The sequence below is a fragment of the Haliotis rufescens genome, unplaced genomic scaffold (genome assembly GCF_023055435.1).
Source record: "Haliotis rufescens isolate VD_foot unplaced genomic scaffold, xgHalRufe1.0.p SCAF_7, whole genome shotgun sequence".
Lineage (NCBI taxonomy): Eukaryota > Metazoa > Mollusca > Gastropoda > Lepetellida > Haliotidae > Haliotis > Haliotis rufescens.
The window spans coordinates 28,200,519-28,441,221 of NW_025964361.1; the positions used below are offsets into that span (position 1 = coordinate 28,200,519).

Below are 240,703 nucleotides of genomic sequence, written 5' to 3' on the forward strand. Positions count from 1 at the left end.
GTAACGTTCACGAATACACTCTTTTGTCATCACAATGATGTGAGTACTCAAACAGATTCAGTGGTATTCACATACTACGGGACATTAGTTAGTAGCGATCCGTTGTTAACATATTTTAGAAGCAATGTAGCGTTCGTTTTTGATGTTTTTCACACACATTATTTCAAATAAGTACACAAATGTCCTTCATTTTCAGGCGAATGGGTTTTTGTTCGATCACTGCAAATAGGACTAAAAAAGCAGATGCTATTACGTCGCTTGTCCTATTTTATGTATTGTAGTGAGTTGTTTGCATTGACTGTTGAGCTTCACCGACTGAGACGGTTTTTATTTTATTATTTCATACATAATGCTTAAAGTAAATATACATGTTTCAGGTTCAGACCTAAAAGCTAAATGCTTAGGAAAGGGTAAAAGGGCCCTACACGCACACACCTACCAGACAATGAAAGGCCAAATGAACCAGTAATAGCAGACAATAGTCTGTTTCACCGGAAAAGACACATTCGAATAGGTTCCACCTCATCCAACAAGCTTTTAGACTAAAAAATACTTTTCGGATAATGTAGGTCAGTTAGTTAATAACGGCAAAAACTTTATACTCTGTTGATGTTGTCCAATGCACATTACCCTATACAGTTAATATTTAAATGTTTTCAATAATATTCACGTACATGCATGTCGCTATAAAAGTGCAATAATCTTGGACGCGACGTTAAACCCCATTTCACCTCACCTTTCAATAATATTCATCCATAGACACCGAATAAATATTAACTGTAGGACATGTTTGCCAAAGAGTCCGATTCAACATAGTTCGTTGTTGTGCTTTAGCAAATTCAAATACTTCATTAATTAAGACGTGTTCATAAAACGGTATACGTACATTTAAACAGAGCCAAGAGACACCCCTGATATTGACAGCCATAAATTGTGTCTACTTTAACTAACAGGCAGTTTTGAAGTCTTGTTGTAGAATGAAAGTGGGACAATTTGATGATTAGCGTTCTATTGACTTGGTATTCAAATGCCAATTCATTTCGCGATTTAGAGTACACAGGCAGCGAGAAAAAGTTAGAACTAACTGTAATTTCGAATATAATCTGTCAGCCAAGTCATTTATATTCTTTAAATGGTTTTGCCTCTTGGTTGTTTAACGCCACATTCAGCAATAGTCAAACTATTTGAAGACGGTCTGGAAAAAAGTCGAATCAGGACTAGACGTTCCAGTGATTGACGTCATAAGCATCGATCAACACAAATGGGATACGTGCAAACAACTATTGAGGCTGACAACCCGATCCATTTAAACTCCTCTTACGACAAGCATATGTTGCTGCGGACCTATGTTCTCAACCAGAATACCCATGATTTTCTTTTCTATTCAAATTTAAGATACGATACTTCCTTCAGTGAGTGAGTGAGTGAGTGTGATTTTCGCATCACAGGACACGAGAAATGGTCTTCACAAAATGTGATGTGGGAAATCGAATCTAGGCTTTGGGCTTTAGAACGAACGCTGTAACCGCTAGGCTACCCCACCGCTCCTGGTACCTTCAAATAATGATGTTTCATCCTTCAAATGGCTATTGGGTTGTTATTGAACGATATCATATCATCGATAGACTCGATGCTTAAGTTAATCTTCTTAGCCAAATGACCTTACTTTGATCTGCCAAGCAGGGCAGACATTTTCATTCATAAGCATGAAGAAAGTCGGGGAGCGCAAGAGCTGCCCACAGGGCTGCCTACATCTTGCCTAAATAGCTTAGCTCAAAATTTTACATAAATGTTATCAATGAGGAAGTATAGCTTTTCACATATATTCTTTCCTCATGATCAATGAACTTCAGATGACATTTGCGTTCAGTTTTGACAAATTGACATGAACCTCTGAAGATAGATATGTAACTGCATCTGTGGTCACCACGTTTTGTAACAAATGCCCCATGGATCAAGGAATGCAATTTTTCTGTCATGTGGTATAGTGGTTACAAAGTAGAATGTTTGAACCTAGTTCTTTTGACAGATTGTAAAATATCAAGCAAAGTTTTTTGTTTTTTGAGAAACCACATGGTATTTCTCTCGTTGTACTGATTTTATGGAGCTTTGGAATCCAGTACAAAAGCGGAATTGACATGTCTTCAGATCAGGTTTGAGAGTCAAGTCAAAACTTCGTAACTAGTACTGATGCTAGGTTTGGGCAGATTTCTTCCTTAGTTATCATATTGGCCTTATATGTGGTATCATTTGATAGATCTTTGATCAAACAATTAATGTAGTGACGCCTGCATATAATGGTTATGTGAAGCCTTGTCAGTGGGAACAACTGCAAACTTTTCATGTAGGGCAGACAGGCTTTGGATGAGAGCTGGCTGGGACAGAATGGGTTTGTCGCAAAAAACAGGTTTTCTTCTTTCTTAAGCCCATTTAGTGGAATATGCTTCGACAGCATCTATAATGATTTTAAGGAAAATGACATTTTTGGCGGTCCCTGTAATTTGAAAAATCGTGACACATTTTGGGAACCTTATTTTTGTCTGAGAATGTTACTTAAATTTAAGGCGTTGATTCCCTTGTTTACTAATTTCAATATCAAGAACATGCTGTCTTTGTGTGATTTAGTGGAGTCTACGTGTCAAAACAATATCAAGAACTATACTCTCTAGTCAATATTGTGGGCTCTTACTGATTGTAGACCAATCCACCGATAAAGTTGCTGGAGTCGTTTAATGAAAATCTGTTTGAGAAAACAGGGATTTCCACAATGTATTCAGTGCTTTCGAAATGAAGTTTGATTGGCTTGAACTATATACAAATTTGCTCTCATTCATATTGTTTCCAAAAGGAGAATAGGTCAACGATCATTTTACTTGTTTCTAGGCATTATTCGAAGATATGCAGCAACAATATGTAAACTTCACTTTTGAAAGAACGTATGGTGGTTCCCCCCTAATACCTAAGAGACAGATCTTAATAGGGGCAGATATTAACTCGGCTCAGAGGTGATAAGGTGAGGTGAAATTGGGTTTAACCCTCTCGTTCAAGATTATTGCATTTATCGAACCAATGATCTTCCTCTCGCAGGGCAGACGTTCTGTCCACGAGACCACCGAGGCGGTCAACCTAGCTTAGAAGTGTGATACAATGTACAACGATAAATAAAATTGGTCTCTTTGCATTTCATGAACAGATGCGACGTCTTGGTTTTACTCCATAGAATATATCCCTCTATAAAATGTGACAACATATTATCAGTATAATGTTCAGGGGAAACCATATATTCAGGATTGTGTACAAGCGAGTCAACAAAATTCAATGAAAATGAGAGGGTCACTAGTAAGTTACCAATGTGTATGACAGTGCCATTAGAAGACAATGGATTTAGTTTTGGCAAATGATTTGGTGTAATATGCATATAGTCTATGAGCCAGAGCTGACATGAAATGGCTGGCAAATCCGACTTCCAGACTAACTCGGTAATATGCAATCTGTGTACAAAGCATATCCTCGTTGCATTCCCTGCAGTACCCATCACTACCACACTTGTGTACAATGGTGTAGGCGTCACATAATAGACGAGATCCGTCTAGACATGACATAGAACATGCTTGGAATGGGCTTAGACATGGGTTACAGGGCAAATACAGTTTCTCGTACATGTAACCTCAATTAACTGCTAAAAGCGCTGACCAGAGAGTGGTTATTGAAACCACAAGCTGTTTATGATCTGGAGTCTGTATTATTAACACTGTAGTGGATACACGCTATAGTAACATATATCCTTTGCAACTAGTGTTCCAATGGAAGGCTCTGTAAAGCCAAGGTGGAGCAGGACGAATGACGATTACCACTCTACGTGCATGGGCATGGAGCTGACAGGCAAAGAATCATTATCTGGTATTCGAATCAACGTGCTATCAGATCCTGCCACGAATAAAGGACACACTTCTCGTCACCGAAAATGTTCAGTCGTTACCAAGTTTAATGGACATTTGAGGATCACTACATTGATAAATACAATACAAGTGGCAGCTGCAGTTAACATCCATCATGCAATAATACGAATAAGCTTCCTGTCATAATCAAATTGGGCAGTGGGATAGTGGTTAAAGCGTTTGCTGGTCGATTCCCCAACATGGGTACAATATATGAGGCATATTTATTGTGTCCCCCGCCGTAACTATATATGATGAAATCCACATTCGTCTAACATGTTTTCAACTTTTGATGAATTTATTTTCCACTGGCTGTCGTAGAGAAGCATTGTATTATAATATTTTCTATGGTATTTTGTTGGGGGATCATCCAATAGCTTGACTCAGTATTTAATATCCCCTCAATAACAATGGATATACATGGCAAACCGTCAACATTCACCATACAACTTTGCGTTTTGTGTATTATATTTTCACCCAAGAACATCCAAATGTTATAGGCCCCAAATGTATGACCCAAACAGTAGAACTGGGTTTATTTTTGTATCAAATATTTTTCTAAAGTAAAAAACAAATGTATCATTGTCCAAACCTCTAAGATTTTTTCATATTGCTTGCAATGAAATGTTAAATGCATTCTTTGACCAAGTCCATCTACCATTATGTAAATCATGGTATCATAACTTGTTCATAGTGATTCATAAACACATGCTCCTTGTTATAAAGTCGGAATCGTACAATGGAATTTGCTTTTAACTAATATGTCTTTTGATTATGGAAAGGGGTTTCGATTACGGATAGGATAACAAAGTCCCCCACGCACAAAAAAACAGATAATCATATGTTAAATGATTCAGAAAGAGTAGACAATGGTCTAAATCACCGGAAAATGAAAAAAAAAAAAGGCTCGATCTAATCGCACAGTCAATAAACTAGAATGTTATGTTGTTAACTCGATTGAACTACGGTACCAAGTTAGTCAATATCGTTTTACTCTGTTCAGTTTCTGTGACAGATATCCTCATGTAACATACATCGACCCAGGACTGTTGAGTGCTCCTAAACTTCCATTTCCATTTAACATTTTCAATTGCATTCAGACATACAAGACGAATAAATATTAACTGTTGGAAATGTTTGCCAACGAACCCGATTTAACTTCGTTCAAAGTTAAGCTTCGGTAAATCCAAACACTTCATTAATTGGGATGTGTTCAGAGAACAGTACATTTAAACAGCGCCAAGAGTAACCCGCGAAACTAATGGGCAATACATGAAGTCTTGCTGTAAGAGGAAACAGGTACACATGATGAATAGAACGTACATGACATGTCCCCTCACATAGGATGATCAGTTCACTTAACACAGAGACAAAATTGGACCTGTTTCCAAGTGTATATATACTCTAATAGCCAACTCAAGATATGACACGCTACTGTCAATCCTTGTGTTGTTATGATCACTTGCATTTGTTTTTTTGGTTTTTGTTCGGAATTTAAATATTTTATTGTACATAATCATATACCACATACATACAGTCCAACATCAGTCATGCATTCACAATTACGTTTGTTGTTTAACGCCTCTCTCGGCAATATTCCATCTATATGACGGTGGTCTGTAAATAATCGAGTCTGGACCAGACAATCCAGAGATTGATATCATGAGCATCGATCTAGACAATTTGGATACAATGACATTCATCAACTAAGTCAGCGTCCCAGACCACTCGATACCGTTAGTCACCTCTTACGACAAGCATTTGAAGACAACTAATGATTCTAACCCGGATCTTCCCGAGTATTACAGTTGCAAGGGTACGTAATGCATTGTGAAAAGCAGTATCCTTGATGGAATAAAAGTTCCCGAAAGGTAGGGCCATTCTATTTTTTATGTGAAGGGTGACAGTGAATTCCATACCTCACAATACGTGGATTGCTTAGAATTACACTGGATGGCATGAAACTGACGATTCAGTTGGACTGTCGTGGGTAGTTTAGTCAGGTACATGTATTGTCGCTCTCTGTGTATTATTTTATAACAAATATTTGGTTAGATGGTCAATTTATTCCCGTTTTGGGTTGAAATTTTGTCCAGCGCTACTAAAACTGACCAAGGATAGCCTGCCTAACAACAAATCATTCCCATGGTAACAGAAATATACATTACAAAAACTGATTGTAGAAAGAGAAATGTCTAAATCCGGAGAAATATTCGAAATGGAGCTTGATTGACAATATAAATGTTACTTTTCATTCGGTTAATTATCCTCAATGATTTCGATATGATCGTATGTCCATGGACTTGATTCTGTAGTCTTGTAGTTTGTTAACGTCATGCAGTTTGGCCTGCAAACCATAGTGTCAAAGTAATCGCTATCAGCATCTTTGCTGGAGATTCTGCTGCCATTATGGCCTAGTTTTGTATTCTGTGTCATTGAAGTACGTATATGTATGTCGGGCGGATCTCCATTTGAGTTAATCTCAATTGACTAACTTCATATACGTTGTGCAATGACGGGCGCAAGGTCAACATTTGACTTGATTTTATGTTTTGCAGACAATTAGCTGTGAATAATCAGAGGTGAGGTAAAATGGTGTTTAACGCGTCCAAGATTACTGCACTTATATCGTGACGTACATGCACATGTATGTGTGTGTTAGTATGTGTTAGTGAGTTAGTGTTAGTGTGTGTGTTAGTGTTAGTGTGTTAGTGTGTGTGCGTGTGTGTGTGTTAGTGTTAGTGTGTGTTAGTGTTAGTGTGTGTGTTAGTGTTAGTGTGTGTGTGTGTGTGTGTGTGTGTGTGTGTGTGTGTGTGTGTGTGTGTGTGTGTGTGTGTGTGTGTGTGTGTGTGTGTGTGTGTGTGTGTGTGTGTGTGTGTGTGTGTGTGCCGGGTTTATAGTGCCAGTCCACTGAGATACAATGCAGCAGTTTTAACATAAATACCCCCTCAGACACAGTACACTGACTCCGAGCCGACCAGTCTTTGTTTAAGCCCCTTTAGCCAGGCAGGGGTGAATAATCAGAACTATAACTTCAGCCTATTTGCAGAATCTTATATATTTGCTAATGCTGCCTGGTGTCATTCCTGTCATTTCATTGACAGGTCCTGAGTTTTGGGTTTTTTCTGGATTATCAATTTATCCAATTAAATACACAGAGATACAATCCAATACAATGTAACGTTGTTCAACGTGTGAGGTATTACGCTGCAAGTAGTATTAATACAGCATCACCGTGGCAACATGAACATGTAACTTATCAATATTTGATCAGACAAACATGTGATTATTAACATGGGCTACAAGAAGCAACATACAATATCACCGAGATCACAACAGTTTGGCATATACCCCAACTTTCACGTCAAGATTAATTCTCATCTGTCGTCTAGCATGGACCACTGGGTACCGATTCTAAACTAGAATTGCCACGGAGGTTATATCTTACACCAGCAGAATGAGGCATATTATTTTACCCTATACGACTTGTTGATAGTGGGGTGTGGGGTGGTAAGAGTTTATGTATGTGGATGTTAATGTGAGTGTGGGTGTGGATGTGGGTAGGTGTTTGTGTGAGTGTTATGATAGGATGCAATCGAGCTCTTGTTGTATTGTGTGGTATGAGAGTTTCTTCCCTGTTTTTCTCCAATTTTATTTTTTTCATTATACAAATTCATCATTTCATACTATTTGCTGTGTATAGTTGACCCTATTGCCACCAGTGTTACTGTACTATTCGTTAAATTATGTAGTGAATAGATACATGATCTGACAAGGGACCGTGCTACCACCGGAGCCTGCTGTCAACGTTTCCAATGAATATTAAAGTCGTTTTCCAATCTTCATGTCTGTGTAAATATCAATTTGATACTTTATATGCAACATTACGCATCGTCATATTTGAAATCACGTGAATGAAATGGCAACAATAACGATTATGTCTTAACATTTACGTGTGTCTGCCTAGCTTATATCAATATTTGGTAACATGGGACTAAGCACAAAAAATGTATGTTTTCACCACTACAGTACTTACTAAAAACTACCGAACCTTACGTGTGTTCATGTTGGTATCTCTGTCACAGGAACAGAGAGAGAGCACAGATTAGACCAGCTTATGATACAAGGGAACATCACAAAGATTCAAAATGTCAAACATCGGTGACACGCGAACGGGAGGTCGAGGGTAACGGAGGAGGCCAGTCGGGCAAATATATAACGTCAACGCCAGAGAATGACCAATTTCAATTATCCAACAAAACATTCAATTGCGCGTAAAAGGCAACATATCTGTGAAAATTCAATGAATGGATTACCGGAAATCAGTGATAAAGGGATCAGAGGGGTTAGGGAAAAGTGTAATGCCCTGCTATACCGGTAGCACACGCTACTCGTGCCTCATTTTGCTGTCCAGGGGTGCATCCCAGAAACCTATGATCGTCGATTCGCATCCTGGTTAACCTTATTCATGTGTCTGTAGGCTTATCAGCATCACACCCTTGCTTGTGCTAAACGTCCTGCTTTCCTCCAACATAGAACTGACACGCAATGGTTTAACCAAAATACTGCCTTGAACCAAACCACTCATTCACTATCTGCACATGCATGTATCATTGAAAGCCGAACAAAAGTCACACACATGAACAAATGAACAGGTAGGTAGGTAGGTAGGTAGGTAGGCAGGCAGGCAGGCAGGCAGGCAGGCAGACAGGCAGACAGGCGGGCGGGCGGGCGGGTGGGTAGGTAGGTAGGTAGGTAGGTAGGTAGGGAGGGAGGGTGGGAGGGAGGGAGGGCATACGCATCACTAAATTGTTCCTGCTATTGTATGTGCAAAGATGGCAAATGGTAATTCAACTACATAGTTGTTAGTTACCTCGCAGAGCAACTGCAAGAACACTTAAAATGTCTCGGACCTACAGTCGGTCACTAACACCACCGGTATCCCAGCTGTGCAATCAACATGGTTCGGTTTCCTTGATCCATCAGCTGAAATTACATCCTGTCCGTACCATTTTAGAAAGAGAAATCAGGAAATCAGTGTGCTCGCCAAAGACGTTCGTGTTAACAGTTAAAGTAAAATCAACAAAATTGAGTCTGCGGGGATATCGTGTCTGTTACAGCTTCAAATGAAGGACAAGGTCACCATCAGAATGAGAAAAGACAACCGCGATCTACACACAGCGATTTATGCGAAAGATCAATACGTATTGTGTTTTTTTCACATCTCGGGTACTTTGGGTCACAAAATCAGACACACTTCAACGTAGTTTTCGTATGATGTGTATCGAGGCAGTTCAGTGTGAGTGATGGGATCGTGAAATTGTGTACGTTCACTCATAAACAAACACGTTCGGAAACAGTGTCACAAAATATGCTCCGAAGGTGACATTGATGGAAGCCTAAATATCTGTCCAAATAGTTTCAACTCACTTTATTTAACAACGCTGAACATAATACATTATTTTTTTTTTAAGTCGAAAGAAGGCATTGACCAAGTTTAATGAACCCAATAATGTTGCCACCCAATTCCACTGCAGTATTCATAGTTGCGTCACTCAGGTGTACCCAGACTCCTGTGTCAGGGGTTCGAGTCCCAGATTATGATTCTCGGTTTGTTCCAGGCCTGTGCTCTCGAGGTTTAAACTCACCATACAGTTTCAAAGTTGAAACAATTGTGAAAACTTTATATGGCTGTAAATAGACTGTTCACCCTATTGTTTGAAATTACACAGTTGTAACATGTAATACAGTAAGCATAAAAAACTTCTAAGCACTAAAGCATTAAAATGTTCTCATTTTAACATGTGGAACAAAAAAAACATACTGCTATCCTAATTGAATATAAATATTGCATACTGCCCTCTTGCTTAAATATATGTATTGCATAGCTATTCAACTTAAAAAGAGAGTATTATATAATAGGCAAGAAAGTACAATCATGTGTACATCCTTCTGTGTACAATACAAGGGAATGAAATGGCATATGTACTTAGGAAATGGTTAGTTATTCTGCTTAAATGACACACTACCATTGTTACACACTTTGTGAGTTATACATCTCTGCATCGTCATGTACACAGTGCCCTTTGAACATAACTTTGTTTCCTCGTTTGTTTCCTTGTTTCCTTTGTTTGTCACTCATCAATGCAGAAATATTTAATAACCTCACAAATGTGTTCACTCATAGATACGAACTACATTATTCTATTATTATACACCAACTAGAGAAATAAATTAAAAGGATATAATGAATCACTCACAAGAACCCGTACATTGTATGATGAACATTGTGATCTCGTATTAAGCATGACAGCTTCCTCAGCTATTTTAATTCATGTTTCAAGTATTGACATTTGATAGAACTTGAACTCTCCGATCTCATATATTTGGATGAGTGTGAACACCAGAACACAAGCTTAATGTCAGCTGTGTAGTGTATTGTTCACTCAATATACCCAATGTAAATGAAGTCAGTGTGCCTGCCACGGATTCCAGTCGACTATTGCAGCAAAGAAATGTTAGCAACGGTTAAGTGTCTGAAAAACAGAAGAAAGTCACATCCGCAAATAAATTCATCAAACCAGTTATGGATACAATAATCGTCGTTATGATATCATTTTTTCTGTTGCTATGTTCTTCTCTACGGAAATACATTCTCATGCTTCCCTATAACGACATGTACCTTATCTTATCACGTGGCTATATATTCATTACTACGATGACTGTACACATTGCACTTGTACATTCAGAATTATTCTTACATTTATAGAACATGTAATGCAGGACGCTACATGCATGTTAACTTCGCAAAATCGTGACTGAGTGGGCATGCTTGTGTTATTTTAGTTCACTTTTGTCATTATTTCATGCCACTGAGGTTGACACCAAGAAAAGGTTTCACACACTGTACCCATGTGGTAATTGAACACATCCACGTTTGCATGCTTTTACATGACCCACAAGGTTACCACACAGCCCCTCAAAGGAGTAGTTATTACATATATGATATTTTATTAATTCATACATGTAGGCGCCAAGGTACCACAGTTAGTCCAGATTAGCGACCGTGCAGTGAGGTGAAATGGGGTTTAACGTCCCGTCCAAGATTATTGCACGTTATAGCGACGTGCATGTACGTGTATGTGTGTGTGGCTGCCTGTACTAGTCCGGACTGATGCCGATTTATAATGCTAGCACACTGAGATACCATGTCGCAGTTTAACATGAAGACCCCACTCAGACACAGGATATTGACTCCGAACCGACCAGTCCTTGTTTTAGCCCTTAATGTCAAGCGCCAGACAGGGTAACAACAAGTACCATATTTTAACGTCTTTTGGTATGACGCGGCCAGGGATCGAACGCCGGACCTTCCGCTCTCCGGGCGGACGCTCTACCAATTGACCACGGAGGCGGTCGCGACCGTGCAGTGAATGCGTGGATGAAATTTTAATGCGATTGAAAACCTTCTGCCAAACACGATTCTCTCGGAAAGAAAAAGAAGCATACACAAACTATTTTAGTATATCGAGTTTGTTTTCAGTTGAGTTATCTCATAAACATATTCCTAATCGCACACAAATCACATATCAATTAATTACACAAATGCATCAGGATCATCAAGCAACACATATGAACATCCAGTCATCTAACTTTTAGCGACAAAACACTTTCCTTAATCTTAAAAAAAATCATTGTAAGATTCCTAAGCTTTACTGAGGCCTGAATATTGTAACCCTGATCAAACAACTTCTGAGGAAGAGTCGTATTTAAGAGTCTTTAAAATCTTCGACGAAAAAGCATTGAAGCTCGACAGTTGTGAAATGCAGACACCAAAGGCTGGAGCTGCTGGGAATATTGCTCAACATTAAGGTAAAGTTCACTGCAAGAATATCTTGTAGTTTGTTCTGTTTGCACTAAATGTTGGTAATGCTTCCCACATTGATGTCTTATGTGAAAAACCAATGTGAAAAACAACGTATCCGGCCCAGAGATAAAAGCCCTGTTTTTGTGAAACGATAACAAAGACGCACACACACAGACCACTAGACAATGATACGTTAATGAACTTGAAAGAGTAGACAATGGTCGAAGACGCCGGAATAAATACAAAACGGCTTTATATAATCTCATAAGCAAATACACTGGAATGTTTTTGTTAACTTTACTGAATGATGCTACTCGTTTGTATAAAAGTTTATATTCCATCGAGCCAGCTCCTTCACAGCCCTTTAACATTTTCAAATTATATTCATACAGGCAGAGCGAATAAATATTAACTGTGGGACGTGTTTCCAAACGAACACGATTTTACTTTGTCCAATGTTAAGCTTCGGTAATTCCAAACGCTGAATTCAAACAGCGTTAGGGAGAAAGCCGCGAAAGCTAATGGGGCAAACATGAACTGAAAGAGGGACACATTGATAATTTGAGTGTAAATGAGACGTCCCCGTCAATATGGTGATTAGAGCACAAGGTCAAAGAAACAATCAGACCTGTTTCAAAGGTATATCAGTATATAAGCCACAAGGCTAAGTTCAGTATAGATACATGTATTATATACAAAGTGGTGGTACAATAACAGGAGGTAAAAAGTGCATTTTAAGTACATTTAGAATTATAGTAACGAAGAACGTTAAGATAGGGCATCTTTAATGTATTTAGCACATATGACAAAATTTCAATGTTAGAGGTTTGTAGTAAAGTTAAGAGAGAATATTGTGAAATATCTTCTTTAATCTCTTTGGTGTACATGGAGTAAATATTGTTCAATTGCGAACGTTGACTTTGAACATAAGTACAATGCATGAAAATCTAAATTCAAATACTCATTCAACTTTGAAAAAAGTTATTGAATACGACAGTCTTCAACACGTTGCTGAAATTCTAAAAGAAATAAATCAATATTTCCAACATTTTTATTTTTCCACACAATATTAAAACCATAAATATAGTAATTTCTGGGTATCTGGTATCCGGCATACATGCAAGTTTACTTCAATATTCAATGCATCCGGTAAATGAGTCACAATATATATTACACCGACCACACTCACTTAAAGCAGCTACAGTAGTGGCAGATTTGCCAACACCTAGAACATAAACTGAAGTACTATAGAAACTTTACCAAATGAAAATATAAATTTCAGACAAAATAAAAAAATGTTTTCGATGAAGTCTATCTAAAACACATAACCTAAATACAACAATAGTGTATGCAGAAAATGTTAATCGTCTGTTACATGTTTGCGAGATAACACGCGAAAAAGTGAAAAACACGTGCACCACGAAAAACTGCAAATGCACGTACGGGTAAGGGTATAAAACGATTGCAACGGCAAGTCAGACATCCACAGTGATAAAAAAAAATATTTAAAAAATGCCACAACGTGAACGAGCCTTGGGTATGGTACAGATGGGAGCCACCCACGACCATCTTGCACGTTTGCTCCCGTGTTGCCGTTACCAACTTGATGCAACGCTACAGACAGACAGGGCGATCCGCTTACAGGCCAAGAACAGGCAGACCAAGGGTGACCAAGCCCAATGATGACCGGTACTTGCGTACCTTGCACCTCCGAAATCGCTTCCTGACAGTGACGTCATCGGCGACATATGCCTTAGGTCACAGGGTTAGTCGACAGACAGTGGCCAGGAGACTCAGGGCTCATGGAATTTTAGACCATACAGAGGACTGCTATTGACAGCGCAACATCGTCGTCTGCGATTGAGATGGGCCCGGACTGTACGACGTTGGCAACGACGTGACTGGCAGAGGGTTGTCTTCACTGACGAAAGTCGATTCTGTATGTTTAGGGCTGATGGAAGACAACGTGTTTACCGCCGAAGGGGTGAACGAACGGCGACGTGTTGCGTGCAGGAGATCGTATCATATGGTGGAGGGAGTGTCATGGTGTGGGGAAGGATCTGTGGGCAGGAGAGGACACCGCTGGTCATCATTGACGGAAACTTGACAGCTCAGCGTTACATGGATAACATTCTTCGTCCAGTTGTCCAACCATTTCTCCAACAGCAGCAATGTGGTGTCATTTATCAGCATGACAACGCTAGAGCCCATACAGCCAGAATTGTCACTAACTTCCTCGCAGCCAACAACGTCAACGCCCTGCCGTGGCCTGCACGCTCACCCGACATGTGCCCCATAGAACACCTCTGGGACTTGATGGATCGTCGTGTTCGACAACGACCACACTTTCCAGCCAACCGGCAAAAACTGATCTTGGCCCTCCAAGAAGAATGGCGTCAAATCCCACGAGACCTCATCAGACGACGGACTTTTTCTGTGCGTCGAAGAGTTTTTGCGTGTATTGAGGCATTTGGTAGTCACACACGCTACTAATGACTTGTTATTGAACGTGAGCAATTGTTTATGTACTCTGCCTATTGTCCATGATTCTGAAAGCTCGAGTTTTGTACCACACCCAACTTTGGGGGGGGGGGGCTCTGATGTCATTCTCGGTCGCGGTATGATTGTCATTTTCAGTGTTGATTATGTTCTCAATACACGTTACTTCATGCATGTATGTTTGTTGTTTTTGAGCAAGAGTGATTTCAAACTCTGGTAAAGTTTTTTTGGACGTCAGTTTATTACTATATGTTACATGGGACTGTTCTAATGCTTCCCATTTTTATGCCAACCCCATGTCTTGGATGAACACAAAAGAAAAGGTTTTATTTGACAATCTAGCACTCTAAAGGGAACGGCAAGATTCCTTTATTCCGACCGCAACTGTTTTATAGGCAAAAGTGCTTTACCAGCTTTGTGAATAAATGTTTGCACTGATTTAGACGATGAAAGTCAATTTAAAAATATGATACCAAGATAGCTATCGTAGGTTGAGGTTTTCAGTGCGATATAATTAAACCTTCATTTTTCAGTATAAAGTTTACTACCGTTACGGAGCACCTGGAGTTTTGACAATTCCCACTTTGAACAAAATTTCCATAATATGCGTATTTTCTTTTGCAAACGAATATCGCTATCATAAAACAGACACAAATCACCTACAGATACTATTAAAAGCAAGTCTACCTCTCTCACCATGCTTCTGTAATTAATCTCCAAGTTGGTTTATAAACATACTGAATAGAAGGGGTCTTAGAATACAACCTTGACGAACACGACTTGAACAATCAAAATATTCGTAAATGCTATCATTTGATATTTAAACAGTTGATGCATAGAATAGCTTAGAATAGATATCAAGAATTATATTCAGCATTTTACCTTTAATATCATGTTGAGCTAACTCTTACCATAAAAGATCTCTATTCACAGAAACAAAATCTTTATGACAACCTACGAATAAACAAATAATCTACCCCTGGATTTGGATAAATATTTTTAAATTAGAGATTGTAGTGTAAAAATATTATCAGATGTAGAATAGCCAATACGAAATCCAGCTTGACACTCACGGTTTTGTCAAACAACTCTATGATTTTTTAGTCTTTTATTTAACACGTATGTAAATATTTTACTGCAAATATCCATTTAAGAGATTCTTCTATAGTTATTCACATCATTTGTTTCCGCATTTCAGGAGGTATCCATCAGGTCCAGCGCCTTTACCAAATTTTCAAGCAGACAGAGCTTTAACTATTTCTTTATCTGATATTCCCCTATTTAGAGTATTATTAGTTTCATCATCAATATGAACAAAAACATGTATATCTTGATAAAGATATTATGGAATAAAGGAAACAAAGTCATCATCAAATATAATATCATGAATATTCAAAATATTTTTGAAATAGTAAATCCACTGAGAACACGAAGCTGGGGAATGTGATTTACCTACTAATGATTTCACACAAGACGAAATATGGTTCGAGTTTCTGTCATTTCATGTATCAAGAGCTTTATAGCTAGAGACTTATGGTAATATTCACATTTCTAGTTCGCTCTATTTATTTGCGGGCAAAGCAAAATTGCCTCAAGTAGCTGTTTTCTTCTGTTGTTCTAAACTGGTCTAATAATGTCTATTTATTTCTTTTCAGTGAAATAAATTCTGCATTATACCAAGCCTCAGTCGATTTTTTGCCTCTAGCACAGGCTGTAAATATTGTGATAACATTTTGATAATTCTACAGCAGCCTCTGAAGTGTCATTAATAACTAAGGATATTAACTCATCCTTGGAACAGTTAGCCACACATGTGTATGTCTATTTTGGCGTTCTTTGTTTTCTTAATGTTTATGTAGAGAATACTGACAATTTTAACGTTCACCAATGACTCATCATTAACAATAGTTAAGCGATATTTGGATAGATTGCGCGTTTGGGAGTTTCTTTCATTTCCTGTGCGATGTTGAGAAACGCTATTACATTATTCGACATCACAAACGTGTGAATTTGTAGATTTCCTGATTTTTAAGTGTTACTTTTGTCAATAAGATCAGCAATAACGTAAAAGTCTGGAACAGATGTTGCATACAAAAGCTGAAAATTTAATCAGTACTACAAAACTCTGTTACTCATATATGTACATGTATGGACCAATGTCACTCTTATATTTACAGTTAAAAGTAAACCTAGAAAGAGAAGGATACATACTGCATTCTGAATAGCACCATAAGTATTTGAGGAAAAGGTTAATGTAAAGAACGCCCAAGAACACAGTTAACCATCTTCTTAGCGTATTGGATAACTAGATTAGTACTAGATGTATAGTTGTGATAGATGTAAACTATGTTTGATGGTGCTCTTGTAAAACAGTTTTTACATGTGTCTTTTACTCATGTGTTATGTATGACCATGTACAGTATTTATAGTATGTGGACTGCATTGGATTACATGCAGTTGATATGACGTTGGAATGTTTTGGGTGGTGTTGTGCAGAAGTAGTTTGTATGTCAGTGTTAATAACATTTCGAAAGATGGCCTTTGGATTCTCGCTTTTGCATGAAAGCTGTGTGTCCCACTGTTCACTTGAGATGTATGATTTCACTGTTTATAATCCTTATCACATATCTACAACTAACAGCAGCCCAGCAAAAAAGCTGCAGAAATGTATCATTAAAACTCATTCAGAAAACAGTAATTTCCACAGGGAAATTTATGTCGAAACCAGGCTATATTTTCAATATGGAGTTTGAAAAACATCGTCCATATAAAAGTTAGATTTCATTAATATTTATGCTCAATTATTTCCCACAGGACCAAACGTCAATTATCTTGATTCTGAACTTGCAAGGTCATTTAGTATTGCTTGCAAAGCACCGTCCTTAAATAATCGACATCGTTTGCTTGAAGTCCTTCTGGTGTGAGGCATAGTTTTGTATCCATCGAAGCTAGTATTTTGATGCGTACACCTCTAATGTGTGTCAGGTAGATCTCCATTTTGGTTGTAACCTAATATGATGATACATTGTAGATATTGTTTTATGCATTGAAGATTTGATTTGATATCAGTTTTATTTATAAATTGCGACAAGGTTTTATCTGCGAGGTTTTGCAAATGATCAGATGTCAATAATCAGAGTTATTAATTCAACCTGTTTTCCAGAACATACTGAAGCTTATAATTTGCTAATGCTGCCCGGCATCTCTCCTGTCAGGTTCGTGTCGGGTTTGTTTGCGTTTCTTTGTTTATCCAACTTGTCCGCAAGGTAATACTAGCTAACTGTGCTATGTGCATGTATTGTGCAAATAGCTTTTCCGATAATGCTTAATGCATTTTTTAAGGACACCCCTTCCGATGTAACCTCAGCACTACCCACACCAATGTCATCATTATCCCATGACTCCTCGGGGCTTTACAGTGCACCAGTAGTTCGAACATTTGCGTATTCAACTAACCATTGAAACTGAAGGATTTATGCAACATTCTTCATAATGAAGTTACTTAAATGAAAACTATTTCTTTGACTCGGCAAAAATTAATTTGACTTTGGCGGTTTGTACCGTTAGGTATTCTTTCTACTTTTACTGTGTGATTGTGATACCAATATTAATATTAATGCATATGTTGCCTTGTCATAAATGTGATGAATATATAATATGTTGGACAGGAATGAGATATTTTCTTCATGTAGCATCATAGCAGCATGTAAGGTATCAAAGTCATACGTTGTTGATAGAATGAGCAACATATCACGACATGCAATCATATAAATGAAATAGTTATGTCATGTATCCCAATATCATTCTAACGACAAGCATCAACCACTAGGTACCAGTTCTGCACGAGAAGCGTCACGGCGGTTCCGCGAGTAGCATGTGAGTGTCATTGACACGTCAGGTTACCCGATAATTCCTGTTGATAGTAGGGTGTTCTTTTCAGTTGTTTCGCGCCAAATTCAGCAATATTCCAGCTATAGCTGAATATAATCAAGTCTGTACCAGACAATCAAGTGAATGACACCATGAGCATCGATATACGCAATTGGGGTACGATAACATGCATCTAAAAAGTCAGTGGGTCAGAGTGTTTGTGTTAATTGTGATGAGATGCAGTGTTCTTGATATTTGTTTGTTAGTTTGCTGTGTGAGTACGAGAGATGTTGGTTTCATGTTTTTCGTCAGTTATTTTTTTTTCATTTCATTAAAACCATCATGTAATACTATGTTATGTATATACATAGATGCAGTACACAAACAATTAATACCCTTTGCAATTTGTAGGACATTGACACATTATCTGATTATGAAACTCTACTGGGCATCCAGAGGCCCCCAAACAGTAGAGTGTGCTACCAACCTTTCTAAAGCATAACAATTCGTCCTTTCCCAATGTACATTTCAGTGCCCATAGTAGATTAATAATATTTTCATGTCTATTATTACGCAGTCATATGTGCAATCTGGTGAGTAGAAAGGCATTGTGTGACAGCTTTCATCTGTCAAACAGCAAATATAAGCTCTTCGTAAAATGCGTACCTCGTACAAATTAATAGTTTAGTAGCATGGGAGCTCGGTGGAAAATGTATATTCTCTATCAACATGAAACGAAAGAGAGACCAAAGACAACACTAGCTGCTGATAACAGCAATTGTTATGAACACTGAAATATCATCGTTTTGAATGTCACAAGTTTCAAAGCAGAACTCAGAAACAATCATGAGTCATCAGAAGATGACAAATCCCACGACCCCCACAAATTCGAAAGAACATAATCATCTGGCTTTTACTTTAAGTCAAACTTGATGAGAGAATTTCTATCTAATCTGTCTATCCTTACACAAGAGTAGTTATTGAGCTATCAAAACAATTTGGATTCGGAACTTTACTTTTCTATGTCAGGTACACACCAATATGAACAGAGTCAAAGTCAATCTTGTTGCCATAGAAATGGAAAAAATATAAATTCTTAAAATCTCTAAAAAGTACAAGTTGACAACCTGGTCACACATAAAGTTTCGTGAAAGTATTCCTATTACTTAGAGAGATATGGTCCTGACAAATACACCACTATGAACTGAGTCAAGATCAAACTTGTTGCCATGGTAACAGAAAATTTAAAAAAAACTAAATAGCAATCGACAACAATTGATAACCTGGTCTTTATGTGTACACAGATTCAAGAAGGAGTACCTATTAGTTTTAAAGATATGGTCCGGTAACACCCGACAATGAACGTCAAACTTGGTGCAATTAGACTTAGATCTAGACTACCAGTTTTCATTTTGTGGAAGCCTCTGTGGCCGAGTGGGACAGACCACTGACTTAGTGTGCTGGCGATTGTGTGCTCACTCTTGTAGTGTGGGTTCGAATCCCGGACGGGACTCAACCCATAAAAGTACCAAAATATGTACTTAACGAAGAAAATGTTATCCCAAATATAAAATTTGACCACTTTCTAAATGGCATTGTGTGTTCTGCTCCGGAAACGAAATCCAGCACCCCTTTTGAGACCAAATTGTTTCCATGGAAATCGAGAAACGTAAAAAGGCACCACTTCAGTATCTGTTTGATATATCTGCCAAGTTTTGTTGAAAAATCCGGAAACGAAATCAACTACCTTATGAGACTAAGTACAACATGTTTCCATGGAAATCGAGAAAAAGCATAACTGCTACAAATCCTTGAATAGCAAAAGGCACCACTTCAGGATCTGTTTGACATAGTTGCCAATTTTTTATGAAAAATATTGAACGGTTTTTGAGTTGTGCTCCGGAAACGAAATGTTTACGGACGGACGGACGGACGGACGGACGGGCGGACAGACGAGGCGACGAATGTATCCCCCCGCATTATATGTCGCAGGATAAAATGTTACTTCTTTCTGTCCAATCACATGTTTATAAAGTATTTCAAGTTTTCGTGTTTACTTTTTGTAAGGAGTGCGGCGTTAAACAACAAACAAACAAACAAAACAAATTGTAATCATTTCTGCGGAGGGTAGAACTACACAATGGTAGTTTAGAATGTGGTAACAATCATGTTCTAAGACAATTGTGGTTGTGGAGGGTCGAATAAGGCGCTGCAATTTGCCATGGTACTAGGTTCGAATCCCTCTAGCTTTGTCATCACTATACCCGTGCTAATGGTTATCACCTGCATTGCTTCAGACTTCAAGTTATCACGACAATATATAATAATGTCGGCGATGAACTCACCTCACTCACTCACTCACATATTACACAAAGAATATTATGCCATCAGTTCAACACAACGTTTCGTATATGCATACTCCTTCATCAGGTGAATAAGTAATACGTCGTTCTGTGTAAACCTCAAAGGCAATCCATCATGTATGGCAGGGACGATAGTCAGGTTGAAATGTAATCTAGCACTCTCTGTTCACGTTTATATTCAGTTTGGTTTATTTAAACTTTTATCTGCACATGAAGGGCTATCTAACTGGATCTGCACATAAGGGGCTGTCTTTCTTACTGTTTCTGCACATGAGGCCCGTCTATCTGTATCTGCACATGAGCGGCTGTCTAATTGTATCTGTACATGAGGGGCTGTCTATCTAACTGTATCTGTACATGAGGGGCCGTCTATCTAACTGTATCTGCACATGAGGGGCTGTCTATCTAACTGTATCTGCACATGAGGGGCCGTCTATCTAACTGTATCTGCACATGAGGGGCCGTCTATCTAACTGTATCTGCACATGAGGGGCTATCTATCTAACTGTATCTGCACATGAGGGTCTGTCTATCTAACTGTATCTGCACATGAGGGGCTATCTATCTAACTGTATCTGCACATGAGGGGCTGTCTATCTAACTGTATCTGCACATGTGAGGCTGTCTATCTAACTGTATCTGCACATGAGGGGCTATCTATCTAACTGTATCTGCACATGAGGGGCTGTCTATCTAACTGAACCTGCACATGAGGGGCCGTCTATCTAACTGTATCTGCACATGAGGGGCCGTCTATCTAACTGTATCTGCACATGAGGGGCTGTCTACCTAACTGTATCTGCACATGAGGGGCTGTCTATCTAACTGTATCTGCACATGAGGGGCCGTCTATCTCACTGAACCTGCACATGAGGGGCCGTCTATCTAACTGTATCTGCATATGAGGGGCTGTCTATCTAACTGAACCTGCACATGAGGGGCCGTCTATCTAACTGAACCTGCACATGTAAGGCTGTCTATAGCTATCTAACTGTATCTGCACATGAGGGGCCGTCTATCTAACTGTATCTGCACATAAGGGGCTGTCTATCTAACTGTATCTGCACATGAGGGGCTGTCTATCTAACTGTATCTGCACATGAGGGGCTGTCTATCTAACTGTATCTGCACGTGAATGCCTGTCTATCCAACTGTTTCTGCACACGAGGGGCCTCCTAACTGTATCTGCTCATGAGGGGCCGTCTGTTTCTGCACATGAGGAACCCTCTAACTGTTTCTGCACATGTGAGGCTGTCTGTCTAACTGTGTCTTCACATGAGGGGCTGTCATTCTAACTGTTTCTGCACACGAGGAACCCTCTAACTGTATCTGCTCATGTGAGGCTGTCTATCTAACTGTATCTGCACATGAGGGGCCGTCTATCTAACTGTATATGCACATGTGAGGCTGTCTGTCTAACTTTGTCTGCACATGAGGGGTTGTCTATCTAACTGTATCTGCACATGAGGGGCCGTCTATCTCACTGAACCTGCACATGAGGGGCTGTCTATCTAACTGTATATGCACATGTGAGGCTGACTGTCTAACTGTGTCTGCACATGAGGGGCTGTCTATCTAACTGTTTCTGCACATGAGGGGTCGTTTATCTAACTGAACCTGCACATGAGGGGCTGTCCATCTAATCTTATCAGTACATGAGGGTCTGTCTATCTAACTGTATCTGCTCGTGAGGGGCTGTCTATCTAACTGTATCTGCACACGACGGGTTGTCTATCTAACTGTATCTGCACATGGGAGGCCCTCTAACTGTACCTGCACATTGAAAGGCTGTCTAACTGTAGCTGCACATTGAGAGGTTGTCTGACTGTATCTGCTCATGAAGGGATGTTTATCTGTTTCTGCACATGAGGGGCCCTCTAACTGTATCTGCACATGAAGAGCTGTCTAACTGTTTCTGCACATGCGGGGCACTCTAATTGTATCTGCACATAAAGAGCTGTCTAACTGTTTCTGCACATGAAGGGTCCTGTAACTGTATCTGCACATGAAGAGCTGTCTAACTGTTTCTGCACATGAGGGGCCCTCTAATTATATAACTGTATCTGCACATGAAGAGCTGTCTGTTTCTGCACATGAAGGGCCCTCTAACTGTATCTGCACATGAAGAGCTGTCTAACTGTTTCTGCACATGAAGGGTCCTGTAACTGTATCTGCACGTGAAGAGCTGTCTAACTGCTTCTGCACATGAGGGGCCCTCTAACTGTATCTGCACATAAAGAGCTGTCTAACTGTTTCTGCACATGAGGGGCCCTCTAACTGTATCTGCACATAAAGAGCTGTCTAACTGTTTCTGCACATGCGGGGCCCTCTAATTGTATCTGCACATAAAGAGCTGTCTAACTGTTTCTGCACATGAAGGGTACTGTAACTGTATCTGCACATGAAGAGCTGTCTAACTGCTTCTGCACATGAGGGGCCCTCTAACTGTATCTGCACATGAGGGGCCCTCTAACTGTATCTGCACATGAAGAGCTGTCTAACTGTATCTGCACATGAAGAGCTGTCTGTTTCTGCACACGAAGAGCTTTCTAACTTTCTTTGCACATGAAGGGTCCTCTAACTGTATCTGCACATGAGGAGCCCTCTAACTGTATCTGCACATGAAGAGCTGTCTAACTGTTTCTGCACATGAAGGGTCCTTTAACTGTATCTGCAAATGAAGAGCTGTCTAACTGTTTCTGCACATGAGGGGCCCTCTAACTGTATCTGCACACGAAGAGCTGTCTAACTGTTTCTACATACCTCGTATGAGGGGCTGTCTAACTGTATATGGACATGAAGAGCTGTCTAACTGTTTTTGCACATGAAGGGCCCTCCAACTGTATATGGACATGAGGGACCGTCTGTCCGTATCTGATCATAAGGTTCTGTCTTTCTAACTGTATCTGCACATGAAGAGTCCTCTAACTGTATCTGCCAATGAGGGGCCCTCTAACTGTATCTGCACATGAAGAGCTGTCTAACTGTTTCTACATACCTCGTATGAGGGGCTGTCTAACTGTATATGGACATGAGGGGCTCTCTAACTGTATCTGCACATAAGGAGCTGTCTAACTGTTTCTGCACATGAGGGGCCCTCTAACTGTATCTGCACATGAAGAGCTTTCTAACTGTTTCTACATACCTCATATGAGGGGCTGTCTAACTGTATATGGACATGAGGGGCCCTCTAACTGTATCTGCACATGAAGAGCTGTCTAACTGTTTCTGCACTTGACAGGTCCTCTAACTGTATCTGCACATGAAGAGCTGTCTAACTGTTTTTGCACATGAAGGGCCCTCCGACTGTATATGGACATGAGGGACCGTCTGTCCGTATCTGATCATAAGGTTCTGTCTTTCTAACTGTATCTGCACATGAAGGTCTATCTATCTAACTGTTTCTGCACATGAAGAGTCCTCTAACTGTATCTGCCAATGAGGGGCCCTCTAACTGTATCTGCACATGAAGAGCTGTCTAACTGTTCTACATACCTCGTATGAGGGGCTGTCTAACTGTATATGGACATGAGGGGCTCTCTAACTGTATCTGCACATAAGGAGCTGTCTAATTGTTTCTGCACATGAGGGGCCCTCTAACTGTATCTGCACATGAAGAGCTTTCTAACTGTTTCTACATACCTCATATGAGGGGCTGTCTAACTGTATATGGACATGAGGGGCCCTCTAACTGTATCTGCACATGAAGAGCTGTCTAACTGTTTCTGCACTTGACAGGTCCTCTAACTGTATCTGCACATGAAGAGCTGTCTAACTGTTTCTTCACATGAAGGGTCCTCTAACTGTATCTGCACATGAAGAGCTGTCTAACTGTTTCTTCACATGAAGGGTCCTCTAACTGTATCTGCACATGAAGAGCTGTCTAACTGTATCTGCACATGAGGGGCCCTCTAACTGTATCTGCAAAGGAGGGGCCCTCTAACTGTATCTGCACATGAAGAGCTGTCTAACTGTTTCTGCACATGAAGGGTCCTCTAACTGTATCTGCACATGAGGAGCCCTCTAACTGTTTCTGCACATGAAGGGTCCTCTAACTGTATCTGCAAATGAGGAGCCCTCTAACTGTATCTGCACATGAAGAGCTGTCTAACTGTTTCTGCACATGAAGGGTCCTTTAACTGTATCTGCAAATGAAGAGCTGTCTAACTGTTTCTGCACATGATGGGCCCTCTAACTGTATCTGCACACGAAGAGCTGTCTAACTGTTTCTACATTCCTCGTATGAGGGGCTGTCTAACTGTATATGGACATGAAGAGCTGTCTAACTGTTTTTGCACATGAAGGGCCCTCCAACTGTATATGGACATGAGGGACCGTATCTGATCATAAGGTTCTGTCTTTCTAACTGTATCTGCACATGAAGGTCTATCTATCTAACTGTTTCTGCACATGAAGAGTCCTCTGACTGTATCTGCACATGAAGGGTCCTCTAACTGTATTTGCACATGAAGAGCTGTCTAACTGTTTCTGCACATAAGGGGGCCCTCTAACTGTTTCTGCACATGAAGGGTCCTCTAACTGTATCTGCACATGAAGAGCTGTCTAACTGTTTCTGCACATGAAGGGTCCTCTAACTGTATCTGCACATGAAGAGCTGTCTAACTGTTTCTGCACATAAAGGGTCCTCTAACTGTATCTGCACATGAAGAGCTGTCTAACTGTTTCTGCACATAAAGGGTCCTCTAACTGTATCTGCACATGAAGGGTCCTCTAACTGTTTCTGCACATGAAGAGCTGTCTAACTGTTTCTGCACATGAAGGGTCCTCTAACTGTATCTGCACATGAAGGGTCCTCTAACTGTTTCTGCACATGAAGAGCTGTCTAACTGTTTCTGCACATGAGGGGCCCTCTAACTGTATCTGCACATGAAGAGCTGTCTAACTGTTTCTGCACATAAAGGGTCCTCTAACTGTATCTGCACATGAAGAGCTGTCTAACTGTTTCTGCACATAAAGGGTCCTCTAACTGTATCTGCACATGAAGAGCTGTCTAACTGTTTCTGCACATAAAGGGTCCTCTAACTGTATCTGCACATGAAGGGTCCTCTAACTGTTTCTGCACATGAAGAGCTGTCTAACTGTTTCTGCACATGAAGGGTCCTCTAACTGTATCTGCACATGAAGGGTCCTCTAACTGTTTCTGCACATGAAGAGCTGTCTAACTGTTTCTGCACATGAGGGGCCCTCTAACTGTATCTGCACATGAAGAGCTGTCTAACTGTTTCTGCACATAAAGGGTCCTCTAACTGTATCTGCACATGAAGAGCTGTCTAACTGTTTCTGCACATGAGGGGCCCTCTAACTGTTTCTGCACATGAAGAGCTGTCTAACTGTTTCTGCACATGAAGGGTCCTCTAACTGTATCTGCACATGAAGAGCTGTCTAACTGTTTCTGCACATGAAGGGTCCTCTAACTGTATCTGCACATGAAGAGCTGTCTAACTGTTTCTGCACATAAAGGGTCCTCTAACTGTATCTGCACATGAAGAGCTGTCTAACTGTTTCTGCACATAAAGGGTCCTCTAACTGTATCTGCACATGAAGGGTCCTCTAACTGTTTCTGCACATGAAGAGCTGTCTAACTGTTTCTGCACATGAAGGGTCCTCAAACTGTATCTGCACATGAAGGGTCCTCTAACTGTTTCTGCACATGAAGAGCTGTCTAACTGTTTCTGCACATGAGGGGCCCTCTAACTGTATCTGCACATAAAGAGCTGTCTAACTGTTTCTGCACATGAGGGGTCCTGTAACTGTATCTGCACATGAAGAGCTGTCTAACATTTTTTGCACATGAAGGGCCCTTTAACTGTTTATGGACATAGGGGACCGTCTGTCCGTATCTGATCATGAGGTACTGTCTTTCTAACTGTATCTGCACATGAAGGTATGTCTATCTAACTGTTTCTGCACATGAAGAGTCTTCTAACTGTATCTGCACATGAGGGGCCCTCTTACTGTATCTGCAATTGAGGGGCCCTCTAACTGTATCTGCACATGAAGAGCTGTCTAACTGTTTCTGCACATGAAGGGTTCTCTAACTGTATCTGCACATGAAGAGCTGTCTAACTGTATCTGCACATGAAGGGTCCTCTAACTGTTTCTGCACATGAAGGGTCCTCTAACTGTATCTGCACATGAAGGGCTGTCTATCTAACTGTTTCTGCACATGAGAGGCCCTCTAACTGTATCTGCACATGATGGGCTGTCTATCTAACTGTTTCTGCACATGAGAGGCCCTCTAACTGTATCTGCACATGAGGGGCTGTCTATCTAACTGTTTCTGCACATGAGGGGTCCTCTAACTGTATCTGCACATGAGGGGCTGTCTATCCAACTGTTTCTGCACATGAGAGGCCCTCTTACTGTATCTGCACATGAGGGGCTGTCTATCTAACTGTTTCTGCACATGAGAGGCCCTCTAACTGTATCTGCACATGAGGGGCTGTCTATCTAACTGTTTCTGCACATGAGGGGTCCTCTAACTATCTGCACATGAAGGGCTGTCTAACCGTTTCTGCACATGTGAGGCTGTCTATCGAACTGTATCTGCACACGAAGCGCTGTCTATCTAACTATATGTCCTCATGAGGGGCTCTCTAACTGTATCTGCACATGAAGAGCTGTCTAACTGTATCTGCACATGAGGGGCAGTCTAACTGTATTTGCACATTAGGGCCCTCTAACTGTATCTGTACATGAGGGGCCGGCTAACTGTATCTGTACATGAAGAGCTGTCTAACTGTATCTGCACATGATGGGCAGTCTAACTGTTTCTGCACATGAGGGGCCCTCTAACTGTATTTGCACATGAGGGGCCCTCTAACTGTATCTGCACATGAAGAGCTGTCTAACTGTTTCTGCACATAAGGGGGCCCTCTAACTGTTTCTGCACATGAAGGGTCCTCTAACTGTATCTGCACATGAAGAGCTGTCTAACTGTTTCTGCACATGAAGGGTCCTCTAACTGTATCTGCACATGAAGGGTCCTCTAACTGTTTCTGCACATGAAGAGCTGTCTAACTGTTTCTGCACATGAAGGGTCCTCTAACTGTATCTGCACATGAAGGGTCCTCTAACTGTTTCTGCACATGAAGAGCTGTCTAACTGTTTCTGCACATGAGGGGCCCTCTAACTGTATCTGCACATAAAGAGCTGTCTAACTGTTTCTGCACATGAGGGGTCCTGTAACTGTATCTGCACATGAAGAGCTGTCTAACTTTTTTTGCACATGAAGGGCCCTCTAACTGTTTATGGACATAGGGGACCGTCTGTCCGTATCTGATCATGAGGTACTGTCTTTCTAACTGTATCTGCACATGAAGGTATGTCTATCTAACTGTTTCTGCACATGAAGAGTCTTCTAACTGTATCTGCACATGAGGGGCCCTCTAACTGTATCTGTACATGAGGGGCCGGCTAACTGTATCTGCACATGAAGAGCTGTCTAACTGTATCTGCACATGAAGGGTCCTCTAACTGTTTCTGCACATGAAGGGTCCTCTAACTGTATCTGCACATGAAGGGCTGTCTATCTAACTGTTTCTGCACATGAGAGGCCCTCTAACTGTATCTGCACATGATGGGCTGTCTATCTAACTGTTTCTGCACATGAGAGGCCCTCTAACTGTATCTGCACATGAGGGGCTGTCTATCTAACTGTTTCTGCACATGAGGGGTCCTCTAACTGTATCTGCACATGAGGGGCTGTCTATCCAACTGTTTCTGCACATGAGAGGCCCTCTAATTGTATCTGCACATGAGGGGCTGTCTATCTAACTGTTTCTGCACATGAGAGGCCCTCTAACTGTATCTGCACATGAGGGGCTGTCTATCTAACTGTTTCTGCACATGAGGGGTCCTCTAACTATCGTCACATGAAGGGCTGTCTAACCGTTTCTGCACATGTGAGGCTGTCTATCGAACTGTATCTGCACACGAAGCGCTGTCTATCTAACTATATGTCCTCATGAGGGGCTCTCTAACTGTATCTGCACATGAAGAGCTGTCTAACTGTATCTGCACATGAGGGGCAGTCTAACTGTATTTGCACATTAGGGGCCCTCTAACTGTATCTGTACATGAGGGGCCGGCTAACTGTATCTGTACATGAAGAGCTGTCTAACTGTTTCTGCACATGAGGGGTCCTCTAACTGTATCTGCACATGAGGGGCTGTCTATCCAACTGTTTCTGCACATGAGAGGCCCTCTAACTGTTTCTGCACATGAGAGGCCCTCTTACTGTATCTGCACATGATGGGCTGTCTATCTAACTGTTTCTGCACATGAGAGGCCCTCTAACTGTATCTGCACATGATGGGCTGTCTATCTAACTGTTTCTGCACATGAGGGGTCCTCTAACTATCTGCACATGAAGGGCTGTCTAACCGTTTCTGCACATGTGAGGCTGTCTATCGAACTGTATCTGCACACGAAGCGCTGTCTATCTAACTATATGTCCTCATGAGGGGCTCTCTAACTGTATCTGCACATGAAGAGCTGTCTAACTGTATCTGCACATGAGGGGCAGTCTAACTGTATTTGCACATTAGGGGCCCTCTAACTGTATCTGTACATGAGGGGCCGGCTAACTGTATCTGTACATGAAGAGCTGTCTAACTGTATCTGCACATGATGGGCAGTCTAACTGTTTCTGCACATGAGGGGCCCTCTAACTGTATTTGCACATGAGGGGCCCTCTAACTGTATCTGCACATGAAGAGCTGTCTAACCGTTTCTGCACATGAGGGGTTTTCTTACTGTATCTGTACATGAGGGGCCCTCTTACTGGATCTGCACATGAGAGGCTGTCTAACTGTATCTGCACATGACGGGCTGTCTATCTATATGTATCTGCACATGAAGGGCTCTCTATCTAACTGTATCTGCACATGAAGGGCTGTCTTACTTACTGTTTCTGCACATGAGGGGCCCTCTAACTGTATCTGCACATGAGAGGCCGTCTAACTGTATCTGCACATGACGGGCTGTCTATCTATATGTATCTGCACATGAAGGGCTGTCTATCTAACTGTATCTGCACATGAAGGGCTGTCTATCTAACTGTATCTGCACGTGAGGGGCTGCCTAACTGTATCTGTACATGAGGGAGCCAGTGATCTAAGGCGCCGCACTTCGCAGTGCAGAGTTACCTCCTTCAACCGTGCAAAAAACCTACATGTATGACCATGGATTTATATCCCGTTTCGCCATGATTCTGGTTCTAGTTTTGTCAGGACGATACCCGTGCTTGTTGGTTTCAGTATTGAGGCAAACGTCTAAGACTTGCATCCCTTTGGGCTTTCTCCCAACATGAAGATGACAGGCAAAACATATTTAGGATCATGGTTGAAATTTTAAAATATCTACTATTTCAACTTTGGCCATTTGGATGGTCCCCAACAAACACACACACACTGTTGTTATCTGTCATAAAATAAAAATGTGTTTACTAACTATAAACGAAGGACTGTTACCGAATTAACACAAACGATCAAAAACCCGTTCATCCGTAAATAACTCTTTTGTTAAGGCATCAACAAATAATATTAAATGAAACCTTACAAAGAGTCATCGACAAAAACTATCATGGTATGATATGTCCATATCGATGCCCAAAGGCACTATTTTGATTACTCGCGTGCAAATATGCAGCTTCCTATGATAAATTGTATTCTAAGACACAAAAGTGAACTCTCTGCGCTCATATATTTTGTCGAGGCAACATGGACAAAAACACGGGGTGCGTGTCAGCTGGGAAATATATTGTTCACTCCGGTTACTCAATGTAAATGAACCCAATAAAGCTGCCACCGACTCCACTCGCTGATTGATACAAAGAACAAGCCGTCAACAGTTAAGCGGCTGGAGAACCGACATACTGCCGGAATGCAATTGAGTAGAATGGTTGTATTACCGACGGATTTAAATTACTTCTTTATTTTCTTTAACATATTACAACCTGCTTTTTTTGTAAAATGTCTATAAGAAAATAATTAACTTTATATGTCCTTTAACGCATATATACAATTTACATAAGTGCTTACATAGACTTTAACCATGTACACTCATATACTTATAATACATTGTTTCACTTTATTCAATTGGTAACTGTTACCTTCACATTATAGAGTGAGTGAGTTGGGTTGTACGCCGCTTTTAAAAGTATTCCAGTTATATCGCGGCGTGTCAGCTTAATGTGGGAGGAAAGCCCGAAGTGATGCAGGTCTCAGACGTTTACCACTTCGGTGAAACCCACGAGCACGGGTATGGTTGCTGACAAACCAAGAAACATAATCGGGGCGAACCGGGATTCGAACCCACAATCATAGGTTTCTGGCGTGCCCAAGGGACGCAACTCTGCACAGCGAATCGCGGCGCCTTAGACGACTGGGCCACTCACATCATAGATGGTATGAGTGAGTAATAGGTGTGCGCTTTTATAACTATTCCAGCCTTATGTTCTGATGGCGACACCACGAAATGGCTGTACGCATTCAAACAACGTTGGTAGTTGAACCTGGATCTTCGGCGTTACGAGCGATATCTTCACCACTGGGGTACCACACCATCGCGTAAAGAGGTACATGGAGTGACAGAAGGTCTCAGTAAAATAGATAAGGTTTAACATTTATAAATTCGTGAGGAGACGAATACTAACAGTTAACCAGGAAGGATATACATGTACACTGCATGTCATCAGTAACTTCCCCCAGATTTCCCTTTTAAGACTTTTAACTTAATCTTCAGGTATATCGATGATCTGATATCGTTCGCGAACATCGGGTATCATCACGAGTTAATAGTGATGCATAGATATGTTCATGATAAAGTCGGAATCGTACAGTCGAAACTGCTTTCTGCAGAGATATGTCATGAATATGAAAAGGGTTTTGTCGCTTTTATTTCGCAAATGACGCACAATTCGTGTTTTATTGCGCCATTTTCGAGATAATTTCACAAAGTTACATCTAGCCATCTTTAGAGTATGTGTGCGCTACATTCATCATTTTATCGCGTCCCTTACACAATAAACTCGCGACTGTATCGATAGCCTTTCCCCGCACAGACGAAGGAATTGATGATATGCACATGTAGTGTACTGCAAGACACACAGAGCAAAGTGTTACTTCCTTCGGATCATGGTATACTGCATTGAATCTTGGATTTATAGATGCCCTATAGTACCCACCAGTATACATGATATTGGTTTGTTTAAGACAGGATATATGTAAGGTCACTGCTCAAATGTCACTGTGAAATGAAGAGCTGAACAATTTCCTTTTTACAACACAATTGGTCTTCAAGACATCAAGCATGATCAACGATCAATTTATTGTGGGAAATAAAATCTGTAGAAAAGGTGTTCCACCAACACCGAATGGTCCGTCCAAAAAATTAACAGGAGAAGTCAGACGTTATTGAACCGGTACATTATGATATAATCCCAGTCAACCCATGAGTTTGGATAAGTGGTAAAAACCGAGCATACTTAATGCAAATGCATCTGAAGCACCTTCATTTAAAGATTCCAAAGGCAACACAATGGTCTCGAAGTTTTGATTTTGTTGTTGATGCAAAATAGTGTTTTACGTGATTGTCGGTGTGAAAAGGGAATATAAAACACTTTCTGTCAACGACGTGACATTTATATAATGAAATTAAAGTGTTTTGCCACCATGCGTGTACCAATGAAACACAGACTGAGTCCTCTTGAAATAAGACTAGAAATATATTCGGCTTACTAGAGTTACAATGAACGTGTTAGAAACGTGTAAGGTAATCTGTTTGAGTGGGATTGTCTCTGTCGATGTTCGGCAATCAGGCACAGGCAACCGAGATAGTGACATAAACTAACCAAAGCCAACCTTTCCAAAATAATTGTGTCTGAACCATTTGTATTATCGACATCTGAAACAAATCTCGCTTTAAATCGCATTAAGCTTTCGTTTTGTGGTCTGTTCTTTTTTCGATATTGGCATCATTGTCATATTAACATGGAGAGATATATTCATATATTGTACATTGTGATTTGGTGGTCAAATGGTCTAAGACGTCCTAAATCGATGTACAAAGTAACTCCCCTTTTCCGTACCAAGATCCGCACTTGGATGCATATCTAACATTCACTTTCATTAGAATTTTTGGATTATCAGCATCATAATTGTGCTCGTTGATTTTACAAAATGGTAACTGTGACGACCTGCGCGCGCCGTTTCTGGCATTCCTCATTGTGCTGACACATTTGAGTGAGTGAGTTGGGTTTAACGCAGATTTAAACAGTATTCTAGTTATATCACGGCGTGTCAGCTTAATGTGAGAGGAAAGCCCGATGTTTACCACTTCGGTGAAATCCACGAGCACGGTAGGGTGCTGACAAACCTAGAACCATATAATCGGGGCGAACCGGGATTCGAACCCACAATCAAAGGTTTCTGGAGACGCAACTCTGCACAGCGAATCGCGGCGCCTTGGACGACTGGGCCACCCGTGTCCCCAAAAGGCAAACGTAACTGGGGTCATGTCGTTGTTAGTTGAGTTTGACGCCACTTTGAACTGTTTCTGTATTCCAGTTGTATTCCAGCGTGTCAGATTGATGTGGGAGGAAAAGCCGAAGTAATACAACTCTCAGACGTTTACTACTTTCGTGAAACCCACGATAAACGAGTATGGTGATGACAAACCTAGAAACATAATCAGGGCAAACTGGGGACATAGGTTTCTGGCACAACAAAGGGACTGAACTCTTCACAGCGTTTGAGTCGACTCGGCCGCCCATGCCCTCTATCATACAACTCAACTACCCTCATTTTTTTTAGATTTAATAATATATTATGTAATGTTCACTTCAAATGAGACGGAGATAGACCAGTAAGTTTACATATGATTTGATTGTTAAAATCCAAAAGAACTTGTTCAAATTCTCCCTTGCAATTGTTGTGTTCTTTGAAGGATGATGTTGATATGTCTTGTTGTTTGCATTCCTAACACGAGATGTACACCAGTTAGACAGACACAGAAAACCATATCAAGTGCGCATTAAAACGGCACCAATCTGCATTGGTCTGTCTTGACAACTTGTGTATTGTGTACACACACAAAAGAGTTATGAGTGAGTGAGTGAGTGAGTGAGTGAGTGAGTGAGTGAGTGAGTGAGTGAGTGAGTGAGTGAGTGAGTGAGTGAGTGAGTGAGTGAGTGAGTGAGTGCCGCTTTGAACAGTGGCCCAGTTATATCTCGGCGTGTCAGCTTGATGTGTTAAACAACATGCAAACAAACAAACAAATGTTTATCACCAAAGTTTAGTATTGTTTTGCGTATGCATGTTGACAGAAAGTATATGTTTTCGATCCTCATACAATACAATTAATGTCAACTGATTTGGACGGTTATTTCCGCCATCTTGTAATATGGACATAGCAGAAATCTAACTATATCAACGTCTGCTTTGCTCGTGGTCCCAGTGGATGTTTTTACTCCACATTAATGATGTGTTTATGTAAATGCTTTTTATAGTGTGTTCTTTCCCCCGCATGTACCAATGCTAGCAGTCCCATGGTGGATTTGCAAATGATGTCTACGAAAACGGAATTTTAAATACATTAATTTATTTTCATCATCTTAAAATAAAAACTCGTTCTAAACTGCGTCAAATGAAACAACGATTTCCCCTTTCTTCTCATGTGTGAGCAAATGCAATATTCATACAGGCTGATATTGACGAACTCAGAGGTGTGGTATTGACTGAGCTCACAGGCGTGATATTTGACTGCGTATTATAGCGAAAGGTGAAGTAAACCTCGTGTTGTCTCGCGACATGTTCATAGCTTTCATTTTTCGTTCATCAAATGTGACAACTTTGCAGCGGCAGAACCACGGCTCATAATAGATCTGTTGGGCGTTGGGAGCAGACAGCATGGCTAAAGGAGCTGAATACAAAATACTGACACATTTTGCAAAAGCTCGGCCACATCTCGAAACCCTGGCATTGTATGTTCCCCGTGAATAGTGTGAACAATTATGATAGTTTGTCACGGCCAGCAGATGCTTCCTGGGCACTCAGATATAACATCTTGTGTCAGGAGCATCTGTAATATGTCAGAAACACGTGAATTATTTAAGCGTTTATTGCCTAGTCCTGAACACGTGGCAGCAATGATCGAAATGCACTGAGCCAGTTCCAGAGTGTCAAGGTTCATGTCCATTGGTAATGTAGAAGACAGAAATGTAAAAGATCAGAATCGGTGCCATTAGTCGATCGGTGTTCCTCAAAGCCAAAGGGTCATGGAATGCCCAGTCTTTTAATGCTTCGAAATTCGCTCATGCATCTAAGACACATATGATCGTGGGTCTCATCCCTGTTCGCCCTGATTAGGTTTCTAGGTTTGTCGTACCCGTGCTTCTGGGTTTTATCAAAGGGTTTAAATTTAAGACCTGTATTATATAAGACTTTCCTCCAATACCAGGCTGAGACATAACAAAAAAAAAAAGAAAACAAAGAACAATTTCAATATGAAGATAAATCAGTCCTTGCGTTCAGCAATTCAGATATATTTTAATTGATACGTTCAACGTTCAATGTGTGGAATTTTGCACTATCGTAAATACAGAAATTCCATTCAGCCCTGAAGATGTTTTGTTAGACTCTTTCAAAACATACATGTAGTATTGATGTGTGAAGACGCGAGACTGCTTGGAAGAAGTCGTTGGAAAGTAGTATAATCAGCCATGAGGAAAGAAGGACTATTACTGCTAAACACAACCATCAGCAGAACAAACAAAAACAATATACTGATTATGGGAATATGTTATTGATAAGTGTAGCAGGGCGTGGAGTCATCCCACAGATGACATCCTTACCTTGTCAGCTTGCTGACGGGGTTAACCTCTTTGGTCATGTGGACAAGGCGTCCGACCTCGTATCAGAAGGTCCGTGGTTCGAATCCCATCACGGGACTCAGACATTTTATGGCCGCTACATTGGCGCCCAACGTGGGGATGAGCACGTTCATATTAAATTTGAGCAAAATAAGCCTTAGTACCCTACTATGCGGCCCGGGACGTGCCTTCTGTTGACGGGGGAGTATGTAGCAGGTCCGTGGTTCGAATCCCATCACGGGACTCGGAACTTTTATGGCTGCTACATAAGCGTAGCGCTGTAATGTATGACATATCAATGACCGTGATGCGAAAATCACATGTAGTGCAGGATTGATGCGTTGTGACAGAATCACACGTAGTGCAAGATTCGCGGCTTGTGTGGCATTGACACGTTGTGGGCGGTCTCTAGATCTCCAACTATTTACCCCGAGAAGATATATTGGCTTGAGGGCATTTTGTGAATGAACTAAACGGCAGCATGTATTTTCTTATTACGTGTGGAATAAGTGTTATACTGAAGCAACATAACGCTCAACTTTAAGGTAAATTGCAATAAAAGAGATTCGGTCTCAAACATATAAATTATACATGTGTGACAACATCAAAAGCGTATGTTAGTTCATTGATATTATTTTTAGACAATATATTTAGAAATCAACTTCAATTGGATTTTTTTTTCAAGTTTCTCAGCTTCTGTATCAATTTCAGATACCAAACAGTCAACGAATCTGCCATAAGCATCTTCGCATTATACAACCACATGGACTCCTCAAATGTTTGAAGGTCTGAGAAACACATGTAAATGAGAATCGGCGTCAAGTATTTAAGAATTAGATTTACAGCGCTATTTAATTTAGGCTGTTGGGTATCTTTCCACACATCTTACTGTCGTAAAAATGTTTCAATTATACCTTTTAACTTTCACTGTGACGCACAAAGGTCCAACCACTCAATAACCCCAAAGAGCACCAACAGCTAGCAGTGTCATTAATGCTTTTTTCAAATCAATATTTCAGCAATCCATGTTTAAAATGGTGATAAAATCATCTGAGTTGCAGTACGTTATTGCTATCATGAAATAGTGTTGCCCTTTAGACGAAGAGAGGTGAACACTGTTTTGCATTAATTCCATCCGGTAGCCCAAGTCCAATAAGCATTGAAACGTTGCTGAAATCTGCAGTAAATGTACATCATTTGTATTGACACATGGCAATCAACGACTACCCGAGGAGAGTGTTAATTTCACTGAGCGCGGTCAGTCTATATCACATAACTCCATCAAAGACCCTAGCTGTCTGGCACCTCCACTGAGACCAGATCCCCAACCGGAAACTCACAGACAGATACTCCATTTCCGGGTTGAGTGTCTATTTCCGGAAACTTTCCACCATCCCCACGCACGCTTCTCCCAAATCGGCGACATATACCAGATATCCTGCTATGTTTAGTGAGCTCTGACATTTCTCAATAGCAGAACATTTGTCCTACGGTGACAAGTCAGATAGATACAATGGAAGTACACATCAACAGATAAGCGAAGTCGTTTGTTTGTAAGAGCAGTGTCTGGCCTCATGACGGAACAATAAACGCAATTTAAGGAAAATGTTTGATTGAGGTTGCGATAATAGCATCTATGAAGTTGTATTTCTATGACTTTATGAAACAGAGTTTTGGGTTTGTATTACACTAGATCATGTGAAGAAGATAAAGTGGGTGAATATTACATAACGCTGCATAAGTAATTGCCTACTAGTATTTGCAACTATTATTATTCATATTAATTATGTTAGCACCACATTGTGGGATAATTTCACAAATTCGCTTGTGGGATTATTGTACAACGCTTTTCGAAGGTGTACCAGGATCCTATGATTCTTGGTTCACAAGCACCATGAGATCACGCAAGTGGCAATGGTCAAAGGCCTCCATCACCTGGGACAATCTCCCCACAAGCTCACACATCGTGATATAGCTGATCTCGAATTACTGTTGAACGCGACCTTTAATTCTCTCACCCATTATATCAAACGCAAACAGAATACGCACAGTGGAGTGTGTCTGTGTTGTTTTATTGTATAGAATCTTGCATATGGACAAAACGTCTGCTTCCGTCTCTTTAAATTATGGCGTTTTAGGGATGAAGATGAAGTGGTGTGATGGAGTCTTGTTTCGTTTAACTATTTACGATGAATTGACGGATGTTTGCTTCGAAAGAATGTCATAAATTGACACATGCTCATGGATTTGGTGATAGGAATGTTTTTGAATTTGGTAGTCTTTCAAAAGTTGACACTTAATACATGTACACTGTACCAATAACATGACATTTTTTCTGATTTTATTACGTTGAGCTGACCGGGTGATAGGTGACTGCTGATGTGGATCCGGTGTAAAGAAACTAAATGAACTTGGTCCCTTTGAAGGACCTTTAAATTTACCAATCCCACGCTGTCGTTTACATCAAACAATGAGATCATATGTCCGGTGAGTCATACTACAAACGCAACATACAATGAAATTAAAATTTATACTGAATCACCCAGGTTTTCAGGGAATCAATGAAGCCTCATGTTGTCAGGTCATCTGCAAGAATATCTCGGCCATGTAAATTTCGGGCTTTTAATTACCTCGAGTTCATCAGTTTACTCTGATACCATTTGTGGAAGCACGAGCGACTGCATTGTGTTAATTCTTCCGAATCTGACTTCAATCAAGGGAATTTGTTTTGATAATTGATATTGATTTCTTTGTCATTTGAGAATGGCTGAATTCTGAAAGCATTTTTGCAATTGCTTAATGGAAACAGATTGTACCACTAAAACCATAAAGAGCATGTCCCATATTTTTCATAATTCGCCAAACACTTATGACGTTTGAAAAGGTTTTGGAAAGCTATTGATCTAGTAGTCAAAATATTGTTTATCTGATTACATGTGTAATAAGTGCACAATTGAACAATAAACAATTGGTGCTCTATGTAACATGGCACCATAAAACAAAGATCCCAAAGTCAATACGTGTAGCTTTAATCTTACATAATATGCAAACGGAACAGTATAGATAAATTGAATTCAACCACACATAAATCACTGTCAAGACTCATAGCTCTTGCTGCTAACGAAATGTTTAAAAATAATTGATTCGCCGATGTGATTTACGTGTGTCTGACGTCATTTAATCTTAAATAAAAGACACCTACTTTCAATTTGTGGCAGCTCATTTGGTTTGTGAATTATTAATAAAGCAAAGCGAAAGACCATGCATGTACATGTACGTGCTTCCCAAAGTAAGTACACACGGACAAGTCGCACGATGTGAAACTCAATTCTAATTGTGTTGTGATTTTGTTTACCTAAGTATAATATTTACACTATCCGTGTGAATATATTTAAAGCATTTTTATTTGGACATTTTGACATTTCAAAATGGATATTGTGTGGTTGATTATGGGAATCTATATTATGCACTTCTCTTTCGCAGCTACACAATTCCTTATTTCATGTGATCATGATGCGTTATGGAACTGATGTGTCACCTTCTCTACCCCCTTCCACGACAATAGGTACAAGCTGCAGTAGATCTCAAGTAGTAGTAGTAGTAGTAGTAGTAGTAGAAGTAGAAGTAGTAGTAGTAGTAGTAGTAGTAGTAGTAGTAGTAGTAGGACCGCCTCCGTGGTCTAGTGGTAGAGCGTCCGCCCGGAGAGCGGAAGGTCCGGGGTTCGATGACCGCGTCATACCAAAAGACGTTAAAAGATGGTATTTGTTGTTACCCTGTCTGACGCTCGGCATTAAGGGGCTAAAACAAGGACTGGTCGGTTCGGAGTCAAAACCCGACGTTCGACGTTGAACACCATTTCACCTCACCGTTATTGTTATATTATTTTTGATGTTGTTATTGTCATTATTAAAACCTTGATTCTGATACTTAACCCACGTCAGGTTCTGATGCTTTTTAAAAGGAAACACAACAGTTTACATCATTTGTTCATTAATGTTACATCTTAACATAATACAATGGGTGTGAAAACCTTTTAACGCAGGTTATTTAGGGCGAATAACATATTCGGTACATGACAGGGAAATGGCTTTTTGATGCAATTAGCTTTGGATTTCTTCTCACAGTGCCGTTCCTAATGACGAAAACGACAGTCAAATGTCACCACCCGCGAATACACGTGCTGAAAAATGGCGGACACACTCTGCATCCCTTAGTTTAGCAGCACTGGTTATCTATGCCATGTTATTGGAACATAGTCAGCTTTTCCGTTTACTTCGAAATCTATTACAAATGGTTGTCGTTATTCAACGGCGCTGAAAACATGATAGGTTGTCAATACTAAAAGCAAATTTCTTAAAGGCGTTAAAAGCCAAGCTAAACTAATAGTTTTTTCACACAATGGGCCTAAAATTGGCAATCAGTCATTCAGTTCCACAATACGCTCATATACAAATTCTGCACAATCCACTGTAATGCCATGCGCCTGTTTATACATTGATTCTATAGTTTCCTATTAACATTGCGTGATCGATGTATTTGGTAATGTTAGACTTAAGTGCAGTTTTCATGATGAGCATTAGGTTGGGTAGTTTTTAATTTAAGAGCTTCACAATGCAAGGGGGTGTTTATTAAATATTTACAGAGGAATATTCGTCTTTGTTGACCATAAACCTTTTCATACAACATGTTAAAGTTAATCGGTCATACAAACCAATGACAAAACAACTTCTTATAAACGTACCTTTTAATAAATATTGCAGTTTACTTTGTTCAAAGTAAAGAGTAAAGAAAGGTCTCGAGAATTTTACATTACAATACATGATGATGTTCCTGTGCACAGGAGTAATAAATGAAGGTTACTTGAGTGGTATATCCGAAGTTGACTGCATCAAATCACTGTATGATAACCTAGTGTCATTATGTACCATGGGTCCTTTGAAACACACATGTTCTCAAAGGAATGTACAGACAGACGTAAATATAAAATTTCTCTGCTTTTTGAAAAAATAATCAACAGATCAAAATACACTTCTCTGCTTTTATAAGAATATTACATCTCATAGCTATATGACAGCGGTCTGTAAATAATCGAATCTTGACAAGACAATCCAGTGATTGACATCATTAGCATTATTCTGCGCAACTGGGATACGATGGCATGCATCAGCTAAATCAACGGGTCTGGCCACCCGATTCCGTAAGTCATCTCATACGACCAGCACGGATTGCTGAAGACCAATTCTAACTCGGATCTTCACGGAGGTTGTAAAAATAATCTTTGTCAAACGACCATCTTTCTCAGATGACCCTGGTAAGGCCCATGTCACAGGAAAGCATTTATCAGATCCCAAACCCTCATTTTATAACTGTCTTGATTATCAAAGCCTTGCCCAATTCTCACAGCGCCCAACTCAATGTGCTTTCTCCCCGGTCTGACGGAAACTATGACGTCTTTTAAATGAAATCTGATCAAGCCTTAACTTTTGACAGTAATGCCCTTTCTTATGTGTCAGCAGATTTATTTTGGGAATGTTATGGGACAAATAGAGTTCTGTCTATCCCTGGGAGACAACCAGTAAAATGAGACTGTGATCGATCGGGAAAAGGCGAAACACGGTAGAGAAACTTTTGAAATGACTGTCAAAAAGTCAAAAATTGGAATTTGTTCCCTTGCTAATCCTGCTCCCTGGATAGAGACAGTGACGGATAGCTGCTGGAACCGCAAATAGATTATTAAGAAAGACAATGACAATGTGTTTAATACCTTCATATATTCTGACACGGAAGCCTGTCTAACAAGACGCGCGAGGCTTTGCGGTAGCTAATCATCTGAAACATTGTTGAACCTAATCATCTGAGACAGTGCCATACCTAATCAACCAAGACATGATTGTGAGCACGGTTTCTAGCGACATGTTCTGGCTTCGATGGTCCTTTCGCAGCATAATAAATTACAGTAAAGTACGTTTATAACGAACACGCCTAAAGCCAACTGACGGATATAACGAACTGATTTTTTTGTCCCGACTATTTGCTATAGTTATGCTGTTTTTATGCTTATATCGAACTACGGTTATAACAAACTAAAGTTAGTGGTCCCTTTGAGTTCGTTATAACCGTAGTTTACTAGAAGTTTACTGTAATGGAATTTTACTTGAAAAACTTGGACAAGACTGATATTGCTGAGAGTTGGTTTAAACGACGGCTTTAACTGAAAGCAATATCACGAAGTCGCAAGTTGAATGCGAGAGGATTCGTCGACATGCCGTGGACGTTTACATGGTTCTGACAATCCAAAAATACCCAGGCAGGGTTGATCTGGATTATACCTGATGCATAGCGTCACAGTCCCCTGAGCCGTGATGCCCTTATTCATGTTGTCACAATTCTCTTATCTATGACGTCACAGTACCTGTATCCATGTTGTCACAGTACCCGAATTTATGTAGTCGCAATACTCTTATCTATGACGCCATAGTACCCTGTTGCATGTTGTCACAGTCCCCTAATTTATGTTGTCACAATTCTCTTATCTATAACGTCACAGTACCTGTATTCTTATTGTCACAGTACCCTTATTTATGTTGTCACAATTCTCTTATCTATGACGTCATAGTACCCTATGGCATGTTGTCACAGTCCCCTAATTTATGTTGTCACAATTCTCTTATCTATGACGTCATAGTACCCTATTGCATGTTGTCACAGTCCCCTAATTTATGTTGTCACAATACTCTTATCTGTAACGTCACAGTACCTGTATCCATGTTGTCACAGTCCCCAAATTTATGTTGTCACAATACACCTATCTATGAGGTCACAGTACCCTATTGCATGTTGTCACAATTCTCTTATCTATGAGGTCACAGTACCCTATTGCATGTTGTCACAATTCTCTTATCTATGAGGTCACAGTCCCCAAATTTATGTTGTCACAATTCTCTTATCTATGAGGTCACAGTACCCTATTGCATGTTGTCACAATGCTCTAATCTACGACGTCACAGTACCTGTATCCACGTTGTTACCACACAGTACCCTCACCCAAAACATCCTAATACCTTCAATGAAGAAGTCACATTCCCCTCACCCAATAAGGCATGTTACCCTCACCCAAGATGTCACAATACCCTCACCCAAAAAGTCAGATTTCCCCCACCAGAGAGTTCACAATACCCTCACCCAAGAAGTCACAATACCCTAATACATGTTGTCACAGTTCCTTATTTCATGCCACAGTAAACCTGCAGTCAATGTTTCCTCACCAGAGAGTTCACAGTACCCTCACCCCAGAAGTCACATTACCCTCACCCCAGAGTCACATCACCCTCACCCAAGAAGTCACAGTACCCTCACCAGAGGATTCACATTACCCTCACCCAAGAAGTCACATTACCCTCACCCCAGAAGTCACACTACCCTCACCCCAGAAGTCACATTACCCTCACCCCAGAAGTCACAGTACCCTCACCCAAGAAGTCACATTACCCTCACCCCAGAAGTCACAGTACTCTCACCAGAGAGTTCACATTATCCTCACCCAAGAAGTCACAATACCCTAACCCAAGAAGTCACATTACCCTCACCCCAGAAGTCACATTACCCTCACCCAAGAAGTCACATTATCCTCACCAGAGAATTCACATTAAGCTCACCCAAGAAATCACATTACCCGCACCAGGGAATTCACATTACCCTCATCCAAGAAGCAACAGTACCCAAAACCCGAGAGTTCACAGTATCGTCACAAGGGAGCTCACAATACCCTCACCAGAGGGTTCACAGTACCCTCACCCAAGAAAGCACAGTACCCTCTTCACCTCGAAGTACACGCTAATCTATACAGTGTATTAATCTTCCCAAATAGATGCGTATGTGATACAAATGATGTGTCTGTCGCACAAGACAATATGTCTACTTTGTTTACAAAACTAATATCAACGTTTCCCACTCATCAAGACAAAGGGAAATCTAATCTCCGGATCAAACCCCCGCACGCATGAAATTAATTCCCTGTATTTTACTCACCTCTACAAGATGCGAAACACGGAAAATGCAGAGGTAATATCTCAGATAAGGTCATTAAAATAGCAGGGTTAAAACGTGCATTATAACTCCGAGCAAAACTGACGTCCAATGTGACCATTAATTTCCACTCGAACGGGTACTCCCACGATTGCCTAAGCAACGGAGCGTTCGGTAAATAACTCCATTCGATTAAAGGCATACATCTTCTTCTGCACGGAGATAAATGGAGGAATTATTGTTTAGTTAGGGTTATGATGAAGAGACTTTTTCCTTGTTCTGACAAGTCATCCATCAAGATGTAAACAGGATCATACACACAGATCTCAAGGTCAGGCACCGATATGGGTTTTGGATCTTGTAGAATGCAGAAAAGCGTGTAATTTGGCTACGAGGTGATACACATATTTAGAATACACCTTCAAAAGGTGTCGAAATGTTTGATTTCAGATTATTGATATCAATTATCAGTTTAGTGATTAACTATTAATGTGAGCAAAACCAATTCTAACGAGCAACAAGTGGTACGTTTTTTTATGCCGATTGTGCCGATTTAGCAATATTGTAGTCATATCACGACGGATGACACCAGGCATTGGCTTCGTTGAGTCGAAACCGGGTGGAGTATCGATTGATGTAACTGTTTGTCCATTTTCTTCCTAGTGGCGTGTGTATTTTGGAAGAGGCGAAATGCCGATTGGTATAAAAAACATACATACAACAGTCGCAAAGATGGCTGATGCTTATCATTTGGACGAAGCTCTGAACATGGTTGTGGAAGCGTACTGTCATGGAGAGAAAAGTAAACGCACTTGCATGTGTACAGTGACCACGAACTTGCAGTATTGATACAGAAAATGTATATTTCTTCTCCATGTTAAGATTTTGACGTATTCAATCTACTTCTTGCTGACTTTATCGCTGGGCATTAGTCATTGTACCTGAGCTTTCGGCCAAGGGCATTCAATCAAATATTGATTAGTGGTGCTGGCAGTTAAATAATGCCATGCATTTCTACCACGACGCGGCTTGGTACGGCATGAAATAAGTGACACGTGGAGAGCGACTTGGTCAACGATGCAAGCCTGGAACATATCCTATATCCACCACCTGTTGTCCTCCAGTCATGATTCATGATCCACAGTTCACTTCCCACCCTCCACTCGTCAGTATCTGCTACCCACTACTCACCACCCACTACCAACTATTCACTACCCTCTATCCATAACCCAATACTGTAGTATCCACCATCCACTATCACCTACCCAGTCTAACTATCAACTATCTACCATATACCTTCAGCCATCCAAAACCCATAATCCACCATCTACCATCCACAATCTGCTACACACTATCCACCTTCAACTATCCAGTCAACCATCCTCTCACCACTATCCACCTTCAACTATCCAGTCAACCATCCTCTAACCTCTATCCACCTTCAACTATCCAGTCAACCATCCTCTAACCACTATCAACCTTCAACTATCCAGTCAACCATCCTCTAACCACTATCCACCTTCAACTATCCAGTCAACCATCCTCTAACCACTATCCACCTTCAACTATCCAGTCAACAATTCTCTAACCACTATCCACCTTCAACTATCCAGTCAACCGTTCTCTAACCACTATCCACCTTCAACTATCAAGTCAATCATTCTCTAACCACTATCAACCTTCAACTATCCAGTTAACCATCCTCTAACCACTATCCACCTTCAATTATCCAGTCAATCATCCCCTAATCTCTATCCACCTTCAACTATCCAGTCAACCATCCCCTAACCACTATCTATCATCAACTATCCACCATCCAGAACCAACAATGTAGTATCCACCATCCACTATCACCTACTCAGTCCAACTATCCACCATCTACCTTCCATAATCTGCTGCAAAATATCCACCATCAACTATCCAGTCAACCATTCTCTAACCACTATCCACCATCCACTATCCAGTTCACCATCCACTATCTACCTTCCATTATCTGCTATCCACTACCACACTACCACGATCTACAATCAACGTTCGACAATATTTGGAGAGTTCTTCCACCTAAATTAGCATCTTTCAGAAGAACACGAACGCGGTGGGATCGATTCTCCTCCGGACTCCCTACAGGGAGGATGGTCCAGGGTGTACGTTACATGCATGTTCCACTGCCTGTTGTCTTAAATACACATGGTTATTAAGTAAGTACTACGGAGACCTCAGGAGGTGTTTATAACATTATGATCACAGCAAAACCAGCATATTCAGTAATGGCCGTAACTTGTGTCCGATTAGCAACACCTAATAACAGCTATGGCGCAACGAGTGAATACTGTGATAACAAAATACTGAATTGTAAGTGTCGATATGAGTCCCGGGGTGGTTAAAGCGTTAACACATTACACTGTAGACCATGTTCGATTGCCTGCGCGGGTACATTGTGTTCAAAAGCTGTTCGGGTGTATGGATGAAATATCCATATTCACGTTATGAACCATAATACATAATAGGGATAAGCAGTTATTAGCTCAGGACATATATACTACATACTATATACAGTACTAGAATGAAATATCTACATTATACATCCAGTAGAAGTGTTATCGATGAAAACTAGAGCCATAAGACATATATGCTCAGTGGTGAAATAAACAACGATTTGTAACCTGCGCCGTGATATCTTCGTTCGAAATGGGGTCATTTGCAACCCACATTTAGTGGCTCTAGTAGGCGGCAGCAATAAAGTCCAAAATGTTAATCACAAATCGATTTCCCAACTCATATTACTTTGCAAATGTGGAAACACCTTTGCTCATTTCCATTTCTCTTGTAAGCCTTAACAGAAAGCTGCCTCACATACGAGGTATTTATATCCATACACATGACCGTCATGTAGATTTTGTGAAATATACAATGATGTATTGATTTTTATCCTTGCCCCAAATCAGGACTCGGATTCAACATTACAAGCTGTTTGATTGAAATGGGAGGCCAACACGCGCTGCAAAAAGGACAATTTACACCAGTAAAAGTCATCTGTTTCAATATCCCGATGTGTTGATGGGGCCGCATGGCGTCACTTACACGTGTCACTACTGTAAAGAGTTGCTGTTTGTGCCTTCGTGGTTGGCGATGATCAAAATTTTCATAAATCAAATCTCCTTCGTCGACTCTTCAGCAGTGGAATTAAAAGGCTGCCATTTGTGTGGTGCACAGGACCTGGCATGTCACGAAAGAAAACGGAAGAAATAGAGAGTCATCATTGCAGAAATGTCAACCAATCTTGAAATTCTAAGCCGCCAATTTGTTAACTGTGTCGGTGCAGCTGTCCTTTTTTTCGAAAAAACTAAAACCAACTTTATATGCCACCACTGAATTGATTTTCCATTTTTCACGAAGGAAACACTGAAAATGAAATAGCTGGAATTAGTCCCATTCAAACAGCACCTACGAACAACGTATTGGTATTGACTGGAGCTGATCATCTTCTAAATTCAACGGTTGTGTTCTGAAGGGATCACAGTCGTTTTTAGACCACTACTGGCAGTGATATTTGGATTCCAAAGCCAACGGTGTGAGAGAATCTATTGGTGCACAATCATCAAATAAGAGATAAAGCGAGAAAACGGCTCCAAAAGCATCAACAACTTGGCGTGAAATGGACATGACATAGGATCTCAAATACCTTCATACAATATTTATGTCTAAAAGCAAGGATCCGCCAAGCTGTGAAATTCCCTGGCATTCACACGTTCACTCCTCCCAGCTTGACGCGAAATTATCTTGCATGGAACCAAACATCAGATTAATTGTGTTATTTTCCTCTTAATCGTGCGGGCCGCATAAAAAGAGCATCTGCGAATCGAGATACAATACCAGCGCTTTACATAAGTTGGCTGAGAGTCTTCGACCACTCATCGTGTTCTCGACCGCGTCCTGAGTGACTGAATATCGCTGCTCAAAACCTGCCCAGACTCACTACACCACTCGCCGATCATGACGCTAGAGGATAGAGGATATTACTGGGAGCCCGAGAGGAAACGAGAGCAAACACTGTTATCGTAGACTCTCTTAATTCCATTACTTGCCTCTACCCGTGGATTTCGACCAGGAATCGCATGACATAACAGGCAGGGAACACGCATGCGCGTGGAGGACTTCCAGATTTCACACGAGCACGTTGGTTTGTTTTCTGTGACACGAATTTGACCACTGAATCGCCATTATATCGTCACGATGCCTTGGACGATGGAGCTCTGGAAATTTGGATTTACCTGGTGTGTGATATTTCTTCTTCGAACATGTGCTGCGAGAAACACGGAAATACATATTGGTAAGTACATAACTTTACTTTTTCCGATTTGTTTGAGTTAACCCTTTTTGTCCTAAAAGGAAAGGAATGGTGTATCTGTAGTGTTATATTGTTATGCTGATGTCGAAACATCTTTGTTATTTTGTGTCATTCAATTAGTTGATTAAACTAAGGTATCCCCTTCCAATATGCTATAATATGTCCTGAATGAGAACAGACGTTTCGTATACTGTATTACAGATCAAGAATCCATATCACATCACTACAATAGTACTGTGATACTCAGGTAATGATTACACAAACACATAAAGTGATTATTATTCGACAAATCTGCAATATCATTTACGAATGTGTTCCAATGGGCTTGTTGTGCTCCACAATCAACAATGCTTGATAAATCACTTGTGGAATATTAGAGTATAATCAATACTCATACGCCTACACGTGATACAGCTATAATTATCCATCTGTTTGGTGTATGCCACGGAAGCCTAAGCATGTGGAAAACACAGATTCAGAAAGGGGTGTGAACATCATGTTCGACCATGGGTTGATTCCCTGGCGCTCGCTGTTCCTGCACCACCAGCACTCCCTACAGGAACTGATGACCTTTGACATGGGGCTTCCTGTCCCATCATTTCTAATTAATCATACTGTGTGCACTACCCGTGTTTTCACACTGACGTTCTTTCTTTCCAGGTCTCATGTTTGACGAGAACTCCATCGATTTAGAGACTATAGTTGAGAAAGCAATACAGAGATATAACAATAAAACTGAGTCAATTCTACGACTAGAAAGTCATACCCGGCCAGTGAACGTTAAAGACAGTTTCAACTTTACCAATGCCGGTAAGTGGTTTTGTTCTCTCTTGGGAGACATACATCCCTGACGTTACAACATGACGTCATTAAATCCACAACACTAAAGGTATCTTCTCATATCTACAGATACCACAGAAATCTATTTCGATACAAACGCTTTGTAATTAAGTTACTATCGACAGTGGTTCAGCCTTCACGAATACTGTTTTATCACCGTTGAGATTAATATAAATTTTTGATGATATCGGAACCTCCCTCAGGGCATTAAAGATGTTGGGAAAATGACTAACCTCGGAATTACCGCTGCGGCCCTTATACTGGGAGATCAGAATTTCAATCCCCTTACGCCAATGGCGCTAATGAAAAGCATTAAAATCATCTGGGTTCCACATTTCAGAAGGGACCTAGATCCATTGTCCAGTACTGAGGAGGGCAACTATCATTCCAGGCAAGGCATCACAGAGTTGTTACTCTGATTATAACCATAACAATGCCATGGAATCGCGTTACGTTTATGCCCTCAAATTAAAAGAAGTACCGGTAAGGCGAAACAAAATGTACGTTTCGTCCAAAGCCCATAATTGGACAAAACTCGTATTCAAGCCTTTTGGTCTTTCTAATGGTTTTGGTTTACGCTTCTTTTATGCGTGCATTCGTTCAGTTTCGATTTTCTCAGTAGTCTGACACGGCCTGAAGTGCCTTGTTCACAATTGATCTACTAACAGTTTCGGGTTTTTGTGTTGATGCCAACTGCCTTTTAATTTTACTCGACGTGGGCAACATTGGTTTCCCCACCCTGGTCGTTTAAGTAAGAAGGCACCTGACCCGGCCGTGTTAGAAACAGATCAATTACTATCATTATAACATCCCAGCCACAATCTCTGAAATTAATCATCGGGATGATATACGTCCCTCTTTGACCTGACAAGGTATTTTGATTTCTACTGAACAATATTTCGCGATCGCAATATTTAATGCCATAAGCAGGTTTTCGTTGTTTCTGTGTTAGAATTTAATAAAGTGTGCGTTCTACTGACGTTCATTGCAATGCAGTAGAACAAATCGTATATTATTACTTGACGTTACTAGTTTATTTCATAAAGATTATTCATATTAAAGCATGATTTAATTCTATCTAATCAGAGTTTGCTTCGTTTTCATTCCACAAAGTGATTAAATTCATCGTCTAAATTGTGTCCAATCCGTACATCATCCTTGAACATTTTTTTATAATTATCAAGGCGTTCTTGAATCACATCTTTTTACACAAATTCAACCATAGTACAATCATTTCACGAAAATTAATGGCACTTCAACTCGAATGTAACCCTAATTCATTTGAAATCATCGATTTTATTTAAGTGTTTGATAAACCAAACTGATTCATTCAAAGCTGTTTTGCAATGATCAAGGACTTGGAAACTTTATCGCATTTTTCCATTCACAACGCTTACATTGATTAATCAATTCTACATTCATAAAATACAGCCTTGTTGCCCAAGCCTCAACTAAACACTATTTGAGTCTGACCAATCACTGGATTCCTTTACGTCATTTAACATCGGCAACTCACTTTATATAAATCACATAACAATTATCATACCACGATCAATTAACTGCCAATAGGTAGTCAAGTACGCATTTATCAATTAAGGGCTGAGACTAGAGCTGAAATGCCTCATATTTGGAGAGTTTCTGGTACAGTGATGTCCACATTGCTCTCGTTAAACATTAAATATTGGGAAATATACATCAAACACGAAACCTTCACAGTCAATTTGTCACATATTCTTTGGTCTCTAAAAAAATGGTATTAAAGTCAAAAAAGAATTTCTTGGTTGCTGTTCATTTGGCATTGCCTTTTGCGAATTTCCTTGTGCGTTTCCTTGTCTTCCGTTTCTTTCATGATAACAACTTTCTTTGTCTTGGATTATTATATTTACCGTGGCAACTACTTGTTTGTCTATTTGATAGAAGAGTCTAAATAATGATTAAGATGATTTAGACGACTTGGCAATGAGTGCCCCCCTCAATTAAGATGAAGCAAAGTTCATGCAATTCATATTGTTTATGGATATATGACGTGGACGCAGACGTTTGAGGACAAGAAGAATTCACAAGATTTTGTAACATAAATTTGTATTATATATATGATGCAAAGTATACTGGGCATAGTGAAGATAAATGTCCTTTGGTCTCCATTACCAGATGCATAAAAAACTCAAAAACTTAACCACTAATACCTAAATATTATTATGACAGTTAAGTACAATAATTCTGTTGTGGTTTTCTGTTGAAAATAATGCGTTTAATGCTTCAAATTGACTCTACATTTCAGTCCAAACAGCCATAAGTCACTCCAAAGGTTCAGATAAATATATATATCTGTCTAAGTACACATGAAGAACAGAAAGCGCTAAGCTTATTACAGAAGTTACGATCTCCTTGCTTGTAATAAACTGTGAGAGAAGTCCATATATAACATTGATGTCACAAGTGCATTGCATTGATGTGAACTTTTCTTCTTGTTCTCTCACATGTACATGTAGGATGGTTCTCAAACAAATCAACATCGCTTCTTTTTTATTTGAACTGGCATTATCACGTAACGACTGTTGGCGAAACATTACACCGAAACTGACCCTAATATATCGCATCATAGCATTGGGTCTCGCTTTGAGGTATTGACGTCAGCGCTATTGAACGTTACAACTTAAATGATACCACGTTAATCTGGACGGTGTCAGACTGGATTAGAGAGTTTCTTGATTAATGACCCATTGAGTATCGATGCAAAAGTTTTTTGTTTAAATCGGTAAATCTTTCGAGTGCAAAAGATTCCCTTTTAAAAGCATCAGATAATGTGCGAAGCATCTCTTTTAGTTAAATAATGACACTCTGTAATCTGTCTGTACAGAGCACTTCTTTCAAACTAGTAGACAGTTTATTTTAACCATATGCATCCTTGATTAATGAAGGACAATATTATGTTAATGTTAAAATTATTGTTTCGTGTGTTTTTGATGCATGGTGTGGTATATTTGTGAACAACTCGACAATTCGCTGTGAACAGTTGTGTCCCTGAGGCGTTTCAGGATCCAATGATTGTGGGTGGGAATCTCAGACTGGCCCTGCTTAATTATGAGCGTTGGTTTATTAGTTAACGGTGGTTAACGTACAGGACATAGAAAAGTCACTTACAGTTTCCTCGAAGGTCAAACTGAAACGCTGTGAAGTAACGGAAATCTAGTCCCTCAACGTTAAAAACGGAGTTAAACCCAACTCACTCACCCACTCACTACAACAGCAATGAACCCAGTCCTACCAAACTCACTTAAGATAAGGATACATTTAGATACCGCAAGGCAATTACTGATCTCATTTTGACATCACTATCGTTCGTGGAAATAACCTAAAATGCCAGCGTGTTTATGGGAACCTCGACCAATGTGAAATGGGTCGAATTCAGTGAATAGACATTAGAACTGAAGTCAAGTCGAGTAATAAAAATATAATTACTGTCTTTGGAAAAAAAAAGGTTATGGAAAAAATAACAAGTCACTGTTAACCTAGAATGTAATGAATCTCTGAATGTTCAAAGAGGTGCACAGTTTCTTAGGGTCGTGTATGACTTCTGTGCTTCACTACGTAAAGGAGATATGAAAGGCATAGAGAACGAGATTGCTAAATAAAAACTTAAAAGAGTGCATTTCACCTGTGTATATTTATTTGAAACTGTGTACATGTGAGCTCATTCCATTCTTTTGTCATATAAGGCAAAGAGTATTATTATAATTATCAGCAGGTCAGTAGATGCATTTTGCTCAGCTTTCAGTTGTCGAGGAATGGAATATGTTCTTTGACCAAACACACATCTTCTGACTTAAGACTCAGATATCAATGCTATGTACATTTGTTGTTCCCAGTAGTTCCGAAACTTTAAACCATGATCTGTTTTTCATCTTGGTGTGGATGCGCGTGTACGGGACAGCAAATAACATCTGGGTTTATCCGTTGCAAGATCCCAATGGTTTGGTGTTACTTTGCTTCGATTCCACAAAACGAACTCTCTTCAATAACATTAACGTTGTGGCTAAAAGCGTACATAATGAACTTTGAAGATTTCACAGATGATCGTAAAATGCAGTACGCTTGCTTTGTATCAATACGATTAAATGGTTACATGCATTGTTTGAATGTGTTTGATGTGAAGTTGTAAAAGGATACCTCCATATCTGATTTGGAACTTCTGGATCGAGTTTTATAAACTTTTATGGATTAGACAGATGCCCATATAATCGTTCTGTTTCAATGAGTTATGTCACGTGAGGTCGGGCCTCTCACTGTCAACCAAGCCCTTGCTAGATACACTGCTGTGTTCACATTCACATCTCTAGTGCATGGGTCGGGCCTCTCACAGTCAACCATGCCCCGACTAGATACACTGGTGTGTTTACATCCTGATGCATGTAAGTGGATCAATTCTCCCACTGTCAACCATGCCCCGACTAGATACACTGGTCTGTTTACATCCTGATGCATGTTAGTGGATCAATTCTCCCACTGTCAACCATGCCCCGACTAGATACACTGGTGTGTTTACACCCTGATGCATGTAAGTGGATCAATTCTCTCACTGTCAACCATGCACCGACTAGATACACTGGTGTGTTTACATCCTGATGCATGTAAGTGGATCAATTCTCCCACTGTCAACCATGCCCCGACTAGATACACTGGTCTGTTTACATCCTGATGCATGTTAGTGGATCAATTCTCCCACTGTCAACCATGCCCCGACTAGATACACTGGTGTGTTTACACCCTGATGCATGTAAGTGGATCAATTCTCTCACTGTCAACCATGCCCCGACTAGATACACTGGTGTGTTTACACCCTGATGCATGTAAGTGGATCAATTCTCTCACTGTCAACCATGCACCGACTAGATACACTGGTGTGTTTACATCCTGATGCATGTAAGTGGATCAATTCTCCCACTGTCAACCATGCCCCGACTAGATACACTGGTCTGTTTACATCCTGATGCATGTTAGTGGATCAATTCTCCCACTGTCAACCATGCCCCGACTAGATACACTGGTGTGTTTACACCCTGATGCATGTAAGTGGATCAATTCTCTCACTGTCAACCATGCACCGACTAGATACACTGGTGTGTTTACATCCTGATGCATGTAAGTGGATCAATTCTCTCACTGTCAACCATGCACCGACTAGATACACTGGTGTGTTTACACCCTGATGCATGTAAGTGGATCAATTCTCTCACTGTCAACCATGCACCGACTAGATACACTGGTGTGTTTACATCCTGATGCATGTAAGTGGATCAATTCTCTCACTGTCAACCATGCCCCGACTAGATACACTGGTGTGTTCACATTCCTGATGCATGGGCCGGTCCACTCACTGATACCCATGCCCAAGGTTAGATCTACTTGTGTGCTCCCATTCTTGATTATCACGGTACAACCCATTAAATTAACCCCTGATTATGTTCAGTTCTAGTCATTCTACTTTTATTCATACTACTGAAACCATGTGACACCCCTCTCACTATCTCGACAATTCGGTATCAATCGGGACATTCTGTTCTTTGTTCCGTTTGAGGAGACTCTGGAGTCCCTTTCGAGGACGAGTCTAATCAAGTGTTAAAGATTTGTGTCTAGGCTAGAACGGGAGCGTTCCCGAGGAATTATTAACAGCTATCAGTTACCCCCATCTACTAAGTCTATATATATATACCTAGAGCTGTTTCATAAATTTGTCAAAGACAACCTTAGAAATAATGTCAAATGAACAAAAACAAATGATCATATCAACCACACGTGGATTATAGAAGGACAAGGTGGTCTCAGCTACACATAGCGTGTCTATATGAATAAGCAATAGTGTACATGTGCTTCAGTTAAACGGTAGATAGCCGCTAGTTAAGCACAAAAAAACATGAGTAGAGCGTCTTGCCACAGTGACAGGTTGTCGTCTTTGATCGTGAACGGCTGAGTCGATTTATGTTCTGTTTTGAAGCTTTGGCTTTCCCCGCCCCCGTCCTTGGCGCTGACAAACGTTAGAGTTCAGCAAACTTAAAAAAGACAACGAGCTGACAAAAAGCAGGCAAGGATTGCACAATTGGATTTTGATTGGAAGTATCAATACTTCGTTGAGAGCTCCATCACCATGTTCTTCAGGCTTAGCCTCTGGACTGTACTTTGGCCTTTCTTTATACTGTTTCACTTGCTTTTCTTTCCGAATACTAGTAATTGTTTCCCATTTTTTTATTGGATTTTTGTTTTGTTTTGGCAACATCAATACATCTCTTGTTTTACCTTCGCCTTTAAAATAATAAGAAGGAATCGTTGACACATACGCAGACACAAATTGAATGGCTTTACCTTATATGGTAGCTAACGCACGTCATATAGATTCGCTGCTTTGCGTTGGTTATTGCGTTTCCACAATAATGCGTTACGTGCATGCGCGTAGATCTGTTGCTACATTATCGGGTTGCGTGAATGCGTGTACGTCCGTCTCTACAATATCGAGTTGCGTGCATCCGCGAATGGGTGTATCTACGAACGATGATCAGTGTCATGTTGAAGTAGATCAATGCAGAGCAAATATTGCCAGTGAAAATGTATCTGTGAAATTGAGCACATACATGTGGAACAAATTTTCACTGATTCGAAGAAATCAAGTTGACCAAATGATTACATTTACATATCAGGGTGTGTTATCGTTAATGTTAGAGGCAGACCATCTTCAAGTTCTTGAAAAACATAATTATGTTTCATATTGTTGGAAAATATAGAATTTGTTTTCCACACAAAATACATTGTTGTAATGAGTTGGGTTTTTTCGAAAAACTATTTTGGCTCATAGATTTAATCCAAAAAAAATATCTAGTTGTACAACTGTACACGAAACTCAAAACAAACTCCCAGGTCCCCCAGAATCTCAAATGATTGGGAACATTTTTACCAGGAAATGTATACCGGATCTGAAACACTTAGAGAAATGGGGGGAACAAAGTCCCCGGTCGTGGAACCATCATCTTCGTGAAACGGGTCCATGGTAATAATTTCCCCAGAGAAAATAGTACAAAGGAAAATTTTCACTACAAGAACAGATCCTATATGGCATAGGCGTGTTTCTACAATATCGGGTTGGATGCATACGGAGATACCTGTCTCTACAATATCGGGTTGTATGCATACGTGGGTACCTGTCTCTACAATATCGTTTATGCGTGTACACCTGTCTCTTATAGACTTAATAACTCGACAACAACCGGTATTGATATATACAGTCACATATCGATAAGTAGAAGCCGAAAAACCAGAAACAATAGCGGGAAAGTAGATTCATTTGTTTGTCCCGACTGCATCCTTATTCATTTATTATTATTTGAAGCAGGATAACGAGAATCGTAGTGCACTGCGAAGCAGAACACTTCCTCGATCCAAGGAAATAAAGCCAAAGTTCAACTAACAATGATTTCTTATGCCAAAAACTCCCGTTGTTGATGCTGATGGCCTCAAAATCACGAAACGGTACGTCTACTTCAGTGACCCTGGTATTTGCAGGTCTTACTCGTCATTACTTACAGTAAAACAACGCATTACTAAGAACATATCCGCGTAAATGGTGTTAACCAGAAGTAAGTGATCAAAAAAGTTGGAAACTCCCTTGTCGGATAAGTGACAAACAGGATAAGTGGAGATGTTTGGCTGAGTGCCTTGATTGACCACTAAACTTGTGTCGTGGGATCGGGATCACAGACAAGTAAATGCGAACTGTTGCGAAATAGCAGACTCGACATTAAATAATGTACAGTAATTCAATCCACATCCCTAACACTTGAAGGAAACTGTCAATACTTAGTTACTTAAATATACAACATAATGTTTGCCCGTGATATTGCTGGAATATTGCTAAATTCCGACGTCAAACAATACTTACTCGAAACAATTCACATGTACCTAATGTTACGTAATGATTTGTTGTTTGATCCACATTATGTTTTATAAATACAAATATTATTTTGTTATTAACAAGTAAATATTTCTTTTATCACGCAAAGATAAATGTTTGCACTATGTGAAAGTCAGTCGTACGTTTAACGAATGACTTAAATGCTTCAAGTGACATCAAGATCTTTTACCATGCAATAATTCCGTCTGAGTGGGTAAAATCTCATCCTTCAGTTTCTGATCTTGAATTCAAATCCGTGATTAATCCCGATTATAACCCTTGGTCTATCATGACTATAGACTAACTCGAGAGCTTCATAACTATGAATTAGAACAGGAGACATGTATTGCTTCCAGATGACGTGAAAGCAATTCCAGAACGATATTTCACGCCAGAAATCTATAATCTCCGGTGCGAATCCCGGTTTGCCACGATTACATTTCTAGGTTTGTCAGCACCATACCCGAACTCATGGCTTTCACCAAAGTGGTAACCATATGAGACCTGCATCACTTCGGGCTTTCCCCCCACATTAAGCTGACACGCCGTGACATAACTGGAACACTGCTCCTCAAATCCATGACTAGCCCCGATTATGGTTCTTGGTCTGTCAGGACAAACCACTGCACGAGCATTTCGTACACCTGCAACAGTCTTCACCCTGTATAACTGAACGCTTTCCTTCCACGTTAAACCGACTTGTTAGAACATCACTTAAATACTGACAGTGTTTAAGGAACGTCAATGCCTTAGCCTCCCACTCACGGGTAGAGATACAGACTCAGGGTCAACAACCGTGCGACACACCGCTCACAAGGTCCAAGTTTGAGTCCACCGAGGCAGTGCTGCCGATTAAAATGTTGACATCAGTCAGCACCAATCCACGTCTTGTCGACAACATCGGTCCTTGCATGTATGGCGCCATGTGCTTGAAGTAAAAAGAACGTCGTTGCTTACATAACTCTGTGATTACAGTGTAAATAATTGCCGTTGCTTATATCACTTGATTTTCTGATTTGTTTACAGGCGGCCGTCGCATGGCAAGAAATACTGCGACGCCAGGCAACAAACATTTACTTATAATGCAACTTGTGTGCGTGTTGGATGCTACCGGTATAGCTGGGTTTGCTTTCCCATTTTGCGAACACCTGGTGTCATCACTGATTTTAAGTGATCCATTAATTTCATTTTCACCGCAGTTTTACCTTTTACGCCCTATGGAATCTGTTTCGAAGGAAAGTCGTGTTGGCAGTATAAAATTACTTTACTATAGAGAATAGTCACAAAAACCTCTCGGACACCAATAAATATTCTATCCATCGGTTGCGCAGTCACGGACGAAAATATTTTACTTTCCTGCTTCACGAAATGATCCTAACATGATATTGAGCAAGTATTGATATTCTTGTCATCTATTTCAAACATCCTATTTTATCAGTTGTTGTAGTCTAATGTTTGTATTAACTGTTTTATGCACTGTTTTATCGGATCTATTTATTTTCCATCATGACGACGACATTGTATCCTATTCTGGCGTCAAGGCATCCATAGATTGACTTAATCAGGATAGAAAGAGGCGGACCAGTGTATTAAATTGCCATTCTTCAAACAAAATATCATAATTCTTGTGTTTCCTACAGTACGCACTCTTGGCTATTTATAAGATATAAGATTACTCGAGGCACTTAAGAACAACAGAAATACATTGCAATATTATACTCATCCAAAAATTACAAAACTCAATGCTATGTTCACCAAATGACGATGAAGCCAGTTTGCTAATTATCAGCCTCCATCTGCAGCTGTATCTGAACTATAGTATTAAATGTCACTTCAGTGATTCGTCATCTCCGTGAACGACACCGCAGACTTGCGGACGGTCACACAGTAATTTGAAACCGAAGATTACCGTCGAGCACTCGTCGTTAGCTGGGTATCATGATGGCAGAATACTATTTCTTTTCTTGGCATCAAGTTCCTAATGCTCGGTTTCATATATGGTACTTTAGCGTATTAGTTTTGCCTTAAGACACATGTGAATGTCAAAGTATGCCTGTTTGCTTTCGATCATGTGTTTGTATCGAAAACAAGATTTGCAAATGTGCTTGTTTAAAATACGATGATCTCTGATGATCAGCTGATTTCCTTTCTTCTTCTTCAAGGGCATTACAGTAAACTACGGTTATAACGAACTCAAAGGGACTACTAATTTTAGTTCGTTATAACCGTAGTTCGTTATAAGCATATATACAGCATAACTACAGCAAATAGTCGGGACCAAAACGTAGGTTCGTTATATCAGTCAGTTCGTTTAACCGTAGTCTACTGTACATGTATATGTAGGTGTCATAACAGTTCCTGAGATTACACCTGTTGTGCCGGATCTACCAGTGCAAAGTGATTTCTGCTCAACGGCAATCGCAGGCTTATGACCAAATCAATGGCCAGATGGCATGGATAATCAATCTTTAACTACGCGTGATAACGGGTTTACTATCTTCACCGAAACGTCGCTACACGTTTAAAAAGGTTGATCATCCATACCGTTTGGTCATTAGTCTACGATAGCCAATGAGCAAAGATCATTTTCGCTATTACTATAACCAACTTCTAATTGTCACTCACGGATATTTAGATGATAACCTACAAGCCGTAATGAGTTACAGATTATCTGACTGAAGGTATCATATGCTATATAAGTGTATATTACACTTTCTTTGCCTTTGGCGTATAGATTTTATACCTTGTGAGATACAATTGAGCATGCTCTTTCTACAACGATTTTATAGAACGTCATACGGCTGTTCCGCAGAATATGTTTGATCAAGGTTACAACATTCAAGACCTCACTAAAGCTTTCAAAACGTTTTATTATAGACATATGGAGGACATTTCCAACTCATCAGTGATAAAAATTATGTCTGATGAAGTTCTCTATTTTGACTTGAACCTTATGTTCCCATGTTTTTTCAGGCGAATACTTGACTTGTCTTTGCATGTGTTCGTGACTGGTGGCACCGTTGGTGCAGGATGCGCTCACTGTTTCGGGAACCTCTGGTATCATCATCACTTTATAGTGATCCATAAACACATGTTCCTGATTAAGTCGGAATTGTACAAGCGGTTCTGCTTATAACAGATATTTCTTATGACTATGGAAATTTTAGGGGTTTGTCGCTTTTATTTACTTTCTTGGTGGAGGTACGTGAGGACTGGGGTTTTGTATCGAGTTACATATCTTTACAGCTACATCTACAAAACCAGATATTTTTCTATTTAAAACTATGAGCCTGAATTTTCTTTAAGAAGACACCCTGCAACAATGTAACTTTTTAGGCGAATTTGTTTCCTTTTTCATCGGTCTGAAGCATGATTAATTTTTTCAAGAATATTCCCCCAGAATATGAGTGAGTGACTGAGTTGGGTTTAACGCCGCTTTTAACACTATTCCAGTTATATCACGGCGTGTCAGCTTAATGTGGGAGGAAAGCCCGAAGTGATGCTGGTCTCAGACGTTTACCACTTCGGTAAAACCCACGAGCACGGGTATGGTGCTGACAAACCTAGAAACATAATCGGGGCGAACCGGGATTCGAACCCAGTCATAGGTTTCTGGCGTGCCCACCAGAATATGAAATGGTCATTCCCTTTGTTATAGATCCAACTTCTAAAGGCCACTCAAGCATTTTCAAAGCTAATGCAAAACGTCAACCTCACCTACTATACAGCCTCAAGTGTCTACCGAAACAGTTTCAAGTAGGCATAAAATGACAAGAGTGATGGAATCTTTTTTGAATGGATCAGTAATGACACTAGGTGTAACCTCGCCCTGCTCTACCGTAGCACCCACCACTAATCCAATTTTCATTCAGAAAGCACGAAACTCCACCTAAAGATCATGATTTAGAAGAGAACTGCACACCAGGTTGACAAGCTACGAGTCATATTTGTAACCCCTGGAAGTCTATCACACATTTTCTGGTGTGACTTAACCTGGCTTTAGATGGAGAAACATTTATTGAAAAGCTTGGTTGCAAACATAATGAGTCTTTCGATGACATTTGAATATAATGGTATGCCTAAAAGCAATTGGAAATGTTGACACCATTAGCTGGAGTTGGTGGTATAGTGTTCGACATGAAGGAGAAATTCACGATTGGAAATTTAGATCAAACTGGTCCATCTTGTCGTTACAGAGGCTGCCGTGATTTGAATTTCTATATACAGATCCAGATAAGATACTGACTATAGTCACTAAGACGTATCGGAATGATGGCACTACATTCTCTCCCTTGTTGTTGGTTGTTTCTCGCCCTTGATGCCTGTTGACGCAGTTTAGTGTTCTCCAAATGTCGTGTATCGGTTTGATCTAACGATGTATACAGAGTCATTGTAGGAATAAATGTGCTACGGCCTCGGCCTGTAGACTTAAGATCATATCGCTGAACATAGGGGAAATAAGTTAAATAGATTGCCTTTTTATTACATGTCGAATATCGCCCACGATAAAAGGGCTATATTCCAGGCATTGCTGCACGCAAGTCTGTACTTCTGGCCGTCTCTTTCTCATAGTCGTATTTCTTACATTACATTTGTTATTTTACTTTTCAGGTAATAAGCTTTAAAAAGTTACTTCATGCACATGTTTATGCATCATGTCACACTATATCAATACACAATCCTCCTATGTTTCAAGTTGGAAACGTCTCTGTGGGTTATGACGAAAGCGTCTGTGCACTTCCCAAATATACTCGCGTTTGTTTCGCAGATGTGTTGAAATTGGCGTTCAATATTAGTTCACTCATAAATGGTGTGTGTGTGTAAGCGCGCGCGTGCGTGCGTGCGTGCGTGCGTGCGTGCGTGCGTGTGTGTGTGTGTGTGTGTGTGTGTGTGTGTGTGTGTGTGTGTGTGTGTGTGTGTGTGTGTGTCTGTGTATGTGTGTGTCTGTGTGTGTGTGTGTGTGTGTAAGCTTGAACCCATCCGGACTTATACCAGTTTTATGGTGCCAGCCCACCATGCCAGAGTTTAACATGGATAACCTAAACAGACACATTAGTCTCGGTGCCGACCTGTCCTTGTTTTGTATCCTTAATACCGGGTGTGTCAGGCAGGGTAACACCAAGTACCATCTTTTAACACTTGATATGATGGGACCAGATGATCGAAATAAAAGCTACAAAATACTTCTCAATAATGATAATAAAACAATTCAGACCGTATCATGAACATGTTTTCAGGAATGACTATCATGACTTCATGAATGTTCGCCATTGTTGTATTGCACACATCAGGCGAAGTAAAGCAATGATGATCGCAGAGTGTGGGCGGATAATACTACAATAAGTAGAGACTCCTACCAGATGTCAAACGGTTTTTCAGCAAAATAGAACAAAGGCAATGTGTTTATCCAAGTGCAATTTTTAAGTGATTGATATTTGCGATTCTGACATTGCTGAGTAAAAAGCGCATTTTATTGATGTATCCACACAGCATGATTAAATAGAACATTAACAAGAGTTTATGTGGCTAAAATATATTCTCTTGGTAATATGAAGCTGTCACTGTATCCCCTTTGAAACACATCTTCAATAAGAACGTTTCAATAAATGTCTGTATCGACATACAGCCTCATTTAAAATTAATAAAATTCCAGTGACTTCCTTGCTTCAATGTCCTTTTTCATGTGAGTGAGTGAGTGAGTATGGTTTTACGCCGCTTTTAGCAATATTCCAGCAATATCACGGCGGGGGACACCAGAAATGGACTTCACACATTGTACCCATGTCGGGAATCGAACCCGGGTCTTCGGCGTGACGAGCGAACGCTTTAACCACTAGGCTACCCGACCGCCCCCTTTTTCATGTGAACCGGGGCGTGTGGAGACATACGCACAAATATTTAACATGACGCTATTTACAGCATTAGCCAGACAATGGGTTTGCAAATGGTTCGGCATCGTTTGGCTCGCCCAGTCAGTGTCAGTTTAAGCTGTATGATGTCTATGGCAGTAATCTTTTTTCGGTAACCGTAGTCGTGTAACAGTGAAGGTTTATGATGTACGAGTGATGAGATAAACCTTAACGTGCTAGATGGAAGGTGTTATAATAGAAATATTAACATGTCACAGGGCAGGTGTTATGACACATGGGTGCCATGTGACAAGAGAGGTTATAAGACACACATATATATACCTGTCAGCTGAAATGAGTAGTGGTTAAACATGTGCAATGTTCTTGACATGTAATGAAATTATATAAACATAACACAAAATGGATACGACATATGGTAGATTTCCTGGATGATATCACAATACATGGTATTTCTATCCAATATTCACTTCTGATATTTCGTTTTCGTTTGATACTGTTACTTCTTTCACCAAAATATAAAACGTCAACGCCAGAGAATAACCAGTCTCGATTATCCACCGAAACAGATTCCACTGGTCGCAGAAGGCAAGGTAGCTTTAACAAATGTATGAATGGATATCAATAAAAGGTCATGTATTAAAACTACATGTATTTTTTGCAAGTAAAGGTCGTACAAAAATCATGGTATTTGAAAATAACACATGATAGCATCATAAGACTTATTCATAAACAAGTGCTTATGATACGGCCGGAATCGAAAAATGCACTCTGCCTTTGTCATATACTACAGACAAAATAATATATTATTCAATATGCATGTATTCTATCACTCTTCTTAAGAACGGGTAAACGCGCCAAGTAGATTTTGCGGCGCAAATAGCAATACACACACTGTGGTATCCATGTGGGGTAGCGAACCTTGGTCATCGTTCTGCGTTTTCGACGCATGTACTACAACGCTACGTCACTGTCCTGTTTCCTTGGAACACATTGTGTACATGTGACAACATTTGATGGGTTTTGTCAATGGGAACATGAAAATAACGAAATTTACTCATGCATATATCAATTTAATCGATTACGAACTTATCGTAAACCTATTCAGTGTGGTATTTAAGGATTTGATTGTGTATGTGATATGGGTTTTAAGAATGCTTCGAAGCAAATACCATTATGTTTAACTATACACTGAAACTCAAACTGAAATAATTCCCCCAAAAAAGTCTATGGTATTCCTATACATCTTCTGATGTTAACAATTATCACAATTATAATTATAAGACAATTATAAGTCTTATCTTTCATACAACAATATCAATAATTCCGCATTGATTTCGCCACGGTGTGAAAAACGAACACTTAATACTCAAAATATTTAATGTCTATTAATAGTTATTTAATTTGTCTCGAATTTGATTGATTCCTACAGCTAGCGCCATCACTGATTGGTACTGGTCTCGCACTCTCGTTCCGTGCTTGCGTTTGGACACATCACGTTCAGATGCTATGAGTATACAATGCCTGTTGACTGATCAACGTAAAGTAGAACATGATGCGATATTTCGCACACAGAACAAATGTTGTCTAAATGTATGGTATTTATAACAAAATATATACCCCTTGAAATCAATTAAACAACTATTTTACAATTAACGAGGTTTGTTAATATTATATAGAACTTTCTAAAATCCTCCTCTAATTTGTAACGAAACACATATGTTTTTATTTACGAAGTGCATGTGTCTATAGAAATACAGAAATTGAAATCGATTATATAATGACAAGTATTGTAACTATTCCATGACAACGTAAGAATATAGATCCCCAGCTACCTATGCTTCTTATGAAAGGCGACTAAATGGATCGAGTGTTCAGACATTTAAGATACTTGCTCGCCGGATAAAAGTACGTGTACTTCAAGGCTAAGGTCTTGTTTGTTGGTTGGTTGACACCGCACTCAGCAATACTCCAGCAACATGATCATGACGGTGGCCTGATATCAAGTATGAACCATACAGAAGAACGTACAGTGTTCTTACAACTTTCATCATGTGTCGGCACTATTAGAGACATTTAACAACATAAGGATATTGTCATCCGTAAGAATTATGGAATATATTACATGTGGTGTTGAAGTTTTTTTTAGATGTAAATATACATATATTTACAGACAAGGATGCAGAATAGTTGATACATTGATTTAATTGTTTTAGAATGTAAACATGTCAAAGATGCACGACTAATATTTGACTAAATGTAAATCCGATAAATCATTTAACGGTTTCGTTAAAACATACTAATTACATGTATTAAATCTCTTGTTTTTGTCCGTTTTGTTTAGATGTGACGACACACAGTTCTGTTCAAATCGTCTGTTAGCTTTTTAGTCTCCTTTGATCTCCCTTGACAAATGGCAGATGATAATTTCAACGGATGAGGAATATTGCTCAAAGCTCACCCACCCCCTCACACATTTCCGAAACTTTTGTCAAATACAACAGCTACATCATATCTCCAAAGAAACAAGTAGCCAGCATATCCTGTTCCCGAAAACTTCCAATAAGTTAGATGGCAATTTGATTACGACCTTCGTGTAATCTAACTTATTTATGAATATCCAGCGCAACATTTATCAAATTAAATTTCGGGCTTGAAGCACATCTTAGTCCTCTGAACTTTCCTTGGATCAATTCGGAGTTATTACTCCATCTTGGGTGTGAAGTTTCGCCAATAATTCAACAGGAATATCTGACCCAGAATCCAAACATGTCTCCAACCGCCGGCTTTGACATGTAGCCGTCATAGACAAACTGGCCACTGACTGATTATTCTGAATATGCGAACCTTCATCTTGCTGACCTCATCTTGTCTAAATCACATCCCAGGCTGTTGAGTACACAACGATTTGGTAGTAGGTCATGCTTCGGATCATTATTCTGCTCAAAACACTATTAAAGAAATATCATGGTTAGCATACCAGCGTCAATTACCTTATTTTATGTGATAAGAGCCATCGTCGTGGCGTGTAATAAGGACATAAGTTTCTCTCTTGACGTTTCTATGTGAACTGTGCGGCAAATTGGATTTGCAGTGTTCACTCTGATATTGTTGTTCTACAATTTTTATCTGATATTTGACCTATGGAATTTTGGAACAACCTGTTCTTAATACACGAATAACAATTTAGTTAGTGTTTTTGTCTTTGCATTGTAGAATAAATGATGATATGAACGTGCCCATACAAACAACACTCACTTATTCTCAGCAAAACCGAATTATATTTGATTAATATATATGTGTAACTTATGAGTATATTTGATTTTTGTCAAAGCTGAAACCGTAAATATTCCTTTGCAATTCTAGGTTTTTGCTACATTAAATTCTGCAATTTTGTTATATCTTACAGATTTTTTCATGAAACAAGAGTTGATTTAACAATTTATTTATGTCTATTTCCATGACCTTATATTATTATTATTATTATTATTATTATTATGATTATTATTATTATTATATTATTGCATACAAAGATCAAGTACCATGTCCAAGAATAATATGTTGACGCAGATTTCCTTATATATCCTTTCAAAATTGCTATTCCCCAGATTCTATTCTCACTAACAACACTATTATGACGGTAATACGTAATAGATGTATCGTAATAGATATATCGGGGAATAATTATGTCAAAGATAATACAGTAATATCATGTTCAAGACAGAGCATCCGTGTGGGTTCCGGGAAATGTCGATCACTCACATCCTTCTCAGGCTCATGGTTGGTGGTACGTTGACGCTCATGATGTCAATCACTGTCTGTTACAGTCTGGGTAAGTAACGGACTGCCTGGACAAAGCAGGAATGTGGTGGAGTATAGCGTTAAACAACAAACAAACACAGCCGACTCGATCGTACACCAATAACCCCAGGCAGTGGATATTATCTTACATTCGGCGTTTTATTATTCACTGTACATTTCGTGTATGTCAATATCGACGAATAAGCGAAATCTTTCCACGAGCCTATCCGGCAAAAGTTCAGCACAAACGATACACTGGGGACCAATATTATGTGGGCGGGAATGAGGTTATATTGGCTGGTGGCCATCATGGAAACACCTATGTGATGGCTCTCAAACGAAAGGCTCTGGGCATAGACGTTAATGAATGTTGTACACTTCATTGGTTATTTCAGGTTGTTAAAGTTCATAGTGATTCGTAATGATTCAAATGATTCATATGATTCTAACATCAATGTCCCCCCTCACTTAAGTCAGTTCTTCAGATTTTAAGGTTATTGGTTTTCACCTTCACGGCATGCTTCAAGATTTAAATTAAAACTAAACCCAAAAGGGAGCAAACAATTCAGTTCCAATGTTGTTGTTCAAATGTGAACAGAAATACTGCAATATCACTACAATGACCAACATGTTTTGTCCTTCAGGAATCTTCGACCTTTGGTAAAGGTTACAGATGACAGTAGGCTGGTAATATTAATCATATCTCGGTTGGATTTGTCTTTAAAAAAATATAATAGTTTCACTTTAATGCATTACAGGACATAAGATGCACTTTTAGCACCATCGTATCGAAAAACTATAAATAATTTTCCTCAAGTATGACGTGTATCAATTTTATCTGCTCGGCTATTTTTAACGTGAATTCTACATCCAGATATCATAAAACAGACATATAGTTTCAACAAGCGATTACATGTAACTGTAGGCCGGAATCTACAAAACACTCTTCTGTAATGCAATGCTGGATTTAGAAGTGCACGAATCAAAAACGAGTTTGTACTTAAAATACTACTCTTCATATTGACAATCGAAATAGAACACACGCAGCTAACTCAGTTAGCTGTTATTCCAAGACTCAGCGCTGTCAAACCAGCTCAGCCATGGCAAAGCCAGATCCGAAACCTAAACAGCTAATGATAGAGAGCTCATCCGCCATGGCCAAGTTGACTTTGATCCAGTTTTCATTAAGGTCACCCAATGACGTAGAATATGTCTGTTGGCAAAGAGGTTCTGCATTTGAACAATTTATGGCTATTACCGATTTCGTTTGACAAATTGATTACTTACTGTCTGAATTCAAGACACGTATTTTCAAAACAAGCTTTCAAAGAACCTGGTTGTGTATTTTGCACCAGACGTTTACTTTTGGAAAACGATAATCATTGCAATATCATTTGGCGTTCCATCAGCATAAAGCTTCTTCTGGGTTAACTTCTTGAGCGTTACGCAATACTCGAAGGAAATGGTGAAACAGGGCTGTCGGTTTAAATTAGAGTCGTATAGGGTATGATAAGTCACGATTCTGAGCTGAAAAAGGACAGTCTCAAATTAAAGGCGACAGTCAAACTACATCCGTTCCATAGCCATTCATTGAGACTGAGAAGTTGCAATCTATTCCCACGACACTTAATTAGACTTTTAAATGAGCTTCATTCTAAGGGGTCACCTTTCTTTTCCCAAGTGAAAGGAGGCCATTTTGTGAATATCAGGAGGGATGTATTTCACAGACATACTAAGATACATATAGATTATTGATACATACCGATTTGAAAAAGAAATACTAAATTTGTATGGCGGTTTCTGAAAGATTTCTTGAGAAATGTTTTTCAGCTTCTGAGTGAAAACCAGAATTTGAAATATTCTCAGTTGTTTGTTGTCTTTTACAAAGAGCTGTAGTCCTGCTTTATCACATCAGCCTGTACAAAAACGAATCTAGGCCTGACAATCCAGTGATTGAGATAATTAATTAAATGCAACGATCCAGTCGGGGTACGGTGACACGGAATCAACCAAGGCACCGAGCCTGACCACATGATCTATGTCGTCATTCAAGGTGGTTGATTAGTTTTGATGAATAGCAGATGTTAAAGAGTGAGTGAGTGAGTGAGTTGGGTTAAACGCCCGCTTTTAACACTATTCCAGTTATATCGCGGCGTATCAGCTTAATGTTGGAGGAGGGGCGGTCGGGTAGCCTAGTGGTTTAAGCATTCGCTCGTCACGCCGAAGACCCGGGTTCGATTCCCGACATGGGTACAATGTGTGAAGCCCATTTCTGGTGTCCCCCGCCGTGATATTGCTGGAATATTGCTAAAAGCGGCGTAAAACCATACTCAGTCAGTAATGTTGGAGGAAAGATCGAAGTGATGCAGGCCTCAGACATTTACTACTTCGGTGAAACCCACGAGCACGGGTATGGTGCTGACAAACCTAGAAACATAATCGGGGCGAACCAGGATTCGAACCCACAATCATAGGTTTCTGGCGTGTCCAAAGGACGCAACTCTGCACAGCAAATAGCAGCGCATTAGACGATTGGGCCACCCGTGCCCCCTGATTAGTTTTGAGGAATAGCAGATGTTAAAGAAATATGTACATAGGGACATAGGGACATAATGAGTTAGGTATCCATGTTAAACTAACTGCTGCATGATATCTCAGTGGACTGGCACTATAAAACAGGACTAATACAAGCTGTCACACACACACACACACGCACGCACGCACGCACGCACGCACGCACGCACGCACACACACACACACACACACATTTCCCCATGCCTAGACGTAAGCATAATGTAATGAAAACAACGATTGGTCGTCAGCAACATTTGTGAGATATACATGGTTCATATAATGTCCCATAACAGAATATCGAAGCCTCTAAAGTCAGCAACAAGGCGGTAATCATCATTATTTAACATTCAGAAACTCTGCTTGATTGTCTATTCTATCGTCAGAGCGTACTTAATTAACCAAACCTCGGACAACCAGACACGAAACAGCCACTCCTGTAAACTTCTGATCACACAGGGTTAACGGAAAAAATAAACAGGTTACAAGAAATAAACATTAGCACGCCTTTGTACTACTATACAAGAAATAGTTGATTTTTACATTCTTAATCATAGATGTTACATTAGAACTTGTCAAAATATATCAACATTTTTCCTATAACGACGTTTTTCTAACAAAGCAAGTATTTCTTATATACTATCAATTATCACAGTAGAGACTTGCTCGATTTAGTTTTCAATTTGTGAATCTAGTGAATGAAAATTACGCCGCTTTTAGCAATATTACAGCAATATCATGGCAGGGAGACACCAAAAATGGCCTTCACAAATTGTGCCCATGTGAAAATCGAGCGGGTCGGCGTACGCTCTAACAACGAGGGAACCGAATAGCCCTCGCTATGAATCTAAACCTCGCTGTTGAATATCATACACACATCCTGATCAAAATACATTTACGAAATTGATTTTAAAGTGATTTAACTATATTGACTGATGTTCTGTGTCGAAATACAAAACACTACTCTTACACATGTAGATGTTTGAAAATTTGAACACACTTCACAGGCCAACTGCTATCCATATGTCTGCCAACATATTGCAGAAACATTCATCTTGTAGGGAGATTTGCTGTTATACAGGACGACATTGCATACGTCATGGTAGCACGTTATGTATGCGACTCAATATCTCTCAGACATGGCGGCTAAGCATAACCGACGGTCACTAAGACAGAAAACGTATTTCTGCATTATATAAAAGCCTACTTGTCTAGCTAATCAATTAATAAATCAGTCTGTGTTTTGACACTTGCTTGTCCAGTTGAATCCTAAAAAGACAATCAGAACGATAGAGAGAGGGTGAGTGAGTGACGTTGGTTTCGCCATCAACCTTTATCTGACACGCAGTCATATAAAGTAATTGAACCAACAACAGTTCACTGTTGCAGAGAAGTTGTCAACAAAAATGAAGGCAGATGACAAGACAAAGGCTGTAGATCTGAGGAGTGTGATGAAGCCAATCGGTGCGCGTTGGGTCGTGTCGACCTTTTACGAAGTGTTGCGTGGGTAGCGTCTTGTCTGGACTGCTGGAGTGGTCAATGATGCCTAGTTTGACACGAGTGGGTAGAACTCTTGATAACTTGATAAGGTATCACTGTATTTCATACAGCAAAACATTTCAACATTATTCTGGTATTTCTATCTTTCTTGTTTCAGCGTGCGGTCTACTTAACAGCGGGGCTGTGGCACTGTTGGGAGTTTCCAGTCGAGCAGTTCATCACACAATACAAGATTATACTGCCAATCTCCGCGCACCGTTCATTGTGCTCAATAACCCAGCAGATATCAAATCAAAGTATCACTCCAAATATCAAATATATATACAACCAACTGGCATACGTGCCATGGTCGATGTCATCAAAACCTACAATTGGGAAGAAGTGATCTATATATATGACACAAATGAAGGTAAGAGTGAGCATCTTTTATCTATATAGCGACGAGAAAGTTCTGTATGTTTATTAATAAACCTGTTTGCAAAAGACGGAAAGTGCTTCTAGAAATATCACAGACAATGTTAAGAATATCTGTTCATATCAATTATACCAGTGGCTGTTTAACACACGGGGTATAAGACTATATAAAAGAATATTAACTGTTTCACGTGACATTTTTTTCTCAAAGGTGAGGAGGGTTGGGAAATTTTTTCATTTTTTTATTGAAAATAAAAGTGATGCGAGAGGAACACTTTTTTCACGAAGAATACCAACATACACAACTGGACACACACTGATGAACTCGTATATTTTCAGTTCATGAAAAATAGATTCTGTTTTATTTTACGCGGACAATCTGAAACAATATTGTCTTGTTGGCAATAAAATGACAGGCGCGCAGGATTTAGAGTGACGCGTCGATGCTTGGAAACCTTTGCTTTGCCAACCTCCATCACTAAGTCTAGCATCCAGAGCTACATGTCAACTATATAACCGGGGGCCACGGGGACAGCACCTCTACTTCCTACATGATGCACCAGTAGAGTTTTCGTCATCATTCCCGTTAGTGGTGCTTGTTTACCAATAAGCACGCTAGCCATTCATCAAGAAATCTTTTTCGAGTTAAAATTATGTATGATGAAATACCTTCAGTTAAGTGTGGACAAACATGACAATGACGTTGCGAAATACTCAAATACTGTTTGTACAGAAACGCACTGGATTGACGAATGTTTACAGTATCACCAAACAGAGACGGTCAGTTTGAGATGAGGGTAGGTTTTTTTAATCACGCGATTCATCTCCGTGAGATCTGGTTGTCTTTGAAGAGTGAACCTGCGAGGGCCTCTATGCTCGCTGAGACGATGCTTGGCTAACCTTTTGTGAGTGAAATGGTTCTTCCTACTTCATCAGCTGTGAATCAGATGAAACCTGGACTCATCTGTGAACAGTATACTGTCCCAATCTTGTCTTCTGCGCCTCAGATGCTGTCTACACCAAGCAAGGCGTGTCTGACGGTGACGTTGAAGCAAACTTGGGCGTTTGGATGGGCGTCGGGGCCGGAAATGTTCTACTCAACCGGCTGAGTACGTTTCTGCCACTACTTAGTCCCAGGAATTGTCCGAGATGTTAATGTGGTAGTTGGCATCGATTCACTAGATGCACCAACCGAATATGGTTGACTTGTTGACGTGACGTCACACGAAAACGACCGGGCAGTCATGAGTGTTGCCTGCTCTAGATGACGTCTCAAAAGACGAACGCGCGTTTCGATGAACATTAAAATGTCTGGCAACTTTGTTGTGCACACCATTCCTCTTTGCAGCATACCCACGGCATGTAGACGTTGATTTTCAGTAAGCCTTGACACTGCGTAAGCGTTATTTACGGTTTTAGCGTTTTGTGGGCACCTGATGGCAAAATAATCACTGTGTGCTCTTCACACACGTGTGAGAATCATGCTTCCAACAAGCACGCAAACATCCAATTGTGTGCCGGGTATTCACACGCATGTGCAACTTGTGAATCACGACCTTAAAGTAGAAGAGATGTCTCCATGAGTAAGTGAGTGAGTTGGGTTTAACGCCGCTTTTAACAATATTCCAGTTATATCGCGGCGTGTCAGCTTAATGTGGGAGGAAAGCCCGAAGTGATGCAGGTCTCAGACGTTTACCACTTCGGTGAAACCCACGAGCACGGGTATGGTGCTGACAGACCTAGAAACATAATCGGGGCGAACCGGGATTCGAACCCACAATCATAGGTTTCTGGCGTGCCCAGGGGACGCAACTCTGCACAGCGAATCGCGGCGCCTTAGACGACTGGGCCACCCGTGCCCCCAGATGTCTCCATGAATGTCTTTTGAAACATTCATTATTTCATTTCAGAATACATCTATTTTTATTTAACTTTATATGAAACACAGAATAATCTATACTTTTTTCCACCAGTATGTGATGGCCACGCAAAACTATTTCAGTAAGACACTGAAACTTTGAAATCGGGATTTTAAGATCACTGCATCATTAAGAGAATGAACCTGTCAACGAGAATGTATGACCTTAGATGATGCGGCGTTAAGCAATTTTCATTCACCCACTCGCTCAAGATCTCGATTAGTTTTACAAATAAATTCAGCTGGTAAAACTTCCGTACATTAAACTTGTGTCGTGCTTCGAGCCAAATCTTTTGTCCAGCTGTTGAATAAGGTAGACACAACACAACACCCGACGTCATCGTGATCGGCTAACGCATGCGCAGTGAATACACAATGGGAGAACGCCAGTCTCGACTAGACCACCCACAAGTATTACGCGGCGGCCTAGCAACGTGTCACTCATTCTGCTCAGCTTCACAAAATAGCATTGCATATATCAAATAGCTTCGAAAACAAAGTGCACATATTGTAAACAGTGAGTTAGTGAATATGGTTTTATGCCGCTATTACCAATATTCCAGCAATATCACGGCAGGGGACACCAGAAATAGGCTTCACACATTGTACCCATGTCGGGAATCGAACCCGGGTCTTCGGCGTACATATTGTAAATAAGTATGGTAATACATTGTACATGTTGACAGCAATCCCGTTCATGACGTTTAGTCATTCATATTCAGTACTGAAATATACATATCTTGATGGTTACAGAAGGATACAGAAATACTTCATTCGCTCCCTGTCTCTATGTCATATTTTAGCATGCGTGGGTTTCAATATTTAATCACAAAACAGATTCTGCTAGGCCGGTGATTGCGTGCAAATATTATGTTCTATACCGAATGCCGTCACATTGACTGTGGTACATCTATATGGAATACATGTCATTGATTTATCTCCTAGAGTTTATTCTCTTCATGTTCTCGGGAGTCCTACATAAATAACGCAGATCCCCCATGGGAAACAAGCATCCAGCCCACCACTACATGGCTCAAAGAGTATTTGGCGTGTTAAGTGCAATTTATTTTGTGATAGCGACTTTTCTCAAGTGATTTCCAGTCATTTCCATCGAGATGACGAAATTACGGTCGACTTACCATTGAGCATGAACCGTAATGAATTCTGGTTCGGATATAATCTCTTGGTCCAAAAAGCGTAAGTGGAAATTTGGAATGATAAACCCAAAAATGAATGACGATCGATAGAACATAATAACTCATATTGTCGTATTATGAAAAATGCAGTTATCCTTAATTGGCTAAGCGGGAATCTTTGATTTAAACGGCTAGACAAATAACTGCTTCTTGACAGGGAACGGTGTTTGGTATTTACTTGCCTCATATTCAGGAACGGGAAAATCATTCCTTACTCTTAACAAGGACCTGAACTAAAGGCATATATGTTTGGTCTTAACGGGCCACTCTTCATTCTCGAAGCGTGACATCAGGTTTTGTTACACATTATTTCATTAGATCTGGCGCTACTGGTGATGGTAATATTCTACTTTATCGTGTGTGGGGGGGAAGAGGAGGGGGGTCTTATCGGCGCGAAACGGGACATAAAAGCGTAATAAAATATGGCATGACATCCTAACCACATTTGTTTTGCTGGATGCCTCTCTTGGGGGTTGTGACAAAACTTGAATCTTCTGAAGTTGCTGCTTGAGGAATAAAGTAATGAAAAAAATAAACGCACTAGTCCACTGGGTTTAACTATGAATTAAATATATGTCCCCGTGGATAGACTTTGCATACGAATGAGTAACTCAAAATATAAATTGTATACATGGCGGCCGAGTTTCCGGTTTCCTTTCATCAGAGGAAAAGCTTTATTTTACAGCTGGGTTATTGGTTCTTTTTTTATCAGTTTTCTATCTTGTTTGTTTGTTGTTCAATGCCGCACTCAGGAATATTCCAGCTATATGACGGCGGTCTGTAAATAATCGAGTCTTGACCAGACAATCTAGTGATTGACATCATGAACATCGATCCACACAATTGGGATACGATGACATGCATCATCCAAGTCAGCGAGCCTGACCACCCGATCCCGTTAGTCGCCTCTTACGACAAGCATAGTCGCCATTCACGGCAAGCATGGGTTGCTGAAGACCTATTCTACCCCGGATCTTCACGGATCTTTCGCCCGTGTGTTTTACAACTTGGGTAATGGGTCACCATTGTGTATACACTCTGGTATTTCGTAACTGGGTTAGTTGTTTCCTTTAATTAGACTACAATCTGGTATTTTGTAACTGGGTTAATTGTTGAATTCCATCAAGGTACAGTCGTTTACTGCGTTTTTAATCAGTGTAGCTTGTGCATTGGGATAGGTGCTCCAGCTATTTTATTGTAAACGTTGGGCAACTATGTTTTAGGCTGGGAGAAAAAGCCATGATGATGACCCTAGGTCTGGACACCCCTCAACTTCCATCAATGAAGATTCACAAGGAGATAGAAAAACTTATACTGTCAGATAGACGAATGACAATTGTTGAACTTGAGGAAGACACATGTCTAAGCCATGGATCAATTGAAACTATTATTCATGAACATTTACAGATAAATAAGATATCTGCTCTTTGGGTGCCAAAGTTTTCTTGATTCTGGAGGAAAAAAGAACTGACATTGCCAGTGAAAATTAAGATCTAATTCAGGAGGATATCGTCACATTCAAAAAGAGATTAGTAACGGGTTGTGAACGAGGGTCTACCAATATGATCCCGAGTCAAAACGTCAATCCATGGAATGGCACTATTCCACTTCTCCGGCACCAAAGAAATTAAAGTCTTTGAGATCAGTGAAGGAAGTTATGGCCACTGTATCCTGGGATGCAAAGGGTGTGATCCTTGTTGATTACTTAGAAAGTCAAAAGAGGATTACCGGTGCCTACTATACTGATTTGCTTCATCGCCTAAGAGATTCTTTCAAAGAAAAGCGGCATGGAATGCTGACGCTGGAGTTCTACTCCTTATTGACAATGCCTCTTCTCATTTTTTCCTCTCGACTTGCAAAGGCTGTTGTGCGACAATGTGGGTTTGAAGAGCTTCTTCACCCTCCGTACTCACCAGACCTGGCACCATTTCAATCTGTTTCCTAAACTGAAAGAACACCTTCGTGGAAAGCGCTATGACGATAACGATGACCTCAAAGCTGCCGTGAATTGTTTTTTCAGGGTGGCTTCAGAAAACTTCTTCCTGACAGGAATTGAAAAGCTTCACTATCAATATGAGAAGTGTATTGAAAAGCAGGGAGATTATGTTGAAAAATAAAATTAAAAACACTTTCACAATTGTTCGTTTTGTTTGTTAGGCTCAGAACGTTGTGACCAGCCCTCGTATATCTGTTTCCTGTTGTTTTGCTACAAAAGTCGAAAAACATTGTTACAAAACAACTATTTAAGTAGTACTACTGTTATGAATTTATCTTTTCAGTGTAATCACATAGTAATACATTGAAATTACTTTTGATTCCAGCTTTAGCCCACATAGAGCAAATGCACGAATTTGGGCACATGGCAAAACACGTCATCAATATTGACGTCCGTCATGTGAAAGACGAGGATGACTGCTTTAAACTGCTCGCCGCTATGCACAAAAAAGACATCGGCCGGGCCATCAGAGTTGTCTTGGACCTTTTACCTTTCAAAGCATCTAAAATCATAAATAGGATTGTGAGTGTTTCTTTCAGTTATATCATATTTATATTTGTTCAGTCTTTTGTCTCTTTTTTGAAGCAGGAAGTCGGTACTTTCTAAATGTAACTTGACTGTATACGTCCAGGACAATGTCAGGACCATTCTTTGTGCGACATGTCTTCCCATGAAGGAAGTTCTGGTCAGACAAGATGTCTAGAGCCGACAAAGCGTGGAACTCAATGCAAGGTTCTACGATTAAGTAGCATCATGTACCGATGCCATGGATCCTTCCCCATGCGTATCTAGTAAATCTGGTGCTGACAATATGTTAGTTTGTGATATAGCGAAAATGGTGCTGATTTTGGCTTTCCACAACGTTCTCTCATTCTCTTTTTTTTTTTTTTGCAGATGCGTCAACAGGACATTTTGAAAATGATGTTTCATTTTGTAATTCCTCATTTAGTAAGTATTCATTTATCACAAATAATCCTGCATTATGTTTAAGTCAGTGCAGCATCTAATTCATATGAACTAGTATCACATTCCATTATTTGCGCTCCTGGTCTTGTAATTGCACCTACCTAATTATACATCTCCTTAACAATAACCTATAAACATACTACATGGTCTCTCTTAAATATTTCTACATGTACAATACATCCATTTCCTTTGGCCACAAGGTCTAAGATGCAACCTTTCACCATGCAGACTGGCATATCTAACCCATGCCATGATCCGGTGGTCCTAAGTTCGAATACTCGTCAAAATTGGAAACGCTGCTCAACCCTCCCTCCTAAATATATCGTCATCTAAGCATAAGGCGATACGTTGTGTACGGTTACGTCCCTTAGCCATGTCAGGAAAATATTGTGTTGGTACGAAGCGTCACGATTGTTTTCACTGGTTTGTCATAACCCACGCACAGGTTTCACCTATGTAAGCAGTAACCATCAGCGACCTTTGACGGTTTCGTCTGCGTTCTACTCACTCACTCACTCACTCACTCACTCACTCATACATTGTCCAATATGAATTATACACCTTCTCTAGTTTTCCTAAAATGTCTTACATACGTTATGTTCTCTTCTAAACATGTTCCCTTACAACACTGAATTACATACCAAGCCCCTGCACTGGCATGCATTCTTCAAACTTCTGAATAACGAACTGTATTTAAACATATTTATCTAAAGCCAATACAGAGGGATAAACATTCCCACGCGCACATCTCTGGTACATTATAAATCAAATGCAAAATTCTCATCTCATCTACTTGAGGGACGCTTCTATATTTTCCAATACGCAATTTAACCAAAGAGATTTCTAATCGACAGTAGAGGTATTCATACAAGTGCTACATGAAATGTTTTTTCCTCCACACAACATGGTCTAATGGCGTTCGATAGTTGAAATCCTGCGTTCCCTCTTGCGAGCTTGAAGCAAGTTTCACAGAATAAATGACGCTGAGATGGAGCACTTCCATGTCGTGCATTAATGTTAACAGCTATCACCCTCTCCAAATGATCTTGGTGTCAACCACACATTGATCCTTGCGTACCTCCAACACGTCCTCCACGTCAGCTGCACTCGCAAGGCTTTACTCATCCAGAAGCTTGAAAAGTTAAGGGGACGTGACTTAGTAACCTGAATCAGATCTAAACATTGTAAATGTCAGCTTCAGACGAGCTTGGTGCACTGCAAAATTTGTTGGAAAATTTACGCTCCCTTTCAACAAAATGCTGGTGAGTAGGTGGTATTTCGCTCGTTTGTATGTACCAGAACTAGAATGTACATATTATGTATTCTCACTACATTAAACACGGAACCTATACTTTACAGTCTAAAACACCGCAAATGTTATGTCACTTAGATGTGCCGAATTCAAAATTCGGCATAGTTTTTATGCTTGATCTGCCAATATAATACCCGTGCTCGTGCGTTTCGTAACAGAGATGAATAATTTATCTACAATCTTCCATATGCTTACATATATAGTGTATTAATATTTAAACTGTAGATCTGTTGTTGGACAAGTATTTATTGTGTAATACCTTTAGTTATTAACATTGAATGTGTTTGATGGCATGCCTATTTAGCTTAAATGATAGTCAGTAAGTAGAGACAAGTATAAACGTTTTATGTATTTATTTTAGGAATTAAAGGAATTAAATCTGACCATGTTCAAGATTGGAGGAGTGAACATCACCGGCTTTGAGCTCAACAGGGATATTGTAATAAGACACACACCGGTAGGTACATACAGAGATTTCAAGGATGATTGCTGAGATATTTCTATATCGTTATTTAATTTATATGATAACATGCTTTTCGATAAAGTAATTACTACTTTTAGCTAATAATGAGCAGTTAACTTTTTCGTATACACTAATGACACTGATGGGTGAATGAGTGTGTGAGTATGATTTTCGCCGCTTTTAGCAATATTCCGGGAATATCGCGGCGACACCAGAAATGGGCTTCACACATTGTGCCCATGTTGGGATCGAACCCGGGTCTTCAGCGCCCCTCCAATGACAATGCCCCGTGAGGTATGCTGGTTATCTGGACAGCTTGATATGAGGAGTTACCGCCGGATTGACGGTGTTTCAGTTTATGTATTTTCCAACACACAGGCCCGAGAAGCATATGCTGTAGACGCAGTGACGCTGCTGACGTTGTCGTTGGAAGAACTGCAGCATAAACATGGCAGCATTGCAATAAAGAACAGCTTCGAAAATTTGAATTCAAGAATGGGGAACAACAGGCTCATCGACTGTGTGAAAATACACCCATGGTCGTATGGGGACATGCTCACTCAGCTGCTGTATGAGGTACGTCGCCACGCGAGTAGGTTGAGGTACATGTACATGTATGTGCATGTCAAACACTTTAAAACATCGACCGTATATATTTCAGTAAGTATCGAAAGGTGATAGTAGTTTAATAGATGTGAATATGACGGTAGTTTCAAAAATACACACAATACCTGATAGAGTGATAGTCATATTATTTCTGGCTGCTACTGTATTACTTATAATAATTCTAAGTGTGTGTGACATATGCATATCCTCGTTGCGCATTTTTTCCTGTTTTAATATGGAATTATAGTTGTTTTCGTGATACTTAAACTCAGAAGTATAAGGCTGATACGTGTTCGATTTTTTAAGAATATCCATTCAACAATTTGGCGGTTAATGTACATTAAATTATGTTCTTAACATAAAGGAAACAACGATGAAATGTTTTATACTTTTTAGTTATTATTCTAAATACATGTGTGACGTTTTGTCTGTGGATACTTTACCATTATTGCATCTATGTCAGCCAATAAGTGGAGTCATATAGTATTTATGATGTTGACTTATCAACATGCAAGTGACAAGGAAGAGTTCATTGTAGGATTCCGACTATCAAAAGCATGTGTTTTGGAGACACTATCACACAGTGATGATAGCAGGTGTTTGCCAAACGGTGGCACCTGTCACAAACACATGCAATGGAGAGTCAATTGTTCACCTTAAAAAACACGGGGACATGTAGTATAAGTGAAACACATCTAAATTAAGATAGACAAAGCTTTTCAGCCTCGATCACTCCATTGTCACTCTGCATCAAGACCTTGTAAATACAACCTGTGAGGAATTGACACACTACCATCGGGGTTATCACCAACTGCCAGATCCATATGCATAAAATATGAGTTAGCAGGCAAACAAAGAAGGCTTTGAATTATCTAAATCAAGCTTACCGGGATTGCGATTTGCCGCAGGCCTATAGTAGGTCCAGTTGAGCCCGTTGTCACTTGGGAAATAAAAATTGAACATATTTTCTCAGCATTCGAATCAAAAATGGATTGTCAGGCGAAAATGAAATGGACCAGTCCCCCAATGTTTATCCAAAGATTGCAATACCATTACTTTTGTATTTCAGAAACGCTTTAGTGGCAATAGCGGCTATGTTGCGTTTGGATCGAATGGCCAAAGAAAAGAATATCAGGTCCAGGTCCTAGAGGTGTCCATGTACAGAGGAACAGCTAACGTATGTGGAACGAGACAACACAGGAAGCAGTCCGTGTTTCCTATAGGAATTCGGAAAATAACATAAATATCCGACATATATTTCCACTTCTTGGTGTGTTCCCGAAGCATAACGCCCAGGAAATATTATATAATTTTGGGGGATTGTATTTTTGTTTAATCATAAGGTAATTCAAGACAGTATATACATTTTATTACAATAATAGAGACTGGTCGGGTCCAACCAACTACTGGCTTGCATGGGACGGCTGCTACATGTAGCTTAAATTCAAAATGTAATAATTTATAAACAGTTGTGTTAACACGATGGCTTCAACCCGTCCCTCTGCAGCCAAGATACCTCTGGAAAACAGCTTCTCGCACGCCTTGTACTCTCCCTCGGCGGTGACTTGTAAATGTATAAATGCGAGTTGTGTTCTAGAAGGTCTTTGTGCACGATAAAACCACAGTTGTATTTTTTCTGAACACAATTTAAAATTTTACAAATCCTTTGTTTTTAAAGCAATGCAGAAATAGTAACAACAACAAGTTGGCTTCATAATATTTGTCTGCTTCAGTCAGGAACATGGAACGAGAGTGGGTTCCACGCTCAGACGCCCACGCTTGTGATCGACAAGGCGAACAAGTCGATAGATAATATCACACAAACTGTTGTCACGATCAAAGTAAGTCGCCAAGGGTACTGCTGTGTACCTCTGTTGTAGTTGGTTTGTTGGTTGGTTGGATGGCTGGCTGGCTGGCTGGTTGGTCTGTTGGTTGGTTGCTCAATATTCCCCCTATACAATAATCGAGTCTTGGCCAGACAAACCAGTATTTGATATTTTAAAAGCAACGTTCCACGCCGTTTGGGGTACGATGACACATAAACTCCCATGTCACCGAGCCTGACCACCCGATCCAGTTTGTTGCCTCTTACAAGAAGCATAACGGCCTTTGGTCTTCAAATTAGAGTCTTTCATTTCTTCATAATTAATTCCATTCTCTGATGTGACCAAATATCGGATACACATTATCCCCTGGAAAACAGTCCTGGAATAACGATTCAGTGAAATAATTAAAGTTTCGCTTCGAAAAGAATTGGGCTGCAATTACAGTGCGGAGACAAGTGTTAACGTTACCAGATCGGGTGTTTGTCCATGCTACAAAACATTAGACAAAGGCATATGACAGATCTCTATGACGTGATAACTTGCATTTATAGACGAAGATATACGTTATTCGTAGACAATGAACTATCGATAACCTTTGCCAACCTTTGCCATCGATGATATAGACCTACCCGTACTTCGAAAAAAGAGGACTTGATGGGGATTATACCGAACCAGAAACTGACATCGACTGAATGCATATGAAGTTCGAATTAAGAAGGTTTTACTGTACATGAGCTAGAGATCAATGTGTACATATATCGTACATCATCAACGTTCGAACAGTTACACATAAAACGACAAATATCGGAAAAATAGTAAATCGTGTCCTAATGGTTGTCATGAAAGATGTATTGTTGGCACAAGAATATATACACAGTAAAGACTATCAGATATATGACACGGGGCACATGCGCCCCAGTCGTCTCAGTTCTCTGGGTTCTATGTGTAGAGTTGCGTCCCTTAGACGTACCAGAAACCTATGCTCGTGGGGTCGTTGATTATGTTTCCAGGTTTGGTGTAAACGTCATTAACCATAAACGTCACAGCCAGATTATACACCGCTCGCTTATATTTGATAAAGGACACAACTACGGAAATTACTAAATGAATAAAAATCTCAATTTCCAAAGAAAACTCAATCGGTAGTGCTAAAAACAACCAAGGAAATCGACCAAATTATCAAATGCTTTACGGAATTATCTTGCAGATATAAATGTCGACGTGTATTCCCTTGGTCGAAATTTGAGTCTGGTTATCGAAACAAGACGCTGATTCGAAGATCTTTGAATCGGATATTTTTAGTGCAAGTATTTCTGTTTTAAATCAATACTAAACTCCTTATTTGTTATAAAAATCTGTTTGGCTACTCTCAACTGCAATAAAGTACGGTGAATCTAAAGTATCGAATCCGGCCACGGGCTATTAACGTTTTTGATGGGAAACCATTATCCTGGTTCATCACCTGTTTTTAAAAGTGGAAAATGAAAATTGGAGTTCGTTTTAAAAAAAGCAGTTGCATTTTTATTTAACTCTCTGACACACGATATCTTAGTTTTTCTTTTATATATAAATCGACTTCAAATGAGTCACTGATTACATTCGGATAAAAACACCCTAAGCGGAATTTAATTGGAAATTGATGACAGACTATTATTACAATTTTCTAGTAACGTATTGACCACTTGATGACAGTGATGATCGAACTTCATCACTATACCGAGGAACCATTGGACAGTCACACAAGAAGTACTTGAGAGATCATTTTAATATACTCCTAGAAAATTAATGAGCCCTGTGTCATCTTACACAATCAAATCAACATTCGCAAAGCCATTGCTTCTGAAACGAAAATAGAGCTCTCTCAACGCATTTTCCCACTTGCTGGGGTATGAAGATTATACTAATGTACACTGAATATCGACACGGAATGTATAGCAGTGCATTTGTGCTCGATGAATTAAATAGCCTTTAAGTGAGGTTGCAAATTATGTCGTATGATAAATTTTCATAACTGAATTTCTTATTTAGATGTTTCTGTTCTTTTGGGAGCACATGTGCTTTTCAGAGTTGTGTCCCTAAAATATACCAGAAACATGCTATTGTTGGTTCGAATCCTGGTTCGCCTAGGTTTGCCAGCACTAGACCCGTGCTTCTGGGTTTCAACTTGTGCGGAGACAAGTGTTAACGTTACCAGATCGGGTGTTTGTCCATGCTACAAAACATTAGACAAAGGCATATGACAGATCTCTATGACGTGATAACTTGCATTTATAGACGAAGATATACGTTATTCGTAGACAATGAACTATCGATAACCTTTGCCAACCTTTGCCATCGATGATATAGACCTACCCGTACTTCGAAAAAAGAGGACTTGATGGGGATTATACCGAACCAGAAACTGACATCGACTGAATGCATATGAAGTTCGAATTAAGAAGGTTTTACTGTACATGAGCTAGAGATCAATGTGTACATATATCGTACATCATCAACGTTCGAACAGTTACACATAAAACGACAAATATCGGAAAAATAGTAAATCGTGTCCTAATGGTTGTCATGAAAGATGTATTGTTGGCACAAGAATATATACACAGTAAAGACTATCAGATATATGACACGGGGCACATGCGCCCCAGTCGTCTCAGTTCTCTGGGTTCTATGTGTAGAGTTGCGTCCCTTAGACGTACCAGAAACCTATGCTCGTGGGGTCGTTGATTATGTTTCCAGGTTTGGTGTAAACGTCATTAACCATAAACGTCACAGCCAGATTATACACCGCTCGCTTATATTTGATAAAGGACACAACTACGGAAATTACTAAATGAATAAAAATCTCAATTTCCAAAGAAAACTCAATCGGTAGTGCTAAAAACAACCAAGGAAATCGACCAAATTATCAAATGCTTTACGGAATTATCTTGCAGATATAAATGTCGACGTGTATTCCCTTGGTCGAAATTTGAGTCTGGTTATCGAAACAAGACGCTGATTCGAAGATCTTTGAATCGGATATTTTTAGTGCAAGTATTTCTGTTTTAAATCAATACTAAACTCCTTATTTGTTATAAAAATCTGTTTGGCTACTCTCAACTGCAATAAAGTACGGTGAATCTAAAGTATCGAATCCGGCCACGGGCTATTAACGTTTTTGATGGGAAACCATTATCCTGGTTCATCACCTGTTTTTAAAAGTGGAAAATGAAAATTGGAGTTCGTTTTAAAAAAAGCAGTTGCATTTTTATTTAACTCTCTGACACACGATATCTTAGTTTTTCTTTTATATATAAATCGACTTCAAATGAGTCACTGATTACATTCGGATAAAAACACCCTAAGCGGAATTTAATTGGAAATTGATGACAGACTATTATTACAATTTTCTAGTAACGTATTGACCACTTGATGACAGTGATGATCGAACTTCATCACTATACCGAGGAACCATTGGACAGTCACACAAGAAGTACTTGAGAGATCATTTTAATATACTCCTAGAAAATTAATGAGCCCTGTGTCATCTTACACAATCAAATCAACATTCGCAAAGCCATTGCTTCTGAAACGAAAATAGAGCTCTCTCAACGCATTTTCCCACTTGCTGGGGTATGAAGATTATACTAATGTACACTGAATATCGACACGGAATGTATAGCAGTGCATTTGTGCTCGATGAATTAAATAGCCTTTAAGTGAGGTTGCAAATTATGTCGTATGATAAATTTTCATAACTGAATTTCTTATTTAGATGTTTCTGTTCTTTTGGGAGCACATGTGCTTTTCAGAGTTGTGTCCCTAAAATATACCAGAAACATGCTATTGTTGGTTCGAATCCTGGTTCGCCTAGGTTTGCCAGCACTAGACCCGTGCTTCTGGGTTTCAACAGAGTGGTAAAAGTGGTTTACCTTTTACCCGGTAACATAACGTTAGACAAAGGGCCAGCGTGGAGAATGGCTCATGTCAAAACGTCAGCATCATATCTGTCCTTGTGGGTTTTATTAATTAAAATAAGTTTGATGTTGCTGTCACACCAGTACCGCCTCCGTGGTTTAGCTGGGAGCGTCCGCCCGGAGAGCGTAAGGTCGAGGAATCGATCCCCGGTCGCGTCACACCAAAATACTTTAAAAGATGGTACTTGTTGTTACCCTGCCTGGCGCTCGGTATTAAGGGGATAAACAAGGACTGGTGGTCCCGGAGCCAGTATTCTGTGGGGTATTCGTGTTAATCTGTGGCATGGTATCTGTCACGGAGCTGTGCTCAAGAAACCAAGGCATCATTAAACAAGGATAAAGTAGTAATGAAAACGCTGTAACACGTTCACGGGTTTATCATTATCAGCAATATGTTGGTATAGATAAAAATAAAAAGATTAGAATAACAATTGAAACTGACAACGATTAATTAAACCAGGACAAATAATATACAGTCTGATTAGGTAAGCAACTGTATAACAGTAATACAAAGCTTTAAGAGAATAGCTAAATCAACAATTTGTCAAGAAATTGACATGAAGCCTAGACAGCCAATTAAGTCTGATGCGACCAATTAACACTGGTGAGTTAATGAAAACCTCGGCTAGCTTAAATAGGGAGAAATAAACATAAGTCTCTTGGACAATAATTATAAAATAGACACAAAAAAAGCCTGAATAGCAAACTAGTCTCATAGACTAAAGTCTCAGTCACTGTGACTAGGCAAGGAAATTCTAAACTTCCCAAAACCAAAAGGTACTTGAGCTAAGGAGCACCTAGGCTCCCAATCGTAAATAGGCATTTGACCTAAGCTAGACTATTGCAGGATTACTAGAAAACGGAGTACGAAATACACAAGCCTAGCCAATAAGTTTTAGCTCAATACCACAAAAGAAAGTCAGTACCAGGGAGAAAACAGCCCCATTACCACTTTCGAACGAAGCCTAAGTTTCGACCTGACCAAACCAGTAGCAAGACGACCCGTAAATGGTCCAGCGATACCTGAGGGCGAAGACACATGAGTTTGCCAAGGGTTATATACGTGTGCGCGGACCTCGGAGAGGTCAACCTGAATGCAATAGCCGGGTGAGTTAACCACAACCAAGTGGGAAATGTAAGTACCAAACTAGAGAGCTGAACATAAACCTTTCGACGGTACCACTAATGAATTACAACCAGACCGTGACAAAATCGTGACCGTGTTTTTACGACCCGCTCACAGAATCCCAATAGGCCACGCTAGCACTATAAAATCGACATTAGTCCGGACGATAACAAGCAGCCACACACACATGAACACACGTGCATGCACGTCGCTATATAAGTGCAATAATCTTGAACGCGACGTAAACACCTCACATCACCTGTTAACCATATTCGAATTCCCCCTTTAAAAAACGTTGATTTACGCCACAATCATTACTAGTCCGGCTGTATCAGCGGGCTGTAAGTAGGTGAATCTTGCCCACGCAAAACATAGGTATATATCATGATAAATGGTCCACGCCATTCGGGGAATGATGACATATAATCACCCAGGCCGTGTGTGAAAGCGTGATTAATCATACACGTATTACTATTACAATAGCATCACGTGTGAAGGAGTAAGCCGAGAATGGTTTAGACGATACTACTTTGTGGAAACATACAAGCACGGGTAAGGTGCTGGCAGGATAATACAAATGTGGATGAATCTTGGATTCGAACCCAGAATCATACGATCTATTTGGCTCTTATAAAGGATGCAACTGACCTTAGACGACCTTGCCACCATCGCCATCATATGTATGGGAGAACTATCGTTTGTTTCAGAGTGAGAAGGTTGTTCAATGACAAAGATATGGAGTCATCAATGATGTTTAGTGATCGTATAATTTTGCATTTTTAGCCCAGTGAAATCTGTTTCGTTGGATAACCGAGACTGGTCATTCATACGGCCCGGGTTTGATTCCCCACATGGATACAACGTGTGAAGCATTTCCGGTTCCCCCGCCGTGATATTGCTGGAATATTGCTCATACCATACCCACTCAGTTAGTCTTAATACCATTTCTACATATCAATTATCAAGCCTTCACGTGAAAATATAAATGCTAATTCTTCTTACAGGATCCACCTTATTTGATGTTCAAGAAGAGTCCGGAGCAAGGCATCCCCATGATCACCATTGAAAGGTTTGAAGGCTTCTGTGTGGACCTGGCGGAGATGGTAGCACGTAACCTTGGATACGACTACTTTTTCAGACTTGTTAAAGATGGGAATTACGGCTCCAAGAACGAGTCCGGTATATGGAATGGCATCATCGGAGAGTTGATAAGACACGTATGTAGGACTCACTGGTAGACAGAGATCAGTGCTGCGTTGGTTAGTCGGGCAGTCTCCAATGGTGTTGATGCCATCAGTGGAACATCTGAATTATTCTGTTACTGTTAAAACGGAGCGGTGACTCCGTCTCGGAGTCAAGTCTTACATATTATTGGTATACACGTTTGGAAGATTGCTTGTCTCGTTCTGCTCCCAGTTGGATATTTGAATAGTTGCTCAATGAAGCAAGTTAGGCTTTTCATTGCATCCTCTAGTCCCATCTGTTCTGGAACACTTTGAAACATTACGTTTCTGTTTTATAGTGAGTGAGTGAGTAAGTATGGTTTTACGCCGCTTTTACCAATAAGCAATATCACGGCGGGGGACACAAGAAATGGGCTACACACATTGTACCCATGTCGGTAATCGAACCCGGGTCTGGAAGCGAACGCTTTAACAACTAGGCTACCCGACCGCCCCTTCTGTTTTATATCTACAAGCAGTAGACTTGGAGTAATAATTGCTTCAGATTGATCAAAGGAAAATGTTTTAATGTCGACACACAAACGCAAATAATTGTGAATGAGTGTGTGTGTGCGTGCGTGCGTGCGTGCGTGCGTGCGTGCGTGCGTGCGTGTGTGTGAACATTAAAACATTCTCTTTTGACTAAAATATAAAGTTAATCCTTATTCGCATCCTCTAGTTTTTTTATATATATATTTGTTGTATTTACACTATAGATTTCGTTTGTACATTATCTCTATTGCTCCATATGCTTGTCGTAATCGGTGACTAACAGGATCAGATGGTCAGGCTCGCTGACTTGGTTGATGCATGTCTTCGTATCCCAAATGCGTGGAAGTTCGCGATGTCAGTCACTGGATTGTCTGATCCAGACTCAATAATTCACAGACCGCCGTCATATAGCTGGAATATTGCTGAGTGCGGTGTTAAAAACATACAAATAAACAAATCTATTGCTCCGACACCGACAATGTTATGTGAACAAAACTAGTTGATTTGATTATTGCATAAATTGGTCAAATCATGATAACTGTCGTCCATACAAAAGTAATGTAAGAATAAAAGCATGACTATTACATTAAACACGAATCAGACCATTACCTGCAGTTATCATTTTAATCTGTATCTAGTTTAAGCATAAACGAAAATACGAAATTTGGGAAAAAAGAAAGACATTACTCCAGACCCCTTGCAAACAAATGTATGTTGCGCTCTACGAGCAGTGCGGATCTAATCTTATTTCCCCCATGACAGAACCTTTTTAAAACTGGTTGTAAGAAATATGATGAATTAAGGGCGACGTTGATGTATACAAAATGTCTCTGTTTTTAGGACGCATAAATATTTATATGACGATTTGCAGTATACATGTACGCTATTTTTAACAGCATTTACATGATACAGGCATGTTTTCATGGCGCTAGTCGGTAAATACAATTTATCACCAAGGGAGCGGTTGAATTCATTACGCGGCTGCAACTGTTCAGAATAAATTCTTACGAAATGACCCCATGTCTATAAATAAACAAGTAGCTCTAAACGTACGCACGGGACACAAATGATATAAAATTAAAGTTGTGTTTTACATTTACAAATTGGAGTATAAGCCTTCATTGAACGTCGGAGCTTATACAGATAGGTAGATAGATTTTTACAGATTGGTGGGGTGTACTTTTTAATAAAAGCGTTGGTTCGTCACGCCGAAGGCCCAGGTTCGATTCCATATGTGGGTAAAATGTGTAACGCCCAACTTACTATCATTTGATACTAGCTAGCATTCTCTGCCCAGCGATTACAACATGGCCATCCGTCTCCCCAGTTATCTTCAAGCAATGTATACTTCATGAGGCATCTTATCTCAAATTACTAATCAATTGCAGTTCACAGTCCATAATCAGAAGCTATCTCTGCAATGGCTCCGACTATATTGTAAGCATGACCGGTTGTGTTTATGAATCACTATCAAATAGTGATGAAATCATGTGTTCGTGAATGGGATACCGTATTCTGCTTCACCGGTGGCACCTATCGCAAACACAAACAAAGGAATTTTTTAACCTGAAAGGGAGGAGCGGTGGGTGACGTGTCATCCGTGTGGACCCGGTCTTGATGAAGATCATTATTGGTGTTCCCTGTTTTTTACTAAATTACTAAAGGCGATGTAGACCCTACTCACTCACTCACTCACTTACTCACGACCCGTGAATATTCCGGGGTAGAATAGGTCTTCAGCAACCCATGCTTGTCGTAAAAGGCGACTAACGGGATCGGGTGGACAGGCTCGCTGACTTGGTTGATGCATGTCATCAATCCCAGTTGCGTGGATTGATGCTCATGATATTAATCACTGGATTGTCTGGTCCAGACTCGATTATTTACAGACCGCCGTCATATAGGTGGAATATTGCTGAGTGCGGCGTTAAACAACAAACCAACCAACCACTCACTCACTCTTAATCATGTCGGTGGTAGCAGAATGTGATGTATACATGTACAACGTATGTCATTTATAAATCCTACATAAGGTATAGATATCTGTGGTGCTGACAAACCAATGATCAGCCACGGATACCCCCAACCAGCGGATCACGGCATGACTGAGGGTTGCAACTCTGCAAACGTCTCGCAATACTCCCGGACAACCCATATGACGGTGTATTGACATTGAAATAATAACCGTCTTTCTGAACTGAAGTTAAATATTTTAAATGTGTTTATAATCCACGTGTTGAGTAGTTCATCTCTCAGTGTTTAAAATGCATCCGTTTCAGCTTACTATGAATATCATTGTTCCAGGAAGCGGACATAGCTATAGCGCCGTTAACAATAACGTCAGAGAGGGAGAAGGTATTGGACTTCACCAAGCCGTACATGAGTTTAGGGATCAGCATCATGATCAAGAAACCTGAGAACGAGCCTCCCCATGTCTTCTCCTTCATGGAACCTCTCTCCCAGGAGATCTGGCTGTGCACCGCTTTTGCTTTCATCGGCGTCAGTGTCGTCCTCTTCCTCGTCAGCAGGTTCAGCACCGTTGAGTGGCAAGTCGACGGTGACGAGCAGAAGCTCACGAATGACTTCACCATTGGTAACAGTCTTTGGTTCTCCCTCGGGGCCTTCATGCAACAAGGATGTGACGTGTTGCCCAAGTGAGTATTACTGATGATGTCATTTTCCATTTGGGCGGAGGTTTATTGTGGCTTAGTTCATACGAGTATTGTTTCTGAAATGGAGATAGAAGTGTCATGCGGGCTTTTTAATAGTCTCAAGAGATAATACCCTTTTTTCCGTTTTGAGATGGTATTAAAAACGCCTAAGCTTATATCGCGTGACTATCGGTTGTCTCATGTTTGACCTTCATGGATCAAACTGCGATTGCATTTCAGATTATCGTTTTTGAAAAGGAGACAGCAGTATCACTTCCTCTGCTTGATAGACTGATAGGGTGACAATTTGCCGTCAGTTTTGAGATTATTTTAAAGACGCCTCAGCATATATGTTTGACCGTTGGATGTTTCATGTTTGACCTTCAGTTTATAATCTTCGATTTCATATCAGATTATCGTTTCTGAGATTGAGATAGCAATGCCAATTTGTGTCATTGAAATAATGATGGGGTCGTGAAGTGTCGTGCGGAAACTGTTTGATGAAAATTAATGTAACACGTGTGACGGTATTTCTCATGGGAAATAATCGTAAAACAAAACAAGCACGTACTTGGCATTTTACAACGTTTGGATGATATATGTCAGTTGGTATTGAGAAAGACACGTCATTAACTGATGTCGTGATACGAAGAAGCGCGACATCGTGATTCATATCAAGTGCAGCTTATTTGTCGTTGGTCTCATTTGCAGCTGTAACGGTCCTGAGGACGGGATTTCCGGATTAACGGGTTTCGGACAAACGTGGTTTCACTGTGACTGTAGTTGACAAAAGCAGGGGAATACATACTGCTATGCAAATTTGTCAAACACCGCTCTCTATAGAAAAGTTTATCATAAATTTTCCTAATATTCAAAGAAGTTTCGGACTTCTGTGGTAGAAGTTACCCCCTTATAAGTAGATGTCAAACATCGCTCACTATAGAAAAGCTATTAATAATATTTAATTAATATGCAATGATTTTCCGGATTTTTTGTGGTAAAGATTTCGTATGAGGCACCCCCCACTTGATGCTACCTTACCTGCCGGGAAAAAGAAAGTACACACATGATTACATACGTTATAGAAACGTTACTGGGCAAAAGGTCCCCCAAAACAGTGCAAAACGTTCAGGCCCAAAACAACCCTCATCAAATACATCACCATCGAATAACCATTTGCTGAACGTGTATACCTCTGGGATTTCCTCCTCAAAATCAGTCCAAAACAATTCACATCGAAGTTCTTTGCGCTTGCAGTGAAAAATTGATCACAGTAGCAAGAATTGAATTTTGCTCCCAAATCTAACATCAGAGAAGCATTATACGTTAGACAGAACATTCATTTACCTAATGGTGACCAGTTGATCTAATAAGACTGTGTCGGACTACTTGGGACGAGTCTTCGGTCAATGTACAGCAGAGCTAAAACAGCGGGAGAGTAATTGATTCTAAGCTTGTTGTTCCTGACCACTTGACCCCAGGGCACTCTCATCTCATCAACATGAAACATGGTGTAAAATCTCAAACACACACTTATTGAATAAGCGAATTGTAATCATTCGAAACAACAAATTGATCTGATGTTTTACAATTGTGTTTTGATGGTATATTAATGAAAGTTCTTAAATGTAGAAATACGGATTGCGGACAGTAGATGTAGAAAAAACATTTTGATTGTTTTTGTCACATATAAAATAGTAATATACCTCCTTAAAGATCCCTTCCGCATAAAGGAATGACCAGATAACATACACATGCATTGGAATAATGATAAATGTAAAGTTTTAACCGATTTACGAAAGTGGGGTTTTCTTTTCATTTTCTTTTATTTATCTGTTCTTTGTTCGCATATGTTAAGACACGGAACAGGCGTCCTATGACACGTTCACCATACATTTAGCAGGAGTTCTTAACTAACACAGATCCCACACTTTCCTCACCGCAACTCACGCATGATCATTCATTCTTTTCCCGTTGCATCACGCGAGTACCTCATACGAAATTTTATTAGCGCGCTCAGGTATAATATATTATTGACTTGTTAACGTCGGATCATATTCGTATCTACACATTTTAAATTAAAGAGAATATCAAGGCGCTGTAGTCAAAGATGACCCGTCAAATTATGATATGTAAAACAACCAATAATATTGTGCACGCGTTACGAAAATAATCATCTTATTTTCATAGACCCCTGACTGCTGATAAAGACATTATCGGTCGTAATCGTTATTTCGATCAGTTATTATCAATTGGTGTTTGCAAAAAATAATATGTGAATGGAAAATATTTGAATGTAAACATGACGCACTGAATAGCGTCTGAGAAAATTGTTTATGCTATTTCTTAAAAAAGCTTTATGTATACAGACCCTTGAAATTTGGGTTAGAATAGGTCTTCAGCTGCAACCCATGCTTGTCGCAAGAGTCGAATAACGGCAACGGGTGGTCAGGCTCGCTGACTTTGTTGATGCATGTCATCGTATCCCAATGGCGTAGATCGATGCTCATGATGTCAAAACCGGGATTGTCTAGTTCATACTCGATTATTTAAGACTGCCGTCATATAACTGGAATATTGCTGAGTGCGGCTTTAAACTGCAAACAAACAAACAAACTTGTATGTATGGTATACTACTGGATATACTAAGCCATCATGATCATGTTTTGTTTTAGTAGAAAACTGGGAAAAGGTGTAAATGGTATTTGTATTTAAAATTAGCTTGATGGAATGTTATGATGTGATATTAGTAGCCACAATAGTGTTATAATTTTAGTTATTACTTGCCCGTGAAGAGATCACCCGTTTAATAAACATACAGCTGTATTACACATTGTGTAATACCAAAACGCGTGCTTATGTACTCTCGGAACACGTTTCACAAATTTTGAAAGCTCTCAACATCCCTTGGCTTATTCAACGACATTGCGTGTGGAGATGATAGATCACTGAGAGGAGCTTATGCACACTCGATGACCCCAGCAACCTTGTTGCTAGGTTGGCGTCACATGGCATTGTTTCGCCTAAAGGATCTTGCAACAAAATTCCACAAATTACGTCATCGGGTATTGTGACGTGATTGTAAACTTTGAGGTGCAAGGCCCCGTTCCACAAGGCGATCGTACGGTAGCGCGACGACAGTCGTTGGTCTAAGTTAAAGTATATGAGTTGCGATAACCTTAACGCTACGATAATTTTGTGGAACGGACGCCTGAATTCTAAAGGTGGACTGTTGTCTGGTATTAAATTCATACGTTTCAACTTTTGACGTGTTTGAAGTATTACTGTGTTAAACTCAATTGGATTATGCCGTGGATCGTGTAGGTGTCAGCCTATTCACACTCAACAGTCTAATTCTAAAAACCTTATAAATGGCCAGTAATAAATAAAATACTAAACTCGCTCCCGTGTAAAAACAATTTTATGAAACTCGTTAATAGTTATGGTATCTGACTCGCTTTCGCTCGTCAGATACCACAACTATTCACTCGTTTCATAAAATTGGTATTACACGGGAGCTCGTTTAGTATTCTATATATACAAATCATTATTCTGACGGGTGTTAAGGAACTGTTCATATGAGATATGTATCAAATACCAATATTGATATCCAGATAGCTATGATATTAGATAGCGTTTACATATTAAGATATAAACATATACATGTACGAATACATCTTAATCTAAATCAATATTGATATACCAGAGATAGATCAAATGTTGTGTTCATCTGAATAATGGCGACAAAAGCCATTTATAATCATGGCTAATATCTGCTAAAAGCAGTATGTATTTATGAGTCACTATCAAATAGTGATGACACTAGGTGCTCGCGATAAGGTATGTATCCTGTTCTTCCGATGGCACCAGTTGCACCAAGAGGCAAGTCAAGTGTTCGCGTGAACAAGCAAGGGAACACAGTTATCGCATTGCATCTGACATGTTTGTGTCAATGAAACAATGAAATAGATATCTCACCCGAATACGACACTATGGCGTTCAGATCACCAAGATCAGTTATAGGTCAGGTGAAATTGGGTTTAACGTCGCGTCCAGGATTATTGCACTTAATTGGCGACGTGCATGCACGTGTGTGTGTGTGGCTGCTTGTACTAGTCCGGACTGATGCCGATTTATATAGTGCTTTCCCACTGAGATACCATGCCGATGTTTAACATGAATACCCCACTCAGACACAATATACTGACTCCGAACCGACCAGTTCTTGTTTTAGCCCCTTAATACCGAGCGCCAGACAGGGTAACAACAGGTACCATCTTTTAACGTCTTTTGGTATGACGCGGCCGGGGATCGAACCCCGGAAATTCCGCTCTCCGGGTGGATGCTCTAGCTCTAGACCACGGAGGCGGTAGATCAGTTAGAAAATGCAACACCGCGACTCGTGAAACTATCAACTATGTCAGGTCACTCGATGGAAAACACATGCTGGTCGACAAGAACATAAATTATCCCCTATTATAAGATATAACATTGATTAATTATTCAGATTAAAAAGGAAAAAAATAAACCAGTAGTTTTAAGAAATGAATATGAATACACGTTAATAAGAATATTTATAAATGCAATTTAAACACAAAATGTTTCTTAAATTTTGATATTTCAAAATTATTTCTGCAAAAATGTGAACAGGCACCACCTGAAACTGCTAATTTGTATGTCGAATTCAAGACAACCGCAAATTTAAACAAAAACTAATGCAGTACGTTCACACAAAATCTGTACCGGTCTACGCATCTCTCATCATCAACTGCTTCGTGTAAAACCATCTGCTCGCCTGTCTGTTCAATTCTATAGAACCCAAACATGGAACAACAGATAGTGATAGATCTTGAACCTCATCACTGAAACCCGATCGCGATAGCTTCGTTTCCTCGCCACAGAGTTGACATACAGTCATACTTGTTGTTGGTATTATCCAAGGACATTTCATCAGTACCATGTTTGAAAGGGATGAAGATTGAAAATGTCACTCACTACATTCTGTTTCCTTCAACCACACAGAATGGTGAATTAACAACACAGGAAGCAATGTAATGGGGCATCTTGTTTAAAGGTTACACGTGCAATTTGTTTATTACATACGCACGATTGCGTTTATTCATTTGGAGTGCTTTCGTCAAGGGTAATGAGGTGGTTTGTTATCCGTCCGAAAGCTTTTAGCAGATGCATTATAACAATCGGATACCTGACAAAGGTTAACCTGTACATGATCAGTTTGAAGTTTGAATTTAAATAGATCGATCAATTTTATAGGACAGCAATGCGTCATCGCATTGTTTTCAGTGTCGAAAGAGGCGGTGGTGTCGGCAAAATGTCATCAACGGCCGACGACACCCGATCCCCACTTAAGTGAACTTTTACAAGCATGGGGTATTCTTAACCTTCATGTGTTGAGATCCGGAATCCATACAGGGTTTAATACGCTGGCAAATGAAGATATGACAAATGATGAAGAGACATTAAATAAAAATGACAAAACCCATTCTATAACTGTAAGGAATATTGTACCTCTAAAAATTGTACTGCTGAAAATTGATCGACAACAAGGGATAGTTGACTATTTGAAAATTGAATAAAAGCGATAAAAACAGTTCCATGATGACACGAAATCTGCTAAAGCAGGGTCCATTGTACGATTCTGAATATATCATGGGCATGCGTTTATGAATCACTATCTCATAGTGATTATACCAGGAGTTCGCGAAACGTTGAGCGTAACCTGCGCCATCCGTCGCACCCGTCACAAACACATGCATAGGCAAGTCAAATGTTCACCTACAAACAATATGGAAACATATGGTTTGAGCTGTTGTTATATTGCTCGACACAAATGGAACATTGACCATTGGAAAGTTGAAGTCTTTCCTCCTGTCATACAGTCATGTGGAGAGTTGTTGCGCCGGTCCCTTTATTTCTGGAGCAGGTGGGTAAAGTAGTGGAAGAGAATTGGCGTTTTTGCCATTATTGGTATATATCAGAATATCAATATACCTGAAGTTTATTCTAGTAAGTTAAACCTCTTGGCCAAATTCCCTCCTTTTGATGCTGCTAAACGGAACAGAAATTCCTATTCCAATACATGAAGATATAGATCAGCAAGGGGTTGCCTACGCTGTGTGCTTCTTGCCGAAATGTTTTATCCCTAACATTTTGCTTTCATTCATGACACTTTGTCCCGAGCTTTTGAAGACAGAGATGTAACTGTATATATGGTCACCACGTCTTGGGCGGTCGGGTAGCCTAGTGGTTAAAGCATTCACTCGTCACGCCGAAGACCCGGGTTCGATTCCCAACATTGGTACAATGTGTGTAGCCCATTTCTGGTGTCCCCCGCCGTGATATTGCTGGAATATTGGTAAAAGCGGCGTAAAACCATACTCACTCAACACGTATTGTGACAAATGCCCAATGGTTCAAGGAAAAACGTTTTCCTTGAGTTTTGCGTGTAGTAAGGTGGTGTACAAAGTTGACAAAACAAATGTTTTCATATGACTGAACTTTCTGAGATTGCAAAAGTTCCAGGAAACCCTTTGGTGTTTTTTTAGAATCCACATGTTATAAATTCCACTTGTTCATCATCTGTGAATATAATGAAAATCCTTCCCTGATTCCATTCTGGTTTATGGGTAATCTTTGATGCTGGTATTTGGTGTGCACATTTGCTGGAAACAGTAAAATATGTATCTCGTGGTACGAACTTTTATGGAACTTTGCGATCCACTACAAATGACGAATGTCTTCATGTTTTAGAGCCAAGTCACAAGGTTTCGGCAGAGCTCTTCCTCAGTTAACAAACTGGCTTTATATGTGGCATTACTTGATATGTCACTTTTACCAAGTGCTTTGATCAAGCAATGATTGTAGTGATGCTAACATATAATGACAATGTTATTTGATATCTTGTCTGTGGGAACAACTAAACACTTTTCGTGTAGGGCAGCCGGACTTTTGATGACAGCTGGCTGGGACAGAGTTGGTTTATTTCAACTTTGTTTCCTCTTTTCAATTTGTGCATTCTACCAATTACAACATCACGCACTGACTTAACCAACTCTGAGAAACATTCAACAGGTCCATCTTCTCCATCGGCTATTTGGCATATGTTTCGACAGCATCCATAATGATCTTAGAGTTGTGATCCCAGCTGGAAGCAGGCTGCTCACGATATGTTGGTCCATGTTTGATTAACTGACGACAGTTGTTATCATCAACACAAGAGGATTCACATGTGATTAAATGGCCATTATATGGCATTATGATGAGTCTTGTCAGCCACAAGTAGTTGAATTACATTATGTGTTGCCAAGACCATGTTCTGCAAAACGTTGCTGTAACGGAACAACTTGGATGACATAGTGTTCGAATAGGGATCTGTAACTGAAGGCATTATTCGTAACATTAAGCTTTATGCACATGCACATGTCGATACAAAGGAAGATCAACTTAAGGAAAAGAACGAATTAAGGCATGTGTATTGTTTACCATATATGGCTATGATATTGACATTGTGAAAAACATCGATTCGGCGAGAGGAAAAGCCAGTTGTAACCATTCTGGATTTCATTGACGCACGTACGACTTCTTATTTCAAGGATCCTAGACGTGGGGATGATTAAACCAAGTTCCCAAAATATCGCCATTCCCACGTTCTAATATTGCCGTAGCATTAAATGGGATTAGCGCCACGGTTATACATCACCACAAATGCTAGTAATAATCTTCAGCGTAAACCGCAAGGCGCTGTGTTTGTCAATAAAAAGTTTCACAACATGAACAAAATGTTCGTCTGAACTACTTGGATTAAAGGTGAGGGAGTGAGTGATCCATCGAGAACCTGATGTCTTAAGGCGATATGAACAGAGACACGTGTACTAAAAGCATTATATGTGTTTTCATTTTGATTATTATTTAGGCACAAATGCTTTATGAAGAAGATATATAATCAATATTGGCAAACTGTCTCAGAGTTCAGAGTTGGCAATTCATTAACAAGCATTCAGTTCGATGACAATGGACATAAATTACCTTTCCAGGTAATTGTTAAATGGATGGGATTGACCCGTACAGTTTGTAGAGAAATGGTTTGAAGTTTCACACTGTCTATTTCGTACGCCATTGGCCTGATTTGCATTTATCAATTTTTGCAATTTTTGTTGGTTTGTTATTATTAAATTTTATGTTGCCAATTTAGATGGGTTTTTTGGATCGTGATTTACCTTCAGTTTGGCTTGTTATTTTTCATTTCACCTCCCAAACCATTAGCTGCTATGATGTAACTGAAGTACTGTTCAAAGCGAGTGTCACCCCATCTCCTCTACGTAATGAATCTCTTCTACGTGTGAACTACAAGTTAGATTTACGTGAGTGAGGGATGAGTTTGTGTCACCATTACCACATAGAACCCAAGCAAAAGCTGAGAACCACTCGCTCTTCATTTTCAATGTAACTTTTGGACAATTTACGCATGGCAGATTGATCTCACTTTAACAAGTCCCGTCTAAGGCGCCGCGATTCGCTGTACATAGTTGCGAAAACTGAGATTGTGAGTTCGAATCTAGGTTCGCCTGTGTTTCTACGTTTGAAAGGAACATACCCCTGCTCGTTGGTTTCATCAAAGTTGTCAATTTCTGAGACCCGCTTCACTTCGGGCTTTCATCCAACATTAAATCGACACGCCGTGATATAACTGGCGTTAAACCCAAGTGGGTGACCACTGACTTTAGATGTACACATATACTGGTTAACACCATATGATAGGCAGAGGAAACATCTGACATGTGTACCTATTACCATGGGACACGGGAATATTCACACAGGACACGACCTTCAAACAATTACTTTTTATTATGGAATTAATAGTTTTTCGTAATTTTTTTCTGGTGTTTATTTCGAACACAGTTTGATATTTGCATTTGGAGTTCATGGAATTGGTTAGTATATGCCACCGATTTACACTGATCAAAGTTCACTTATATATTGTTAGTTTCAAACATATGTATAAGGCATTACTGCAGTATCAGCGTTGTGGAGGTGTCGGTTGTCAACATGTAAAGGTACCCTACGTTTTTGTTGCCACTGCGTACGATAATGATCACTGGTTTCTCTGGTCCAGATTCGATTGTTTACAGGAGTATTGCAGTCTGGGGCGTTAGGCAGAAACACGTACATGTTTATGAAAATTGTGGCGTACCGATAGAGGAGGGCATGCATGCGTATCTTTTTTGCGAACACCTGGTGTCATCACTCTTATTCAGTCATCCATTCATATCATTTTCATCACTATTTTGCCTTTTACTCCCTATTAAATCTGTGTCGGCAGATACTCGAGACGTTAGCGTTTTCAAGTTATTTTATTTCTCAAGCTACATTTTATTGCCAGGCAACATGCATTCTTTTTCTGTTCTTCTGCACCATATGTTATGTACTGATATTCCAAAGGGCGTAAAATAGATATTCAAATTGATACCCACGGCATAATAAGCTAATCTATGGTATCGCCAGCCGAGAACACAAATTACATTAATATTGATACTCTCTGCAGATGGAAGCTTTCAAAAGTTTTTGAGCCACCCACAACAGTAATAAAATACAGGGACGAGTTGTGTAAATCCATTTTGTGTTTGTTTGAGAAACATTACCTCGCTATCCTCTTGCATTAACACAGTTGAATGTATGGCTGAGTTGTCTACTTGGGCACTAAGCAACATGCGTGCACACATGCCCAGATAAATATGATGAATAATAGCGACATTGCCAACACAATCTGCTGTGAAGCCAGCCTCGTTCGTATATAGACATTACTTCCTATGGGATCCACAACGTGAACAATACTGACATCCTCTCTGAAAGGATATCCGACAAAGCCGTTGTTCTGTCTCTTTCCCCAGTTGAACGTACTTATCAATGACCTTCTGTGCAGACCATCCCCTATCTCCTTGCCAGACTTCTGAATAACTGACTTCGCGCACACGCAGGCAAAAAATCGAATTGTGTTTGCCCAAGGGTTCTAAATAACCATCTTCTCCACGCAGTTGAGGTTCAGTTGAGAAAGGTAGGGTACTGCTATTTGGCTCTCAGTCTATATTTGAACATACATCATGATCAGCCTCCTTTTGGGCGTTAACTGCTCGGGCGGGTTGAAGTCGAACAGGGGCGGGCCTGACTCATTGGATGAGACTCCCCTGGTGAAAGGGCTGAACAATTTCAAATAATCCTGGGTTGAGGAAATTACTGCGTGTAATCTTCTTAATTACATTTGTATTCATGACTGGTTTCGTTGTCTACAGTTGACGCGAGATCGCCTCCGTTTAGACGAATCAGTCTAGATTGATCAGGACCTTTCATTCTACGTTTCATCAGCTTCATTGAAAGATTAAAAGAGAAACGGTGACAACGTAACCTCAGAGAACATGAGCAATTTGGAATTACGTTGATCTGTATTGAATGAATATTCAGTTGTACAAATATCAAAGTTGAAATAGGAATATAGTAATCCACTAATTGTACGAATTAAGGGATGGTTGTGGTATTTTCCCCTCTTACTTCAACATATATAACAATTACCTTACCGACAACAACGAGATTGTAAGCCCGATGAAGCCGATTAGTGTATCCTTATTACACATCTCGATTATTTTCTCAATTTATTTTAAGTTAACGCAACACTGGTAGAGATAAAGTATGATATATATTTGTTTAGTCACGCTTTTAAACTGAGTAATACTAAAAGTGAAACTCCGTTTTTTGCTATCTCTGATATCTGTTCCATTTGGAAGCCTAGTTTACATTCACTTCTTTGTCCCAGGGTGTATTTTACCCCAGCGGGGTACGACATTTCGAAAAAGGGTATTTAACCCCCTTGCGTCAATATCAAAAACATGTTTATATAATGAAAGTTACCACTAGGGTACGTATTGCCCCCAGGGAGATATGTGTGCCTGTAAGGCGCTGTAATTTGCTCTGCAAGAAACCCATGATCATGGGTTCAAAGCCTGGTTCTCCCCGATAATATTCCTAGGTTTGTCAGCACCATACCCGTGCTCGTGGGATTCACCAAAGTGGTAAACGAGACATGCATCGCTTCGGGCTTTCCTCGCACATTAAGCTGACAGGCTGTGACATAAGTAGACTACTGCGGCGTTAAGCCCAACTCACTGACTCCATTTGGAAGCATGGCGATGGGGAAATCGTTGCCGCATCTTCAGCCCGTCCATTTATACGTATTATACATACAACGTTGCCTATGTGCGTGTGAAAGAAAAGTATTTTTTCTCATTAAGCTTCATGGCCTTTCCTACCTTTAACGCTGTTGTTCTCAAATGTTTGGTTTCATGGAATGGACAACGTCGATTAAAACAGACATCGTCCGGCTCAATCTCAATAACAATGTCGACAAAAAATGGTTTAGATGGTTCCTGATATCGTTCTTATAGACATGTGTACGTTCATGGTGATTCCGTACTTAAGAAATGTTTCAGTTTAAATTATAAATCCGGAAATAACCACAAATACTGATGTAAAGATTTGAAATAGTATACGAGGCTAGAGACTAGAAGTGCATTTTATTGTGAATATAATTGAGTAAACCAATAAACACAATATTATTATTAGTATAATTATTATTATCATTATTATTATTATTATTATTTACAGATTAAAATACAAAATGTAGCAAAGAGGGTTTGGGTGATCCTGGCACAGTCAGACTGGTTAGGCTCATCATCATAGGCCCTTGCCCCCTCTACACGCAGCCCAGACATCGAGTAGGACTTCTCCCAGGAAGCACTGCCTAGTCAAACCCACCAAGAACTTTTCGGAGAATGTGAAGACTCCCCAACACTGCAGCCTTCTGCATTACCCAGATTGTCAGAAGGGCTGTATTCTTGGTAGCAAACTCGGGTACTCTCCCAATGTCAGTCAACACATTGGGAGGTACCAAACCTAAGGCACCGAGGACAATGGGGAGTCAGATAACTTGGTACTTAGGATGCAAGCGTGACATTTCGAAAGCGAGGTCCGCATACTTGCCATGTTTTCCCTCGATCTTATCATTCACATTTGTGTCAAAAAGGACAGAAAATTCAATGATATAAATGATTTCATTGGATTTATCAAAAAGGACAACATCAGGTTTGTTGACCTATATACGTCTGAGGCTGTATACGGGCCTATTCCAAAGGATTTTGTATTTATCATTTTCCATGACGCCCTCCACATATTCTTGGTCGTACCATGGATGGACCTCTGTGACAAAACCACAAGCGTGGCGAAGACGGTAATAAAATGATCGAGCAAACCCATCATGTCGTTTAAGATACTGTGTTTGTGCCAAAGCTGGGCATCCACTGACAATGTGTTGGACTGTCTCATTAAATTCATTACATAATCTACATTTCATATTCACATTTTGATGCAAACTCACACATTGGCGGTTTCGAGTTGGAAGTGACTGGTCCTGAGCAGCAAACAGAAAGCCTTCTGATTCACTTTTCAGGCCAGCCGACCTCATGCAAGCGAAGGACAGATCTCCTCAACATACTGCACATAGACTCGATGCAGTGGTCGTTCAGATAGCCTCTCCTCTCTGGGCCGATTTGATATGCCACTTCGCTTGGTTGACACTCATTTCTGTACCGCCCAGCAGTACAGAACCATCAACAAAATCAACACTGACATTGAGATTATGAACTTTACGGAGAATGTGAAGACTCCCCAACACTGCAGCTTTTTGCATTACCAGATTGTCAGAATGACGATGTTCCTGGAAGCAAGCCTAACTCTCCCAATGTCAGTCAACAGATTAGTAGCACCAAAGCTTAGGCACCGAGAACAGTGGGGAGTCGGATAACTTGGTTCTTTGGATGCAAGCGTGACATTTCGTAAGCTTTATGACGGCGGTCTGTACATGATCGAGAATGGACCAGACACCCAGTGATTGACAATATGAGCATCGATCTACGCAATTAGGATACGATGGCATGCATCAACCAAGTCAGCGAGCCTGACCACCCGATCCCGGTAGTCGCCTCTTACGACAAGCATAGTCGCCTTTTACGGCAGGCATTGGTTGCTGAAGACCTATTCCACCCCGGATCTTAGCGGGTCAATTTCGTAAGCGAAATTTTGTTTGCAATGTTTTTTCTGAATCGTGTCAATCACATTAGTGTCAAAAGGGACAGAGAATTCAATTATATAAATGATTTCATTCGATTTATCAGAACGGACAAGATCGGGTTTGTTGGCCAAGATAGATCTTAGGCTGTATACGGGCCTATACCAAAGAATTTTACATTTATCATTTTCCACGACCCCCTCTACATATTCTGGGTTGTTATTAAAATCACGTTTCTATTCCCAGATATAACATTGTAACTGTTTCTGAAGTTACGTATACCCTATCGACCCTAAATGTATAAGATACAAATACATTTATATTAAAATACAAGTGGCTTCTTTAACATGTAGTTCAGTTCATGTGGTTCTGTTTCGTGGTATTCATCGTGTTACTAAAACGTACTTGACGCAAGGTAGCAACGTGGCATAGTTTTAGTTTAGATTAATGATACATTCAGGACAATACCACATGTCTGGCGTGTCTGCTTTTTGTCAGCCTCGGTGTGCAGGATGACACGTCGTTTTGATCATGACCTAAGATGTGGTTATCTTAATGAATACTTCAATTGTGTGACGTCTTAGAGTCGGGTCATTATCTATGTTTACGGTGATCCATTTGACACTTTCTCGCATATATGTATGGGCTTATTCGAAATTGCGATTTGTCCACATTAATATTATGTCACTCTCATAATGTAGAGAGTTGTTAGTATATGTTTATATTTTACCACCTGTATGTAAATCTTCAGGCGCATGGTGACCCATCCTCTCAATTATATAACACGTTACCCATTTCTACATCACAGTTTCCCAATGCCCTGAACTAAAGTATGCAATAGCTCAATGGTTTTTCTTCAGGTCAGTCTCGGGTCGCATTGTGATTCTCCATCTGAACTAAAGTATGCAATATCTCAGTGGTTTTATATATTTTTCAGGCCAGTCTCTGGACACATGGTGACTTATCTCCATCTGAACTAAAGTATGCAATATATCAATGGTTTTATCTTTTTCTTCAGGTCAGTCTCGGGACGCATTGTGATTCTCAATCTGAACTAAAGTATGCAATATCTCAGTGGTTTTATATATTTTTTCAGGCCAGTCTCTGCAGGATCCATGGTGATACTACAATCTCCATCTGAACTAAAGTATGCAATATATTAATGGTTTCTTTTTTTTCTTCAGGTCAGTCTCGGGATTCATGGTGACTAATATAATCTCCATCTGAAATAAACTATGCAATATCTCCATGGCTTAATCGTTTTATTCAGGTCTGTCCCTCGACCCATGGTGATACTACAATCTCCATCTGAACTAAAGTATGCAATATATTAATGGTTTCATCTTTTTATTTAGGTCTGTCTCGGGACGCATGGTGACCAGTGTGTGGTGGTTCTTTACACTCATCGTCATCTCTTCTTACACTGCCAACCTGGCCGCCTATCTCACAGCAATGAGGATGAGTACGCCCATCTCATCCGCCGAGGACCTCGCTAAACAGACCGAGATCAAATACGGCACGCAAAAATCCGGGAGCACGTGGTCTTTCTTCAATGTAAGCAACATCATCCGGTGCACGTGCTGAAACATACTGAATGACACGCGCATCTTGTAGAAATCGATGATAAACCTTATCTGCACCAATGTTAAGCTTGCATTAACCGAGCTGGTTTTGAGAGGTGACTTAAATTGAGTTTCCAGTTGTGGGATTTAATTGTCAGTTGTGATTCTTCATGTAAATTTAATTTGGCTGCACGTGCGTTGTAACATGTTCTTTGAATACATTAAGACTGACAACAGTGACCTACATGTATCGAGTATCATTCTATCTCTGATGAGAAGCGAGGAATTACATCGAGTGATTTGCGAATTTAGTAAATGTAGTATTTCTTTTAACATGTTCTTGTATCAAATCAATTTTAATGATTCTCATGTTTTCTCGTCTCTGGATTGCCAGAGATAATGACCAATGGACAAAGCTGAAATTAAGGAATGCCCAGTCGTATCCGTCAAAGAAATTAAACATGCCCTGTTGCTTTGTTATTTGTATGAAATGTCCCTTTTGTAGATACATTTCAGTTATAATTATTTATACCAATGGTGCTTTCATATTGCAATTCCGCGTCCACTCTTAATCTGCTATATCTACAAAATGGGATTCAGATGTGAGGTTAGGTTAGGTTAAATGGGGTTTAACGTCGCGTCTATGATTATTGCACTTATATAGCGATGTGAATGCACGTGTGTGTGTGTGTGTAAGTGTGTGTGGTTGTACTAGCCCGGACTGATGCCAAATTATAGTGCTAGCACACTGAGATACCATGCCGCAGTTTAACATGAATACCTCACTCAGACAGAGTATACTGACTCCGAGCCGACCAGTCATTGTTTTAGCCCCTTAATGCTGAGCGCCAGACAGGGTAACAACAAGTACCATCTTTTCACTTCTTTTGTATGACTCGGCCGGGGATCCATGATTATTGCACTTATATAGCGACTGATTCAGATGTGAACTTGTCATCATTATCAGCACAATTGATCTATGCAACAATAAATAAATACTGTTACATGATCATAAAAGAGTCACCCAGACGTTTGGTGCTGTACACTTTGAGAACAATTACCAGATAAATCCAGATAAAAATATATTCACGAGTCACCCCTTTTATTGCTTCTTGGGCATTAATGATCTTTTTTATGTACATAATTCTCTTTCGTAACAGAAATCTTAAAAGAATTTACAACAATTACACTGATTAATTATAATAGATACAAGCGCACGTTAAACAGTGTTTTGTACTTTCTCTTATGTCTTGTGGGATCGAGCTGTCATCTCCGTTGACATTTTTGTAGTAGTGTTTTTCCCGATGAAAGGCTACACCTGCCAATACAGTTCAGAGACTTGCCACACTCGTAAATGTCACATTGTCTAAGTGCTTCAGAGAGCGCTGTTCGTGGACGCGGTCGGTCGCCTAAATGTTTCCTTGGTCATCTCAGTTGTAATATTGACCTTCAAGTACGAGTGCTTCTGGTGAGACTGGACATACTCATTCGTTTTGCGAACACCTTTTTTCGCAATGTCTGCCTTATTTTTGTTTGAATTACTTGTTTCTTTGAGATTCAGCATATATACCTCAAATCCAGTGACGTTTTGTTGTACTGAAGGGAATGTCATTTCTAGCTTGGGGCACGAGTGGTCCAGTCGCGTCAACTGCCGCAATTCGCCGCAAAGTTGCATCTCTTAGCGGGTGCCAGAAACCTATGATCGTGGGTTCGAATTCCGTTTCACCTGATTATGTTTCTAGGTTTGTCAGCACCAAACCCGTGTCCGTAGGTTTCACTAAAAGTGATGAACGTCTGAGATCTGCATCTCTTTCGGCTTTTCTACCACATCAAGCTAATACGCCGCAGCAGAACAGAAATACGGTTAAAACTCATTCACTCATTTCAGGGTTCCACAGTCTCCTTATACCAGCGTATGATGTCCTTCATGACCTCCCAGCCGGATGTGTTTGTTAGTAAGAATAGCGAGGGAATAGCAAAAGTGCGGAAAGAGAACGGCAAATACGCTTTCCTCATTGAATCCACAACTAACGACTACCATAACCAACGGCGACCATGTGACACCATGCAAGTCGGCACCAACCTCGACTCCAAGGGATACGGTATTGCTACACCAATGGGTTCAGATATTAGGTGAGTCAGAGGGTGAGTGGGTTGGATTAACACCCCTTAAAGGTAACCATCGACCGTTCACTCCAAACGCTGCTCAATCCCGAAATTAGGGTTACATTATCTTATTAATTCATAGCGACACTGGTGTTTTCTTCCTTAGGTCCATAGTGTTAACTATAAAGCCAATGTATTGTGCAGAGAGGGGATTCCATGGTGACGTATTTATGTCAAATAATACCTTAGATCTGAGAACTTTTGGAGTTCCCTCAACGCGTTCACGGTTTCCGTATTTTAGTTATATCACGGCATGTCAAATAATACTCGAAGTAGGACCACTTTGATGATCGCGCAGTGCTGACAAAGTAGGGATGATAATCGGGCTAAATCTGGAATGGGAACCCGCGTTCAGCTGATCATGACACGACCAAGGGGCGCAACTCTGTATACCTATTGGCGGCGCCATGGACAAAACGTCCATCCATGTATATTTGAAAAAACAACAGTTGATTGATATGAATGGAAGGAGAAATTCTATACGTCTATATATATTTCGCATATTTATGGAGTATTTGCAGAAGCTCGACTTGTAATGACATACATGTAAAACCAATGAATCGATTCGCAAAAATAGTTTTCTGATTTGGGATAAACCACAAGGGAAAATTGATCTGTTCTTTAAATATATTTAGAATGGTGTGTACCTTTTAAACAATACCAATTACTCACAATCAATGCATGCATATCAAGGATATATAGTTTGTAACAATTACTTATGATAATACATTATGTGTACATGAAGGTCTGTTATATCCTTTGCAAACTACTCCACTGCGATAATTGAAAGATGGCTTGCATGCATTTACAATTAATACATAATTGTTATAGATATTAAAGGTTTATATAATGTCAGCAGGTATGATTAATTTCAACGATCTAACCTTAGAGCGAGTGAATTGGTTAAACGCCGCTTGAACAATATTGCAGTTACATCACGGTGTGTCAGCTTGATATGGGAGGGACGCCCGAAGTGATGCAGATTTTAGTGATTAACTTTACCACTTTGATTAAACCTAGGAGCAGGGTTTGGTGCTGACAAACCTAGAAACATAGTCAGTGCGGATCTTGGATTCGAACACACGATCATAGGTTTCTGGCACGCCTAGGGACGCAAAATTGCACAGCGAATTGCGACACCTGAGACGGCTGGCCACACTTGACCGCCAATAAAAACACCTTGCAGTCATTATCGTCTGGCAATAGTGCAAGTGACGGTATACGATAATAAAAGACGCCATCACGAATGTTCTGATGGCCATCACATTAAATGGGATTAAATGTCACTCAAGGTTAGACTGACCTATGGATGGTTTATCTTACAATAGTGGCTTTGTTGGATGGGATGTTGAATTTGTAAAGGTGAAGTATATGTAGATCGGTATGTACATCACTGGACACCAGTGAGGGAATTTGGTTTAAAAACTCTTTTAACAGTATTCCAGTCATATTGTGGCGTGTCAGCTTAATGTGGGAGGAAAGCCCGAAGTGATGCAGGTCTCAGGCGTTTACCACTTCGGTGAAACCCACGAGCATGGGTATGGTGCTGACAAACCTAGAAACATAATCGGGGCAAACCGGGATTCGAACCCACAATCATAGGTTTCTGGCGCGCCCAAGGGACGCAACTCTGCACAGCGAATCGCGGTGCCTGAGACAACTGGGCCACCAGTTCCCCCTCATTGGACACCAACAATGTCAGGCATCATGGCCTGCTGCATACTGTTCACTTATTGGCGATGTGGTGCTCTGTGCTGACAAAGCACCTGTCTCCAACATTTATGAAATTGTTAAGTGTACTCACTTACTAGGATGAATACGGATCATGCTATTCATGAAGCAAATATATATCATGTCTGTTATCATCCGTTGTTTTCGTGTCACCCTTTTGTCCTGCGTGTACTTCTCATAGACAATATCACCAAAGAACTGTAAAATAGTTTAGATTTGATCCTTAGTTATAAATGTAATATTCTCCGGGAATGTTACTATATGCGCGCTTACATACATTATATAATAATGTTCTGATCTGCAAATATGAGGGGCATATCCCATCCTTTGCCACATGTGTAATATGTGTTTTAATGAGTAACATACTTCATTCACACGTTTATAACGCACCCTATCATCTGGCACATGTAACGCAATCTTGTGTATCTGTCACATATACCACTATCCCCTCTTAACTGTCACGTCACCCTATTTTCAGTCACATGTCACACTATTCTCCTCACTGTCATATTTAACACCACCCTGTCATCTGTCGTATATGACTCAATCCTATTTTCTGTTACATATACACGTATCCTATCATCTCTCACATATAAGTCTATCCTATTTTCTGTCACGTTTAACACTCTCCTATTCGCTGTCACGTATAACACTATCCTATTCTCTGTCACATGTAACACTATCCTGTCATCTGTCACATATAACACTATCCTTTTTTTCTGTTACATATAACGCTATCCTTTTTCTGTTACATAAACCACTGTCCTGTCATCTGTCACATAAAACACTGTCCTATTCTTTGTGACATATAAAACTGTCCTATTCTCTTTTACATATAACACTATTCTAATTGCTGTCATAAACAAATACCACTATCCTATTCACTGTCATACATAACACTTTCCTATCATCAGTCACATATAACACTATCCTATACTCTGTCAAATATAACACCATATTATTATCTGTGAGAAATTAACACTTTACCTTGCGGATGGTCAAGTCAACAAAGGCGCCGGTGTACAGAGTTGCGTCCCTTGGGCATCCAAAAAAGAATGATCGTGGGTTCGAATCCCGGTTCACCACTATTATGTTTCTAGGTTTGTCAGTCGGCACCATACCCGTGCTTTTAGGTTTCATCAATGTTGTAACCGCCTAAGACCTGCATCCCTTCGGGTTTCCTCCCACATTATGTTGGCTTAAATAACGCTATTCTAGTCACTGTCACATGTAACACATAGCCTATTATCTGTCCCAGGGATGTCCTAACACTGGCAATATTGGAACTGCGCGAACAGAGTAAATTGGACGAAATCAAGAAACATTGGTGGTATGCCAGAAGTGAGTGCCCATCCGAGAAGGCGTCGCCTGTGAGTAAGGTGATCATTTTTTCTTGCCTCTCACTGTCTTCATCACCAGTTACAGACTCACCTCTCATACCTCGCAGAATACTGTTCAAAGCGACGTCAATCCCAGCTTACTCACTCACTCAAACCTCGCCGTGTCGCCAAGGACAGTCCAACAGACCCAAGTGACCACAGCAACCTCATATGTCTATAATAGAATGACCATATTCTTTATGACCAAGAATATATCTAGAAGACAAAATGAGTACATCTTCCTTTTAAATTTTAAAGGTCATTTCACTTAGGACCTTGATCAATAAAAAGTATATGTAATTCAGGATTCAACTTCCTTATATGTAATTATGATCATTTATTCAAAGGACACACATTAGGATAATGATTTGAAAACATATCATGCATTTGGATACTAAGCAGATGCTTGTGCGGAAAACGATAGCCTACAGTAGTGGTCCCCTGAGATGGTACAGTCAAATAGATATACGTTGAGAGGTATGTCTGTGATAGATCTGCTTTATAAGTTGTTGGCTGCAATGCATGGAGACTGAAGGGTGTGTCCTTCAATGAACATGGGCTTTCTATAAGGTTTGTACTCTCATATTGGTAAGACTTTATTCCAGTAATTTTATCAGCACATCCTCCTATGTCTACTGTGAACACTAATTATGCTTGCTTTCGCCAACTTGAATCTTTTCTGTATTTAAAAACATTATACGAAAATGCACCGTGCCAGCGGAGCTTTACCTCTATACGTCTCAGTAACCAGCTACATATTGGTAATGTCAGTATGCCTATACGAAAGTATCTTGAAGGTTTGGCTTGCCTCGAACTCTTCCATTTTTTCCATTTTTGCATAAAGAAAGCTTTTTGCAACGAATATCGATATCGTGCACTTTAATATATGTCTCTTCTTCATAAATATTTCTTCTTGTACATTTTACGTGCACTTTGTAACCTTTATATGAAAATGTATTGCATTCACAATACAACAGGAAACGATTCACTGACGTACTCCATCAAAATTAACTGTGATAAAGCTAAACAAAACTGATTTATTCAGCTCAGGTTTAAAGATCAATGCTCCTTCAAACACACAATTTAAATGTATAGGGGAATAATGCTGTTTATTTATTAACGTCTAACGAATGGGTTTCAAATATAATAAAGCAGGTGATAAAATATTTACCTTGGGAGGAATCATGCCACATCAAAGGGAGATAATTCATCAATGGCATCGCCTCTTCAAAGCGCCAATGTCAATTTGATCACAATAGGATGAATGTTACCATCGAAAGAGAGTCCTTCCTTCTGAAGTTACAATCAATCTTTTCACAGCTGAAAGGTATCTTGTTATCTTCGATCGAGCTCCCCAAACATGTACAAAGCGTCTGCCCATGACATAGTTCAGGCAATGTGATATATTTGAAGAAGTGTATTTCACATACCATCTCTCCATGGACATGAACTCAACGAAATAAATGAAATAGTTATTTTGCAAATTCTGAATGACACATCATTTAATGTTATTTTTAAATGATATTCAAGAGAAATTACACACTTTATGTGAACGAAACAAAGATATGATTCAATTTGCTAATGGGACAAGGGATATTTATCATTACTGTATGACGATATAATACCCCGGATCAGCAAGAAAGTTTTAATATTGTTCTCTTTTTCTGTTGTGACAAAAAGGACAGTAAAGACAACGCCTTGACACTGACCAAAGTTGCTGGGATCTTCTACATACTCATTGTCGGCTTGGGTCTGTCTGTACTATCGGCCATATTTGAGTTCTTATACAAGACAAAAGTGGATTCAAAAAAGCAAAACGTAAGTATTTCTCAATTTAGTATTTCAAACATTTGTATTCTCTGTGCCAGGACCAAAGGTCCCCGTCTGATGATCATGGCATCCGTATGATCGTCAGTATCGGTGTCTTTGGCAAGAGAGTTGTGAACATCTTCTTACAAAAACGTGACCGATGAAAATGGAATGCATCCCCCTACCAGCTTAAGTGGTCCCAGTGCTTTAAAATATTTACCTGTTTAACCATTTTGGCATGTAAATTCTTATAAAAATGTTATAATGTTTTTAAATCAGAAAAAAATAATTTTGTTCAATATATTTCGCTCTATACGTTATTGTATCATTCATGAAAAGAAAATAATACCCTTCTCATCCCAAAGGTGTAAAACAATTACAATTGTTGCATAATGCTAAAATCAGTCATCATTTTATATCATATATCATCAATATAAGGATATGTAGAATATATTTGGCGCACTTCAGATGTAGAGTGCACACACCAATGGAGTTAACAGACACATAAATATACATATCGGTTTAAGTTCATGTACTCATTGTTCTTTAAACGAGGTTGAAGATTAAATTCCTTGCTGTTATTATAAGTATAATGAATTAAGGACAATATAAGGAACGGAATTAGTGTTTACATCCCCAAAAAGATAAATTTACTTCATTAATGTCACATACAAGCAACAATATAACTTGTACCCTTTTATTGTTTCATCATGCATGTGTGATTAAGAAAGTCATCAGTGTAAACTCTACACCCGCTTCTGTATTCTCTACAGCAAGTATAGGCCTGTGGCCTGTTCACCTTTTCGCGAACACCTGCTGTAATCACTATGTGATTCATAAACACATACTCAGGATATAGTCGGAATTGTGCAATCGACTCTGCTTTAAGCAGAGATTTCGTATGAATATAGTAAGGGTTTTGTCGCTTTAATTTAAAGTATCACTGAAATTATCTATTTCTATTCACTACTGGACACAATTGACCAGCAGTAGGATAAAGAACTCTGTACATGTTTATAGTGATATGTTCCAGCTGCAGTATACTATTGTCGCCATGCAGCTGCAAATCATAACCAAATAGTAATACATGAAATAATATATACGGGTTCTCATAAAGCTGGATGACCAACTATCAGATCATCAGATCATCAAATATGAAGTACTGACTTTATTTTAGGCAAGGGGTGTAAACCAAGAAATGAAATATTCTCTCTTTATAAACTTTAAATGAACATATAAAGCTTACAGCTTCGCCCCTATACTATCATGATAATCGGAGTGTGAGAATAATATCTGCTAATGACATGGTTACAGTGACAAACCTTTCGTATTCGTTGAATTGGTAAGGATTAATAATAATGATGATCACAAACTACAAATACCAGCATCCATTTAGTATGAAACACTGAACGCTGATTCAAGTTGAAATCATTACTCATTCATTACTGTTTCGAGACTTCATTGTGGATAATATTACCTCCAACGAGGTTTGGAAGGTGGATTTTACACGTGGCTTGTGTGAGCAGGTGGCATTTTGTCTTATAACCTATTCTAAGTTTGAGCAAGCATATCAATAGTTGATCGTCAACGTTGTCGGGGCACATGATACACACACACACAAAGTCACATCTTACAAGCATCCAGTCCCCATTTGAGACATCGCGAAAGACAAGCTTTGTTTGATGTTTAACTCCATACTCAGCAAAATACCAGCTATTTGACCTTTAATCGAATCTGGACCTGATAAACCAGTGATTGATATTATAAGCAACGTCCCTAGACGTTGGGGTACGATCCACAATGGGCAACCCTGACCAGCCGATCCATTCAGTTGCCCTGACGACTGAGAAAGAGTTCTGGGGACCTATAATATTCTAACCCATAATGCCGACGGTCGATCATTAAAAGACTTATACTTATACTAGAAGACTTTCATCATCATAAAACTTTTATCACCATAAGACATATTACCACAAGACCTGTATCACTACAAGACGTAAATCACTACAAGACTTTCATGGTTATAGGATGTATATCACTACAAGACGTATAGCCCTACACTACTTATATCACAAGACTTATGAAACTTACATTTATATACATACATATGATTATTTCATAATGAAAATGCCTATGTTAGTTCTCTGTTGAAGAGCTGTATAATTGAAGTCCAAAATGCGATAGCCTTGACTCTAACATTGTCACAGTTAATTCACAGTCATTACATAGTCTTTCCTTTGTTACCAGGTCTCATTCGGATCGGAGGCTCGTTCCAAGTTTCGGTTGTCAATCAGCGGCCATTCGGATGACGAATCAGTTGGCGTTAGGACCCCGCTGAGATCGACGGGCGGGACGGTGAGTCGCCAACCCAATAGAAGCACACACGTGCAGTCTACAATACTTCCCCTGTATACATTTAACGGCAATACCATAGACAGGCCAACATTCTAATCTATTTCTGGGTTCTCAGTGGGTTCTGCAACGCTTTACTCCCTCATCAAGCTGACACGCCGTGACGTGAATGAAATAATGTTCAAAGCGGCGTAAAACTAACGACCGTCTTAGCATGAAACATTTTGGGTTTTTTGTTGTTTAATGCCGAACTCAGCAATATTCAAGCTGTATGACGGCTGTATGACGTAAATAATTAAGTCTGGACCAGGTAACACAGTGGTCATGAGCACTGATCTACGCAATTGGGATACGATGACATGCATCAACCATGTCTGCGAGCCTGACCACCCGATCCTGTTAGTCGTCTCTCACGACAAACATGGAACTCAAATTCTAACCTGGATTTTCACGGATACCTTATACATTACACGACGATACCATTAGACAGGTTAAACAAATACCCAGCTTTGGAAAGCGTAGTGGTGTTGAGGTAACATCGAGGTTGAAGCGCCTAAAGGTACAACGTGTGAAGATTATTTCCGGGGTCCCGCCGTAATATTGCTAGAATGTTGAAAGCGGCTTAAAATCCCCCTCACTCACTCACTACAAAGTGCGACTATGCAGCCTACTCCGGAGATGCTGAACTCAATCATAATATCGTTGATTGTGATTCCTGCATCAAACAAGATTCGTGATATCCGACTGTTCTTTATCTTCGACTTTGTTTCACCTCGAGTTACACCCGATTAACAGAAATGACTTTGACGAAACCACGTTATCTACCAGTCGGGGTGTGCTGCGCGACAAGTCGACATGAGAGCCGAGTTAAAGAGTGTTCATTTGATCTGTGTCTTTACTCCTTGGGTCCCGTGAAGATCCGAGTCAGAAAAGGTCTTCAACAACCCATGCTTGTCGTAAGAGGCGACTAACGGGATCGGGTGGTCAGGCTCGCTGACTTGGTTTATGCTTGTCATCGTGTCTCAATTGCGTGAATCGAAGCTCATGATGTCAATCACTGGATTGTCTGGTCCAGACTCAATTATTTACAGACCGCCGTCATATATCTGGAATATTGTTGAGTGCAACGTTATACACACAAATAAACATACAAACTTTGCTCCTTGCATGTTATCGTAACGCGATGGCGTTGATTGTAAATAAAAGCGACAAAACCCTTTCCATATTCATAAGAAATATCTGTCAAAAATAGAGCGATTGTACTTCAAAACTGTACGTTTCACATGTTCAGTTAATGTTTATATAGAAAGGATATTTCATTTCTTGGTTTATTTCCCTAACCCACAATCAAGTCTATACTTCATATTTTTTCATCAAGCTTTATGAGAACCCGTAAATTATTTTATGTATTACTATTTGGTTATAATTTGTAGCTGTATGACGACAATAGTATACTGCAGCAGGAACAAGTCACGATAAACATGTACAGAGTATAACTACGTTATCAAGCAAGTGATATACGGAGTATGGTTGACAAGTATACTTGTCAATCACACTCTGTATATCACTTGCTTGATAACGGTGTTAGAACCTACACGGAAACGTCGATCTTAATTGTAATAAAGAAGTTGTTCATCCATAAGTTCTGATCCTTACTTAGTACTCCAACTTCTAAATGCCTATCAAAGAAGTTAGGTACAGAGTCTTTTATCCCACTGTTAGTCATTTGTGTCCAGGAGTGGATAAAGATAGATTGTTTCAGTGACACTGTAAACACAAGCGACAAAACCCTTTCCATATTCATAAGAAATCTCTGCTAGAAGCAAAGTCGATTTACGATTCCGACTATATCCTGATCATGTGTTCACGAATCACCATCACATAGTGATGATATCAGGTGTTCACGGAAAGGTGAGCGTATCCTGCCCCACCGGTGGTACCCCAAACTCATGCTTTAAATCACAAATGTCCCTGGTCAAAACTCGAGTATTCACAGACGGACTTAATAAAGCTTCAGTATTGCATAACATAATAATTGCATAAAACAAATCTCACTCACTTGGCGGAAACGTGATTTAATGCAGATGACACACTCCTAATCTGAGTGAAGGCACTTTGGCAGTTAGTATGACGTAAATGCTAACATGCTCGACATATCGTGATCCTCAAAACTGTTTCGGTTTAAGGCCATAATGGACTGATTCGTTTACCAGCGACAATGGTAACCATGGTTCTTGCACTTTGCGATGCAAATTTGAATTGAAGTAGACATTTTCGATTGAGTATGTAGCAACAATTTGGTAAATGGAACCGAAGAAAATCTGTTCTGTAATTCCACTTTAAACCCAACATTAACTCGACCACAACTCTGTATTTATGCCAAAAATTCCCAATTCAGAGATTTCCTATTATCTATATTTTCTGTATGTCAAGTGGTATTACCCTCGTATTCAATTCCATATGATTCCATTTGTGCTTTGGGATCCGGGCAATAAACATGATTACTTTCGGCGATTTTTGATGAGAATCCCACAAGTAAATTAGCCAACATGAAAGAAACCGCGTGCGATAAGCATCTCAATGCGATTAACGTGCTTTTAACACATTAACCTTACCCAAACGACCAGGTAGTTGAATATCGCTTTCAAAGGTATAAGAACATGTAATTGGTTGAGCTTTTAGAGCGATCATAGAGGACCTACTCTTATCAAGTTGACCATTATGATGGAAAGTGAGAGCATGAACGACAAGGGATAGTTCAGCAAATGACATGTCATCCAGTTTATTGTGGCGGGCAGAAAAGCAAATAATCTCATAAAAAAGGACCATTTCCAGTGATTGCTGCTTTGTAGGTTTGATATTCTTCCTCAAAGCTAAGTTCCTTCAAAGCATGCACAGGTCATACTGGGAAAGTGCCATTTAAAACCAATCATTAACAACGCGACTAAGAATAAATTTATTGAAAGATTAGTATCGATTTCACGGCGCGTGTGCAAGCATTTGGTATTCCCTTGACTCCTGCCGCCTCGATCCCGCCTTTACAATTACTGCTCTGAGCTTGAAAACAGCTCCCAGAGGGCCCACAGAACATGGCTTGGCCCCATAACTCTGGATTTTAATAGAAATTATCCATTATCAAGAAAGATCATGCTGTAACATTCACTCGGCTGGAATATTCTACCAAAAGAGCGCTCTGTCTCTAGGGGTCGTTACAAAATTATGTCCAGACATAAAACGAAACTGGGTTCCTCTTTTTCAAGCAATATAAGTACTGACTACGAATTGCGTATAATATATGCGTTAAAGGTACAAAATGTGTACAGTAGGTCCTGTAATAGTACATATATGTATGCATATACTAGACAAGCAAATGATGTATAACACGAGCAAATGACGTGTGGCCTGTGTTGGCGGTTGTGCACCCATCTTTAATAGCTTGTTCCAATTTCATCTGATTGCAACGCCACGCTGACATCCATTTCGCCACGTTATTACTCATTTCATAGTTGTCTATTTGCAAATTATCTGTGGTAGTGGATCTACGGCCATCATAAAGTATATGAATGGGTGATGAAAGGCTGGTGCTGAATCTATGTATTTCCAAGCTATTGTGTCAACAGCGCCATCTATATTATTTCATGTACGTAGGACCAGAGGATGCTAAGGGTGACAGGAGTTTTCCCCCTTGCTTCTACTGGAATAAATCTGCAATGTTTTCACTTATTTTCATCTTTTGCTTTGTATTTATGAATCATATCGAAGATCTCCGAATCACCTAAAAGTAAATTAACTGATTTTGCTATAATTTAGGGGGAACGTCATGTATATTGCTTAATCTGTTGAATTCTGCTCCTTTGATACTTTTGAGTATTACTGAACGAAGTATTTTAATTAAAAATTTGTAAGACAAATTATGATTTAGAATAATTCCTCGTGTTCAAAAAATGTATAATATATGTTCATAAAGTGTTGGGAAATCGGAGATAAATGTATTGTATGTATATTGTAACGCATACATTATATTGTATATACATGATAAAGAATAGAGCAATTTGGGGCAAAAACGTAGACTATTGCAGCCGAATTCGTTAATTAGGTTTAATTATAAATATTTTTCGTGTTTCAGTTTACATATACAGGACCGGATAACGTTAGAAAGACACAAACTATTGTGTAGGAAAGCTCATTGTGTGGAAAACAAACAGCTGCAGCTGGAACCTTCAAAAATGGATTGTTTGAAATTACCATGACAACGGCCGAATCTCTCACACTGCAACTACTGGGCAGGCGAGCTAATGACCACAGTGCACATTGTGATATCAGTAATTAAATGCTTCATTTTAAAATAGATTTCTTTATTCTATTCAGGAAAGCACGTGAGTAAATGTTTTATTGTTTGAATCTTTGAATTTGATTGTTGTAAAATAATATTTCAATATGTTTAAAAAAAAGTGATAGTATCATTTAGATATATACAAATAACTGTGTCAGTATGCCATGTTTTAAGAACATAATATTATGTGCATTATTAAGGAATATGTTGTCCACTTTAAATCATTTGATGTACACTTGTTGTAGTTTTAATGTTATACATTGTATCCATATGCAAACTCTTGCTCTTATTAGAGACATTCTGGTAGCTATATGTTGACAGCTTCCCCCTCCCTTTGGACATAGTAACACTGTTATTGACATCCTTTTACACTAATTCATTACATACTTTCCAATTTGTTAAGTGCACCCTTATTAGTAGCTCTTGTTGAAATTATATAATTAGACGTTCATCGGTTTGGATATTTTCAACAAACTGTTACAATTTTTTATTTGTCTCAAAAAGCACTTTTGGAAATGTCCTTTTTCTAATTGTTAGAAACTCATGATGTCATAAATAAGCTTTCGTTAAAATTCTTACTGTAGTTGTATGACCATTGTACAATGAAGTGTCTGCAAGCTTATTGACCGATACTTTTGGAGCCTGCAGTTGTATTCCTTTATCAATCCATATACAATACTGTGTTGTTGGCAACTGCGAGTGAAGACTGTCGAATCTCTGAGCCAGAATAACTGACAAGCAATGTTATATACGAGTGTCTTGTTGAATGACAATATATGTACTTTTATGACATGTTAAATGCTCTAGTTTAAGCTTAGTTATGTATATATGTGTATATAGTAAGACTTCTGAATGCACAAGCATGATATTCCTATTTTTATACTTTCTCGTGTAATATTTGAACGCATGACTTCATAATAAGCCTCACGATTCCCGCAAGGGTTCATGTGTACAGTTGTCCCACACCCACATTTTCTAATAAAAACACTCTTTTGTAATATTGTTTTCGTTATTTCTATGACTTTTGACCTCACAGTCCAAGTGTCGTATGCACACAGATGCTATGAAACTACATACAATGAAACCTCGTGACTCCGGACGCCTGGACAATTCGCTCTCTGGAAAAATACAGTAAGAACCGTTTACGTTAATACAAATCATACAACAGCGTCGTAATGATTCGTTAAACCGTATATAAGTTAATGTGTAAGATTTCACTGAGAACGGTGCATGCCGGATAAACGGGGTTTCATGTTTACCCATTTTAAGAATACCCTGTCATCACTGATTTTCAGTGGCCCATTCATATAATTTTCACCACAATATTTCCCTTAACGCCAAGTGGAATCTGTTATGGTTATCCTCTTTCATTGACAATTAATACTTAGTTTCACTAAATGACATCTTCCCGAGGCAAGGGAATTAATCTAATAGATAGCCTGATAATCTTTACTTACGTGCATGCATCACCGACTACGACGCGTGAACATGCAACAATACAATACAGTAAACTATGGTTATAAGGAATTCAAAGGGACCACTAAATTAGTTCGTTATAACCGTAGTTCGTTATAAGCATATCTGCAGCATATGGACAGGACAAAAAAGTTCGTCATATCTGTCTGTTCGTTGTAAGCGTGTTCGTTTTTAAAGTAGTTTACCGTAATTCAGCGTCAATTGGTAAAACGCAATACCAAAGGGATAACCCAGGGTTTGTTTCTGACTTCACCATGACAACATTAACATCATAACACGTTTTCGAAGACGTGGCGCTCCTTATTTAGTGGCGGGCTCGCCCTGACCATGTTTCTGGGTTTGTCAGCCCCATAACAATACCCCAGCTCGTGGGTTTCACAAAGTGGTAAACGTCTGAGACCTGCATCACTACGGGCTTTCCTCCCACACCAAGCTGACACGCCGTGATATAACTGGAACACTGTTCAAAGTGGTGTTAAACCAAGCTAACACACTGGCTCAAATACAGTAAACTACGGTTATAACGAACTCAACGGGACCACTAGTTTAGTTCGCTATAACCGTAGTTCGTTAGAAGGATATATACAGTAAATGGACCGGACCAAAAAAAACAGTTTATTTTATCCGTCAGTTCGTTATAAGCGTGTTCGTCATAAACATAGTTTACAGTATATGACAATATTCTGTGAGACTGTGCTAAAAGAAGAATTTTATTAATATCTATCTTTCGAAATAATGTGCTAGCATTGGCGGCGACAGCGGTTTTTACAAATCTTATCAAACACATTCTACAACTAAAGAATATACATATTTACTTGTGATCAAAAATGTAAAAATACACCTAAACATCGCATGTTAAAATGAAAATATTACTAGCATCTGAAAGTGCACTCGGAAAGTAAATCTCTCTTTACCTTGTTATGAAGCAATATTATTAAAACGTGATTTCATGATATAACACAAATATATATTCATGTCAGTTCTAAACATGTATACTTATAACCAATGCCAAAATATACATTACTCACAATTTACTATTGATCTATATTAATATATTGATCGTTCAACTATAACGAAATTGTCAGGACTCTCTTCCAACTCGCTGTTTACTAATTATATTAGCATAACTATGCACTGTGTCTCAAAGGAATATTTAAGAACGAACCATTTTCAAAACTAATTATCAGTCTTCATCAATATAAGGGCATCAATCAGCTCAGCATCAAGTCTCACACTCACTGCTGGAACACTATTCTCCGTGGGGGGCACTTGTCAATATCTGCCAATCACAAATGTCATCCCAAGCGGTAGCGCGTGGACACACGGGTAGCCTCAAGCGATTCAACAACACAGCCTAAGTGGTAACTAACCAGTGATTGACAGCAAAGATTTTAAATACATTACGCGCGAAGCTTTGTTTCAACAATCTTAAGGGGACAATGTATTTGATGGTACGTATGTCTATAACACTAGTAGTAAAACCTCACACGTTTGCTACCTTTCAGAGTGAACTGCCCGGACTAACAAGAGTCTCGTAGTAATATCCCCCCAAACTGTAAACTCCCGGAAATCGGGGTTTGTGGATTAACGGGACCCAAACTAACTGTTTTTAATGCGCGTTCCTTTCCTGATTCAATTTTGCATGGTTAATTTACAGGTAACCTAGCTCTACATTGCAAACACATGCATCTCCATTATACTCTGACGAAATACAACGTGTTAGCAAATATATTGAGTGAAGCGGCATGGGTTGAGTCCAGTGTTTTTAGTGGGTTGTCAATTTGAATTATGGAATCAACGACAACGGCTTTTAACAAAATATGGCGCTGTTTTCGCGCAAGAAGTTGTTTCACGCCTCACTCGAACAATGACAGACACTGAAAGCATGTAGCACAACAACTCCGTAAGCTGACGTGACGTGCACCGCTAAACAAAACAAAGCAAGCAAGGTTTTGTTCTACACGATTAATATAACGTAAACCATATGACGTCACAGTCGTATATGGGAAATAAACGGCAAATTTGTACACATACTCATTTTTAAATGCCTAACGACAATGACTGAAACAGAAGTACTATTCTATCATATTAGCTTCCGCGGTGATGCAGCCGTCAGATAGGATGTTTCAATTAAAGAGAGTTTATTGTGATTTCATAACCTCTGATTGACCGATCAGAATCAAGTGATTTCGAAATTCATGGTAGAATTGGCGATATAACATGTTTCTGAATGGTATTTAATCAACCGTGTATATTAAAGCTATCTATTTCGTATTAGATTAAAATTGCATTTGGATAATATTTTTCATCACCATTATACTCAATAGATTTGATACATATTTTATGACCTGGATACCATACATATATAAATAAACAACAGCGACAAAACGTCTTCCACAAAACATCTCATTAAAAGATCCATTGTACAATTCCGACTCTATTATTAACGTGCGTTTATGAATTACTTTCAAATAGTGATGATACCAGGTGTTCGCGAAAAGGTGAGCATATCCTGCCCTACCGTTGACACTCGTCACAAACACATGCAAAGGCAAGTCAACTGGTCGCCAGAAAAAACACGGGAACACATGGTACAAGTCAAAATAGGAAATTGCATCGGACGTCATATATTACAAACTTATTCTTTTACTTACAGGGATGTATGACTTCAGAGTTTCAATATTATTTGAAAAGAAATCGCTCATAAAGTCAGAAAAAACAGTACATTTGCTCAATGAGCTGAGGTGAGGTGAGATGAAATGGGTTTTACTGTTGCGATCAAGATTACTCATTCATACAGCGACGTGCATGCGCGTGTCTGCGGCTACTGTTACTAGTCCGGCCTTATGTCGATTTCATGGTGCAAGCCCGCAAAAATTACATGCTGCAGTTTAACATGGATACCCCACTACGACACATTATACTATCGCCGAATCGGCCAGTCCTTGTTTTATCCCCTTAATGCCGAGCGTTGGACATATACTACAAGTACTATTTTTTAACATATGTTGGTATAACGCGACCAGCGAATCGGACTACCTACATTCCGTTTTCTCAAAGACAGGTCGCGAAAACAGATGTCAGAGTGTCAGAGACTGAAGTGGGTTTCACGCCACTGAAACAGTATTTAGTTATATCACGGTGTGCCAGCTCAGCTCTGGAGTACCTACCAACTGGATTCATATCATGGGCGTTAACTACATTGGAAACCTCATCAAGCATAAGCCATGTTCATAAGCCAACGATCATAATCGAGACAATCCGAGATTCAAACCTGTCTCACTTCAACAAAGGGACACCACTCTGTATAGCGAGTTATATCAATGGCGTAGTGCAGACAAACTAAATAAACTGATCGGGTTAGATTTGGTTATAGAACCCACGACCTAGTAGCTAAAGGACATAATTATGTTCAGTTCATTTTTGCGCCAAAGGCCTCTGTGTTTCCATAGAAACATATTATCTCATAAAGCTGTTGATGGCTTCTTTATACGGGTGATTCCAGATAATCTTGTTCCGATAAGGTCCAGCTGATTTGGTTCCTAAAAAGTAAAAGCTAGTTTGTGCATATCTCTATATTGTGGACACTCCAATACCTGTACCGTTGGAACATAAAATCAATTCTGATGTTTGATGCTGCAAAGATGTAAAATAACAGTTGTTTTTTTCTATATAGGTACATAACTATAAGCATATAATCTTACGTACAAAAAAGTGGGAGTGCCACTTGCATTATATTCTAATATTACCCAGTTTATTATAGCTTTGCAAAACAATGTGGTAAACAGCATGTTTGCGATTTATCATAATGATTTCGATTATCCAATGTTTAACACCGTGGTTGTACATCATTAAGATATCCATTACATTAAGGACAGTTTGTTTGGTCCAGATTCGATAATTGAAATGACGCAGTTTTATAGCTGTACTATTTCTTACTGCGGCGTAAAACAACACTGCATGATTGTGAAAAACAACTGACATCAAGGAAAAGTGTGTGTCAGACATTGTATGTAACTGTATCAGACTAGTGTTTGCTGAAGTCTTCAACGATACTTAAATACTTAACATAAAACTTAAATACTTAACTTAATACTTTAATGCTTAACTTAATATTGACATTTTTAAGTTAATACTTATTGCTTAACCTACTACTTTAATACTTAACTTAATACTTTAATGCTTAACTTAATACTGAAATTCTTAAGTTAATACTTAAATGCTCAACTTAATACTGAAATACTTCACTTAATACTTAATGCTTAACCTACTACTTAAATACTTAACTTAATACTGAAATACTTAATTTAATACTTTAATGCTTAACTTAATACTGAAATACTTAATTTAGTACTTAAATGCTTAACTTAATAATGAAATACTTCACTTAATACTTAAATGCTTAACCTACAACTTAAATACTTAACTTAATACTGAAATACCTAACTCAATACTTAAATGCTTAACTTAAAACTGAAATACTTTACTCAATACTTAAGTGCTTAACTTAATACTTAATTATTTCACTTAATACTGAGATACTTAATTTAATAATTAAATGCTTAACTTAATGCTAAAAACCTTAACTTGATACTTAAATACTTAAGTTAATTCTTCAAATGTCCAAACATATTTTCAAACATACGTATCGTTATCTGCAGTCAACTCATTTCTATAACAAACACTGTCGCTTGGAAACAAGACCCGTGTCTGTGACAGAGTAAGACAGTAGTTAAGCATCCGTTTCGCGAACACCTTGTGCAAACACTAACACGTTTACAGGTGTCAGTGTAGTTTTTCCAAATTGTCGCTCCCATTTCTGTATTTTTGCCACTCTCTTTTTGTGACGCAATGACATGGTTTGTGATATTACAGTCACTGTTTTAATCAAGCATACCGTTTTATTGAATTTTATTTATTTATTTTTTCATATTTTATCTATTTCATGCTATATTTCCAAAAAACTACGATGTATATCTGTTTATTAAAATTTTATTATGCATACAATTTTAACAGTTAATGATAACCATTATTAAGCAAAGGCAATGTCTCAGTTTTCCCACAAGGCATTGATTGTAACGGAATTTATAATCTACAAGTATTATTTGTTTCGCGAGTGGTCAGTAAATGATTGACTACATAATTAATTTGAAATTCCAGGAATACTAAAAACTAGGAGTTACCACAGTTCTTATGGTGGGAACAGATTGTTCGAACTGTGGATTATCATTAATAAATTGTTCAAACGATAGACCGCACGAAAGAAATAACTGAATGAAATCGTGCCGCACATATATACAGTTGATAAATAAAATAAACATGTATTAGAAATCCACATAAGCATGCATATGTTTTATTTGATGGGCACGGGTGGCCCAGTCGTCGATATTTGCTATACAGCATGACAGAAACTTGATCGCAGGTTCGAATCCCAGATTCCTCCAGATGATGTTGTTAGGTTTGTTAGCACCATACCTAAGTTCGTTCGTTACACCAAAGAGGTATATGTCCCCTGTCCCCTTCCACCAAGCTGTTATATAACATAAATACTTTTGAAAGCAGCGTTGAACCATACTCACTCTCTCCAGATTTGATGAAGTGTTTAACAGTGGCTGTTTTGTATACATAATAATATTACGATTCTTATTTCTGGTTGCAGTGAGCAACTATGTCAATAAAGATGGTGATAATGACTTTAAAATATTCCATCTTTCAAGAATTTAAATTTATACTTAAATCGTTTAGCAAAGTAATATTGACACCTTTTAGAACAGCAATTTAGTTGTTGAGTTAAGTGATTATTGTATGATGACTCCATGGCGCCTCTCAGCGTGTTGGGTCGCCTTCAGAATGCGTTGCTGCAAATGGCAAAGCAGTCCACGGGTTGTTAGTCTTCATTTTGACGTTTAAGACTGAAATAAACTTTAGAAATGTGCTGCTTACAATCTAATATAGACTAACATTTTATGACCACGCAAGATAAAATTGCTTCGCGGCTGGTTACATTTTCAACAAAACTCTATGAATTTTCTTTACGTATGACCCAGGCTTTAGGAAAACTGTAAACTAATCTTTCAAATTGCTCTAAAACAGGGCACGTTCAATTCACTAATGAATGGATGTCTTTTCTGCATCATAATATTTATGCCGGATGGAATAGGAGTATAAATGTAGATTAACATATGTTTTGCCTTCCCACCCATGCACGTGGATGTTTTCTCTCGGGATGTGGACAATTGTACGTGTTGTCAGTAAACGGTTTACAGCATCCAAGCTCTTGGTAACGCTTTCAAACCGTTTTAGGGTGGACATGTTGAGGACGTTTCCAAACGTGACGCAAACGTGACCAAAATGACTTGTTTTGACATCTACAATATGTTCTCGAATTTGTTCAGATGAATACTTGGCTTGCCTTTGCATGTGTTTGTGACGATGCCTCCGATGGAGCAGGATACGCTAAGCTTTTCGCGAACACCTGGTATTATCATGGTGATTCATAAACACATGTTTGTGATGTAGTCGGAATGGTATAATCAGCTCTGTTTTAGCAGATTTCGTATGATTATGGAAAGGGCTTTATCAACTAATCGATGACAAAATAGAGTTAGGATTATCAACGTTTTGTAACTGAAGCGACATTTCTCCGTAGATGCCAATGCCGTTATCAAGCAATTGATTGCTTGTCTGGTATAGACACCTGATAGTTACGATAGGGTTGGCATCATGGTTCCAGAGCTCGTTTCGTAAACATCCAGATGGGCGACCAGCTTAAATATGGGCTACCCTCTAATAGCTGTTGACACGCCGTGATATAAGGATATACTGTACAAAACGGTAAGAAATCCACCTCCACCAGTCTCTTTATAAGTCAGCATTTATATAACTGTAATTTTCCTGAATTCTCTGAAACAAAACATGAACACACTCACACATAAATTGAAGGTGCACGAATTGAAACAAACAATTGTAGCAGATTCAAACACAGTGAATTCCTGACCGGCATGATAGCCACAGTAAAATGACACTCGTCGATAACAGATGCCATATAACATGTTGTCTGTTCAAGCATAACATGGTGCTGAGCTAATATGCAATATAATCGTGGGAAAGACGATACTTCTAAAAGTCCTGTTATTCACTTAGGTAAATTAAATTTTCCATTTTGGAAATAACATTCCTTCGAGAGAAAAAATGTTCTCAGCGGACATGTTTCAACGTATCGGGCATATTTTATTTATGATATGACGTGCCCTTGAGAAATATCAGTCAATATTGCACATCATGTTTGGATATCAGTGGAATTGAAATGCAACGCTATTCGATTTTGCGGAGGGTGCAATCATCTACTTTAAATGAAAAGAACGCAAAGTGGCGGCCCTTTATTATGCGATGTTGAAATTATCAGTTATTGACTTCCTCCCTGACACATGTTCCCAGTTGTATTATCAATAAGAACACGATTTCACTGAAAACGCCCTGTAATCATCGTAACTTAATAAAGTTTCATCAGTTTCAATGTTTTCAGTATTTATTCATTCTGAGAGGTAATCGATATTTTTCTATGTAGGTTAATATGTCTACATCCAAAGCGTATGTGTAAGTAAGGATATCTGTTTCTTCTGGTCACACAAGTTTTCGTCCGTTGTAATCATTATCTTCCTACCGGAACAAGAAGGTGGAAAAATATACCACATCTTTATCAAATTATATTCTTCTTCTTGAAAACGACAGGGAATGAATTCCACTATCTCTCCATGGGGGCCAGTATTTGAAGGAGGAAGTCGCAAACATTCCTCACCCTACTTTTACACAAATGATTATAATGTGTACCAAAAAATAGTCGGAACGTTGAGGAAGTTCTGAAAAGTGTGCGCTCTGATAATGAATAATATTAAATCCCGCCCAACTCCTTAGTACATGATGTGTTCTACGACCTGCGCCTGCGTCCTACTGTAGACATATGTGAGTGAGTGAGTGAGTTTGGTTTAACGCCGCTTTTAACAGTATTCCAGTTATATCGCGGCGTGTCAGCTTAATGTGGGAGGAAAGCCCGAAGTGATGCAGGTCTCAGACGTTTACCACTTCGGTGAAACCCACGAGCACGGGTATGGTGCTGACAAACCTAGAAACATAATCGGGGCGAACCGGGATTCAAACCCACAATCATAGGTTTCTGGCGTGCCCAAGGGACGCAACTCTGCACAGCGAATCCCGGCGCCTTAGACGACTGGGCCACCCGTGCCCCCGTAGACATATGTTCATGTTGTACATACACATTTCATTTGTGAAAACTCTCTACATACTTATAACACCAATGTACCTCTTTTAACTCTCTTAATGTTCTGTAATGAAGCTCTTTTCTTCTCTGTTCAATTTGCTCTGACGTTAAGGACTCTTGCTTAAAAGAATTTGATCGGTGTTACAACATTCAATAAGTAACGCTTCCCAAACGAAAACTTGTGGAGGACATTTCCAAATTTGACGCGTCAGTGACAACAATGATGTTCGATGCAATTCCCCATCTTGACTTGCACTATTTGTTTCTGGGATTCTTTGGGTGAGGTTAGGTGAAATGGGGTTTAACGTCGCGTCAAAGATTGTTGCACTTATATAGCGACGTGCATGCACGTGTATGTGTGTGTGGGTGCTTGTACTAGTCCGGACTGATGCCGATATATAGTGCTTTCCCACTGAGATACCATGCCGCAGTTTAACATGAATACCCCACTCAGACACAGTATACAGACTCCGAGCCGACCAGTCCTTGTTTTAGCCCCTTAATGCCGAGCGCCAGACAGGGTAACACAAGTACCATCTTTTAACGTCTTTCGCTATGACGCGGCTGGGGATCGAACCACAGACCTTCCGCTCTCCGGCCGGACGCTCTACCATTAGACCACGGAAGCGGTCGGGATTCTTTAGGGGAACACTTACTTGCTTTTGCATGTGTTTGTGACGTGTGCTACCGGTGGGGCAGGATACGCTCACCTTTTCGCGAACACCTGGTATTATCACAAACTGATCGTGATTCATAAACACACGCTCATGATATATTGGGAATTGTACAATGGACTCTGCTTTTAGCAGAGATTTCTTATAAATATGGAAACGGTTTTGTCGCTTTGATGTACAGCACTGTTTGCCGATATCTTTCCTTTGTCGATGGAATGTGGTATACGACCCCGGTTCCGTTATCAAATGATGAACTACAAAATGTACTTTAATGACTCATGAATTCACGTTGCTTTATTTATTGATGGTAATCGGACCAACAGTAACTCAAGCTATCCAGGTTTTAGAGTAAAGGGGATAAAATGCGTTGATAAAAATATTTATAGTTCTAAACTTGTTTGCTTGAATTAGATCCAAAACCATGTTCCCCTAAAGGTTCTTACTTTTTTTCCATAATATTCCCATCTGCGCCTACATTTTCTACGTTTCCCTGATCAAATAATAACAATTACATGAGGTTCCCAGATAAACCAGTATAACCAACGAAACTCATCACCAGGAATGAAGGAATGGTGTGGCATTGTAGGGATTCCGTGTTGGAGTAGGTTCACTGTGTCCCTGCCCTGAAAACAGACATTCGTTGTTTCTTACATGGGATCTACACCGTGGGGGTTGAGATATATAGCCAGTCGGGTCAGGCGTTGTTACTAGTGACGCCATCCTCGCCTCTCGCACAGACCCCGACCATATACTCAGCATGGAATAAAACAACAACCACCAGTCTGTTCTTATCCGCTCTCACAGCATCTACTCGTCCTTTTCCCAGCTCCAGGAAATTTAGTTATTTAATACTCGAGGGCTTCTTTAGATTTCAACGACTAGTCGTTTGTCTATTCTTGGACAAGCATGGGTTATGGCTACCTATTCTAACACTGAACTTACGCTATACTACTTGTAAGGGTTTTGCGCCGCCTTCAGCACTATACAAGCAATTTCCCTGCGGAGCAAGCTGAAATTGGCTTCAGGCAGCTACAGTGTACCCTTGTTGGGAATCGATCCCAGCCTTACAGCGTGACGAGCGAACAGTTCAACTACCCTACCGTTTACAGACTTATATACAGAAGATGCACTGCCCCTTTATTGAAGACACTGGAGGTAAATCCAGATCAAAAGTCAATTCCATTCTTAAGAGGCAAAATCTCTAAACTGTCACGTCATTGAAGAAGACAAATTACCTTACTCTACGTCTAACTATGCACACCTTTACATGAATTTCTGTCTAAAGTTACAAGTAAATAAAAACGAAAAAACCATTTCCGTCATCAAAAGACTATTCTGCTGCAAGTCCATTACATAATTCAGGTTATATCATAAGCATGTGTTTATGGATTACTATCAAATAGTGGTAACACCAAGTGATCGCGAAAGGTGAGCGTGTTTATACCCTGCCCTGTCGGTGGTACCCGTCGCAAACACATGCAGAGGCAAGTCAAGTATTTATCTGAACAAACACGGAAATACACGGTACCAGTCAATACAGAGATTAAATCAGTCACCCTTTTTGTCACTGATGTGTCAAATGTAGCCGTCCTCCACGTGTCTACCACAAGACGTTTTTACTAAGGCCTTAGTCTAAATTCACCAATTTTGTTAAGATCATGTTTTCTTCAATTGGTTATGGCGTGCAGACTTGAATGGTGTGAGATAATTGTTAAATAATCCGCGGTGATATTGCTGTGATATTGCAGTATAAATAAACTTTCAATTACTCACTTCATTTAAAATTTAATGGAATAACATCCGACAGATAAAGTCCAATCGAAATGACATCATTAACTCATGCATGTTCTTATTTTGTTTGCTGTTCATTGCACAAAAACATCAGAAATTAATTGAAACAAGTCATAGGAAAAGCGTATAAAAGAACACTGTGGGTGATTTTTAAAGGATAACATTGCCCAATGGATTTGCAAGTAGCTTATTGTCTTGCATGAATAATAAAGTAATAACGTCAACTTTGGCTTCTTGTGGGACCAAAAAAGATAAATATAGTTACCTTTTTTTAAACCAACATTGATTCATTGATGTTTACCCCATTCATTAGTAAAGCAGTTAGGATAACACACAATTCCCAAGACCAATTAAACGAAAACTTAATTCATGCGCAGAGTGTGAAGTACAAAATGCCCATCGTCCGAGGTGTTTTATGGTCAAATTGTTCGTTTCACATGACATTCATTTTGCTATCACGGCAACAAGATCAAAGCTATCGAAGACAAGTAATAAAGATTAAGATAAAATATTGCCAATGAATACACCTTCTATTAACCGACATTAGAAAATTATACGGCATTTTTTCTCTTATTAACACAAGTGCTGACCAAAGCTGAATGCATAAATGGTGAAACACAAGTGCATATTTGAGCAATTATTCTAAAACACTCTCCCCATATATAATCTAATATTTATTCCTGTCTTTGAGGAAAGGCCACATGTGGTAACAACGGTTTCCTGCCATGACAATTAAAAAGAAAAGGTGGTTAAATAGCGTAGTTATGTGTTAAACACCGACATTTCTACAGAGCAGACCGATGCAGTAATTAAGCCTTTATCTCTTAAAGTATCGTCCCTGCTCGTTCGTGATTCTTCACAAAGCCAAACTGAGCGAACCGTAGCACTCCAACGATAGCCTGCTTCTAATCCCTTGCCGGAGGGGAGCTGGGCACTACCAATCGATAAATGACAAAATCAAGCAAATGGAGAAATTTCCTCGTGTACCGAACATCCACATTCCTCCAATGTCGACTAGCCTCCATTATGACATATCGTCTGCTTGCGTGATTCCCGCGCTTTTATATAAACAACTAACACGAGAGAAAACGGTTATTTCCGAGATTGGAAAGCATCCTCCATTTTTCAACTGAAGCAATTTTGTGACGCCACGCAGCGTGTTTAGAAAGGTGCTTGGCGTCTCCCAAATAACATTAGCCACGGTCCCTAGTTTCCTCATATAATGCAGAAAAGAAATATAGTGACAACTTGTCAAGTTTCCCTTGCGGAAGCTGTGTTTACATTCATTCGTAGGATTTAAAAATGGAGGTTGTATACAACGCGATAATTAAATGGCTGAAACGAACACGAATAGAATGTTAGTGTTTACCATGAAAATTATTCTTTTCCGAAAAGATGTTTAGTTAGAATCCTTATTTCACTAGGAGGCAAAGCTAAAAGTAAGCCTAACGAGTATTTAGAAGAGCCTCTGCGCCTCAACAATAGACCTTTAATGATCTCTCCTTACTAAACATTCAATACTGTTTACCGATCGAACTTCTCAGCTAAACATTGACCGCCATCGCTAGCTAGACTGTTTACCAATGGAATTGCCCAAAACATTAGCAGGAATCACCGCGTAATACACCATCCGACAACTTTCATTTCCACCCGTTGTTTCGGCTGAGCCGGGGGAACGCATGCGACCTCGCTCGGAGTTTAAGAAAATTGGATCTTTATTGCGCATGCGCACTTGTCCTTTTGAATCCTCCTCAAATATTAGTTGTGTGCAATGGCGAACGATGATGATCGAAGCGCTTGAGCTTCGTTATGGCTATAGAGTTTCAGTCTCGCGTTTCTTTATTCACTGGACATGAGAAAGACGCCTATTCTTGCGTTTCTTCTTTGTCACTGGATTTATCTGGGGTCGTTTCAGAGCCCGTTAGATCGAGTGCCAGTTGGTAAGTAATACTTTCCTTCATTGTTATCTATATAGCTCTTCTGCCACCATGTTTTACAGCCATACGCTATAGCTCTAGGCATCACTTAAACCCTGGTAATATCGCGAATTACCCTACAACCACGGAGCCATATATTTTGTATATTACATACATATTACAAGGTTAATGGACAAATAAATACACTTGGATGATTATATTGTCTTTCTATGGGAAAACATAGCTTGTTTACATGCGAGACAAAACGAACAATTTAGTACGTCCTTCTCTGCTTGCAAGTAGTTTTTCGGGGCTATAACGGTGCTTGACACGCGAAGGATTCAAGAAGGCAGTGAAACCCCTGTTAATGCAGAAATCAATAGACCGGGACCCTCAGGGAGGTAGTTCCTGCATGTTCTGAAGCTAGTCGTCAGCAGAGTCATTCTAGAATTCAGTCCCCATTTCCCCCAGCAGTGTGGCCGTGGTACACGGACAGGCGTAGTAGATTTCCGTACTTTGTGCACGTGTTTATTCTCCTGGCACTCAAATCGGATCAGTCGTGATTGTTTACTGTGTTTATTGTGTTGGACATCTTCTTTCCGTCCATTGGTGTTACTAATGGCACAAGTGAGAAACACGTGGTCTAATAACATTAAATAATGTTGGGCATGACACACGCCAATATTCCATAGGGTCTCTTAATTGTTAGGTTTCTGTGGTGACATTTCTCTGGCCATATTGTCCATCGTTATCAGATCCTCCACAGACTCGAGTAATGGGTTCCTGAAATGGTAATGAGCCAGCAAGGTAGTCTCAGTTAATTCATTCCACTTTGGATGTCGTTGGACTCTTGTTATTTTAAATTTGTATTTCTCCAACGATGCATGTAAAACGGCAATACACACTACACCAGTGCCGCTTTTATAACGAACCTCGTTTTACAAAAAGGTAAAGGTCATTTATAAATTACATTTCGAGGCATCGAGTTTACTGTCTCTCACGTGATTTCTGTGTAACAATCCAACGCATTTTTACGTTAACCAACATGTAAGCCATTTCTTATGTCGAAATTTTGAAGTTATTACTTAAAAGATTCAATTTTACAGAAAAAACAGCAATTCAAACGGAGATCCATTTTACAAAAAAAAACACATAGAAAATACAATAGTGGCCAAGTTTCAATAAACGACCCCCCAGAAGAGATGTCTGGAACAATATACGCCTTAGGCATATTAATTAATTACGGACGGCAAAAACTATCATATTCCTGAATAAAACATTAGCGACTGAAACACGGTGTTTTGTCTTCACGTACATTCCTCTGTTGTATCTTCCTTTTACGACATCCGGTGTTAGAGAAAGTACACGATTGGTTTATGTCGATTTGACCCAGACCTTCATGAGGTTAATATGAAGCAAATTACAATTCTACGAAACATATCTCACCTTGGTAGCACACCCTTACCACAAACATAATACAACTCTCATGCAATAGATATTATTAACGTCTACAAGATACAATTCACACACAGACCTGTTACATTTATCTATGAGTAACGGCCTTCACATCCCAATCTTCAAATGCGTACTAAGTGATAAAAGAGAAATATCAATACCATTTCAGTTAATAGGGCCATGGTTGCAAAGAAGCATTTGCGGTTGGATGAGAACAGAAGTCACAGTCTAAATTGTGATTGAAATGACTACCCTGACATCAGTTCCGTAATTAAGCCAGCATTACCATCGTTATGCTTAATGAACATCCGTTTTAACTTCATCTACATTCATGAAACACATACTAGAAACAATTAGACACAAAAGTCTCAGTAAATCGCGTAACGTTAATCATGCGCCTCCTGGCCGGGCACTAATTGCTTCTAGATTCCCTAGCTTGCAAACACCTCAGCAGAGGAAGACTTCGGTGGCTAAGCGTTGCTATGGGTGTTCATCAATTCTTGACGCCTCTTTGGATTATTTCTTACTGTCGCCATTTTGGATTGTCAGTCGGCACCAATGAGTGGAATTACGTAGACACCGATGTGCCAGTGCTCTGACATTAATACCATCTCCTGCTTTATATATCTTTATAAACAGGAACTAGACTCTTGAGATACGATGGTGGATGTTCCTTTTGGAGATCCTTGGGGAATCGTATGTTCTGAGCTATCAATCATAAACCTTCCCTAACCTTTGAAAACTCAGACTTACATGCTATTTGTGTAGCTTCCTAGGGATAAAGAATGCATAGCTTATAATAATATAGACTATTATTTCTAGCGGCAATCTGTTTTGCTGAAAGAGACTAACCATAGATGCATATCCAGGTGTCCATTTTTGGTGTGACTCGAGGCATTAAACTTCGCGATTGCTTGGAAATTTAGACACTGTTGCTAAGTATGTACTTCAATCATTTACTGGTAGATAGAGGTCACCGGTGGTCCAGTCGTATAAGATGCAGCAATTTTATGTGCAGAGTTGCGTCCCTTAGGCGTGCCAGAATCCTATGAATGTGGGTTCCAATTCCGGCTCGCTGATTTATGTTTCTAGATTGTTCACCACTATACACTTCCTTGAGGTGTCACCAAAGTGGATAAGGCAAAGACCTCCATATCTCCGGGCTTTGCTCCCTTGCAGGGAGGGACAACATATGCGGTGCCTTTTAAGGCCTAATGACTTCTAGGGCATTTTCTTACATCGTATAATACGTGAAGAATACTTACTCAGAAACACCATATTATGCTTATCAATACGGGATTTGTCCAATATTGTAAGGTGAGATAATGGGGTTTAACGTCACGTTCAGGATTATTTCACTCATATAGAAATATGCATGTTTATGTGGCTGCTTGTACTAGTCCGGACTTAAGCCGGTTTAATAATGATAAACCACCGAGATCCCATGCCACCGTTTAAAGAAGTTTACTCAACTCAAACACATTGTACTGATTTGAGGTGACTAGTCCTTGTCTTATTCTCTTGGTATTACGTAAACATGGGATCGAACCATCGACCTTCTGCTCCCCAGGCAGACGCTCAATCCACGACACCACTGGAGGCGGTCGTCAATATTGTAATGCACGGTGTGAAGCAATAGTAGTCAGCCATGCTGAAGACATGCCAATCCACAAACTACAATGCATTTTCGTTAGATTCATGTTCAAGAACCCGACCTGTTTTTAATATCAACGCATCCGTTAATATTAACCAAGTAGGCCCAGGACAGCCAAAACATTCAATGCATTAACGTTAGTTAAATAATATTTACGGATTCCAAGGGGCACAATTGTGTTACTTGCTTTCCCCAGACGTGACAGAAGCCTGAGCTTGGGGATTCGAATCCAAGACTATGTGGCCAGGTTTGTCAGACTAATACCCGTGGACAAGGATTTGTCCAAAGTAGTAAAGGTCTCATCATTTTGGATGTTCCTGCTCACATCAAGCTGACACTGCGAAAATACTGAAATAATTTTCAAAGCGGAGTGAAATCAACCTCACTCACTCACGCATTACACTAATACAAAATACTTTGTTCAATTGCCCATGCATACCTAATTGTAATACCAGCCTTATAGTGTCTTATGGTAGCCCAAGCAACACAGTAGTGAATTACAAGCCTTCTTCAATCAGATGTGTAGTTACACATGCAAATACGGTTTGGACACTCCGATGCCATTATTTCCAAGATCGAAAGGTTCATTTATGGATAATCGTATGCAAATTGATATTCAGTAATAATCCAACACTGTGCAGCTTAATGGATATCGGTTTACTTTCAATCGATACATTAAATTCAGGCTTGTGCATGAGTGAGATTAGTCCCTGGTGGACACTTGTTATTCATAGGGTTATATCCTCTGGTTATTGTGTATACATATATACATATATATATTTACATTGATATCAACATTCAGAGCATAGATATACGTACGAGTCAACGTATAGGATTGTGATCAATAAATTGTGGTAAATTGTGTTTCTATATATTCCTGACAGTGTTGACGATAAAATAAGCGCTTTATATATATATATATATATATATATATATATATATATATATATATATACACACACACATCATTTCCACATGCTGGAGAAGTTCTGACACAGCTGAAGTTGTGACTATATAACACACGTTGCATGCACGAATAAGGAATTTATACGGGAAAAGAGAGGGGAATGTCAACTATTGGTAATAGGTATCGATGAACTAATATCCAGTTGTTGGTGTCAGGTCAGTATTTTTCATGAATATATTTAAATACTATACATGTACATGGTATACTATACATATACATGTTATGAAAGTGGATCCAGGAATTTGAAAGTGGATCCGAATTGTACCTTTTCAATGCAGGTTATTTCAGGTAAACATACATTGAAGGGCGTATATAGTGAAACTTCGATATTTGGAGTTATTCCAAATTATATTGAAAAGTTCGAGGCAAGAGGAGTGTCTATGATAGACAAGAGATTTAATGACGAATATGCAGGGACGTAAACGTTGCCATAATCATAAGAAAACTCCACGAAAAGTAGAGCCCATTGTACGATTCCGACTATGTTTTAGCATGTGTTTATGAATCACTATCGAATAGTGATGATGCCAGGTGATCGCGAAAAGGTGAACGTAGCCTGCCCCAACGGTGGCACCCGTCACAAACACATGCAAAGGCAAGTCGATTGTTCCTCTTAAACAAAACTCGTTAACATATGGTACATGTCAAAATAGGGAATAACATCTGACATCATATTTGTCACTGATGCGTCAAAATGCCTTTGAATGGTGTAAACTTGATCAAACAACTTTTGAGCAAGAATCGTTTGATACTCTTTGAAATATTCGTAGAACGAGCATGCTCGACTGTACCTCAAAAGGTGTGAAATGTAGACACCAAAGGCTAGAGCTTCTGACTATTGCTCGACATAAAGGGAAAGTTGAATATTGGAAGAAAATGACAAACATCAGAGACGTTTAGAAAACATGTAGTGTCTTTAGATAATGCCGAATATTAACCACGCTATCTTAACAGTTTAAAAGAAGATGGCCTCTATGAGGTAAGTTTGGAAAGACATAATAGTGTCTTTAGATTAACACCCCTTAACCATTGGTTATGTGTATTTAATCTCGTCCAGTCTGTGGTAATCTATGCCACAAATCAGTCATTTTGTCAGTATCGGTAGCCTTGTGACAATAGCGTTGTTAGAAATGGATTCGTTTCTACAAGGCTACAATTTGTGATGCCAATGAATGTTTCTCATTTTGCGAACACTTGATGTCATCACTAATTCCCAATGATACATTCACATTATTTTCGTCACTATTTTGCCTTTGGAATAGTGACATTTTGAATGTAAATGGTTAATTTGCCATCAAAATATGAAACAATTCTGATTTAACACCTGAAAACCAACGACATGTTAAGACTCATAATTTCACAGTCAGGTGCTAATATTGAAGTTCCAGTTTAACTCCCATGGCCACTTCTCTGACGTTTTTTTTTTGTCCATTTTCTGCATCCAATAGGTGCCGTCTTTGATCGGAACTCAATCCAGGTGGATACAGCCTTCAGTCATGAGGTACAGAAGAAGAATAGTGGGTCCGGGCACCAAAGGTTCGAACTCAAAAACTGGACAATCACACTTGATGTCACCGATAGTTTCGCCGTCAGTAACGCACGTAAGTAGCGCCCGTTGGTCTCCAAGTTAGGACAGAATTGAGCGAATAGCTTCAAATTGCATTAATAACAAGCTGTGTTTTTCAGCAAGAATCCTCCTCTGACACCTGCGCCAAAGCTTGTCAATTTCAGAGTCGTAATTGACAATATGATTAATTTGACAGGAGACGACTGGATTGTATTCCCCCACATCAGTATCCAAGTTCGCAAAATAATTACCTTGTGTCTACTCGCCGTTGACGCTCCTGCCATAACAACTGATTCGAGTTCAGGAGAACACCAATCGCGTGATTAGGGAAGCTCACTGATTTCAGATTAGGTGTTTGTAGCCACGTCTATAACTAAAATCAAATTATCAAAATTGTTTCGATAGTATTTCAAGTACATCTATGGTGTTTTTACCTTTGCAAAATATTTTTGTAGCCGAATACTTTGAGGGACTTTGATGTACGTTGTAGATATTGGCTGTTTCTTTCAATTTATCCGAATATGCATGTAATTAGAGAGTTATATATAGTTGAGGCTTGTTACAAGTTTCAAAATGGAAGTAATGACAATAATTTTTTTCCAGTGATCATGATTTTGACAATTTTCGTTCAATGTTCTATGCGCCACAGTGGTATTTATCCGTAACAGTTCAAAATGTCGACAATATTAACAACATCGGTCGTATTTTTCTTTGGTTTTCCTATGCACCAAATTGTTTGTCACGAGATATTTTCGAATTCGATATATCTGATAATGAAGGAATTAAGCAAAACTGAAATGATTGTGTTCAGGTCAAAAAGGTCTCATAATTCTCCATAATAAACCATCATATAAAAATTATTATGAAAAATGTCAAGTAATGCTATATGAAAGGCAGCCCTATCAATGAAAGTGGCTTTCTGTCACTTGTGTCTGCGGCAATATAAACACACCTAAATGTGTGATATTTCCCATGTACACACCTTTCACACAGATGCACAACATTGTTATCAAAAGCAAATAACATTCTAAAATCGCAGAACATAAAAGTGATAAGATTAATGAGACGAGATTTGACCTTTTCACTTGTTCAATGAAGGAAATTGAAAAACGCATTGAGATCTGTATGGAATGTACACATATCGATCAAAACCACATGTACAGGACACATTAGGACCATTTATCAACAATTACTAAAGAAATGACTTCCGCTCACGTGAGACTGAGTAAACATTTCGTAAACTGAATAAACACTTATTAGAGCGTGTTCCTCTATTTGACACGTTTAAAATTAAACTAACAATCACAGTGCATCAAGAAGTGATGATGTCACATTTTAATGAACACAATTATTATATTTGCAGTAACGCGCATGCACATTGTTTTGGTATTCCAATGTAGAACACATCAACGTTTATTTCGGTGAATCAAGACATTCACCATAACACAAAATCGCTCGGTGTTGATGGCAGCACGCAATTGGCGATTTGCCCGTTCTGTTGATAACATAGGAAAATTGGTGAACATGCCCATTCTTCAGAGAGCAGTTCAAAATGGGCGCTATATTGAGTCGATATATCGGTAGCAACGCAAATTGCGACACACCCGCTCTGTTGATATCCGTTTACGTAGAACCCCGAAATGGATGCGTGTGCCAGATGTATTTGTATAACCGCGAACTTAGTTATCATACCCGCCTTGTCAGTCGTACTGTCAGATGGACTGAATACACGCTTGTAATACTTTTGCCATGGTGGTCAAACATGCCTCATCGTCTGGTAGCACAATGTCATCTTAATGTGTTTCTGCTACTATTTACACATCGATACGTTTTACATAATGTTAAACTATTATTCAGAAGAAGCTGCAAACGACAAAATGTCATTCACACACACGAACTGAAACAATAGATGGTGGTTCGTATACTTTCAACTGAGTCCTGCTAAGTCCTGCTAATATGTTATGCTATAATGTTAACAAATTGTGGTTAGCTTTGAAACAATGGAAATGTTGACATCATTGGTGCTCGCTGCAGTTTATAACATAAATCCTGTAGAAGTCGTGCCTTACCAGTCACCCAGACGGTATGCGTTACATTATTAGTGTCTCTGACCCTGGTCATGAGAGTGATGCTTTCCCTGCTACTAATTCGCTGAACGTAAAAAAACAGCATTAGATCTATTGGGAGGTAGAATAATATTGGCATTTCAATATGTCAAACACAGTCACATGGGAATGTCACATGATTTGTCAATGTCTGGCTTCATCGTTGGCTGAAAGCCGATGTTTGAAACTTTGAGGTTGAATTGGCGAACACGCATGATATGCATATTACAACAGAAAATCAATAATCATCATATTTTTGAAGTGGTCCCCAGACAAATGACATAATGATTATTGATATATCGACACTGTGATGCATTTAGGCTGCGTTAATACATAATTTAAATGCTTGTCGAAGTAATTATGTTGCATAGTCCTTACCACAATAGGTTTTTTTATTCTAGGCATAATTCGAACCTACAGCGGCAAACTTAAAGGAGATTAGTTTTGAACTATCTGTATTTTTAAATTGATATACAGTGAAACCGCGTTGGCCTGGACCCTAATTAAATCAGATAACTTCCTCCCGGGGTATTACTGCTTGGAACCCTAAACTATATATTCAAAGGGACATTTTGCCACACATGGTTCCTTAATCTGGAACTCCATTAATGTACATATTTTTGGCAGCCGCCCGGATTGAAACGTATCATATACATTCATAATAACCTTATAAATAAACTGATTGTGACGGTGACCCAGTTCACTCTTTATATGTTTTGGCTTAGTACCTAAAGCCTTTCTGAGGCATGTGATAATGCATAGAAAATCAAAACCGTCACGCATAGATACGTTTATATGCTAAACCTCAATCGGTGATCTCATGCGAAATAGATTCAAGAAATCATAGAAGCACACAAACACGCTTTGAATTTTGCAAATATTTCTTTCTGTCAATCTGGTAATGAAGCACGTTCATTCATATCCTACAAGCATCTTCTTTGATATGAATTAATTCACTTCATATCAAAGACGACACTGCTAAAACATTTAATCACTTTAATTAAAAATCGAAGCCAACGATAATGCGTTATGCTCGTTGGCTAACCTCATTGAGTGAGTTCCAATGTTCACGATATCCTTTGAATGTGGACTTCTCTGGTCTTGTCATGGTTCGGGTCAGATGGGATAGGACCCCTGTCTTTCGCAATCGATTGGCCAATGTATGATGAATGGCGCATGGCTTTACCCACTGTGGGCTTTTTATTCAAAGAGTCAGAAAATGGAATTAAACGTTGAAACCAAGCCCTGAATTTTCTTGATATCTGATACTTACTGTTGCCGATTTTGCAAACGATTACTGAAGCTGTTTCTTTTAAATACATAACATGTCACGCCTACATCTAAGTCTTCAAACCTCAACAAAAACACTACAATGTATTCCTGATATTACAATCACTACATATGCTCAAAAAAAGGTTTAAACATACATGGAGCGATGAATATGTATTTATACCAGTTGAAGCAAGGACGAATACGGTTGCTAATACTTATTTGTTGCTTATCTGAAGCAGTAACAACGGAGTAACAATTGTTAGCAACCAAAGATGCATTATTTCAAGGACAACTTTTTTCTGCGACATCTAGATCACTTTCCAGATATTAATTTAAAAAAACATTGCATCAAGTCTAGTTGGTGTTGAGTGCAGTTGATGACAGAGACGTGAGAGACTGGAATGTTCTCGTTATTATTCAACTGTAGTCGGGAAACTCATCCATCAATTTAACCAAGTTAATGTAGATCTTATAACTCTTCGTCTTCTACAGATAGCAAGATAAATACTTGATTAATTGATCCTTGTCAGCCTTAAACAAATCGCCCTGTTCATACGTCACTGATTGAAGATTTGGTGGTTTCTTAAGACAGTTTTATTACTGTTTCTACAGACTAGGCAAGATTTAGTTTCATTCTGTCATTAAATAGAGTAAATGACTGTCACATTTCCTGAAATGTTGCCGTGCATATTAGCACGTTCAGATCCATGGAGACAGTAAACTTGTCTCGATTACTCATCCTCACCGTTTTCGTCCTTTGGATGCATTGCAATAAATTTAGAAACATCAAAGTATACATTTAACAACATTATTTTGGTTATTTACACATATCTGTACATATAATATAAATCAAAGATTAAAATGAATTTTATTCCTTTCAAATATTTGTCATTTGCATTATGATACATATCCATCAAATGTCATAGTATGTTTCCACAACCCTAATGGACAGAATTCGAAGTTGACTTCCCATTTGGATAAATGAATATGTAATACTTTTATTTGATACTCATATTTCACACGGTTTGTGAAATCACAAACGAGAAGGCGATACTTTCTCATCAAATGCGTTTAAACCATTCCTGTATGTCAAACATTACCATACATTCTCCTCTTCAATGTGTGTATCAATACGCACACTGTATGGCAAATGACAAAAGGAAGAGCTATGATATGTGCCCTTTTTGGCTCACATGCAACGTAAATAAGTAGAGTTACGGGAAATTTTGAATTATTGGTTTGAAACAGTATCAGATAAGACAACTAGGATTTATGTTTCAAGTGCAAGTTTCAGACTCATGATACTTAATGTCTAAAATTACTAAAATCGGCCGATTTGCCGAAAATCAAGAAAAAATCCAACAAAGAAAAAACATATCACGAATATATTTTATACTGTATGTTTGTTCTGTCTTTATCTACATCTGCTAAAAAAATCAATTTGAGTCAAATTAGACCAACACTTCATGAAAACCTCTTAGTGTCAACCTTTTGACATATTTATAAGCCTAACTTATACATACTTTTGTTAAAAGTCACCCATGTGTTGAAATAACGATTGTCAACCTTTTGACGTATTTAATAACCTCACCTATACATAGTTTTGTTTTAAGTCATCCATGTGTTGAAATAAAGATTTTATGGTAAGCTCATTTTAGCAATTATGCTCTATTCCTTATCATAATAAAAGAGATTATACTTTCGATAAGCTATATATAAGACACAATTCTTTTGAAACATCTGCACAATTATTAATACCATATACAAAATTATAGATTTTTCTCGCGCATGGTGCCTGCTCCTACATGTATCTGTCATACACATTATTGTTATTAAAACTAGCCTGACATGTAGTCGATATGAGCATAACAAAAACAACAATGGCATCGGAATTTGACCCAACTGATCGTCCATACCGAAACTGGGGAAACCCATTCGTCATTAATTTTGACTGACTTTGAATAGGAAAACAGTCTTTATCTTTGTTTATGCTAGCAGTGTAAACACGACTGAATCTTCTCAAAGCAAATACTGATGAATCAATTCTTCGATAGCACTTTTTGCCCAATTTCGTTTGTAGAAGAGATAGCATCCATTTCCTTTAGCTTGCTGATTAGAAGTCTCAATTCACTCAATTCAGAAAAGATGGTAATTTGACGAATAAAATACACATGGTTTCCACCAAGATTTGTGTTTTCTTTCTCGAGATAGGATGTTTCATCGAGCTTTTGGAGCAAACGTTTCAACAAATATTGTATTTCGTTTCAGGCAACTTATTGTTGGTTATGTATGAGAGGCGCTAATATTAACTCCTTGCTTGGTTTGTGATCAGGAAATTTGCCATATTGCTACAGAATTCTTTGTCTGTCTACAAAGATATGAGTTTTTGTTAGAAAGGAGCTTTTAACTGTCTGCAAGGAAATGGCAAATTATTGAAGCAAAGCGTATAATGCTGCACTGCATACCAAGGTTTTATACATGCCACACGCAACGACACCGTTTCTAGGAAACAAAAAAGTCGCTGAGTTATTGAATATTCTGTTTTGTTATTCCAAGCATGGAAGCATATTTCCAAGAACTTGCAATAAATTGTTACCATGTTGTGACAAATAAGGGTATAAAAAGTACTGACTTTCTTTCGTGTAATGTTCAGTCGCTTCACAATGAAAGACAGTAACTCTTCTTGACTCCTGTCACTCCACGCTCTTATACAAGCTGAAGAAACTTTTGTAGCCTGGTAATCACTATACAGAGTTGCGTTCCTGACCTGTTTCAGGATCCGCTTCGAATCCCAAATTAGGATCCTTGTGTGTCAGAGTCTTAACCGTGTTAATGTGTAAACATCTACGACTTAGCTCGTATATCCGCTTCGTATCCCACATTAGGACCCTTGATCTTTCAAAGTCTTTACCGTATTCGTGCGTAAACGTCTTCAACCTGTATCGCACTTGGATCGTATATCACGTTATATAAGCTAGCAGCCGTGAGCACCCCTGAAATACTTTTCAAAACGAATTTAAACTCATTCACTCACTCACCCTACCAAGTCCTCCCTAAAGGAATTAAAATAACGCTCGTGTTTCTAAAACAGTGGATCCTATACCATTGTTTTGGTATTGAACATATTCTCCATTGTAGCATTACTTTGATGTAGCGCCTTTCAGCAATGTGACCTTAAACCCGCAAGCGGATATGCGATGATTGTCTTATAAAACTTCGGATGTTGTATGAATATTGAACAATTTTCAATCACTGTATGATAACATGGCAGCTTTTCCGCTTCCATTATCCTGATCGAATATCCTACAGCAACAAGATCATTTCTCACCTAGTTCCTCGAAGCACCACTTACACAAACGCATCAATTCCATTCATCATATCTGGTATGGCACCACCTCCCGGGAAGTGGCGCTTTTATTTTGTGCACAACAGGATTGGGTTTAACAAAGCAGTATGCTGATAAACGACAACAAAGGATAGTTCAATAGTAACAAATTATCTTCTCCACTGGATGCTAATGACATCTGATTTTTGCGCCACCGCTACAAACATGAACCTGCTGATTTTAATCGAATAGACGCGGTCAACAGAGGGTTGGAAAAGTGGTGTTAAAGAAGAACATTGCTGTGCACAAGGATCCTGTTTGTCATGTAATGTTGGAGGTTATTTAGGGCAAGGTGGCTGGCTCGTGGTTTTCTCTGAATAGTCTCAGTGCATATTTAAACAACATAGCTTTTATAAAGTACACGCAGCCAATAACGACATCACGACGGACATAACTGATATTTGATAATGGAAATGGTGTACTGCCGCCGTTCACCTAAAGTTAAGCACCCTGTACATGTTTTTGCAATTATCTCATAATTGTGTTGGAAATTGTGGGTTTCCTTTGAAGGAACAAAACCGACGAACTCATCTATTGGATAGGTTGAATCAGTGAAGACTTTGATGTGTTAGTGCAAGATCGTTTCATGAAATATTAAGGTCATTAATGACAGTCGGGATTGGTTTGATTACTTTGACTCTTGTTCGATAAGCCAGAAGTAAAACTTTAGACTTTCTCTGTCAAGACGTTTCGACCCTTGCGTAGTTCGTGCTAGTGTATAAGTAAATTTATGTTGAATATACTTGTCTTTATTGGTCATGTTGAACATATATGTGTGACTTCATGGGCCATGTTGAATAAAGGTGTTATATTGGTCATATTGAACATGAATATTAATATTGTCAATATTGTACCACACACATAATACATATTATAGATATAGATGAAGACATAGATACGTCTTGCAACAGCAACATTTTACTCCATCAAGGGAAGTTTTACATGTTCTCAGTGACCTTTTCTGCAGATACTAAACAACTTGATCTGGGGAAGGTATTTTATGCAAGTGGGTAAAATGTTACATTATGTGAAGCCAGTATCATTACTGCATCCTCCACTCACTGAATACAACCGTATTAGGTGAACAATGTATCAGGGAAAACATCTGCAGTTTTAATATATTTAAAAAGGGATTCTTTACGTTTCGAGTACATACATGTCAACATTACGAGTCTTGGTTCAACTAAGTAATCACAGGCATTTTGTCATGTTTGGAGGCGAAACACAGCACCATCCACCATCTAATGAATCAAACAGTGACAACCGTAAACCACGGCCCTTATAATACCCCGCCTACCGTCCTCGAAATCAAATAGGTCAGTTTGCCTTGATAGGTGGTGAGTTATTCAACAAAGTTCTTGGAATTTGCTGTCAACACAATTAGTTGTCCAGCCATTCATAATTTGAAGGACGGAATGAAACATCAACTAAGCGTCACCGGTTATCTCAACGATATACAGAACAGAATCGTGTCCAAAACCTGGTCAGTGTAATGTGAATCACACGCCTCGCTGGTCACAATAATACTCGGTTTTACCCACACTGTTACATCACTCCGAGGCATTACGTAAGCAGCAATCCACAAGTGCCATTCAAGCAACCCTCTGTGGTGTAGCTGGCTCTAATCTAATCGAGTTCTCAGATTTGTCACCTACTTCTACAAACCCCCTGAAGGGATTCCGCGTTAGAATAGTACCTCACGATTGTCGTACAGGCAGCCGTATGATTTGCGTGGATTGATTGATAAGTTCTGAGCCTCGCATAGAAGGAACTGGGTAATAGGGAAATCCTTTGTTGCGGACATCACGAGATGCCTAAGAGGGGTATCGACAAACACTCGAGTCAATTCAGCAAACTTGGCATTTTGAAACGGGCAAACTTGAATAACGTGCAGTGATCAAGTACGTGCCGACTGTTGTTTGGACTCTAGCTGAAAGGGGTGAACTCAGGTTTCACCCTCAGTGACAAATCGTTGCAAGAATCTTTCTGGGTCAGCTTCAAACAGGATAAGCTAGATTATCCCGGGACATGTTGTGCCTGGTACGTTTTTTGATCAGATGCCAGAAACTTTGAAACCCAACGAGCTGATACTTTCTTCACTGCCACAGTTTCTGTGATGATGGAATGTACTCTCTTCTGGGAAATGCCTACTGCACTAGCAATATGACGCTGAGCCCTGCGACTATAGGTAATCACCATATCGTCTACATTGTAACTCAACGGTTACGTCAGTTTCCAATATATAAACCACTTCTATCGCGTAGCTACATGTGTTACATAATGCTTCTGACTCGGGTTATCTCATTAACTTTCACTTCTACCACAGTTACGTGTGGTGATCGAGAGTAACCCTCGCAGTAACGGTAATCGTTAAAGCTAAGGTCATACAGTAAGCCATATTAATCTCCAAAACAGATGTGCTAGTTTACTGTTTCGCTTCATGTTTTGTTTGTATCGAAACCAATTTAATAAATACTTCATGATCTACTGATATAGTTTATTGAGTCAACTTGATTGTGAGAAATATAACCGACCATTATTGAAATTTAACTTATAAAATTTAACTTAACTAATAAAAGCGACAAAATCCTTCTATTATCATACGAAATCAGTGCTGAAAAGCAGAGTCCATTGCACGATTCCGACTTGTCTATCATAAGCATGTGTTTATGAATCAATATTAAACCTGATGATACCAGGTCTTCGCGAAAAGGTGAGCGTATCCTGACCCACAGGTGGCACCCGTCACAAACACATGAACAGGCAAGTCAATTGTTCACTGAAAGTAAAATCAAATATACGATGAAAGACAATTATAGAACATTAACATAAATCTAAATTTTAAATAACATATTGGATTACTGAGTACGATAGGAATTATACATAAATGTAACAGTGAAAATAAAATATTAAATTATAGACGAGAACTGAATACGCTTTGCTGTGGACGTCATCTGTATCTGTACCGCTTTGTTCTAACGATAGTGTGGTCAAATTGTTAACGTGGTTCATCCTGACATTCTCCCACGTGATTGTTACGGGTTACCACCATCTAACACACAACATATGATGCCTAGACATACTCTATTTCTTAACGATACACGTAACGACAGTCATAGCGCTAAGATCCGTTTGTGAAACGAGGCCCATGTGTGGTCACTGACATTAAAGTTTCTATGTGAGTTGAATTTTTTGGGGGGGTAAGATGCAGCAAGAGAACGATTATGTTCTCCTTCTGTCTCAACGTGTATCCATTTCGTGAGCTGCCATCATTAATGTAATAGTACAGCAGTTATTTAAATAGCCATGTGTCTCTTCTGATCCTTAGTTAATACATATTAATGAGGTAATATTCAAAAAACTTCCCCGACTCCTTTCAACTCCCTTGTCAACCAAAGTGCACATTTATAGCCAAACGTTTTTACATTCTTCGACAAAGAAATAAATACGTAAATCAGCTTACGTTATTCGATATTTTAAAGAGGCTCAGTTTTGAACATTTATGTTAATATAATTAATGCTAATGCATACAACAAAACCCTGCCCATGATCATAATCTATGTAATTAATAAAAGTGACAAGTCTTTTCTATCATCATAAGAAATTTGCTGAAAGAAGAGTCCATTGTACGATTCCGAATATATCATGAGCATGTGTTTATGAATCACTGTCAAATAGCGATGATACCGGGTGTTCGCGATGTTCGCGATACTAGGTGATCTGATATTATCCCTTGTAAGATAAAAAACTTCATTTGGTTAATGTTGTATTTTGATGTTTGTTGTTCCATGAAAAGTTCAGGAATTACATCTGTGCTTTGCTGTAGCATTCCGAAGAGTCTTGATTCATTTGACTGCAAGTAGATAATAGATGCCGAAGGAATTGGTAGCACCTTCTATTTCAAACCAGAAGCGCCCCATAGGCAATTAGCACCATGCAACACATTGGGGAGATGTTCGTCTAGTGAAAAACTGGTGGACTTTGTTTCCCAAGTCACCGAGGTAATTACAATGGCCGATTGAGCAGTCTAATGTAGTATTGTCCAGAAACGAAGTGGTCATTTGAATGCTTCATTGCACTCCTCGTTGATCCGGCCGCGGATAATGGCAGCGTAATTATGGAAAATCAGATCATAGTGGCTTCTCTTGGGCTTCTCTTGACCTATCTATCGAGGCAGAATATATTAGTGTTCTGTTTTCTGGATCGACAATAGACTTCATGAATTCAATTACTAATCATTGCAAAGAAATATCATATCAGCTGAATCAGCGAGAGTCGATATTTTTGGCGTGAAGTTATTGTGATTAGACAAAGAGGTGCATGTAGATGTGTGGTTTGCGAATTGTAGAGAATGGGACACGTATTTGGGTGCTACTTTATACACAGTCCCTTTCGTGTGATTGTATATTATCATGGCATCATTCAACTCACATACCTAACTGCATACATGAATAAAAGCGGCAAAAAGCATTTCCATATATATCCATATGAAATTTCCATACGCGTCCCTGTACTGTATATCGTAGGCATGTATTTATGAATCACTACCAGATTGGGATGATACCAGGTGTTCACTTAAAGGACACCCGTCACAAACACATGCAAAGGCAAGTCAAGGGTTCACATGAACCAACACAGGAACGCATGATACAGGTCAAAATAGGGAATTGCGTTGGACATCATGTTGGCCACTGATGCATCAAATCTAGGAGTGTCATCCACAAGTCCACCATAAAACCTTCATACTTACATTAATTATCACAGAGAGAGAATCATGTACAAGGGTGAATGGGTCAGGAAACACCATTCTTACTTGCACTTCCTCTCTGAAGGTAAGATGACGTCTGAAGACCAATCCTGGCACATCTATTTCGGGGGCCCCTGTTTTGACAATTATTCCTGTCTGTTGTAATTCCAAACAACATGATCGTTCACATTGACTGTTGGCTACGAATATAGCATTTCTTCTTGCACTGTGACATTGCCACTTACTCACTATTCCCAACAGGGAATACAAGCAAGACATAAGTACACAGTGCATTTCTTCCAAACTCGCTAGACATGCGGAAACTGCTATTCTGGTAGCTTTACCCGAATGGTATTTTTATGAACGAGATTTAGTGAATGAAAATGTACAGTTCGCTCGCTGAGCCCTGCGGGAGACTTTGTTGCAGTTGTGATGAATATTATGACATTTGTCGATTTAGGTGGAAATACGTCTACTGTTACAAGAATTTACTTTCAGACCAATTTACACTTATGTGAGTTTACTTTTATACGATTTTACATTTACACAAGTTGTTACGTGTCGACTTCCGATTTGAAATAATATGTTAACTCAGAAATCTATACGCAAAAGAGTTCAGTGTGAAACTTACATATAACCAAGAAATTTTATACAATCAAAATTGTATTATAAAATTAACTAGGTTTACAAATCAATACAAAAAATATTACAAGTAATTACAATGGCGTTACACCTTAGAGCGGAGGCACTACAATTACAATAGCAGTGGTAATAGCAATAATGTGATCAAGCTTCCAAAATAGGCCTAGGCTGGATATCCAGGGTGAAAATATGTTCTTCTCACAACGGCTGGTCTTGATGTAATGTGAGACGAAAGAGGCACGCCCTTGCCCACTTGTGTAGTGTAAATACGTTCTAGAATGTAACATGCACAGCTGGGTTGGTCTGTAGCTGTTTAAGTGGATTCCAGATTACACTTGACTCCAAAAGCATCTAAATATAGTAACTTTCACACTACTGCTTACATTAGATAGTAATACTTTCCTGACAACTTATTATTGTTACATAACATACAACGTTATGAACCTCTGTTGAATCTTAACAGAAACAAAGTAAAAGAAATCATTACTTAACAATAAATTACACTGTCAGTATAACAAAGTTTACTGTGGCACAATTTTACTACAACACGAGATTTTACACACGATTTTACTTTTATACGAGTCTACTAAATACAAAGTAACTATTTGTACGACTTTACTTTTATACGGGTTTACTAAATACGAATTTACTATTATACGAAATTACTTTTGTGCGAGTTTACTTCAAATTTATATGAGTCTACTCAAGAACGACTCTGAGATTATAAGTGTTAACTCTTATACGAGTTTACTATCATACGAGTTTACTATTATATAAGTTTATATGAGCTAACTCTTATACGAGTTTACGTGAAATATATATGAGTCTACTATAATTCCAGTCAACTATTATACGAGTTTACTCTTATAATACTAGTTCACTTTTATAAGAGTCTAATATTATACGAGTTTACTCTTATACGCGTTTACTTTCTTTCGAGTTTACTAGTATGCCAGTTTATTTTTATACTTGTTTCATATTATACGAGTTTACTGTTCTACGAGTTGAGTCCTGTACAATTTTACTGTCTGAAATGGGTTGAATATAGCAGAGAAATCTTCCTGCTCCAAAAACATTCAGAAAGCCCAAGATGTAAGCCGAGGCTGTCTGACTGGCCATCCATTATGGCACAGAGTAGCCTTCTTAGGTTGTCTGTCGGCCTTCGTGAATAGTCAGCTCCAAGGCACATGTAGAGGAGAAAACACTTAGGATTTTTTATACAATCTTGGAATAAAAGAATGTTCCTAGGTCGAACAGAAGAATCTTAAGATTGTTTTTTGCCATGACTTCACATAACAGGGCCAGTAGATGTGATTGATGGTGCTTATGGTATACAATGTGGCTTACTGGAATGCACGGGGGAAATGAAAATGAGAAACTGCCAGGCAAAATGAAAGTATACACATTTGATATGAATCAAACAGTGACAAAACGTTGCTAACAAAACGATCGCGGTAACACTGCAAACTTAGGGCCATGAAATATAATCCCATCAACTATTTGTTGTTTGTTTCATTTTTGCCACCATCAAACATGGGTGTATGCTTTCTTTTGCCCAGCAGTGTACATCAGCTACGTCAGTAGGACAGTTGTTATTCATGGTATAAACGCACTCCCCACACGAACGTGTTGCTGTGAACCAGAACTTCAATCACATCACACAGCAATGTTTCATATGTTTGGTATTGAATGTAATAAGTGTAATATGCCTTGTTAAAGGGGGAAATGTCCATTTTCACACACCAATGGGTATTTTGACGTATGTAACATCAGAAGACAACTCCTGTACGCATAATGAGTGAGTGAGTGAATTCGGCTGATGTTGCAATGAAATGTTTGTCAGATAAATGACAGCGTGTCAGTGAAAATCAAATTTATATCATATCATTTTGAATATGTTAGCAAGTAGATCGCGAAAAACAAGAGTCCCACGCCAGCTAGGTATTACACAGAAAAAGTTTAACACCTTCGCGATTTCAAAGCGAGATGGAAAAAAATCTAAGTGGAAGTGGAGACATGAAACAGCAAAAGATATCTAACACATAAAAATCTCTACAGCTGACAATCAAACACGAAACAGAGAATTTGTCATATACTTTGAAAATACAAGTGCATTTGTTTGTCTTCATACTATGGTGTCGATGTAGTAGTTGTAGTAGAAGTAGTAGAGATAGGAGGAATAGTAGTTGTAGAAGGAGGAGTACGGAAGGAGGAAAAGTAGTAATAAAAGTAGTAGTAGAATTAGTGGTAGTAGTAGTAGCACCAGCACCGGTAGTAGCAGTAGTAGTAGTAGCAGCAGCAGTAGTAGTAGTAGTAGTAGTAAGAGGAGGTGTGGTGTAGAAGAGGAAGTGGATGGAGGAGGAAAAGCACAACAAGGAGGAACTGTACCAGTTGTTGTAGTAGTAGTAGCAGCAGCAGCACTAGTAGTAGTAGTAGTAGTAGTAGTAGTAGCAGCAGCAGCAGTAGTAGTAGTAGTAGTAGTAGTAGTAGTAGTAGTAGTAGTAGTAGTAGTAGTAAGAGGAGGTGTTGTGTAGAATAGGTAGTGGAAGGAGGAGGAAAAGTCCAACAAGGAGGAACTGTACCAGTAGTAGTAGTAGTAGTAGTAAGAGAAGGAGTAGTAGGAGGAGAAGGAAGAGGAATAGAAGGCATAGTAGTAGAAGTAGTAGTTGTTGTAGGAGGAGAAGGGGTAAATGATTAGGAGGAGACTTGAAGGAACAGTAGCCGTAGTAGGGAGGGGACCAGTAGGAGGAGGGGGAGGAGGAGACGAAGGCGTAGTAGCGTATACGTTTACGCTTATATAATGAAATGACAATGCACCATTTGCTTTTTGTGATCGCATATTTGAGAATGTTTGATATTTCATTAAGAAACATGATTCTTTTGAGTGATTTCGTGTGTTTGTCGCATTTTCTTTACCAGTAGCCGCATGTTTGACATGCAGCATGGATTGGCTACACCTCACTTCTTTTAGGCCGCAATTTTACAGGGGTGACAAATAAGACGCGCCTTTAGCATGCTACAGGGTGGACTAAGTAGCATGCTATATACAATGTGCAATTGTCCCCACTATCGCCAACAGCATCATCATCATTGAATTTCAACTTAAACATATATATCTGACGAAAGGGAAAAAAAACACTCCCGACTTTCAAACTATATTCTTCTAACACGTCCAGACATCGACCCATCATGTTCGAGTGCAAGACACTGTGATAAAATAAAGGAGGAGTAACTTCTGCTGTTAGGTTCGCAAACAACGTAACCTAACCTCTCCTGGGAAATATGTTGTTAACATTACTACATCTTTTACAGTGTTTTGTGCGCTTTAGATCAAGCAATCCCTGTTTTCACTGACCTTTCGACTCGTGAAGCATCTCTAAGGATCCATCCTAGACATCGTTTCATTCATCGTTAGATCATCTGAATAGTCTGATGGTCCTTAGTGTCTCCGAGGTATTTGATTGCTGCCTGAACGTCCCTGTCTCACAAAACTATCTCAAAAACCTATTTCAAAAGACCTGTTACTCTCTTTGACAAATTGGTTTGAGCGATGTTAACGGTGTTCACACCCAAAGGAGACGACAGACAGTAAATTTAAAATTAACTGTTTTGCGTTTCCTTAAAACCGCAAGTCTATAGCAAATCCAAGCAGATTGATGTTCCGCAATTAATGACATGCATCGAAGAATTAACAAAATGTGAAGAAGTGTAGAAGAAACTATTTTCTTTAAAACTACTAGTTTAAAACAGTCCTTAACCTGTTCTTGAGGGCATCCTTTCATTCAGATGGCATGACTCCTTTATTATAATTTAAACATCTCTTCAGGGCACAGACGGATCCTAAATATATTGATCAATCTAGTGAACTAAATCGTATCCGTAATCCGTATACATTTGTCAATACGGAAAAAAACGTTAAGTAATAACCTCGTAATAAACCAATTCATTTCACACCTTGATGCAGGATAAAACATTTTGTGGTACAAAGAGTTAAATGTAAAGCACCACGTATAAGAAGGAAATATTATTACGTTCTAATTATCCAATATCTCTGATAATCTCTGTCTGACAAGGTAATACTTAGGCCTCTGAAGCAAGTATTTCCCTGTCCCAAGGGCTACATCCCTAAATAAACGGTTGGGCGGATAGACGACCGTCGTTTTTCCGCCTTGACGAGAATTGTCCTTTGATTACAAGGCGCATTGCATTTCTTTCGCCTGATGGGACAGAAGACCCAGAATCTCTCTTACTGCTGCGTTATAATGATACACGATTCACTGGCGGTTAGATCGCTCACGCATTATGAGCTTTTACTGTCAATTCGATCTGTGTCCAAGATTCAATTCATGTGTGATTGTGTATGCTATGACAATCCAGATTAAGCGCCGGTGATGGTTGACTGTGTGCGGGCAACCTACTGCAAAGGGTTAAAACTGATTTTGCGCCAGCATAACACCTTTCTCTTACTTCTAAGAAACCAATTACTGGAGATGTTTGCTGATGGAATTGGATGTTAGATGGCATTGCGTCATTGTCTTGATCATATTTGGTGGTGTTCTTGTGCGTAATGACCTAGGGGTACCTTGTGATTTGCTCAGTGATGCTGCGATTTGTCTATGTCGGTTTTGCCGCATCTCTGTTGAGATTTCCAAGGATTTGAAAACACGTAACTCGGATTAAATTAATTTTTACGAACTCGAGTTTCTATGCCAGCTGCAAAGCCTATTTATCGGCCTCGTCATTGTTTCACATCTTAGAATTTTATTTTGTTCAAAGCAGTCCCTAATTTCATTAGATAAGGTCAATGTTTATGCTGCCGCATTAGTCCAACAGAGACAAAGGTATAGAGGTTTTGTTTTTAAGTTTTTACATTCATAATTGAAATGTCTTGCAAAACATTCTTCGCGAAGTTTCAACAAAACACTATCCGGATATGCAATTTACACAAAAAATATCTTTGATAGGCAGAGGAATTACCAACGGAAGAAATTGACAGGTAATAAAATATGCATGCAATATCTGCCGCCATTGGAAAGCAAATCAAGTTAGTTTTTATATCTAGCACCTGCTTTCCTCGGGAACCTCTATGATGCTGCGAGCCGTAGTGAACTCAAAAATGGTTATTTAGTGGTCAACAGCCAACGATTACAAACTTTACATCTCGAAAACAATGTAGTTATTCTCACATACTCAGATCTTTCTTTACACAGGCACTAATACATGTTTGCCTCATGTATACCGAAATTAGAAGTAATTAGAAGAAAACAGTCAATACTGTTTTCTTGTTTAAAAGTTTTTTTAAATAATCTAGTGTTACTATTTTCTGCAGATATGTTTTACTTCTTATTTTCAAACGATTTTCGGATAGCGTGTGATTGAAGTATATGTTATATTTATGCGTCCAAACTCATTTTCTTTCAATGTTAGGGGCGGTGGGTTTGCATAGTGGTTAATTATAAAGCGTTGGCTTGTCACGCCGAAGACCCGGGCTCGATTCCCCACATGAGTACAATGTGTGAAGCCCATTTCTGTTGTCACATTGCTGGAATATAGCTAGAAGTGGCTTAAAACCATACTCACTGATTCACTACTCCAATGCATACTCCTAATAAGAAATCATAATATCATATAAAATAATTATCATCAAAAACTTAAAACTGTCTCATAAGAAACTTACTCTACCTTTTATATTGAGTAGGTTTACCTTTAGAAGTTTCATTTACAGTGTATGTTTGATAAACTCTCAATGATAAGCTAGTAATACAGCTCTTGTGAAGAGACTCTCGCTGAGCAATTTATATGACATGTCATTCGTCCATCATTAAACAAAGCTAACTGTATCATACTACGAAAAAAACACCATTTGACATAAACCATGCTTGTTCGTAATTGTAAATTACTGGTTTTGTGGACCTTTGATTTTTGTTAAAATGTCAGAGTTGAAAAATACCCAGTTATCATCTGGTTTATGTCAAATTTATCCTTGTCTTAGTCATGCCTGCAGCGGTTGCTCCTTATAGAAAGCTCTGACATTCAACACTTCCAGATGAATATTTGATTCTGACGGCGTCGTACATCTTTGGTATGTTTAATACTGTGCGACATTCACTCAAATTGATAATGCAACTCAGTGTTTTTTTGTTGTTGTTTTTGGGGTTTTTTGGTAAACGCCGCACACAGAAATAGCCCAGCTACATAACGCCTTGGACTCGACTCTATGCAGAGGAAGTTTATGATGACGATGATGATAATACTAATAACGATGATGATGTTTCCATCTGATTCCACACAACGAAGCAAATAGTGCACATTCCTCATATCTCATGTTCAATCTCAATGTTCTCGGGTACAAAACCGGATTATTTAATTCACAATTGTCATTGGTACTGTTGGTGCTGTTATTATGATTTGTAATTACATTTCACAACATGAATAACTTAAGACATACGCACGCCAACAACACGATATCGTTGTTGTTAATGCACTTTGAGGGAAGCAAATATTCTTTTAAATAGAAACATAGCTACTCTTCTCCAAGCTAAAACCATAACATCAATGTGCCATCATGTCGACCAATAGCTTTCAATCGAATTTAACAAATATGAAATTCTCTCAGAGCCAATATGATAATAAAATGATTTGAATATGATTAAAGACGGTTCGATGTGACCTATTGCTTGACTCACTCCCCCATCACTCACTCACGCACGCACGCACACACTAACGCATTCACCCACGCACGCACGCACGCACGCACCCACTCACACTCTGACTCACACGCTAAGGCGCAGTAAAAGTTTTCAGAAGTCTTAAGTTCTGGTAAGGTTGATGTCATTCAAAGTTAAACAGATAACAAAACTGTTTTCTTGACAAGAAAGTAAATCACTCGGGTTAATTCTTTCACGAATGCAAAAAAACATTAAAAGCACCTTGGCGTCTTTCTTATCGGCAAATGAACTCAACGTACTTATCCCGATTCAATTTTAGAAACGGAGTGTCAAACAGACTTAAACCACATGTCAATGATATAAAGTAATATGGCTTTAGCTGTGTAGTACCAGTGGCTTCTGGTTCAAGAATTGTTTAGAAATCAATTACTTTATCTCTGAATCTTTGAGTTCCACCTTTTCTGCTCTACACACACAGTAACCTAACGTGCTGTGTATAGAGGGGTAAAATAAACAAGTTATCTTCATAACGAAGTTATATTATTACCTCGAAAGAAAATTGGAAATATAAATCAGAAAAAATAGATTTCATTTGATTCGCGTTACCGACAATGAGTATGAAATATCACCGCTTTGTTCCAATGCCTAATCTAATACAATTATGCCCCAAATGTGTTTTTACCAAACAAGTATTCGCCCTTGTAATTTAATTCTGTCAAATATTAAGCAAATGGAAATTGATTTATGGTACTTGACGTAACAAAAGGATCGCCTTGCCAGCCAGATGTGTAAAACCCAGATCTATTTGCTGAAACCAAAGAGTCTTCTCCTACTGGTTCCTCGTCAGATTTAAGCCTTTGACATGATGGCAATGAGACACCCTCGAGGCTTAACGAGATTTGTTTTCGTTCTGTTTATGTTCCAGACTCTAATTTAATGTCGTTGCCATGGGAACATGGAATAAAGTTCAAATATGAGATATTTGACTGATCGTATGTCTAACGCTTGTGATGGATTTACAACGTGAGCAGACTAATAAAAGCAGGTTACGGTTCTTATAATGAATCCGATAGTACGACGTAATCGTAGGAGAAGATTTGTCGTTATCATTAAAACGAAGAAATCACTGTCTAGTTGTCAGCTGTACTCGACAGATACAAGACAAGTTACCCGCATCCATTGCTTGGAACTTGATGCATACAGATGTATATATTGCACTTTCTCAGCAATTAGTGTTTTGCAAACATATCTTGTCAGCCGTCCATAAATTGAGTATTGGATTCATTGCCACTGAAATATAAAAAAATGATATTAATTACGCATATTTTTGTCAAATTTAAGAAGTGTAGATATGAATGAGCACATCATACTACGACCCTTCTGCTATGATTGTTCTCAAACTGCTTAAGATTATATATTCTGCTGTAAATTATCTTAAGTGATATTAATATTTTAAGTGATTATTACATACAAGGGGCTGTGGTGTAGTGATTCAAGCGTTCGCTCGTCACGCCGAATGCCCGGGTTCAAATCCCGACATTGGTACACAGTAGGAAGCCCATTTCTGGTATCCCCCGCCGTCTTATTGCTGAGATATTGACGAAAGTGTAACGCTGCACTCAGCAACCCTGTGATTGACTTCATGAGTATAGGGGCGGTCGGGTAGCCTAGTGGTTAAAGCGTTCGCTCGTCACGCCGAAGACCCGACATGGGTACAATGTGTGAAGCCCATTTCTTGTGTCCCCCGCCGTGATATTGCTTGAATATTGCTAAAAGCGGCGTAAAACCATACTCACTCACTCACTCATGAGTATAGATCCTTGCAATACGATGATACGCATCAACGAAGTCACTGACCCTGACCACTCGATCCATTTAATCGCCTCTGACGACAAACACAGGTTGTTTGGACCTCACATCTTACCTGGAACACCAGTGTATAGTTGAAGAGTGAAGGAGTACATGTAGCCACGTTTATGACATTATTGTACACGATGTCATGATGGGAGAACAGTTACGAATAACACACACACACACACACACACACACACACACACACACACACACACACACACACACACACACACACACACACACACACACACAATTGGACATTACTGAACCGAGCGTTTTCGTGTAAATGTGTATTCTTCAATGCTCGGTATATGTGTGCGGATTTATTTTAAACTAGATTCGACCGGGGACCTCCGCTATGATAGGTCAACGCTTTAACCTGGTATTGAGTTTTATTTGACTGAGTGTGAGAGAAGTATGTCTTGCACCTCGTAGCAGTTTACTGGTCACATCACGACCAAAGAACCAGGGATTGGCTTCATCCTCTGTATCAATGTGGGGAATTTAACCCAGAACGTGTCGAACAACCCCTGCAGCTACAAGGCCATATTACCTCACTTAATTTGATACGGGGGATATTGCTTTGGTGAGATAAAACTATATCTAATAGGAGATCGCCATAATGAAATTGCATGACAATTCTTTGCAGATAGGTGTTACATCATCTGTTACCATGACGTCACAATCATATTACATTACCAATCTGTCTGCCACTAAAGCTGGTTAGCTGTACTTTCTTATATACAAACACTGGTTATTACTGTTAACAAACAAAAAAGTTAGAAGAATGATTTTGGATAATATATAGACTCTCACCCGCGTGTCTTTTTACATCAAATATACCAACTCTCGTCAAGGAAAATTAAAACCGTCTCGGTGTCTCAAACTTTTATACACTTGTGTGGCAATATTTGATAGTAAAAGACACTCGGATGAGATTCTTTATGACTGGGAATTTTAACTTCTATCTCCTTTGTTCTTCAGTATGTAAGTGAAAACAAACTCAATCACGGTGTAACTCTTTTTTAAGTCAGACATACACTGTATATAAAAAGTGGGTTACGAGCACGGACTAGGAGTAACATGTTTAGTATTGGGAGACGGCGAGTTAACTATGTTACCAACAGTCGTGGACACTGGCCAGAGGGATGGGCAAGATAATGGACCAACCACTCTCTATTGATTAGCGCCAGTGTATGGCAGGTGTTTCCTTTGAGATCAGACCGAGGGTGTAAGCTTGTTCAAGCACACTATTCACGTCTAGCGCTCTTCAAATCTCTGAGATTATTAACAGTGTTTCTTTGATCGACACTCTCTTATAATTGTCTATGTTCACTGGACAAACTCCTCTGATTGGGAATGTAGGATTGTTGGCTTCGTGATATTTCGTGTGCAATCCACCGCCATGTATGTATGTTCTTTGACAAATGCTTCCATGTAATCGAAGTATGTAACTACTGTCACAAACTATAGTGAAACCTTGTTAACTCGAACATCACTAACTCGATACATCGTTTAAGACAGTGTAAATATTGGTTCCGACTATTAAGACAACTTGTTCAAGCTTGCTAACAGTGACTAATATTTTCCTCAGAAAAAAAAAAACCCAAACTCTTTAGCTCGGGTTAGAAAACATAACAATATGGTCCCGACTAAATCATTATCGGTATGTTTTATATCGACACTCGTCGACCACTACTGAGGTTATGCTGCACACGATGATATATTATTGTGTGCTCGTGGGTTCCAACAAAGTAGTAAACACCTGCATCACTTCGGGCTTTCCTCCCACATTATGCTGACACGCTGTGATGTAACTGGAATAATGTTCAAAGCGGCGTTCAACCAAATTGTTACGAGAGATTTCTTATGATTATATAAAGGATTTTGTCGCTTTGATTTACAAGGTTATTGGAATCAATGGTAGAGGCACGATGTGATAGCCTAGTGGTTCAAGCGTCCGTTCCGATGTCCTGGGTTCAATTTCCCTCATGGGTATATGTATAGATCATTTTTCTGGTATCTGCCACAATGATATTGCTGGAATATTCTAAAAGCGGCGTAAAACAATAAACACTCACTCACTCTAGGCGTTTTGAAGTAAAGGACAATTAGTTTCTCATAATAGCATTTGGCCCGGTGTTTTGGCCCGATAAATCATTAGATTAAATGAAAAATTTGTAATTGACTAATTGCAACTGTCTTTCACCACAACTGTCGTTTGTAGCTAAACATGTATATACTGCTTCTTCTTAATGTCAAATTTAAGTAATTGTACTAAACGCCAGGAGTAGGTTAACAACATGTCCAACAAATGAGAAATTGAGAACAAAAACTAGAAAATATATCACCCAGTATCATTGAATGGCATAACGACGTTAAAGTGTATTACAAACTCACAATAAATGCCAATTTGTAAGAAGAATCTTAATTATGCATCTACATATTGTACTGATATATATACGACCGACAGATCCAAACTTGCTCGGAAACTTTATCAGTTCGTTATGAAAGACATACTAATCTATCCTCAAAAATATATCATAGTTTAAAAATGTTCTTTCAATGTGCTTGTGAAGGAACTCCTAATTTTACATGTAAGTATATGTCGGTAAGCGTCACCACATTTTGAAGTTTTGATCAACATTTCAAAAATGTAATTTCCTAGTGACTCGTGTTTTTCTCTTCCGGAGACAGATAGATAGGATTGTTTTTAGCGTCATGTCATGAATTTATGTGACATTATACGTTCTTATCAATCCAACTGCATGACATTTTGTCTGCATTTGTGCATTCTGAGACAGCGTTTCCATAACAACGTACAAATGAAATGTCAAGTGATATATTGAGAGAATATTCTGGAACAGAGGAAACTTACTCGCGGAAAACGAATTCTTGCCCCTGATTTAGCTCCCTATAGTAGAGTTAGCAAACTGTTACCTAATCAGGTGCAGCATTAATGATGCATGCCAATGTCATATAAGGGCAACTGTAAATCAGAAATGTGATTGAGAACAGCAATTTCCAATATATGAGTCCACGAAACACTGCTGGAACCCTCTACTGACAACTACAAACTGTCTATTATTTTCATCCTTGTCACGCTATAGCACATTTTCTTACACACATGACATAAATTTAAAGGGAAAATAACTTTTTACATATTTTGAGTAATATTCTGTTTCATTGAAATAAAGTTAATTGTTAATTTAAAATTAACCTTCATGTTTATTTGATAAACATTCAAATATTGTCTCTGAAAAACATTCAACGGCATTGTTGTTTTATCAAATATTCCCCAATCTAAAATTGATCCTTATTTGGAGGTCGTGAAAGGTTTTCCTGGGGAGTACTTTGTTCAATACTGGGGTCTGCATTTCATTGGAGTACAAATGACTTTCTGTCGCATGGGAATATTTAGAATGAAAATCGTTAGAGAGCTCTAAGCTAGAGGTGTCTGTTGAGGACATGAATAAGCCCGGGTCTGTATTTAAGTCTCGAGAGCTTATAGAAATCACCACTCTCTTTCTCTAGGCTCACTCATGGTTCAAAGATTACACTCTTTGGGCAAATTTTCCTTCGATTTCGTTCAATAGACCGATAATAACCTGCAAATATTTTGAATGGGCTAAACCTTCTTCCCCTGGGGATGGAACTAAATGGAAAATTAGCGAGATTATTCCAGGGATAAGAATCAAATCGCACGAGGGGTATAGCGGGCACTTGATGGCTTGTTTGACTAGCTAGCAGGAACATTCTCCACAAAAGCTAGCTCCAATTTGTTTGATCAGCGACATCTCTGCAAGTATAGTTGAACACTTCCGCTGCCTAATCCAATTCCTGGACCCTCTTTGTAATTGGCCCTTCTTGAATGGGAAGAGATAGCACTGCCTGTAGGTGCATTGCTGCGAAAATTCAATTTTCTTTTTCTAGACCCTCTATCGATTAGAAAGTGCCACCAATAGTAGCTGTAATGACAGCGGAGATCTCATTAGTTTCAGAAGTCGACTATCCCAACGGTTAAGCCGGACCTTGCTAGATGGACGAGTAGAGTTTGGGATAGAACGAGCGCCCCAAGTTGCTTTACAAGAGTCTTGATACCGATATAAACGGGATAGATTGCTTGGCGCAAGATCAGAAAAGAAATTGCATTTTTATACGAGCCGCTATCAGTCTCTGTACAGCTCATTATCAAGTTACCAAACAGAACCCGTAGCCTCAGTGACGTCATAACTTATAAGGGACTATTTCAAGGATGTTATGGCTGTGTTTGACCGCCCCCCGGATCAATGGAAGTGCTCCCATCTCGTCCAGGTCCATCTTTAATGGCCCGATGAGACTTAGAGAACACGTTGGTATAAAACTGGAGTTTTAGAGGCAACTCCGCCAAGTATATTGCTACCGAAATTGTCATTTTGTTCACGACAATTCCCAACGGTTCCAATAAATACCATTCAGTGTTAGCGTCAACCCGAGACAATATCCTAAAAAATAAACCGAGGCCTGTATAATCTATATCATGCCGCTTCCCATAAGAGACAGCTGCTATGGAAACCAAGCGCCACATGTTGAAAAATAGATTAAATAGCGAAAACAATATTGATAGAAAGCGATACATGTTTGTTCTACAGTGTTTGTATCGTCCATAAATATATATGATTGGATTTAATGGTTTGCGTATACACCCTTGGGGCATACTATACTACAGAGTAAGAATTGAAACCTGGTTTAGATGCCGGTTTAATTAAATATATTCTAGAAAAGTACGGAATATGTCATTCATTCAAACTTATTTCTTTACATAATCCATTTTTCTGAGACATTAATATATTTTTTACTTACGAAAACACACACGCAAACGCACACACGCACGCACACACACAAAGTTATACATAATGCTATTCATGAAACAGGCTTTTGACATGACATGACTTAGAAACTACAATCTACGTTACTAAGAGCGACAAAACCATTACATTTTCCATAATCATAAGAACGGTTAGCCTGACAATGACATGTAGAGACACTCTTCTTCTATGTGTTTCGTCATTTCTTGTTTCTCCATCAAAATAAGCTGGTATCATCTATGCTGTTTAATATAACTTATCACAACAGCTATATGTGTGTAGCCTTAAAAACAACATTTGGCGTAGCCTTGTTAAATTACAGACTGGTGTATTTCCTTTTATCTTGACAAAGCTGTACAAGAACGCCACACCAAGATGTTCCGGCGATAACCCGCACCTGATCTGGAGAGTGACTGTGAAGCAAATATACTTCTCTTATCTCTCAAAAAACATCTGGTACATCCAATCCAATCCAAACGGTCTGGATTAACGTCATATCTTTGTTACGTTTGTTAGAACTATGCTTTTATATCTGAATGAGTCCCTTTTTATGGACAAATTGTCTACCTATATGCTCCATGGCTCGCCGGGAATACCTACACAATTGCTGGTGTGTCCAAAAGCAATAGTTCTCACTCGCTCTTAACTGAGAGTGTTACCTAACTCGGCTATCCTTGATGCATAACCTACAGTCATACCATGGCATGATGAACTCCCGATGCCGATGACACTGAACATAATGTAGGTCCAACCATAAGTCTCTTATTTATTACTGAGAATAGTTACATGTGACTTGTGCCATTATGGAGATAAACAGATTTCAGCAGCCTAATGTGCCTGTGCGCTCCTGGTGAAATCACCTTTAGGAAATCTTCTTAGATGACTCATTGTCTGAACTCAAGGAAATATTTTGATATGACTGGTTTCTCTCTATATATCTGTACAATCATCTCAGAATACGTGTTCAGATCAAACAAAATGTATTCAAATAATTTGCATAATAATTTGTACTTTTCAAACAAAGGCGACAAAACCATTTCCACAATCTTCAGAAATCTCTGCTAAAAGCAAAGCCAACGGTGGCATCCGTTACAAACACAATTAAAGACAAATCAATTCTTCGCCTGAAAAAAACACGTCCAAAACATATGGTACCAGTCAAAATAAGGAATTACATCGGCCATATTTTAGTCTCTGATGCGAAGTTAACCTTTTGTCTATGATGCACAGTCATAATATCAGCACCAGATTCTTCAAATATATGCCAAACACTTTAACCTGCCTGTGCGTTCCTATTAATGCAGAGTGTGTATATGTAACGGTAAAGTCACTTCAGTCTCCACGTACTTGCGACGGCTTGCGTTAAGGAGAGGGTATGGTGATGCAGGTGGTGAGAAACTTCCGAAGTGGCTCAAGAACCTATTAATGAGCGGAAATGTGTCGGCTTCTGTCCTCCCTTACCTCAAGGAAGAACACGCCATGAAACCCCAGATGGTGCACAGCAGTCATGCTGTTCAAAACACATCCACTTTGGAAGGAAGTAACGTGACCGGTTCATACCCATAAGTATGTTTGTAAGGTCGAATACGCTTGACTTTACCAGGGACGTGAAAAGGAAAAGATTGTTTGTGCAACTTGGGAACTCTTTTAGGAACTATTTGTTTCTGAAATTGCTTGTTAGGAAACTGAGATGGTATGAAGGCGATGTTGTTTTCGTGATTCAGGGCATAAATAAAGCGGCAAAACAAGATCCTTAATCACACAGCTCTACTACAAGCCGAGATTATTGTACGATTCCGACTATATCATAAACATGTGTTTATGAATCGCTATCAAATAGTGATGAGACCAGGTGTCCGGGAAAAGGTGGGCGTATCTTGTCCCACCGGTAGCTCCCGTCTCCCGCATTGAAATCAGATCAACCAAGCGCCCTGCCAGTTCTCCTGAGATATATGGTCATGTTATAACGTGTTAAAATATAAATTAGATTATCACAATTTCATTTTGCATTAGATTAGACGAATATGAAGAGAGTACCGAAACGGGTTAGCATGAAATTTCACTACTGACACAATTGCAAGGTCATGGTCTCAATACGGCTTGCAGATACAACGACGGTCTAACAATTACATTTAGAGTGAGTGAGTGAGTTGGGTTTAACGCCGCTTTTAACAGTATTCCAGTTATATCGCGGCGTGTCAGCTTAATGTGGGAGGAAAGCCCGAAGTGATGCAGGTCTCAGACGTTTACCACTTCGGTGAAACCCACGAGCACGGGCATGGTGCTGACAAACCTAGAAACATAATCGGGGCGAACCGGGATTCGAACCCACAATCATAGGTTTCTGGCGTGCCCAAGGGACGCAACTCTGCACAGCGAATCGCGGCGCCTTAGACGACTAGGCCACCCGTGCCCCCTAATTACATTTAGAAGGGTTACACATACGAGAAACAATTTCTGGAAGTAAATATATTTATTTTGAGGAACACAACGTTTCGGAGTATACGCTGACTCCTTCATCCGATAAATGAATGCTACGATGCAGAGAACATATTTAAATTGGTTGGTTGGTTGGTTGGTTGTTTGACGCTGCACTCAGCAATATTCCAGCTATATGAAGGCGGTCTGTAAATAATCGAATCTGGACCAGGCAGTCTAGTGATTGATATCATGAGTAACGATCCACGCAATTGGGATCGATGACATGCATCAAACAAGTCAGCGAGCGTGAGTTGCCTCATACGACAAGCATAGTCGCCTTTTACGGCAAGCATGGGTTGCTGAAGACCTATTCTACCCCGGATCTTCACCGGTCGCATATTTTGTACAACAAAAGTAAAAAGATAACAAAAAGGTGGAACCTTAAGAAGGGTAGCCAACACTTGATTAGCGTTGATTAGTGATTAGCAATGGACAAATAGAAGCAAGGCGTTAGATAAGAAGTGGTTGGTAATAAGCAATGGACAAATGGGAGGCAGGGGGGTAATTAGCACTGATTGGATTATTATCTACACTTTCGTACACGGCACAAAACAACTTTACATAAGACAATGATTTTATAGGGTTTGCGTTTCAATCATTACCTGTAGAAAAATCTAGCTGTGTCATTGATAAGTCGTCGTCTTGTAGGGGCGGTCGGGTAGCCTAGTGGTGAAAGCGTTCGCTCGTCACGCCGAAGACCCGGGTTCGATTCCCGACATGGGAACAATGTGTGAAGCCCATTTCTGGTGTCGGGATATTGCTGGAATATTGCTAAAAGCGGCGTAAAACCCACTCACTCACTCACTCGTCGTCTTGTACGGACCTATACAAACCGACTCACCGGCCAGTACAGATAGCATGACGTCATACCGTGACAGAATTTGTTTTTCAGGTCACATAATTGATCACATCCTCGTTTTGAGTTACCAGGCTGCAAATCCAATGGCGGGCAGAAGATAGATAACACCTAAATATGTCACCGAAAATTTGTTTTTGCAACTTATGGACTCTTTTACATGTGTCCCAAGCGTGGTGTGTGGGTTGTGTCGTTGCGTGTTTCCTTTGACAGATGCCACCGATGGAGCCGATACGTAATAAACAATTTACTGAAGTAAAGTACAAAATTTACCCATATCGTGCCAGAGACCCCTAGTCAGCTCTGTAAGGTGACACTGGTTCGTGCGTGTCTAGACTTCGTCTCATTTACTTGGTAGGACTCACTGTCGTAATGTCACGAGGGTACAATATGACCTCCCGATGTAACCGACGTTTAATCATATAAGACAACAAAAGAGTATTATATTTCATGTATATGAATGGAACATTGCAACTGAAATAAGCCGCAAAGAAACAGAAAATAACCCGTATGGACAAACATGTACCGCTAATCATTTGTAGAATCAAACGCACCTTGATTAATAACGTCATTTACCTTCGCCTTTGCACAAGTTATAACGGTCGTGACATGATAATGAAATTTGTCATATGTTATACAAAAATGTATGTCCATTATTTACTTAATCAACATTTGTACTTCGCATATAATCAGCTGATCATGCCATGCTCGTAGCCTTTGTCAATGTAGTAAATCTGTGGGGATTCCGGTTTAGAATAGGTCCCAAGTGACTAAAATGATGATCTGGTGGTCATTTTCCCCGGATTGCTTAGATCGGTGCTCGTGCGTCCAGCCACTGTTGTGACTGGTCCAGACTCGATTATTTACTGGCGACTGCAAAGCTTGAATGTTTCTTTACTGCGGCGGTGAACAACATTTGCTCATTCACTTAAAGTGGTAACTGTGGCTTGTAACACTTGTAGCTACCCCTAAATTGACAAGCACAGGTATACATAAACTACAGGTACGTGAAGACCCGGGGTAGAATAGGTCTTCAGCAACCCAGGCGATCTGCTTGTCGTAAGAGGCGACAAACGGGATCGGGCGGTCAGGCTCGCTGACTTGGTTGATGCATGTCATCGTTCCCAATTGCGTGGACCGATGCTCATGTTGTGAATCACTGGATTTTTTGGTCCAGACTCGATTATTTACAGACTGCCGTCATATAGCTGGGATATTGCTGAGTGCGGCGTTAAACAACAAACAAACATAAACTACAATTCTAAAGATTGTGAAATCCAACTCATTTGGTATTGTACTAACCACGTTTTCTTTCTTCCAGTATGCTCCCATCTATCGATGGGCGTGTTTGCCATCTTTGGAGTATCGAATGCATCATCTCTGGCCACCATTCAGTCGTACACCAACACCTTCAAGGTCCCCTTTCTCACATTCAGCATGGCTCAAAACACATCATCCAACAATTCCTTCCAGATTTATATGCGACCACTGTTTGTCAATGCCATCATCGATGTTATAGCTCACTATGAATGGAAGAGGATCTACTATATATACGACACTGACGAAGGTAGGGGAAGACATGAATATCCATTTGACAAAATCTCATGTTAAGTCGCATGAGTGAGTGAGTGAGTTTGGTTTAACGCCGCTTTTAACAGTATTCCAGTTATATCACGGCGTGTCAGCTTAATGTGGGAGGAAAGCCCGAAGTGATGCAGGTCTCAGACGTTTACCACTTCGGTGAAACCCACGAGCACGGGTATGGTGCTGACAAACCTAGAAACATAGTCGGGGCGAACCGGGATTCGAACCCACAATCATAGGTTTCTGGCGTGCCCAAGGGACGCAACTCTGCACAGCGAATCGCGGCACCTTAGTCGCATGAACGGAACTAGGATATGGGCTGACCATTTAATTTCTGAATGGGCCTCGGATGTCTATTCAGGGACATGGAACAGATCATGTTTTCAGTCAACCCTTTATGGCGGACCTTTCCTCTCGATGGGCAGAAGCTAAACAAGTGTTTGAACCACAGCACTTTTTTTCTAGAACTTTTAACAAATCCTTTGAACGATTTTCTTTTGTATAAAACTGGAAGACAAATTATTTGTTCAGCATTATTGGAAATTGTTATTGTCTTCAACAAAAACTCCGAGGCAAGCCAGCGTACTTAATGGTCAGCCATTAGGAAAGGCATACTGTAATAAATTATTCCGTGTATGAAGCAGTTGATCAAACCAATAGCATGCTTGTTTGTCTGTATATAGATACAATCGGTATCTTATCTAGATACTGAAATGAAAGTTTCTGTAGATGCAAGAAACTAATGTCCCTTAATGTGTCACCATTGCTATAGGTCATCAATCAAAATGGAAATTATGTTTCGAGAATATGAAGATAAAATTTCGTATTTATCAGAAGGGATTTATCTTATGACACCTGCTTGTCAAAAATCACGTGGCATGTGCCTCACAGTCCGCTTTCAACGAGATTGGAAAGACAGAACAGTGGAGCATGACAGGATTTATTATCTTTCCTGTACGTGTCTCATTTTCTTCAGGCTCATTTAAATCCAGATCCTATGCACCGTGCAAGATTAGTCTTCCATTGCCTTCCTATTGCCTGAACGATTTCTTTTCAAGTAGAGACATATTATGTCTCATAATTCTAAGATGTATGCTGAATTCAACGGTTGCCATCCTCATTCAAAAATACACGCCACTAACCATGATGTCATGTGTGTGCCCATAATTCCCTACAGTCTAAGAAATACATATTTGTGTTTGCTGTCCAACATCTGGTCGACGTGACATGTCACATCTCAGCGAGTCCCCTCACCTCACAGTAATGTGATGTGTAAAAGAAGGTGTGACAAGCTAAGAGCAATAACGTAGACAGGGCTTGTCGCATCTGCACTCTCACATGCTTCGGACCGCCTCCGTGGTCTTGTGGTAGAGCGTCCGCCCGGAGAGCGGAAGGTCCGGGGTTCGATCCCGGGCCGCGTCATACAAAAAGACGTTAAAAGATTGTACTTGTTGTTACCCTGTCTGGCGCTCGGCATTAAGGGGCTAAAACAAGGACTGGTCGGCTCGGAGTCAGTATACTGTGTCTGAGTGGGGTATTCATGTTAAACTGCGGCATGGTATCTCAGTGAGCTAGCACTATAAATCGGCATCAGTCCGGACTAGTACAAGCAGCCACACACACACATACACGTGCATGCACGTCGCTATATAAGTGCAATAATCTTGGACGCGACGTTAAACCCAATTTCACCTCACCTCACATGCTTCGTTGATCATGTGCATTCAGTCTCTTTTACTTCAAATTAAATGTTTGTTGTTTCAGTATGATTATTGCGTTTTCGTTGGTTTGCAGGTTTAATTCGTCTACAACAACTCTTCCAGTCTGTAAATATGCACGAGTATGTGTTAGATATCAATGCAAAGCGAGTTTCGTCAGTAGAAAACTGTTATATGGTTCTCAAGGACCTTCATTTAATGGCGAACGAGCTAAACCAACACCTGGTTCTCGACATGGAAATTGGAAAAACTCAAGATGTTATTTTAAAAGTGGTATGTATACCTTTGCTCTTTTTACATAGTTTGTTTAAATGTCTTTAAGAATTATGAATTATTAGGTAGCCTATTTTCAAGATATAGTAACTATGATTTTGCGCTGTTAGTAGTAATATTCCAGCAATTTCATAACATTGTGCCCATGTGTTTGACGATATGGAGACGCAAGGAGTAATACGCCAGTGCATTAACACGGATCGTATTATTTACAGTTAGGTAGCTAAGTGGGCAAAGCGTTCGCTTGAACGCCGTAGTCCTGGTTTGATTCCCAACAGGTGAATCGTATTATGGGGCTATACCCTTCTCACCTACTGTTATGACCAACTAGCTTGCCACCCGTGTTGATTCCGGGCACCTGCACGGTGACGTGGTTGATAGCGTGCCCTGACGTGGTGGTTCGATGCTCATAATGTCACTCACCGGATTGTCTTATCTAGACTTGATCATGTACATCGTCATGAGGCTGGAATATTGCTGAGTTCGGCGTTAAACAACACACACACACACACACAAACACACAAATTTGACAAATCTAATCTAAGCTACAATATGCGTGTGATAAATGTGATCAAATCATAGCTAAATTGTATATCATCGCGCGTTCCGTCAGTATTATCGCTAATAAGCAGCTGAATTAGTGGTTATCACTGCGTAATACACTACTTGATATTGTATTAGTGCAATGTACTGAATGACATTGAAGCATCACTATTGAATATTGAGTTGAACACAGAGTGTAGACTATGATTACAAATACGATGAAGCACCTGATCAATACCATGCAGCCGTGGATGATGTTGGAGAGAGATGTCACAGGGCTGGTCCTATGGGGACTCCAGAGTAGAGAAGAGAAGACTTGTGTTAGGAGAGGGCAAAGTGGTTGGTCATGGGAGCAACAGTAACAGTGTATAATTTGTTACATGTTACTCATTGCCAATGCTTCACAGAATATGTATGGTGTTAAACTATTGTGGACAAATTGAAATTAACTGAATATGTTCCCAGTTTTCTTATTGTTCTTGTATTTCATTTCAGAAGACGGATCCGGACATCAATAATGTGAAATTCCATTTTTTGATAGCAGAATTGGTAAGTTTAAAGTTGCATGCACAACCTTCTACAACAGATCATCCCGACTCGACGCTTCACGAATTAGTCATGCACTCGTGTTCGTCGTTCAAACACATTCACCTGGAAATTAATTGAGTAAGCAAGCAAGTTGAAGGTGGTTAAATAACTATTGCAATAGAATAGTTGCAAAATATGTCAGTACAAATCATCAACTTCGTGCTCTGTATTTCAACATGAGTATGACGCTTTGTAGACAAAAACAAATTGTTTCGTCAAAAAATATCGACAGGATTCATTGACAGAATGAAATGATGTCATCACCTCATCACCTACTAGTCCCGACACAGCAGCGTACTAACGTATGATGTCATCACCTCATCACCTACTAGTCCCGACACAGCAGCGTACTAACGTATGATGTCATCACCTCATCACCTACTAGTCCCGACACAGAAGCGTACTAACGTATGATGTCATCACCTCATCACCTACTAGTCCCGACACAGCAGCGTACTAACGTATGATGTCATCACCTCATCACCTACCAGTCCCGACACAGCAGCGTACTAACATATGATGTCATCCTGAAGTAACATTGACACTGAACTTGTGACGTGCCTACATGCATACACATGTTCACACAGCTGGGAAAACGGGTCGATATTAAGTGTGAATCCGCTGATCTTGATAAAGCCTTTTCAGAACGCTTGTCACAATGATCAATGTTCTTAATAAATCAAATGCTAAGGGACTGATACAATAAAAGATTAGTTATCATTATTTACTAATACCCCAGGGATAACTTCACTGTTCATGAAAGGCCTTCAAGACCCGCGAATTCGATTATGCACGAGTCTTTGACATCATGAATTACGATTTCACGTGATATCGGGTGCACCATCGACACGGATCTGGTATAATTTTTACTGATCTAGAATTACGAGAACTTTTAAGGCGATCTGACGTGAATCTAAAGTCAAGACCAGAGAATGGAAGTCTTAGATTTGGTTTAAAACAAAATTATTTCAATTTGCTGATTGCATTTTGATTGCGTATGTTGCAGGTGCTACTTTGGATAAGCATTGTTACAAAAACAGTGTTCAACCTAAAAGTTTATTAAAATTAGAACTGCGGACAGTAATTCCAACAAATGGAAACGTATTCACCTGAAATAATTGATTACTTAAAACACAGAGTGGCAGTTACTGTGGATTTGAAAACAGATTTGCTGATTACAAAATACATTTATTCTTCATTCAAAGAATTTCAGAATTGATTTTGAGTCGATTTCGTTACAGAGATTCCAAAATAATTCACTCAGACTGTTCCTCAGACTTACACTGTGCCCTTTCGCAATACCAATTAGGACACTTATTTTGATACCTGATTGGAGCTATCACACAAGCACAACCAATATAGCCACATGCAAAAACATAGAACCGTGTGATCGATGTGCCCCTCTGAACGGGATACGAATGCATTTGTAATTGGTATGGTCTGTAAAAATAGCGCGTTCAATTGAGACGAAAATACACATTCTTTAACCGACACGCAAAAAACGATTTGGGGACTAAGTATATACTTTTTCGTTTGCAACCAAAACGTCAAGTATCCACCTATTAAAAGCAAATAGACTTTACTCAACAAATCAGCTTTATACACAGGTCACGTTGAACTCATACATACCTACATATCAAGTATGGGAGCCCTATAAAAGACTTCTTTAGCCGAGTTCAGTCGACTGCATTATGTGTGTATGATTTTATTTGCTGTGAAGTATTTATTGCCCGAATATTCAAACTTGATCATGACTGTTTGTGTTGTATATTAACTTTTCTATACAAAGTAGACGTTTGATGTTTGCTGGCACGAAGGCTGTTTTGCATGTTGCCTAAAGAGGCATGCGTTTGTCGTGAATGGTTTGAGATATACAACATAATACGTGACACGTATACATACATTACCTATAGTTTTATTACACATCATGTAACTCTGGTTTCATGCTCAAGTATGTTCATGTATAGTCACACATGTTTCTATTCCATCCTATATGTCCATATGCATTATTTTCTATATGTAATCACGTTCCCTATACTTTGTAACGCAGTGTGCTGAATGTTTGTTGAATTGTTCTAAATATGAAGTTGACGTGAACACATACTGACATGCATATCTTTATGTGGTGTTCATGTTAATGAACACTTGTTGACATGAACACACAATGCCCTTTAGAAAGTGGTCAAATGTATCAGATGTTATATTTGGGATAACACTTTCTTCGTAAATTTCATGATCAGATTCTCGTACTTTTTTTTTCTTTTTTTACGAGAATCTGTACTTTACTAAGAAAGTGTTATCCCCAAAATAACATCTGTTACTTGTTGACATACCTTTGTGTGAAATATGCTGCTCTGCGCGTTCGTTCCAAAATTTATGTTAGCGGGTAACAGGTAGCCCAGCTCTACATTGCAAACGCAGTATATTTATGTAACATATGAACTCTTGCAGGGTATGCTTGAAATGAATCTGACACACTTTAACATTGGCGGCATGAACATTACCGGATTTGAAATCATCGACCCAAACAACTCCACTGTGAAAACCTTCCTTGACCAGTGGGCCAATATGGACAGCAAGCAGTGGCCAGGAGCTGGTCAGAAAAGTATTAAGGTAAGTAGCTTGGCACGATCCTGATGTAAACAGTGTCATTTATGATACCCCAATACCCCGCCAGCTGCAGGTATAGAATCACCCCGATGTCGATCAAAGATTATATACACCTGGAACATATTAAAGTAATGTTTACTTTACATTTCCATATAACATAGTCATATTATAAATCCTACCCTGTATTAAAATTCTAATATTCTAGGAACACATTTGTTTTTGAACACCATGTGATACACTCATATTGAAATCTAGAAACACAAATCGATTATGTAATGACATGTTTTGCAACTGTTCTGTAGCAATAGCTATGTAAGTATATGTACAAGTGATTCCTCTGCGTCTTTGCATCATAATATGATACGACCCAGAATCATAGTATGTTTGTACCAACCTTTCGGAAGATGTCTTTTTTTATTTTAGATGTTTATCAAAATGAGAATATGTAAAATGAAATTATATGTTGAATGTTTCTAATTCAGCATGATAGTTTGAGATATATGGAAACATAAAATGGGTTGTGCTTTGCAATTTTCCTTCTGTATATTTGTTCCATCTCAAGAAAATATCATGCAAGTCATTAGATAAAACCGAGCAGCAAGTTAAGGCAACAAAATGATAACTGTTTTCGTTTGAAATATCAACATGAGAAAACAGTTCCACAAACATAATCTTTCGGTACCGATCACACATATCTCACTGCTTTATAATATCGCATTGTTTTATACATTCAAGATTTTTGTGACATTTCTTTCAATAATGTTACTTTGAAATGTTTAACATAAACACATGTAAAGAAATATCGAATGATATTTTCGATATATGCTTTACGAATTAAAGATTTCACAAGGCTATGGGTGTTGCTAGCTGAGGTGTGGTGCATAGCCAGCAGAGGACAATGATACTGCTTGATCGCCCGTATCCGACTAAACCCATATACCATAGCCACATCTCTGGCTCATAATAAGATGGACCTCGATCTTTGCATTTCCATTCCTGACATTCTCATAATGTCACACACAACCAAATGTTTTCCCGTAGTCTTCTATAGTTATATTTTTTAAATTAACAAAATATTCCACAGCTATTTCCCGAACATGTGTGCACAGTCTGGCCTTAAAGCAGCAATAAAAACAAAATAATGAGCAGCTTAGCCAGCTCCTTTTCCGAGTACAGGAAGCTAAACACATCTCTAGTTCCGCACCAAATGACTCTTGCAAATAGCTGTGGTCACATTAAGCATAAGTCATCCGGTTAAAAAAGACAGCACTACATACAGAAAAACCATGGTCAGTTTTAATAACTTGATGGATGTACATTTAAAAAACATAAAAATCTTACACAAAATCATCAAATCACAGCTGCCAAGCTGATTCAGTCTGCACTGAAGGCTAAACGACTTATGCTGATTCGGTTTAGTAGCCCATGTGGGCTCCATCGTATCCCAATTGCGTGGATCGATGCTCATGATATCAATCACTGAATTGTCTGGTCAAGACTCGATTATTTACAGACCGCCGTCATATAGCTGGAATATTGCTGAGAGCCGCGTAAAACAACAAACAAACAAACAAACCATGTGGGCTTGGGCGGAGGTGCGTCTAGGGCGCCGAAATATTCGCCTTAGTCGTGTTGAACACATGTTCGTGGATTCGATCCCAGAATCGCCCTTATTACTTTTCTAGGTCAAAGATCTAAATCACTTTGTCATCAAACTGACGCGGTGTGATATGACTGAAATGCTGTCCAGACCATTGTTGAACCAAACTCACTCACTCACTCATTCATAAGGCCTTACCATTTCCCAAATGAGCATAATCCCGCATGGTAAGAACCATTCGTAAAGGACGCGCATGGACAAAAAGGAGGATATCCATGGTTTAACGCTACGCTAAAAAGACTTACTGTCACTAGTTCTGTTAATGTTCATGTATATCTCTGTCTTAACGTTGGCTATCTTTTGATCTCCTATTAACTGGTGTTAACAGCCACATTTTCACCCCCACTTCCATTCATATTTTATTCCATTCCTTTGGAAACAGTCTTTCATGAATATGACTCCACTCGTTTCGTTGCAGATCGTTATTCAAAATCTCAACACACTGACCCTCAAAGACGAAAATGACATTCCACCAACACATATAGATTTTCAGACTACAAAGGCATTAAAAACTTTAGAATAATACTACTAGCGGTGTGCAGACAGATGAATCGTTAACTCAAACCATGAGTGTTAACTTCACTTCCCAAGAGATATGCAAGAAGATAGAAAAATCCTTTTAATCAACTAAAATACACCCTTCAGAGTTCCAAGGCGGACACTAGTATGAAAATAACTAGCTTGGGAGACAACCACCTCTTCTGTTGGTACCATGATAGATATTCGCGGAATGAGGAAAGACAGTACCTTTCGTTGTGTCTGTTATGTAGGTCTTCTTGGAGCTCTTGTATTGAGTGTAGTTAAGATCGATGTAGACTCATCCAACTGTCCTCATTTCCCTTGGGAATGCCACATGTACGAAGAAACTTAATCAGATTCCTTTGAAATAATTGAAGAAAGTAAACTTGTGGCTTTGATGTTTTATTCGTGGACAGGACATTTGTTCGCTAGAATACCAGATGCATGTTTAACGCGTGGAAAGCAAAAAACACCTGCAAACTGCTTCCATTTTCGTGATTGTAGCTCTTGCTTATTTTCTTCAGACCAGTTACTCGCTTACACCTTCCGTTTACCTGTTTCGAGGAGAAAGGTAGAGGTGAATATATGCAGATTGTCTACCATCTGCGTCTATGTACATCACCATAGCAGCTCTATTTATGTACCACACGACACAATGAAGTCAAATTAAACTCGTACCAACTGATTGGCACATCAATATATGAAATTCAAGAGGAATAGTTACTATTAACTATGAAACTTTAACTAAATAAAAGACTATATGTAGATTGTCTACCATTAGCTACCATATACATCACCATAGCATCTCCGTGTCTGTACCACACGACACAATGAAGTCAAATAAGACTTGTACCAACTGATTGATATATTAATATATGAAGTTCAAGAGAAATAGTTGCTATTAACTATGAAACTTTAACTAAATACAATCGACAAAACCCTTTCCATAATCATAAGAATTTCCTGCCAAAACAAGTCGATTATAAGATTCCGACTATTTGTCTTTTTCTTAATAAAAAATATTTTGCTGTATTGACGAATTACATATGATCTTATGGTCACAATTTTAATATAAATAAAAATAAATCTCTATCGAATGGTTAAATATAGCATACGTGTAGGTACCATCACACAAGAACTTAATGTACAGATTATGTTCGTATTATTTATAATATGTAACATATAAATGATTATACTGAAAAATGCAGTATATATACATAATGTAATATTTGAATAATTGTGTTTCCCTTTCAGTATGAAGCAGCTCTAGCGGTAGACGCTGTGAATCTATTTATTCGTGCTATCGGGAAAATCCGTGGTACCGACCCTAACTTTTTACATAATAAGAGATACCAACATTCCAGCAACAAGGGCATAAAGTGCACAGATAATTCTGTCATCGACACAGATCATGGTTCAAGAGTCCTTCAGGAGCTCAAAAAGGTGTGTACATTTCCCACAATGTAAATAAGGGCCGGTATACATTATGTTTGAAGAAGGAGTGCATTCAAAACATATTCATATCACTTACGTTGGTATGTATATTATTAATAACACTCAATGTTTGGAAATACAGCGACAAATCATTTCCATATCCAAAAGAAATCTCTGCATAAAGCAGGGTCGATTGTACAATTCCGACTATATCATGGGCATGTGTTTATGAATCACTATCAAATGGTAATGATACAAGGTGTTCGCGAAAAGGTGAGCGTATCCTGCCCCACCGGTGGCACACGTCACAAACACATGCAAAGGCAAGTCAATTGTTCACCTGGAAAAAAACATGGGAACATTTGGTACAAGTCAAAAAAGGGAATTGCATCGAACATCATTTTTGTCACTGATGCGTTAAATTTGGAAAATGTCTGCCATAAAACCTTTTGAAAGCTTTACTGAGGCCTTGAATGTTGTAACCGTGATCAAGAACGTTCTGAGCAACAGTATGACGCTCTTTGAGAGCATGGTAGAAAGGGCATGCTCGATAGTATCTAAAAAGTTGCGAAATGTAAACACCAGTCTGGAGCAGTTGGAATATTGCTCGACATGAAGGGAAAGTTGACTATTGGAAAGTTGAAGTCATCCCTCTTGTCATACACTCTTGTTGAGAGACCTGATGCATTTACACATTAAACAACACACTTTTACCTATTTATTTCTACCAATTCAATTAGTAGAAGCCAAGGTTATGAATTTCTCACATACCTTCCTGATGCGATTTGCTCTACTTTGTCAAGAAAACAATAGTCTGAATAGTCTTGCATGCTTCAAAGGTACAGAACAATTACATTTAGAAACATTTCACTTACATAACTACATAATTGTGTATTATTTGCAGTTCATCAAAGTGTAGAAATATACCTCACTGATTGGTTTTCCTCTTTTCTAGACCCAGTTTAATGGTATAACTGGTAGGGTAGCTTTCGACGACCATGGCCACAGAAAAGACTTTTCCCTTGAAGTCTACGACGTGGCCATGAACCGTGGGGCAGCGAAGGTGAGATCGGAGGCGCGATGTCTGTTCCTCTGCTATTACTATAACTATCTAGCACGGAGGTCATGAAGACATATAGAAAATAAAATGTTTCTGACAAGGCCCATGTCTCATGCCCAATTCCCATTATTTCTACATATTTATAGTTATATATTTAGATAAGTCGTTATTTGATTTGTCTGCAAAATATTTATATAATATCAGTCACTTGCTAAAAGAGACGTATAATAGATTTTCTTTTGACAGTTATGGACGATGTGTACAATAGTCTGACAAGAAATGATCAATCAGTTGGTACTTATAAGAAGGGATTGTTTACTCAGCCAATATGGAATGATATGTACTGGTATAATGCTCCCTTAGATCGAGAAATCCGAGTGAAAACCTCCATGACCTCCCATGCTTTTCATACGAGACGATAATATGACTCGGATGATGATGCTCGATGGCTTGGTTGATTGTGTGTCATCGAACCCCGACGTTGTTCATAATACCAATCACTTGATTGTTTGGTCGGGTCTCGATTTGTTACAGGCTGCCGTCAAATAGCTAGGTAACGTTCGAGTTCAGCGTTTTACAACACACAAAGAAACTGTTCTGTCTTGATACCTTCATCTCAACATTTCAGGTCGGCCATTGGAATGAAAAGGATAGACTAGTTCTACAGCAAGCGCGACTCTGGCGAAATAGGAACCGGTCGTCACGTGACCAAAACAGAACGCAAATCGTCACAACAATCCAAGTATGTGTGTTGAAATCCCACATTTCAATGCAGTAACATCTTTTCAAATAATATCCATATTCTAAGCTGTTAATCATTCATCTTTGGTGAATAAAGGGAACATGTAATGTTACAATGTGATGTCGGTTTCCCACCAGCCAACACGCTTTGACAGCAAACAGTGTAAATACAATCATTATATCACTTTTCATTTCACTAGACTTAAAGGAGGACTTGGCTGGGACACATCTGTCAGCCTCCGGCTTGTGGTATAAAACCTAACGCGGCACTCTTAAACCCCATGTACCATTCGTCATCCTGCTACAACTCATAATGTTGCTGGAAACACCATGTCCAGAAACATTTTCCTAATTACTTAAGGATATATAGTCCATATGTGACCTTGTCCTTCTATGCTGTGTGTCAATCAAATGACGTATATTCAATGCCCCAGTTTCATACAGTTTCATAATGTCATTAATTACAAGACCCGTGAAGATCCGGAGTAGAATAGCTCTTCAGCAACCCATGCTGGCCGTAAAAGGCGACTAACGGAATCGGGTGGTCAGGCTCGCTGACTTGGTTGATGCATGTCATCGTTCCCAATTGCGTGAATCGATGCTCGTGATGTCAATCTCTGGATTGTCTGGTCCAGACTCGATTATTTACAGACCGCGGTCATATAGCTGGAATATAGCTGAGAGCGGCGTTGAACAACAAACAAACAAACAAACACTAATTACAACATCATGACTTGGATTGGATGATGACAAGAAACAATGTCGAAAACGACATAGCTGATCCCGGATTAGAATTGATCCCAAGGAACCTAGACTGATCGTAAGAAGTGACTAAATGGATCGGGTGGTCAAGCCCGGTGACCAAAGCTTTTGCGAGTAACGCCGTAAACCTGTTTCGATTCCCAACGTGTAAAATCGTATTATGTACCAATACCCTACTCCCTTACTGTTCATGTACCGACTAGCTTACTCCCGTGTTGACTTAGGGTTAAAATTGGTCCCAAATCATGCTGATAGTAAGAGGTGACTAAATGGATCGGTCCCAACTCATGCTGATAGTAAGAGGTGACTAAATGGATCGGTCCCAACTCATGCTGATAGTAAGAGGTGACTAAATGGATCGGTCCCAACTCATGCTGATAGTAAGAGGTGACTAAATGGATCGGTTCCAACTCATGCTGATAGTAAGAGGTGACTAAATAGATCGGGTGGTCAGGCTCTGTGAATTGGCTGATAGCCTTTCATCGTACCCCAATGGCATTGACTCTTACTCATAATATCAATCAGCGTTAAACAACAAACATATAAATAACTATTTTACTTTAATGTTTAAATCAATAGATGCGTGCACAGTTACATTACTAAGTTGATAATATTGACTGCAACCATTTATAAGAATCTCGGAAACATGAAACGTTTAACCTAGACGTGGATATATTATGACTGTTCCTCAAAAACAGGCAACTTAAACAGACCTTCCTTCATGGGTTAAAATTGAAACTAAACCGCGGTTTCTTTGATCGTGATTACCTCCACGGATAAGCATTAATGGGAGGATTCTCTTACAGACAATTCATTAGAATTTTTATTTTTCACTTGCGTTCTGAACAGAAATTTTAATGACCAAATCTCCAGTTGCCATATAAATATTACAATCAAATATCCGGGGGAAGTCGTTCTTTATGAAACTTCAGGCAGCACGTTGAAAAAACATATCAGCGTTCTATGTTACATGCAGAAATAGATTATCCCAGCCTGAAATTCTACCAGTGTCGCATTTATTGTGTGAACGTGCCTGACGCAGTTCTTGCACAGACAATAGTGTGTGAGACACATGATCAGAAGTCCTCTGGAGGTCTTGAGATTATGATAAACATTTTCCATCGAACATCAGAAAGAAAGATATTAATAATAATAATTCTTTAAATTAAATTAATCGGCCTTGTATTATCACACTGTTTTATTATACTGTGAAACCCCGTTTATCTGGAAATCCAGCTTTCAACACACTTTTCCTAAATACGTGTATCAACATTTATCCACAGTGTTCATCCGGAAGTTCATTCATCCAGGCTGGTAAAACTTGGAACTGTTGAGGATTATCGGGGTTTGACTAACAAGCAGATATTTCTAATGGCTATGGACAAAGATTTGTCGGTTTTACTCTCACTCGTCTTATTTGTTTCTGGAGGCACGGTTGCCCCAATAATCCAAGCCAACGCAATTCGCCACAGAGTTTTGTCCCTTAGCTGTATCAGAAACCTATGGTCTTTGCTTCAATCCCAGATTTGCTATGATCATGATTATATTTGTCCGCATCATGCCGCACTCGTGGGTTATTTGAAAACGTCTTCACTTCAGGCTCACGTCCAAAAATTAAGCTGACACGCCGTGATTAATTGAAATGCTGCTCAAAGCGACGTTATACCAAACTCACTCACTCACCCTAATTCTTAACACAGGTGGACCCATATGTTAAATTCAAGACAATTCCAGTGAACGGTCTTCCTCTTGTTGCCAAAGAAAACCTGGAGGGATTCTGCATGGATTTAGCTCAAGCCGTGGCCGAGAATGTAGGCTTCGACTACGATGTACGCTTTGTAAAAGACAATTCGTATGGTGCCATCATGAAAAATGGTACCTGGAATGGCATGGTTGGAGAACTGAGTCGACACGTATGTATATATTGATTTTAGTATATCAAATAATTAAATAAACATGTTATAGTGGGTTTTTTCAATGTCATATTCCACCACGGTATTAAAGCATGCCAATGTATCCTGAATACATTCGAAAAATAGCAAGGGAAAATATTGCCTGCATGACTATATGTATGCTATACCTTTTTATTATTTTGTTATTCTATTACAGTATTAAAGCATCACACTGTATACATATTAATACATATGTTACATATTCTAGTATATGGTATAACAATTATACAGAGAAGACACGTCAGAAATACTGCAAAGGTACTCCTGTGTTGTGTCCTACAAGGACACAGTGAGATCTGATTATTGTCGAGGGACTAGAATTCAAGGAGAGACATAAATGTGTTGAGTGAGCTGTCTGTGTAATCCATGATGAAATTTAATTAAATGTTGTAAATAAATCGTTTCTTCTCAAAGGTTTAAATCCAATTGCCATTGTTTACCTCTGATGTTTGGCGCACGATAACTTTGTGACCTAGTAACTATTTCTCCTTGGGCTCATCGAACCAATTTCATGCGGTATTTTTCTTTCTGCGACAGCCATCAAATACAAAGGAAAGTTATGTAACCGCTAAGCAATTTCATTTCAAGTAATACCCTCCATCTTCGTCCCTACTCCGGGTAATAATGTGTCAATAAAGTTTTGTGGAAAAACTGGTTTGAAGTTTAATTTAAGGTTTCTTGCCACGTTATAATTCATCACAATGAACACGTCAAAGTGTTGGGCGAATTCATACCCTACGCGTCTCCAACTAAAAGAAACCGTCACAACTTAATGGAAGCGACAAATTCGTATATGTATATTAACAATGTGGGTTCTGTATATCACAAGTGTATGTTCAAGTTGGTGTAAGCGTCATGGGATTCCGTAGAGTTGATTGAACAGTTCTTTTTCAATCACTCGCTCAATCACTCATTCATTTATCCACTCACCCACCTCAATGTCGTCACACACTCACTCACTCACTCAATTCATTGACCTTCTCATCCATTCACTCACTTATTCACCTATTTAAATTCGTTCTCCACTCACTCGTCCTTTCACCCATCAACACCACCCACACACTACATGGACTTACTAAATTTCTAATTCACCCATTTAATCAACCGCTAACTTACTCACTCACTCACTCACTCACTCACTCACTCACTCACTCACCCATCAGCATACCCATTCATGGTTCGATTCCACACTATATGTTGAGCCCATTTATGGTGCCCGCCGCCATGATATTACTTGAATACTAGTAAAACTCATTCATTCATTCATTCATTTCAGGAAGCAGATCTTGCCATCGCCCCCCTAACCATCACAGCGGCTCGTGAGAGAATCATAGACTTCACAAAACCTTTCATGAGTCTTGGAATCAGCATTATGATCAAGAAGCCAGAGAACCAAAAAGCTCATGTATTTTCCTTCATGGATCCCCTGTCGTATGAGATCTGGATGTGTATAGTGTTTGCGTACATTGGTGTGAGTGTGGTGCTATTTTTGGTGAGCAGGTTTAGCCCTAACGAGTGGCACATGTGTGATGACTCCTCTATTACCAATGACTTCACCATCTCAAACAGTCTTTGGTTTTCTCTCGGAGCTTTTATGCAACAAGGATGTGATATATCGCCAAGGTAATGTATATAACATACATCATTTTGGAATTAATGACAAAATATTTTTTCTATAAAATCCATGTGTTTAATCGATGGAATGCCATTCCATTAGTGATCTGTTTTTTCGTGATTTTTTTTTTTAGATAAACCGTTAGTATCGGAGAAATAGTATGAGAACATACGTCTAAGAAAAACATTTAATGAAACGCGTAGACACCAAAATTTAACATTGCAGTTAGGATGGAATTTTAACTTTTAAATTTAACCTAGTTAATTGAAGCTTAAATTTATTCATATTTGTTTTGTTTTTCTTCATTCTTCGACAACATAAGGATTACAACATTCACAATTAAATTGATCTAAGACATATGGCATTGTTACAATTTTCACGAATATAGCAGTCCCGTCTTCTCAACTTCTGACAAACATGAATAGTATTCCCGCTGTTTCGAAATATGTTTTGTTTTAAATTCTTCAACTACACCACAATTTCAAATGTGGAAGGTTGTTCAACAAATTGTTTCTTTGTTTGGTAAGGTCGATGTCAGGGCGAATAGTGGGGAGTGTGTGGTGGTTCTTCACTCTGATTATAATCTCGTCCTACACCGCCAACCTGGCGGCCTTCCTCACCGTGGAGCGTATGTTGACACCAGTGGAATCGGCGGAGGACCTTGCTAAACAAACAGATATCCACTATGGCACCGTCAGTTCTGGAAGCACAAAGATGTTCTTTAAGGTAAAACTATTATGTCTAAATACATCTGTTTGGGATTCCGGGTAAGATTATGTCCCAGTAGTCGATACATGCTTGCGAGACAACTAAATGGATTGGGGGGTCGGGTTAGGCGTCTTGGTTGACATCATCGTACCTCGGCGGTGTTGGTGTGCTCATAATATCAACCAATGGTTGTCTGGTCCAGACGCGATGTATTTACAGACCGAGTATATTGGAATGTTGCTGCGCATGATCTTAAACAAAAAAATAACATGCATCTGTTTACACCGAGGACACTCGTTCAGTACCCGTAGGGTAAGAACCGTGAAGATTCCGGGGTAGAACAGGTCTTCAGCAACCCATGCTTGCCGTAAAAGGCGACAAACGGGATCGGGTGGTCAGGCTCGCTGACTTGGTTGATGCATGTCATCGATCCCAATTGCGTCAAATCCCAAATCGATGTTCATGATATTAATCACTGGATTGTCTGGTCCAGACTCGATTATTTACAGACCGCCGTTATATATGAGTGCGGCGTTAAACAACAAACAAACAAACCAACCAACCGTAGGGTAAATGTATTCGACGAGCCTTGTTTCGTCCACCAAATCGCTATAAGGATGAGTGGGTGAATGTTGTTTTACGCCACTATATTCCAAACATACCTTGGCGGCCTCAAGGAATCCTGTGTCAGGCAACGGTGGGGTAGCCTAATGGTTAAAGCGTTCGCTCGTCACGTCAGAGGCCCGGGTTCGATTTCCCAGGGTTCGGTTCGTAAAACCGTTATCATTTACTCACTCACAGTATGTGAATTCATAATTTATTCATTACGAACGCCCTTCTAACTTACCTTATTGCACAGGTGGAACAGCAGCCTAAAGCCAAATTTTCCTGCTCTGAGTTGCATATCTTTGAATATTTATACCCGAAAGACGTCAGTTCAATCCCAGTTTGAACCTGATCACTTTAGTTTGGTTTGCTTCTGTTCGTGATAAACGCCTCTGGCCTTGTCACGTTTTCACCCAACATGCAGCTGAGACGCCGTGAGGAAACTCAGATGATGTCAAAGAGGCTGCATAATTTTTGAAACAGTAACACAAAGTTGATGTACGTAATCATTCGACCCGTGAAGATCCGGGTTGGAATAGGTCTTCAGCAACCCATGCTTGCCGTAAGAGGCGACTAACGGGATCGGGTGGTCAGGCTTGGTTGATGATGCATGTCATCGTATCCCAACTGCGTGGATCGATGGTCATGACGTCAATCACTGGATTGTCTGGTCCAGACGCGATTATTTACAGACCGCCGTAATAAAGCTGGAATAATGCAGAGTGCGGCGTTAAACAACAAACAAATAAACAAACGTAATCATTCACACAAAAAGTCACAAACGCTAGGTCAGATAATTTTAGGAAGTTTATATATATATATATATATTTCATTACTAACAATCCGGTGTGACGTGTAACTGTAATTACTATATTGTTCAATGTATGGTTCCCGGGCCACTCTTGGTCGTACCGCTTTAATGATATTCTAAATATACAGATGGATAATTTTATCATTCAAGCGTCGAAAACCAATTTTGTAATTGTAAAGCAACTGATATTGGTGGGAGGGGGAGGGTGCTGGGACTCTGTCTGGAGATTAAATATTTTTTCAGTAACAGTTGCAAAAACCCGATTTAAAAAAAAATAAAACTATGACCTTAAATGTTTTGTTGAGAAAAACACCTCGTAACAATGTAATTTTTCTGTCAAGTTCTCCCCTCCCCCTCGAGTATCAATTATCAAATGGTCAGACACTAAACTCGTTCATCCGAACGTTGATATATATTGTACAGATAAAACAAATGTCGTTAATCCGAACCTGGCTGCCCTGGTATCGTCTCCTTTCGAACGATCTTTTCGGGACGTTTGTCTACACTACATCCCTACCCTACACCCAACGAAGTGTAATTCCTTCACAAATGATTACTGTTCTGACAATGATGACCCAAGCGATGGTAAAGGGCGAAGGTGTCCTGTCCGATCGGTAGCCCGTCATGTCTACACGCCACAGTCCTTATTCATATTCGTAAACTATGTCAGAGCCAACACGCAATCAGGTAATACCATTTCGAGTTATCTTGTTATTGATCGCGTCTGGATACAACAACACTGAAACATATTAGCTGTGCCTCGTGCGAGATTCACTAGATCTACAGAAGTGAATTATGCCGATACGACATCATGTTGGGAGAGTGTTATATTGTACGCATATTGCCCGTGAACTATGCAATAGGAGTTTGCTGAAATCTGATTGGTTGAAACACGTTGTTAAAATGGATTCGATGAGCGAAGATTTTGTGGACTTTTCACTGCATGTTAGTGCTTTTCTCAAGAAGAATCATGTCTCAATTTTGAAAAACGTAGCATCTGACATGGCGACATGGATATCGCATCCATTATATATATTGTCAATATTTATGAGTGTAGTACATTTAATGGATTTGTCTCTGCTTGTCAAGCGGGGTCATTTGTCATGTATGCAATTGATGTAATCCAGTGTATGATGACGTAGGATTTCATAATTACATCATGTCTGACGTCAAACACCTGGTGTCATCACTGATGTTCAGTGCTCCATTCATATGATTTGCAACATTTACGCGAAATGGAATTTGTTTCGTAAGTTATGCGGGACTACACCACACCACACCAAACCCACACCTCACCTCACCTCACCACACCACACCACACCACACCACACCACACCACACACAACACACCCACACCGCATCACACCACACCACACCACACCACACCACACCTCACCTCACCTCACCACACCACACCACACCATCACAAACACCACCACACCCACACCACACCACACCACACCACACCCAAACCTCACCACACCATACGACACAACTCCACACCCACACCTCACCACACCCACACCAACACACACACCACACACACACCACACCACACCACACCACACCACACCACACCCAAACCTCACCACACCATACGACACAACTCCACACCCACACCTCACCACACCCACACCACCACACACACCACACACACACCACACCATACGACACCACACCACAAACACACATCACCACACCATACGACACCACACCTCACCATACCAACACACACACCACACCCACACCACACCACACCATACGACACCACACCACACCCACACCACACCACACCACACCACACCACACCCACACCTCACCTCACCTCACCACACCACACCACACCACACCATCACACACAACACCACACCATACGACACCACACCACACCACATCACACCACACCACACCCACACCACCACACCCACACCACACCACACCCACACCTCACCACACCACACCATCACACACAACACACCCACACCACATCACACCACACCACACCACACCACATCCACACCTCACCTCACCACAACCACACCACACCACACCATACCTCACCTCACCACACCACACCACACCATCACACACAATACCACACCATACGACACCACACCACTACACCACACCACACCACACCACACCACACCACACCACACCACACCACACCACTACACCACACCACACCACACCACCACCCACACCATACCGCACCCACACACCCGAATATTAAGCGATCCGTCAATTAGTCGTAGTGTCATTACAATGGTATCAATATTCTTTTCAATGATGAGGACTTAACGACAATGGTGCACACAAACACGTACTTTATATATAGACTTAGACTTCTCCAAGTTCAATTGTGCTGTGTCCAGTGTCAGTGTAAGAAATTTGTCTCCCTGTGATGATGATAATAATTAAGTTCAAACTGCAAACTACCAAACAAACAAGTAAGTGTAAGTCAAATTGAGTTTAATGAATTCGCTGAAACTAACAATTTCCCCGAGCTTTTGTTCCTTGACTTGTTTTTTCCTTGTAATTATAAATCAGTAACTAAAGAAACATAACATGGACATCATGACACAATAGAAACGTCTATTTTCTCTGTTCTCCGTTCTCTGATGTCTTCTGTTCTCTTAGTTCTCAGTAGTTTCCTGAGCAAGCGCCTAGATGTTCAATCAGTTAATGAAGGTCCGTTGCGATACTCAACGAAACTCATTTCTTATTGGAGCTTAGGGGCCTCGTTGAAGCCCCATCAAGAACTAAAGATTCTTAATGAGGGTGGTAATATTTCATGTTCTACTTTGGGAAGTCAGGGTAATGGCTTAAAACACCACGGGGGCCCACTGACCCCCGTGGTACACTCTGAATATATCACCAGTGGGGGCTTGTGTTAATCTAAATGGACCCCTGCACCGAACGATAGAGATGGTGCACTGAACAAAACAGGCAATAGATGAACATCTACCGACCACTTGCCTAACTCCTGAAGTTTTCGTTTCGTTTCAGAATTCGAAAGTAGCAATATATCACAGAATGTGGTCCTACATGACCTCAGCGCAGCCAAGTGTGTTCGTCAACTCCATCAAAGATGGCATCGAAAAAGTTCGAAACGAAAAAGGAAAATACGCTTTCCTTATTGAATCCACCACCAACGATTTCTACAATCAGAGAAAACCATGTGACACGATGAAAGTTGGACAGAACCTCAATTCAAATGGTTTCGGAATAGCAACACCCGTTGGATCGGAACTCAAGTACTGTATCACATCTTGTTGATATATATTATTTTATTTTTTTATCAAATGCTTAATTACTTTCAACTTTACATCTTCAAAGAATACACAGAATGTACCATCATGTTCATGTAACGGAAGGGGGGCACGGGTGGCCCAGTCGTCTAAGGCGCCGCGATTCGCTGTGAAGAGTTGCGACCCTTTGGCACGCCAGAAACCTATGATTGTGGGTTCGAATCCCGGTTCACCCCGATTATGTTTCGATGTTTGTCAGCACCATACCCGTGCTCCTGGGTTTCACCGAAGTGGTAAACGTCTTAGACCTGCATCACTTCGAGCTTTCCTCCCACATTAAGCTGACACGCCGTGATATAACTGGAACACTGTTAAAAGCGGCGTTAAACCCAACTCACTCATGTAACGGAAGTAAAGTGTATTAACATAAGATTCTAAACATGATGCCAAATTGAATGATAAAGGCAGGCTATGTTCCAGGTTTTGTACCTATTTTGAGTATAGGGCCAGACTTTGCGATTTCCATTAACTATTATACCACTTTGAATCATACAAATTAAATTTAACACAGTAGTACTTAACAACATCATTCAAATAAGCTGGGACTGATAAAGTTCCCTTTAAGAATGATTTATCATTCTCATTCATTGGAGTGGTGAGGTGGCCTAGTGTTCAAAGCGTTCATTCGTCACACCGAAGACCTGGGTTCGATTCCCCACATGGTTACTATGTGTGAAGCCCATATATGGTATCCCCTGTCGTCATATTGCTGGAATATTGCTAAAGGTGGCGTAAAACCATATTCACTCAGTCTGATTCATAAGTTCGTAATTGTATGGCTCATGCGATTGAAGATGCAGTTTTGAAACAGTGGACATATGTACACTTTCTGAACATATGTACACTGGAAAAGATTTTTTGGAAATTTTGGTTGTAAGTAATACAACCTATAAATGATAATATAACCTCAAACAACCCAATACAGTCTAGTACAATCCAAAGCAGTTGAAAATATCATTTTTTTATTCATCCTTTATTTCATTATTATATCACTGTATGTATTTTCTTTTTTCTTCACCTATCGGCCACTCCACCGATAGTGACTCCGAATGAGTTTCTATTCCATGTTCTTTTATCCCCTTCCTTACTTGCTACTGGTGAAGATTGGTAATAGGGTTTTTTAGCCACAGGCTTTACAATCTTTACATCAAGACCATAATGAGTTTAATCAAAGTCTAATCTGAAATGACAGGCAAAGAAGTGGGAAAGTGGAGTTCAACACCTTCATGATGTTTGCTCCACAGGGACTACTTGAACTTTGCTGTGCTGGAGCTGCGAGAATCCGGCAAATTAGCACAGTGGCAGAAGCACTGGTGGTACGACCAAGGGGAGTGTGCCAGAGAGAGCACGTCTACGGTATTATTTTCCCTCGAAGTAGTCACGTCCTCTCGGCATATTTGGAGTAATTGTTCTTAATGCAAATGTCTGTGAACGCACCAAGAGGAACAAATTAGAATAATTTCCTGCTTACATATTGAGAGGGGTTGCGACTAACCCTTATTGTGTCAAGTTAAATAAAGTATTATTTGGTAAATGGTGAGCATGCATTTTGGGCATAAATGGTGAATAGAGGATTCGAAAAGTCACTGGTATCACTCAAATGAAGATGGTTACCCTTTATGCATTGTAAGTTGTTCATACATACCAATTTCGAAATATGTTTCATTACTTTGTATCATCACTATGTCATAGTTTCATTACCTGGTGTGATCAGTATGTGATAGTGATTCGTAAAAAAACATGCTTATGATATCATCTGAATCGTGCAACGGCCTCTGCTGTATGGACATGGTTTGGTCGCTTTTACGTTAGTGATTATGTTGTTACGTTTCGCTTTTAAATATGCTTCTCAAATTTGTACATTTTATGTAATATTAAGGGTTAAAGATATTCCTCCACCTTATTTTCTTATTTTCCAAACGTTAAAGCCAAATTAAGTACTCAAGAAGGGGAATAACTCTGATGTTGTTTCAGGACGGAACCCAGAGTGCCCTGACGTTGCAAAACGTGGCAGGTATTTTTTACATTCTTATTGGAGGACTAATTCTTGCTCTGGTCACAGCCGTGGTCGAGTTTTTCTACAAGTCTCGTGTCGACTCGAGAAAATACAAGGTACGGTAAAGATCTATTTCTACCCCTAAGTCTGTCCTAATGTATGTTCTCTCTGATGGACGTAATGAATGACGATGTTGTCAACATTAACGCTAATGTCACCATCACAATCACCGCAGCTTCATGTAATTTGATGTGGATATCATGCTTGTGACATCGCATTGAATATGTGACATCAACATGATATCACACAGTATCTTCCATGTGTGTATTAATGCATCTATCACATATTTTGTACCCTATTTGAAAACTAATAAGGTCTGTAGCCTAACATGTTATAGCATTATAACAAGCTTTCACGTTGTTTTCGTTTGTCCTTTCATTCTTTTATTCCTTTCTGACCCTTTTCATCATTATTCCATGTTGCCCTTTATGTCCCATCATAAACAACACGACGATACGACATATAGGTATAAGTCAAGGTGTAAAAAAAGTATTGGCGTAGCATTGTAATTCCAAACATATTTTACGTATCTGGACAATTTCTACGAACAAAGGACGTTTTATTTTCAAAAGTCAAAAAGAATATAAGGTAGAATCATGAGCGTTTTTCACCATCTTCCAGACAACGTTTGGCTCCACAGTAAGATCAAAAGCTCGGCTTTCGTTCCGTGGTCATTCAGACAGCGATGAGCCCACCTCTCCCCCTAGGAAGACATTGAATACTGTGAGTTGGCATCTTTCTCTGACAGTCTTCTCACACATCTTGGTTAGTCAAGATTCGATTCACGTGGCAATTATTCAAGCTCGGTGTTATTATCATAATTGCTTTGAAGGCACTCACAAAGAAAGATACTGTGTTCTTGTCAACGCAGACAAAGTAATATACTCTTTTCTGGTCATGACTAACAAAGAAAGATGCTGTTTTCCATCGTGGTAAACAAGGAAAGATACTGTTTTTCAGTCTTGACTAACAAAGATCAATACTGTTGCACGTTATTTCGCCCTCTAAATTAACTTATATTTGATACTCATCTTTTATCTTTTTAACTTGTCTTTAAATGTCATAATTTAAATCTATGTTTAATTTAATGACAATATTACCGTATTATACATCATATAGAAAGCGTTGTCTGTGTTCTTAATTGTTTTGATCAGTACACGTTTGTGAAAAGAATATGTAAAATAATTATAATTTATTGTAAACTTCCAAACGATGACCGCGCTGCCAACCTAAACATACTTAACCAATTAAATTAAAAAACACTTCAAAACGCCAACTGAATGGGCTTTTTATAATAATGTATTTACCTGAAAATTAAACTAATCAAATGTTCAGCCATGATGATGGCATCTCATCAAATCCTTTATCAGTTTGTATCAGGTATTGTATCACCTGGGTTTTTTTTTTACATTTTAGCACTATTTCCTTCTTTATGCACCTCACAACACACCTGTCTTAGTATCTTTGGAGTACTTCCATGGTTGCCTGTATCCTTTTCTCTCCTGCTTGAAGTTCTTTTTTGAGATGCAACTAATACCATTAAAAACGAATTATGAAGATTTATTTGTTTCAGGTCGATGTTGTTGTAGCTATTTGTTTCATATATTTGCACAGATAGTGCTATTACAACATTGTTTTGTGAATGCATATTAGAGCATGATTAACTGCAAATGAAAACAAAATTCTTCACATTTTTATCTTAAAGCTGTTTTACACACACGTCTTATTTACAATGTACATGCATAGATACCATGCTCACATTTCTGCAGCATGCGGTTGACAAGCACAGTATTGTTGCCATTCATTTTCATGAAATATTATTGAATTTATTACAAATATCAAATAAAGGGATGAATTGAAATTAGACACAACTTTTTGCCACAACATATTTGTAAATTATGTCATTCCTGTTACAATATCTCATTCCAAAATGCAACTCCTCAGGGAGTGGGAACGCAGTTTATTTTATGCATACCTATATTCGGGGTAAACAGATAAATCATGCTTTTGGCGTTTGAATTTGTGAGAGACATTGTATCTGGTGCAAGATTAGTGGTTGAAGAGTTAGTTGTCAAATTATACCATCTTCGAATTTATCATAGCGAATTATTAGCATTACATGAATGTAATACAATTTTCTTTGTCAGAAAAAAACAATAAGTTAAGTATCAAATTACCCGGATAAACATGGTTCGGCCTACACCTTTTAATGACTGATGGCTATGCATACAACAAATATAATTGCAGTGCATGCATAACAGTGCTATTTGAACCCTTCTTGATATGCAGATTGACTTGCCTAAGATGGCAATTCCTTGAACAATGCTTTGAATTGAACAGCTGTTACTTCCATCCCTTTGTTTCCATTAGTATTTTTCTAATTTCAACAGCCGTAGGCTAGGTCAGTAATGCATCTGATATTTTGTGTTAATTCTTCCAGTACACGTACACCGGCCCTACCCCCATCGTTGGAGTTGACACCTACCAAGACGGAAATACCCACACACAAGTATGACTGAGCCCGGATTATATCATTGTACAAACTGTGTACAATGATAACAACCAAAGACAAAATATATTACAATAAGAGAAACTTCGTTCAAACAAATGGTCATTGTCGAAGTCGCAAATGTTTACAGACCATTTGGGGAAACTGAATATGGCCTGGCATCCATAAGGAAAAGAAGACTATGTGGTTTTGGAGCTTGAAGTCCGAGGCCAGAATGAGCTGTCGGATTAGCCCGAATGTCCGCATACTCTGAAACTGGGTTATAAATTAAATTATATCACATAATGTGTATGAATACACCAACCAAAAGTGATCGACAATGAGAAACATTACCCAACTATGATGTGCAAAGAATCACAACAGACCAGACAAAAGTAGAAATTACTTTTTACTAAAGTCTTAAGCTCTCGGTTAGGACAGCAAGAATAAACACTTTTTGGTCAAAGACAGGAATATATAGCCCGATACATATGGAGTCAGCAGCTTCAGGAGATGGGTACAGAAGAAGGACGCGGTCCTCTAAAATAACCTCGTTCAACAACCAGCATGTGTTATCGAATTGAAAACTTGATATATACCGTATTCGACGTAATAAGCGCCCAGGGCGCTCTCAAAATTAGGAATAGGGGGCTCTTATTAGAATATTATTTTGGTGGAAAAAAACAGAGTTGAAAGATAAATTTCATGGTTTATGCTGACGGTCTGAACTGTTTATATACGACAGCTATATTTTTCCAGAATTTTATTGCCCATAATTAAGGGTGCATATAACACACGCGCGTGCGTATGATACACGAAAATATAAGTCTTGTGTACATTGATCAATCGGAAGGGGTGTTAATTGGGATTGTTCACTTATATATATTATAATATATATTATCAAATATCGCCGTGGGCGCTTATAAGAGCGGGGCGCTTATTACGTCGAATACGGTACGTTTTACTCACGCCATATGTCCACACCCTGAACGGCACGAACAATATAAATTTAATTAACCCAAAAAACAGCAGGCAATGTTGATGGAAAAGCCATATGGATATTATCTACCCGAGGCTGCCAATAGATATTTTGATAAGAATGATGTCTTACCCGAAGGTATTATCCATGAACAGTGTGGAATTTGTTTTCAGGCTTTCGTTGTTACCCACAAGAAACAGAATGCAAACAAAGAAACTCAAAATTGAGCTAGGCAAAGCGCTTATCTGCTAACGACAAGACCACGAATTTGAAACTAGAAGATTATTGTGCCATTATGAGTTCAGTGTGATATGTTCCAACAGCTTGTTTGTCATGTGCTCTATGTGCTGAATAATGTGTAGCCATTGATGCATTGTGATCAGTTTTGTTCAGCTACAGACACAAGGACCATGTGTCCATGATGTGTGTGAAATCAGAGGTATCATTGCTGCTTCTATATAGTGCAACCTTTCAGACCACGATCTGTGTATTTGGTTTCTACTCTGCACGTTCTACGTAATGGTGTACATACCTAGTACTACACAGTGTAACAGTGTAACAGTGTAACATAATGCACCCCAGTTCACACGAGAAGGCTGCATGCATTTCTCACAATGTATTTGCCTTCACATATTGGATGACATCAAAATCGTCGATCCTCAGACATGAGCGAATATTGCTCATTTCAGACTGACGCTCCTAATATATCAAGATTGTTCCAAATTCACGTTCTGTAAGTCTTATAAAACATCCTAGAACAATTTAGTTGTATGGCTAAACGAGTAATCATTTGTTCTTCGTTTTCTGTTTCAAGTTAATGATACAATATTACGTAGCCCCTTTCCTTATGTTCTCTGGGGGAAATAGCTTCAAAATAAACAGTTAACTTTCATCTAAAGTTCGACAAAAAGATTAAAAGCTAAACTGTTATCATATACTAGATGTAGGTCAGTAGTTGCAGCATTCACACGTCTCACCACCACCTGGGGTTCCATGACCAACAGATGTTAAGACCGTTTCCTCTGTGATAATTTTAAATTGCGGTGAAAGAGGCATCTCCGAAGAACAAATGATTAGATTGTTGAGACCTTGGGTTAAGTGTATTGTGTACGAGGACACTTCTCACAAGAATCCTGATTAACGCGTGCGTATTGATTGTCTTTCATGCAACACAGTCCCTCAAAACATCGTCTGAGTATTCGTTCGTAGCCTTATCAATATGAGACTGCGAAGGTAACATACGGGTTGCATATTTGCTAATTGTTCTTGGGTTGACTATTTTATCATGTCTGTCAACCTAGATATATATTACTAGATCCATTAGACATGGTTTCACCTGATTGCTCAATTGAACATAGACTGTCGTATAGGTGGACGTTATGTTCCGTTTTCGATCACTTTGGTTCAGTAGGATACAATGTATATTAATTATTGTGCGTCTTTAGTGTTTTTGGTAAGTTTGTACATTGTGTTTGTCAGTATGATGCTTAAGTGAATTGCAAAGCAGGTTGATTTTTTGTTATTTAAAACTATGTCCGTTATTTAAAGTCTATATATGTTATAAACTATACCCATTTGGTTCATTTCATGTTGGCTATAGGCTATTTTATATCTATATTGTTACATGACGTGAATTATATATTATGTTAGAGGTTGTAGATAATATCATAGTCCTGCCAATTTCACGCATGCAAGTTTGGCTTATGTATAAATAATACATATTAATATTGTCTTAGAAATAGTCAGAAACGTCATATGGAACTACAACACTGTCACAATGCAGTATCAAATACCTTGTATTTGTTTTTTTAGGTTTGCACCTCATTATCGTTCATACAATTAAATTGCAATAATAGTAGGAGAAAGTATTTCAAGACAGTCTTAATTAGTTTTATATTGTATTCAAACCACACGGTCGCTTCAGTGTTAATTACACTTTTGTAACATTGTCTATAATATTACCTTAAGACATGTTTGTTTGTTTCCAGTGGTACACTTTGAGAGTAAAGGAACCCGATCACGATCTTCCACGTGTATCAATAAAGAACAGTTTCATCTATCTTCTAGGCCCATTGGCCAATACCGTTTTATGTGTTTTCATGTTATCTCTCTATTGCCTATACACATGGATGAAATTGATTTCAAATATATGTTCCTCCACATTTCTCCCAGCTTCACTAATGCAAATTGCACATTGGTAGGATTTTGTAGAATGCATTGTGTATGAGCCAATTTTAATCATTTGTTTTAAGGAGACTACATTTCACGTATGACTTATGCTTTCAGATTTGCTTAGTGTGTCCTGGCATCCAGTGTGTATATATATTCATATGCCACATTCAGCTGTTCATGCCGTTTAGCATTCCATCTAGTACATGTGTTGAGGGGGAGTGATCGTCACAAATTGTGAATAATTTTGTCAGTCTTTTGAAAGTCATCCTGTAAAATTTGTAATAAAATTCGTGAGAACCAGTGTCGATTTGATTTGTGTTTTCATTGATTTAAATCATTTAGTAAAAAAATGAAATCCATTTTATAGCATGCGATTAAACTTTTATTATTGAGTTATCATGGGTAACAGCCGCATTTGGATATTGTGCCAAGCTGTGTCTTCGATCGGAAATATATTTGTACATTTGGTGGTCCTGAGTGCTTGTAATAGAGAAATGTAGCCGAAGGACATCCTGTCATAAACACAGGACATTCACTAGTCATAAAAGTCATGAAAGCTACGGAACACTAGAAAACACAGGCATTGGGACACAGCCACAAACACAGGACACAGTCATAGACACAGGGTCTCAGTTATAGACACTGGACACTTAGTCATAGACACTGGACTCTTAGTCATAGACACTGTACGCTTAGTCATTGACACAAGACACTTAGTCATTGACACAAGACACTTAGTCATAGACACAGGACATCCACTAATCATACAACATTCAGTCAAAGCTACGGAACACTAGAAAACACAGGCATTGGAACACTCAGCCACAAACACAGGACACAGTCATAGACACAGGTTCTTAGTCATAGACACTGGACACTTAGTCACAAACACTGGACACTTAGTCACAGACACTGGACACTTAGTCACAGACACTGGACGCTTAGTCATAGACACTTGACGCATAGTCATTGACACAAGACACTCAGTCATAGACACAAGACACTCATATAGAAACAGGACACTTAGCCATAGACACAGGACATCCACTAATCATACAACATTCAGTGAAAGCTACGGAACACTAGAAAACACAGGCATTGGGACACACAGCCACAAACACAGGACACAGTCATAGACACAGGGTCTCAGTTATAGGCACTGGACACTTAGTCATGAACACAAGACGCTCAGATATAGACACAGGACACTCAGATGTAGACACAGGACACACAGCCATAGACTCAGGACACACATCCACAAACACAGGACACAGTCATAGACACAGGGTCTCAGTTATAGACACTGGACACTTAGTCATAGACACTGGACGCTTAGTCATAGACACTTGACGCTTAGTCATTGACACAAGACACTCAGTCATAGACACTGGACACTCAGTAATAGACACAAGACACTCATATAGAAACAGGACACTTAGTCATAGACACAGGACACTCAGTCATAGACACTTGGCACTCAGTCACAGACACTGGACGCTCAGTCATGAACACAAGACACTCAGATATAGACACAGGACACTCAGATGTAGACACAGGACACACAGCCATAGACTCAGGACACACAGCCACAAACACAGGACACAGTCATAGACACAGGGTCTCAGTTATAGACACAAGACACTCGGTCATAGACACAATAGACTCAGTCAAAGACACTGGACACTTAGTCATAGACACAGGACACTCAGTCATAGACACAGGACACTCATATATAGACACAGGACACACAGCCATAGACACAGGACACTTAGTCATAGTCACAGGTTACTCAGTCATAGACACAGGACACTCAGATATAGACACAGGAGACTCAGATATAGACACAGGACACTTAGTCATAGACACAGGACACTCAGATATAGACACAGGAGACTCAGATATAGACACAGGACACACAGCCATAGACACAGGACACTTAGTCATAGACACAGGACACTCAGTCATAGACACAGGACACTCAGTCATAGACACAGGACACTCAGATATAGACACAGGACACACAGCCATGAACACAGGACACTTAGTCATAGACACAGGACACTTAGTCATAGACACAGGACACTCAGATATAGACACAGGAGACTCAGATATAGCACAGGACACACAGCCATAAACACAGGACACACAGCCATAGACACAACACACTCAGTCATAGACACAGGACACTTAGTCAAAGACACAGGACACACAGCCATAGACACATGTCACTCAGTCATAGACACAGGACACACAGCCTTAGACACAACACGCAGTCATAGACACATGTCACTCAGTCATAGACACAGGACACTCAGTCATAGACAAATGTCACTCAGTCATAGACACATGTCACTCAGTCATAGACACAGGACACTTAGTCAAAGACACATGACACTTAGTCATAGACACAGGTCTCTTAGTCATAGACACAGGACATCCACTAATCATAGAACATTCAGTCAAAGCTACGGAACACTAGAAAACACAGGCTTGGGACACACAGCCACAAACACAGGACACAGTCATAGACACAGGGTCTCAGTAACAGACACTGGACACTTAGTCATAAACACAAGACGCCCATATATAGACACAGGACACTCAGATGTAGACACAGGACACACAGCCATAAACTCAGGACACTCAGTCATAGACTCAGGACACTCAGTCATAGACACGGGACACTTAGTCATAGACACAGGACACTCAGATATAGACACAAGACACACAGTCATAGACACATGTCACTCAGTCATAGACACAGGACACTCAGTCAATGACAAAAGACACTTAGTCATAGACACATGCCACTCAGTCATAGACACAGGACACTTAGTCATAGACACAGGTTACTCAGTCATAGACACAGGAGACTCAGATATAGACACAGGACACACAGCCATAGACACAGGACACTCAGTCATAGACACATGACACTTAGTCAAAGACACAGGACACTTAAACATAGACACTGGACACTCAGTCATAGACACAGGACACTTAGTCATAGACACAACACACTCAGTCATAGACACAGGACACACAGCCATAGACACAGGACACTCAAACATAGACACATGCCACTCAGTCATAGACACAGGACACTTAGTCAAAGACACAGGACACTCAGTCATAGACACAGGACACTCAGTCATAGACACAGGACACACAGTCATAGACGCTGGACGCCTAGTCATAGACACATGACACACAGACATACATCAAGGACACTTGATCAAAGACATAGTTCGTTTTCAAAGTAAACCCATTCGTAAGGTTATATGATTGTTTATTGATGCCGTTAACGTCACACACACGCTTTATGTAGTCCAGTGCACATCAATACATCTTCGACGTAACCATGACAGTGTTGTCATGAATAAGGATGTCAAGGCTGAGCCATGAACATCTCACATCTGTATCTTTATTTCATATTTCAGTACAGATGAACTCTGTAGTAAAAGTATGTATCAAATCCCAAAGATTTACACCTTTTAACCCTTGAGACAAATACATACTTAATTATAAAAGAATATTTGGATTTCATTTCTCACTATGTATTTACATGAAAGTTTACCCTTGTACAGTAAACTACGGTTATAACGAACTCAAAAGGACCACTAATTTTATTTCGTAATAACCGTAGTTCGTTATAAGGATATATACAGCATATGTACAGCAAATGGCCGGGACTGAAGATGAGTTCGTTATATCAGTCAGTTCGTTATAAACGTAGTTTACTTTATATACCTACACCACATGCACCTCTAGTTACCAGTGTGATGCATGTGTGAGCAAATATGTAAATATATTTAGGTCTTGTCCTCCATTCCCAACCTGCCCAGACATTCCAACCCATGCCATTGGAGCACACCAGGAAACGCGCAGTGGGCACGTTGGCTGTAACGCCGCTGTGAACAGTGTATCCGTTATATCATGGCGTGTCAGCTTCATGTTGCAAGAAATCCCGAAGTGCTGCATGTCTTTACAACTTTGGTGAAACCCACAGGACGGTCATGGTGCTGAAAATTCCAGGGAACATAATCAAAGCTAACCTGGAATCGAACCCACGATCATAGGTTTCTGGCTAGCATAAGACGCGCAACTCTGCATACGTACATTTGTACTGCGGCGCTTTCAACGACTGGGTCGACGCGAGCCCCATGTTGCGCAATGAACACCAATTGATACCAGCATACATCCTCGTTAAAACTAGTATTGTCGTTGTTGAAATGCCCTACACAACAGCACCAAGTATTCTTTTCGCCGTCACTTCAATACAGACAATTTGTCCGTCGTTATTCCCCACTCGCTTTGAACGAAATGCTTGAGATTATCAAATTACAGCTCACTGACTCCGAACACCGATCACATTAACAGTCCGTTGATATTTCGAGTGTAACCATTTTTGAAGCCGACTGATGTTTTCCTTTGAATAATAACATGATAATTGACGTTTGATCTTTTATTCAGATTTTTGTACAAAATGTACCGGACGAGTGTTATTGATAAGTAAGATGACTGTCTTCTCTATGTGCCAACTCGAGGACATTCGTAAGCCATGCTCGGGGTGCCATTTGCCAACCTAAAAACATCAACACGTATCATTTAGAATGGGTGAGTTGGTTTAAACGCCGCTTTGAATAGTATTTCAGAGATATACGTCGTCCGTTTATTTTGGAATGTTATGTTTTTGTATCGTCTTTGTGAAACGGACCCTGGTAACTATAAACATGTCATCGATTAAGCTTAGTGATGGTCGACTTTGAATTGGGTAATACGTCATAGTTCCCCGACGTTTTCTTTTTTATCATTTGTACAAGCTAAACTACCACCAAAATGTAGAACAGGGGGATAAAACAGGATCTATTGAAGATTTAGTTTGTGTGTCGAATGCCGCATTGCAATTTGACCATTTAAATCGTTTTTTCTCTTAGGTGAGGTGAAGTGAAATGTGGTTAACGTTGGTTTCAAGATTATTGCACTTACAAAGCGACGTGTGTGTGTGTTTGGTGTGTGAGTGTGTGTGTGTGTGTGTGTGTGTGTGTGTGTGTGTGTGTGTGTGTGTGTGTGTGTGTGTGTGTGTGTGTGTGTGTGCTTGCGTGAGTGTGTGTATGTGTGTGTGTGTGCGTGTATGTGTGTGTATGTGTGTTTGGTGTGTGTGTGTGTGTGTGTGTGTGTGTGTGTGTGTGTGTGTGTGTGTGTGTGTGTGTGCTTGCGTGAGTGTGTGTATGTGTGTGTGTCTCTGTTTGTGTGTGTGTGTGTGTGTGTGTGTGTGTGTGTGTGTGTGTGTGTGTGTGTGTGTGTGTGTGTGTGTGTGTGTGTGTGTGTGTGTGTGTGTGTGTGTGTTCTTGTACAAACCCGGTTTTAAAGTGCTAGCCCACTGAGTAACCATGCGGCAGTTTAACATTGATACCCCACTAACTAAATACGATCTGACCAGTCCTTGTTTTTGCCCCTTAAATCCGAGCGCCAGGGCATGGTAACAGGAATTAGCCTCTTTAAAATTATTTTTGTATGACGCGGCCGGGAGATCGAATCACCAACCTTCTGTTCTCTGGGCAGACGCTCTGTCCACTACACCACAAAAGCGTTTTTTCTCTTATAGTGAGAAAGTGAGTATGGTTTTACGCCGCTTTTAGCAATATTCCAGCAACATCACGGCGGGGGACACCAGAAATGGGCTTCACTCATTGTACACATGTCAGGAATCGAACCCAGGTCTTCGGCGTGACGAGCGAACGCTTTAACCACTAGCCTACCCGACCGCCAATTTTCTCTTCTAGCATACATGTAGAAATGATGGAGGTGATGAGGAATGATACTATTGTATTACCCTTTTGTTTGCTTCACCACTTGTAGATTCAAATATTTCCAAGGCAAAGTTGTTCCTTTTTCCATTTTCATCAAAGGTAACCCTGCCGGTCTGACCTTCAAACTGAACCTGGAAGTACGTACAAACATCGATCAGGTGATACTCCGTTTATAGCGAGGGGACTGAGATGTTCTGCACTTAACTTGGACCCAACAACGGCCAGATACCGGTACCCACTGAAGACTTGAATATATCCACCTTCAGAAACAATTGACAAATTACTGACAAAGACAAAAGTGTAACCTGCAGTTTCCAACGTTCATCCACTCCATACTATGGCCAAGTCCACTGAGAAATATGGGGTCAGTTGGAATGTGCATGCAGAGAACAAAATAAATGTGTTCAAGTGATAGCCTTGACGTGTGCCTGTGAATGCCTACAGATATCATAATATGTGCACGGAATATAAACCATACTTAATAATCTGAATTATGGTTGCTGCGATACCGGAACTCGACAAGTTACCGCAATAAACTTCACATATAATGTGCTCCCTACTCTTCACCCCTGGAAATGATCTCAAAGTAATAGAAAGAGTTCATGAGGAAATCCGTACATCAGGTTGATGGGAGTTTGATATGTATCAGACGTGCCTACCGGCACTGTAGATGTGGTGGAGATATCAGTACACTACAACATAAAATTTTGTGTATAACGTGAAACGTTTGTGTAATAACGTCTACCGGAAGACCATAACTTTCCAACAGTGAACCTCCAAAATATACCACAACTTCAGTCAGTTACTGTGATCAAGTACAAAATGTACCTCATTTTCCGATCCTCAAATTAAATCTTTCCTTTACTTTGAAGATTGTACATGGAAAACAAAAGTGCGAAAATTATGATCTAATGCCTACCAATTGGTGATGTCCAAAAGAAATAATCAAAGATTGGTCGTAAGGTCCAAACGGCTAAGCAATTGAATGCAATTTTCATTAATCCAACACAAATGATTTTGTCCCAACTCTCAAGTTCTCAACAACCTCCAAGAAGGTCTATTCTCTACAAACTTAGTACATCAAGCAGTAAAAGTGACAAACGTGAGGCCAGTGTCTATTTTTATAAGTTTGTTTGTTTATTATTTAACGTCGCACTCAGCAATATTCCAGCTAAATGACGGCGGTCTGTCAATAATCCAGTGACATCATGAGCATATATCCACGCAAATGGGATACGATGACATGCATCAACAAAGTCATTGAGCCTGACCACCCGATCCGGTAAGTAACCTTTTACGGCAAGCATGGGTTGCTGCAGACCTATTCTACCCCGGATCTTCACGGTAAGTAATAGTGTTTGTTTGGTTTGATCCAGGTTTTACTGAACTAACGGTAGTATAATGGCATCAAGCTACCCCATCAACCTGGTATCATCACAATGGGATAGTGATTCATAAGCATGCATATGATTCAGTCGACATTGTACGACGGACGCTAGTGATTACGGAAATATTTTGTCGCTTTTTTTGACAGGTTGTTTGTTCTATACACACATGCAGATTGATCATATTGATCAATTATGCCGCATAATCCATATCATCATAATTATAATCATCATTTTTCAACTATCAATTACTGTATCAGATACCTGTGACATGTCATTTGTTCTGAAATATTTTCCAGTCGTACAAACCTGTCTTAGGTGTTCCATAAGGATCTGTCCATGGGTAGTTTTGTCCACAACGAAGTTTGTACATTTTACTTGATTGTCTAACTGTTTGCTTCTCTCCATCAACCATCCGGGACTGACTTTCTCCACCTCCTCCACTGCCGTCCTCACAACGTCTACAGCATCGACCAACAATGCTTCAGTGCTCTGGAAGTGGGAGGAATATTCACAAATGACATTGAACGTACACTATACGGGAATGTGTGAGTTGTTTCAAGGCCGCTTTTAACAGTACTTCATTGAAGTGATAAACTTCCAGACGTTAACTCCTTTGATAAAACCCAGGCCAAAATGATATTCAGGACGAAGCCGGGACTCGAACGCAAGGTCAGAGGCTCCTGGAACCCCTAAGGGACGTAATTAATTGTACACGAAATAATAACTAGAGGTTGTTATGCAGTAGTAAATCAGTAAATACATATCAGTCAGCTTCAGATAAAAAATAGATTTAATGTACGAATAGGTTTTACGTATATGCATAGAGTACATGTTTGATTTTTTGTTTGTTTGGTGTTGGTTTGTTGCTTAACGCCACATTCAACAATATTCCAGCTATATGACGGCGCATGCAAACAACTGAGTTGGTCCAAGACAAACCAGTGATTGATATTATGAACAACGCCCGACGTCATCAGAGTATGACATGCAGTCAATCCAGTCACTAACAGGTGCAGTGGTTCTTCTAACCCTTCAAGCACGTCACCAATACGAAAATACACGCCTGGTCACTAAATCGATATGCAAGTATTTTAGTTACATTCAGAACACAATCCAACAAGACGGTATAACTGTGAGTGAGTGAGTGAGTATGGTTTTACGCCGCTTTTAGCAATATTCCAGCAATATCACGGCGGGGGACACCAGAAATGGGCTTCATACATTGTACCCATGTCGGGAATCGAACCCGGGTCTTCGGCGTGACGAGCAAACGCTTTAACCACTAGGCTACCCGACCGCCCCCGGTATAACTGTGAAGGTTTACAGTCGGATATGATATTGTAACATGCTGCTCAGATCTTGTTTGTATTTTTATTATCCTCGTCAGAAAATTGTGTTCCTAAGTATCGCCATGATACCAGCAGTTGTCACGTGTTCTCACCTTCATCACGTCTGTGAAGACTGAGTCATGTAGACCTATCACGTGATCTGCTGATCCGTCAGAAACCAATTGGAACCCCGATATGTTGGTAGCGGACAGGTCTGTGTTGGAAGAAGACACCGGTACCAAATCCTACAAAAGACCACACCCTACAAAATCAGGTTTAAAGTTACATATCTTGTCTTCCATATCGAAATCCAAACTCGGCAAACATTTCAGCGAAATATTTTCGGTCTTGGGGAATTGAAGATCATTCCCGTCCCGGAATCCCCACAGACGTTAGTTAGTTAGTTAGTTAGTTAGTTAGTTAGTTAGTTAGTTAGTTAGTTAGTTAGTTAGTTAGTTAGTTAGTTAGTTAGTTAGTTAGTTAGTTAGTTAGTTAGAATGATTACTCAGTAATCAGTATCATTACTGCTGTATCCCAACGGCCTTGAGTAATCAATACAGAAATAAAAGAGACAAAAAAAAATTTCCATAACAATCAGAAATATCTGCCAAAGTACGATTCCGACTATATCATGAGCATGTGTTTATGAATCACTAATAGTATTAAATAGTGATGACACAAGGTGTCCGTATTTTTTTTCCCCGGTGGCACCCGTCACATACACATGAAAAGGCAGATCAAGACAGACAATCCAGTGACTGATAGCATTAGCACCGACCAACGTACTTTGGAACGTTATCAGTCAGTTGTAACCACCAGATCACCATGTATCGCACTGGCCCTTTTGCTCTGGAATCCCTTTTTAAATATTCCAAACACATTACTGCGGAAAAAATAAAAATTAGGCTGCACACATTGTACACATTTGGGAACCGGACTTTCGGAGTGACAATCTCCCTATGGTATTCGATAAGACAAACTAATAGCTATCTGTTGAAATGCATAACTTCATGTACTGGTATTCTGGTTTCATGAATATTGTGTTATAGTTTAAACCACTGGTGATTGCTATTTAATGCGACATTCACTTACCAAGGCAACGGCTATAATATTCAGATCAATCCCGGACAAGACGTGTTCTTTCTTCTGCAAACAATATCATTATAGAATGTAAAGAAGTCATCCACAGCCCATAACATGCATAAATAACACAACAAACTTGTCATCAAAGCAACAGTTTATGGCTGATGACACATTGTCATGCCCATCTTCCAAGTAGACCCTTTGATAATAAGTAGATTAACCTTCAAATCAAATAGTCTCAATTCTCTATGTCTAACATACGGACTTTGAAGTCACGGAAGTATTTATCCTGAATGTCAACCAGGGCTTTGATATGTAAATCGGCTACTTCGGCTAAAGGTTTCTTTATTGTAGTTACACATACATACATAATTACAGAGAGAGAGAGAGACAGAGAGACAGAGAGACAGAGACAGAGACAGAGAGACACACACAAACCAAACCCAACAGTGCTTTAGTGAAGAGTGACGGGGTCGACAAGGCCGTAATTCTAGACAATACATGCCATTATATGGACGCCAGGTCAACAAGGTGACCTTTTCATTATTATTCATCTTCAATATAATCAAGGGACAGCTTTAGTTTACATCAATCAATAAATGAAATAGAGCATGAAACTATATGTTCATTAAAATAAAAGAATTCCGTAATTTTCTCTTTTGTCATATTGGTTGCCAATGACGCCGCAGCTCGTTGCGTATCAATAGTCCTGGTCTAGGATTACCTGCACCCTACCCCTGCTGTTGCAATTGAAAAATCTACGAAAATCGTCTATTTATGTTTTCATGCCATATCACACTGACATGCCATGACATAAATGAGACCCGTGAAGATCCGGGGTAGAATACCAATTGCACGGATCAATGTTTATGTTGTCGATCACTGGATTGTCTGGTCCAGACTCGATTATTTAAAGACCGCCGTCATATGGCAGGAATATTGCTGAGTGCGGCGTTAAACAACAAACCAACCAACCAACCAACAATAATGACTGTAGGCCTATGTCCATGGCCTATGATGATTTTTCACCATTTTAGACCTCTTGGGTAAAAATATTGTTCACTGTATATCATAAGCATGTAGTTATGTAAAACATGCTTCCAGGAAACGTTTAAAAATCACCCTTCAAACACATGTCAGCCTTACGTAAACATTTATTGTAATAAATGCAAGCGTTAAAACGAACAAGTGAAGCTGTCGCGTATATAGATAACAATAACACATCCGATAACGTTGCTCGCTAGCTGAATGTATATACTATCTTACCAAATAGCGAATGACACCAAGGACATCGAGTTGTTCTAGGTCCATGATGTAAAACACCTTCTGACTGGTGTCTCCTTTGGTCATGTGGTCAACTCCAGCGGGAGCACCCATGCCGTCTTTGGCCACAGGAAGTGAGTTTATCCTCCTTACATCAAGATCTATTAGTAAGTCCCTCGTGTTCAAGGACTGGAACAGATCCTGGATCCGCATTAAACCTACAAATGAAACGAGTTTGATGCATGAACCAACGTGTAGAACGTGGTCAACCATCTTGAAGCTCACATTCATAACTTCCTTAAGCCTTTCTTGTTATTAGCTGGTTTATACTTGACAAGATAATCAAACCTGACTGTTTGACTGTGACTGGATCTGTTTTTGATATTCCTAGTGATGGCCTTTTCGAAGGCACCCGGTGTCATCACTGATTTTCAGTAAAACATTCATATAATGTTCACCCCTATTTAACCTTTTACACCCACTGGAATCTGTTTCGGTAGATTTGTCAGCACCATACCCGTGCTCGTGGGTTTCACCGATGTGGTAAACGTCTGAGACCTGCATCACTTCGGGCTTTCCTCCCACATTAAGCTGACACGCCGCGATATAACTGGAATGTTGTTAAAAGCGGCGTTAAACCCAACTCACTCACTCACTCATTGTTTCGGTAGATAATCGAGACTGATTATTATCTGGCGTGCATGACGTTTAATATTTACGCGCTTATGTTTATAATACACTCTTTGGTTGATTTCCGCTGAAACTGAAGACAGCTAGTTCCAGTACTCATCCGGTCCATAACCTGGTTGATATAATGAGCACTATCTGAAGTCATCGGTGTACGATGACATGCAATCAACAACGTCTCTAGACTGTTGGGGAACCATTCTAGCCGCACTCCCTACGGGGTAAGGTAGAGACATTTACAAGGCCGTCGTGTGTTTAGCTGTTGTAGCCATGATCGCACCGTAAATCGAGATTAACGCACTCTCTTTATTAAAACCATTTTGAAAAAACGCATTTTGAAAAACACATTATGTTCAAGATGATGAAAATGCACATTTCTATTTATTCTCTCCTGATAAGTAATCCTTATAGAGATGTAGCACATGTTATTTTTGGTATCACACTTTCTTAGTAAAGTACAGATTCTAGTACTTTTAGGGGGTTGAGTCCCATTCGGGATTCGAACCCACACTCGCCTGCACACAACGTCGGAGATCCATCCCACCAAGGCACAAAAAATGAAAGTCCGATTACTGGTAGTCTAGATCACGTACTTTGTGTACCCCTCTGACAAGTGCAAATTGGCACGGCTGCCATGGCCGAAACCTATGCATACACAATGTCATTTAGAAATTGATCAAATGTAACAAATGTTATATTTGGAATAACACTTTCTTAGTAAAGATACAGATTCTAGTTCTTCAAGGATCAAATATTATACGTAAACACCAGGAAATATGCAGTATCGATTTTCTGCCGAACTGGATTTCATTGGGCGTAAAATGCAAAATAGTGGTGAAAATTATATGAATGGATCACTGAGAATCAGTAATAACACCTGGTGTTCGCGAAAAGGGTAATCCTATCCCGCTCTACCCGTAGCACCCGCCACTCAAACTATTTGCATTAATATGTAAGTGTTACACTCGGTGCCAAATTAGTTTTTCGAAATACAATTCAATGAGGGGCTGCGAAATATTCGGCTGAAGTACTCACACAAAATTTGAATATAAAAAGGTATTCATTGAGTCCATTGAACGATTTCGACTATATCATAATACCAAGCCTTCTTCAATATCACCCTCATGAAGTCCACTTTCACATAATATATAACGCTGGACTCTTAAAGATTGGTACCTTTCAATACGATGGAGCTCTCGACTGTCTGTTTCGCGATTCATCTCTGTTCTCTTCTGGTCACAACAAACCGGCACTCGATTACGGTCACTATCCCTACGCGAACGCCTTGCGTCGCGTTTGCGAACGAAATAGATTATTCTGAACAGTGCGCTTGTATCTACATCTTTCCAGTCTGTTTGGCTTTATACGTTTGTTGATTAGACACTGATTGATGGAAACAGTCAACACTTAAATCAAATATTTGGTACGTCAATCTACAACACATTCAAGCAGATGTATGTTGCATTAGGGGTCTACAAACCCACACAAAGCTGACAGTACCATGTTATCATTAATTACATGTATCTGGTTCTCTAAAAACTCCACGGTAATTTAATTTCACTGCTAATCTCGGAGTGATAACGTAACTCAATTAGCCTACCTTCATCCGAGTCGTAGATATACACAGCCTTCCTGCAACCATAGTGGTGCAGCAGGTCGACTACCGCCCCCATAAAGGACGGACGGACAAACAACTGGAAACCAGGCGTCGTCGTGAAGTTCTGCGTGGATCCGATGCTCACGAAGGGCATGTTAAAGGTGTTGCTGTAAGACTGGATGGTGGAAAGTGAGGAGGCGTTGGTCACACCGATGATGGCGACGACGTCTTTTGTTATCAGATCACACACTAAAACATAAGTGAGAGATTCTTTATGCCAATATCCTCACTATTAACAAAAACATTGATTGATAAAGTGAGCACCGTTTTCAGGATGCGATTACATACTGTGTCAGATAGGTCTGGTATACGAGGGGGCACGAGTAGTCCAGTCGTCTAATTAGAGGTTCAGAGTGGCCTCCCTTGAGCATGCCAGAAACCTATGATTGTGGGTTTGAATCCTGGTTCGCCCCGATTATGTTTCTAGGTTTGTCAGCACCATACCCATACTTGTGGGTTTCACCAAAGCGGTAAACGTCTGAGACCTGCATCACGTCCGGGCCTGCCTCCCTGTCAGCGGGCCGTAAAACCAGTTTAGTCACGGTCTAGTGACCGTACCGCTTCCCTCTCCCTTAATTGTCGGGCTTCCGTTATCATTCGGCAAAGTCCGGCGGTCATCGTTGACCATTGTCTTCACATTCATTGTCAGTGAATTGGTGACCGGTAAATTTTAATCTCCAGCTGAATATTCGCATACTTTTATCATGTATTGATTTGATATATGTGATGTTTGCTACCTTATTCATATATGGCATATGTTTCAGTAACACTGATTTGCGCGCAGTAGCGGGATTATCTAGTACTGGTAGATATTTCTCTTGTCTTTATGGTCACTTTTGCCACCTCAATAATTGTACATATATTGTTGTAAATCGTTAGTGGTACCGTTGGATAGCTTCTATTCAGCGCTTTATTTTGGTATCTGCATCTCCCATATTGGGTTAGTAGTTAGTTGGTTATTTGGGTTTTCCCTATGGTAGGAAACACACTTTGGTTACCTCACCCGGATATTGCATTCAGGTTGTCCTCTCCGAAGTCCGCGTACACGTATTTAACCCATATTGGTTTAGCCGTTCAGGCTTTCCATATCCGAGTGCGAAAGCGGCACGTCCGGAAGCGCTCGTTAAATTTCCAATATCATCGTCATTTCCCTATGTTTGAAAACACACTTTGTTTATCTCATCAGACGATTGCATTCCCCCTGACCCAGAGAGGTTGCTTTGTCCGAAATCCGCGTGTTTCATTTTAAACTCTTGGGGAAATGTATCGTTACCTCCACGTGTCGCGGGACTGTTTACGGGTCGTCATACTACTGGTTTGATCACGTCGAAACTTAGGTTTCGTTAGTAAGTGGTTTTGTGGCAGTTGTCTCTCTGGTACTGACTTATTCTGGTGGTATTGAACTGAAACTTATTTCCAAGGCTTTTATATTTCATGCCCCGTTTTTCAGGTAATCCGTGGATAACCAACTTTCCCGTGATTGCTTAGTTGGTGCTTAGTTTGTGCTTAGTGATAGGGAGTCAAGTTACTCTTTTGGTCAAGTACCTTTTTTAATGATTATGAGTCAAGATACTCGGTTCATGTAGGTCAAGTACCTGGTTTGTTTGGGGTTAGTTTTTTGGGGGGTGGGGAGTCTAGTACTTCCTTGGCCAGTCTAAGTGACTTAGACATTAGTCTATAAGAATAGTTTGCTATTCGGGCGTTTTTCGTCTGTTTTATTGACCAAGAGACTTGCTTTAGGGATGAGCCCTCACTGTTTATTTCTCCCAATACGGGGGCGGTCGGGTAGCCTAGTGGTTAAGGCGTTGGCTCGTCACGCCGAAGACCCGGGTTCGATTCCCGACATGGGTACAATGTGTGAAGCCCATTTCTGGTATCCCCCGCCGTGATATTGCTGGAATATTGCTAAAATAGGCGTAAAACCATACTCACTCACTCTCCCAATACCCTAACCCTGTTGAGGTTATTCACCGATTGGAGAGTTGACTTAATTAACTCTTAGTTGTTAATTGGCCGTAGTCGACTTAATTGGCTGTCTATGCCTCTTTCGGATTACCTTGTCAAAGTGTTGACTGAGGCACTCTCCTTTTTTATTGCTGTTATACATTTGGAAAGCTAGTCAGCTTGTATATTTGCTCTGATTTATTTAATCAGGGATCTTTCTCAGTGTAAATCCTTTATATTGTCGTCTATTGATACAATTAGCTGATGGTAAAAAACTGTGAACTTTTACCACGTTTTCAATTATTACTTTATTCTTGTTTAATGACACCCTGGTCCCAGGAGCTCCGTGACACGCCGTGACATAACTGGAATGTTGCTCAAACCCAACCCACTCACTCTCTCTTGTATAAGGGGTGTTCTCCCTGTTAGTCCAAAATAGAGTAAAATGCATATTTTGCAGCTACAGTAAAGTACGGTTATAACGAACTCAAAGGGACTACTAATCTTAGTTCGTTTTAACCGTAGTTCGTTATAAGCATATATACAGCATAACTACAGCAAATAGTCGGGACCAAACAAGTAGTTCGTTATATCCGTCAGTTCGTTTTAAGCGTGTTCGTTATAACCGTAGTTTACTGTATGTTTTTTCTCACTGGTATTGAGTTTATTCAGACTAAAAAATAATGAAAGCATGCATAGCATAGTCAAATAGTAAATATTGAAGTCGCATTTAAAATGTCAGAAAATGTTACATTATATGACATACAATCCATGTGTGTCTGAAGAATGAAATCCCATACTAGTACCTCCACACTAACAGTGTGGACGTGACTGGCATCGTTAGCCGACTGACATGCGCAGTAGAATCATGTTTTAGTGGGTTTCAGCTGTAATGTGACATTGCCCTACTCAAAAAGAATTTGTCTCTCGGGAAATACAGGGAACTCGATTATTGCTACGAAAACTTATAATGACACAGTAAGTAATTTGGCAAAACAACACAACGTGGCTATAAAAAAAACCGCAAGATGAAAGTGGGTTTCAAAAGGCCTGTTTACACAATGCAACTAGTTGTTACAATAACTGTAATAACTCCGCGATATCACGGTGGTGAGTCTCACACAACTTGAGATTCCTCGAGATATCTTCCCATCGCGGTCTTACGGTCGATCGTCATCCCTCACTTTATGGGTTCTATATTGGAAGTTGATTAAATGGCCACTGAAACAAATTTACCGACTCAGTTCGGAGTCTTCGTGGTTTTTTTTGTGTTTCGATTTGAGGCATGTTTCCACCGATCGAATGGAACAAGGGTTGGTTGGTTGGTTTGTTGTTTTACGCCGCACTCAGCAATATTCCAGCTATATGACGGCGGTCTGTAAATAATCGAGTCTGGACCAGACAATCCAGTGATTGATATCATGAGCATCGATCCATGCAATTGGGATCGATGACCTGCATCAACCAAGTCAGCGAGCCTGACCACCCGATCCCGTTAGTCGCCTTTTACGACAAGCATAGTCGCCTTTTACGGCAAGCATGGGTTGCTGAAGACCTACTCTAACCCGGACCTTCACGGGTCATGGAACAAGGGCATGACGTCTGTTTCATACTTAATGTTTCAAAGTTTTGTGGTAAATATATTGAGGACATTTCCAAATTTGACGCTGCAAAGAAAATGCAATTACCTATTTTGACTTGTATCATAATTATGTTCCCGGCTTTTCACAGAGGAACACTTGACATACCTTTGCATGTGTTTGTGACGGGTACTACAGCTGGGGCACGGATACGTTCACCTTTTCGCGAACACCTTTTAGCATCATCATTTGATAGTGGTTACATAGTGATAGTGAACACACGCTTATGGTACATTAAGAATCGTGCAATGTAGAATCATACATATGTTTCTAATGATTATGGAAAGGGTTTTGTTGCTAAGCTTTAAGATGTACAAGTTTTAAAATGTATTGCATACCGAATTGTCGTTCACGGTCATCGTATACGATAATTTGCAACGGGTAAAGGATCCTTAACACATGAATTTGACCATCAGTCCCGAGGAATATACAAACAGCCTTGCTTCCAATCTTAACAGTTCAGACCAATGTTACAAAGACTTTTTACTTATTCTTTGCCTTGTTAATGTGTCCTGTTGTTAGCTATGTATTTCCCGAATCCAGGCACCAGAACGAATGTCTGTTATACTTACTCTGCACCCTTTGTGACCAGCCTCCCCTACTTTGGAACAGCTAGCCACAACATCCAGAGACTCTTAAAGAAACAGGCCAACATTGATGTAGTTTTCAAGAGAAGCCACAACACTCAGAGCACAATTAAAGCCACGGGAAAACCACCATCCAGCCACAAGCTAGAACCATAAGGAGCAGTGTACCACATTCAGTGTAATTGTGGTCAGGCCTAAATTGGCGAAACAGCTAGGTCCTTCAAAACGCGTATTAAAGAACATCGAAACTCAGTCTCCAAAGATGACACTAAGTCAGCTCTATCAGACCATGGCCGTAACAACCCAAGCCACAGCATTCAGTGGGACAAAGACAAAGCCCTCATCACTAACCTCAAAGACTTCAAAATCAAAAAGCAACAAGAAGCCTTCAACATCAAAAGACTCCAACCATCAATCAACCGTGACCAAGGCTATTACATAACCCCGGCGTTCCATCAACTCATCAAAGACCCCAATCAGCCATAATCATGTAGTTTATATTACTGGCTTTATCCTTCAGTTTCCTTATATTACTGACTTCACCGGTCAATATATTTACCTTGTTGTGTACATAACATGCTTCTCCACTCCAGTGTAACTACATCTTAAATCTACTCTACTTATAAACACTGCATCCTACCTGTATATATACTTGTCAACCCTACTCTGTACATGACATACTAATAGTTGATAACGGTGTCAGAACCTACCCGAAACGTAGTTCCTAATTTTAATTAAAAAAAAACTTGTTCATCCATATAACTTAGTACTCCAACTTCTAAATGCCTCTCAAAGAAAATATCATACTTACACTCACTCGTGTGAATATCTGAATCAGCTGTCATGTACCGAATGATAATCATTACACGTTTAAGTGAGTGAGTGAGTATGGTTTTACGCCGCGTTTAGCAATATTCCAGCAATATCACGGCGGGGGACACCAGAAATGGGCTTCACACATTGTACATATGTCGTGAATCGAACCCGGGTCCTCGGCGTGGCGAGCGAACGCTTTAACCACCAGGCTACCCGACCGCCCCCTTAACACGTTTAAGACATAGGGTTTCAACATCACATTTCAAACGCACACTCTACAACTAGCAAATAACTGTATATTAAAGATTATTCCATCTCCAATTAATTAATAACCAGCATCGAAATGGTAACGCATCAATGTATTGTGTCCTTTTGACATTTTACAAACTCAAACATAACATAAAAAGATTTCCGTATGCATGCACACTAAAATGAAGCTGTTACAAAATCTTACGAATGAGAAGATTCAAACTGGATTTGAACACACGAACTGATATACGAGATGACCCTTGAGATCAAACCTGGAGCTGGATTAAATTATACGGCAAAAATAGCTATTGAAAATATTTTTCCACACTTTAAAAAAATGCTCTCTTTAACGCCCGTTTGGCACGTAGGATAGAGCTTGGCGTAGCATGTACAAGCAATAAATTTCATGGGTGTCATGGATACCGAAGTGGAAGCTATCTCAAGCCCTTGGAGGAAAGGTTCCTTCATGTGCTTTACTCAAATGGAAGACCAGGACCCAAGGGTGAAACGGCCAATGGCACACAGATTCCTGTGATTGCAGTTCTTGCTATGAACATCAGGCCAATATGATATCGACACGCTTCCATTTCTGGCCTTTGCTGATAATTCTGTCGTTGTCATTACATTTGGAAAATATGGCGAAATGGAGCTTTTCTCGTTGATTGGAAAGCATCAAGCTCGTACACATGTGTGTGATTGGCACCAATAGATCCAAGCTTGATTTCTGGTAATGGATTTTCCTGGGTTCGTGGATCCAGTAGATTGCACTGTATTAAATGTTATTACAGTTTGTACTGTGTCAATACATAGCGTCTGGGCCAAAATACCAAATGATGTTTCAATATAGGAGATTTACTGTGGAAATTGATAAAATTACTTTTTGTTTGCATTCGTGCAAATTCCTTTTTTGTTCCGTCTGAACTCTATAATAATCGGTTTCATCCTTACGGTTTTGTATTAACTCATGAATACAGATAGATGTGTTATAATCCACAGACGGGAGATTGACGTCCTCGACTGCGTTTTGTAGGAAACTACGGTATATGTGTAGATGCATATCGTCTGATATATAGGAGCGTTCAAACAACACCAAGAAGCGACCGTATTGTAGTCATGCACTCAACTGTACATACAACTCGTGCAACCAGTCGTTGGAAGAAAATAGGTTTCCTCATTTCGCAAACGTATTCGATGAATACATATAGTTGGTGCTCATGATCATCACCTTTCCAAACTTTGAAAAATCCTGTTTTTCAAAGCAGGATGTATCAGGATACTACACATATAAACAGGCAAAAACAGGCAGTGGTTGTTGTAATAGTAGTAGAAGTGGTAGTGGTGGTGGTGGTGGTGGTGATGGTGGTTGTCGTAGGCGTAGTCGTAGTCGCATAGCCTGTTTACTACCTCTTATTTAGCATTATGTTATACCTGGGATAAGACTCTCTTGTTAAAATACAAAATTCTAGTACTAGTACTAGAATTTGTACTTAACCAAAAAAGTGTTAACCAAATGTAACACAACCAGTATTAGAATTTGTACTTTACTAAGAAAGTGTTACCCCAAATATAACACAACTAGTACTAGAAGTTGTACTTTACTAAGAAAGTTTTATGACTAATGTAATATTACTTGTACTTGAATTTGTACTGGTGCTGAAAAAGTGTTATCCCAAATAAAACATAACTAGTACTGGTTCTAGAAGTTGTATTTTACGAAGAACGTGTAATCCCAAATATAACATATGTCACCTTTGACCACGTTCTAAAAGGCATTATCTATCATCCTCTTATTTGCTTACATATGTATAATTTACAGGGGTACAATATAAAACACATTTGAGTATTTTCGTCATATAAACGCAAATACACTTGAGAAGAGTTGCATATGGTTTAAATCTCCACCTAGTTTCTTATCACAACGGTTGTGACATTAGTGTATCATGTTTCTTTACACGGCGGGATTCGAACCTGAGACATTGTTCAACATTCAAGTGTGTAGGGATGTTTTTATAACTTTGACTTACAGTTCCACCTTTGCCAGAGCGACACAACCATTTCCATAATCATTGGAAATCTCTGGCATCTGGGACATGACTAGGATCAGACACAGAAAAAAAGTTGAAAGGGGATAATTAATATTATGATTACATGGGACATAACAGAGCAAAATGATCAATCTAAGTCTGTATGAAACAAAACGTATGTCAGAAAAACAATCACAATCATTAGTCCATTGATTCCGACTACAGCACAGTGCAAGTGTATATGAATCACTATCAATTAGTGATGACACCAAGCGTTCGCGAAAGTTTAAAAAGTTTTTTAACTACGATTTTACATGTGTAAGAGGCGACATTTACAAGCAGGTATATACATGTATGCGTGTTATAGCGCATATTGACAGCGATGTTTCACCAGTGGCTAATCAAGGTAATTTACTTCTTGTGTCGTTAAATTACCATGCACGAGATCGAGCCTCACCATGGGACGCCAACATAATCACAAACATACACTGTAGGTCTCTCTTACTCTCTTTGATGATAAACACATACTCGAAGCACAAAACCACAACAAACCTGATATCATAACAAATGAAACGATATTTTACTACATACAAAATACTCATCACATATTTTTACGACTTCAAACTACCAGTAAATATTTCGTGAAAATACTCAAAACTGCTATTTGAGAATGCATCACATTATCTGCCGTAATAATAATCTAAATTTTGTTCAATAAAGCTCTCTTTTTAATTTTCCACATCTCTCATTTTCAGTGCAACTGATCATTGAGACTACATGACCCTTTTCCTAAAGTTACTCCGTAAAGCTAAAGGGAGGAAACTCGATAAACGGTTATGTTAATACGCAGCCCTGGCTCAGTATCGATCTGTATGTCTAAGTTCATGTATGTGTGTACATGCGACCATGTACTATATACACATGTATACACAATGAATGTCTGATCGGAGGTCCAAAACGATGCTGAAGTAATTACAACATTAATTAAAGTATTCTAAGAATATAGTTTGATATCCTAAAAAGGGAATCAATTAACAGAAAACTGTACCTCCGTTAAAAGTAAATGTTATGAATAAAATCAGCCTTTTTCTTTTCTTTTCAAACGTATTATCAGGCGGAAAAGGTGAACTATAAAGAAAAGGCACATTAGAATGGTGCCATTGACATAATATTGACATTTACATGATGCAATTGACTTTATAATGACCCATTTATATTATGCTGTTTACATGATAACGACATATTTTAATGATGCCATTGGCATGATATATAATGTCATACTTAGAGAACGCCATTACAATGATACAATCATAAATAATTAGAAATTTGCAGTTGTGTGATCTATTTGTGCTTGATATAAAGTAAAGAGTTATCTAATTAATTTTTTGTTGTTGTTGTTTAACGCCGCACTCAGCTATATTCCAGCTATATGGCGGCGGTCTGTAAATAATCGAGTCTGGACCAGTCAATCCAGTGATTGACGTCATGAGCATCGATCCACGCAATTGGGATACGATGACATGCATCAACCAAGTCAGCGAGCCTGACCACCTGATTCTGTTAGTCGCCCCTTACGACAAGCATAGTCACCTTTAACGGCAAGCATGCGTTGCTTAAGACCAATTCTACCCCGGATCTTCACGGATCAGTTAATCTAAAACGAACAATTACCGAGTAAGGTGAAACCTCATTAGACAAAAGACATTACTCATTATTCCGAAAATCCATTACGCCGGACGAGATAACCAGTAAATTCAAAACGCCAGAGAATAATCAGTTTAGATTATCTACCGAAACAGATTCCATTTCGCGTTGGAGGCAAAATAGTCATGAAAATTATTTGAAGGTATCGGTAGCACCCGCCAGTCACACACTTTAATATAACATGTTCTAACCATGGTATTCCGAGAATATTGCTAATAGAGGCGTAAACCTCACTCACTCCTGGTTTAGGACGGCGGCCAGGAAGTAAACAAGAAAACCTGTGATTGATATGACGAGCAGCGTAGTTTGCTGAAGACCTATTCTAACCTGAATTCCCAACCGAGTCCGTCGGGATAAAAGATGATTCATTGGACATAGGCTGCATGGATGGCCACGTATTGATTCCTCTCAATCAGTGGTTCGAACATTTGATCGTTGATGTACATGAATATATATGTTGTTTGCTTGTTTGTTTGTTTAACGCCGAACTCAGCAATATTCCAACTTTATATACGGTGGTCTGTAAACAATCGAGTATGGACAAGACAATCCAGTGATTGAGCATCGATCCACGCAGTTGGGATACGATGACATACATAAACCAAGTCAGCGAGCCAGACCAGCCGATCCCGTTAGTCGCCTTATGCGACAAGCACAGTCGCCTCTTACGATAAGCATTGGTTCCCGAAGACCTGTTCTAACCCGGATCACGGGTCTGAATGTGTATGTTTATACTCCTCGCTTTTGTACAAGGTGGTACCAATTTTGTTCGATTATGACCGTGATGTTCATTTCCACCAGGAACAGCCGTATTCTTCTGCTTGTAAGGTGAAATCTCGATCGTTATGCTTTACCTTAAACGCGATTGCATTTAGGGTTGTCTTTTAAGTTCGTATGTTTGCAACGGGTGCCACTAGTGGACCAGAATACGCTCACCTTTTTGCGAACACCTGTTATCATCACTATTTGATAGTGATTCATAAACACATGCTCACGATATATCCGGATTTGGGCAGAGATTTCTTATGAATATGGAAAGGGTTTTTTTCGCTTTTAATTAATAATTTTCGGGTTTACATTGATACTGAGTGAGGGAGGAGTTTTTATGCTACTTTGACCAGTATTTCAGTTATATTCAGCGTGTCGGTTTAATTTGGAAGGAAAACGTGAGTGGGGAAACTCGTGGACGTTTACCACTTAATGAAACCCGCGAGTACTGTCACAATGTATGGTGCTAAAACAACGAGGTTTCTAAGGGAGGCCACCATGTCCGATCATGGATGCGATAGCGCCAGAATGTCAACGTCATATTAGACAGTTTTTACGGTATTTTGTTTTCAGCATGTGTACAGTGGAGTGAGTGAGTGATTATGGTTTTACGCCGCTTTTAGCAATATCACAGTAATATCACGGCGGGGAACACCAGAAATAGGCTTTACACATTGCACCCATGTCGGGAATCGAACCCGGGTCTTCGGCGAACGCTTTTACCACTAGACTACCCCACCGCCCCGTGTACAGAGGAATGTGGAGCTCGAAGTCCGTTAAATACATCGAGATATCAGTTTCTCGAGACAAACGGAGTGCAAATATAAGACAATAGTGTCGATTAAGAGTAAATATGGACATAAAGTTGCAATGTTGCCTTTCACGTCCAATGGAATCTGTTTCGGCGCATAATCGAGACGGGTTATTCACTGGTGCTAGGAAGCTATATCCGGGGTACACTATCATGGCTGATTACAACTTATGACTTTTATTCAAGGTATTGTTTATGTATATACAAGAAAGTGATTATCTTTAATATAACAAAATTATCTATCTATGCAATTGTATATGATATACAACGCAGTTTGGCTTTATTTTGTGGCTTTTTCAGTAAGAATTGGGAACGCTATATGTTTTTTTAGAAATTTAGTGCTAAGTTTTGTTAATGTTTGTTCATAGTGCTCATTTAAAGATTTACAAAAATATTTTCCTCTTCATTTGTCTTTGGAGTGAGTGTTTGGTAGGGTGTTTGTATAACTAGGGGTGAGGGTGGGGATATGGGTAGGGAAAGGATTGGTGTTTGAACGGTGATCACGTGTTGTCATTTATTCTTTCTTTCTTGTAAGGATTTGGTCTGTTTTCTTGTATCGTTTTTATTTTATTATCATTATGTTATTTTATTTTTTTATTTAGTGTGGTATTATAAGAAGGGTTGGTTTGGGGGTCTGTTTGTTTTTCATTCCTTGCACAACTCCAAAAATGGCAAACGTTTCCATTGGTAGCTTGCGTTCAGGTCGTCCATCACTTGTGACAATATCATGCTATGTATGTTGTTCAATATCGATCCAGCATACACCAGCGTGACAGCCGCTTCCTCTACTCACTGGCGTTGCTGACGGCAAAGCTGTCGGTGATGTCGACGGTGGAGATGTGTGGTTGGAACAGGAGACTGCTGCCCTCCTTCGTTTCTCCCATCTTTGTCTCCAGCAGTGGCCGAAGCTGGACAGACCGGACATCAAGCAGCACGCCTGGGCGGACACAAAGGAATATAATCAATACAAAACAAGACCTTCTTTTTGTCTGTGACAAACATGATGCCCGATGCAATTCCCTATTATGACTACCGTATCTTCAGGTGCTCACTCTATTTTTCAGGTGAACAATTGACATGCCTTTGCACGTGTTTATGGTTGGTGCCACCGGTAAGTTCACCTTATAGCGAACACTTGGCTTCATTGTTATTTGATAGTGATTCATTAACCCATGCTCATGATTTCTTATGACTATGGAAACAGTTTGTCGTTCTTATTTATTTGTAGATTGACATACATTTTTCCCATTATTTTGACATCTTTTTTTTATGAAAAAGAATATTTCTGTTTATTGCCTCATCTTGTGAGTGTGGTTTTTGACACAGTTAGCAATATTCCAGAATTACAACGTCGACAGTGACAAATGGGGCTCACACAATGTAACCATGTGGTGAATTTAACCTGGAGCTTTGGCGTGACGCGTGAACTCTGCAATCAGTAGGCGAACCTACTGCCCAGTGCGTGTGAGTGAATGGGTGGGTGAGTTTTAATCTGGGTGGGTGGATGAATGGATGGATGGGTGGATCCGTATTAGGTGGGTGAGTGATATTGACTGACTGTCTGAGTGAATTATTGAATACGATTTAACAGAACCTTTCGCAATACTCTACCAATGTGACGGAGGTAGACGTTACACATCGATCCTGGATCCCCGGCGTTACAAGCACACGCCTTACCCAGAAGATTACTCAAACTCTTCCCATGTACTGAATGATTGAGGTTATTATTACTTTCAACAAAATGAGTAATGTCACCTGATTTTCTGGTTTATCGATCACTGGATTGTCTGGTTTGTTTACAGGCTGGCGTCGGTTGGCAGGAGCACTGCTGTGCGGCGTCAGGCAATAAATACTTTCTTTTTAATGCAAATGTATGAATGGCTGGTGCTACCGGTAGGAAAGGACATGCTTATACTGCTTATAACTCCTGGTGTCATCGCTGATTTTCAGTGGTAGATTCAGATAATTTCCACAGCCATTGTGCTCTTTACTCCAAAGGAAACCTAGGCTGGTTAGTCCCTTTCATTGACAATTTATATTTACAAATTGAAATGTAATCATTTCTTTCTCACAACTTTGTTTGTTTGTTTGTTTGTTGTTTAACGCCACACTCAGCAATATTCCATCTCTATGACGGCGGTATGTAGATATTCGAGTCGGGACCAGGCAATCCAGTGATTGACATCATGAGCATCTATCCACGTAATTGGGATACGATGGCATGCATCAACCAAGTCAGCGAGCCTGACCACCCGATCCCGTTAGTCGCCTCTTACGACAAGCATAGTCGCCTTTAACGACAAGCATAGGTTGCTGAAGACCTATTCTACCCCGGATCTTCAGCACTGTCACAATAGTGTAGCTTTGATAAAATATGTAGGTTCTGGGTAGACATAAATTTTGAATAACATTCACCAGCATTCTTAAATTTAATACAGTGATAGATATGCAGGAAATCGCCTAAGCCTCTATGGCGATACACAGACAGCTTCGTATACAAATGTGCCAACTTGACAGACATTACCTAATTAATAAATAAAATCGTTACACGATAATCTTACCAATACTCAGCTTAGCTTTGTTTGATAATCCAGACTTGGCACTCAAGGCAACTTCAAATGCAGATAGCAGCACAATTAGTGCACACGCGTCCATTAAAACTCTGTATCTGGCATGAATTATCATTATTGTAGCCACTAAAACGGTGTTTTCAAGTTGCCAGTGATTATTACGGTGGTTACATCGGAAGTTCCAGCACTTCCGGACCTGCGCAGTAGAGTGAAAGGATAGTATAAAGAAGTGTCTTGGCGTATTGATTTTCGAGTGAGAGGGGGCTCCGCCGTGACTCACACATCCCTTGCATGCGCGCCTCCTAAACTGTCTGATGTTTCGACATTATGTCCGTCTTCAGCAGCAGCAGCAGCAGCAATAGTCTTACACTGGTCGTCTTCAATTTCTTTGAATTTCCACCGTGTGGCCTGTTGTGATCGAATATTGATGGTGTGTATGCAGTACTTAAGTTAATCAATTTAAAAGTTAGCTAAAGTTACACATATTTTATGCATGATATCTTATTGGCTTAAGCTAGTATCCGTAATGGTATTTGTATATTTTGCTAACTGAAAACAACCACAGTGTTAGGAAGTAAAATAACACGATGAGTTGAGATGTTTAATTTAATTTCATGTACATAAGCATTGATTTAATTTAGGAACACGTACATTCATATTTCCCTTTTGTGAGTACGCTAACACAATGCATTGGTTCATTTGGTTCATGGCGCAGACGGTAACAAATGGATCAAGCCAGTCCACCATGTCGCTTAAGATACTGTGTTTGTGCCAAAGCTGGGAATCCACTGACAATTTATTGGACAGTCTCATTAAATTCATTGCGTAATCCCGAGTGGGAAGTGACTTACCCCGAGCAGCAACAGAAAGCAGGGTTGCTGATCCTTACAACGCACTGCACATAAACTCGATGTTTATGGTCGTTCAGACAGCTATTATTATTATTGTTGATATTGTTGTTGTTGTTGTTGTTGTTGACACAGTCAAACATATGATCAACAACTCCATGAATCAACAAAATAACGAAAACGTTGCTTTACGGGGCATTTATATCAATATCTCTGAGCAGGATGAACGTCTAAGGAAAAGTTAAGAAATAATTCAAAAACCTGCACTCACGAATTTCTGTAAGGTGCGGTGGAGAAGCCTAGTTGTTAAAGCGTTGGTTAATGAACCCGAAGACGCGGGTTCGATTCCTTCCATTGGTCCGTCATATGAAGCCCATATGTGGTGCCCCCCGCCGTAACATCGCTGGAATATTGCTACAAGTGGCGTAAAATCAAAACTCACGACTGTAATGTTGGTGCTGCTCCGGAGAAGGTGCACACGTAAAGTCCAAATATGACAGTGGTTCGTTCGCATGCTAGAACCTTATGTGTCATCAAAATAACGCCCAAAATAGATGTATACCTAAAAGACGTAAAGGATAACATACATCTTTGTGTTTTCCTATTGATGTTGAAATATATCATGCCCTGTACATCATTACCAATATGCCCTATCTTTGTATGGCACTTATAAGTTGTTAAACAGTACTATCAGTTAATACGGGTCCTATAGTTTTGGTGACCTAATGTATAATGTGCAACATTAAATTATGCTTATAATGACATCAACAGCTAACACTACTCCAAATATTGAACAGACGCAAAAACTTGTGGAATTGACATCTCATTCTTCATCAACGCATCTCTTAATAGCATTTTATTCCAATAAAACAAGATGCCTGTTGGAAATGGCGTTTCATCCTATGTGTTTCATCTGGACATTAACAAATGTAAGGGTAGGCATTACAAGAGCTTAACAAGATTCCTAAATGTGTCCTCTAAGGTAATCTCACACGACTTCATGTCCTGAAGAACCCAAATCTGGATAGTATGAGAACCATTAAACTGAATGAAATTGGATATGTAAAATTAATGTTACAAGGAATAGCATGCACATCATACCGCAAGGAATAATCATCACTGAAACCCCATAAATCATGCAGAACTTCATTATGGCTATAGCATTATGTGGTTACCTTTATCTTTCATTTTCTTCGTGTCAAATTAAGTGTGCACAAGTTTGCAAAGGTGCCTCAACCATCCACGGGAGAATGTCAGAGGTTATCACAATGACGGCTTTCAACGACAACCATCATAAACTAACCAAATTACGACATTACATAAATGAATCCTAAACGTTTGAGGACGGTAAAAAACTTGTAACACAAGTAAGGCAATCGACGTTCCACTATAACAACATCCCAAGCGTGTTTTCAGGCGAGAAATACTAATTTCAAGAAGAGCAATCAAAGGCTTTAACGACATTTCATAGTAATTAAACCACTAAAACTTAGCTGTGAATTTACATGTTGTGAGGGACAAAGGAGATTAGCCCGGTTTTAATATCTCTGGACAGACAGCTTGCTATCGCTGCCTGAAGGCGTCAAACAGATCGATTTAATGAGATTACAAACGATCGCATTCCTAACACACGTCCTACGATGAATGTGCTAGGAACATTAGTTCAAGATTCCCTCTTCGTAGTAGACATTATTTTTGCATATAAATCCCTCCAATGGTGATTGGTCTGGAAAAATGTGTTCCCGATAGTTGGGAAATGTCATCTTGATTTTGCCTGTCTGCAGTGATGAATATTCCTTCAATAGCAGGGGTGGTATAAGAGCGCCGTGGCGTACCGATGCTCTGGTATTGTGGTCAGAGTGTTAGACCATGGGTACATGATGTCAGATATTGCAAAGCATTCGTGATGCTTATATGAGGACATTATCATCTTTGACGTACAGTTCATCTTTCAAGTTTGGAGAGTTACAGCTGAGGTCCAGTATGCTTTCTCTGCACCAATATCAGTGAATAACTATCACACGACTGCAAATTACAGAGAGCATGCAAGAGCATGTCTCTTTTGACAAAAAAATGTTATTGAATTGTGAGGAGAATGAGGATTGGAATTTTAAACCTCTTGTGATCATTCACATGTAATTTCCGGAAAAGTTCACGAATGTGTTGAGTTTGTAGCTTGATACGTAGAATTATTAACATATTTGACATTGGAAATTACCACATTCAGAAATAAATGCAAAGCACATACACAATGAAACCTCAAGAGCTATGAGTCATCGAACTATGTCGAGTTATCAGAAGTTCGTAGTGATTATCGGCATTGTACCGGGACCATCATCCCATGTCTAGTACGTATTTTACTTAGAATATAATTCCTCATAGTCTTAATGCACGGGATTTTGATATCTATTGCAAAAACCTCTTACATTTAACCAAATCAAAAACCTTTTAGATACTAATTTTCCTCATGCGGCATGACCTATCCCAATTGCGTAGATCGATTCTTATGATGTCCATCACTGGATTGTCTAGCCAAGACTCGACATTTTACAGACCGCCATCATATATCGCTGATCAGTTAAACATAAACAAACAAAACATGCGGCTTGCCTCTCGTTCATGTTTGAACCTTCCATAAGAGAGATAAAATTTGTCAGAAGTTCATCAAAAGAACTTTTCAATGATCAAAGCATACATGTACGTGTTCTGCTCTGTGTTAAGTGCTTCAGCAATGTGGGATAATGCATTTGGAAAACGACAATGACTGTAAGAGTGTGTTGGGTCTAACGCTGCCTTCAACAGTATTTCAGTTTTATTAGTAATACGCAAGCGTATGGTGCTAACATATGACCACTGGCATTAGCTGTGGACATATTGGACCATGTATGATTCTTTGAAACCACATTGAAGTCGTATATTGGATATCTGCCCATATGAATATCTCAGTGACAGAGTGGCCAGCTTCAATACTGAAGATAGCCATTGATCGGAAATTTCACAAACGGCTTGAGAATAGGCAATGCAATGTTTACTCAATTGATTTCTTTTTTTTGCGAGGTACGTTTAATAAATAGTTACTTTAGGTCGTCCAGCCTTTACGTATGACTCGGTGACTATCTTTGATACTGTATGCTTATAGAGGCATGAACCTAACATTTCAGGTATATTAATGGTATACATGTACATTCTATTGACGTTTTTGCAACTTTTCAATTCAAGATATAAACCTTTAAGTTACTTGAAGAATATATTGGCGAACACCGGCCTTGATCATGAGTTGTTGTAGCTACATTTTGATGACGAGAGATATGCAAATTTTAGGTTTCACATTCCCCTTGTACACCCTCCTATATGCCTACAAAGCTGTACGTGTATTGATGTTGATTCGGTACCGTTGAACGCATTTCACACATGAAATTATCTATCAAACCTCTGTTCACAATAAAATGTCTCGGATACATCTCCACACAAGCTTCTCTCATATGGTTTTCACGAGTGGTCCAGTGGTTAAGGTGGGTCGTGATCACTTGGTGCCAGGAACAGTTAATCATAGGTTCGAATCATACATTCGCAAAACCATTGGTTTATAAGCGCCAAAGCCGTAATCGATTTCCATAATCGTGTTAAAATCTGCCAACTCCGTCCTTTAGGTCTTTCCTTCCATATTATTTTGGCAAGCTCTGATATATCGAAGCCCAACTCACGAAATCACTCAATCGATGTAGAGACAACAATATGCAATATTTACGGTATCGGTCGCTGTTAGTGGAGGTTAGTGTTCGGTACAAGCTGATACAACCGACGACTTTCCAATCACGGCTCACGACAATAGAACTATTCAATATAAAGATACATGATTACACAAGGGTACGGTAGCGATTCATGACAAAAACCCTAACCATCAGCAAACTGTCCATTGACCATTGAGGGACTTTCAACCATGACAAATACAATGTTGTTAATATGGTATTCTAGTCAAACCCACGGTTCACCAATAAATGATGTCATTGTCATTAAATTATGTGGTACACATAATCTTTACAAATCAACCGGAGACGAATATACACATACATTACTGTTAATTATGAACGATACATCATGATGTTAACATTGATTTGATGCCAGCAACAACTTCAGCTTTTCCTAATCATGTCAACGAAAATATCTTCAAGGGTGTAAATACATAAATATTATATAACGACGAAAAAAGGTTTGAGTTAGCAATGTTCGTTTCTCTATTTCTCTCCTTTCTTCTTAATATGTAATGTGTTAACTGTGAATTAGCATAATGAACATTTGTTGAAGAGGGCGATATTCATTGTGGTAACCTGTGTCCAATCGTTGTCATGTGGATGAAAAAAAGACCCGTGAAGATCCGGGGTAGAACAGGTCTCCAGCAACCCATGCTTGCCGTAAAAGGCGACTATGCTTGTCATCAGAGGCGACTAACGTGATCGGGTGGTCAGGCTCGCTGACTTGGTTGATGCATGTCATCGATCCCAATTGCGTGGATCGATGTTCATGATGTGAATCACTTGATTGCCTGGTCCAGACACGATTTTTTACAGACAGCCTTCATATAGCTGGAATATTAATGAGTGCGCCGTTAAACAACAAACAAATAACCAAATCATGTGGATAAAATATGTTTTCACTAAAATAAACACAACCGCTATTCACCAGCATATGATGTTGAACGTTAAACTATAACTCAAACATGCACATGAAGCTATAGCACTTCGTGGTAAATACCAAGTTGATAGTATGGTAAAATAACACTCTATCATTCCATATCATCACGCTGGCAATTTCTGTCAATTGTTAATCCCCAGCCGACGGACGGACACGCGTAGATTCAGGAAGACATGCCATCCATTGATACCATCGCATGGTGTGATTGGGTTACAAATTGAGCCATCCAAACAACGACTGAGCATCGACAAGATTCATTGTCTTTCAAAGAGCCATGCGTTGATCAGAGTTTCTCGATTAACACTCCGTGTCAAGGTTCACTGGTTCTAATCACAGCATGTCTAAGTGACATTGGCAGTACGTGTTAAAACGGCATTTCTTTCAAACAGCTGTCGTGGTTGTCATCCATTTATTTCCTTTATCCTGACGACGAATTTCATTTTTAAATGTTAACATGCTTCCTCAGAGGAGAATCAATACTTCTCCTGAATTTTTGACACGTGATTGTTTAAATTTTTTCATGTTGTGAGTTTTTAAAATGATTACCAATGACGCGTATTTTCCAATGGCCATGTATAACCATGTGAAGTGAAATGGGATTTAACGCCACATTCACAATTATTGCACAGATATTACGTGTGTGTTGCCGAGCCGAGCGCCAGCCAGGGTTACAACAAGTTTCACTTTTAAAGTCTCGCGCTATGACGCGGGCGGGCGTTGAGCCACCGACCTTCCGCTTTCAGGGCAGACGCTCTATCCACTAGACCTCGGCCATATTTCACCGAAGCTCATGTACGTCACATTTGGAAAAGCAACAAAACCATTTCCGTTAGTTCCATATGTTAGGTCATGGCGTTTGGGTCTACTTTATTGCCTCTCTCCTTATATGCATGTTTTCCTAGCCTTTCTTCATAAAGAATTTCATATGATGTAATAATTAAGCACATTACTCATTAATGACAACGCTATTTTTTATTGCAATGGTAGTCATATACTATTTTGAAAAATAGGGGATCATGACATATAAATGTTGATACCAAGTATTAGAACATAGGTTTGTTGACGACAAACATCATTTACAAGAACTGTTACGGCTGTAAAACACATCCAATAGTTTGCACGTGCCTCGCGCAGTGGTCTCGCGTGTTTGGTGTAATTTTTCATTTTGACACTTTCAAGAAAGGTCAATTAATCTCTTTGGACCATTCTTTTCAAATCAGTTGTGATTTACTTTATTTCATTGATGTTTTATGTATGCACCAGCGATGCGGCGTCTGCAACAGGCTTTCGGCATTCTGGAAACAGGCAGAAGTTCAGCGTGCAGTGACCTATACGTTCAATGTTTCACCGTCTGTCATTACCAGACTATGAAACAGGTACCAACAAACCTAAATGTGCTCGACCCCGTTTAGGGCTTCCCAGATCAACGACGAGAGTACATGATCGACTGAGCCGAAACCAGGCTCTACGAAATCGAACTCAAACGGCGAATCAAATCGCTGCAAACTTACATCAGGCTACTGGAGTACGAGTTACGGGTCAGACGATTGGAAATCGTCTACATGCAGCTCATTTCCGTGCACGACAGCCATGTTTTGTTTGTTTTGTTTGTTTGTTGTTTAACGCCGCGCTCAGCAATATTCCAGCTATATGACAGCGGTCTGTAAATAATCGAGTCTGGACCAGACAATCCAGTGATTAATATCATGAGCATCGACCCACGCAATTGGGATCGATGACATGCATCAACCAAGTCAGCGAGCCTGACCACCCGATCCCGTTAGTCGCCTTTAACGACAAGCAGAGTCACCTTTTACGGCAAGCATGGGTTGCTGAAGACCTATTCTACCCCGGAATCTTCACAGGTCGACAGCCATGTAATGTGCCGTCTCTTACAAATAGTCACATTGCCAACACACGTCAATGGTTTACTGGGGTAATCGTCGCAGGTTACGTATCATGTTTTCATATATTTGTACCGATTCACTTTGCATTTCCTTCATAGACGTGGTCGTGTCTGGCGACGTCGAAATAAACGTCACGACAGTATCAACCTGAGACCACATGACAGATTCGGCGGTGGATTGATTATGTTGTGCGGCGGCATCACTGACCGAAGCCCATTCCATATTGGTCAAGGAAGGGTCACTGGACAGAACTACTGGGACAACATACTGACTCCCTTTGTTGTCCCGTTTGCAAGGCGTGTGGGTCAACGTTTTGTCTTTTAGGACAACAACGCCCGTGCTCACTGTGCACGAACTGTCAATGCTCGCCACAACCAGAACAACATCCATAGAATGCCATGACCTGCAATGAGCACAGACCTTTCCCCCTTTGAACACGTCTGGGACATGATAGGGAGACGTGTGCGTCAACGTCAAAGGTCGCAGACCACGTTGGCTGACCTGGCCAGCGCTGCAAGAGGAGTGGGACAGACTCTTTCAAATCGCCTTTGGGAGACTCATACGCAGTATGCCTCGTCGAGTGAATCGAAGTTTGACAATATCGTGGCGGTATTACGCACAATAGATCCAAAAACTTCAACTTTGAAATTTCCAATCTTACCCCTATCGTCCTTCAACGTCATAACGTCTACAGTCAGACGTCACTACCGGTTGTAATGTGTTCCCAATTCCTTCATTATTAGCGTACAACTATCACCCAAAACTAATATCTCTTACAATTTTGGAATTTTTTTACGAAAGCCTATTGGTGCCGATTTGGTAGCATAAATTTATTCGATTAATTTCTCGTTTTTTCGAGTTTATTTATTTTTAAATCGACTTTATAAAATATACTAGACTAACGTCTAGTTTCTGAAATGAATATATTTTACTGAAAAGACAGTTGTTAAATAATCTTAATAAAAATAAAATAAAAAGGAGCCCAGAGACTCTCTTCGCCAAACATTATAGATTTGCATAGACTGTATTGGATATATTTGTATCAGGTTCTGAGTGACAGAATAGATATATACTTGAAATAAAAATATAATAATCGAAATCACTAGAAAATAATAAGTAACGAGAAAAAACTCGAAATGTCGAAAAAATAATCAAATAATTAAAATAACGAGAAATCTCGATTCAAAAATATATTCATGCTATGAAAGTGCACAATTAGGCTTCCGTCAATTATTTTCGAGAATCCCATACTTTTTTAAACAGTACATATTAATATTGATGAATACCACTACGAAACACCATATGTTATCAACGTTGATGCTGATGACTGTTTACCACACGTTCTTAAATGGGATTTGATCCCGGAAACTTTTCAGATTTTTCATGGCATATGAATACTTTTCTTGATAAGTATTTTTTTATCAATCCCAATAAAAATACAATAGTGCCAATTGGCTTTGCGAAATTGATACCATATTAACTAAACATTATAAATTAAGTATATAAATATTTATCAGAACCACTATTTTATTTTTTCAGATTCTGGTAACTAAGCGTGTTCAGTTATATGCATATCTCATCTCATATCAATTGTATCATGACGTCAGGCCTAGCGCAAATCTGAAAATACATGTATATTCTTGAACGGTTATCGGATAATGACCGATGATGATGCTGCTGCTGCTGATGATGATGATGCGGCTGCTGCTGCTGCTGCTCATGATGATCATGATGATGATCTCATCTGCCATCCATTGTATCATGACGTCAGGCCTAGCGCAAATCTGAAAATACATGTTTATTCTTGCACGGTTATCGGATAATGACCGATGATGATGATGCTGCTGCTGATGATGATGATGCGGCTGCTGCTGCTGCTGCTCATGATGATCATGATGATGATCTCATCTGCCATCCATTGTATCATGACGTCAGGCCTAGCGCAAATCTGAAAATACATGTTTATTCTTGCACGGTTATCGGATAATGACCGATGATGATGATGCTGCTGCTGATGATGATGATGTGGCTGCTGCTGCTGCTGCTCATGATGATCATGATGATGATGATCTCATCTGCCATCCATTGTATCATGACGTCAGGCCTAGCGCAAATCTGAAAATACATGTTTATTCTTGCACGGTTATCGGATAATGACCGATGATGATGATGCTGATGCTGCTGATGATGATGCGGCTGCTGCTGCTGCTGCTCATGATGATCATGATGATGATCACTTTAATAATCGCGATGGTAATGACCACAACATTCTTTCACTATTAGCACCTCGCAGCATGCATTTTTTTCCACAGGATTTTCAATGAAAGTGTAAATGGTATCTGCAATTATTCACATCCATCGCATACCGACAAAAGTCCCAAAGTGAAGACCTTGAACAAATGTGATTAAAATAATTTACCATCGACACAGAATATGGTATTATGAAAAATAGACGGTAGAATTGACGCCCAGCATTGTCAGTGTGACTTTAAAAGCCATTCAATCACATTTTACAGTTCGTTTGATTTTTGCATTACACGCTATGATCAATTCCTTTGGGGGGAAATTAATCTACCATGGGTAATATGGAATCATTTTAATATGAGTCATAAAATACACTGTATCACCATTTTAGTAAATGTTTATATGTTTACTGTGTCATTATGTGTGTTCGTACATAAAACATATATACAAATAGAGAATCTCACCCGAGTGTCTTTTGATATCAAATATATCACCACGACTTGATCAAAGTGGGAAACTCCGAGGCTTGCCGAGGACTTTTTCAACTTTTATCAACGAATGTTGAAATATTTTATATCAAAAGACACTCGGGTGAGATTTTATTTATCATCCAACATCATTCTTCCAACATTTTCAGTTTGTAAAAAGCACTTTCACTGTAAAAAGCAGTGTCTTAAGTATAAAAAGTGCTGCTAACAGCCTCAATAGCAGGCCATTAGTGAAATCATTTGATTGTGACGTCATGGTAAGATCCGGGGTAGAATAGGTCTTCAGCAACCCATGCTTGCCGCAAAAAGCGACTATGCTTGTACGAGGCGACTAACGGGATCGGGTGGTCAGGCTCGCTGACTTGGTTGATCCAGTGAATGACATCATGAGCATCAATCTACGCAATTGGGATATGATGACATGCATCAACCAAGTCAGCGAGCCTGATCGCCCGAACCCGTTAGTGGCCTCTAACGACAAGGAGTCACCATGAGTTACTAAGGCCTATTTGAACCCGGATATTCACAGGTTTTAAACAGTGGTGCACGCTACTGCTACTTGTACGTGTATTCTTCTTTTGTGGTTGTAGCAATTATATTTCGAACACGAACATCTGTAATTCCGCAAACATTCTGAGATTTTTTTCTAAAAACGTATCGCGTTTGCTCCGCAAGGTGCCGCGGTAATTCTTATCTCGTACTGTGGTAATAACCAAACGCGTTTCGAAAGTATCGCGGTACGTTTCCGATAATGTACACACTATCAAACAGAATCCAAGATTGTGTGGTTTAGTAATGTGTTTAACAAACTACCTTTCTGCACAGATACGTATTGTTGTTGCACAAATTCCGTTTTGTAAAATGAGCCCATAGGGTCTCTAAATAAGACAAACTCAACATGTGTTCCGTACAGAATCCTATATTATGCCGCTGCGAACAGAGCTGGCGGGTACCACACCCGAGGATGCAATCAAACGCAAAGATTGTTACAGACACACCTTTTACAGAATGCAGGCCTTTCCCAGTGGGTACGCCCACATGTGATAAGCGTTTGGGGCGGTTGCCTACAATTTGTGTTCCATGATGATTTGAAACAGATATTACACACTTGTGATACCCAGTAATAAATATTCTATATGAGACTAAAGTGTGGTGTTTCTCATGCTGGCAAAGTGCCACGAGAGCTAACAAACACCTTCCTCGATTCCATTAACTTTCAATTTGCATGTAACATCCTGCAGTGAGAGAAGAGTTCACCTCGAAGATGCTTGGGGATATACGGCATCAATGTACATTTACAGCATGAAAAAGGGTGTGTGCAACACCACTTCGTATGGAGGAGGCAAAACAAAAAGCAAAGACATTAACTTTACGGCGAATAATTCTTCTCTAAATTAAGATGGATACATGTACACGTCAGTGGCGGATATACTACGTAGCCCAAAAAGCAAGTGCTTACAGTTTGAAATCGTTAAAAAAAAATGAAATAAAAAATTTGTTGGTTTAATTTTGTGTTCTTCTTTCAGTAACATGGTCTTTGGTCAACTAACAGTGTGACCCGGATACCAATCTGAATACTGTCGTTGATGAGTTGGGTCGATGTTGGTGTTTGATAGACATTTCTTAGAAGTTGACGGATGACAAAGTAGACACAATTTATGGATAACAACTTCTTTAATACTATAAAGGCGACGTTTCGGTATACAGTAAACTACGGTTATAATGAACTCAAACGGGCCACTAATTTTAGTTCGTTATGACCGTAGTTCGTTATAAGCATATGTACGGCTTAGATACAGCAGTGGCCGGGACAAAAAATAAGTTCGTCATATCCGTCAGTTCGTTATAAGCGTGTTCGTTATAAACGTAGTTTACTATAGATCCTTATACCGTTGTCAAGCAGGACTGAGATCTTGCTTGACAACGGTATAAGGATCTATACCGAAACGTCGCCTTTACAGTTTTAAAGAAGCTGTTATCCATAAATTGTGTCTACTTTGTCGATGTTGTTGTGTTTGCTTGTTGCCTTTACTTTTGAGGACAGCTGGGTTTGATCACAATAATGAAATTGTTCTACACTTACATTGTGTGATTTCAGAACGTGGTTGGGTAATTTTTGGGATATCTCTATTTGAGATATATTGTACGGGCCTGCTTGTTTGGTCAGTGTTTGATAAGCGTAATGAGTTTTTGAATAAAATGCACTGAAAACGTTACTTTTAAGATAGGATTCAATCATTTAACTGATAGTTGCTTAACCCGGATTCGTTCCGGTTATGCAGATGTGTACAATGTGTGCAGCCCAATTCTGTTTTTACCGCCTTAATATGGTTGGAATGTGTATAAAGGCCGCGTAAAACCATACTCACTCACTGTTATCCGCTTGAGGATCCAGAGGCCCTCATAACTCAAAACTGGTCATAAGACGCGATACATGGTAATCGGGTGGTTGCAATACGTTACCTGACTGATAATGTTCCATCGTACGTGGGGCTTTGGTCATGCTATCAATAACTGGTTTGTTGTGCTTGTCTTGCCTTTGCATGAGTTTTCGGGTTGGGCAGGATACGCTTACCATTTCGCAAACACCTGACATCACTATATGATAGTGACTCAAAAACACATGCTCATGATATAGTCGGAATCATACAATGGATTTTGCGCGGGGGGCGAGGGTGTTCTTATGGTTGTGGTAAGGGTTTTTCGCTTTTATATATAACAAATACCGGTCCTTCAAACAGAAATCTCCCAGTTGCCAGTCCACAGGGTGCCAGGTTGTTCTCATGGTTGTGCTAAGGGTTTTTCGCTTTATATACAACAAAGGTCGGTCCTACAAACAGAAATCTCCTAGTTGCCAGTCCACAGGGTGCCATGGTGTTCTTATGGTTGTGGTAAGGGTTTGTCGCTTTTATATACAAAAAAAGGTCGGTCCTATAAACAGAAATCTCCCAGTTGCCAGTCCTCAGGGTGCCATGGTGTTCTTATGGTTGTGGTAAGGGTTTGTCGCTTTTATATACAAAAAAAGGTCGGTCCTACAAACAGAAATCTCCCAGTTGCCAGTCCACAGGGTGCCCGGGTGATCTTATGGTTGTGGTAAGGGTTTGTCGCTTTTATATATAACAAAGGTCGGTCCTACAAACAGAAATCTCCCAGTTGCCAGTCCACAGGGTGCCCGGGTGATCTTATGTTTTGTGGTAAGGGTTTTGTCGCTTTTATTAACAGCAAAGGTCGGTCCTACAAACAGAAATCTCCCAGTTGCCAGTCCGCAAAGTGACCACAGCACTACGACTGTGGCAACTACCAAACTGAAACACAGGAAGATGATAGACCTGGCGCTCAGATCGCTTGGCGGAACGAGTCCCACTGTCATATCTTTGTTTCATTGTACTTTCATCATCGCCGTCGACAGGGATGTATCTTTTGGGGTGATTTACTGATGTTTGGGTAGCTTCAATGTTTCCGATAAGGAGTTTGCTCCTTAACGATAAAGGTTCAGCTACAAGATTATCAAACAAACAGAGTAATCTATTTCAACCGCCGGTTGAATGATCAAAGAACGTTTCCACAATGACGAATATTGTCGAATGTTTATGGCTATTTCTTCTCGTAATTTAGCCATATTGTGATAATTAAAGGTTAAAGTAAAACAAGGAAGATCTCCCGTGTGGACTTTAAAGTCTCGGATAAAACATACTGCTGATTTCTGATATGAAATGTCTCTCCGAGTGAGCAATCAAATGATATTAGTTCTTTTATGAAGGGCCTTTTATATCACAGAAAAACTGGAATGTGCATGCTGCATTAATCATATCCACTTTATTTCTGTTTTATATTAATAATAGTTCTTCGGTTAACGGTAATAATAATAATTACAGTTGTCGATTTGTCTGGCGTTTTTTCCATGCTGGATATCCTGCTTAAAGCGCATAGAGAATTATAACCCATGTGAATGGATCAGTGTGCATTCCATTTTCATTCTCATCTTCCCGGGGAGTATACAACCCAAGCTGCCTCTGATGCAATAGAAGGTTAACGGTCATATTACCATCTCATCCTACTGAATACTTATTCTCTGCTGCTGGTTGAACAGAGGCATATTTCGAACAGTCACCACGTGTGCTACACGTGTTTTTGTATGGAGCAGGACCGAAGACCTAGAAACTCTCAGGAGCCAAGCTGCCGAGCACGTCAACATGGGCAATATGGAATATAGCATATAACCAGAACGTCAGAGAAAAACCAGGAAAAGATTCCATTGGGCGTAAAAGGTCAAATTAGTGGTGAGACCTAAATGAATGGATCATGGAAAGTCAGTGATAACAGCAGGTGTTACAACCACAATAGGATGATTGCATTAACACATCAACTGAAAGTATAATATTATTTTGTATCAGTATGCTATATTTTCAATGCAATTTGTCATCCGGTTAGTAAATCAGAGACTAGAGAATCCAAAAATCATGATTATTTTCAAGACAGTTTTTTTGCACACAGTGAACCACCGGTTTACTTTAATTTAATTTAATTTACACCCGCCTGAATGTTGTTTACCGACACAATCAGGAGCTACTGGTATATGACGTCGGTTCGCGTCTTTAGAATGGGAAAATCCGGGGAAGAATAGGTATTCAGCAATCCATGCTTGCCGTAATAGGCGACTAACGGGATCGGGTGGTCAGGCTCTCTGATTTGCATGTCATCGATCCCAATTGCTCGATATCAATCACTGGATTATCTGGTCCAGACTCGATTATTAACAGACCGCCGTCATATAGCTGGAATATTGCTGAGTGCGGCGTTAAACAACAAACCAACCAGCCAACCAACTGATTTGAATGTGGCAGGTCGTCGAATCCCAATTGCGTGGATCGATGCGCATGAAGTCAATCACTGGATTATCTGCTCCAAACTCGATGATGTACAGACTGCCGTCATATACCTGGAGTGCGGCGTTAAACAACCAAACAAACAAACTTTAGAATGGGTTTGGGGGAAACAACATTTGATACATTTCATCATGTTAAACAATAGAGTTTGTCTTATTGTTGGCCACGCTTGAACTCGTAACATTCTGAACATAGTATCGTAAAAATCAGTAATCCTGTCTTTCGTACAACATCAAAGATAATGTTGAATTCAATTATGCTCATTTTAAACAGAATGGCGTCTCTGTGTCTACTTTGTGCACCAAAGGGATCATTGCAGTAGATGGCCTATACATAGCTAGGTGTTTTGTAACAAAGACTCACTCTAGCAGGCTAAAGCAATTATTTGATCCTCAACGGGAATATGGATTTACTCAAGTTACCAAGAGCAGAATATATATATCATTTACTCATTGGAATCATATATCAAACGCAAAACCCATAAGTTGCTTAATAATCAAGTCACAAATTATGTGCAGTGTTTCAACGCTGTGTCTTGCATGAGGTAACAAGGTTCTGAATACGAGCGGCCAACAATGGGCTGTTACGAAGTCAATGTAGCGATACTTAACGTTATTATTTATATTAATTACCAATGCCGAATGTTATCTTCCTTGGTGTTCGTTGTATTGCTGTGAATTGCCTCCCTCAGGCAAGTCAGAAATCAATGATCGCTGGTTCGAATCCCAGACCAATGTGGTAAACATCTAAGATCACTTCGGCCTTTCCTTCAGTTATTGAAATATTGATCTCTACACTTAGCAAATGTATTATGTTTAACGTTTTAAGACCAAGGTCACTGTTTCTTCACCAACCTCACTCATTTCACATAGTCAACACTGAGATGATAATAATAATAATAATAATAATAATAATAATAATAATAATAATAATGAGAAGAAGAGGAAGAAGAAAATCCATGTATGAAGCGCCTGATTACCAGCTATCTGGTCAACGGCGCTAGAACATATATTACTCTGGTCAATGCACGCAAATTTCATTCTCAGCTCCCTTGGACGTATATAGTCAAAAATGCCTATGATGAGTTGATTACATTACCATCTCATCCTATCGGTGCCCTTCCTCCTGGGTCAACAGAGGTATATTACGAAATATGTGTAAACATTTGAATATCTTCACAAGGCTCCTTCTTGGTGTTGAAATTGCCAAATCAATCATGAACAGTATTTATCAACCATACTACACCCTCCATCATAAACAAGCATTTATAAAGGAGTTTATCATTGTTACATAACGGAAATCATATCATATCTCAATTTCAGTTTTATTCAAATATGCCTCGATTAGTTTACTCCTCATCCGTTTGAGACATTTAGCCTCCAAAGTACTTTACACGGTGAGTGCAACACGAACAATAATTGAGAACGACAATCCCTAAAAATCTACTCGTGCAATCGAAAATCTAAATGGGTTTATGAACTAAGTAAATATTTATCTTTTTAGAATAAACACATAGGGTATGCCTAGCGACTCGATTCTGTGCACGTTCATCTC

At 39.5% G+C, this 240,703-nt stretch overlaps 3 protein-coding genes across 5 annotated transcripts; 2 read left to right on the top strand and 1 right to left on the bottom strand.

The window, feature by feature from the left end:
• Positions 1 to 46,312: 46,312 nt before the first annotated feature.
• Positions 46,313 to 119,919, top strand: LOC124146969 (glutamate receptor-like). Of its 2 annotated transcripts, none has more exons than XM_046517555.2 (17): positions 46,313 to 47,785; positions 48,464 to 48,613; positions 70,479 to 70,730; positions 76,171 to 76,367; positions 76,740 to 76,793; positions 78,485 to 78,580; positions 78,965 to 79,162; positions 80,262 to 80,369; positions 80,926 to 81,033; positions 87,102 to 87,314; positions 90,117 to 90,466; positions 104,951 to 105,149; positions 107,046 to 107,290; positions 110,313 to 110,424; positions 112,114 to 112,251; positions 114,490 to 114,597; positions 118,721 to 119,919. In XM_046517555.2, exons 1-17 carry the CDS (start codon positions 47,689 to 47,691, stop codon positions 118,769 to 118,771), a joined length of 2,676 nt encoding a protein of 891 aa, XP_046373511.1. In that variant the 5' UTR covers positions 46,313 to 47,688; the 3' UTR covers positions 118,772 to 119,919. The 2 variants fall into 2 exon arrangements, with proteins under 2 accessions (XP_046373511.1, XP_046373510.1); XM_046517554.2 differs by having other exon boundaries at positions 46,314 to 47,785; positions 110,313 to 110,433.
• Positions 119,920 to 132,816: 12,897 nt separating this feature from the next.
• Positions 132,817 to 195,309, top strand: LOC124146968 (glutamate receptor-like). Of its 2 annotated transcripts, XM_046517551.2 has the most exons (17): positions 132,817 to 133,086; positions 138,587 to 138,739; positions 168,884 to 169,129; positions 170,941 to 171,137; positions 172,176 to 172,229; positions 174,720 to 174,881; positions 178,312 to 178,500; positions 179,447 to 179,554; positions 180,180 to 180,293; positions 182,755 to 182,967; positions 184,283 to 184,629; positions 185,149 to 185,347; positions 189,756 to 190,003; positions 191,302 to 191,413; positions 192,032 to 192,169; positions 192,735 to 192,836; positions 194,554 to 195,309. In XM_046517551.2, the coding sequence occupies exons 1-17, from the start codon at positions 132,999 to 133,001 to the stop codon at positions 194,626 to 194,628; spliced, it is 2,745 nt and encodes a 914-aa protein (XP_046373507.1). In that variant the 5' UTR covers positions 132,817 to 132,998; the 3' UTR covers positions 194,629 to 195,309. The 2 variants fall into 2 exon arrangements, with proteins under 2 accessions (XP_046373507.1, XP_046373509.1); XM_046517553.2 differs by lacking the exon at positions 192,735 to 192,836.
• Positions 195,310 to 202,209: 6,900 nt separating this feature from the next.
• Positions 202,210 to 224,345, bottom strand: LOC124146958 (glutamate receptor-like). Its single transcript, XM_046517539.2, has 9 exons — positions 224,076 to 224,345; positions 222,308 to 222,451; positions 210,915 to 211,160; positions 208,631 to 208,845; positions 207,374 to 207,427; positions 206,395 to 206,526; positions 205,260 to 205,442; positions 203,589 to 203,696; positions 202,210 to 202,337 (listed from the first exon to the last, which is right to left on the bottom strand). The coding sequence occupies exons 1-9, from the start codon at positions 224,197 to 224,199 to the stop codon at positions 202,218 to 202,220; spliced, it is 1,326 nt and encodes a 441-aa protein (XP_046373495.2). The 5' UTR covers positions 224,200 to 224,345; the 3' UTR covers positions 202,210 to 202,217.
• Positions 224,346 to 240,703: the final 16,358 nt, after the last annotated feature.

Coding starts and splice junctions, on each gene's coding strand:
- LOC124146969 (XM_046517554.2), top strand. CDS start 47,689: ATGCCTTGGACGATGGAGCTCTGGAAATTTGGATTTACCTGGTGTGTG. Junction 76,368..76,739: donor CTAAAATCATAAATAGGATT/GTGAGTGTTTCT, acceptor TTTTTTTTGCAG/ATGCGTCAACAGGACATTTT. Junction 110,434..112,113: donor AGGCGTCGCCTGTGAGTAAG/GTGATCATTTTT, acceptor TGTGACAAAAAG/GACAGTAAAGACAACGCCTT.
- LOC124146968 (XM_046517551.2), top strand. CDS start 132,999: ATGAGAAAGACGCCTATTCTTGCGTTTCTTCTTTGTCACTGGATTTAT. Junction 179,555..180,179: donor TGAACCGTGGGGCAGCGAAG/GTGAGATCGGAG, acceptor TCAACATTTCAG/GTCGGCCATTGGAATGAAAA. Junction 184,630..185,148: donor GGATGTGATATATCGCCAAG/GTAATGTATATA, acceptor TTGTTTGGTAAG/GTCGATGTCAGGGCGAATAG.
- LOC124146958 (XM_046517539.2), bottom strand. CDS start 224,199: ATGATAATTCATGCCAGATACAGAGTTTTAATGGACGCGTGTGCACTA. Junction 211,161..222,307: donor CTTTGCCGTCAGCAACGCCA/GTGAGTAGAGGA, acceptor CTTATGTTTTAG/TGTGTGATCTGATAACAAAA. Junction 203,697..205,259: donor TTATGGAACACCTAAGACAG/GTTTGTACGACT, acceptor ACGTACTTCCAG/GTTCAGTTTGAAGGTCAGAC.